General features: G+C 41.6%; 1 protein-coding gene and 4 long non-coding RNA genes across 12 annotated transcripts; all 5 read right to left on the bottom strand.

Moving 5' to 3' along the window:
* Window positions 1-13,747: 13,747 nt before the first annotated feature.
* Window positions 13,748-17,695, bottom strand: LOC310681794. Its single transcript, XR_014513627.1, has 3 exons — window positions 17,531-17,695; window positions 16,921-17,187; window positions 13,748-13,928 (listed from the first exon to the last, which is right to left on the bottom strand). It is a non-coding gene; the product is annotated as an uncharacterized lncRNA (long non-coding RNA).
* A 36,070-nt stretch (window positions 17,696-53,765) lies between these two features.
* Window positions 53,766-120,579, bottom strand: LOC310682654. The gene is made up of 2 exons (XR_014514069.1): window positions 120,452-120,579; window positions 53,766-53,948 (listed from the first exon to the last, which is right to left on the bottom strand). It is a non-coding gene; the product is annotated as an uncharacterized lncRNA (long non-coding RNA).
* An 8,115-nt stretch (window positions 120,580-128,694) lies between these two features.
* LOC310682668 lies at window positions 128,695-170,937 on the bottom strand. The gene is made up of 3 exons (XR_014514089.1): window positions 170,821-170,937; window positions 130,985-131,188; window positions 128,695-129,972 (listed from the first exon to the last, which is right to left on the bottom strand). It is a non-coding gene; the product is annotated as an uncharacterized lncRNA (long non-coding RNA).
* A 3,666-nt stretch (window positions 170,938-174,603) lies between these two features.
* On the bottom strand, window positions 174,604-176,138 carry LOC310682663. Its single transcript, XR_014514083.1, has 3 exons — window positions 176,024-176,138; window positions 175,543-175,610; window positions 174,604-174,891 (listed from the first exon to the last, which is right to left on the bottom strand). It is a non-coding gene; the product is annotated as an uncharacterized lncRNA (long non-coding RNA).
* A 15,858-nt stretch (window positions 176,139-191,996) lies between these two features.
* LOC310682649 (uncharacterized protein) lies at window positions 191,997-267,931 on the bottom strand. Of its 8 annotated transcripts, none has more exons than XR_014514063.1 (6): window positions 267,712-267,931; window positions 252,784-252,877; window positions 227,111-227,208; window positions 225,921-226,026; window positions 206,601-206,654; window positions 204,975-205,666 (listed from the first exon to the last, which is right to left on the bottom strand). XR_014514063.1 is itself a non-coding variant. In XM_083451689.1 (6 exons), the coding sequence occupies exons 1-6, from the start codon at window positions 267,721-267,723 to the stop codon at window positions 205,646-205,648; spliced, it is 372 nt and encodes a 123-aa protein (XP_083307815.1). In that variant the 5' UTR covers window positions 267,724-267,931; the 3' UTR covers window positions 204,975-205,645. The 8 variants fall into 8 exon arrangements, 4 of the variants coding, with proteins under 4 accessions (XP_083307816.1, XP_083307815.1, XP_083307814.1 ...); XR_014514064.1 differs by having other exon boundaries at window positions 206,617-206,654; XM_083451689.1 differs by lacking the exon at window positions 252,784-252,877 and adding an exon at window positions 214,789-214,885 and having other exon boundaries at window positions 227,127-227,208.
* Window positions 267,932-288,358: the final 20,427 nt, after the last annotated feature.

Raw genomic sequence — 288,358 nt, 5'->3', positions numbered from 1 at the left:
GGTTCTTCTAGGGTTGAGTGAGCCATATTTAGCTGTTGCTGTTTCTAGCAGCAAACTCAGGTAGTGAGTGCCAACAATATTTAAGCCGAAACAGGAAAACAAGAGGGAGGTCAACATGCTTGAGGAAACCTTAAAGTTTGCAGAAGTACGAAAACACACACCACCCACTTTCAAGAACCTAAGAATGTAACCCCCCCCCCCAAAAAAAAAAACAACAACAACCAAGCAGGTCATTGAGGACTGAATGTGTTCAGTATTTTTGGAATGCTGAGTGTCAGTTTGAAAAAGAAAAAAACAGAAAATGGGTAAGATCAGAGCACCCATCTTCAGTTATTTGTAGTATAAAGTATACTGGAAGAAGATATGGCTGGCTGGAACCTTGAGGATGAGCAATTCTCTTAGAGGTGAGGTTTCATTTCGTTCCAACACCTAATTGTGCATTATGCGATATATTACTGATATGTGATAGTGATGTATGGTTAGATAATATAAGAGTGGGCTTCTTGTGCTACTGCTGTTGGGTTATTTTAAAATTCCATGCATATCTGAAGATAGTGATCTACTGTACTCCATCATATAGTTTTGTAGTGATGCAAACAGGTAGGTGAAATGCGCATTCAGTGATGTAACATTAACCCTTGGGAGGGGACAATTTTCACCACCAGCAGATGCTACTTAACTCTTCACCCTTTCACCATCCTAAACACTTCTACTTCAGCTGCTGTTTCCCCGGCTAGGGTTCCAAACCTGTGTTTACATCACAATCACAAGGCTAGAATCCCACTGACAGCTTAGAGACAGTTCCTCATTGCAAACCACTCTCTTCTGAGGTTGCTTTGGAGTGGAAAATCAACTCTTGAGCTAGCATTACATGCATGGCTAGAATGTAATTGGTAGCTTGGCCCCAAATTGTCCCTGAATGTAATCATTTTGCTTCTTGTGTTCCTGCTGTTTTAAAATAGCTACTGTCCTCCTGACATGACACACCATCATGTATTCCTCAAATGAATCCACAGAGTCCCAACCACAGCGTGTCATAACTAGAGGGTGCATGGACTTCAAAAGGGGGCCAGCAAAGCAAATACAGATAAGGCAAGCAAGTGAGTCAAGCCACAGGCTAGCGATCAGGGTAGTATCTCAAATGAATAGCTTGAAGGAAATTGCTTGCTGAGTCCCAAATATTGTTATAATTAAAATACAGAGAATGTAACCAAAATATAGCTGGAACTAAATCTGGTTGGTTACTTCTATGAACCGTTGCGTGCTCAGCCACAGAGTCCCCTCTCCCGGAGCACCTAACAGCTGAGAGGTAAAATGAATGGACACAACGACTGTCTGGGATTCAAACAGCCACAACTTTATTGATTTCAGATGTAGGAAGCTTTGGTATAGGTACTGAGCGTATATCCCTCTCAGCCCCCTACCCCCACTGGAGGACTGAGGCATGGCAGGGTCTATTTGGGGGTGGATCCACCGCAAAACACAAGTTTGCGCAGATGGCCCCCAAACACTGAGGGAAGCTCTATAACCCGCTTGCCCTATGAACCTGGCTCTTGGACAGAGACTTCCCTCCAAACCCCTTTAACAGGGTACCCTTTTAAGACTGCCACAGAAAATGGGGTGGGTGAGTCACCACTTCACCACACCCCGATTGGATGAATGACAATAGGATTCCACCCAAGTTGTGACTAGTGCTATGGGGAAGGCGAGACCTGCAGAGCAGGGAAAATTCCTTCCCGGCTCTGAATATGGCAACCTTAAAAAGAACACAGCAAAGCCCGACTAGCTGAAAAGAAATGGTTAGAGCATTGATCAGCTGTTCATGAAGGGAGGGAAAGGGTGGGTGATGCTGCCAGCCGACTGGATGCTGTGCTGAGTGGTTGGCCGGGCAGAGTAGATGGCCAAGCACACACACACACACCTGGGCTGCTGCAGACTGGCTGATTTGAAAGCACGGGTTTGGTGGGAACTCGTGAGCCTTTGCAGTAGTTGGAGAGGATGGGGAAAATATCAAAAATGGTGCTGTGCATCCAGGCAAAAGAGAAGGCGCCATGTTGGGTTGCAACTGTAGCTCACCGGGAAGATGGTAAGCGGCCCTTACCTACCATATATGTTGATTTCATATACCTGTCTATGTACATTTTAGACAATTCACTCAATTTTTGTTTGACCTTTACCTTATGTGGAAAAATGTGCTTATGAAGGCATATGTAATATGTGAACCAGGTAATCATAGATCTGTCCAGCAGCAATGTTCATGATTGTGTAGGAACGTTGCAAAGATATGCATCTGTTGTTACATAACTTTTTGCCGAACTTTCGGCTGTTTATCGATTGATTGATATTTATTTACGTAAGAATTCACTTTTCTTTATAAGATAAAGCCAAAACTTTAAAAAGTTTTTAAAACACCATTCAAATTGCAGTAAGAAACAGTTCAGATTACTAAAATCAATTTCATACAATAAAACAAAGAGCAGGATAAATCAATTCAACATAAAAACAGGGAGAACAAACTTTAACCCATGCTTTTGTGGTTTACGTGGGGTGGCCTTACCATGTGGCAGAGTGAGATCTTAGGTGGCAGATCTGGGTGAAATATATCTGAGTTGAGTGTGGATTTCATGCTCTTTATTCAGCTCATAGTAGTGAGGAATGCCAGTTACCCCGAAATGTCTGCTTTATATACATTATTTACACAATGGGCCCCACGTGATTGGCTAATTCCGGGATTCTCCTGTAGGCCAATCAGGTTGTGGATTCACTTCCACCTGGTGTTGGATTGGGCGGCTCCTGCGGACCAATCAGACTGCTGCATTATGGATCCTATTGTTCTAGGACCAATCAGACTGCTGCATTCTGAATCCTATTGTTCTAGGACCAATCAGACTGCTACATTTTGGATACTATTCAGCTCAGTACATAACACTGGGGTACATTAAATGCTGCCAAATGGCCAGTAATTTAACTTCTCATCTTTTCAGGTAAGCTACCAGTTCAGTTTTGCACCATAGGCTTCAAAGTGCTTTGTGCCAAGGCTATGGTTCACTCATTACTTTTCTCCACTTGAGCTTCCTCCCTGCCAAGGGTGACACTGTTTGTGAGAAGAAAAACTGTATTGTGTGACACGAATGAACCTGTGACTATTAATGGCCTCGTATTTCAAGCAGTGCCTCTAGAACTTCACCCTTCCCAGATATTCCAAGCCTGAGTGCACATCAGAGACCAGCCACCTGTCTTTCTCAGTGTTTGTTTATCTGTACCTTACCTGATGCTGAACAGCTTGTTTGGTTACTGTTGAGGTCACTGACCTACTTTTTCCATTTCTCCTGAGAAGATCATAAAAGTTTTCAGTGCCTTGAAGGTAAAATGCCTAACAACAGGAAAGTTTCATAGTTAATAATTTCACATCGATCTCTCTGTCTGTCTGTCGTTGCGTTTTTAATATTTGTTGGGAGCCGCCCGGAGTGGCAGAATCAAACCCAGTCAGATGGGTGGCATATAAATAATGAAATTAGTATTTATTAGTATAATTGTCTATATGTCTACGTATGTACTATATGATTCTGTAAGCAAATGGTCCACATCTCAGGAAAACGATGCACTGTGCACTTACGTTACTCTCTCCCAACAGTACATTACACAATTTCATTTTAAAAGCACACTTAAACTGGCCACTTTCATTTTGAAGAAAAAGCAGCAACAGGGCCTCAATATAGAATATGCTCTAAACAGCCCTGAGGGTTCTGTTTATAGCTTTGAAGGTTAAACAACTGTGTGTGTGTGTGTTTGGCAGCAAACTGGTGCATGACCCCAATTCGGATTAAAACTGCATTCTGGATCAAGTCTCTGTCACTGCCTTTTCTTCATAAAAGGGGCCTTGGGGGGGGTTAAAGCATGTTATTTATAACATATAATTTTGCTTTATGTGACAAAAATGCAAAAGAAAGTAAGGATTTTTGATAATTTGACAAAATAAATGATAAAGAGTGAGGGAGTTGTATCGCGTTTTGCTGTAATTTGCTATATGCGTTTAAGTAATATGATTAGAAAACCTAGCGTAACTTGGGAAGGTTTTTTTTTATTTTTAATCTGTTGCCACTTTTGTGGTTAGAGAATAGGGCCTCCATTTGAAAAGAATGACAGCTATGTCAATCAGCCCTTCGTCTTATGGAAGAAAATAGTAAATGACAACACAGACACTGATGAAGCAAGATATTAGCAATGTGGTAAGCAGGAGGCTCAGATCGCTTTGACAATGGGAAGCTTAAACTCCATTCAGCAATAAACAAGAGACCAGAAGGCTGGTGGGTGCGTAGTGTGAATCAATGACATGGAATATTTTGCTGGGTGAGAAATTGTCTTGGGTTACTTGGGTGTCTAACCAGAAAGGAGGTACCGTATTTTTTGCTCTATAAGACGCACCAGACCACAAGACGCACCTAGTTTTTGGAGGAGGAAAACAAGAAAAAAATATTCTGAATCTTAGAAGCCAGAACAGCAAGAGGGATCACTGCGCAGTGAAAGCAGCAATCCCTCTTGCTGTTCTGGCTTCTGGGATAGCTGCACAGCCTGCATTCGCTCCATAAGACGCACACACATTTCCCCTTACGTTTTAGGAGGGGAAAAGTGAGTCTTATAGAGCAAAAAATACAGTAGGTACAGGGGATCCACACAACGGGAGATGATGTCTGCTTGGGTGAGGGTCTGTGCTATTAGGCAGAAATGGTCTTCCATTTGAAGAGGAGAAATTAGATAGGATTTTAGCCTAGCATAAATATTATTAATAATTATTTATTAATTTTCTATCAGCACCCTTCATCTGAAGATCACAGGGCAGTTTACAACACACAAAAACTCACAAAATGCATAACACAACAAGAATAAGAATAAAACATGAAAGTGAATATTTATAGAAGAACTCTTCTTCACTTATTATTCAGAATAGCCAATGAGGGCTTACCATGGGTAGGCAAACTAAGGACCGGGGGCTGGATCCAGCCCAATCACCTTCTAAATTCGGCCCACAGACGGTCTGGGAATCAGCGTGTTTTTACATGAGTACACTGTGTCCTTTTATTTAAAATGCATCTCTGGGTTATCTGTGGGGCATAGGAATTTGTTCATTCCCCCCAAATATAGTCCAGCCCCCCACAAGGTCTGAGGGACAGTGGACCGGCCCCCTGCTGAAAAAGTTTGCTGATCCCTGGCTTAGACTATGTTAGGGCATGTGCTACCATCATTCCAACATCCCTGGGTGTGCCACCCCTCCTTATCAACTGTTGAGTGAAGCTCTGCACGGACATTCTAACCACACACATTTGACTGAAAGAAGGATTCTAACTGTTCAGCTGAATGCAGCTATACTCAATGGTTGTTGTGTGGTTAAACCATTGTGCTCAATGGTTTAACCACACAAGGTCTCTTCCAACTCTACAATTCTATGGTGGTCATGCAAAAGGGTTATAGATCCTGAGTTTCGGTACATGGGGAGATTAGGGTAATTACAGAACTGGAATATTAACTAGCACTGCTCTCATTGTTTAAGAGTCAAATATTTCATTTCAAACACAAAGAAATCATAAACTTTCCTCTGGTCACAGCCAGGATGGTTATATCTCGGAAATGAAAAGAGTTCGACCGCCTCTCCTTGCCGCTTGCCACAGCAAGTGATTATGGAGAAAATTAAGTAAACAGCTGTGGCCACAAAAGAAGTATTCAGAGGGCGATCACTTGATCACAATTGGTTTTGCTTTATTCAATGTATCAAACCCAAATAAGACACTGGATTAGTTATGGGGAGATCTTTTGGGGTAACAAAAGACATTGTGTAGGGAATGGTGGCATTGCTTTAGGTCTGTTGGCCAAATCTGGACATTTGTTTTTGCGGTTGTTGGATTTAATGTTTATGTTATTTCTGTATGAAAGAATAAAATAAGATAAATTGGGGGGAAACAGAGTGAAAGCTCTGGAGGGGGTGGGGCATAGAGATGTTGTAGGCAGGTGCAGCATGCACAAACCACATGCCCTTACCCAGCTGAAATCTTCACAGATCCTTTTGAATGCACAAGCAGAGCTTATTCAAGAAATACTTCATGACAAATTCTCGTAGCCCACATTAGCCAAAATTTATATGAAGTCAAATGCCCAATACAGATTGTTACAAAGATCACCTAAACACTGCCATCAACAACAAGAAACAGCACTAGTATTATTATATCTGTGAATTGCTTCAATATTTTGCAGTCTACCGCATTCCCACCAAGGGAAGTGACTCTTCCCGGTCTCTTGGAATGGCAAGGTGCAAACCTGAAAAATAATGCCATTGCCTTCATGCCAACCAAAGAAGACAATGATAACATGCTCAGAGACCTTAGTCATGAATATCTCCTCATCACTGATCATGTTAGATTACAGCCTCGATCACTTTGATCCCAGTCTGTACTTCTGCCAAGAGGATAAACATGAAAAGCACCCATTTGTAAAATTTGCATATCAGCTTACACAAGAGTTACCAGTGACACTGCCTGTTAGTAAGCTCAAAATAACATACCGTAAATCCTGCTTCCGTCACCATTATATTTCATTATTAAGATAAACTCAGCAACGTAGGAGTTATGAAATCTTTTTTTAAAGGCTGTCCATATATACTAAGCAGCTAATTATAATCCTCAAATGTTGAATTGGATATTGTAGTTTTGCCTCATTCTTTATTTGACACAGATGGCATTTTATAGTAAAACTACCCATGAAATGATAGTTTTGTCTGGGAAAGCTTTGGTACAGCATAATTGACACAATGCATTTTCAGGAGCTTCTCCATTTGGCACTGGCACTTACTGCTTTCATTGAAGAGAAAAGTATGTCAGAATAATTTAAAAGGAGAGGAGGAATGTGATTGGGAAAAAGTGACTTGGGCGCCGAACCAGTCAGAGGGATGCTTCCATTTTTGAAGGCGCCTGTTCCCCCTTGGATACAGAAGCATTTCCAGTGCCTGTGGATAGGAAATCGAGGAAGGGGGTGAATGCAAGTATTTTATCAAGCAACTTCTATATAACAGCTTTTAGTTGTTGTTTTAAAAAAACAATCAAGCAGTATTGAATTTTTACAAAATAAATATTGAAATTTTAGACATCTAAATACCATCTGATTTCCCATCCTAGGCACCATTAATATCCCTTACAGCCTGATATCTCCACATGGGTGTGAATAAAAGCCCTTGTCTACCAATGTCCTGTCAGGGTGCCTTAAGGTACTTAACCCCCAGACCCAACAGGTGGAATCTTGTCCCCATGCACTATTATCACATGCAGTAATGCTTCTGAGTACCAGCTGCTGGAAACCACAGGAGGCCATAGTGCTATTTTGCTCAGGTCCAGCTTTCAGGTTTCCCTCAACATCTGAATGGCTGCTGTGAGAAGAGGATGCTGGTCTACATGGGCCATGGGCCTGATCCAGCAGGCTCTTTGCATGCTCTTAGCTACAGCCAACCTTAGGAGGAAGCATTGAGCAGCAGGCATTCAAGCCATTTTGGTTTGGGGGAGGGCAGGGCATTAACAAAAATCCTTGGGAGCTCCTTGGTACATAGAAGGGGAAGGGAAACTCAGGTCAAGTAGCCAAATGCATCTTTTCAGGCCCCTCAATCTGACTCTCAGGACTCTCTCCAGGCCACATCCCTCACTAGCCCTGCTTCACACAAGCCTACCTGGGATGTGTAGGGATGTGTTGAACTCTTGTTCCCCTGGATGGAGGTTAGAGAGGAAAGTGTACAGAAACTAGCCTACTGCAGAGGGCACAATGATCCACATGTGGTGGACCTGTAAAAAAAGAAGAGAATTTTAGGGTATAATATATAATGAGCTTAAGAAAATGATTAAATGTACTTTCTAAAAAAAGCCAGAAGCCTTTCTGTTGGGTATAATGAGTAATGATATTCCAAAAAATATAAGGAAAAGTTTTATGTATGCAATAGCCGCAGCAAGAGTCTTAATAGCAAAAGGTTGGAAAGGAGAATCCATTCCTACTAAGCTGGACTGGCAGACGAACATGCTTGAATATGCTGAGCTAGCAAGAATGACAGGAAGACTTAGAGATGTTTCAGAACAAACATAGAGAATGGGAAACTCACAGAGTTTATCTAAAAGAACACTGTAAAAATTTAAATTCTTTGGTAGGTATGGATTGACGCCTGCATGACAATAGGAAATAGTACAAAATCAATACAACTGAGACACTGTAGGAGAGATAAGGGAAAATGCGGAGTCGAACACGCAATGTAGGAACCACACTGGGGTGATCAGAAGTCACAATGGAATTTTTTATGTATGAATTGAATTTATTGCTTTTGGTAATATGTATGGATTTTGGATAGTTTTTGCCGATTGTTTTTCTCTGTTAAACAAAAAAGCATTTAAAAGAAAGAAAGAAAGAAAGAAGCCTACTGCACAAAGATAAAATGTACATGATCTTCTCCACCCACTTTTGCCTGTAGGCCTAGCCTACCCATCACTCGTATGTGGCCTCTGGAAGGCTGACCAGAAGACAATGTGGGCCTTAGGCAAAAAGTCTGTTTGCCCATTTTTCCAAACAGTGTATCCACATGTCGGACTCTTATTTTGTGTGTGTGTGTGTGTGTGTGTGTGTGTGTATATATATAGTGATGAGCTCTTAGCCTTCCTTGACAACTGAGCTAGTAGGCATGTTGGTCCTTCAGAATGAAAACAGTGAAGCCAGTGCAATTTATTGGACCAAATTTAGTCATTCAATGCTGGCAGCAAGTTATCACGTCATATGAATCTCCTTTTCTGTGCTCGGGCGTGTTTAGCACAAAGAAGATGGTGCATTACTGCAATGGTCTGCTGCTTTTTCAAAACAAAGAAGTGTGAAGTTGAAGCAGATGCCGTGTTAATTAGATTATGGATAGGCAGTGCTGACAGGATCCAAGTTTTTTTTTTTTTAAAAAAAAAAGTCCAGAGGGAAACCAACAAATGAGAAATATAAGCTACCACTGGGAACTTGACAACCAAGAGGGAGTCATGGAATAACACAAGACAGGAATTAACACTACTGGTGTCTCATATATATGCATCTTTAAAGTGTTAGGATCTATGACAGGGATAGATAACCTGTGCCCCTCCAGATGTTGCTGTACTACAGCTACCAACATCCATAAACATTGGCCCAGCTGGCCGGGGCTGGAGTTAAAGCACACCCATGATTAAAGGAAACCAAGCCAAACAACACCACAGGGGTATGGAAAACAGTTTGACCCTCACAGAGCTACGATTCTCAGCACTCTTAAAAAGCTACCCTTCTCAGGATTCTTTGGGAAAGTCAGGTGCTTAAAATGTACACAGCCTGTGTTTTACAGTACCCTGTTGGCAATAGGAAGGATATGTCATGTGTTGTTTCTTTCAGCAAGCAAAAGATTGCTTAACTGCTCTTGCACTTTGATGGGATATCAGGAGAGACAGACAGGATAAAGGAAAGAAGACAGTACTGGCATTACTTTTTCATCACTTGACTGCCTGAACCCAAACTTTTTTGGCCTGCTATTAAAAAAAACCCACACATTCCCCCCCCCCCATGTGATGAACAGCCCATTATTTTACTTTGAAAATCTGGTCACTCAAACTGCATCCCGCTTTTTGAAATCAAGATTTTGAAGGCTGCCTAGAGTATTATGCAGAGAATTTAGTAAGAGCATTTAAAATCCCTTCCAATTTCATTCTAAATCCTTCCATACAATTGCACCTTACTTTCTCAACCCAATTACTCTGGATTATTTTAAAACAATCACATTTCCTGTGGACCAGATTCTTTTGATACTCTAAGCTGCATTCCTTCTCTGGTCTCCTTAGAATCACACACAATCCACCCGCCTCCCTCCACCCACCCAATCACTTTGGAAACAGTTTCACGGACAAACATTGTAAAACTATGAACACCTGAGACGACTTCAGATTGTGTTCATTCCTGTGTTAGCACCTCAGTAGTGCCTGCCTTTCATTCTATAATAAAGAGGCATACAACAGTTATTCCATCACTGAATTCAACATAGGAAGAGTAATATTCCAGTTATCACATTTTGATTTAGAATCATAGGACCATAGAACAGTAGAGTTGGAAGGGATCCCAAGGATAATTTAGTCCAACAACTTGGAATCCATTCTCTTTATACAGAATGGCACACACACATTGCAAAGCTATTCTGTTGCTGTTTTTCAGTGGCGTGGAGCACCATGCTTAGGAAACAGCAAGGAGGTATGTTAAAATCCATCTTTAATGCATGGTGCCAGATAATACATTATTGCTCCGTTTTAGTTCCACTCTATAATAACAGCACCCCACCTTACAAGGTTGTAGCACATAAACAGAATGAATAGAAATGGCAATCACAATAATTTCACATGACTGAGTCCTTGTTCCTCCTTTGTCTTTTCTTCTCCTCTCTTCCTTTTCATTGTTCATCTGTCTTCTTAAATGGTATTCCATTCATTACTCTGTTGGTGACCTGTCCAAATAAAGACCACAGACAGAGACACAATTGTTTAAAAATTGTTCTGCAGGAAATGTCTTTTCAGTTCCGCAAATGGTTCTTAGTGTCCTTTGGAATTTCAGTGAGAAATTTGGTACCCAGAAGAGTGCAAGTTTAAAATGCATGGGTGCAATCCAGATAAAGTTAAGCTATTTTAAACATTGATTTCAATGTAAGAGAGTTAAGTGTGTGTTTAATTTTGAAAGGATTGCACCCAAGTTAAAAAATGATAATTGCATTCTGGGTTAGTCTTTAAAGTGTGCTATCATTGATGGGTTATGATCAAATATTTCCTTGCACATTGAAATCCCCCTCCCATTTTATTTTTGTATTCCACTGAGTTAAAAGATTCTGGCAACAATTCAGCAGAAATGCAAATGCATTTTAAGCTAATTGATTTAAGCAGGACATATGAGATCCATGACTAAAACTGCAGCTTAAGTCATGAGAATGAGTCCTATTGAACACAGTTGGACTTTTTCTGAGTAAACCTGAATAAACACAGATTTGGTCTGCATCTCTCATTCCACAGATTTCAGCGGGAATGAGTTGCAGATAATTTCGGATTGTTGCAGCCATAACTGCATACAGAATCTCTATGCATTAATTTCTTTATAGCTACTCTTTTTCCTCTTTCAAATGTCTTAATAGAGATCCTTAGTGGTGTGAAATTCCAAAAAAAGATAGACAGAAGGGAATAAATAATGCTTACAATGGGATACACAAACAGAAGACTTGATAAACAGAAACCTAATTTTATTTGCTTAAGTATTTATTTGCCTTTTGGCAAAAATAATTAGAACCCCGTCCCCCACCTCTTTCCAGAAATTAGAATCAACAAGATTGTTTTCCAGGTCTACATTTGGAAATGACCCAAGGATGTCTATGGGGGGGGGGTGCACATCAAAGCCTTGGCAAGGGACCAAACAAATTGAAGAGAAGCTTTTTGACGATGGAACTGGTAAGAGATTAAGCACCAGAAAATTACAACGAAGACTTCATTAGTGTTTAGCAAGATTCTGCTTGTGGAAGTAGAAGGGGGCAAGTAGCTGGAGACAGTTATTTTTACTGACACCACACTGCTTTCTTCTTATATAAAACCTCTGAGATGAATTCATTCTAATACACATCAGAGCACTGAAGCACAGAAGGAAGTCTTCAGCTCTAACTAGCAGTTCCCCCCAAAACAATGGTTGAACAATGACTTCCCACTTTTATTCACACTGATCTCATAACATTTCAAAGTTAATTATAGAACACCAAATATTTGGAGCAATATCCTTCTAAGTGAACAATCGAAAAGCAAAAATCAACACAAGAATACTGTCACCGGATATGTATAATATTTTCTAAAACAAATGAAAAGAAAGTAATTAAGCCATATATAATTCCTTAACCAAGAATTTTATTCAGAGGTACTGTGCTAACACTGATGAGCTTGGTTTTTTTCCATATGATTCAACAAGAAACACAAAGCTTATTTTTTAAAAAATGGAAGTCAAATTCAACAAAGCCACTTTGGGTGCTGCAATGCAAAGAGTGATCCTCGCCACAACTTTAAAACAACAAATAAAAACATAGCCCATCTAGGCATTCCACATCTTCCAACAAAGCCTTTTGTTACAATAAATATTGATGAAAAGCTGCATTAATAAATGAGCCTTTGGTTACTTCATGGTGGAATCATTGCTTGTCTTGCCCATCACACCACCTCTTGCAATAACAACTAACAATGTTTAGTAGAATGGCTGTGACTGTTCAGTTCTCCTACTCGAATTCCAAGAGCTGTTTGAAATTTCCACCTGGTTATGCTGTACTTTTAGTTCTAGGGCATACCATGAAGCTGGTCTTTGGAAGACTGTTGCATTAGGCTAAACTGAAGATCCTGTTTTCCCAAGATGGCCTGGAATTCTACAACTTCCTGCAACAGCTGTTCATTTCTACCACTCCTGACAACGTGGTCCTCTTCCTATTATTGAAATTCACAGACATTTCCCAATAGTCCACCTTTGTCTGGCCTACTTTCCCCTCTTTGGTCGCTTCAGGCAAATTGTATATTCAGCAATCTCCTGATTTGTTCTCACACAAATTGTGTGGAGGTTATATGACATTGCCATCACTTGCTTGTTCTCCTGCACTTTCCACTGTAGCTTCCCATTACTTTTCCCACACTGGATATCTTTTTTTTCTTCGGGTAGGTAGGTGAGATAAACTCATTGTGCAAGAGTGCTATTTAGCCATTGCTGCTTATCACAATGCATTCACTTCCTTTGCAGCGGGGTATGAAGAAGCACTCTTATTGCACATTCCTGCTTTCTGCACCCCCACCAGCAGCAAGACAAAAACAGGAGGCAGGATGACTGCAAAGCAGGTAAAACTTTTGCCACTGTCTCCCTGCTTTCCTTTTTTTATTGCTCCCTACTGAAGGAAGAAGGGATGCGGGTGGCACTGTGGGTTAAACCTCTTGGGCTTGCCGATCAGAAAGTCAGTGGTTCGAATCCCCACGACTGGGTGAGCTCCCGTTGCTCGGTCCCTGCTCCTGCCCACCTAGCAGTTTGAAAGCACATCAAAGTGCAAGTAGATAAGTAGGTACTGCTCCGGTGGGAAGGTAAACGGCATTTCCGTGCGCTGTTCTGGTTTGCCTGAAGCGGCTTAGTTATGCTGGCCACATGACCTGGAAGTTGTACACCGGCTCCCTCGGCCAATAAAGCGAGATGAGCGCCGCAACCCGAGTCGGTCCGCGACTGGACCTAATGGTCAGGGGTCCCTTTACCTTTACTGAAGGGAAAGGAGAAATGCCCAACCACCCTGTACTCTGGACTAAGATGGTGACGACTGTGGACTCACCAATGTGGATGGATTTTGGACTGGGGAGGGGGGCTGAAGTTTTGTTTTTCTGCTAATTAGTGGGTAGGAATATTGCTTTCTTTATTGTCTGAGGATTCCAAACAAAGTTTGTGACTTTTCATGGGGCTGGTGTGTTATTTTTGCTTTCCCATTAGTTGTATGTTATATAAAATATTAATGTACAATATGATCCCCTCATTTTTTCTATGGCATTATATATTTGCATATATTTTTCTTTAATGTAAGTCACTTGGAGACCTTCTGGTGACAAGCAATTTTATTAACATAACACAAAACATAACAACATAACATACAGTAACATAACATAACATAACAACATAACACAACACGACAACACTCTGTTCCGTTCCTCCAGTCCAGTCCAATAGGCAGAGTGGAACTTCCATTTTCCTTTGAGGCAAGCAAAGGGGAACACTGTTTTTTGCAACTGGACAGGTAGTCTCTTCTTTGTACCAGACTCCTAGGGCAAGTCCTGAAATTCTCTCCAGGAGTCCCTACCTTCTCCTCAGCGGTGGTGAAATATCTACAGTAGAAGGAGAGTCACTTGAAACAAGCCTGGTTTCACAATCTAGTGCCTAGGATATGCAGATAAAATTCTCAGGACTCAAAACTCAAGAAAGGATGGAAATATATGTGTCAAGTTAAACCTTCATGGAATCATCATTATTAAAATAAAATATTGCGCTCACAAGTCTAATGTAGGAAAACAAGTTAGGATCTTTAATTTGATACCGTGGAGTTGGCCAGCTACAGCTCAAAAGCTGCTCTGTCAGGAAAAGCACGGCTGAAAATTTGCAAATTGACATGCTTTGACTTTTCACTTCCAATTATCTCCTTGGTAACATTTGTTGCATTCATCACGTATTCTGGCACCAGGGCAAGGCATAGAAATAGCCCTGAGTCTGGTTTTGTTTTGCATATTCAACGGCAGAATGTTTTGCATGCCTTTAAAGAAACTACCATTCATGTCGATTTAACCTTCTGCCATTGTTGGCATCTACTGGACCCCATTGCCCAACAAAAATCGACATGCAGCTTTTCAAGGGAAATTCTTTTCTTTTCAGACTATAGATATTATCGGGCGAGGATGAGGTCAAGCATTCTGCACTGCCTCCATTATTTTATATGTGGTAATCTTATGGAAGGTAGGAAGTGCCTTCAAATGTATCAAGTCTGGTAGTCAGCAGCTAGGAAGAAAGTTTTTAATAAATAAGTAAATTTCATAACACAAATTAATTAATTTTAAACACTATAAATAAAATTAAGGCCTATTGGATTCCATGCTTTTCTTCATGGATCTGCTATTCTATTCCTAGGTAAGGTCAGGCTTACCAGGCAAGATTTACCTTCCCCCTCTCTGTAGAGAACAGCACAAAGTGAAAGCAGTCTTTTGCAGCAACAAAGAGGTTTATTGAACACAGCACAAACATTCAGCGTCCATTCTCATAGTGCAGGTGCTCCCATTGAGTTCCTCCCACTTCCCTCTAGTTACTTCCATCTTCCTATCTCCTCACCACATGATCCCTCCACCACTGAGCCTTCTGAGAGGCTACCCTATCCAGATGCCTGACTCTCAGGCTCATGGAATGCATAGTTTCTAGTGAGGGAGATTCAACCAGCTCTCTCTCTCTCCCTGTTCTTGTTGCTCTTCTCCCAGCTCAGCCCAACTGTCAGTTCCCAAACTGTGTCTGTCCGTGAACAATTGCTCTAGGTCAATACTATCCTCCTGCTCCAGAGGAGCTTCAGGATTAGGCCCTTGAGCTCCCACCATTCTTCCTCAGAGCAATACCCTTCAGTCTAGTTCCTGACAGTAAACATGTAGTAATTTCTGAAAACAGAGATTGCATTTTACATGTTTTTACACATTTCTGGTTATCTTGATGAGTAGTGTTAACAAAATAGCCTTATCCTCTATACTGAATCTTTTAAAATGTAGTTAATCTTGTTCCCAAGAAATAATCCTTCCAATAACAAGTTTCAAAGATTAATATTATACTCCTTTCCATATATATTAAGCCTGCTATCTGTTCATTTCAGCAGATAACCTGAATTTTTGTTTTATGTGAAATTTTAATAGATGGAAAGTTTATTCATTTTATCTGCACCATTGCTGATTTTATAACTTCTTCAGTTATATCTCCCATATTGGGAGTATTGTCCATATTGGACAACACTACTTTATATAAATGTACAGTGTTGGAATCCAGTTCAAAGTGATGACCCCTGCCTCTCCCAACTGCCACCAGAAGGGATTCTGCCTCTTCAGAACAAACATATGGAAATCAGCCACACTTGTTGTCTCTCCTGCATGGATTGTATTCTTTTTAATGGATTGCTGTTTTAATTCATTATTCTTATTTTAAATATCTACTGGCAGAAAGTTCAGGACAGGCAATATTATTGGCCAAGAATGGGATGACAGTCTGTAAAGTAGCTCTAAATCTCCAAGTCTCTAAATCATGAAGCATAGATATTTATGGTACTGGAATGAACCTCCACACCAAGTGCAGAAGCAAGAAATGTCTAACTTCCAGATGTTGGGGGCAAACAACAGAACTGTATTGTATTTATGTATTTTATTATATTCATGGTCTGCTTGTGACCTTTCCAGAGCCACTTGGCTGGCCACTCTCAGAAACAAAATGGTCGGCTAGTTGGACCTATGGTCTGATCTAACAGGGCTACAGGAATTAAGGCAGGGGTAGTTGGCATGGCGGGTGGCACTGTGGTCTAAACCACAGAGCCTAGGGCTTGCCGATCAGAAGGTCGGCGGTTCAAATCCCCGTGATGGAGTGAGCTCCCGTTGCTCGGTCCCAGCTTCTGCCAACCTAGCAGTTCGAAAGCACGTCAAAGTGCAAGTAGATAAATAGGTACCGCTCCGGCGGGAAAGTAAACGGCGTTTCCGTGCGCTGCTCTGGTTCACCAGAACGGCTTAGTCATGCTAGCCACATGACCTGGAAGCTGTACGCTGGCTACCTTGGCCAGTAAAGGAAGATGAGTTCCACAACCCCAGAGTCGTCCACGACTGGACCTAATGGTCAGGGATGCCTTTACCTTTACCTAGTCAACATGACACCCTCCAGATGTTTTTACCCTCATCTGCCACATTCTGCATAGCCAATGGTCAGGAATGATGGGAGCTGTAGTCCAGACCATGAGGTTGTTTTATTAACCAATGATTAGAAGTCAGTGCATGCTGACTGAAGTTCAGAGGCTCATGGGCTACTCTCAAAGGGATTTTATTTGACTGTATCTCCATTATGCCCAACATCTTCGCCCTGGCCTTGGCAGTTCTTTCTGCCCCAGAATAAGTGGAGGGGGGAAAACAAACCCAAAAGAATGTTTGAGGGAAGGGCCTTTCTTGACATTTGCTGGGTTTGGGCATGAAAATAAAAGAGGCACAAAAATATTCAATAAAAATCCAAAGGTTAGATAAAACACAATTATTATTTCTAAAACTGGGAAGGTATTATTAGTTTCAGCTGCATGCCATTCCCCAAACTTCCTTGAATTACCTTGGTGTATTGTGATGTGAAGTGAAGGAGAGATCTTGCCTTAGGCACAAGATAAATAATGGCCTATTATTTGGTACAGACTGCATCAGGAAATGTCTACTCTCACTGGTTTTGCTCCACAGCTGAAAGAGGAGCAGAGAGGACAGTCTTACATCCATTGGGCTGGTGAAGAAAGCTAAAGTCTCGGGCTTTGTCAATGATTCGGCCTGAGTTTGAGTTCAACTGATACACAGATATAATGAAAAGGATGCTATTAGTCCTAAAGACCTGAAAGACAGAGACAGAGAGAGAGAGATTATCTGAGTGAGGAAATAGAGATAATTGTGTAACCTTGGCTAACTGTGAAACAATTATTTTCCAAGGTTTCTAATTATTATTAGCTGCACAAACCAACACGAGAAAGTGTGTGTGTACTAAAGAGGGGGTTGCATGTGGTTCCTGAGTAAGTACATACATGTGTTCACATATTATTATGTGCTAATCATTATATTATTATAAAATTATTATCTATATGCTCTTAGCTAATTTTTGCCTGCAACCTGATTTATATCACTGTCAGCAAGCATTTATCTTTGGCTGTGAAATTAGAGAAGAGGCTTCTGCCACTTACCAGTTAGGCTGGGGCTGACAACTGGGGCATCTTTCAATGCTTATATCATGTCTTGCCCACTGAAAGAGAGAGCATTTTACAGAAGCAGCTGAGAGGCTGCATATACTCTTGGTTGCAACAAGAAGTGGCAATCACTCTGGAGCTGTTGGCCTGTGTACGAGGAATAAACAAAATTCAGTACTGGACACATAAAGTTGCCCTGCACTCAGTCATATCATTTGTCCATCTAGGTCATGTTGCAGGTATTAAATATTCCACAGTTTGAAGTGACTGGAAACATAAGAACTGACTCCTTTGGAAATGAAATATTGCCCAGGCCCATAGAAATATTATTCAAACTTTTACTGGCAGAACTTTCTTCAAAACAGCATTAAAACATCCATATAATATCTTGTGATGTCCAGCACAGGCTGAGCATCCTACAAAATATGAAATACTTTGTATTCAAACAGACCTGTAATTCAAACAGACCTATAAGCAAAGGTCTCTCTCTCTCTCTCCAGCTTCCTTTCCAGCCTCCAGGCTGTTTGTCCTCCCTTCAGGAGAGCCATTTACATGTATTCTTCTCTCTGTAGCATTCAGAGAGAAACTCATTTTGCATCTTCACTGTATTAAGCTTTGGGAGGCAAAGATTCAAAGCAACACCCTTCACAATGGAGACTGCAACTCAATACCTCTCACATGATCCCATGCTACAACCCTCACATGTTAGCTACCAGAGAACAACAATCAGTTACTTAATCTTGTGAGGGGAAACCCCAGTGTTAGCAATACACATTTAGCCATTTAGCATTACAAACCTTCATTAATGCATATACATTATGATGCATATGAATTAAACCATTATACTTAACAGGTCATTCCTGTCTAGCTAGCAGTGGTCTGAAGCAAAGCTCCTGCCCAGCTCTGCTACCTGAGACAATTCTATCCTGCCATTGAGCTGTGGCCCCTCATCTTATAGTTGGTTGTCAGATCATATTTGCAATTATACTATGCATTTATATGGGTACTGTCACTGACCTATATGTTATAAGCTGAATTTTCTCTGACTTACAGACAGGTCCTAGGGTGCATACTCATTAATCAATGAGGTGCAATCTGGAACATATTTTTGCTTGCATCACAATAGGACTTTAGGCCAACACCTCCATATCTAAGATAATTCCATGACCTCTAACCAAACTTAATTATTACACCCAATAATTAAGCAAGGCTGGCAACCTAGTCTTGGATCATTTACTACTGTTTTATTATATGACCCAAAATGATTGCACTGGAAATTTTCTTCTGCTACTAATATGTTCTAATTTTAGTTTGAGCAAGGTTTTTTTACTGCAGTTTCTCATACTGTTTTGGTAAATGAAGCGTTTCTCCCTTGTAGACATACTGGAAAACTATTAGCTACTCGGCATAAGGATTTGCTGTGCCAAGGAAAGAGAACTGGAAGTTGTCCAGCTTACTTTTACAAGAGGCCCTAAAAATGCCTTTGTCTTGCAAGTATTATTTCCCCCACTTTTAAATGTGGCGAATGGAACATTTAACACAGGAAAAGCTATTTTTAACTAAAAGAAAAATGTTCATTGAAAATATGTCCATTGCATTTTCAAGATCTGTTCCATGTGGATCTGACAAACAGTGCCCCCAAACCAACAAGGGTGTTCCATATGGAGTGTGGAGTACTCTTGTACCATTTGCTGAACAGATGATCAAGACTGACAGTATCAGTCACTTGTTGGAGAAGGATACTGAGAGCAGGAACTCCATCCCACATTTGTTCAGTGATGTAAGAGCTGACAGAGCTGATAATCTGTTTGGTGGGGACGAAAGGAGGACGGCTGAGTGTGGCAGTGGGCGTGCAGCCTTCTGTTGCACTAGGGCTGGGGCTGAAATATTAAAAACATTTATCATGAGCTGTCAATTGCATTTTCTTCACTAGAAATAGTAAATGTGCATAGCTTTGATGGGTTTATAGTTCAACGATAGAGCACATGCATTGCAGGCAGAAAGCCCCAAGTTTTATCCCTGACACCTGCCTGAGAGCCACTGAGTAGAAAATACTGGGTTAGATATACAAATATAAGGCAGAGAGATCAACAGATCCCCTTTGCTTCTCAAAGCATGGGAAGAATGTTTACTTCCCAGATTTGAGGCCATCACCCATTTTCTTTTAAGTTTAGAACAATTAGATATGTTTTCAGGATGGTAGGTGAGAGCCCCAAAATCAACTTGCTAGGAAGACTGGTTAGGACAGGCAGAATAGAACCCCTACACTTTGTTCCTCCCAGTCCCAGTCACTGTTAGGAAATCAAAATAGGCTATCCCCCCCCCCCTTTGAGGCTTCTAGGTATACTAGCACCTCCAAAGTGGTTAAAGCTGGTCAAATACGGGCACACAAGTCCAGTGGTATTTGTGCTAGGTACCTCTAAAATGTAGTGGACTTTTTTTAGCTCAAAAGTAGCAAATTAAAATTGGGAATGAAAATTATATGAAATTTTCAAGAAAGCTCACCCCTTCTGAGAGTATGAATCATACCAAGTTTCAGAATGGTGACTGCAGTGGTTTTGCTGCAAAGGACAGACATTGCCATTTTTGTGTGAATGAAAAAGGAATCACTTACCGGTAATTCTCCCTAGTGTTGTTTAGGCAGTTGGTCTGAAAACTGCAGATATGAGAAATGTGCCCCTGGATAAGAAACCTATCAACTTGCAGGCAAATAGGTCCAGGGCCTTTTTTGTGTGTGTGTGGGATACCTTTAAAGTTGGTTTTGGGGTGGGAAGAACTAAAAGAGATTTACTTTATGGATGAAAAGCATTCCACCTTATTACGTGCTAGATCTGGCAGTTGCAAAGGAGCTTTTTCTCTCCCTCTGTATCCTGGCATCTTTTAGGTTTTGCTCTTGAAAAACTGCTCCCTGCGCCCAAAGCACTGGGATTTGAGAGTCCTAGTAAAATAATTCCCTCTTATTCAAGCAATACTTATCAGCTACAACAGAACTCTTTCTCCAAATTCTCTTCCCACTCTGGTTCTTGCTCTCCCTTCTCCCATCATCCCACCCTGGCATTATGCTAAGCTCAGAGACATTTTTTTTCACTTTCAGTAGATGCTGCCTATGGCATTTTTTAATGTTTGGGTCGCCAAGGTGCCACAAAGCACTTCAGTTAAAGATTCCACTTGGCACTTGATAAGCCCAGAATACCTTCTCGACATTCCACTTCACCTTGGGATCCAGGATTTGTCCAAATCCAATGCACACTTCTAGAATACACTGTGCATTTTTCTTGAATCTCACATATTGTTTCAGTTCGTGGTAAGGCACTGCTGAGTTAAATCAGCACCACAACTGTTGGCATGATTCATTTTCTTTTATTTTTTTTTTGCAAAGCATACCAAGATATTATGATAAACAAAATATAATTTCTCTACATAATAACACCCAGAGGGGCTGTAAATCTATTTTTAATGAGATTGTACATTCTGCATCCATCTATAGGAAATATGCTGAAACACTATATCCTCTGAATGTGTGGGTTTTTTTCTTACCAAAGTGTTTCCTACCAGACCATGATGTGTAGATCTCATTGTCTCAATACTGTGTCTGTCAGGAAGGACTTGAATCAGGTGGAGGGCAGAACCACCCGAAAACAAACAAATTAACCACATCTGATGGGAAGTCCTTTTCGGGAAGAATTGCATATGCTGGGGTTTTTTTGTTTTTTAAAAAATATTTTTGTTATTTTCCAAATTTCCTGATGATTTCTATACGACATTCTCACCCCTGGTATACAATGTCTTCTGTTTACTCAGATATCCCCTCTTGGTCGGTCTTGGCATTTTAATGCTGTCCTATGGTGAAGCAAAATAAGGAATTAAATAATGAGGGGCATATACGAATATCCAGGGTGTGGGGAATGCAGTCAGTCTCCAGTGGGTACCACTAATACATAGGGCCTCCAAATTTTATCAGAGGCTACAAAGTTTCTTTTGGGCCCCTTCCCTTCACCATTAGTCCTTCTGTTTTTATTCACTATGGTTTTATGCCATGAGCTGCAGCCTGTCAGGCCAAAAATGGTGTGGATGTTGAGAAAGGGGTGGAGTGGAGCTCTTTGTTAATTTTCTGTCTTTATGGCCTTATGTTCTCTCTCCATGATAAATATAAAGAAAAGAAAAGAGGATCAGAGATAATAAAGCACATCTGATCTGAGTATCTTTGTTTATGCTACAGTACAGATAAGGTGAAAGCATTTACATTGAAACATCATTTTATATTGCAATGCAGATCAGATTATCCGAAGACATTAGGTTTAGTAAAAATAAATAAAAAAGGTAGATATACTTACTATTTGCTTTTTTAAAAAGAGTTTTTCTTGCCTTTTTTGTGAAAAGTTTCAAATCACAGCATGAAAATTAATTGTTCTGGCAATGCTTGATTCAGGAGTTAGCCTGGCAAAATCCACAATACATTCCTTGAGACATTGTAGAACTTAAATAATTCTTAATTAGATGAAGTTTGCTAAATGACCTCCTGGAGAGAGCTATTGTTGCTGTGATTGTTAAGCAAACACAAACATTTTGAAACAGACCACCAAGGCTGTACTCGGTTAACAAGTTCAACAGATCTAATGGTTTTATCTGTGCATTTACAAAATTTGCTGTATGTACTGAGGGTACATGTTGCATTTCGTTTCCAAAATCATCACCATCATCTGATAAAACTTTTCTTTCCACATCACTTTTGGACATGGTGAGATTATTTCACCAGAAACAAAAATTTTCTGCCAACTGTTTAACAGTGTTGAAGCTGACAGTTAATCCTACTATAACATTGTCTACCTAAACATAGAACACACAATTTCTGCAGTAGGCCTGGCATTCATGTTTACCATGTTTTCCATGCTGTTGTCATGAGGCCTTTCCCTCTTGTGCCTAACTCCGATACCTCTTTGGGAGAGTTTTATTTCTATATTTGGTTTGATGCAACCAATTTGGGTTAATTCCACATGCATTTCCAGATGTTTCAAAATTTTGTCAGCTCTGGGAGGAGAGTTTCTTTGTTTGCGACTTCAGCATCCAGTGTGCCATCTCTAGTTTGGTTGGCTTGTTCCAAATAACTATGCCAGCTAGTATTTTGTACCACACAGCTGACATTAATACACAGGCAAAAGAGGTCACATATAATAAAACACTATGAACTTCATTTCTTGTTTTGTCCATCAGATTAGTTCTAGGAGGTCTTCCAGTGCTAATTTAATAAGAGGCAAGTGAGCTGCAAAATACTTTATACATTCAACACGATCTGACCATCTTGTTCCAGACATATCATAAATAGAACAACCAATATGGTTTTGTAGTAATCCCCACTGCTTAGAACTGAAACTTAACAAGTGGTACAGTTTGAATTGATCCGGAAAAGGTTATTGCTTCAGAGATGCAGCATTTCCACATAAGCTGAGTGTGTGAGAACCACAAGGTGAAAAAATGGCTGTTGAGCATTTTTCTTGTATTTTTGCTTGTGTGGCATTGTGTTTTCTGGCCATATTTGCTCCCATTATCATAGGCTTGAGCTCTACAATCTCTGAGAGGAATAGCATGTTCTTTCAATGTTTCAGTTATCAGCTGAGCAATTTCTTCCCTTCTTTTATTGCTACAATCTGCAAACTTGTGAAATCTTTATTGAATCTCATACAACAGGGGTGTCCCTCCGGTCAACCGCGATCGGCAGGTCGATCCTTGGATGATCGTGGTTGGTTGTGGTGAACCGCGGGATCCTTATTGCTCGCGTTATTTAGAATCATGTCTCCTCCCCTCTTGGTCTTTCCCTGTGTTGGGTTAAATTTTGCACATTTACTGTTTAGAAAAAGGTCAGCAACTTTCTGAAGTCCCCCCTAAAAAAAGCTCAACTTTGACACTCCCCCCCCCCCAATCACTGCCAGATTTTTTTTCTGGGAGTAGATCGCAGTCTCTTGGGAGTTGGACGTCCGTCATACAGTGTTTCTTTTAAAGGTATGTATCTCAAAATAAACGTTGTTTGTTCAACGTGGGGAAAACCTGGTGTGGAATCTACTATTACTGCAGAGTACTTTGGAGATTACCTCTTAGGCAAAATGTGTTGTTTTGCAAGTTTCAAGCATTTTGCAATAAATTCATTTTGTGAGTCAGGGGTCAGATAATGAACTTGAAGCAGCTCTCTCTTTTTCTGTGGCTCCTCTATACTTAGCACATGTTCCTGGAGGACGGGGTCCCACCTGAAGAGCAGTTCAATGGGCCCTAAAAGGTTTCCATTGCTTGAATCACCAATTTGATGGGCTGAACCAGTAAAAGCTAGACCACGCTCTCCCAAGAAGAGTACAACATTGATGATGCGCTTTAAAAGGTTGTACCATTTCACAGCTTCCTTTGATTGATGCTTCTAAGATGATGTCGACTTTTGTCCCAGGCAGCAGGCAACTTTCTAGTTCTCAGCAAGCTAGGCTACATTCTCTGTGACTTTTGCGTTTTTCATGTTTTGGAATCCTGTAGGAAAGATTATGCCACTTCCCATTAGAATCCCAGCCTCCAATAGATACTAGGACAGACTTAGACGCAGAAGCGCTAGTCCTATCTTGTGCCAAAATAATTGGCAAGGAAAGCAACATAAAGCTTGCTTTTGTTGACCCCAGACAAGCCACTCCCTTACAGGTAGTTCTCCGTTAGTACTTTGAAATTTCAGTATGCTTTCTGGGAAAACTTGATTGCAGGTGCCTTTCAAGAAAGTTTTAAGCAGAGGGATTTGACCATTCATAATACACTTTTCTATTTTCTTTTGAGATGGAAACTTGACTGTGATACATCCAATATCAAGGCTAAAGTCCCCCCCCCCATTGTTTCCAATATTTATATGAGACAAAATTAAGGTGATGAATCTGCAGTGGCACTGTTGGGATAGGACTATCTGAAGCTGCTGACAGGAGCGATCCAGCTGTAAATCACACTGAGCAAGTTGGAGTTAACTCTTTATTAGCAAAAACAGGATCTGCAGAGGAGTGTCAGGCCCAATAATCAAGGCAGTTAATCTCTGGTAGGTCTTGTCCCCTTGAAGCAGTTGCTGAGACTGAAAGTCCCCGCCTCCCCACAGAGTTATCAAAACTAGAATTTTTAAATAGAAAGAAGAACAAGCTTTGCTGAGGAAGTATCACTCTTTCTGTAGAAGGAAGTCCTGCTTCACCAACCTTTATGGTATCAACAAGTATAGACAGAGTGATCTGATAGTCATTATCTTTTTGGGATTCCAAAAAGCTTTCAACAAAATTCCTCATCAATGACAACTAGTTCACTACATAAAATAAAGGCCCCTCTAAGGACTTATTTTCACTATTGATTTTTCTACACTTCTTCATCACCAGTGACTGGGAGTGTGTCACGCCCACACTGATTAGATTGTATTGATTTGTGCTCTGCCCACACACCTACTGTGACACACTTACTGCTGTCTCTCAGATTGCTTGACCTTTTGGCTCCACTCTGTAAAAAAATGAAATGAACCTTCTTCTCTCTTCACTCATCTCTCTATGTCCATTTTGGAGATCATTTCATGCATCTGGACAAAATAGGCTCCACCTATGAAAGCTTATGCAACAAATAAATTTCATAACCTTTGAAGTGTCACAGAAGTCTATTGGATCTGTCAGTACTGACTAACCATGCTATACCTTTAAGAATTTGATCTCTCTCTCTCTCTCTCTCTCACGGGATCCAATACAGTGGTACCTCGGGTTAAGTACTTAATTCGTTTCGGAAGTCCGTTCTTAACCTGAAACTGTTCTTAACCTGAAGCACCACTTTAGCTAATGGGGCCTCCTGCTGCTGCCGCGCTGCCGGAACACAATTTCTGTTCTTATGCTGAAGCAAAGTTTTTAACCTGAAGCACTATCTCTGGGTTAGCGGAGTCTGTAACGTGAAGCGTATATAACCTGAAGCGTATGTAACCCCAGGTACCACTGTATAAACTTTGACACATCTGTAACTTTCTGGATGATGTTGACTCTTATGTGGTACAGCTCCAAAACACCTGGTCAGGAACCAGCCTTCTGCAAGGGGTAGGGACTATTTGCATGCCACAGTCAAGTTGCAGATATGTGTGATGGCAAAAAGAAATTTCCAAGTATGTAGGAAGTGTTCATAAAGGTTCATCACTCAGGTAAGACAGATCCTTGTCATGATGCAGACCTGCTTTGGCAGTGTATATCTGTTAGCCATGCAACCTTTCTAGCTGCTATTACATCTAAGTAATCAAATCATGTTGAGCACCGACTTTGAGCACATAATCTGAGCATTCCTTTGATACACCCTGGCTACCAGGAATAGACCAAGCAACCTCTTTTTAATTAGTATCTCCCTGCCCTCACCTCCCTGCCCTCACCTTCAGGCTCCAATTTGTGTTAAGATCTTCTCCTTAGTTACAGGTAGCTTTGCTTATTGGTTATGCCCAGCAACCTGTCACTCAATGAAAACCAGGCAAAACATCATAAATATGGAATATGATCCTCATATTTCATTTCTCCCCACTTTTGCCCATCCAAGAATTCTACATGCCAAATCCATATTGTCCTGTGTGACTGTTTTGACTATAGCCAACAGTTTCCCATTACTTAGCTGCAGCCAAAATGTTTGTTTATTTTCTTAAAGTCCATCCTGCTTCACCCCCCCCCAGTCCCTTAGCTGCTATTCTTAATAAAAATTGTCTTTAATTCCACATTTGTGGCAAGCCAAAGTGACTGTCACCCACACTTGCTAAACTGTTTGGCACTACGGTATCTTATTTTGCATATTCATTTATGACATGCCTTTCTAATTTGGCCTTCACCCAAAGGTCCCAGGATTGAGAATATATATACATTGTATACTGAAACTCAAAATTAGCCAATGAAACTAAACAGAATACATACAGTTCATTGGGTGGGAGGACTAAAATACAAATTGCCATAAAATCACAACCACCAAACTAAATGGCGGTGACAGTAAGGCAAAAATATTTCCAATACGCATGGCATCGTACCTCAAAGGGGATGTATCAAGAAAGCAAATGTTCCCAGGCCATGTGAAGATTGAGGGGGGGGTTAGGAAAGGCTACCTTGCACAGGTGGATGGCTTGATCATCACTCTGGATGACCTTCCTGACCAGTGTTAAAAGAAAAAGAAAGGTGGCAGAAAAACAGCTGTACATCTCACCTGGAGTACTGTGTCCAGTTCTGGGCACCACAGTTCAAGAAGGACACTGACAAACTGGAACGTGTCCAGAGGAGGGCAACCAAAATGGTCAAAGGCCTGGAAACGATGCCTTATGAGGAACGGCTAAGGGAGCTGGGCATGTTTAGCCTGGAGAAGAGAAGGTTAAGGGGCATATGATAGCCATGTTCAAATATATAAAAGGATGTCACATAGAGGAGGGAGAAAGATTGTTTTCTGCTGCTCCAGAGAAGCGGACACGGAGCAATGGATCCAAACTACAAGAAAGAAGATTCCACCTACAAGAAAGAAGATTCCACCTAAACATTAGGAAGAACTTCCTGACAGTAAGAGCTGTTCGACAGTGGAATTTGCTGCCAAGGAGTGTGGTGGAGTCTCCTTCTTTGGAGGTCTTTAAGCGGAGTCTTGACAACCATATGTCAGGAGTGCTCTGATGGTGTTTCCTGCTTGGCAGGGGGTTGGACTCGATGGCCCTTGTGGTCTCTTCCAACTCTATGATTCTATGATTCTATCTAGATGCCCTGGCACGACAGTTGTGGCAAGGTGATAGTTGTAAATGCACAGAAGTCAAGTTTCTTAAAACAGACATTTTTACAACAACAACTACTACAACAACTGTGATAGGAAAGGATTATTTCAAGCAAGATGGTCAGAATTCTCCATTGATTCTGTACATTTCCATGTGATCACTGTGACAAGCCAACTAAGACAAAGGCATAAATAACCCTGAGCTGGAGGCAGGAATTGGTGGCAGCTCAGCAAAAGGCTGAGAAGGATGCTCAAAAGACAAAGGTAAAGCCAAGGTTCCTTTACAGTTGTTTATTTCTGTCTGCTCCAGTGTCTGCTTGCTAGCTAGTCTGAGTCACACCAAGATAACAATAAGCCAGGGCACCATAATAGGAGAGGTTGTAAATGGACAGGACTTGGAAGGAGTAGGAAGAGTGTTGCTTTCCACTCCAAGCCCCTCTCCCCCGAGGAATTCTAGCAGAAATCTTCACATCTGTTTCCATTTATATTTTAAATAAAAGCACACTTGATTTGCCAGAGATTGAAAAATAAAAAATAAATGTAAAGTTAGTAGAATATAAAAAAAAAATCAGCCAAACTGCAAAGATGATTGTTTTTTTATCTAAGCTGAAGAAAGAGAGAAATATTTAAAGAAGCTTCAAAGTAGGCATAATGGCCAGACTTTTTTGGAAAAAAAACCCAAACCTGAACACTATCAGCTGCATACAGTATTACATTATTCAATTGCATCAATATTTAAGCACCCAGTAGAAAAGAATGACTTTTAAAGCAATAATAAGGTTCTAATCAAGAGAGGATTCCACAGCTGATATGATAAAGGGAGTGTCGTTTCTGCTTCTCACCTGAGTTTCTGATGGCCGTCCAGCTTGCCCTTGGCTTTACTAGGGATGGGTCAGAATTTCAGTTCCTAGTTTGTGCTTCCGGAAACAACACACAAATGGAAACACAGCTATTCTTCAAAATTCATGCTCCTCCAATTTTTTCGGTGCAACATTTTCTAACTTAAACGGTTGACAAGCTACATATATTAGAGGAAAGTGGGTATAAAAATATGTATCTTATTCGAAATAGCAAACAAAAAATGCATCGCATGTGAGGAAATTGTTTGCAAAAATATGTTAGGAAGATTGCCTAGCTTAGGAGAAATTTGCATTGAAAGGCTGACAAATTTTCATGACCTTTCTTCAAAACACACACACACGGATGCAGAAATGTGGTCAGCCAAACAATTGATTGGAAAGACAACACTTGCCACGTTCCTTACTATTATTGCTGTCTGTCCAGAAGCATCTTGTCACAAGAAGAGGAAGCAACATGAGGAACATCTGCTGGTCTTCTCACCAAACATTAATTTCACCAGTATCAGTTGTTCGCTTGTACAAGAGTTAATGTAGCTGCTACTATTTCTTCATGGTTGGGAGTTCTCTGTATCACTGTACCTGATGCATATGCCATATCTAAGGAATTTAATACCTAGGCCACGTTCACACCATAAATTTAAAGCATTGTAATACACCTTGAAACAGTCTTGGCTTCCCCAAAAGGATCGTGGGAGGTGTGGTTTGTTAAGAGTGCAAGGAGTTTTAGGAGGCCCTTTATTCCCCTCACAGAGCTACAATTCCCAGAGCTCTCTGTGAAGAGGGAATGATTGTTAAACCACTCTGAAAATTGCAACTCAGGGGTGGAGGGTGGGGGATCTCCTAACAACTCTCAGAAGCCTTAACAACAACTCCCAGAATTCTTTGGGGTAAGCCATGACTGTTTCAAGTGGCATTAATGTATGCTGTGAATGTGGCCCCAGTCCTTCCTCCTTTTTCTTCCAGCTGTCGCATTTCATCCACCTGAAATAATACGATTATGTATGTCAGCAGAACCTATTTCTTCTCCTGCTGCTCAAACAACTCATTTTCTTATAACTTTCTGTTTGATATTGGCTCTGCAGAAACCCAATATCAAAATGACATTTCATGGCCCGTGGATCTTTCAGCCTGAGAAATCTCAAAAACTGTGAGAATTATGTTTCCCATGTTTCCTCCCTCTGCGCCCTGGAGTTTGTTCCACTCCCTTCCTGTTGCTTTGTCCATATGATCACTCACTTGCATCTAATAAAATCACTGCTGGTCCAGTTTTGCTGTGTGAGTGAACAGACTTCCAGGTGTTCACATAAAAGCCCATTAGTGTGCATGTCTTTGGTATCTCTTGGGACAAAATGTCCCATTATCATGAAAATGGAAATAACCCCAATTTTCAGGTAGGTTAAGTGTTCCATGGCATAGTTTCCAGACTGCTAAATATTCATAATTCCAAATTTCTATGTATCATGTAACTCACATTAGTGGTATGACAATCTTAGGTCACAAATGAAGGTAGCTTCGCTATGGGCATGTGAAAGGGTGGGATTGCTGTTTAAAATGCAACTTAAATTTGCTTTTGAGTTATGTGGAGAAACACAGAATGGATGAAAAAAGTATCTTCCAAGTACATAGAGGGATGATGCTTACATAACAACCAACTAAAAAGTCACATCTTTGCGACTTTCTTGTTGGTCCTAATAAAGGTATTATCCAACTGTGGACTTTGGAATTCTTTTATTCCTTGTGAATCAAAACATCTACTTTTGCTTTTGAGTATTTTCTATTGGAATAGCATTTGAACCGTACACTGTTCCCTTTTAAGTGTCAGTTCAGAGCAAATACATTCTTACATGTCAAGATCTAGCTGTGGATCACCTGGGGTGCTTTGAGGACAAAAGTATAGTGTAGGTTGGCAGGGTTTATTCATTCGCAGTTAACACAGATGAGATGGTTTATACTCAAACATCAAGGCTTCTCTCAATGAAACAGAAATGGGGACCAGGCCAGGGGAGCACATATTGGCATTGGGAATGTTGTCTCTTACCTGTATTTTCATCGTCATTTCAGGAGTCCCCATAAGGTGGAGAGTAGATAAGAAAAGCAGATAATGACATGTTATTACTTCTTCTGAGGGTTAAATAATTAATTATAGTTATTTGTGCACAGCTTTTTCTAACTTTTCCTTTTCGTATAAATTGGGGTAATAAAATGTAATGGCGCCCTTTCAAGCATGGCTAACGACCAACCCATAGAGCATTTTCATACAGAAAATAGCCCTCTGCTATGCTGCATTTAGCTCAAAAGCAATGGCATTTACATGTTCTTTGCATGCTGCTTCCTGCATAGAAATGCTTTCCATATAGGAAATTATATCATGCCTTAAACAGCTGAGTTCCTACTCTCAAAGTGATGAAAGGCTCAGATGCAGGTCTTCCTTCTTGTTGTTTTTGAAATTCACAGTTAATTTGGTATCATCCACTAAGCAAAATGCCCCAGCTGAAACTGGATCGAATCCTAACACTTGATCCTTAGAATGTCAACATTTCCATGCATAAAAGAAAATGCTGTTACCTTTGTAGGGCAATGTTCTAATATTATCAAAGCTGCAGATGATTAAAATAGTTGGTGCCTGTATATAGGACATTGCCGGGAAACATCTCAATTGTAGTATCAGCCTCTGTAATGTAGGTCTTTGCAACCCCAAATTCAGGGGAAGGGACAAAGATCAGCCCTGTATATTAAGTAGGCGGTGAGCCTTTCCTGGCAGTGGTGGGCAGTAGTGGCACTGCTCTGAGCTGCACTGGGAGGCAGAGTCTAGTCACTATTTTAATTTCCACTTAAGCAATGCTACATCAGGGGTATTGTTGGACATGCAGAGAACAGCTAGACCCAGCCATTTGGTGCTCTTCAGAGTGCCAGACAATATATATTATTATTATTATCAATCTTTATTATGGTCCAGAGACCCAACAAATCATTACAAAGCAATACATACAGCCTACCTCCAGGTTACACAAGTATTTTGTTTAGAATATAGGGATCATTTGTTCTTGCAACCACCGATAAAAACTTTGCCACTGCTAATGTTCTAGCATTTGTCCGGTCTTCCAGTAGGAACCTGACATAGTGAGCCTCTGATTTTCCTGGGAAAGGTACCAGCAAGCGTAGCATCAGTTCAGCCCTGGCTTGCTCATGTTTTGCACAATGCAGCAAAATATGTTTTATGGAATCAATGTCTTGAGCACACGAGCAAAGTCTGTCCTGGTAGGAAACTCCTCTCAACCTGCCATCCAACACTGCAGAAGACAATATATATATATATATTGAAGACCCAGAACTAAGGATTAATGGTGGGCCTTACCACAGAACTGGGGTCCTGCCAGTTACCCAAGAATCCTAGATGTTTAGATCAGCTGTGATTTGCCATCTTGCCTGTAAAACTGTGGGGATTCTCAGAGACTACCAGTCTTCCTGAACTTTTGCCTACCTATGGTTCAGTACTGACAACAGAGAGGGTTATTCCCGAAACAGAATTCCCCCACACAAAGCACATCATTGGTGACTTTTAAGTTTGTACCTTTTTCTTCTTCTTTACTTTCCAGGTGTTTCAAAAGGGTTTTTCTTCCAGCAGATAAGTGATGCTAAGCTTTGTGTAAGGTACAGCGAACGTATTCATGCTGGATGTGCAGCTTTAGGGAGTTTTGTAACCAAAGTCTTGAATTCCTTTCACTGCCTGTTTTCAGAGTCTCGGCCTATGAATAGTGTATGAGTTCAATCTTATAATCCCAATTGAAAAAACATTTCAATACAGGAGTTATAGTCCATGGAGCCAACTATGGCATATTTTAGTTAGAACCACATTTTAATGTGGGTTTTATTGTTTGTTTTTAAAAAGATGGTGTTTCATTAAACTGCAAACACTTTTATTCACACTCTAGAGATCATTTGCTTGCATATCCACCTCAGGGCTCCTTCTTAAAAATAATTGCTGTCTCCTCTGCTCCACTTGCCCTCTTTAGGCATTATAATATCTTATGAAACCTGCATTGTGGGAGCAGGAGAAAAGTTAGTGCCAACCCCTCCTTTATCGTCCATGAATTGATGGATCAAGGTTCTAAATTTCAAAGAGAGTCTCCACAAACAGAAGAGGTTGCTACTTCAGAAGTTCACCCTCCAGTTCTGTGGAAGGGTGAGGTTCATGGGGAAAGCAGGCAGTGCTGAGAATCCAAGTCTAGAGTAAATCATACAAAGTCTTGGACAGCTCCAAGGGAACCTGCTAAAGCACTTACAGGATATGTTTTCTCTGCAGCGAGCTGTAGTCACCTGAAGGCTTGAGTAGGTTGACCTGGCCTAGACTACATTCAACCATACATTTAAAACACTATGATATCACTTTAAACAGTGATGGCTTCCCTCAAATAATTCTGGGACCTATAGTTTGTTAAGAATTCTGAGAGACCCTTTTCACCCCACAGAGCAGCAATTCCCAGAGTTTCTCATGAAGAGGGATAGATAAGCTACCCTGGGAACTGTTAGGGGAATAGCGCTCTCCTAATAATGCTCAGCACCATTAGCAAACTACAGGTCCTAGCATTATCTAGGAGAAGCCGTGACTGTCTAATGTGGTATCATAGTGCTTTAAATGTATGGTGTGGTTGTGGCCTTAGTATGTGGTAGGCACTACCTCCCTGGAGGAGCTAGTTGGCTGCTTACAGGGTCCTTACCACCTTCTTCGTCGTCTTCTTCTTCTTCTTCTTCTTCTTCTTCTTCTTCTTCTTCTCTCTTTGGGTTTTGCAAGTTTGTAGAGACAGAGGTACCAGAAGTGAGTTATTGTCTGCTTCAGATAATTCAGTCAGGGTTGTGTCCTCCAAACAGGAGGCCCAATGTAAGATACTAGTGATTCTCCCTCAGAGGTAGTAGCCTGGACCAAGTCCTCATCAAAGTCCTCTGCCAAGCACTATAAGGTTCCAAGGTAGTAAGGTCATGACAGATGACAACGATGGTGACAGAGGGATGGAGCTAAGCACACTTGACCCTACTTCTCCTCACATGGTGCTATGTGCATGAGGGATTATAATACTTGAAGAGGGCTACTGTTGTCATAAATTAGAATATTCATTTGTCCTGGCTTCACTCATATATCCTGTGCCAATGTCACTCTTACATCTTAAACTAACAGATTGGGTTTGCAGAGGCTTACATGGATTTCCTATGCAATGTGCTACAAATGAGAAAATGGCACATTTAAAAAGCCCACGAGAGTATATTAGCACTCAGATGTGCCATTTCCCCATTTGCCGTTACGCAATTGGAGCTCTTATGCAAGTTGTTCCAGATTATTTAGATGTAGTCTCTCGCTACTGCTGAGCTCCATTTGTGAATCTGATTTTACTGGAGTTCTGGTGACATTGCATATATACAACTGAAAGCTTTAAGTCAAGGTAATCATGTTCCTGGCCAGAGTGCTTCCTTGCTTTCAGTAACCGGGAAATGCAGCATTTCCTTCTTGCAGCGGAAGACTGTCTTCTGGGTGATTCACTTAAGGTTGTCAGTAGTAGCTGTCGGGGATAATGCGGCACAACAGCCTAAGGAGATCTCAGAGCCCACTCATTGTTGAAATCAACAGGTGGTCTGGAACAAGCACAAAATCTCTGCAAAACACACACACACACACACACACACACAAAACTGATGGTGTTTTGAAATAAGAGATCCCTGTTGTGTTCTAGGATGTACTGATGTCTTTTTCTTTTGGTGTGTATGTGTGGAGCTACCACTTTATAAGGCAAAGCTGATCACCCAAAATGACTGCAATGGGTCTTTTTGCAGTATCATATGTGATCATTCTTCCACTAGATAGAGAAATATTTTGCTTATCTGCATTAGTGCTCTCAGCTTGGTGACCCAAATCTTAAAAATACTGAGAGCTTTGGCTGGTCTTATTAAGTAGCTCAGTGGGGCAGCTGAGTGATAGTTGATTAGAAGAGACATTATAAAACATCGGATGGCAGACGAGCCTCGGATGATGAAGTTGCTCGGAAGCCTAATTACAAGATACAGATGTAAATGCATAACATTTAGCAAAAATTGTTAAAACAGAATGAAGGAGGCTGCTATCACTGATTCAGTTCAATGTCATGGAGTCATAATCATCATGTCATTACTTGTCTAGCACCGGCTGAGTGCTGTACAGTCATACATATTCCTATAGCAACAGTATTTGCTCCAATAAAAAAGGAGTGGGTAATGTTTCTATTTACTGTAACTTCTGATACCTCACCAAGCTTCCAAGAACTGACTCAGACAACAGCCAGCAATCCATGTATTGGGACCATTTTTAAAGGGATCTGGGTCTCTGGACTGGAACTCAGTGGTACATCATGTGCTCCCCATGCAGAAAGTCACTCACAGCCTTAACCTTGCATAAGGCAGCTCCTATGCTCCCAAGGTTTCTATGTGCATACTAATGTATGCATGCATGTATGTATGATGATGTTGATTACCAGTTGCTGTCTACATATATCTCAAGGCAATGTGCAACATAATAAAAATAGTTTAAAACAGTGCAAAAATAGCAGAAGATGAATTTAAAAAACCATACAAAATGGACACCCATGGCAGAGACCTATTAATCCAGTCAGGAAAGCTTGTAAAAACAAAAAGGTCTTCTGTTGTTTCCAGAAAATGCAGATTACAGGTGCCTGTTGTGTCTCGGCAGGAATGCTGAGACAAATACAGCACACAAAGAAATGAGATGCGATTCCACACAATGGAGGAATCTTCCATTATTTCATTGTATGTGTGTGCAGCTTGGGGGCATCTCAAACTCTTTATGGCAGGCTCAGCCGGTTTTTCTGGCAAGGTACCCAAATTTGATTCGAAGGAGGTATTGTCCAGATCAAGGTCTCTCAGGTCAACGGATTCAGCTGAATTGCTCTGGCAAAGGCAGAAGGCCAAATTCCTAGTGTGTACAAGGCCTGACCAATGCAGAGGCTTCATACAAGCTGCCATTTACAGGGGCTGATGTCCCACCAAGGAGCCAAGAATTACTCATGCAAAAATCAGTATAGTAAAACTATTCTGTTGAACCCTGCAGGGATGTGTGTGCATGCTGTAGTTAAATGGTGTGGTAAAGCATGTGTTTTGCACACATAAAGTCACAGGTTCAGCTCTGCCATCTTTGGATAGGGCTGGAAAATCCTGATGACCCAATCAGCGGGTGCACACACACACACACACACACACACACCAGACTAATTCTATTACTTGACACACATACATTCCAGATTAATTGTAAAATTAATTCCATTTAGTTATTGTCAAGAAGAATATATAGCTGAATGTTATCTTGTATTTTCCCCTGCTCCAAAACATTACAAGCATATCCTTCTTTTCAACCTACACTGAGTTTGACAATGATATTATGCCCTCCTTCTGTTACAATTTTGCCTGGAAAGGCAAGCAAAAATAAAAAGGCTGAAAAGAGGTTCCTGCTTCCAGGTTAAATCTGCAGCAGTTCTAGTTCCCTGCACCTTCAGCAGAAAGAATATTTCTCCTGCTAATCCAACCCTCTAGAGGAATTTTAGTAACTAATCTGGATGAATCAAATCATTGCTGCTGTGTATGATTAATTTTAGGCCAATTTAATTTCTTAGTCATGGGTTTCAATCGCCTAGACGTGCATGAATAGAATTGCCCTTGAGCACACAATAATGATTAACTGTTGGTTTTAGCTGAAAACCGAATGAATGGCCAAATCGTGTGTCTGTGTGCGCGCACACAGCATTACCTATATTTGTTCACAATTTATATGTGCTCCCTCTTTAGGAATCAATTTGGTGCATGGTCGAGGTTCATGAAATTATGCTCTAAGTTTGCAATTCAGTGATGCTCAGCTCCCGTTTCAGTGGAGAACTTGTAGAAATACCACTCTAAACCCCACTGAAATATATGCAGGGTACATAGCAGCAAGGCACAATATTTCATGTTGCCTTCTATCCACATGGTAATTGATTTAGGGTTTCCTTTTTCTTTTCCAATGGTAGTAGTGATGAAGCCTCTTGCAATGAATGACTTTTTAGCTTCCTGCCTTTTACTGAACTGTCTGAAGGGCCTCCAGCAGCCATTGTGTTGAGTTGCCTTATAGTAGCATGGCAGCTCAACCCAGGGTACCATTGTCTGCGGTGCTTCCATACTCAGTCAGGCACATCAACTCTATGGGGCTGAGGCTTCTACAACCCCCCAATGTCCTCTAGGAGGGGGCTCAGCTCCCCCCCCAAAAAAAATCTTGAGGGGTCAGAAGAGGCCTGGCAGGACGCCATTTTGGGCCATGTGGCATCTTCTAACACGGTCTGGCAGGAAGTCACCCTGGGCCAACCAGCTCAGCCTGGCACGTGAATGTCGCATCACAAGGAGGCCTGTTCGGCCTCTCCCAATGCAGTAGTTGTCACATGCACACACAATGCGCTTAACGTCTTGCGCACATGCAGCCCCCACAATGTTGAGTGCAACTTAATGCCTGTGCTGCTGAGGCCCTAGAGAAGGACAGGATAAGCAAAAGACCCTAGGGGAAATGGGAAGGACTGGGAAGGGGCCTGACATGACAATAGTCTTAGGGCTAGCCAGAAGGGGAAGGTCAGGTTGTCTGGAACTATGCAGGTGTATGGAATGAGGTAGGGAATGAACACCTGAGGGGGAAACCCGAGGTAAAGGAAATTGGGAAAGATAATGAACCAAGAAGGGAAGAAAACTTGACTGGACACTGTAGAAACAGAGAAAGCTGAGCATTGTTGCACATTGTTTTGATAATAACACCAAATTTTGGGCTGCAGGCCTCTAGTGCATTTTCTGATTAGTTAACTGTTATTATTTTTACATTGAACTTTCCAAATGATTTCTTTGATACACTACCCATATGCAAAAGGTTTAAAAGCCCTCAGAGTAGGTGTTTTTTTTTTAAAAAAAATAACAATATGTGCATCTATATTTGACAAAATTGATGTCATTCCATCGTGCCATCTGCCCTTTCTCCCTACTGATGGCCCAGCTCCCAGCGCACTCCTACTTCTCATCTTTCAAGTAAGGCACCCAATTATGGCTAAAAATGAGAAGGGCTTTTTTTGACGGTTATTAGGGTGAAAATGCCAGCTCATTTCCTATAGGTGATTTGGTTGGCAAAAAAATAAGATAAAATAAAATAAAAATTCCCCAGTCAATACTGTACCAACAAGGGCTGAATTTGAACTAATGATGTAGACACTAAGCCCTCTATAGCTCATTACAAATCCCCTGAGCCATCCAATTGCTGTTCTTAGGCACCAAACATTTACAATGTGCCTTTTTTAAAAAAGTAAAAAGTCTGGTCCCAGACAGATATATTTGATTGACAAGACTTGGAGAAATACTTCGTGTCTAACAAGCAGTATCAGAACAAATGCAGGAAAAGCCACACTATCTCCTTTAATAACATTTTCTCTTTACAAAAATCCCATAGAGACGCAGCAGACATCTGTGGTATTAATATTATGCGACTTAACTGATGCTAAGAAGCATCTGGGAGAAGTTTGACTGACTGGCGTTTACAGTTGCTAATGAGGAAATCTCAGATAGAGGGATGAAGCAGAGGAATGGTGTTTATTTATTTATTTTTAGTGTGATACTCTCACAGATTGGAAATGAAGCAGCCAAATAAACAAGCTACACATGAAGTGATTTGGGCCGTGAGGCTATGTGGTAGAAGTGGCTCAGGTTTGTGAATCCGCTAATGATGCAGGAATCCTGTTGATGGAATCTTGGAATCCCAATAAATGTGCATCTCCTATCACTAAAGTCTCAGAGTGCTCCGCTTGCTCCCTAGAAGCAAGCTAACAACAAGGCAGTACCAAGATATTTTGCTGCCTGAGGCGGAGAAGCAAATGGTTCCCTTGCCTCCCCCCCCCCAAGTTAAGGTGCCAAATACCCAAGGCCCATCTAGTTACTCAGTGGAAGAGAAGCACCTCTCCCTCTCCCTGGTAGTGGAACGGCAGCAGTAATAACTATGATTAAATTAAAGAATAAATTAAGACTGCAGTCCTACTGCTGGTCAAAGGCCAGATGATTAGGGAATGGTCCACGTCAGGGGTCAGCAAACTTTTTCAGCAGGGAACCAGTCCGCTGTCCCTCAGACCTTGTGGGGGGCTGGACTGTATTTGAGGGGGGGGGGGATGAACAAATTCCTATGCCCCACAAATAACCCAGAGATGCATTTTAAATAAAAGCACATATTCTACTCATGTAACAACACCAGGCAGGCCCTACAAATAACCCAGAGACCATTTTAAATAAAAGGACACATTCTACTAATGTGAAAACATGCTGATTCTCAGACTGTCTGCGGAGCCAGTTTAGAAGGCGATTGGGCTGGATCCGGCCCCTGGGCCTTAGTTTGCCTACCCATGGTCTAAGTGTTGCTCCACTGGTGGGCAGGGAGGTCCAGGAGGTGGGACTGCCACCTGCCAGAAACAAGGCTTTTGTGATGGTGCTTACTGGTACGGCATACCCTCCAACATGTCTCCGATGAAAATAGGGACGTCCCATTCCATAATGATAATTTTACTATTTATACCCTACACATCTTATTGGGTTGCCCCAGCCCTTTGGGCAGCTTCCAACATATATAAAAACATAATAAAACCTAAAACATTTAAAGAACTTTCCTATGCAGGATTACCTTCAAGTGGCTTGGGGGTTGGATGCCTCCATACCCTTCAACATTTCTGCAGTGAAAATAGGGACTTCTGTCAGTGACCCAATGCAGGGTGTGTGTGGCTGCCAAATGCATATTTGGTTGGTTTTCAGCTCTCCTTCAGGTGATAATACACAGAAGGATAACCTCTAAAATGACTTCGAGGTTTTACTACAATGAAGCAATGTATGAATTTTGTTAAAAAAAATAAATAAAGAATGTTGCATACATCTTGTATGCTTGCCTGTGTTAACCACTGTTGGGTTCCTAGACTGGAGATATGTCTCACACTTTCAAAAGGTAAAAACCAGGACACCCCAGAACAGTATCAAAAATAAAGAGGTTGCAAAGGGCCACACCCAAAACAATGTTTGTTATACATTTTCTGATTAAACGTGATTTCTATTCGCTAATCAATCTTAGCAGTGGCAGCCCAATGTCATCATCTTGAACCAATCAGATTCCTTTAGCTGTTCAGATCTGCCCTCATCATTATAGCATGTGGTTACATACAATCATTTCTTCAGTGTCTTTCATTATTAAGGCTTTGACTAATTTTCCTATTCATTAAATGCCTCCCAATATCCTCTTTCATCTATCTACAAAGCTATGCAAGATTAAGCACAATTGCCATGTTAAGCCAATTCTCTTTTCATGCATACAGCAGTCACCATGGATTCTAACAATTTGTTCTTTTCAGTGTTCTGGAACTAACATCCGTTACATACAGTACCTGAAAGCAACTTATTCTATACTGTAAATGGTAGGCACAGGCCTTTTCAGTTCAGCTAGGCCATAGGCTCAAAAGAAAATGGAATCATCCAAATGACACAGTTTTACGAGATTAGTATTTTATCCAACACCATGTCCTTTCCCCATTCAATGAAAACAGAATATTGCTCTGCTTTGAGGTTTTGTGTAGGATAGTTTTTCTAATATACACAGCAAATTAATTTGTTGCCTTTTTTCTGTAAGAACAAGGGTAGAAAGGAATGCACAGAAATAAAAGAAGCAGAGTTCCTGATATATACTCAGCCACTCTTACTGAATTTGTTGCTAAACTCTCATTTTAAAGCATCCGTATTACCTTGCAGATCTTCATGTGTGATAATGGTACTGCCATTTTAAAGGATATAAGCAAAAGTAATTCTATGCAACAGATTAATAAGGAATAATAATATCACTGGGTAGTATTGCTCTAATTATAACCTGTGATGATGAACTGTGAGCATAAAACAGCAAGGAACAGTAAGGTACCCACAAACGTACTGTCATGCAAATATCTTTCTTTGATTTGCACGCACTCATAAAGCACAATCTGAATGCATCCATTCTGAATCAGTTTCAGGCAGAGAAGGCCACATTCCAGAAGCTTTACTCATACTGAGTAGTACAGTGCACAGAATCTCACTGGAGCGATTTGGTATTGTTGGTGCAGTGAAGATTTACAGGTCATAAATAGCAGTGTCAAGCTTTGGCAAGGATTTTAACAGCTACCATTTGATCTGAAGAAATATTGCAAGTCAGGATCAGAAGGCTCTGTGGCCCCTGCAAACATTTGCACGGAGAAGGAAATCAAATACAGTGGTACCTCGGGTTACAGACACTTCAGGTTACAGATGCTTCAGGTTACAGACTCCGCTAACCCAGAAATAGTACCTCAGGTTAAGAACTTTGCTTCAGGATGAGAACAAAAATCATGCAGCGGTGGCGCGGCGGCAGCGGGAGGCCCCATTAGCTAAAGTGGTACCTCAGGTTAAGAACAGTTTCAGGTTATGAATGGACCTCCAGAACAAATTAAGTTCTTAACCCAAGGTACCACTGTATCTCTCTTATCAGAAGCGACATTTTTGATGCCGTTCATTCCCTTCCACTCAGAATATTTTAGAGGATATAGGGTTATTCTTAAGGAACACATGGACTTTCTGGCAAGGTCACTGGTTCTACGCACAGATCCTGAGTCTCACCAGGTTGTCCTGTGCCTGGGCTGTTTGTGGGGAATTTACATGGTGGAATGTTCCTCCATATAATAGAATCTGTTGGATGGCAAGGTGGCCAGTACAGCAATACCAATTTTGGCCAAATGTAAGTTATAGGGTCGCATTGCTCTCTCTGGTGCAAAAAGGTTTCCTGGTGACAGAGAACACATTTCGAAGAATCTTAGAGTTAGAAGGTACCCCAAGGGTCATCAGCTTTAAAGCATCCATGACAGATGGCCATCCAACATCTGCTTAAAAACTTCCAAGGAAGGAGAGTCCACCACCTCTCATGGGAGTCTGTCTGTTACCTGCATCTTCCTTTTCACCCCTTTTGAAGGTGGGGACAACATTTGCTTACCTCCAGTCTGTAGGGACATCACCTGTTACCAAGAATTCTCAGAGATAATAGACAAAGGCTCTGAAATTACATCTGCAAGCTCCTTTAGTACTTTTGGATGCAGCTCATTAGGTTGTAGAGTTTTGAATTCATTTAAAAGTAGCTAGGTGTTCCCTTACTACCTCTTTTCATATCTTGGCTGCAGCTCCCTCCTTACATAGTTTATTCTGTTATCACCTGGTTGGGCATCACTTTCCTTTTGGGTGAAGACAAAGGCAAAGTAGGTGCTGAGTAGTTCTGCCTTTTCCCTGTCACCCAATAGCATTTCTCTGTCTTTCCCACACAGAGGATCTACCACTTTCTTGTTCTTCCTCTTATTTAGGACATAGCCAAAGAAACCTTTTCTAAAAATTATTTTTAATCTCTTTTGCGAGCCTGAGCTCATTCTGAGTTTTAGGCAGCCTGACTTTCCCCCTACAACCGTTGGCTGCTCGTGGCTACTCCTTTGTGATTTCCCCTTTCTTCCAGTTCTTATACATGCCCTTCTTAACTTTCTTTTTTTTTAGTAAATAATTTTTATTCACTTTCCAATAAACATTTTTCCAGATTTAACATTTGTTTTGACATAAACATCTTTTTTGACTTCCATCAGCCTATCTGAGAATTCTCCATACTCTCACTACGTCTCACATTTCTTACATTTATATTGCACATTATATCTCTTAATCTTAACCTTTCTTTTTAAACAACATTTCTATCAGTCTTTTTCACAAAGCCTCCTGAAAGCCAACAAGCGTTAGTTGCTCCTCACATTCAGTTTTGATATATTCTGTAAATTTACTCCAGTCCTCGGAAAATCTCTGATCACGTTGGTTCCTTATTTTTCCAGTCAATTTGTCCATCTCTGCATACTCCATCAATTTCATTCTCCATTCTTCCTTGGTCGGCATTTCTTCCTGCTTCCATTTCTGGGCCATCAAAATTCTTGCTGCTGTCACTGCGTATCTAAACTTAACTTTCAGCTCATCTGTAAGCTCCTTATATAGGCACACTAGTTTCCTTTCATGCCTCCCATTATTCTTTCTTGTTGGTATTGTCTGCATTTGGGCCTTCAGTATTTCTCCTTTTAGAGACTGCCATCTCAATCTGCTTTTCATGCTGCAGGTCATGGATTTCTTCACAAGTGTGCACATTCTTTATATACAATGCTACTCCTCCTCCCTTCCTGTTTGGTCTATTCCTTTTGAACAGGTTATACCCCGCAAAACAGTCATGAGTCTTATCCCAGCAGGTTTCAGTAATGCCTACTAAGTCATATTTGCCATTCTGTATTAAAAGCTCCAGTTCATCTTGTTTGTTTCCCATACTCTGTGCATTTGTGTAGAGACAACTGAAGCCATGAGTTATTCCCGGCAGCTGCTTCCTTCTTGTAGTTTCTTGCCCTTTAGCAGGTTTCTGGAGTACCACCTCAGTTTCCTGTGCATCAATTATATTTCTATAGATTCCTCCAACCACCCAATCTGTACTGAGCCCTGTACCAAGTACCCAGGTGGACACAGCTATGTCAGTCCCCACTCCCACACCTAGGTCTCTGCAATACACACTGGATCAGCCCTCTCATCCACAATAGAGTCATAGCTGAGTATGTTCTTATAATGGACTGACCTGGCATTAAGCGGCACCATCAGAACAGAAGGCACAATGATAGAGCAACCAGGATCTCAGCTGAAGAGGAAAACTCTGATGGAGGCAATGGCTCTCTGCTAGTATTCCGATGGTAAGGCCATGAGCAAGACCCTGAGCTTTAGAGGGGAATGGTGGCAGAAAACCTATTGTCTCCTTTTCCCAGTGTGCTGCCCATTTAGGGAGACATCATCACGACTAAGTGGGAAGAATGTATAAGACTTATATTTGGAGGCATGGACTGTGTACACACATACACACCTTGTTTATTCTGCTTCCAGTGTGCTCACACTGCTGGTTCGGGAAGTGGTACACATATCTGTCATGTTGCTTCTTAGGAAATACTGCATTTTTACGCATTGCACCTCCCCACCCCCCTGGAACCGAATTCAATCCAAATTAAGAAAAAACAATGATCTAGCTGTGTTTTGAGCCCGTAATGTGCATAGAGCCCATGGTCTCCCAATAGACTCAGCATTAGGATCATTCTAGGACCAGTTCTACAATGCATTATTAAGGGGAAGCAGATTGCTTCAAAGTGGCTGGATTTTTTTTGCGGGGATGGGGGGGAATAGCAAGGTAAGATTTTATGTCTGAATGATGCAGCTAGTGTCTTTTTGGAGAGGGGTGCAGGCAGGCATAATTTGGTGCTTCTCTTCATATCTGCAGCACATCTTTGTAATTTTTCTCAAAATGTGCCATTCCATTGTTTCCATCGCAGGAAGTCTTGTTATGCAAAGCATGGCCTCTCCGCACTGTGCCATTCCATATGTTGAAATACTCTGGCTTTCCAAATGTCACATAACAACAGCAAATAGTTGCCACAATGAGGCCCCAGTGACTGTTCTGTTCTGGAAGTAAACGAATTGACAAGCCTGCTCTTTATGTTGCATCAACCGTTTCCCTATTATATTTACAAAATGTAAAAAAAATACAAAGCTAGTCAATCTGCTTCCATATTACAGCCTATTATGCAATTAGGAGGGTACACTTTCAGAACAGCGTGCAGGGAATTAGGCACACAACTCTGATTAGCGTTAATAGGAATTGGGCATTTAATTCCCTGCGTACAGCTAGAAATGGATCTCGCCTGCTTAATAAGCGCCACTGCAACATTACATGTGATAAAGTCAGATCAATAAAAAAGTATTTTAAAAAGTTAGTATCCAATTCCTCTAACCACAGTATTGGCGTTAGCGACAATTTTCTAGTAACAGATTCAGTCCACCACTGCTGAAACAGCAGCAGAAGCCTCTACAAAAGTAAGAATAATGCTCTGTATTTTAATAAAGCTTGTTTGCAACAAATGCCAATAAGCCTATCAAATAGAAAAGGATCAGTATTGCTTTCTGAAGGATTTCAGTGTTTATGTATATGTGAGCTGCATTTGGAATACTCAACCTATTGTTCCCTAGAACTGAACTTGGCAGAGTTTCTCCAATTCATGTTTTGGTGTGGGTTCCCCCACCCCCACCCATCCACTAGTTAGATTATTGGGAGAAATGGGATGCTACTTATTCAAGCTACAAAATAATAATAATAATCCTCTGCTCATATCAGTTGTTATCCCAAGATCTCACTAGAAGTGCATCATTTTACATTTAAATATGACCATTGGAGACCATTGGCATGGCCAATGCAGAAATATATGCCATGCTCACATGAGCACTTATCTACGCAGTAAATCTTGGCCTTCCCAAAGCCAACTAAGCAAGGCTCTGGGCTTTGAGAAGGAGGTGCAAGGCTCTGGCAGGGTCCTAGAGCCCTGCCATCTCCTTCCCAAAGCTTGGATTACTCTAACTAGGCTTTGGGAAAGAAGAGGGAGGACTCTAGGAGACTATCAGAGCCCTTATGTCTCCTTCTCAAAGCCCAGTGCCTCACTTACTCAGCTTTGGAGAGGCAGCATGAGGGCTGGAGGGTGGAGTTGTCAAATGTTGCTGAGGGCCACCAAAAAAGACCCTTGGGCTACGCGTTGGACTGTCCTCTTGTAAGTGCTTCTTTTGTCAATAAAGACTTGACAATTAGGTGTGTGCCTTCCTTAGCAGGGGTGGACCTGAACAGATGGTCGGTTTGGATGACACAACAAGCTTTGGTACATTGAAAGTGAACACTTCCTGATTCATCCATGCAACCACACCAGAGGAAGAGAGGGGAGGGGAAAACAATCCATACACAAGGCTCATTGCTCAACAGCCTATTTTTAAAAGAGAGAGAAAAAGATGAAACAGCACATTTATGGTAACAATTAAATGTTAATGCCCCTGTTATTCAGTTTTCAATAATCCTCTTACACTTTTGTTTGCAATGTAGAGCTGAAAGCGCCATGTCAATCCGGACATTGTGAGATCACTTTACATAGATGACATTTCTAAACTTTCCTGAAGCAATTTTTGGAAATGAAAGTAAAAGCATAGACTGGAAGTCTATTCAAAGGCAGCAATAATTAATAACAAAGGGTCTGGTGTGTACAAGAAGCTATGGGTCGTTTTAGAGGAAAGGGCCTCTGTTCATAAAGAAATTCAAAGCTAACATAAACGAGGTTGTCCTTTATTAAAGACTGAGAAGCAATGGGTGAAGCAGCGAGCGCAGAGAGAAGCCTCTTCCTCAAGGCAGAAAATGAGTATTCCACTTTTTGCGTTCCAGCTTCATGATGCCTCTGAGGGATAAGCAACTCAGACTCTTGAAGAAAAAAATATGAGAAAAGGAACATGATTTGTTCCTATAGGGAAAATGTTATGAGCACCACTTGCTAACACCCAGCAGTGAATTGCATGGTGGGATTGGAGATGCTTATCTCACATCCCAGCAGGTGAGTCGCTGCTGCTGACAGGGAGGGGGAGGGGAGGGGTGTCATAGTGCAACATATTTAAACCATATTTACAAGTTTGGTTGTGTCTAAATGATGCTGATAGGCCAAATAATGCCTTAGTGGCGCCTGCCCTGTGGAACGCCCTCCCATCAGATGTTAAAGAGATAAACCACTGTTGGATGTTTAGATGACGTCTGAAGGCATCCCTGTTTAGGGAAGTTTTAAATGAATGATGTTTTATTGTATTTTTAATCTTTGTTGAAAGCTGCCCAGAGTGACTGGGGAAACCCAGCCAGACGGGCGGGATATAAATAATAAATTATTATTATTATTATTATTATTATTATTACTACTACTACTTATAATGTTCTTGGTTTACTGGGTTAAAAAAATGTGTGTGCTATGGGGGGGAGAGAGTTTTTTTCGGGCAAAAGCTGTTTCACTACATTGACTAACTCTTGAAGAACACTGCACTTGGGACTTACCATAAACCTCAGACTTCACAGTTTTTCACTGTTCCTTTCAAATGTGTCTCATATTTCTGTCCTAAACCTCTAGAGGAAGATAACTTTGTGTATTAAGAATGCGATGCATTACATTTCACATAACTCACACAGTTAGCCTACGTTTGTGAAATAAATCAAATAATAAGACCCATTATCCAGTGTGATGTGATCATTCTCTGAAAGCTGCAATTTTCTATTGTAATGCATACCTGCAGAAGGCCAAAGTTAAAGCTGCTTTGGGGGCCATAATTCTACTTTTCTTGACTTCTGTGGATTTAAGTCAGAACATTAGGGCTCTATTAACATTGCCTTCAGTATTATATTTGCATTTGACACTCAAACCCATGGGGGGGGGGGGTCCTAGAAATTTAATGCTTGACAGGATTGATTACCTGAGGTCCACCAAGAATAATGGGTGGCACACACTATATATAACTTTCTGCTGCTGCTTTAAAAATGGAAAACAAAACACCCAAATGACTTGCACTACAACTTGCAACATATTCTGGTAAAAAGTCTACCACATTAGCATAGTGAAAATAAAGTTTGATGCTACATCAATTAATCTGGAAGGAATCCCTTATGTTCCCTCAATTCTTTCTTTCCTCATCTTATGCACTACAATGCCCTCCTGCCTTTCCTGCTCTGTGACAAACCATAGTTTGCCTTATATCAAAATGGGCAAGCTATGGTTTACAATCACCTTGCCAATAAGGATTGCAAAACAATTTCTAATCTTTATTGCGGTCCAACGACCCATAACATGGCTTCAGAATAAAATGCAGATTCATACAGACAACCCCCCAAGGAAGGGAGACCGAAGTGTTATTTGTTTAGTCATGGGTATGTTGATCTTTGATTCGTATGACTACTGAAAGAAACTTTGCCACAGATGCTGTGATATCATTGGACTTGTTGTCCAGAAGATATTGGATGGTAAAACAGTGTCTGATCCTGGTTTGCAATCCCTGTATGTAGGGCAGGTGCAAAGCTGTTGTTTGTGAGTTTGGATGTAACAGAAAACTATGCTACAAACCAAGAAGGTACGGAAGAAATGACAACATGCTGCAAGAAGAGAAGGGAGTGCTGGAGGCCAAAGTGTCTTCCAAGTCATTCATACAGCACAAAGCCATGATTGTGGCATTTTTTCTGAACTAAACCTTATAACTCAGTGTGCATTTCAGAGCTACGGTGTAAGGGTGGAGCATAAGAGTAGAAGGTCAAGATGGGTCACACAAGACCCCATAACACTATGTATTGCTCACTGCAAGAATGAAAACAGTGACCATTTCCTGATCTCCTCTGCACTTGTCCAAGACTTGTGGCAGATTTGGTGAAGGCGGTCAAAATTTAAAGAGTAAGATTCTGAAAGTTGGAAACCACCACATTTAATCTGAATTCTGTTTCTAGTGGATTTCAGAGACATGTTGATGTGACCTCATTCTGAAAAACAAAACAAAACGTCTGTAAAATATATACTAAAATATATGTAAAATTGCACCCATGCTTACAGTAGTTTCATACGGTAAATGTTAAGGAAGCTCAGACACCCATAAAGGAGGGCTCCTCTGGAGCAGTCTTAGTTTCACTGTAAAGATGTAATACAGCTCCATCCTGTGCAAAGTCATAGCTATAATAAGAATCTTTGCACTCACCACAAAAATCTCATCACCTTTGGGTAGCTCTATTTTTGGAAATTCCTACTTACAGTTGTAATTGACAGAATGTAAAGAGCTGCTTCCCTTGGACACTTTGAGTCTCCTTTCTCTGAAAGTATCAAATTAAGCATGATTATTAAATATAAGCTCTGTTTGGAATTAAAGTGACCTATGGCACATTACAGCTAAAAATTATAATTCTGGTCACATTTCGTAGCACTGTGTTGATTCCTTGCTAGATAACTGTGATTTGAGCAGCTCACTGTTTGTTAATGATAAGCACACAATAATTTGAAACCTGAAGTTTTGCTCATGCTTTCTTTGACTTTAGTCACTTTGATTCTCTTGAGAAAGATGTAATGGAGCAGAGAGACCTGGAGTTCATGTGCCAATTCTCCTTCTTTCCATTTGGCCTATTCTCCAAAGTTAGAAGGAAACTTGTTCCCTGATCTCAGGAACCATCATGCAAAATTTGGTTATGATATCTTAAGATAGTAAGCAGACCAACAACTTCAATGGCAGATAAATGTTTAGCTCAGAGACCGTGCTATCCTGATTAAATAGCCATCAAGTATATTATCCACGGTCATCTGGTATCTTACGAAAATGGCTCTGGGTCTATGAAAGCAGACGCAACAATTATGTTGCAATCTTTAAAAATACCTACTAAGAGGGCAAACCCCACCAAATTCAGTGGAATTTACTTCTGAATAAGCAAACTCAGGGGTTCATCCCTACACCATTAAGATGCTACAGCATTTTGCATTCTTTCTTCTTCAGACTCACATGGGTAACCTGGAATGCGCCAACTTATTATTGAAGTATTATAAAATATCCTCAGATTCAAAATAGTCTCAATAATAATTTAATTTACAATAAAGCAAAATGGTTGACTGCCCACTAACACCTTTAATTGCTTAACACAACCAGAATAGTATATCTCTCTGCTTCCTCCAATTTGAGATGTTTTGTACTCTGGACAGGACAGGGACACACATGCAAGTTCTGACTCCAAAGTCAATAGGTGGCTGCTTAAAATTTAAGGTTAAATCTTTGCATGATTGGCGCAAAGTTCTGAAGTGAGTATTTAAGTGAGTGTGATTTGGCATGCTTAGAAACTTCTCTGCAAGCAATAACCCTGGTTTAGAGTTATTTAGGGTATAGGATCATAAGCAGAGCTTCTGAGTATCTTAAAAATATGAACACCTGAACATAGGTAATGGTAAAGGCCAATTTGTCTGTCTTTTACTGGGAGTCAGAAAGGTTATTCTTCCCCTCCTAATCAGTCGTAACACATGATGTAATGAGACTTCAACTTGTATTGATTTACAACATGGATGGGGAACCTCCAGATGATGTTGCATATCAACTCACATTTGCCTCAGCAACATGCCCAAAGGTCAGGGATGATGGGAGCTGCAGTCCAACATCATCTGTAGGGTCACAGGTTTCTCATCGTTGACTTATAAGAGTGAGATAGAAGAGGCAAACACGAGCTCTCTAGTTTTATGCTTCCAGAATATGTATTATGTGAACTAAACTATGAAATTAAGGACAAATTAGAGGGCTCAAAATTGCATTAATCTGTTGTAGATTCAGATTGTGTGCTCTGGATGACCTGGTTTATTGAACATCCATCCAGATATTATGGCACAAAGCATACACAGAGGTTAGGCTTTGACATGTCTCCATTGAACATTTGTTCTGAATTGTTTGTGGTCCGTTTATGCATCAATGAGAACTCAACCCAATTTGATTGTGGTGTGTTTCTATGTCTTCTTTCAGGGCTGTCAGGCAGACAGGATCATCCACAGGCCGGCTTGAAGACTTGAGACTCAATGTGAAGTCAGCTTTTTTATTCAGAAAAGGAAAACACAGCAGAGTTCACCTAGGCTCAACTGCCCTAGTTGAAGACGCTGCTGGAACTGTCATCGGGCTCCTCCTTCTAGTCCTCTGCCTCTGGACTCCTCCCAAGCAGATGTAAACTATGGCAAGGAGGAGGGACCTCCATCTGGGCTGGGCTGGCCTGTTGCTCAGCAACGTGCAAAGCTCTTCATGATCTTGGTGTCATTGGGGAGAGGAGCTCACTGTAAACTTACTGGCCAGTTACTGTGAAACTGAGGCAGCAGCTGGCTCCTCTCTGTCAGAGTCTGCACTCAAACCGAGACCCTCAGCACCCCACTGTGTCCTGGAACGGTTTCCTTCTTTTAACTCCCTGGGTTTACTCAAGCCTCCTACTTCTATCACCTCCCAGCTTGCCTCCTCCTCAGAAATGTCCTCAGTGTCCCACCACCAATATCCTGGGTCTAAGTCTTCTTCCTCTGTGTCATCCCGGGGCTGGTTCCTCCCACCATTCTTCGTCACTCAGCCAGTCCTGACATCTTCATGTTAATCATACATTCACCCCCACACTTTTCAGCACATTTCCCCATGTTTTGCTTCACGATAAGTCATTTTTTAAATAAAAAAGTGGATTTGTTGCATCAGGAAGACAGAGTGCTTTAACCCACCTTTACAAATCTAAATTTATGGTACGCACTTGAATTCCTCCTGAAATTTAGTCTGAGAGCACCCTAAATTTCCTCAAGCATGTAAAACATGACAGACTAACTCCACCTGCAAAAGAAAATGAACAACATGTTTGGCCACTTTAGGAAAGAGGATGCTGGGTTATATAGGCCCCTGGTCTGTTCAGGAGTGGTGTGCACAAGACCTCTCAAAATTCCCCACCAATTTTTCCATAGGGTTGGATGAGGAATATAGCAAATGTGTCTTGTGGGTGGGGATCACTATTAGTACTAGCAATGGCACTGTCTCTTTCTTTTTTCCTAAAGCTCTTCTTTTGTGGGGATGCATCTGTGTTAGCAGCCTGGTCTGCATTTTGCATCCTCCACAATGCTCTAGGCATTGCCTTGGCAGCTCGTGCGCGCGCGCACACACACACACACACACACATTTGGGTGGAGAATATGGAGAGGAAATTCTGTGGAATGGCTCTCCTTTTCTAAGAGGAAGAGAAAAGGGATATTTTAGAATTTTTATGAAAAAAACGTCGTCTGAGAAATATCAGCTCAGGTCTGGTCTGATCCAGCAGGCCTCTTCTTATGTTCTTAAAATACTGCTGACACCATTTGAATTGTTCCTGGTGTGCCTCAGAGATGCAAATACAGCTGCAGCACAAGCTACAGCGTCCAGAGTGTCTGGCAGTCCATAAAATCTATTTTCACCCCACAGATCACCGGTTTATTCTGTGAGCATAGAGCCACCTCGTGACACCTTTCAGGTGACCCCTGTGTTGTGCTGATTGAGGTGGATCCTTGTTCAGTTTTCACTGTTTGCTTGGCTCCCGGCAGGTGAGTCACTCAGTGTTCCCCTTCATGGCTGGCTGCAATGCTGAAGGCATCGCAGGATTTTGTGACCTTATGCAGAAGGTGCTGAGCTGAAAGCACCCACCCCTGCCTCCTTTAGCACTTTGTTTGCTTCCAGTTGCCAACGCTTTATTCAGTGTGCTTCTAGAAAATGGTGTGGCATAGCTATCAGTCTTTTGAAATGACTCCTGGGAGAAAAATGCATTTTAAAAATAGTTCCATGTTCCACTGAACATGTACCACTTGAGAAACAGACTAGTATCAACACCTGCCCCTCGACAATCAGTTGTTCGCTATTTTCTTCCTCCTGTGCTAGTTACTTCTCACCTCCTTAATCAAATTGGCATAAATAGGTCAGGAATCCTATGCGTGGGTTTTATTCGGTAACACCTCTTTATCTGTTAATATGTCCCCAATCCTACCCAATCTTTTTTTACTTTTCCAAGCATCCTGCTCTCATCTCATAATCACTCTTGTTTGATGGTTGCCACTGTGACCCTGATTATAATACTTCTCTGGTGAAAGCCATAAGAAAACATTTGGTTTCGTTTCAAGCAAAATCACAGATTAAGTGAATTTAGGGGATCTGCTTTGAGTTGTCCAGATGGCAGATTTCAGGGGTCTATCCCGAGCACTATAGGACACAACGAGGAAAGCACAGCAATTGCTGCAGGGAGAGGCAGACACTTCCTGTTGTTAGTTTTCTCCAAGGGCATCTCTGCACTCCATGTTAGAAGAGCCAGTCATGCCGGCTTCATAATATGCATTTGCCTGGTCCGATCTTTTTCAAATGCGCAAGATGCCCCAAACCTCCACAGACTTCCTTCTCATTGCAGTGGCAGGGAGAAAGTCTTCTCCCCCTTTGTACCCCAGGCAGTCTTCCTTCTCTCAATGGTGGTGGTGGCATCAGGACACCACCAAAGGGGGGGGGGAGAATTTCTCATCATCACCTCCCCAACACCATGCTGTCGCCACTGAGAGCAGGAAGCCTGCAAGTTCAGGTCCTGCTGCAGCTTCTTGTCTTCCTCTTCCCAGTGTGGGCAATGAGGTGGGCCTTTCCACGCAATCTCCTAATAAGCAGAACCTGGCCAGAACATGCCTCTCTCCTCCTTCTCCCATGCTACATTATCATCAGGGCAGGATGTTTGTTGTTTTGCTGCCCCTCTATCCTGCTGCCTGGGGCATATGCTCCCTTTTGCCCTGTCAGGCCATGGTATTTCCTCCCCATCCTGAAAGTCCCTCTTGGGGTATTTATTGATAATGCCCATGCCAATACCCCCCCCCCCTTTGGCATAATCAGCTGCACAGTCCAGAGCAATTGCTCTGTATTTGGGTGAAATCTTCAGCCCTTTGGATCTCTTGCTGTCCTTCATTTAAATGCCATTAAATCTGACATCATCTTAGTTATAAAACTCCATTTTGGGGAAACTGACTCATCTAGGAGAGAAAAGAGGTTTTTCTCCATTTAAAAAAATGCTATTATCTTCCCTGATTGCTCTGAGGGTGCCAAGTGGCATTTGGTTTAATTTGATTGTAATATGAAGCAGCCAACTGGGTCTCACTTCTTCTTCTTCTAACTCCCTCTCTGCGTATATTATCTCCCTACCACGAAACAGGTATGTGATTTCTTCTCTCTCATCCATAGTAAGACACGGTGGTTTTATGCAACCACAAATATCAACGCAAATGTGGAAAGAGGGCTCTTAGTATGTGAGAAGCCACCAGCCCAGCAGTCTAGCCTGTTGCCTCCTTCTCCCATTCCCACCTCAACACCCCACCCGACATATAACAAGATGATGGAGTGTTCTGCAGCAAGTCTCTTTTGTGAGCTAATCCATTTCATGGTGCATTCCCCTCTGCAAATGACTAATTTTAGTGGCCACAATCTGGTACTCACACAAAATAAAATGAGAGAGAGAGAGAGAGAGAGAGGGTTCCAGGGATTGATTAGTTGATCTTGCTGCTGGCAGGCTTGACTTATACTGTTGCTCTGCGTGTATTCACAGCATCAGGCAGAGCTTCAGCTGTTCCAGCTTTGTTTCTCCCTCTCCTCTCCGTTCCCTTTACCCTGAAGCATCAGCACTGATTGCAACGGCTGATTGACTTGGCCAGCAGTGTGAAATATAAAATAACAAAATCTACAGTCTGGCTAGTTGTGTGGATAACAGGCAGCAGCACCAGCCATCTCTCCTGCCTGTGGCTGTGTCAGCTGAGCCATCCGCACACTCCATTTTGTGTGTCTGCGTGTTTGTACGTGAGTGCTTGTGCTGTAAATTTGCAGGGAAGTCAGGATTGGGACCCAGCAGGCCTGGTAATTTGCCAGCGTTCCTGTTGGGCTAGCAGAATAGGGGTAAAATAAAAAAAGCACATTGACCCAATTTCTTGAACTAAATATACAGTACTAGCAGTGACAATGAAAGCTGCTCAAGTGTTTGCTCTGTGAATGATTTCCCCTCTGTTTCAAATCGGGCAGTAGAGGACAATGTATTGCAAATGAGCAACTGAAGAACATTGTGTGAGCCTTCCATTAGGTGTAATGGGGTTTGTTCACCAGACTCCCACAGAGTATCACATTTCCAGATTTTATTATTAGTATCTTTGGGCGGGGGGGGGGGGTATTTTTCTGTCCTCTTGTCATTTTATTACCGAGCTTTCTCATCCACGGTCAATTCTTGAAGAACATATGAGGTCTCTGCAGACTGGAGGCAGGCAAATGTTTTCCCCATCTTGACATCAATATTGGGAAAGGTCCTAGAACAGATAATTAAATGGTTGGTTACAAGCTTGGTGGATCAGGGGAATGCTGTGGATATAGTGTATCATGATTTCAATAAGACTTTGACAAAGTCCCCCATAATAGTATTTCAGAGGAGCAGGTAAGATGTGGGCTGGATGAAGTAACTGTTAGGTGGATTTGTGGCTGGTTGATGGACCAAACCCAAGAGTACTCACTAATGGTTCCTCAACAACCTAGAAAAAAGTGACAAGTGGGGTGCTGCAGGGTTCTGTTGTGGACCCATTGTTGTTCAATGTCTTTTTAAATGACTTGGATGAAGGAATTGAGGAGATGTTCATCAGATTTGTAGATGGCACCAAACTGGGAGGGGTAGTTAGTGCTGCAGAAGACAGAATTGGGATTCAAGATGACCTTAACATGTTGGAGAACTGGGCCCAAACTAACAAAATGAATTTCAATAGGGAGAAATGTAAGGTTCTTCACTTACTGTACACAGGAAGAAACAGCAACACAAGGATAAGATGGAGAATGCCTGGCTTGCCAGTAGTACATGTTAAGAGAATCTAAGGGTCTCAGTAGACCACAAACTTAGTATCAGTTAAGTGTGATGCAGCAACAAAAAAAAACAACCACCACACAAAACACTGTATGAACCTGGCTCTGGCTGTCAGGCTCCTCCTCTGCCTCAGTGTTGCCTTTATAGAACTAAACAGGGAGGAAGATGAGAACTAATCCAGAATTAGTTGGCTCCACTCTTGCTGCATCTGCTATTGACCTCCCTACCTTCCGCCCTAACAGTTGCTGTGAGCATCCTCCTCCTTTGTGAAGTCAACTTCCAAGGCCATCTGCCTCACCACTGTGGGAGAGAATGCTGGAAGAGACAGAACTTTGACATGATTCAAAACTTTGATATTATTTCTTGTTTTATTGGATGTCTGAATTGAATCGCTGAGAAGTGAGGGCATGCAGTTAGACCAGCCTTCCCTTACCTGTGGTCCTCCACATGCTGTTGAACTCCAGCTCCAATCATGGCTGACTTTTGTCTATGGTGGCTGGGACTGTTGGGAGCATTTAGAGGGCACCAGACTGGGGAATGCCGGTTTAGGCAAGATAAAGTTTGCAATGGATATTTTCTGGGGAAAGCTTATCAGTTTTTATTTAATATAAACATATATGATACACATTGTTGTTATGTTATTATTATTTTTAATAGAAAGTCTCATTAATTCAGCTTGTCTTATGAATCTACAAGAGTAGACCTGTATGAAAGACACCAGATGGCTGAAATAAATTGTTAAGGGAAATCAATAACTCGGCTTGTGACACATCAATACTTGGGAGGAGATGCATTCTGAATTACAGACTGAAGGGACTATTAAAAAATGTCACCTGGTCCCAATTTGAAATAACATTTCAATGCTGCTGTTATTTCGCAAGAAACATGCTAATTGTCAAGAGTTTTTTTTTCCTCTCTCTCTTTAAGTATTTGATATTTTCCCCTAAGAAAATTAACGTCATTCTTAACCTGTGATACTCTCAGTATTTGCTGGACTATATTTCCCATCCCCCCTGGCCATTAAGCTGGGTGGGGCTCATGAGAGTGGAGTCCAACAATGCCTAGAGGGTCACAGGTTCCCCACCCTTGACGTGGCCTGAGTAGAATGAAGAAATACTGTGGTAACTGTGACCTCCTCACGCTGATCAGGACATATCAGTGAGGTGGGTGCTTGGGAAGGTATGAGATGGAAGAGTTGGTGGGGAAGGCATCTCCCTTTCAAACAGAAATAAGTGGGGCACGGAGTTAGGGTTGCCATATTTCAAACAGTGAAATTCAAGTCAGGAAAGTTGTTGATCCAAAATCTACACTTCCAACATGGGTTGCCATACGTTCAGATTTTTTTGGACATTACAGCGATTTCCGCCCGGACATTGCTTCCGACTGCAGCATTCTGGATATGTCCAGGAAATTTGGGACGTATGGCAACCCTAAAGTGCTCAGTGGTGGCACTTGGGGTCTCACATTTCAGCAGCTCCTTGTGTGACGCCAGATTTTGGCACACCCATCCCCCACTTCTTGCTTTCGATTCTATATCATAGTTGTGGCACCCCTGAGGCTCCACACCAGTGCAACCAAACCAGTTGTGCTTTCTCCCCTAAATCCGCCTCTGAAGTACTATAGTCGCTTAAACACCTAGGCCCAGAATTCAAGCCACTACACCCTTTGGCTACGAAGCAAAAGTCCACACCTGCCACACTTGTCTCACTGCCACCACACACAGGTGCATTCTTTTAGAATTTGTGGCATATAATATCATGTATCATTTGGCCCTAAGTCTAAATGCTGGCATTGCATGCATAACCTTTCCCTAGCTTATCGTAAACAAATAAGATAGCACTTATTTTCTTTTCTTTTATAACTGTGCAAACACTCCCCTTGATGCTTTTAAATTAAAAATGTGCTACAGATTTTTTATTTATTTTTCAGCCATTCGTTCATTATGTGAGAGTAGAAGAAACTCTTCCTGAAATATCTTTTCCCCATACTGTATTTGGGGAGGGAGAATTGCCCTCACTATACATCCAAAGTGGCCAAGGGATTCCCACCACCACCATCTTGGTTTCAAAACTTTAAACAAAAGCGCCACACAACTCATGTGCAAGGCTCTCATCACAGCTTCCCAGCTGGAAGGAGCACTTTGGGAATGATAAGAATGAAAGAACATAATGCCCATTTGTCCAGCATCCTGTTCTCACAGTGGTCAACCAAATGCCTGTGGAAAGTTTACAAGCAAAACCTGAGCACAACAGTGCTCTCCCCAGCTGTGATTCCCAGAAATGGCTTCTGAGAGTGGAGATATGATAGCCATGTTCAAATATATGAAGGGATGTCACATGGAGGAGGGAGAAAGGTTGTTTTCTGCTGCTCCAGAGAAGCGGACATGGAGCAATGGATCCAAACTACAAGAAAGAAGATTCCACCTAAACATTAGGAAGAACTTCCTGACAGTAAGAGCTGTTCGACAGTGGAATTTGCTGCCAAGGAGTGTGGTGGAGTCTCCTTCTTTGGAGGTCTTTAAGCAGAGGCTTGACAACCATATGTCAGGAGTGCTCTGATGGTGTTTCCTGCTTGGCAGGGGGTTGGACTCGATGGCCCTTGTGGTCTCTTCCAACTCTATGATTCTATGATTCTATGACTCAATAGGGTAAGCAGCAACAACCCTCAACACTTGTGAAAAAATTCTCTCCCCCACCTAGAGAAACAGCAGAAAATTGTCACGGCTTTGTTGTGGTTTCTGGCAGGGCTTTTTTTGGGCGGGGGGAATGCGGGGCAGGGCAGTGCTTTTTACCCAATTGTATTTTAAATGGGCTTTCTGAAATCCACTTATATTTTAATTAATGCCTGCAAATGAAAAAGGGACAGGTGCCAAGGATTCCAACCTGCCCCCATTCTCTGAGGGCAAATTCTCAGGATCATTGCAGTATGTGCATCTACCACCATTAGTTGAATTCCACCTCTGGCCTGCTACTGCCAACTACTGCTCACACAGGTAGCCTGATTCAAAACATTTTGCTTTCACGAGTCATTAAGCTCAACGAGACTTATTTGTGGGCAAATGTGAACAAATATTGAGGACTTGGCATGGTTCCACAAGGTACTCCAAAAAACCTGGAACCAGTGAAAGGGGTGGTGGATGATAAATGCTGATGCCTGCTAAAGACACTTGGGAGTAGATTTCCTCATGGCTGCCGTTGGCTGAAATGGTTGTGAGAATCAGCCCTGATTGAGGTGACAAGTCTAGCAGTATCTTTTCCTGAAGAGCTTTGTTTCATGCTGAGCTTGTGGATGGTTTTGGATAATTTGTCTTTCAGTTCCACTTTGGCAAAGCGAAAACGATGGCGTAACTCTGGCCAGTTAAGGGTTGGTGGAAGCCAACAGCAGGTTCCTTGGGGGCTTCTTGTCTGGCTGCCAGAATCCAAGCTTGCAAGATGTTTCTAGGATGCTGGGTTTGTGCTTTCTGGTTCTGGTGTCCGATACATTTGATGAAGCTGATTGTTCAAGGACCACCTGCTGGTTCTGTTACAGCCACCACCTGTTCATGGGCTTCTCCCTTTCCTCCCATCTGTATAACTCTGACTGAGGAACTATAACCAAGACTTCCAACACATTCAAAGCCAAACTTGATAGCACAGCAGAGTCAAATGATGCCAAGAATATGACTGGCTTCATTTTCTTGTAAACAGCCCCCCCACACACACACACCGCGCCATAGTTTCAGACGTGGACTTGATATATATTCTGGAAAGCATACCCTATCGAGAAAGATATTTCTGGCAAGAAATTCTCACATAAAACTTATTTTATATGTAGCCAGGAGAATACTGGGAAAATGCAAGTCATGGCTCATGTTTTTAAATGAGTTTGCTCCAGTCATGTTCCCACCCCTTTCGCAATTTGTATTTGCCTCCCTGAATATTCATGCCAACCAATTTGGGTGCTATATAACGTTTATGAAAAGTGGGCTTCAGAAGCACAGTCTGAATATTTTGTGCCAGCCAGGTTGAGTTAATGCATCGAGTTAGGAAATGGAAAGGGTGTCATGTGGCATGCCTGATCTCAAGCAACAGGGGAAATGCAACGGGGAATATCAAATTTACACCGGGAACCATTTGTTGTCCAACCACAGGGCTGTACAGAACTACAGAAAACATTGAAGTAACAAAAGGGCGTGAATAATTTCTGACCAGTTTTATTTACTAGCTGTTCTTTTTGCAGAGGGGGAAACCGAGTCAATGTTACAATGCATGCTCAAAATTCTGTCTCGTCTCATGAAGGAATGAATCACACTGAAGACATGGACCAGAGTTCTTACATGCAGTAACAGCTTATAAATATCAAAAAGGAGGCCCACATTTGCAGTTACAAATGCTTTCAATTCCTTTACAGTGCTGAATGCTTCCAATTTTATACTTCCTTACTGACATTTTGAAAACGCATGCTTGGGCGATGCCAGGAAAAAGGCGAATGCAAACAAATGCATCTTTGTGATGTTGGAGGGGTCACATATGAGCGTAAGGCATGTGAACTGCAAGAATGACATATCTCATACATCCAATGCCTTTCTAACATAATAAAGACACACATTTATAGCCATTTCCCTACATGCATTTCCCAAAGTTAGGAAACCTAACGCTGTAAGCATCTCACCCCTGTAGAGCTCTTAATGGGAGATGTCCTTGATATATGCATGCTATTGACATTAAGAAAACAATTTGTAAAAGCTCTCTCACACAATGGCTACTGCTGGAACAGTCTTTAATTTTTCCCCTTTTTTACTGTTTGAATAACAATACACTTTCGTTCATGAGTATTAAAAGAAAACGTGGGCTGCGTTGCAAAGGTAGCAACTCTTAACTGTGCACAAAACTAGCAACCGATGATATCATTCACAGTGCAGGGAAGAGTTATTTAATGTACCAGTCTCAGTGGGCAGTGGTTTCCTCAAAGACTAGTTTGTCAGGAAGGGGTGGCCAAAACTGCTTCACATCTTACTTTATATTCAGTCTTGAGAGGGTCATCTACCATAATCAGACACTAGTTTATAGCTGATGGCAGTCAACCGAGACTGAGCTGAACCTTTGCTCTCTTTTAATAATCAACTTGCATACCAATTCGAAATATCTTACTGGAACCAGTCCAGGTTAAGAACTGTTAAGTCTCACTGCAATCCTGATAATACTTTCTGGGAAATCAGCCATTCTGAACTCAATGGGATTTGCTTCTAAGTAAACATATTTAGTGTTGGGCTGTAGAAGAGCTTGTACAAAGCTTACACAAGGGCTGAATTGTGCCCTTAGCTTTTGTGTACGGAAATGATGAATGACAGAATTGTTGAGCTGAACTTGGAAAGTTGCTGACGGCCATCCCACCCAGCTCCTTCCACTGAGGCAGACAGAGGCTGAATACCACTGTAAAGGAAAGGCATTCACCCGACAAGTGAGTGCACTTGATAGAGTAATAGCTGGGAGAGACTTGAATGCTCTGTGTGTATGGAAGGTCAAACTAGATGATCTCAACATTCCTTTGAGACCTCAGAATCAATGAATTGTTGGTATGACGATAAGGTGAAAGCTGGTTAGCAACCTTTCCGACTCTGTTCAACAGATAACACATAAGCATCTGCTGGAAAGGGCACAAGAGGAGCAGGCAGAAAAGATTAAACTTTGGGTCAAAGTGGAAGATTCCCATAAGGTTTCGTCTCTACAGGAAGTAGAAGGTCAAGTGGCAGAACCTTGGGAAAATAACTGTCAAGAATCCTGGCTTTAATATGCCCAGGGAGTTTGTGGCACATACTTTTTATTTCCTCAAAGTTGAGAAAAGTCATCTTTCCTGAATCAGGCAATTGTGTTAGGAAAATGAGTCCAGCGTGACAAGAAAATGACAGTGGTGCACTAGAAATCATTCCTCATTAAGGTTTCTTTTCAATATCAACCTAAGGACTACCAGGTTGAGGGATATATTCTATCCTGAGCAGGCAACATAACCTAGTTTAATTCTTTCTTCACCACCTATCCAGGGATTCCTGGTTATGCCTACTCAGAGTCAAACCTTGCTGATTCCACTGAACCATGATAGAGGACAGTAACATTGCCTATGAAGCTTTATGGTTTTGTACAGATCTGAATATGTGATGCCGCCATCCAATTTCAGCAAAACACAACAGTGGGCCTTGGTGCTCAATGCTGCTTCCCGCATGAGCATGGGCTGCTGTATAATGAGTCTGTGGAGTCGATGTCCTGCCAAAACATGCGCAACGCTGGAGACAGCTGTGAACTGGATTTAGGTTTCTCCTGGAATTCCATTATGAATAATCTATTACGTATTATTTTAATAATTTAGTATGTGTTGTTCATGCCTTAAATGTGTATCCTGTACTTCTTACGATCAGAAATACAATGCAGACTGAACTAATAATAGTAATAATAATAACAGTAATAATAATAACAACAACACACCCTTTGTCACAAGATCCCACAGTAGCTCTCAGCAATGTAAAATACAATGTTAAAAACTTCAAAGCAAATTAAAATCACAACTGGAGTGAGTATTGAAAATATACATCTCAAGGCCAGGGTATAAAAATAGACATGAACAGTGTCACTTTCTGGTTGGTGTGGTGGAACTTGTAATTCCAGTCTCCTCGTTGGTAAGAAATGATGTTCTGTTGAGCTGCCGGAGCACCTTTCCTTTCTCTTGCTCAGGGTATATCTGGTGGGCAGCAGCGGAGGAAGGCGTTCCGACACCTGGGGCAGCATGCCCAGGGGCGGCATGCACTGCCCATAGGGGTGGGGTGCACCACGGAGCCTCTGGAGTCTGCCTGCCTTCTCCCACTCAGCCACCCTACAACTGGGGGGAGACAATGGGTGGACCGGTTGCACAGCTCGGAGCCTGCACGCGCCAAAGCCACCGTGTCTCTCCCAGGAGAGACGCATAGCCCTGGCGTGCTGCAGGCCCCGCGGTGAGTGCCACCCAGCATTTTGTCACGTCCCCCCAGTGCTGACACCCAGGACGGACTGCACCCACTGCACCCCCCTTCCTCCACCCCTGCAGAAGGGAAGGAAGAGGTAGCAGTGGTAAAAATGGTAGCAGACACTATGACAGCACTGCTCTATCCCTTGCAACATCTCGACAGTTAATCTAATATTCCTTTTCTGAGTTCAAACTGACAGGGTGGAAACTGTGATACTTTTGTGGCGGCTCATACAAAAACCAAACACAAACAAGAGATCAGGGCACATGGAGAGGATCTGGAGCAGAACACCTTCAATAGGGTAGTATAACAAGTGACTATGATACAAAAAGAATACAGTCAAATGCCGATTGATTCATTTTCATGCACCACAGGCTCAGAAAACACACATTGCTGATGTTGAATGCCAATAACTGACAGCAAAAGAATAGTAAGAACGATGACATGAGGCTCAACAAGAAACTGGTAAGGTGGTCAGTGTCCATGAATTGAGAGGCAGGTTGTTAACCATAGTGCTGCATGTAGCAGCAGTTAAGAGGGTAGGCAATGACAGTTGTATTTTGAGATCTGCATTTACAGCAGGCAACCTACTGAGTGACAAAAGGTCCACTGTATTATTTCTTTATTTTTATTTCTTTATTCATTTTTTTAATTAATTTTCATCATATGCACCATAACAAACAAATACAATTAAAAAAAATAGAAAATAAAACATTTTCAAACCTTATTAAATCCATATTTTGGGATTACTCAGATCCACTGACTTCCCTCCATTCCCTCCGCTGGTTCTTTTATCTTATCTTGTATTGTAAAGGTAAAGGTAACAGGACCCCTGATAGTTAAGTCCAGTCGTGGATGACTCTGGGGTTGCAGTGCTCATCTCGCTTTACTTGCTGAGGGAGCCAGCGTTTGTCCACAGACAGCTTCTGGGTCATGTGGCCAGCATGACTAAGCAGCTTCTGGCAAACCAGAGGAGCCAGAAACACTGTTTACCTTCCCGCTGGAGCAGTACCTATTTATCTACTTGCACTTTGACGTGTGTTTGAACTGCTAGGTTGGCAGGAGCAGGGACCGAGCAAAGGGAGCTCACCCCATCGCAGGGATTCAAACCACCAACCTTCTGATTGGCAAGCCCTAGGCTCTGTGGTTTAGACCACAGTGCCACCCACGTCCCATCTTGTATTGTACATGTCTATAATTTCCTTATCCTTAATTATTTCCAATTTTGAACATTGTCCTTAATATTGCAAGTTTTTTTTAAAAAACCTGCTATTGTATTAACTTCTTTACAATGCTTTTGTATACATGCAATAAACATTTTCCATTTTTTAATATCTATTTGTTGTCTTATTGATTTCTTAGTCTTCCAGTTAATTTAGCCATTTCAGCATATTCCATTAATTTAAGTTGCCAATCTTCTTTAGTTGGGACTTAGTCTTCTTTCCAGTGTTAGACTATCAATTTCTGTGTAGCAGTTGTTGCGTACGTAAACAGATTTATGTATTCTTTCGGTATAGCCATTCCATTTATATCTATTACCTATTACTATACTATTTCTTTAGGCACATATACCACCTGTTAGAGACAATTTGGCACATGCCCAAATTGTCACCAGAAGGTAAAGCAGAAGAAATGTTTGAAACTGCAGCCAAGTATGGTGAAAAACACATTGTGGCCTGCAAGCTAAAAGTAATATGTGGTCAGTAGACACACTCTGGATGTGAGTCTGAGAAGCTATGGGTTTAATGTGTCCCCAAAGCACTCACAAAACAACCCCCACCCATATTTTCAAATGGTTATACTAAATTCTCCAAGCAAGCAGCAGCACTCAAAGAGCATTCTATCATATTGGGGTTGGGTGGTAGCTGTGGTTTTGTTTGTTTCTTTGGCTATTGAAATGGGAAACTATTATCAAATTTCTAGTGCACAGCAACTCAATTAGGAGTTTATATCTTCCTCACTCTTTTTGTCCCACCCTCACTTTTTGTAATTGATGCATCACTAATGTTAGTCAGTATCTCCCAACTGAATTTATTCAATTTATATAAATTGCTTCTAACAACGTTTCTGATTTTCTTTGTGTATTATTGTATTATCTGTGCATTCTTAAACATAGCATATGCAGAATATATTTCATGAGGAAATGTATAAAATACTTGTATACTGTAATTTCTTTTTTTAAAAAAATTACAATAATTATGTATACAATAAAACCCTCATATTACTAAAAACATAGATCACTGGCTAACTGCACTGAATTAAGCTACAAAGGTACAATATGCTAGGCATGATTATCAATGCAAAACATCTGAAGGCAGCCCTGTTTAGGGAAGCTTTTGATGTTTAACAGACCACTGTATTTTAATATTTTGCTGGAAGCCACCCAGAGTGGCTGGGGAAACCCAGCCAGATGGGTGGGGGTATAAATAATAAATTGTTGTTGTTGTTGTTGTTGTTGTTGTTGCTGTTATTAAGAATATGGTTTCCTCCCAATGGCTAGTACTGTGGACAAACGCCAGCTCTCTTGGCCTGAAGTGAGATGAGCATTGCAACCCCATAGTCACCTTTGACTGAACTTAGCAGTCCTTTGCTGGTCATTGACCGTATTAAAGATATTTGATTTGAACTTAGCAGTCCAGGAGTCCTTTACCTTTACGAAAGGAGTGCACTGTATTTCCACTTTTGCCTACTAAATGAACTATTAAAAATGAAACAATATAAAGTAAGAAACAAAAATGGGGACAAGTGTCTTCTTCAGATCGTTGTTAACTTTCATCTCTTCTGGTGTCTTCAGAATTTCTCTTTACCTAATTTTTAGCTTCCTCTGCATTGGACTGCTCGTGTTCACACTCATTTAGGCAAGTCGTTTACCTCCTGTTCTACATACCAGTTGACAGATGTATCTTTTTCATTTCAGATGCTGTTTAAGCCTTGGGCACTGCTTACTGGAGAGATTTATTCAGCTCTGGGATCCAACTACTGGAAAAGTACTTTGTATTCAATATTTGCCACTTGTTCCGTACATCAAGTTTCCACACACCCTTAAGCTTGCAGAGGCACAGCAGAGCTACTGTGAGCTTTGTTTGTATTTTAGCTGATTTTGAATTTTGCATGCAGATCTGCAGAATGGATTCTGCCGTATTTCATTAGGCTTTCAAGTGCTTCTGCCATAGCAACACGAATCACCTATAGAGAGTTTGCATACATCCAATCTCACTCTTAAACACTGGTATTATGCACTTTATTCTCCCCCGCTTTATTTCCTCCCTGGCTTTGCAGACTGTTAGCAGCAAAAAAGTGGTGAAATGTTTGCTGTATCTTCCATTCTCTGGCACCGCCGCCACCTGCCCCAGCTCTGTTAAATTATTGATTCATGAGACCCATTCATTCAGACACCAGTAAAAGCATTGTAAGACGAACCCCTCTTTCAGGTCTTTTGGCTGAGCTAAATAAGCTTGTGAACAAACTGGCCCACCCTTTATACAACTTCCACTGAATTCTGAAGAGCAACCTCTTTACCCTGGGTTTTAACACTTGTGGGGTACATTTTTAGGACCCATCTTAGTCTTGTGATTGAAAATTTTTTAAAACTGTTTTATTGTTGTAATCTGCCCTGGGACGTTAGGGTAAAGGATGAGTAACATTGATACTAATAATACTAATATTGGACTAATAATATTGAATGCACAGTTAGCATATAAACTCAGGGAAAAACCAGAATTGTCCTGTAATTTGTGTATGTCTTTCTTCCAATATCAGTGCTGGGTGGCTGTGAGTTTGCATGGAAGAATGGTGATGGAGACAGGTGCTTTCTCCCTCTGGTCATTTCCCTGTCCAAAATCATCTGAAAGCTGCTTTTGTGTTCTGTTTTTCGCCTCAGGCCAACTACAGCATCATGGAGGACACTTTTGAGGGGGAAAACAACTACAGGAGGAAAGTCTGTACAGCCTCTTCCCCATTCTTCTGCTCACCTTTGCATTCTGCCAACACTGCTTTTGAATGCTGGAAGAAGAAAAAATATATGATACTTAAATGGTATGTCTAATTTATTAGGTCCACAGTTGGTTAATGAGAGGTAACCGGCTATCACATCTTATTTCTCTGTGTAAGCTACACTGACAATCAATAAAGATGGGTTGCTGGGAGGTAACACAGAAGCAGATGTGCTCCATGTAGACCCGGTGATGAAACAGAGTGGTGTAGCAGTCAGAATGTTAGGCTAAGACCTGGCAGGCTGGAGTTCTAGTCCCCATTCAGCCATGACCTCACTAGGTGAACTTTGGCCAGTCACTTTCTCTCATCCTAACCCACCTCATGGGGTTGTTATGAGGATAAAATGGGTAGAGGGAGAACCATGTGCACCACTTTGAGCTACTTGGAGGGAAAGGTGGGAATACTGAGGGTGATGATCCTGGAATATATTTTTGTTCCCATTGGTAACTATGTTGTACATTGGACATGTGACATAGAAGATATGTGATGGGACCTTCCGATATTAAAAGCATCAGTGGGGAAGGAAATCCAGTTGGCTCTGGAGAGTGATGCTAGGAAAGAGTGTGTGTAAGTCTTTATGCCCCTCCCATTACTATTGTTCTCTCAAAAGTTGCCATTTGGCCCCATGAGTAAAAATAAATAATCAGAAATGATATGGTACCTATCTCCCCTGCCCTCCAGCAAGGCTAATGACAGCTTCAAGGTGGGTCGCAATTTCAGTTGGAGAAATGACATTGGGGAAGGATTAAACACCCCCTTCCCAAGCCTTTTGCTTACATTAGGAGATTGATTGACTGATCTTCCACATCACATCTGTCTTGGCTTTTACATAAAAGCAACTCAAGTCTATTTAGGGCCCAGCCACCCTTCTGTTTGACCCAGCTGCTTTGCCCCACCCAAGAAAACCTGCAGTTTAGCACTGAATTGGAGAAAATGGCAATTGGGTTTTCTGTGAATTGCTGTTTGTTCTGATTTATCACCGAAGAATGGGTTTTTCAGGGGAAAGCAGCAGGACAAGAGCGAAGCCACTTGGACCCAGACATAGAAATCACAGGACAAACAGAAAACTGCTCAGATGCAAGCTTTCTTGGCATGCTACAAGCAGAAGTGTGGGTGATCCCTTATTTCAATGGGTGGGACTCCTGATCATGACTAACGTGGAATATCACCCTTTGTGCCCAAGTATTCAAAATTATCTGGTTTCTGCAGAATTCTGTTGTCAGTCTGCATTGCAGGCTGCTGCTGCTTAGCCCGTTCCAGATCACCCCTTTTCTTCTAAAACATACCATTAATTCTCAGACCAATCCAAGATCCCCAAGGAGGCAGTGGCTGCTGTGGCATTCTTTATTTCATTTATGAACCACTTCCTAGAAACGTCTCCAAGCTTAGCTCCTCTAAAGACTTGGCAGGTAAAGATGGGAGAACTGAAGCTTCCTAAAAGCTTTGTCCATCAAGGGTATATGGAGAGCAAAGGGCAAAGGTGGTGTTCCTATGAATAGCTGGATCTTGAATTGTTTGGCAAGCCAATTAATATTTCTTTGCCCCCCCCCCTTTGGTTGATTTGCTAAAGTAAAAATATACTGCATACTTTCAAAAGTGCTGTGGCTTCTTATTCAAGTTTTAGAGGCACGTAGCTACATGAAGAACATTCATGCAGATTAAGTGCTCTTTGGAGTATTAGAAACCATTTAATCTGTATAAATATGCTTTAGGGTTGTTCAGTTTCTCGGTTTTTACAACACCTTGAGAAGGAGCTGCAACGGATAGGGAGTTGCGCAAAGCATTTATTTAAAGAAAGATATACAATCAGTGGCAAACTTAGTTTCCCAGTAGCTAACGTCAGAGCAGTAGCTTCTTTCCCTATGTTTTTTGTATTTCATTTGTTCTCTATTAAGGTCGGCAACAAACCAGATTTCATATTATATACGCCATTAGATTCAAAATTCAGTTTTATAACTGTTGATTCTGATGATAAGCCTGAGCTATGCTTTAAGTACTGAGCAGTTTTACTCTGAAAATCAATGTGCCAGTAAGGATTTACACTTTTAAACAGCCAATTGTAAACAGTACTTATTTCCTAATCTACCCAAATACCTTTGCTTAATACATCACAAAGGCCTACCTTTTAGACTTCCATTGAATCTAATTTCATTTTTAATGGAGCTGAAAGAAATAATGTGTGACACTGTACCAAGAGCATAATATTGGAATGTCAACTATTTTGCTTTTGGGGCTTACATCGCCATTTAGTCTAATAACTCCTTACACTATAGTTTAATTATTTCCAAAAATAGAGAGCGCAAGCTTGTATTGAGGAGCATTCCCAGAGGACAGCTTACATACCCTGAGAGGAATCCATGCTCTAAATTTAACAAATGTAGCTGTGTGTCAGAGTATAACGATCTTTGTCCAAGGATTTAATCTAAAACATTTCAGTTGCCATTTGCAACAAAGAACGAGAACAAAATTATGTGTGCCACTTCTGATATAACACTTCACTATGGTTTCTGGACCTATTTCCATGGGAGCACAGTCATACAGATGTTTCATCTGAATGAACAATCACATTCTTATAAAACAAATATTCTGGAGACCAGTTTCAGTTCAAGAGATGGATCACGATAAAATTGCAAGGAAGACCCATTCAGATGAAATATTGCTGTGAATGCAGCAAAGGGGATCATCTAAGATCCGACTCATGAATGAACACTTTTTTATCTTATTTTTAAGAATGCAACATTAATCCTATGCCTCTGCTCAGACTACTCTGTTTTATTTACTAGGAATATGTTACCATGTCATCTATTGTCATTAACATTATCATCATCACAATCATATATTGTTTCTAGGAGCTTCAGGAAGAATTGAACCATCTATATACACTATTGATCAGTTTGGAAGTAAGTCCAATTCAATCAATGGGGTTTACTTCCAGGTATAGGGTGAAGGTGTTCATTAATTTTGTTTGTTCATTAATTTCAATTAGGATGTGTTATAAAAGTGTAGCATATATTTTCAGCCTTATAGTTTTCATGCATATTTCATACATATTTGGCCAGGCATCATGGCATGAAAATCCAGCATAGTGAAGATATGGGGCTATCCATCCTATCACCAGACACACTAAGTTCTGTTCATGACCTGCCATATTCTGTCAGGATTCCGCCCCCCACATCTCATCCTATCTCTACCCCTGGCTAGTCACTGCTTCTGTATTGCTTGAATCTAACATTGACAATGTGTCAATGGGAGGATAGGCATGGAAGGAAAAGCTGCAGCAGGACAACTGTTATTAAGAAGCTGATGGGAGCAGAGATAATCAAGAGTAGGACTATTGGAGAGGGAGAAACAGTGAGAGTTCTTGGGAATGGGACAAGATGAAGGGTGGTTAGCAGCACGCATCTCAGGATTTTGAGAAAGCTCTGGCAATGTTGTTGTAGAGGAGGAGAAGGAAAAAGGAGAAGGAGAAGGAGAAGGAGGAGAAGAAGAAGAAGAAGAAGAAGAAGAAGAAGAAGAAGAAGAAGAAGAAGAAGAAGAGATGGAGCAAGTCTGTAATTTACAGCTATCTAAAGATTCCAGTGTATAATTTTTAGGCTCAGAAGTAGCAATTAAGTTCCAAAAGGCCAATGGTTTCAGAAGATCATTGCTTTCCTGAACATGTGAACATTTGTCCTTTAGGCATCTTGAAACTGAACTCACTGGTGGAGTGAGAAGATGGATGTCTGGTCCACCAATTACTCTTTGAGTTCATCTGAGAAGGTGCAAAGTCAGTTGCTCTACACAGTATAAGCAAATCTGTCAACCATAATTTAATCATAACATATAGTGTTAATTATTACCAAAATGGGGGGGGGGATTCCCCAAGATATATAGGACTTAAATGCAGTTGTCTGTTTCCCAATATATAATAACTATACCAGTTATTATCACACAGTGCCCTCTGCTATTAATATTATATTTCAGTGGCTGCTTAGAGAGAGCTCTGCACACACCACAGAACATGCTGCCATAGAAAGGGAAGGCAACGTTTGCTACTGTCATTTGAAATGACAATTAGATCTATTCTGTGAGACAAAGGCTTTATTCATGACTGACCTATACCCTGTATATGCTCAGTTTTCCCCTATAATTTTTAAATTCGATGCTGCATAGAATACATTGCTGGTGCCTCAAATTCATCAAAATGGTTTTAATTGTTGTGTAATAGGGAATTTACCAATACGTTGTCAAGATGCCAAGATGAAGGGAACAGGGAACCAACATAACATAAATCCACAAAAAGCATTTGGGGATGAAACCAGATCCAGACAGGGCATGCGTGGGAGAAAGTCATGGTAATTTTTAGGGGAATCACCATCACTGAGCACTTCTAGTAAATGCATATGAAAAAAACTGGACACTTCCTTGCAAAAGCTGATGGGAATAAGAAACAGCTGGGGGGGGGCGGAGCTGGTGTGAGAAAAAGCATTTTCTGTAAGTATTGCTGCTACATAGATGTCGTCAGCTCTCGAGGCGGCATATTTGCAACTATTCCTGGTGCTTTAGCAAGGGCTTGGACAAGGTCATGCAGATGTGCCTTTTGGAGCAGCAGGTCATTTAATTGTCCACAGTTATTCTGGCAGGAAAGGCTCCTCTGCCATGGGGATGGTGTACTGTTCACCCTAAGAACAAAAAGCGAAATGCAATTAAAGAGTCCTGATTCCACCTCTACCTTTGTCCCTTTCCCAGACTTCCTACAACAGTTTCATTGTTCTAGATCAGGCATCCCCAACCTGCGGCCCTCCAGATGTTTTGGCCTACAACTCCCATGATCCCTAGCTAACAGGACCAGTGGTCAGGGATGATGGGAACTGTAGTTCAAAACATCTGGAGGGCTGAAGGTTGGGGATGCCTCTTCTAGATGTTCTGTTCTCTCCCAGCTCCTAAGTCTCCTGAAGACCCCACCTGTCTGTCATCTTCCCAGGTTTTCACAGGTAGCCCAACTCCTTACACAGCTGTAATTGGTAGGCTGAGAAGAGGCAGCTCTGGTCAATCACCAATGTATCTGACCTATCAGAACGTGCCTCCCCATGAATGCTATCAGAGAACAACACAAGCGGGGTGATCATGCTGGACAAGATGAGATAGGTGCTTACAGGTAGCAAAAGGTTGGAGGAGGTAGATAGCAAACATTGCCAGGTCAGATGTGTATGGTGTGAGACTGATTGAGCCACAACACATTCTTCCTGCTTTGGAGTAGGACTCTTGTTATGTCCAAGGCAAATGAGTCTTAGTCTGTGCCAGTGATAAAAACAGCATTCCCCCCATAGAGAGGTAACTACAAGGCCTCCAGGCAGTCTGAGGCTGTTTCCATTGTCCCCTGAAGTACGTGTGCATCAGACATTTATTCAGCTCAGAGGACATTTACTCTGCAATTAGACTGAGGATCATCTTGCCCAGCTCTGCAAAAGCGAAGTAAAGATTTCTCCTCCTTTGCATCTGGTCCTGTCTTTCTGAACCTTAGCTGTCAGGAACGCAACTACAAGGGTCCTTAAGAGGAAATACACGTCTGCCCATTTTAATCTTATTCCTCTCGCCCTTAATTTCCTTTGTTCACAGTGGATAAATAAAAAGATTAATTATTGCACATTCCTGAAGCACCGCTTGGCTCTAAATTAGATCAGGTTGGGAGTTTTGCCTCATTACAGCACTTCTCCCAAGCTGCCAGCAAGACTTTCGCCTCTGTCACTTATCCGCTGGATGTGCCGCAAGTCCTTACAATTAAACTGTAAATCCCACATGATCATCCTTCAAGCAGAAGGAGCAGTCTGTCCATCTGGGTTTTCTTTTTAAGGGTTGGGGGGAATGGATACAATTTTGTCAAAATAAATAAGCTTTGCTTCAAAACAAAGATTGGCAGCCCAATCCTTGGCACGTTTGCTCAGAATGAAGTCCATCTGTGTTCAGTGGCACCTACGCTCTTGTAAGTGTGCTCAGCAGGACTGCTTTCTTAAACTGAGAGCAAGCTTTGTCTGAAATCTGCAGCACAAAACATGGCAGGAGGGATTGTTCTGATCAGAAATTAAAGCTGGCTTTAAAGTTTACTGGATTGGTCTTTCTTGAGTTTCAGGAACTCCTTCTAGCGAGAATATTTTGGGGGGCTTTTTGGAGAAGCATGTTCTTCTTTTTCTTCTTCTGTGGTAAGGAAAGTGGTCCAGTGAAAAATGAATTGACCCCTAGCAGCTATGTAGAGCAGAGGTGGAGGAGCTATAGCTCTCTAAATGTTGCTGCACTGTGACTTCTATAACCCCTGGCCATTGGCTATGCTGGCTAGGGCTGATGGGATTTGGACTCCAACAACATCTTGAAGGCCACAGGCCATCTCTGCTGCATAGAATCACAGTCTGCACAAACAGTCACATAAGAGGAAGTCAACTCCACTCAAAGTCTTTGGTGTCTCATGGAAACAGAACATCAGTCACACACACACACACACACACCTCACACATTCTTTTCCATCTCCTTCCACTTTATTTGTAAGTTCTAGCAGATTTGCAAAGCTAATCAAATGTTAATTGGCTTGTCTGGTACAAAGCTGTTATGTCAATCAGCTCTTGCAGTGCTTATCTTTATCTTACTGCTAATAACCTTTAACTAGGAAATCTCAACAAATAAATATATACTTTGTGGAACTTTTGATGACATAATCAGAACAACACCAATACAAGCTTGCAGAAGAAGATGAAAAAGCATTAGAAAGTTGATCTTGGCAGTGCCTTTTTCAGGAGGTACTTAAGGGTTGGACGCGGGTGGCGCTGTGGGTAAATCCTCAGCACCTAGGGCTTGCCGATCGCTTGGTCGGCGGTTCGAATCCCTGCGGCGGGGTGAGCTCCCGTCTGCGGTCCCAGCTCCTGCCCACCTAGCAGTTCGAAAGCACCCTAAAAAGTGCAAGTAGATAAATAGGTAGCGCTTTCTAGTGGGAAGGTAAACGGCGTTTCTGTGTGCTGCGCTGGTGCCAGCTCGTCAGAGCAGCTTTGTCACGCTGGCCACGGGACCCGGAAGTGTCTCCGGACAGCGCTGGCCCCCGGCCTCTTAAGTGAGATGGGCGCACAACCCTAGAGTCGGACACAACTGGCCCGTATGGGCAGGGGTACCTTTACCTTACCTTTACTTAAGGGTATGCAGTACTGGCACATCCTTTTTTGTTGTTAAAAAGTGCAGCGCTCTCTGTAACAACTTTATGTTGAGAAGTGTCACCTATTTTTCTGGGAAAACAGCACTCGATCTTGGAATGATTTGGCCTGCAGCCTTGGATATGAAGTTAAAGTCAATCTAATTACTGCTTGGTTAAGATTTTGCCTGAATTATAGGGCTGCTTCATATGTTAAAAAATCAGCTAGTGTGTAGAAATTACTGTGCAAATTGTGTTGGATGAACTTGCATTTTTGTTGCTGTTTCTACATGTGTGTGATGCTGGGAAACTACAGACTGCTGTGGCTACTTAATGTGAATTCACCTGGCAACCAGAGTCTACCCTGGACATCAGAGCAGTATTCCAGGATATTGTGTATTAATGGCTCTTCTATGTGGATGTTTGTAACATGTGAAGAGGCCCTTATCAGTTGCAGTTAAGATACTCCCTTTTCACCCCACTCCATATGTCAGAGACAGCCAACATGGTGTCCTCCAGATGTTGTGAACTGCAACTTCTTTCATCCCTGATGATTGTCTGTGCTGCCTGGTGCTGATGGGAGTTGGGAGTTCAAAAACATCTGGAGGTTACCATGTTAGCTACCCCTGCCACATGTGGTTTGGTTCAGCCATTAAGTTGAGCCATTTAACCTGATTAAGAAGCAAAGCTCTCCCTTTTAACTGTGGCCAAGCCTCTAGTGTGGGAGGCGTATATTTTGCTCTGGAGTCATTGCTGGACACAGTTGCATGAATTATATATAGATGGAAATATTGTATGCTGTGAATGAGAGTCATTTTGCAGAGGAGCTTTCCTTTGGGTAGGGCTTGGGCTGTATGATGTTCATATAATTCTCACATGTATTGAAACAATTTGAGTTTTGAACAATCAGTTGTTTGGTATCCACAAACAAATGCCCACCTGTGGTTGTATGGAACATTTCATTCCTGCTTTTTCAGCAAGCTAATTTCAGCTGCTAAATCATCTCAAAAAGCTCTCCTTACAGTCATGGTCTAGATGACTGACATACAAAGAAAAGTGTGAGTAGCCTGACAAATTAATATCGTGCACAGCAAGGGAACTCTGATTGATGCAGACAGTATCTGTTGTATGTAAGACAAAACACAACCACTAACAAACACAGAATGTCTTGCTGATTAACGGAAACAAACTTGTTATCTTTTATAAGGAACTGTCCTTTCAAGGATCTAAAGAAGATACTGTTTCCCTTCCTTCTCTTCCTGCTGTTTCCTGCTGCAAACAAGTTAGGAAATTAAGGAGTAGACTAAGTCAACAGTGCTTAGGGAAATGTCTTTGCACCCTTTGATTTCCTATTGTTCCACCAGAAAATGCTAAGAAGATCTCCAGGAAACAATGTAGATTGTAGGCACATAGTTCCATCCCACCTAAAGGCAATCATGTTGACAAATACAAATAATTCATCTAGCAAAGTGTGAATTACACATTCCTTAAAAATGTGTGGGATAATATGTTCCTGCCTACCAAGTTTACAAGAACTAAATTCAATGCCATACATGGACATTTCTAGTTCAGAATTTAAAAAACACACACAAAAGAACCAGAATTGTTTGTAGCATAGAAGCACTGGTAAAGTATGTGTGCTCCAAAGGCCTAAAATCAGTAAGCTGCTTTCTATGGATATTTGCTAAACAGGATGCTTGAGGCATCCCTCCTAATATTTTGGAATGGCTAAAAGTTCAAGTATTGGATATCAGAACGGACAATAGAGAGTGGTATACTGTGCTCCTAGCAAACTGCAAGAACAACAGAATCTTGTAGCACCTTAGGCAGCCAAGATGGAGAATTCAAAATTACAATTATTATGTAGACAGCGTTGGAGGAAGTAGTTTGATGATTAAATTCATAGATTTCCTATATGTTGACAGTTTCATTGTTTGGACTATATACAAAGAAGTGGAACAAAGTCCCATTATTGTTTTTATTTTATGAAAAGTAGAACAAGAAAACAAGTGCTTTAAATGTCAGAGCAGCAAGAGGGTGGGGTGCATAATCCTTTACCTGTTGACCATTTCCCTCTGTTTTCAGCTCAGGGGAAAGGAGATGGGTACCCACTGTCACTCTGTGGGGAGAAAGCAGCTTGAGAGGCAATTTTGAGTGGAACACTGATCATCTGGAACAGGTTAATCTCCTCTCCCTTCTCCACTCAAAACTGCAGCCTCCCGAGGCTGCTTTTCAGTAGCAAAAACATTGAGGGGTGTGCAGTAAATCTATCAGCATGTACTGTGTGGTTTACCCATGAGGCTGTTTACTAACAATAATTTGCCAGAAACCTGGAGGCAGTATTGTAGAACTGTCACTGTGAATGTACACACATTCATTTCTCTCTGTCCCATCATGATTTCCGGGACAGCCAGTTTTTTGCTTGCGTTGTAGCAATTAATGTGGCAAAGGGAGAAAAGTTAGCACTAAACAGAGCGAGGCAGCTGTCCCAGGCAGCCGATTTTGGGATTCATGAAATGACAGCCGACTGCATTGGCTTTTGTATTTTTTACTGCCACAGAGGAGGGGAGGCACAAAATAACTTTTCTAGCCTTGAGGACTGTGCACATTGGTTTGGAGAGGTTTGCCATTTGGTGCTCTGTCTCACGCAGCAAAACGTCTCAGGCAAAGTCCTGGCAAAGAACCCAGAGTAGATGCACCCTTATATAAATAAATAGTTCCCAGCAATGCAGCCAGCACAAGAGCAACAGATATGTGTATGACTGCCATGAGTATCTCTTAAATAGTTCCCATGACATCACTGGTAATGAGTAAAAGATTGGCCACCCCTGATACTTGGAGTAGTTTTGCTTTGACATTTTAGTTCCCATGAGCATTCAGGCATATTTTATTATTCCTCCTAAAAATATTCAAAGCAGCTTACAATGAAACAATAAAAATATAATAAAACAATAAATAAATAAATTACATAATAATATACTGTACATTACTCTCTCTCTCATATATATATATGTGTGTGTGTGTGTATGTGTGTGATAGATAGATAGATAGATAGATAGATAGATGATAGATAGATATAGAAAAATATGCAGTGTATTCTTCATATATCTATGAAGAAAATTAAAATCCTAAAAGAACCTTGCAAAACTATTCATTCCCAAACAGCAATAGACTGTCTTTCAAGAATAGACAGGTTTCCTCCTGTTCACGGTGAGGCTTCCCCACCCCTACATCATGTCTGCACAGTTATTAGGCTACTGCTGTTGAATGAGAACTTGTGCCATGGTAACCCTATCAAGGGGGCAGCCTCTCCCATTACAATGGCCTGGTGATACTCTGGTGTCATGAAGTCATTGAAAGGTTTGTTATTGAGTTCACTGCAATTGAAATTCCATCTGGAGCTTTTACAGTTTGGCATTCTACTGTGGCACTCGCACCTAGAGCCACACAGAGGAGAGAGACATGTTGCTTCACAATAAGCCACGGAGGGGGCACGAGTATGCTTTCCTACCCCAAAGCCACTCTGAAACAATTTCATCTCTAGGCAACACAAGCTGCTGCTTCAGAGTTTTATGCTGCTTATAATCCCATTCGAGTTTGATGTGGCACACAGCTGAATGTAATTTCCTCATTTTCCTCTCTCAAATTAACCATTGTAGGTATAATTTTTGAATTACCCAGAGCTTTCTAAACACGTAAAGCAACTCAGGGTAGCAGAGGTTTCCACAGAGACCCCTGGAGTCCTGGCTGTTTCCTGATTCACAATGGTAAAAACTGTATAGTGTGCTCTGTGCCCACTTTTACTTTTTCATGTGCCAAAAGACTGACTAAATAATGAGACACCTTGGCACCTTAGCCCAATCTCAGCAAAATACCAAAAATGACAATTTCACAGATATATGAGTCCACATGCTCCCTCCGAACAGTCCTCTTCTAAAATCATGATGGAATAAAACGTAAATATGATGACTATAAATGAGGTCCTTGAACTATTTTTCCAGGGAAGTTCTGAAAAGGTGTCTAGACTTTTCTCACAAGATATTCTTACGCCTTTGTTAGGGCATCAAGGGGTCTTTCTTATATTCTCAATTAGGTTTCATAGCACATAGTTGTTTACTCCTGCCTTCTGGCTGTGGTGTGAAAACATCACCACAAAGGAGGCAGCCTTTCTGAGTTGATAGGATACCATTCACAGCATCTCCAGGGGGCCTGCTTTGTATAAGGAAAGCCCTTAGGAGGAAAGGCTCCTTAGGATATGATTCTGGAGTGCCAAGAACTTTGGAGTAAGACTGTTTTTGAAGCTTACACCTTGAAGGCATGTATCAAGATGTGGCCAAAATGGCCAAAAATGCCTACAGATGAGTGATGGTGTGGATGATCAGGTTTGAACTTGAGACAAATTTCCCAGATCATTCTCCACCACATTTGTTTCTAATGCAGCTTTCTCAAGGGACATGGTGGTGTCCCCCCCCCCACATGCTACAAGGGTAGAGGAAAGTACCTTTGCATCTCAGAATCAGCATAAACAACTGAAGAAAAGAAGTCATGATATTTTGTGTAGGCAAGGATGGGCTATGACAATTAAAAAGGGAAGAGGCAAGGAAGGAGTCCAGCGTACCTATATGCAGTGGTGGCACCAGGAAAAAAATTATGAGGAGGGGCAACAATTATATCTAGGTGGGCAAACTGTGCCTCACATGTTAAGGAATGTGAAAGAAAAATAACAGTACATATGTTAATGACTAGAGTCTTGCAATGAAGGGCAAGTGGGAGGGTACTTCTAGATGTGAGGTATTATTAAGGAGATCAATAGTCCTTTGGGAGCTAAGGACTAAGAGCTCAGTTACAGAAGGAATATCATGGGCTGGATAACCTAGAAGGAGGCCTCTGCTAAATTTTCAATTAGGTTTTCATTGTTATGCCTTCTGGTGGTGGCGTAGCAGTGTTTCCCTTGACAGAAGGTTCCAGAGTCTAGGAGGATGTGTGAGGAGTTTCCCATTCTAGTGCTGTTTCAATATTTTGTGTAGTATACTTAAATACCTAGGACTTGTTTTGCTTTGGAGTCAAAGCATAGCATGATCCAGAAGTTACTTTGTTTTTGTCCAATGAGCCATGTTGTCTCAGACCCATTCTGCCTGCATTTGGACTACTCACCCCCAACAACTACCATGATACTTTAATACAGAATCAACTAAGAGTAACTATTAGTTATGTGTCAGACATGTAGTATTTTGTTAACAATTCAGGCAGCTATGCAAGCAAGATGAGGGAATGTTGGTGTGAGACCTGAAAATGCAATGAGCGGATTCTGAATGTATGCCTTGGCATATGTTCCATAATTCCATTGTAATTGACTATGGGAATTAATAATCCACCGTCTCCAAAAAGAAAATTCAATTTCAGATTTATTAGTACTCGAGGTAAACTACACACAGCCATGTATCTCTTATATTAATACAGGTTGCAGATAGACACCAGACTCAAAGCTCTAGACATCACATGCCCTCCTTGGAGGTGATCCAAGATCTCTTGCTCCTGGACAGGGATTTTTGCCAATGCTAAATTGCTCTTACTGTCATGGATTCTGGGCTTCTGCTTTTAAAAAACACTTCAAATTTCTCCAAATAGAGAAGGGGGGAAATGACCCCTTTGAATCCTGCCTAAGGCTAAGCCTCAACATGTCATAATTATATGCTATTAAAATGGTTCTCTGCTTAGTCTTCTTACTGGATCTTCTGAATCCAATCTCTACTGGTCAGAACACATAATACCATGGAAGCAGCAGTGTTCCCCTGAGGCACTGACTCACAATATTGGCTGTTCACAGCTAGATTTGTAATGCTACCACTCATCAAGTGATGTACTAAGCTACCTTTATTCTTGTTTTTCTTCTCTTCTCTCACACTGTACAGGGTAATAATGATCCTTAGTTTTAGAATAGGACTTTGAGTAAGACTAACTGTATACTGGTTTGTATCAAATCCTGACAGTCTAGCTGCCATCAAGGAGGCAAATCACGTGTGTCCTGCAGACTGATCCGCCTATACCACTAGGCAGAGTGAGATGGCTGCCTCATGTGGCAGATGTTGTAGAGATAACAGTAGCAGCCTCTATTAGTAGCCTCCTCCTGAGTTCCTCAGCCATTCTTTTATGTTGGAGGATAGAGTTGTGTGTCAGCAGCCTGTCCTGCATTCCCTAAGCTGTATGGTGGAGGAAAGTGCCCCATTGTCAGTGTTAAAGTACAGTTCAACTTAAATCAGTTAAGCTTCTGTGGATGGAGGAGATGCCATCTTGCCTCAGGCAGCAAAATGTCTTGGGCCAAGCCTTCCAGCAGTGTTTCATATGACAAAAACAACAAAAGAGAACTAATAATAATAATAATAATAATAATAATAATATGTTCTCCAGCACAAGCTCAGCCTTTAGTCTGAATCATGTAGGCTGCCCTTCACTTAAACCATCATGTTGCTAGGTCTTCAAATGTTTTGGCTTCCCAAAGACAACTCCATCGGTCGAGTAATATATGATTAGGGACCGTGTCTGGAAAGGAAACTACTTTAATTCTATGAGGTTTTGAAATAAAGGATGGCACTTCAAATAACAACCAAGTGGCAATTCTAGTATAAAGCTGGATGTCACACACAGGGATCAAACTTGAGACCTTATGTAAACAAAGCATGTTCTCTACCACTGAACTATGAAACTCAAACAACTACAAATAAATCAATTCTGCCTCCACATGTTATGCAGGTATCCAGTTTTGGACCATTCCACAATCCATCTTCATCTGTGAGTATATTTATTTATTGTTTGAAACTTAAAAGATTACCATCCTGTCTTTTGTCCCCAAAAAACCTACAAGGTAGCTTGCAACCAATTCAAATATATAAGCATGGCATAAAAAAGAAATACAAAATCAACTGAAAGGGAAACATTAGAAACAGTGGAGCAAAAATAAATACAATTTATCCATCATATTCTGCCACTGTGACGAAAATCAAAGAGCACTGTCACTGAAGAAAAAAATTCAGTAGAAACTCAGCCAGGAATCTTACAGACCTAAACTCCTTTGCTGGCTATGGAGGGCAGTCAGTCTCATCTTGAACAGAGTTCCCCACCAGAGTTTTTGTGGCACTCCACACCATACCCAGTGGAGGAATCTGGAGCAGGGCCTCCTAGGAATGCCTTTAAACAGCCTAAAAGTATATGCATGTGCCTTAAGGCAGTGATGGGAAACCTATAGCCCTCCAGATGTTGGTCTACACTTCCTATCATTCCTGACCATGGGCCATGCCACTGGATTTTGCAGTCCAACAACATCTGGAGGGCCAAAGGCTCCTCAGCCCTGCCTTAACATATTCTCAACACAGATCATTTAGGGGCCAGAAGCCAAATGAATGTTATTGATTCAAAAACTGGCATATTATTTGTGCGGTTCATGTCCATTCAAATCATTGAGTTGAAATTTTCAAGAACTCTTCAAAGACAGCTCCCATAAAGCATGTTGCAAAAATTCAGTCTGGCTGTGAATAAGGTGTGGATCAGGCCCATCCAACTTGTTCATTCAGGAGCAGCCCTGCATACAACACCACCCCAAGCCATGAACGTGAGTGTGCAAGCCCCCAAAGACAGGATGCACAGCTGATTCCAAGATAGCTCATATTGCCAGTCAACTGTGCTTCTCCATGACTGGGCTAGTTTTGGAGATTGTTCTTTACATTTGTTCCAGATTCAATGTATCCTTCCAGGAGAAATGCTGTGTGAATTAACAGCCCAGTTCTATTATTCTGTTTTAGCTAATGGACTGCAAGCAAAATAAAGCTTGAAGTTCCTCTCTGAAATAATCTAATGCAGCATATTCATGGTATTGCACCTTAATTAATGATGTCCATGTTAGGGAGAGCTCCAAAGAAAATGTGAAAGTATTTGCAGTGGTGAGAAAGAAGCAGAAAAAAATTATTTGGAATGCACAAAAAATGATGGAAATGTGAATAACCCAACAAAGTAATGGAACATAAAAAGCGAAAGTAGTTGTATTGGTCCATCAGAGAGAGAAAATGCCACAGTTGGACAATACTTTTATTAGGACCAACCAAAATGTTACAAAATAATGGGAGCTTTCAAGCTTTCCAGAACTCTTTTATCAGGAAAGATGTTATACAAAACAGGGGCAGGGAGTGGGGAGAAGAGGGGAATCACGCATGCGAACACACACACACACACACACACTCATTTCTTCATACATACTTTATGTAGCATCTTGCCTGATGAAGAGTTCTCGAGAGCTTCAAATCCTGCCACTATTTTCTGCTAATGATAATGGTCACAATCTCACTACGATTTTACAATTAAGGCAAAACTTTGCACAAAATAAGAACTTGTCTTTTTTTTTTTTAATGGAAGAGGAGAGCTGATCTTTTTCATGCCACATCTTAGAGAACCAAAAATCCATAGCTTTTCTCTACTATATCTTTTTTGAAATGTGAACACAGCTGTTAACAGTACTGAATGGGCAGGTGTACCAATTATTTTATAAAGGCATTACCATGTTTCCTGTATTATTTTTGATCCCCCTTGTTCCTAGAGTTTTGCCTATTTTGGGTGTAACACACTGAGCTGATCTTTTAGGAAACTATTCACAGTAGCCCCTGATTTCTCTCCATAAGTGCTAATTTGGTGTGTGTGTGTGTGTGTGTGTGTGAAAATCACCACACATTTATGCTGAAGGCTCCAGATTACCTTGAAGTAAGCCCTCCAGAACTCTGTAGGGTTACTTCTCAGTGATCATGCTGATGATTCAGCTATAGGTAAAAAGGTAAAGGTAAAGGACCCCTGGACGGTTAAGTCCAGTCAAAGGTGACTATGGAATGCGGGCTCAACTTGCTTCAGACCTGTGGCGATATCCACAGGCAGCTTTCTGGGTCATGTGGCCAGCATGACTAAACCACATCTGGTGCATGGAACAGCATGACGAATGCCAGAGCGCATGGAAACGCTGTTTACTTTCCTGCCACAGCAGTACCTATTTACTCGCGCTGGTATGCTTTCAAGCTGCTAGGTTGGCAGAAGCCGGGACAGAGCAATGGGAGCTCACCCCATCACATGGATTTGAACTGCTGACCTTCTGATTGGCAAGCCCAAGAGGCTCATTGGTTTAGAGTTTAGACCACAGAGCCACCCGCATCCCATGATTCAGCTGTATCTTCTATTGAACTGCCAGGAATTTACCGTAATTAAAAAAAGCTGAACTCTGAAATTAAGAGCTCATAGGAAAACCTGGCTTAATTTGGACATTAAATATATATATATATTCCCAGTGTTGAGACAATCAAACCTGCTTCCAGAGGGGAAGCTCCAATGCTTATCAATAATTGCTCTTCTTCCATTGTAAGCTACAAGGAGCACTGCCGCTGCATTTCCACACTATTGAGGGTATTGTGCTTTTGTTCTGTTCACATCAGTGGGGGTAACATACCATAGCTGCTCTGGGTGGCACAATTTGAAGCTCAGCGTACATTCCCACTAAGCCTTGTGGTGGGTGCCATTTTATGTCCCTGTTTTGTTAAATTGATCTTTTAATTAGTGATAAAATGCTTTCCAGCTATACTTTTTCTAAAAATGGAGTGGCACTGGGCTATAACTTCATAATGCTATAATGTAAAATTTAGAAGTATGGTGTTTTAATGCTGAAACACTATAATACTTCATTAAAAATAAAAGTGATGGGGAGAGGGAACCTTTTCTAGTCAGCACCATTTTACGCACTATTAACATTATAGAACTATGGTGTTATAGCACTATCCCCTTTTATTAAATAATTTTATAGCTGGAAAAGGGTTTTTGTTTTCTTTTTTAACTAGTTAAAATAAATAAATGAGGCCATAAAAGAGTTCCCACCACAAAGGTTATAATGAAAGTGTGTTGAGAGGTTCACTTTCCAGACATGACAATGCCCATGTCAACCCCTGGTCCATGAAAAGAAGGAAGAATAGTGATGAAAAGTTCATTCAGAGAAATCAACAGAAAGTGCAGGACAACAATCACTACATGATGGTGTCCTTTGGAAGCTCAAAAATTGGAGTGAACACAGCCTGGCAATGGCACACCACAATAACTACTGTGGAAGAAGCCCAAGGAGGAAGCAAACAGAAGAGTTGCGGTCAAAACTTGACCCTTTGCACCTCAAAACTGTGGTTGTTTTGCAGCTGAAAGAACTCAAAGTCTTTCAGGCAGTTGGTCCCCATTTATTTCTATAGAAATGTGCATCTGCATTGTCCTTATATAACCCAGTTTATCAACTTGTCTGTTTTTCTTTCTGAAAAAAAAAATAGCAAGGCAAAAGAAAAGGAGAAATTCTATCAGTGCATAAAATGCTCCAGGCACATCTTCATCTGGAAAAATAATAAGGAATGAAAGGAACGTGTAAGTAGAGTGCTTATGAACAACAGTAAAAAAGTGGCAATGAAAGAGTACATTTAAAATACTTCTGAATCATTTAGGTGAATCACAAGAACAGCAGCAAATTGCTTTGGAAGCCCACATTTTAACGTGCAAAGGCATCTGTATCATTTATTTCCATCTTTATGGGTGGAATCAACAGCAATAATAATACGTAATACTTGTCTAGTGCATTTAGGTGCTCAAAACACTTCACATGCATTATCTGGCTGTAAAGTTCTCTAATAACCCCATAAGAAAAAGCAGTATTACTGTCTCCCATATTGCAGATGGAGGGACTGAGGCTGAATGTGTGCTGAAACCCCTGTCCTGCTTGAGGCACTCAAAGGTTTTATATCAGGCCAAGCTGCTCTTGCCCCCACATTCTGGGGACTTGGGGACAATGCCATGTAGGCAGCAGAAAGCTAACCACGAGTACAAGCAGGGCTTTTTCAGTGAGTACCACCATCTCTTTTTTGCCACCCACGGCAGCCATTTTGTGCTGGCACTTTTAGCAAGTAGAGTAGTGGAACCTCATCTTTTACAAAAAAGAGAGCACTGAGTACTTATGTGTGGATGTTTGTGTGTGTGTGTGTGTGCGCGCGCGCGTGCATGCATGTACTTCACACCCACCAGCAGCCCAGCTCTTGCTTACTGCTGGTGCCTTTCTGGATTCAGGCTTGCCCCACCACACAAATTAAGATCCCAACCCTGTTATTCATGTTAGCTAATGCAGTACACAGAAAGCACAGAGCAAAGTGTCCCTCAAAAATAGCCTAGCGCAGAAAACAAAGGTATGAGTTCAGTGGGTAGAGCATGAGACTTCTAATCTCAGGACTGTGGGTTCGAGCTGTGGGATCACATTCATCCAGTGCTTTACTAACTGCACTGGCTCCCTACGTGGCCTAGGGCCCACATACCTACAGGACTGTCTCTCCTGGTATGCCCCGTGGAGGACCTTAAGGTCCACAAATGACAACACTTTGGAGGTCCCAAGTCACAAGGTGGTTAGATTGGTCTCAACTAGGGCCAGGGCCTTTTCAGTACTGGCCCCGACTTGGTGGAACGCTCTGCCACAAGAGACTAGGGCCCTGCGGGACTTGACATCTTTCTGCAGGGCCTGCAAGACAGAGCTGTTCCGCCTGGCCTTTGGTTTGGGCCCAGTCTGACCCTTATGTTTCCCTCCCCTTACGGTTTTGGCCTATGGGCTTCTTCTAAAATGAGGCTGCATTTTAAATTGCATTTTAACCTGTATTTTAAATTGCCCCCCCCATTATGTTTTATTGTAATTTTACTGGTGTTAACCGCCCTGAGCTCAGCTTTGGACGGGGAGGGCGGGGTATAAATAAAATTTGTTGTTGTTATGCAAAAGGGTTCCTGCACTGAAGACAGTTGGACCAGATGACCTGTGTGGTCCCTTCCAACTGCTGTATGAGTCAGGAAGCCCATGAAATAGCAAAGCCCATGCAAACAGCAGAAACATCTGTGCATTTGTAGCCTGAGTTCTACAAACCGTTTCCTGCCCACATTTCTGGTTGTCATCCCTTCACAGGAGTACCTTTATTTGGAAAGGCAGAGGGAATGATGAGGACATCAGGTTAGTGGTGGACTTAGATGAGTTGGGCTTGTATTCTGGAGAAGGGTTTGGCCTTGGCTTGCAGTGAGGGCAGTGAGAATTCCATACTGGGGGTTCATTTTCTAGACCCTCTCAATTCTGAGCCCACCTGTTTCCCTGTTAAATAGAAGGGTGAGCCCCCACCCACCCTGGACTCTACATAAAACAAGATCTGCATGTGTGCTTCCAAAGAGGGTTGAGTCATTTTTCTTCATTAATGAAGCACATTCCTTCCCCAGCTAATCATTGTCCCTTCCCCCTTTAATCTCTGTTTTTGCCCATCAAAGAGAAAGTAGGCTCAGAGCGAAGTCAGTTAGAGGCGATAATAGATTTACTGGCAAGATGTCTATGAGGAAAGAATTGCTTTCCTAATACAAGCAAGGTCTTTCATCTGTAAGAGAATATGTACCTTGACAAAATATATGGACACTGACAAAAGTGTTTTTAGTGGGAAAAGAGATGTCAAAACAGCCTATCTAACCTCTGCTCTGGGCTGGCTATCCTCCATTAAGTGCAGGTCAAGGATAATCAGCCATAATTGCGAGGGCAGCCAATGAGAGAAAGGAGACTAGTGATGCAGTGCCATGTCATTTCTACCAATGAAGGCGAGAGTGGGGAGCAGCTGAAAGAAAGTGATTTGTCTCTTTAGGCATAGAGAGATCTCTCTCCCTTTGCCGCGCTGAAATCATATGAAAGCAGGCAGCTGTCCAAACTACAAGAATTCACTTTTTATTTTAGGTCTTCTGGGAGATTGGCAGGAACCACTTTATCTTATGTCAACAACAAAGCCTCTTATAATGAGCAACAGGAAGGATATATCTAGCAGAAACAGTTGATTCTACTAGTAATCATTAAAATTTCAAAGTTGGGCAACACAAGCTGAGCAAATTAATCACTATCTTCTATTGAACATATCTACCCTACAGTATTAAACTGCTTGAATGCCATGACTGTCCCAATGGCTTCTGGAAATTGTGGTTCTTGTCCCAGTACTTTCAAGAACAACATCTGGACGTCACCAAGTTGGCTTGAGGAGTCAGAAGGGGGTCTCCTGGTTGTGACTTATCAGCCATGTATGGATAAGGTAACACGGACTCATTATTATGTTATGAAAGCAAGTGTATAAATAAATGTGGAAGGCAGTTAAGCCAAATTCTGGTGGGTGCCCCAGATGCCTTTGCCAAAAGAAAGCCTTTCAAAAATGATTCATAAAACCCAGACTACTGTTGAGAGGTTCTAAAAAGAACACAGAGCTCTCTGGCCTTGACTAAAGCATTCTTATCAACTTATTAGAACACACTGTTATTTAGGGATATGAGCAGGAACGGCTGATCACTGTATCATGTGCGTAACAAATTCTTTTAATCAGCCATCCAATGGCGCAAGCTGTACATTCAGATAATGAGGATGACAGATGCACAAGTTCACAAAATAATGTGAACCAATGTGAGCTCACTTATGCTTTGGTACAGGATGATCAAAGTACCATACAGCTTGGAACACTCAGAGCATCATCCGGCTAGGAACGTCACATGTTATCAAGGTGAAAAACATGACTTTCAATTAAGTGGGGGAGAGCTCACACAAGAGGTAGGATTTGTTCCCTCACCTCCAATTATGGTGTCTGATTACCTCTCTTCCTTAGCCAATGTGTTCCAGACGAATAAAGTGCCTACTGAAGTGAAATCTCCTTAACTGAAGGAGGGGAGTTTAAAAAATGTTTTAGAATTATTTAAATAGGATGTAATTTTTTAGTCCTACTGACTGAATGTGCCCAAACTCATTTGAATCTAAATACTATTCTAGCCTAACTGCTTTGTAGATCACAGTTTTTTATAATAGAAATAATGCATCAGTACTGTACAAGAGGGATGTGGGTGGCGCTGTGGGTTAAACCACAGAGCCTAGGACTTGCCGATCAGAAGGTCGGCAGTTCAAATCCCCGCAACGGGGTGAGCTCCTGTTGCTCGGTCCGTGCTTCTGCCCACCTAGTAGTTCGAAAGCACATCAAAGTGCAAGTAGATAAATAGGTACCACTCTGGCGGGAAGGTAAATGGCGTTTCCGTGCACTGCTCTGGTCCGCCAAAAGCGGCTTAGTCATGCTGGCCATGCTGGCGAGATGAGAGCCGCAACCCCAGAGTCGGCCATGACTGGACCTAATGGTCAGGGGTCCCTTTACCTTACTGTACAAGAAGAGGTTGCTTCAGGTGCTTAGGCCTATAGCTCACTCTGTTCTGCATACTTCATACACAGCTCCATAACTGTGACCAGAGAATCTGTGAGGTGTGTAAAATTGTTTTACAGTCCAAAGGTGTTCGGGCGTTGAAGGGTGGTTAGCTGAACTGAAGCTCACATGCTTTTATGAACAGAGCTTGTGGTCCCCGCATCAGTGTAAGAAAGAGAATGCCTATTTTTACAACAAGCAAGCCCTCACATTGCTTAACCCTTAAAAAAGAAAGAAAACTAAATTGAAATTACGTTTAAAATACAGGCAACAAAAAGGAAGATCACCACATAGCATTATAACAAGATCACTAATTAAAGGAAAAAGGAAACTCGTTGACTACATTTCTGAGCATATCATGAGAAAGCTTATGGGGCGATTAGAGTAAAACTGCCTAAGGGAAAAGAAAAGCTCAGTGAGAGCATTGGGATGTGTTAACTATATAGTCGAATCATAGACAGAAATATATAAGCACAAGCACACACATCTGTATTTGATTGAACTCTGATCAGATGCTTGAAGGGAAATAAATGGAAAGCATGGGGCAACAACATCCCTCTTTCTTAAAAAATAGATTTCTTGTTTCTTTGCCCTTGCTGAATGAGTTAACGCACAACCATGCTTGCCAATTTATTTGCCTCAAATTGAACAAACATGGTCAAAAGCATTATAAAGATGGAGGGGAGGGGAGGAGAAACATGAGTGGTATCTTGTTGTTGTTTAGTCATTTAATCGTGTCTGACTCTTCGTGACCCCATGGACCAGAGCACACCAGGCACTCCTGTCTTCCATTGCCTCCCGCAGTTTGGTCAAACTCATGTTAGTACCTTCAAGAACACTGTCCATGGAGTTTTCTTGGCAGGGATACTGGAGTGGCTTGCCGGTTCCTGCTCCAGGTGGATCGTGTTTAGTCAAAATTCTCCACTATGACCTGTCCATCTTGGGTGTCCCTGCACAGCATAGCTCATAGCTTCTCTGAGTTATTCAAGCCCCTTCACCACGACAAGGCAGTGATCTGTGAAGGAGGAGTGGTATCCTACTAGGTTTTATTCATCATAGACTCACTGAAATGACTTCAGTTAGGCCTAGTCATTTTAGTGGATCTATTATGAGTAAAATTTAGCAGAATACTACCCCATATGCCAATGTGCCAGCTTTACCTTTTCATCTCAATCCACATCATCATACTCACCTTTTAAAAACTCCCCACATTTTTTCAACTCCTCCCTCTCCACTACCATTTAAACTCAGCCTGTTGTGATGGCTCATTTATCTTCCCTTGCCACAAAAGCATCCATGGTTTGGTCACCTCAATCAGTATTAATAAAAGTAGATAATTCCTGGCATATAACATGGGATCCTTGTGCTGCTTTTCTGCTTTTTATTGCATAGCCTCATTCACATGGCATGGGAAACTGTAGCTAATGGTTTCCTGTAATCCTGCCTCTCTGGGCAGTTTAACTCCTAACCACTACACACACAAGAATTAAATCACAATCCTGGCTCAGCATTACATCTGAACCAGAGCTCATGGTTTGTTTCACTACCAAGAAATCATTTGGTCTGTACTCAAAGCTGTTTCTTGGCTTTCTGATCATATAATGTTAAATCAGAGATCATGGTTTGCTTTATACATGCACAAGTGGAGTGGGGAAAAACACAAATCACAACAGTGCATATGGTTTCTCATGACATACAAACTGGACAATGATGTGCTATTATGGCAACTGCATATTAAAACATGTGCACTGACTTCGTTACAAAATGTGTGTATTCAGTTAGAAGCACCATCAGTCAGAAGGGGGTGGATGGTAAAGGAAGAAGAGTTTGCAATGAAAGGAGTCAATCTGCATGCTGAAAGGTTTGCCTCAAAGAAAGGATGTTTACCTAGGCCCTACAAAGTGGGGATGTCCTTTGAAATGATAACAAAGACTCTTGACACTATCACAGTTCAAAAGCTCTCTTTGAAGTATCTCAAATGCAATCATGCTAAGTAGAAGGGAGTCAAAAGCTTGTATACTGCCAAAAAATAGAATGAGTTTTTAAGGATGATTCCATGGTGTTAAGATGCTAATGCAGACACGTGGGTGTAAACAGCAAAGGGTGTGGATTAGGACTTAACTGGAAATTTCGGGGGGGGGGGGGGTTAAATCCAAATTAAAAATAAATATTTAGTGCAAATGTAATGCTCTGCTTGGGTAAGAGTTCTGTGTGAGTCAAAGCTTGCATTCTCTTCATTCAGAAAGTGGTTGAAGCATCACTATTGCCGTTTTATGTCTGTTAGGGATCACCAACATGCAGCTACTTGTGCTTCTGACTCAGCACTGTGGCTCAAACCTGGGGGCATGAAGAGTATTCTTGGAAAAGGCAGATTCTTTCTCCTTCCCTTTCCTGAACATGGAAAGCAACCTGCGCAGGGTTCATAGACCCTGTGGTGATTCCATTAACTTTGTTGGTCATGTAGACTCCGACTTAAGCACTCTGCCTATAGCAGTTGCAGTGAACGTAGCACATCCAAACCACTACATCAGAGCTATTTTAATATACCTAATATACACAATATCAACTTTTGCAACAAATTTGTAAAGTTAATATTACATTGTCCCCAAATTCTGAATTTGAGGTTCAGAAATGACTTGAGAGGGGGAATTTGAACCAGGGACTTCTCAGCTCACACTTTACCACTCACTTTAACTGTCAAAAAGATCAACTGTGTGTTAACATTTTATTTCAGCAGTTAAAAGGGCATTTTAGCATTACATTTCAATGTCTGTCAACATAGGCACTACTTAATTAGTGCACGGTTTTCCAAAGGAGGCATCCTGGTTGTTCTGAAACAATGACTTTCAAGGGAAGACCCTTGGGAATGGGCCATATCTCAGTGACCAAGCATCTATTTTGCATGCAGAAGTTCCCAAGTTCAAGCCCTGGTGTCTCCTGGTGGGGTAGGGAGAGATCCAGTCTGAAATCCTGGTTAGACGCTGCCAGTCACTGCAGAAAATACTGAGTTGGGTGGACTAATAATGGTTTGACTCAGTTTAATGCAACTCCTTAAGTAGCACTCAGATCACAAACAGCAGTAGGTATTTAAACCAGACCAAGGCATCATGAAGTCCCTGTGCCATAGGCAATGCGATGCTGACCAAATAATGCAGCCTGCCAGAGAATGCAGGGGTACATTGTGCCTGACTGATTTAAACATTACCTTTTGCAACTAAGGCTGCAGACAGCCCTTCATTCCATCTTCACAATGTTTCCCTGTTAATTCCCGCCTTATATTTGAGCTTTCACATGACATAAAAGCCATTCCCAGAAATATGGCAGAATATAGCACAAGTTTAGCGCTCATTTCTGCGTTACTTACTTAGGAAAAATCAGTTTGCAAATCATATGGAAATGAGTGCTAATCTTGCAATATATTCTGCTATATTTCCAAAAGTGAATTTATGCTGTGTGAATGCTCAAATATAATGCAGAAATTAACTGTTGAGGAATCGCTGGGGAAATGGAATAAAGGGCCTAAATGGAAATGAAGAGTCCATTTATTCAATGTGTTTTCAGCTCTCAAGGCTGGGAGCGCATGGTGCTCATTTACCTTTGCTCCATGTTTCTAGGCTCAGGTCCCGGCTTTCCAAGTTCTGTTTTGTTTTTGTCCTGGCACTTTCCCCAGGAAAACCCATGTTTTACTTCTGAATTGGCGCTAACAGCAATCTGCAGAAATCCCAATTGTCATTTGCTCTGATTCAGTGGTAAAACATAGGTTTTCTGGGGAATGCGCCAGGACACAAACAAACAAACAATGCTCAGACATGGACCTGAAAAGCCCAGACTTGTGCCTAGAAACATGGAGCAAATGTAAGTGTGGATGAGCCCTTAGTGGCAGGCAGTGTTACAAAATGAAGGTTGGAATTACTGGCTCCCCATCACTCACTCTCTTTTCAGCATGGCTCCAGGGACACTAGTTCCTGAGCAAGGCCTTGGAGGAGTCCATGAAGCCTGCAAGATGCTTTCAGCACTGAAAGCCTTCAAGATAAAACTGGCTTCTTGGAACATTTGCTCACGTCTATCGCTTTGTATTTCTAGCTGGAATTTTAAAAGTCTGGTCTATGCTTTTCTTATGGATATCTCTTAATACTTCAAGAGTTTCCAAAGAAAACCATGAGTCAGAGACGAATCTTGTTGCAGCATGTGGAGTTCAGGTTGTTGCATTTTTTGTAATGCTTTGGCAGTGAGCTCTTTGTGGGAAATGGTGTGTAGTCAAAGAAACTGAAAAGATACGAAAAGAACAAAGGATACATAAATCACATAGGACTCCACCCCCGCACCACCATTGCTCTGGAATTCCTGGAACATGAGATCAGCACTTCCCAATATTCGGCCTGGTAGACAAAGTAGAATGTCTTTTAAAGTATTTTAATGTTGTCCTTTCTCCTCAAAACAGTGCTGTATAATACTCTTGAAAACTTCTGAGGATTAGAGAATAGGTTTATTGGTGTATGACTCATGTTAGCTGCTATCACAGTTTACTCCTACTTCAGTTTACTCTAAGGATGAGCAGAAACTGATGACTTTGTTTTGGTGTGTCTTTCATTGGTTATCTAAGGGGAAGTGAGTTGGATTCAACCATTATCAGTTAGTTAAACATTTCACAACTCATTACCATGCTTAAGTAGTTTCACTGGAAACTTGGTAGGTAAAGGTAAAGGATCCCTGGACGGTTAAGTCCAGTCAAAGGTGACTATGGGGTTGTGGCACTCATCTTGCTTTCAGGCCGAGGGAACCCACGTTTGTCCAGAGACAGCTTTCTGGGTCATGTGGCGGGCATGACTAAACCACTTCTGGTGCAACAGAACACCGTGACAGAAACCAGAGCGCATGAAAACACCGTTTACCTTCCCGCCACAGCAGTATCTATTTATCTACTTGCACTGGCATGCTTTTGAACCGCTAGGTTGGCAGGAGCTGGGACAGAGCAATGGGAGCTCACCCCATCACAGGGATTCGAACTGTCCATTCATAAAACACAGTGTTCATTCATAAAGCAGTAACATAAATCTCCATTGCTATATATTGGGTGTATATTTCAGCGGTTGAACATACAAGTTTATGGCCATGCTGTAGTGTAGTGCTTATGTGACTGTGAATAAAAGGTGGCTGGGCTCATTGTCACGGGGTTTGGGGGGGGGAAGAGGTGACAAAACTGATTTCCAATAAGTGCCTCCCCTTTATTTCCAAAACAAGTCCTTGAGTCTGTACTCTGAATGGTGACACCAGGGACCTAGAAGGTGCAGGGCTTGTCAAGTCCAACCCCTGCACAGTCTCATCAGGGCTGACCTTAAGGCAATTGGAGCAATTTGGCCAAATTGGGCCCTGCGGGCTGCTCCTAATGGAGCCCCTGCACCAGGGCCATCTAGATGGATTTTATTTATAACTATAAGATTTTGCAGACTTTGGCGGTGAACTGGGGCCCTACAAAAAAAATAAATCAAGTTGGGCCCCACTGCTTCAAATTCAGCCCCACTGGCTAGCCCTGAGTCTAATAGTTGCTGGGCCTGAGTTGCCCTGCCCTTGCATGAAGTCTTGGGTTTACAATGCTGGGAGAGGAGAGACTGGGGAGCGGGCAGGCTGGCGAGGCCCCCTAGATTTAGATGCCCAAGTTGTCCTGCCCTCACACAGGGGTGAATGAAGGTGTTGTGACACCCGGGGCGGGGCATCACTACGTAGCACGCATATGCGGCCTTGCAGACGCATGCACTGTACTTAGCGATGCCGCACATGCGCTGTACAAAGTGGTATGCCGCCGACACCGCTCCAGTGCTGTACGGACGGTGCCAGGATGCTCTGCTTGTGGCTGCAGCGGTGAATGGAGTATGCTCTGCAGCCGCGTGCACAGGATCCTGGCACTGTCCGTACGGCACTGAAGTAGCGCCGGCGGCAAACCACTATGTACAGCACATGTGTAGCGTTGTTATGTACAGCACATGCATGCGACGCCACACATGCGCTATACAAAGCAGTTTGCCACTGGCGCTGGGATCCTCTGCTCGCGGCTGCAGCCGCAAACAAAGGATCCTCCACATGCAGCTGCAGCAGCGCAATGTCTGCTCACGCCGCTGTGGCGGGGCACCTTCTTGTCACCCCCGCAGACATGGAACGCACTGCCCCCTGACCCCCTGTTATGAAGCCACTGCCCTAACATGAAGTATTGGGTTTGCAATTTGGGGAGAGGGGAGACTGCGGCAATGGGGAGAGGGCAGGCTGGTGAGGCCCCCTAGATTTAGAGGCCCTAGGCTTCAGCCTACTTAGCCTATACATAAATCCAGTACTGATCTGACTGGCCACTAATAAACAGAAAATGCTAGCTTAAGATGGATTTTTTTTTTTTTGTCAAAATCAGCAATACAGCCTTACATTTTAAAAGATTTGGGGAATAATCCTTGATGGAATAATGTTGTAATATAAACAAATCATTAGTTTTCAGTTTGGAGGCCAGGAGTCTGATAGCATTCACAAAAGGTTAAATAGCAGATATTTATTTATTTATCACATATCTATCCCAGCTTTCCTCCAAGGAGTTCAAGGTGGCATACAGGGTCCGTGCCCCCCTCCTTATTTTATCTTCACAACAATCCTGTGAAATATCTTAGGCTGAGAGAGACTGTGGCTGGCCCAAGGACACTCAGTGAGCTTCATGGCTGAGCAGGGGCCTGAACCCTGGTCTCCCATGTCCTAGTCTGTTTATAGGAGTAATATTTAAATACAGCTAAAAGGAAAATAAAAGAATCCACAAAATGGAGCAGGGTAGATGAATATGACTTTTCTCTTGGAACTGTGTCTTTTCCATTTGGGAGTGACAGCTAACTCTTGTGAATGCAGTTACCCCAACCTATTATCATTAAAATAAACTGAATAATTTTCAAGTAGAATATAGCAAATGCTTAAATGCCTTTCTGCTTTCTCCAATAATTTCATCACAATTTAAACATGACTTCTCACTGTGCACACATATTCCAAAAGTTTCCCTTTTGTCATTTGTCTTTCACAAACTAAAATTCACTTTCTCTCCTCTCTTGATCTTCATGGCCACCTCCAGCCCCATATAATGAGTGTCTTGAGGAACGGGCTGACTTTAGAAGACTCTCAAGGGGCGCCCTGATTAACAAATGGATAATGGGAATAAAATCTGTTAGATCTTGTCTTACAGCACTTAGAGGATTTCAAATCTCTCCACAAGCATCAATTAATCTTCTAACAACTTGCACGTAAAAGAATTATATGTCCATTTAAAAATGAACAAATGAATGTCAGATGTGATTGAGAGATTTCTCTAGATCCCTGCATGTTTTCCTTTTACTATCATTGATAGGCAGTTGCTGGGGTGGGGAAGGAAGGTTACAGCAAAGTCTATAGATGTCAGGAAGTTTATTCACACATGCCTAGGCCAGAAACAGCTCAATACATTTGTTGGTAGGAATGAAGGACAAGATGGTGCCTACTCCCCTACATACCACATATAGAATCCAACCTGATTGGCCGGTGAATCTTTTTTCAGCACTGATTACTGGGCAGTGCCTGTCACCACACCTGAGGGCAACAGACTAGCTTAATGGATACTAAGAATATAAGAGCCCTGCTGGACCTGGCCAAGAGCCCAACCAGACCAGCAGACTAGATGTCCTTGGGAAGACTGTGAGCAGGACCTGAGCAGTAGAGTACCCTCACCTTCTGAGGTTTCCAGCAACTGGTATTGAGAAGGGCACTGTCTCCAACAGTGGAGGTAGACTATGGACTTTGTATCTAGCAAAATGCTTGAGGATAATTGGGTTGTGAGAGCCACAACTTCTGGATTAATGTGTGAATAAGATGTGATCTACTTTGGAATTCTCATTCCTATGAACTTCTGTAAAGTGGTCCCTTGGTGCAGCTAGAAAAGACAGCTGTTATTGGGGAGGATTACAAATTGGTGCTGGAGGAGACTCTTGAGAGTCCCATGGACTGCAAGAAGATCAAATGTATCCATTCTTAAGGAAATCAGCCCTGAGTGCTCACTGGAAGGACAGATCGTGAAGCTGAGGCTCCAATACTTTGGCCACCTCATGAGAAGAGAAGACTCCCTGGAAAAGACCCTGATGTTGGGAAAGATGGAGGGCACAAGGAGAAGAGGACGACAGAGGATGAGATGGTTGGACAGTGTTCTCGAAGCTACGAACATGAGTCTGACCAAACTGCGGGAGGCAGTGGAAGACAGGAGTGCCTGGCGTGCTCTCGTCCATGGGGTCACGAAGAGTCGGACACGACTAAACGACTAAACAACAACAACAAATTGAAAGAGTATGGAGAGAGAAAAAGATCAAGTGACAGATTGGTTAAGTACTACCAGTTGAGGACAACATTTAAGCTAGACAAAAAGTACAGATTTGCAGAACAGAACTCACAGTTTGAAAAGGAGTTATTAGGATCTAAGGTCAAAATATTATAAAAAATGTATAATTTATTACTTGAGTGGGAGACAATGGAAGAAACAGTAAAGTCTTCGATGATAAGTTGGGCCAAGGGACGTTGGACACACTATATAAAAAAAAATCCTCACAAAAATGGCTCTTTCCATGTAAAGTCTGTATTTGCTGTTATCAGATTCTTATATTTACTACAGATGAAAACAAACAAGACAAAGTGTTGGGCAGTGATCACCTTTCCGTTATCAAGGAATCCAGAGCTTGCTTCAGTCATCATGAGACACCCCCATCCCCAAAGCTGGATGGCACCAAGCCAGGTCCTGCAATCTGAGGTCTTGGCTCATAATTGGGAGCAGCCATCAAAAGCTTGGTGAAAGCCTCATATTTAAATGAGATCATTACATAAATTACGGTGTCCTCTCACACACAGCATGAATGTTCTTCTCCAGCTGTGTTTATATATGATTCCCACTAATTACAGCTGTTGTTGTCAGTATCAATTGATGATGTTATTTCCATCAGGCTACCTTTATGTTAGTATAGCACATGCTCTTCCAGACAATCACATCAACCATTATTTGGACAGTTGTTGTTGTTGTTTTAAATGCTTCTTATACAATACTGAGCTTTTTTTAATTGCTTCAATCCCTTTGAATTTTGAAAAAGTCGTTTTTATCTATCTTGAAAAGTCTGGATGCCAAATTTCTCTTCAGACATGAAACTCTGGGAGCCGATTTGTACTGAAGTTCTCTTTTGGTATACAGTAGTTTCATGGCTACCCCCAAAGAATTGTGGGAAACAATGTTTAGAAAAGAATATGAGAATTCTCTGTTGAGGACTCCCAACTTTCATTCACTGAACTAAAGTAACTGGTTACCAATCTGTTACCAAGCCAGGTTTAATTCACAAAACTCTAAGTAACTTGAGCCCAAGATACCTAAAAGACCACCTGATTCTTCATGCTGCTCCTCAGTTGCTGAGGTCTTCTAAAGGGACACTGCTGGTGGTCCCTAATGCTGCTGAAGTTTAGGTGGTCAAGGCTTTTAGTGTGTGGGTGCTGCCCAGTGGAACTCTGTTCCAATAAATGTTTGGCAGATGACACCCCTGCTTGTTTATAGATTCCTTTTAAAAACTCTGCTATTCCGACAGGCATTTCAAACCTGGGATCCTTTCCCAACCAGCTCTTACTGATGTATTTGATGTTTTTATTGTAATAGTGTATTTTTAGTCTGTACACCGCCTTGTGATATTTTATATGAAAGTGTAGTTTATGAATATTTCAAATAAGCAAATAAATAAATACATGGCCCTTGGGAGGAGTGTTCAGGGTAGATATGCACACAAATAAGCTACATTAGCAATGAAACAATCATTACATTTTCAGATGTGCTTCAAAAGATTTTAGTTTTATGTTGTTTTCCTTTAACTGTGTTGTTTCTTCTGTGTATGTGCTAGGTAAACCACAGCAGCTTTGGAATCTTACTAATATTACACAGTTACTAAGACTGACTGTTGCAATTCTGTAATAAACGTAACGATATACTGCCCTTTGTTGATGATTCTGCTTAAGGTACTAGCAGCCAACTTTCTTGTTTTGAGAGCCACACATTTTAGGAGCACAGGAGGCCGTTTGCATTTATTGACTGCAGAGAAGAAGCTTCTTGAATGCAGATAAATGAATTTCACACAATTCATTTCAGGTCTGATTATTTTATCTGTGTGTCTTCCATGCCAAGTGGGAACATTAGTCGTCTTTAAAAAATGATGGGGTACAATAAATGCTCTAGGCATTTGTTTTCTTGAAGTGAAGTAAAGGCAGAGGAGCATATGGTGAAATATATTTTTAATTACTTTTCAACAATGTTAAATGTCCCCCTCCCATATTTTCATACTGAATGTTCTTCATCAAGCTTGCTAAACAGGCAGCTGCTGAGGAGCCCACTGCTTTGCACAATAGCACACGAATGATTTTATGGGCAGGATTATATATAGCTATATGTCAGCGGTGTTTTGCTACGGGAGCTTTAGAACTTTGTTTACAATGCTGTGCATCATTGGAGGAAGCTGTTGTTTCAAAGTGCACAGCTATCAAGTTCTTTAGCTCAGTTTTGTTTTTGTTCTATTTTGGTTTTTGCCTACTGAGCAGGAAACATGCTGTTGTGAAAGTAGACTAAGCAAAAGGGAGTCCCGCTGGGCCTCACATAAGCCACATCCTCCATTTTGTGTCTTCACCTCAAATGCTGCAACCCTTCCCTTTTCCTTTCCACACCCAACTCCCATAAGCTGATCCACCAGCCAAGAAACACCTTTTTGAAACAGAACAACCCAGGACCTAATTCAGCACTTCCTAGACCTTTTAGACCGTAGAGCTCTTTGATGACAACCCACTCTTTCATGTCCTGCCATCATTTCAAAACTGCACATTGTCAAAGATGATAGGGTACAAACGGGGAATCTTTATTGTCAATAATTACTCAGCTTTTCTGTCAGCCACCCTACTCTTTTTAGCATGAGCCAGCAGGTGGCTTCTTTCTTGGCACCAAGAGTCAACACACAGCTTTCTCCTTCTGCTTAGTCTCTTTCAGCAACAGGAGGGGCCATAACTCAGTGGTAGTAAACATCATATTTTGCATGGTGGAGGTCTCAAATAAAATCCCTGGCATCTCCAGCTACAAAGGAGAGGTGATGGGAAAGATTACTGCCTGAGCCCTTGGAAAGCTGTTGTCAGTTGGAGTAGATCAAGGGTGGAGAACCTTCTAGAGTCAAAGGCAACTTCCCATGGACATGCAAGAGACAAAAGTGGGTGGACCAGTGGATGTGAATCATACCTTTGTATGGTAGTCTACATTCCACTCATGGCAAAGACAGATGTTTCTATACAAGTCCCACCCACACTTCTGTATTTCCCAGGCAAGGAAGAAGCATAGTTACAGTTCAAGAACACATTCCTTCCAGGCAAAAGCATTCAAGGAAGGTACAGAGCAGGGTCAATGAGACATGAGGCCTGAGCAGTGGGGGAAGCTGGTGGAGGAATCATGGGCTGGATATGGGTAGCACAGTGAAATCGTAATCTATGCTCCTTCAGAAAGCAGCCCCCCCCCCCACCATGATACTAGAGATTCAAGCCTAGTGTCTGGGTCAGAACTTTCCAACCCATTGTCTTCAAATGGAGTTAAGTTATATTTTTTTAAAGGCATCCCAGGGTCAACCACCCCCAACTATAATACCATGTGTATGGTGTAACTAATCACAGCATGCAACCATCAGTATACAAGGCTATGCATAAGGAGATCAGATGGCAGGGCATGTGCTATATCTCTCAGTATCATGTGATCCATGCAGACTTAGAGCTCAGAATGGGGAACTCTGAGAATGGGGAGCAGGGAAAACAGACAGCATAATAAGAGCATGGGCACATTTGCTACCATTTCTGTTCCTATAATCTTAGCAAGATGTCTGTAAAGGTCATTTTAGAGCATGGACACACTTGAAAGCCATGGAACATCTCCCTTTGGTTTCTCTGCAATTGAGCATTGTAGGAGTTAATTCTATTGCAATACAGTAGGAGTTACTTCCAAGTAAACATAGGGTTGTATTACTTGTACATTCACTTCTTTAAAAATGCACCATGGGTCTTGAAACAGTAAGCCCAGCAGCCAAGCTCTGTTGCAACCAGCAACCAGCATCTATTGTCCAATGGAAGCATTAGATTCTGGGCCTCATTTCTTTAATGTATAGCACGTGTTTATTGCAATAACCTGGGGGTGAGCTGAATTTCCCAGCTTTGATTCTCTCTCCCCCCCGCCCCACCTCTGACTAGGCATTGACTAGAGTTCTACAAAGTGTTACCTCTCAAGCGGAAACCTGTAACACCAAAGAAATGGCTGTTTGTTGAGGCACACAGTTGACCTCAGTCTTTGAGGCAATTAAAATGCTGGAGATTAAACCAAGGGCTCTAAAGATGTTAATATTCTCCATGGATGATGTGCTAGAGGACAGAGAAACTTTGCTCCATTCTCCCCTAAACCCAATTGTTTGAAAATGAATGCATCCATTACCTGAACTTATTGCTTTAAAAAATATATATTTTAGGCCCACTCAAGTTATTTTGATACAGCTAACAGGGGAAATGATACTTGGGCCTGCTATGCCCTATTGGGGCTAGGTCTTTCTATCTTTTTGGGAGGGGCTGTCTCATAGGGGAGACATGCTTTGCATATGAAAGTTCCAAGGTTTACTTCTCGGCAGCTGCATGTAGGGCTGACAGTGACCCCTGTCTGAAATCCTGGAGAGCTTCTGCTAGTTTGAATAGATAATACTGAACCAGATAGACTACATTCATAGTCTAACTCAGGCACATTCATGTACCCATTCATAGGATTGTAGAGCTGGAAGAGACCACGAGGGTCATCTAGTCCAAACTCCTGCACTGCAGGAATCCTTTGACCAATGTGAGGCTGTTCCAATAGTCTGACTCAGTGTAAATGTGTTCCTGGACACATTCCGCGGTCTGACAATATCTCCACGGGCAAACCTGAGATGTTCCACTGGTATATCTGTCATAGTGGCTATGCATTAGGTGTTACTGTCATTCAGTGGAGCTTTAGTCAAGTGCTCTATGCCTTAGTTGGCAGAACTTGAGTAAATAGCACAGAGGCTATAATCCTATATGCAATTACCTGGGAGTAAGCTCCACTGAACTTCCAAGAAGACTTACATAAGCAGAAATCCATTCTTTCTCGGGTCCTCTGCAAATATAAGCACTGACTATCACTGAGAAACAAATTTAAAATCCTGGTATGTTTGGACGCTGTGCTCATAGGAAAGCTTACAAATCATATTGCATTTAGAGCAGGGAAGCAAAAATGCTGGGTTTAGTGAGACATTGTCTTCATATGTTGGCTATTAGAAAGAACGTCAATCCATATTTTGTACGTTGTATTTGCCATTTATTTGATTCCCCCCCCCCCCGTTATAATGCAATGATTTTGTGTATATAACCCTCACAAACCATTTCATCTCTAAGATGCCATGGTGCTATTTGCCTGTAAAAAATGCCATCGCCTCATTCTATTAAAAGTGCCTGCATGAGTCAGATCAGAAACTAAATAGAAGCATCCATTGTGGATCACAAAAAATACATCAATGAAGCATATATAAAAAAGGTAAACTTTTTAATTATGTAACTTATCTATCATCTATCTAATAATTTAAAGCTAAAAACATGTTTTGTCTCTTCCTTGTTGGCCTCCAGGGCTTTAAGAATGATGCTTTTTTTCTACTTTGGGATGACTGATAGTGAGTGTTTATTTTATCCAGTGCTTCTATTTTAATGTTTTCACTGTTGCCAAATTTATAATCCATTTTATTTGTCCTATTTACTTATTTGCTATGTTATTTTGATATTTTATTGTTTTTGTGTAATCATTATATTGATTTGCTGACCACCTTGGGAGGATAATTGATCCTGAAAGTTCTGGGTGTTGTTGTTGTTTAATCCATTAAATCAGTGCAGTCTGGTCCATTATGATGAATGGGGTGCTGTCCCACCAACCGTAGCCTGCCCTCAGCCATCCCCCACCTGCCTGCTTTCGTAAAACCAGTTCAGGGTATGGCACTGGCTGTCCGCTTTCCCCTCCTTTGCAGAACTCAATAGGGAGGCAGATGGGGGCAAAACCAGAATGAATTGTCTCGGCCTGTCATTGGCTGCGGATTCACTGACTCCTTGTCTGTCTCCTGGGCTTCCATTCTACCACTCCTGCATGGGCATCAGCCATTGCTGCATCAAATAAATAAATAAAACAAGTTATGTACAAGATTTCCATCCACTGAAATGAAGACAAAAACACCAACATAGCCTACAAAGTGCCTACAAAGCAGCTTTCTGTTTACTGGAGCTTTATATTGATTCTTCTTGTTTTCAAGGATTGAAAATTGCTCATCATCCCCAGTAATGAGAGGGAAGGGTACCATCTATAACTGTAAAGTTCAGGGCAGGTTTCTTTGCCTTCCAACGAAAACAAAACAGAATTTAATAAAGGAGAGACCTTAGTAAAGTGAACAGCTTTCAACAGTTTCCTTATTAAAAATAATAATGCACTTGATTTAATTCATTTCATGAGCAATTTAAAATCCTGCATTGACTATGTGCAAACTTGATTATTTATCAGTTTAAAATAATGAGGTACATTTTGTAACTGGGAAACGATTGCTGGAATGATTCAGTTGTTTTTAAAAATGGCAATGAGAAAAATGTGCTTATTATATTCTTGTACTGCAAGATTATATATATATATGGGAGATTGGGGATGGCCCTGCCATTAGGTAAGCCAAGGCAGCAGCTTCCCCAGCTGTTCCTTCTGAGTCCCCAGGGCAAGACAGGCTGTGCATGCCAAGGACCAGTCCTCATGTAAAATTCAGCCCAGTTCTTTGCATGTTCACTGAGATATAAGCATCTGTCCGGTGGGTCTTATTTCAACATAATTTTGCACAGGATTGTAGCAGATATTTGCACATATGCTATGATATGTGCAAATACTGTGTCCTGGGACACTATTTTTGGTAGTAGTATAAGGAGCTCTCTGACCTATGAGTCCCACAGCCCCAAAGTGGAGAGTCAGCTTATCCACAATGGGGATGCACTGCACTCATATGTTTAGAATGACATGTTTTATTGAAGGAAAAACCAGTGCTCTGTGTCTGATACACTTGTGTCCCCACGGGTTTCCCACAGGCGTCTGGCCGGTGTGAGAACAGGATATTGGACTAGATGGGCTGCTGGCCTGAATCAGCAGGCTTTTATTTTATTCTTGTGAAGTACAGTCTTCACCAATTTGGCCCCCACTTTATGTGCATTCCAGTTTTTCCTCTGGCTGGTTTAGATTCTGTCAAAAGGCCATGGAAATATAAAGATGTTGGGCTGAACAACAAAAAGATTAATACAATGTATAAAAGCAGGTATACAAATAATGAGAAGTGTTGTTGTAAGCTATTTCTGTTGTTTAAAATCCTTAATAGTTGTTCTGATCACTAAATGGCACATATATTTCAGATGTGGCAGTATTGGAAGCTATTTTGTATGTTTAAATTTCCATTTCCTTAGCCTTGCAGTGTCAAAAACGGCTGGTTTATATTCAAAATGATGCATCATTTAAAATTCAATGACAAGAATAGTTGTTTTAACAATTATTTTGCATTAATGCCAAAAATAAAATGCAGTTGGCTACCATTTTGTAAATCTTTAACCTAGGCTTCTACAAAGTTTGGGATAAATGTTAGGGCTAATATTAGCTTGCACTCAAAATTTCATCAAAAATGGTTAAACTTTTAGCTGTAAGGGCATAGTTATGATGAAAAACAATTGGCATCAACCATCTTGGCTGCTGTCATCCTTGGTTTCAGGGTCAAAACTAAAGTGTGTTGCTTAGATACAGACAAATTTGGATTCAGCAGGTCAAAAACATAAAAACTCTAGCAAACAAATCTCCCTCAAATAGTCTCAAAACTTGAGAAATCTCCCTGACTATAGCTGCAAGGGTTTAATTCTAAAAATCAAACCTATGTAAGATCTAGTCTCCGTTTATGAGGCAAACTCGGTGTGGTGGTAATTGACTGTCAGCCAAACTCTGTTTGATAAATTGCACTAAATTACATGTCACACTTAAGGCTGCTTCATGGGTTACATTCAGCAGGCAGGAACTGATTCCTGACTATAAAATACAAGCAAAGAGCATCATTGATGAATGATGTCCATGTCTATAAATTGCAGGATTCATCGGGGGTGTATACACTCATGTGTGTTGGGCACTAATTCTTTCTTGCTCAAAATTGTATTTATTTTGGGGAGGCAAGAATCAAAAGTTATACATGAGTGTACTATGCAAGGAGACCTCACTTAGTCTTAAAAAAACACACAATCCTATTACTGACCTCAGTGGAATATGTTCCTTAATTCCAAGCATTGGAAAGTTTCAGATAATACTGCTGAGTAAAGGTTTTTGTGGGTTGTTTTTTTTTAAATGACAGAGAAAGTGCAGGTGGATGATCTGCATTTGAATGTTTGGGGCAGGCCCTTTGCTGCAGTAGTGGTGCCATGTCTGGGTAATGCTCAGAATTAACCCCTTAAGTCCCCCTGCTGTTTCACCAGTGCTCACCTCCAACCCCATAGTTATTTTCCTGCTTAGATTGCAATCTGAGCTAGAGAAGAACTTCCATCTCCTTTCCATTTTATTTACTCACTCATTCACTCACGGAGAAAGGCTATGGACCCAGCTGCACCCTCAATTATTTTACCAGAAGCACAATAGGTTCCAACAATTTTTTGTAATTGGGGCCAGAAATAAAGCATCCAATTACTAAGCAGTGAGTTAATAAACTAAGGGTCAGCCTCTTTGCTAAGGCTTTCCTTTTCCCTTTGGCCAGGTATGGGGAACCCTTCAGACCTGACTACAGCTTTAGCTGAGATTCTGGCATTGCAGGGAGTGGGACTAGATGACCCTTAAGGTCTCCCCAACTCTGCAATTCTATGATTCTATGAATAATCAAGGATGCTGAAAGCTGTAGTTCAGTGACAGCCCCTGTCCCCACTGGTTTTTAGTTTTTTGCTGTTTTTTATTATGCTTTTTTATTATGCTTTGCTGTTGCGTCCATTCACTTTTTAATTTTTAATATGTAATGTGTTTTGATTTTTTTATTGTGCTTTTCAGAATTCTGCAAGCCGCTTAAAATGCCTAGTTGGGTACAGGTTGCATATTTATTACCAGTACCCTTGGTGTGTATTTTGTATCTGAGAACCAGTTTATTAGTTCAAAATATAATGTGTAACGTGTCCACTTTAATTCAGCAGTTTCCATTTTTATCCAACAGCACCAACGCAGAAATGCACAAAGCCTAGCACATTCTTTATGCAAATTTACTCTAGAAAATGTGGTAGGATACTAAATCCATGTAATTTGTTCATCGGAAAATAATTGCATCTGAAGAGTTGAAAATGTCTGATGAACTTCAAGCAGCAGAAGAATTTTTATTTTTTTTGCTCGTTGGAATTTATAGTGCAATGGTCTTAGCTAGTTACACAAAGAAGAATCAACACTGGTGGTTGTTAAATGTGGAAGTATTTCCTTGTAGAAGAATAAGGATCTGCAGTGATTCAGATTTTGCAGTTGCAAGATGAGCACCACAACCCCAGAGTCATTTGCGACGGTACCTAAAGGTCAGGAGTCCCTTTACCTTTATAGTACCTGATGCCATTTGTGTATTTAAATGCTGGACGCTACTCATCCAAGGTGCTATTAGACTCCACTGAAAGCAGAACAAACAAGTTTATGAAACTTCTTCACCACTTACCTCCAAGCCCATTGTTAATCAGGAAGTGACTAATTGCATTTAATTAACACTTTATCTCCTTCCTTACCTAGGAAGATTGGGTTATCTCCCATTATTGTGTTGTGAATAGTTACTGTACTTACCTTGTATATATTTATGCTTTGCATAGAAGTGTCACATAGTCCTGCATTTCCTGACCTTTTAGCCCTTCTCTCTCTCTCTCTTCTCCCCATGTGTGACTTTGTGTTTGTGCCAGCTGTGCAGAGGATAACACCCTATGTGGTCAGTCCACAAAAGCATAATCCTATACATAAAGCCAGGGCTGGATTAAGAACTTTAGAGGCCCTAAGCGTGTAAAATATGTTGGTGCCCCCATATATATCTAATTCAGAATATGAGAAATAATAAACTGCCCCCATATATATCTAATTCAGAATATGAGAAATAATAAACTGCAAAATGATTCCCCCCCTGAAATGAGACAAAACCTAAGTAAGATTGATAATAATGTTTATTTTTGAATATTTCCACTTTATTTATATGTATTTGAAAAAAACTTCTACTTTTTCTAATTGCAAAGTCTTTGATCAGATCCTCAAAACTAATCTTATGTAACACATCTGCTTCCATACTTTGTAGAGGTAAGGAATCCAGCCTGCCTTGTTGCATAGTTGTTCAGATGGGAATTTTTAAACATACTTCAATTGAGGAAATGAACACTCAGCTGAGCTATTTTGTGATCATTAATGTTAAAAATCCGCCAATGAAAAATTTATGTGGTGCTCCTCTTCCCTTGATGCCCTAAGCACGTGCTTATTTTGCTTAATGATTAATCTAGCCCTGCAGAAACCTAGTCCACAAAAGTCCAATCCTATACATGTCACTCAGAGGTAAGTCCTACTGAATTCAAGGGGACTTACGTCTGGGTAAGTTGGTATGCATTATGTTATGGTTTATTTATATACTTTTACCTGAAGGCCCCTAAAGCAAGGAACCACATATTGATTCATCTTTAATTTGTTATTACATTTATATCCCACGTTTTCTCCAAGGAGAACATGGTGCTATACACACAAACTTTTCTTTTTATTCTTATTACAGTCCTGTGAAGATGGTTATGCTGAGAGACGGTCCCTGGTCCCAGGTCACCCAGTGGGCTTAATGGTTGAGTGCAGAGACGAACTCGTCTCCAAGATCATAGTTCAGCAATCTAGCTGCTATACCACATATTTCCCCACTCTTTTCTCCCACACCCCAAATACCTAAACACACCAGCATCCCTGATTTGGAACTCTGAGAAATACATATTCAGAATAGTGGGATATTAATTCAACATTTTTGCACACAAAGATTCAGGAGAACATGAGACTGCCTACACACCTTTCAATTATGTATCTATCTTTGGCTACCTGACAATATATGGACATATGAAAACCTGGTGTGCTTTAGTACGCAGGCTTATTGGATGGATTGAAATATTAATTGCTTTAAATATAGCATGGAAAACAGGGCAGGAATACTTACATAAATCCTGTCAAGCAAGCAGAAAATGGGATTAAAATCATCTGTCATCACTACATTGTGTCTTTATCTGAGTGACTAGGCTACAGGTCAGTGGGTCATCACAATTGTATAAAATGGGATCGTTTATGAGTTAATGAGCCAAGATGGCTCATTTCTCTAAGAGATGGCAATGGAGATGAATCATGAGGTTGTCCAGACAACTCTGCATCTTTCCTCAAATACTATTTGGACAAAAAAGTTAGATGCATAACCTGCTTCTTTCATGTCACATTTTTCTTTTGACTGTCTCATGGATTTGGATGTTTTATATAGGTTCTTGGCCACTTTTGAGATGGTTGAAATGACTGATACTGTTCTTCCTCAAATATTTTGGGCAACAGCTGTAAGTGGATGCAGTGTATTATATAATAATACCATGGGGATGTGCAAGTCTTAGTTTCAGTTCTTTGTTCAGTGATAAACTATCCACAGGGCTGGATTTAGGTTTGATGAGGCCCTAAGCTACTGAAGGTAATGGGGCCCTTTCTATGTCCAGCTGTCCTTTGTCAACAACAAATTGCCGCTTTTGTGTGTGTTGAGTATATGCTATATATGCCCATTACTTACATCATAGGAGCCTACACAACACAAAACACTGTTGCTGTATGTAGGTTGTATTTTGTTTTTTATCTTATATTTTGGAAATGTACATCCAGGTTTTTTTTTCCTTTAATTTTTTGGGGCCCCCCAAGAGAGTGGGGCCCTAAGCTGCAGCTTGTTTAGCTTATACATAAATCTGGCACTGACGATCCAGGTAACAGCAATCAAGTTTCACTCATTTCTGGTTTTAGTTTGGAATCAACAACCTACTTCACAAAATTCTTGTTAGTGAGAAAATTTCTTGAAAGCATTTGCTGACAGTCACAAAGTGCTCTAGATATGATTCATTGATTTATTGTTTTAGAAGATTCATATAACTGCTTCAGTGACAGAAACCTCTAAGTAGTTTGCATAAGACAATATAAAATAGTCATTAAAATACCAATAAAATCAAACATTAAAAACAAATTGATGATAATCTTAGATTGAAGTCTATACCCACATACCTGTTGGCCTCAATGAGACTTTTGAGTAGTCATGAATCTCAAATAAAAAAGAAGTGCATTTCAAACATGGATTGGGAATCACCAGGGATGAGGAAGGGAAGATGCTGGAGGAACTGGAGGCAATGTTTGCTAAATATTAATATGGATGCCGATAATAAATGTAATAATTCATTGTCAATAAAAAACAAAAAACACTCTATTGTGTGATAATGCTCATTTCAAGGAACCATACATTTTTGTTTCTTTACATGCTTTTACAAAGTCAAGCAGTCTTTAGCTTAGTAGTATAATTCAGACCCAATGCTAAACCCATCATTCATGCCTAACCATAGTTTAGTTTTGACCTTCCAAACAATCACTTTTGACCTTCCAAACAATCATGTAAGCTATGATTTAGAACTGTTGTTGTGTTTTGATTTTCTGATTACTCAGCACTCCAGTCTCTAAAGAAGGAGCAAGATCTGATATTAATAGATGTCACTCATTCTGCCAAATTGCAGGCCCCACCTACATTATACATTTAACCATCAATCCCTATAGTGATTCGAGGACCCAATCCCCGCTTGGGGAATAAAGACACGTGGACACAGAATGTAAGGTTAATGGGTAAGGTAAAGGCCACAGCTTCATTGATTACAGCATGCGAGAAGGTATTGGCTTAGGCATTGGACCACGGAAGATTAGACTCCACCCACTCGTAGAGGGGTGAGTCTGAGGAGGGGTTAATCACCAGTAGGGGAAGCCTGTTGATGCTAATCCAACTATAGGCTCTCTTTCTGATGTCACTGAGGGTCGTGCCATGGCCCCCCGACACACGGGCATCCTACAGGATCCACGACCGCCGGATTCCTTTAGCAGAATACCCAAAATTGTCGGGGAAGGCGATGGCCACACCTTGCCCCCCGAAACACCAACAACACATTCCAATGCCTAACCGCCAAATACCACGAAAGTTGTGATGGTTGCTACGAGGTAGGCGAAAAAAACCAAGAGGCTGGGCCAATTTAACCAATTGGAAAAAACTCCTACCTGGTTAAACAGGGCGACCAACCAGAGGTCCATAGCAAAGTCTCAGGAACAGCTAAACTAAAGGGAGTGGAGGGTGGGTGACTCGAAGTAAATGTGTGTGCAATGGTGGGGAAAATGTGTGTGCAATGGTGGAGATGGCTGGCGCGGCTGCGTTTGAGCAGCAAGCCACACCCCTGTTGAGCTTCCCTATTGGGTGCCCAAATGGGGAGGGGCGTGGCGCCAGCCCTGGAGTTGAAGCAGGGGACGGAGCGCCCCCTGCATGATGCAGGAATCGTCTTCCGCTCACAACCCCTTCCCTCCTGGGAGTAGGAAAGGCTTTCCCAGGGAACTCTAGAAATGTAGCCCTATGAGGGTGTGTGTCTCCTAACAGCTCTTAGCACCCTTAAACTACACTTACCAGGATACTGTGGGGAAAACCATGACTGTTGAAGTGATATGATACTGCTTTACAGGTATAGCACAGATGGAGCCATAGTTAGTACAAACCATGGCTTGCAGATGCATTTCAAACCTTGATTTTCAATTATGATTTGCTGGCTGATCATGTCATGGTTTATCAGTTCAGAATCTCACCAAACAGAAGTGGCTGGCATGGTAGGTCTACCCAGCTTAGTGGGACTGTGGAGGAGCAGAATGGTGGTGAGACCAGGACTCTGTGGATGCACTGGGAACGGTGCTGGATTGGCCCTGCCAGGGCATCCACACAGTCTCAAATTCACCATACCCCGTTCTGTCCCCTCATTATCCTGGTAAGCAACAGCAATGCCACTTTCAGGAGGGTGATAGTATGGAAATACCCCACTGGAATAGTCACTTCTGCACCAAACACCAACAGTAGTTTGTTGCTCTTGTTGTTTAGTCGTCTAAGTCGTGTTCGACTCTCCATGACCCCATGAACCAGAGCATGCCTTCTCAAAGCTTCTCCTTTTTTATGTGCATGGAGTTCTCTTGGCAAAATACTGAAGTGGTTTGCCAGTTCCTTCTCTAGGTGGATCACATTTGGTCAAAACTCTCCACTATGACCTGTCCGTCTTGGGTGGCCCTGCACAGCATAGCTCATAGCTTCTCTGAGTTATTCAAGCCTCTTCACCACAACAAAGCAGTGATCCATGAAGGGGAAGCAGTAGTTAAGTTTCCTTAATCATGGTTTGGGACTATATGTGGATTGAGACATGCTTTAGATAGAGCCTCATGGTTTCAGTTGAAGAGGTCAGGCATGTAGACTTGAATATGTTTTGTTTATATCACATTGAGATATGCATTTAAAACAAGTTACTTGCAAGACACACTATAACTGAAGTTAAGCAATTTTTAAAAATCTGATTAATTTTTCTTCAAAAATCAATTAACCAAGAAACCCAAGTGATTTTTATCCACCTTGGGCTAAATGAGTTGAAATGAAGTCAATATCAGAGTTGAGATTAGAACTCAACATACCCATCCTGTGTCTGGAATAAATCTCTCTCCCTGTCAATTTTCATTAGCACCAACTTTCAGCAAGTTAATTAAAAACACTGCTTTGGAATGGGGGAATGGCAAACATATCTGTATAGCAAGAATTGAATCCTAAGTAATCTGGCACACAACACTGCCTCATCAACTGAAAGGGAAGCCATTATGAATGGCGTCTCCAGGGATGGGCTACTGCTGGGGCAGGTATCATCTGTGCCCTGTGCCAGTCATTAGTTCCAGTCAGCTGCAGAGGGGCAGTAATTATCTCAAAGTCTTGTGAATGGCATGCATAACCAGTGACGGTGGTTCTCTTTCTAATTACGTCACATCTGCTTTTTGCAACCCCATCCCAAACTTGAGTGTTCTGAAATTAATGGAGAAGTTTAGAGGATCACCCCATGTTTTGAAAGAATGTGTGGAGGTTTCCATGATGTTGTGTGGCCTAGTCACACCGCCAACACTGTGTGCTGTGGCCATGCACCTTAGCCCAATTGGGGCTCCCCCTGAGCTGGAAGAGCTCTGCAGTGGTACCTCGGGTTAAGTACTTAATTCGTTCCGGAGGTCAGTTCTTAACCTGAAATTGTTCATAACCTGAAGCACCACTTTAGCTAATGGGGCCTCCTGCTGCTGCCACGCCACCGGAGCACGATTTCTGTTCTCATCCTGAAGCAAAGTTCTTAACTGAGGTACTATTTCTGAAGTCCTGAAGCATATGTAACCTGAAGCGTATGTAACCCGAGGTACCACTGTACATAGGTACATAGAGTGTCTTTGCCTTGGCAAAAAGAGCTTTAGCTGAGCAACGCCCATTCTATTCTGGAGAGTCTCCCCATCCTTTAGAGCAGCTTTTTGGAGTAGCTAGGGGCTTACGTGTATAGCAAAGAATGGCATAAAAAGAGATGCCCTAACATGACTTGATAGGTAAGCCACTATTGGATACAAATCAGAGCTTCTAGCTATAAAATTGTACAGGATCTTCTTAAACTCAATTTTTCCCGTCTCCACCTCATAAAATCAGAAGCTGCCCCCCACTTAAAAATGTTAAGGTTTTTGTTTTAAGCTTTCTTCCCCCCCCCCTTATTTTTTTTGAAAAATAAAAAAGTTTTGTTTTGAACTTCTGCAAAGTTTTCTCTCAGCAGCAATCAAGGCTACAAAATGCACACAGCAGTCGATCAGCCTGACATTACCCGAGGCAGATAAAAGCTCACAAGGTAGCTGACTGTACTTTGACCAATTTTGACGCAATTGAGAGTTTCTCTGGCCCTTTCTAAATGCTATTGCATGAACAACATGCGCCTGGAATTCTCTTGCTCCAAATTAATCCCCAAAGTGTGAGAAAATAACCTTCCAAAATATCACTTCGCTTTGAAGCTTTGTCTGGCACCTTTGGATTCTAGCTACGGAGGTGGAAAGCTGTGGTCCTTTTGTCAAGTTAGCTGCAAGTTATACTGAGCGTCAAGTGTTATGCCCCTATATTTGGGTCCAGACTGAGCACACCTGACTGTAGCTGTGCATGTGGTGCAATGGGGTTGCAGAGCTGCCCTCCTAACACTGGCATCACTCCTGTTTACCTGGGTGGGGTTGAAGTGGCGTTGAGTGGGAGTGCAGGAGAGCACTGGATGGAGGCCACCAGTGTACATGCGAGGCTCTACCCTCATTCAAACTCTTCCTGAGGAAATGCATGGAGAAAAAGATGGCTGCCCACATAATGCCGTCTTCTTGCAACAACTGCATATTGCACCTGGTTGCTGTATGGAGACCTGATTATGTGATCTCCTGTTCCTGTGCAGAAGTACTATACAGCTGGGACACCTGGTTGTGCTGGTGGTGTCCCAACTGCAGGAAGCACCTACACATGAGCAGGAGCTCACACATTGGAGTTTCCTTATGGGGAACATTGTGTTACATGTGGTCGTCACTGAAAGCAGATGTGATGTCAGGGTAGACCTAAAGCTGCATTTTAGATTCACCAGTAATTCATGGAGTTCTATGAAGAAGGTGTCCATAACCTTCATAGCCACTTCCTTTGCTATATTTAGATGCTTCCCTTCTACAATCAGGGAATTGCTTCCCCTTTGAACTCAGGTCATGGTTGAGGCTTCTCACTGGCATCTGGTTGGCCAAATGTGAGAAGATGGTGGACTATATGGGCTTTCGACTTGATCCAGCAGGGCTTTTCTTCTGCTCTTAGGAGTATGCTGGGCTTCAGTTTTATAGAATACTCTTTTCACACTTACAGCTAGGGACAGAGAAAGGGCAGTGCTGGGCCTGGGAGCCAAGCTTTCTACTCAGAATGTATATCTTCAGCATGGGTAAATCACTCAGATGCTGAAGAGATTTAGGTCTAGATATATAAACATTTTTGCTCAATTGACATAAGAGCTATTCATATGTTCAGTGTATATTGTGGAGAGATTGCTTTCTGTCCAATATAAGTAAACTTTTTTCAGAGAATAGAATGACATCCAAAACTACAAGAACTTACTTTACGTATTTCAGTTGTGTGACGTTCCCTCTCCAGGACTGGAGTGATCCATGTGCTGGGGCAGAGCTGCCCTCTCAACATCAGCTTACTTGGATAGGGCTGGGGTGGGCCAGGGTGGCAAATTCGGGGCTGTGCAGGTGTGCTGGTTGAGCCAACCTAACACTCACCCCAGTGCCCCCATGCAGCTGCAATCTTTCTGCCACCCTGCCCCATCCAGATAAACCTCAGGGATGCCAGCGCTGGCTCCACTCCATCACATACACTGCTACTGTCCCCCGTTGTGTTGAACCAAAGGTGAACTGTTCTGGAAGCTCTGCAGACGCCGTCTTGGTAGTCAAGATAACCCCAAAATTAATTGGTAGGAAGCAATGAGCTCATATATGTTTATATTCACTCGCTTTGATATAAACTAATTAGCTACCTTTGATGTTATCCTTAGCTTCGGGTGCTGGGTTCTGAGCCCAGAAAGGGGAACTATCTGCAGGTTTGGGTATTTGCCACCTATGTCCTCATCTGGTCAGGTGAAGCGATGGGAAGTCCTGGCCAAAGCAACGTATGCTGCTTTGTATAAAAATAATGTATGAATGTGGGCAAGCCATCTCCTCGCTGCCCTGTCTGTTCCGTGTCTCTAAAGGCTGGGAGACCTAGGAAGGTGATTTGCTGTAAAATTGCACCTTTCTTTAATAAAGCACTAGAGCTGATCAATCTGGCGTTTTTGACATGCTTTTTTGGCCTTCCTACACCTAGCTACTCCCACAAGCCAAGTGATCAGCACACCCTTCAGATCATCCGATGAATTTGCCTAGGCTCTCTTCAGATATCCAAATGCATTTTCATTTCAGCATGCAAGATCTGCCTCCACCCCATGCTTTCACTATGTCATCTGCAAAGTGATAGTCTATTGAGTGTTTATAGCCAGTTGTAACTCAGACTCTTAACTGTGTTCAGCAAATTTATATGTAGGTATTGTATTTGTCTCAGCATACCCCTTAAAAAGCGCACAGGTGAGGGGGCTTATCAGAGGAGTTGAAGGGAGCATCTTTGTTACAACACATTATCTTTTTAAAATAATAATATTCTTTTCGCAGGTCTGACACATCATATGTGCTGCCTTGTTGACAGCTGTCACAAATTCCTTTTACATTGTCAGAAACCCTTTCCCCTGTCACAATAAATATTTTACATTGGGATGTGAAATTTCTATGATTTGGACAATGTCCTGTGAATTATGCAAGATTCTATGGTGAAAAGAGCAATTTAGCATGGAAAAAAATTGCAGCCCTAGACATTGGCTTTGTCTTGTTTGATAAATTCAGTGTAACTACTGTAAAGCTTATCTGCCATTGTCACTAGTGCCCTAGATACACCACAGATAATAGTCTGAGATAAAGGGAAGCAGATTCTCTTATTTAAAAACTCACATGAAAGTTCTGCCTGCCAGATAGTATAGCATAGCAGGCAGATAATTTGAAGCAAAATAATTTGCTTCTTGCAGTGTTTGAGCTAGTCAAGATCTATAGTTTTGCACTTCATCTTTCCCGAGCCTTTTGTATATAAAATTGCACTAGCTGTATTAGGTGAATTGTAGGTCTCATATACATAAAAATAGTTATTTTAATGCTCTTCTCATAGGGATCGTCGCATCATTTTAGGCATATCTAACAATAAATAATAAAGCCTGCCATTCATACAGCTCTGTGGTGAACCACATTTGGAATTTGTTTTTGGAGGAGAGGAGGAAGGAAACTACTTGGGCTGGGGAATACTAAGTGGGAGAGAGAGTTGAAAGGAGCATAGCATGACAATTGGGGAGGTGTTAGCATTTTTTGTCAAGAGAAAGCAGGTGGAGAGTAGAGAGGAGTTGGAAGAGGAAGAGGGTGGAGAGTAGAGGAGATGGACAGGGTGGGAATGGGTTTAACAGATTACTCCTTCTAATCACATTCATTCCATACGGCAATTAAATATCAATCTGTTTTCATTGTTCCTCAAATAAACACCTGGTCCATTGTTAATCCTGGGTAATTGTCAATGAAACTAAGCTAAAATGGGTGCCAACTTAGGTTCCCCAACCCTTTTCTGCTGCACCTGGAGAACAGCAGCCTTTTGAAGGAACCAGAAGATTTGGTCAGCTAGCCCCACCCATTATATGCAATAACTTTGCCATAGCTGAAGCTGATTCTGGGGTGGGGGTCTATTTGCTGGGATGCCACCATTGACAGTGTGTCACCGCTAGTCGGCCAGCCCCATATCCACAATAACATTCCACTGACAAAATCAGGCACTTCATTTATTTATCCAGAATGCTTTAATGACACCTTTTATTATTTTTATATAAGATATTTTAACACTGCTTTTCCAGGCAAGTGCATGTTAAAAGCATCTTAAAATAAGAATATAAAAATAATTCAAAATTTTAAAATAGTACAGAATAAAATTATAATAGTAATAGTAAAACTTTTATGTAATCAGAAAGTACATAATTGTGGCAGAGTGTCACCCAGCTAATGGACATCAAGTCTGGAAGGCCAGTTAAAAAAAAGTAAGTTTTCAAGGCCTTCGAAAAAGCTGGCAGCATAAAAATTTGTTTTATTTATTTCAAAAAATGTACATACCGCTTGATTGTAGGAAAAAACCCCTCAAAGAGATTTGGCACAAGGTCAATAACCACCATAGAGAAGGACTTCTCCCTGCTGGACACCCATCTTACTGACCAAGTGTGTAAGTGTACAAGTGTACAAGGAGAACCTCTTGGCTCACAACAAGGGTAATTGTATGGAACTAACAGAAAGGCAGGGATGTGGGTGGCGCTGTGGGTTAAAGCCTCAGCACCTAGGGCTTGCCGATCGAAAGGTTGGCGGTTCGAATCCCCGCGGCGGGGTGCGCTCCCGTTGTTCAGTCCCAGCGCCTGCCAACCTAGCAGTTCGAAAGCACCCCCGGGTGCAAGTAGATAAATAGGGACCGCTTACTAGCGGGAAGGTAAACGGCGTTTCCGTGTGCGGCTCTGGCTCGCCAGAGCAGCGATGTCACGCTGGCCATGTGACCCAGAAGCGTCTTCGGACAGCACTGGCCCTCGGCCTCTTTGAGTGAGATGGGCACACAACCCTAGAGTCTGTCAAGACTGGCCCGTACGGGCAGGGGTACCTTTACCTTTAACAGAAAGGCTGGGGAGTGGGTGGTGGTGTGTTACTGTAAAGAGGAAGTCACTGGGAGTAATGGTGAGAATGAAGGAGTGATATAAGGTGTTGCAGGCCGCGGTGTAGCTGTGGCTACAGTGTGTAAAGTGATTCATACATCTAAGAACCTAGAACTTAGGGACACAAAAGGAAGGCGGGGGAAGCATAACAAAGATAGCATATAATCAATGACGATCTAAAATTTTGATTCGAAGTATTTATACATTGGCATGGCCAATAGAAAACTGGGAGAAAAAGGACTCCAGAACTTTTATTTTTCTGAACTTTTATTTTATTTTATTTGCGTTGTCTCCTTGTTTAAAGTTAACTTCTCTTTAGACTGTCATTCGCACATTACAAGACAGGGCAATTCCCACTCTGAGTGGAAAAGGTGATTGTGGGCGTTAAAAAAAGACACATCTCCTAATTAAGGGTATTCAGCTATATATCTTGCTGTGAATAGAGTAACCTTTCTTGGGGGGAAAAATAGAGCCATTATGCACACATCTGTGATGGAATGGAATAATAGATGTTTAAGAACAAGGTCTTGGATTACTTTGATAAAAATCTGCATTTAATCAAGTTGTTTCAGCAGATGAATTCACCACAAAGATACCGCTTCCACTCACACATTATCTTTTCACATAGCCTTTCTCACAAGAGTCATTCCTGAACAGTCTGCCAGGGATTGTGCTTTATTTAAGAAACCGTTTCTAAGAAGGGAAGTGCGTGCCAAAGCAAGGGTGGGAAGAATAGATGGCTTGCATGAGAGCTGAATGGTAGAAGACGAAGCCTTTTTGAATAGCATGGTAACCCATAAATGCTAGTTATTTGTACAACATAAAAGACAGAGAATTAAAGAGGAATGCCATCTTTCTTCCTTTTAAATAGGGGAAAAAATAACTCATCTACTTAGTAGTTACTCAAGCTTCTTCCCAGGTAGGAGGGGGGAAATGATTCTGAATGCTGTTCTAACCTGGTCAGGGCTTGCATGTGATGCTTTAGTGTAGGGAACCTCCAGCCCATGGAGGACAAATTAGACCTCCCATGGGACCCAATTTGTCCCATGAGGCTGCTCCCCTGAAACCAAAGCCACCTGCCCCACATCGGACACCATACATGATGTGAGGTGTCAGACATGTATGGATCTACTGTATATTTTGGGAAATGGTTTCTTCGTTTGCTTTCTATAGGTTCAGCCACCTCTTGAGATCATGGGATAAATCAGCGTCATATAACCAACATGCTTAAGACTAATTAATGCATGTAGGGGTTAAGACCATAGAGTAAGCTGTCCTGCCAAGCTTAGCTAGATCACACTCTTTACCTTGGGAGGAAGGGTTACCAAGGCCTCTTTCCATCATGTGAACCAACAAGCAAGGATGTTTGGCATTTGGGTACCAGGTTCCATTTTGAATCTAGATGACTTTGGTGTGACCACCCATTTTGGGACATGGCTTTAGCTGCCTCTCAATATATCACCGCCAAACATTAAATGAGGGTTCATGGGGTGGGGGCGACAGACTTCATTGATGTTTTGATGCAGGGTGCCATTTTGATTCAAGATGGCAGACCAAAACATGACTTAGATTGCCTTCACCTGATTTTTGCCAAGACAGGTCCATAGCTGTCAACATTTCCCTTTTTTTAAGGGAAATTCGCTTATTCCGAATAGGATTCCTTGCAAGAAAAGGGAAAAGTTGACAGCTATGGACAGGTCCAAACTTACCAGTTGCACTAAAAATCAGTCATGAGGTAAGAAGGTGGCACCTTTTATGGAACAATAACTGTTGAAAGAAATGGATAATAACAATAAATGGACAGTTCTCACAAAAGAAGGATGTAAGAAGTGGAATCTCCCAAAGATCAGAACTGGGGCCTGTGCTATTTAGCTTATTCATAAATGCTTTGGAGCTAGGGGGTTAGTAGTGAGGTGGCCATGATTACTGATAAATTGTTCAGGGTGATAAGAACAAAAAGATATTGCCAGGAGCCATGAAAGGATCTTTCCCAACTGGGTGAATGGGCATCAAGATGGCAAATGAGATTCAGTGTTGGCAAGTGAAGCAAGCAATCTGAGTGATGCACATTGGGACAAAAATAAATAAATCTAAACATGGACATTTACAGGGTGTGAACAGGCAGTGACTGACCAGAAAAGAAATCTTGGGGTCATGATGGGTTCAATGAAAATGTCAACTGAGTGTGCAGCAGCTTTGAAAAAGGTGAATTCCATATTAGGTACCATTAGGAAAGGGATTAAAAATAAAACTGCCAATATAATAATGCCATTATACAAATTATGGTGTGCGCTTGGCATATTGTGTACAGGCCTGACCACTACATCTTAAAAAGGATACTGTGGAGCTGGAAAAGGTTCAGAAAAGGGCATGCAAAATCATCATGGCACTGGAACAGCTCCTCAGTGGGGAAAGGTTGCACCATTTGTGACATTTTAGATTAGGAAAAGAGATGGGCAAGAGGGGATATGAGAGAGGTGTCCAACGTTATGTATGGTGTGGAGACAGTGAATATAGGGAAGTTCTTCTCCCTCTTATATAGTATTAGAAGCCAGGGGGGCATCTAATGAGGTTGAGTGTTGGGAGAGCAGGACAGACAAAAGAAAATATGTATTTAAACAGTGCATAAAGAGACGCGGGTGGCGCTGTGCATTTATGAGGCAAATCTCATAGGTAGGAACATAAACAGAGGCCTGATGGGTCAGACCAAAACCATCATCCTAGTTCCTACTAGGAACTAGCAACCAGATCCCTTCTGAAAGCTCAGTCCAGGACATGGGTGCAATTGCCTTCCCCCAACGCTGTTCCTCAGGGACGCGGGTGGTGCTGTAGGTTAAACCACAGAACCTAGGGCTTGCTGATCAGAAGGTCGGCTGTTTGAATCCCCGTGATGCGGTGAGCTCCCGTTGCTCAGTCCCTGTTCCTGCCCACCTAGCAGTTCGAAAGCACAAAGTGCAAGTAGATAAATACCGGTAGGTACTGCTCCAGTGGGAAGGTAAACGGCGTTTTCGTGCACTGCTCTGGTTCTCCAGAAGCGGCTTAGTCATGCTGGCCACATGACCCAGAAGCTGTACATCGGCTCCCTCAGCCAATAAAGCGAGAAGAGCGCTGCAATCCCAGAGTCCGTCACAACTGGCCCTAATGGTCAGGGGTCCCTTTACCTAAGGAAAACTATAGAATTGCAAGATGCCATTATGGCTATCAATTGGCTGGCTTTAAATGGGGCTTAGTTGAATTTATGGAGGATCAGGTTACCAGTGACTACTAGGGATGGTGGCTGTCTATTTCCTTGGGGATCAGAGGCAGCCTGCCTCTGAAGACCAGTTGCTAGGAATCACAAGTGGGGAGAATGCAGGCACACTTGTCTCCTGCTCATGGGCTTCCCATGTGCAACTGTTTGGTCACCGGATGCTGTACTAGATTAAGGTTACCAGACCTCCCCGGTTTCCGGGGACAGTTCCCAGATTTGCACATCTGTCCCTGGACAAATTCTGTCCCTGGAATGTCCCCAGATTTGCAAATCTGTCCCCGGGAAATGTGGCAGCGGCAGCCTCAGCAGCCCGGAGCCAGCCTGGTAGCACAGTTGGCTCTGGCTGGCTTCAGGAGCTGCTCACCGCTCGCTGCCATGGCGCCTGCCATTTTTCCTGTGCCACGGCAGCAAGCAGCAAGCAGCACCTGAAGCCAGCCAGAGCTAACTGCACTTCCAGACTGGCCCCTCCTGGGCAATGGCCACCCGCCCATGACTCCCAAGCCTCCCCTGATTTGTCAAAACAAAAGGGGAAGGAGATCGGGGAAGGCTCAGGAATCACAGGTGGGTGGCGCACCATTGCCCAGTTTTTAAAAAAACTCTGCGCATTTATGTTTCACAGGGTGCGAAAGAAAGGCTTTGCACCTTCATACAATATGCATGTGTGCTTGGGCCTAGGGTCTTTTGCCTCACCATCCCCACTACTGACTCCCTGCTGCTACTCAGCTTCCCCCCAAAAAGCGTCCCCGGATCCCGGATTCATTGAAAAAAACCTGGTACCCATACACTAGATGGGCCTTTGGTCTCATCCAGCAGGCCTCTTCTTATCTTTGTGTGACTAGAATGACAAACTGAGCAATCCTGCAGTACGTTGTCTATGCAAATGCCATTGAATTGAACGCAGTGCATCTCCTGCTCATTGAAATTGGGGACCATCTTGTTGGACTGTGCCCCCGATGAGTACATAACCAAAGGAAAACAAATGGTTCCGCAAATAACAAACACATCTGAAAACATTGCCCAGAAACCTCTCTCCTGTCAGATAATTAGAAAAAGAAAATGATGTTTTATTCACCCATCAGTAGCTTAACAAGCTGACTTTAGCTTTGATACCTTGTGAAACATTTAGGCAATCTTGTATTGAGTCACATTGTTTGATGTTAGAAAATAGACTGTTTCTCTGTTCTATGTGGTCTTTTGTGTGTGTGTTTATAATGAAAGTGAACAATGGTGCAGCTTATTCATCATCAGCTCTAAACAGTGAAAGCAGTTACCTTCTAGCAATGCACCATTCAAGGCAGAGCTTTGAAACCGAAAGTTCAAGCTGAGCAGTTTTGTTTCAATCAAGTCGAATAGGTATGTATGTATAGCTTTGAAAAAGGGTCTGATGCCAAGAGGAGAGGAGTATTCAGCACTGAAAGAAACAGAAATGGCTGCTATTTTACTAACCCATTGTACATTTTTCTTTAAAAAGGCAACAACCCCGGGGGGGGGGGAGGGTGAGGTAGGAATTTATCTGTTTAAACACTTGGCAGCCAAAAGAACCATGTCAAGATGTGGTAGATGTATGGTCAGGATTGAGAGAATGCCCAGGCCTTTCTATGCTGCTCCAGTGGTGCAAAACAGCCATTGACCCAATTAGGGCAGATTTACAGTTGCTTTGCATTACTGAAACAGCAAGGTAGCAGGAACACACTGCCGAAAATGACCTGCACAGCCAAGACAATTCACAGAAAGGAACGGCCGAATTCCATATATTTATTTAGATTCCTACCGTAAGTGGCTCAGTCGACGATAGCAACCAGCAGGTCCCCAATGAAGTGTGCTTTGTTCTCAGCAGTTTTGGAATTCACTGGAAAGGTTTGATGGTCCATGTAAGTCTCCTATTTTGCCCCCCCCCCCGCCAGCTGAAATATTTTATACGTAAGAATGTTATCGACTGTTCTGTATAATGAAATGCCTTCACACACATGGATTCCAACAGCTGCTATGTTAAAACTGAATTCCATTTACACCAAAGTCATAGGATTCTGACTCTTTCGGGTTGCTTGTCACCCTCTTTTCCCCATACTCATAAAAGTAGCTCACTTCTGACTATAACTCTTTTTTCTGTTTAAGCCCAAAGTATCTGGGTTTTACAACAGAGCTGTTTTCGGATTAATGATTCCCAACTGGATTTCTTCACTGAGACTGGGAGAGGTCAGAGCTCCACAGGGGAGGGGCCCCAGCAGCAAGTCAGCTTTGAATATAGGAAGCTGCAAGTTCAATCCCCAGCTTGTGTTTAAGAAGCTGCAAATTCAATCCCAAGCCTCTGAGGTAGTAGGGCTGTGAAACATTTCTGTCGCAGGCTCCAGAGAAAATCTGTCACTCAGGGCTGGTAGTACTGTGACAGACAAGCCATTGGACTGACTCAGTATAAGGCTCGGCATCTGATCTTCCTACAGAGCAGGTTCAGATGTGAACAATCCTAACTTGCTAACCTATGGGTTTGGGAAGTCAGGAATGAGCATTTGGGTGTTTACGTGTTACATTCCATGGGTGTGCAGTGTTTGCACCTGTATACACAAATACTGGAGTTGTACAGATCAACAAGACACAAACATCACCACCTGCATTACAAAGCAGTACGGTCAACGCTACCATCTCAGGACACAGTAACATCACTTCCACCTTTTCCTGTTGCTTATATGGCTGAGATCCTATATCCCAGTAGGTGAGTACAGTGGTACCTCGGGTTAAGTACTTAATTCGTTCCAGAGGTCCGTTCTTAACCTGAAACTGTTCTTAACCTGAAGCACCACTTTAACTAATGAGGCCTCCTGCTGCTGCCGCGCCGCCGGAGCATGATTTCTATTCTCATCCTGAAGCACTATTTCTTATCCTGAAGCACTATTTCTGGGTTAGTGGAGTCTGTAACCTGAAGCGTATGTAACCTGAGGTACCACTGTAATTTGTGTTAGTCAAATGGCAAAAAGACCCACTTAAAACCACAATTGCTAAAAGAATCTTGAAAGCAAAAAGGGGCAGTTAGAGTTTAGGAGTAACCGTCAAATGGAAATTGGTATTTGGGTCCTTTCATAACCAAACTTTAGACATGAGTTGTTCCAGGGATCAGAAAAATAATAAAAAACGTAATTTGGGCACTGGCCATCTGCTTCTTTAAAGAGATTAGCTATTGCCAAGCCCATGGCTTTGTGCAACGGTGCCTTTTAAATATCCACAAGCAGGAAGTGAAGCATAACATGGTACTAGGATTTCATGGCCAAAAAAGAGACAGATTTGTCCGGGTTTCGATTCCATTGTCCTTGCATCCAAAGGAAAAAACAACAACAAATGCTTGCTGAAAACACGATCCTCTTGCACTTTTGAACTTTTTGTGTGCATTTACAAACCAGCTATTTCTCAGGGCAGGTGGGTGGGGCAGAGAAACATAGGTGTGAACTGTGAACCATTTCAAATATCTCTGCTAGAGTCATTCCCTCTAAAGATTTCCTAAAATTTGCTCCAGTAACCCTGCACATGTTCTCACAGAAAGCAGAAATGTGTGATCTAGGTGCGAATGATAATTTTGCTTTGGAAACTTGATTTATGTTCACAAGCTCTTTCAGATCACTCAGGTGCAATCTCCCGAGACATCCTTCTGACACTATTGAAATGAGTCAGACCTAAGAGCTCCTTTTCCAGTGAATGGTGTCCTTGCTTACAAAGCAATGCTAAAGTCCTGGTAGTCAAGTGATTCACATGCAACAAAGAAGAAAGAACAAGTAAAAGGAAAGTGATGATTTCATTAGGCCAACTAAGCATTCACAATGTAGGAAGCCACTGAGTTGCATAGAATTATTTGGGTACACTTATTTGGGTGGTAACAAGATGGGTAGCTGAGTTAGTCACTGGTGGCAAAAGCTTCACTTTACTTCAAAGACTAACAAATATATGATAGAAACAGTTCCCAAACTCCTCCCATCACCACCAAGCACTTGAAAATTGCTGAGGGTCCTGGTGGATCACTTACGTAATTCTTGCTCTTTCGCCTATTGTAGCAATTGTTGTGCATTGTGCTAGAAACAGCACACTTTGTAATTGTATCTTAATCACTGCTTTTATTTCTTATGTATTGTGTTTTAGTTTGTTAGACTGTGAATTCCATAGAATTCTTTGTTCTTTTAATTTAGAGAAAAAAGTGTTTTGGATAATAAAAAGTTAGATTTATGTTTTTGAGGGGAGGAAATCTGGAAGCATGTTTTTTCACCTTTTAAATGTGTGTGTTTGTTTAGTTTTTTAGCCTTGGATATGTAGATATAAAGCAATATATGAATTCCAAAACTTATGTCATGAGGCATGGCTTAATTTCAAAATAAGAGGTATGGAGTCAATCTTATCAGAAAATCATAATTGGACCCTCTTACATGCTAGCTCTTCCTCTGTCCACACATGCGCAAAGCGCCATCACTATGCATATGTGTAATGACACACTTTCTGAAACCAGTGCTGTACAAGTCCTATTGTGATAGCAATGATAAAAATGACAGCCCTACTAAGTCCAAAGTGTTACCAGCTGCCACTGATAGACAGTACCAGGCTAGATGGTCCAGTGATTTAACTCAGCACAAGACAGCTCCATATATTACCCTGCAATGAAATCAAATGATTGACCAACCTGTAAGATGGAGCAGTGGCGTAGCATGGGCTGTCAGCACCTGGGGCAAGGCAAGTAATTTGCGCCCCCTAACCCGTGGATTTGCGCCCCCTAACCATGAATTTGCGCCCCTAACCCTAACCCCCAGATGTTGCGCCCAGTGCGGCCGCCCCCCCTGCACCCCCCACGCTACGCCACTGAGATGGAGGTCACTGTTCCTTAAACATATTTAAACAGCAAATGTTCTTCTTCCCATGCTGTAATTGTCAGACTCTGTTAAGTCAGAGGGCAAGTTAAGGCCATGTATGGGTTTATGACAAATGGAAAAAAGGAAGGACTGTGCTTCAGCTGGCAGTAGTTTAAAACTACACCCTCAGTGTCTTCTATATTCTGTGGTGAAGATGCGGTTTGTGACCCTGTGTTCATTCTAAATGTTACAAGTATTTCCTTTGGATCTATTAGGATGATTACATAGGCTTCATTTCTCTCCTCTGGGCAAAATAAGCACAGTGACCATTCACAACAGCAGTAATTGATGATAGTGCAGATATCCTAGCTTTGCTAATGTAATTAGCACCTTTGGGGGGGATAGAAAACCACTGTGCTTATTTTGCAAACATTTAAGCTGTTAACAGAATAGTCACAGGGTGTATTCCACACAAACACCAATTTCTTTCCATCTGACCTCACTGTTTACATTTCCCTCTCTATCCCAAAGTTGGGGAATCTGCTCTATAGACCCATGTGGATATATATACCTGAGGATCACTTTTCATGCATCTAATGCAAGAAAGGTGATTGACAGATGGCTTCTTTGTTCTAGGAAGAGCCTGGTCACTTCATTTCTGGGAATTACACCCAGCAACAAGAAGCAGGTGGCGGAACAGCACAGTTAGCTCAAATTCCTGATAGTTAAATAAGTTAGGAAATTACCATTCAAGTAAGAAGATATCAGCTGCCTTGGGAAGTTGGCTGTCTTGCTGAGTTCAGAATTCATTGTTTATCCATGTTATCATTTAGCCTTGTAAACACAGTGACACCCACAACGTGAAGGTAAGGAGTGAAACTGCTTACTCATGTTTCCTATTGTCTGCCCCGACCTCCATTGTCGGGTGCAACAATGTTTCAGCACATTGGCAAGAAAGAGAACTTGGAGACTTACGTGGCCCCAGGCAGATACTCAGCTGATTTTTCTTCTTCTTCATGTTTCAGAATGATAAATGCATCTCTCTCCCTCCCTCCCCACCCCTCTCTGGCTGCATAATCGGGTAAGAAGTGACTGATGGGAAAAGCAGGGAGGGCAATCAATCTGATCATCTAAGGTTATCCAGGTTCCTTGCCTTTCAGGAGGTGCACAGAGTGTCTAGAGGGCTGGCTTCTGCATGTGCTTTCCTGGAAAGCTTTTCTTGATAGCTGTACAGCAGACCCATAAGGATAAGGGCATAAACTTGCAAGCAATACAAATCAGATTGCATTAGCTGCCAATGACAAGGCAATTTAGATTAATGCTGCACATGACCCTGGGAGTGGTGATAATTATAATAAGAGTGAAAAACTGGTGGTTGGCAAGCAGAGATGTCTGTCCTTTGAACCACTGGGTTTATGTGCTCACTTAAATACAGACACAATGTCCAAAGCGTAGACTTGTGGATCAAGGAGGGCAGGCTAAAGTTGTCTGTAATCTGCAAACTTTTTAACAGTGTTTGTGATCTATTTTTTTCAGAACTGTCCTCCACATCGGTTTCCTTAATTAAAGAAAACTAAATGCTAATCGTTGAGAGACAGTATTGACAAATCACATAATAGGACCAGAAGGTAATTTACCTTCCCCGGTTCTCTCAAACACTTAATGTTGTCCAGCCACTAAAATGTCAGCATCACTGAATTAGTATTACTATAATAATCCCTATTGATAACAGCATTTGCCTCATTTTAACATTTCTTCTTAATGCACTATTAACAAGATTCCCATTATCATGAAGCATCAAGACTTCCCACTTATATGGGGAAAAGTGAAAGGGTCTCTAGGATAACGCATTGTAGTGAACACAAGAAGAGCCTGCTGGACCAGACCAATGGCCCATCTAGTCCAGGTTCCTGTTCTCACAGTGGCCAACCAGTGCACAAGTACACTCTCCTCTCCTGCAGTTTCCAGCAAATGGGATTCAGAAGCTATAATGCCTCTCATTTTGGATGCAGCTCACCCCAGATGCTCACTTCTTGGCCTTATCACAGACTCCTGGCCTTCTGATCACCTTTTGCTAAGGATTCCCATGGCTGGGGCTTGTGAGCCTTCAGATTTTGTTGAACTGCAGCTCCCATCACCCCTGATCATTGGCCATGCTTGCTGGAGCTGACAGAGTCCAACAACATTTAGAGGTCCACAGTTTCCCATTCCCACAGTAAATAAAAGAGGTATTTCTCCACACTCCCCAGTTCTGTCATGTATGTCTTAGCTTGTTCTTTCCTGAAATGCTGGCTGCTGTGAAGCACTGAATGAGGGATGCAGACATGTCTCATTTCCAGACTTTCCTACTCTCTGAAATATCTGAGACCAAGGCGATCGCTGGCTTTCTGTTGGGACTGAACTTTTTTTGATGTTCCCTTGAATCTGATCCCCAGGTGTTCTATTATTATTATTAGATTTATTAACTTCCTTTCCCAGGTCCCAGGGAGGGTTACAGCAATATAAATACAGCAGTAAAAACCGTTTAAAGCAAGCTATGTGGAACTGTTGATCTTGCTAAAACTAATTGCTGGGTTTGACTGACTAGGGCATAAGCCCATTAACTTTTTTCTGTCGATAATCATTTTATTGTCTTTAAAGGGCAGTTAGAGCATGTTCTCGGCAACATGTCTGCCAACATCCAGGTATGGAGGGCAGTGGAGAGAAAGAAATAAGAATAGCCTAGCAAAGGAGATCCATGTGAGTCAACCCAGCAGTGCCACTTGGTTTTGAACAGAATTTTAACCTTCTGTGTCCCCATGACTGGCACTTTAGTTCCTTTTCAAGTTGCCTATCAGGTTTTTACAAAAGACAGCATTCAAAAGGTCAAGGATCAGCTCCCAAAGGAGCAGGGGGGTAGAAAAAGAGATTGTCAAAGGTTTGTTTTATCCTCGTTTTATTTCCTTCAACACATACACATAATGCTCATCTCAAATCAATGGCACAACAGCTACATGAGTGTGACCAAACTGTGTCGGAAAGAAAGAAAGCCCCTTTGGGTATCTGTCAAAGGTAGATAAAATCTATTTCTGGATATAACTCCATGCCAGTTGGAATGTTTGAACTTTGTGTTCATTGGTTAATGCTGAGTGTTCTTATACCAGTGGCAAATGCCTATATATAAAGCATCCACTTCTGTTATCTCTTACTCCTTTTATTCCAGTAACTGGCATGCTGCAGGAGCATGTCCTTCAAATTTCACCTCTGTGAGGACATCATTCCTGCCAGAAACCCACCTCCCAAATAGCCTTGCAGTGAGAGCCATCTATGAAATCAGCCAGAGAACCTGAAGTACTTGCAATATGGTGAGATGTCTGGCAACAAAGTAGTTACATGGGAAGGGTCTACCTTACTCCCAGTAGGTGTGGTTGGTTGGTGGGAAAGGAAAGAGAAAAGGGTGTGCAAATCCCCTACCCACCACAAATCCTGCAGTTAGCAGTGGATATACTGGTAAAGAAGGATCAGACACATATATCACCTATCCTGAGCTGTTTCCTACTCCCACCAGTAACCATACCAGCTAGGCTCAACTAGCTATACACGGACATGATTCAAAGGACCAGCATGGTTATTATTGTTCAGGAAGACAAACACCCCAGTCAAGTAGAAGGCAAAGGGGCAGCTTATAGCCAACCTCCAGATTTCCCATGGGGTCTGGTTAAGCAAGAATGTCACTAGGATGCTTCACAGACATGGCTACAAAACAATGTGTGCTCTTGCCTTGAATGGGACTATCCTTTCCTCACAGTCACCCTGGCATAATATACACATGCACTGAAAGAGTGTATCACTCTTCATCCTCCTGAATGGCGAATGCATATGAGTAAGCAGCACTAATCAATAGCCTCTTCATTGCAGTTCTTTCTCAGTGTCTGGCAGTAGATGTTCCCAGGTCAACCCTTAGCTGTACAGCCACATGTGGAGCAAGTCATGTGAGTGCTGATGTCATGTGCTCAAGTGAGCATGCATAGATTTTTGCATCTCACATGGCAGTTGCATGTCACATAGCTTGCAAAAAGTCAGTCAAAAATCCACACTTGCAGCAGCCACACCCTTGGCTTAAAAGAAATATAGTGTGGTAAAAAGGACAGCACAATCATATTCCAAAGTATCTGCTATACACTGGGGGTTTTCACAGTATTTTCGGTGTATAAATGTGTGCAGTGGGGCTTTCCCCCAATGTTTTGGTGCTGCAGCTTCCCATAGGCAACCCTATCTTTCTTTCTTTCTTTCTTGGCCAGCTCACCAAGACCTGCAATAATAACCATTTGTCACCTATTATATGACCCATAGATATTCTTCCTGTTTAATAAGTTCTCTGCTTATTTTGGCCTCCCCACTTCTTGCATGATGCTATCTTGGCTTTATTTTTTAAGCAACTGACAGATCCAGAATGGCAAGCGAGATCTTCTTTGGGATGTGGTAGCAGGAACCCGAAAGGTTAGAAAGCATTCCATATTTGGCAACCAGATACAGGCCTGCAATGGAGAGTACAAAGATGGTGAAAGGCTCCTGAATTAAGTTTTGGCAGTTGGAGTCAGTGCCAGGGATGCCAGGAACCTTGTCCTTGAGAGCCTAGTGTGGGTTTTGCTTCACTGTTACTGCAGGTTTGGTCCAGCATGCAACTGTGACAAAGTAACTGTCATAGCTCTGTCCCCAAGCCACCGACTGATTCCTCAAACTAACTCAACCATGGAGGCAGCCTCCATGAGGGAGGTCTCAGTCCATTCCTTAGCAAACCTCAGCTTGTGCATAAATGAAATACTGAGCAGGTCTGTCTCTCTCTCTTTGGCCATGATGGATAGCTGTATTTTGATAGATACTGGTTATCTTTAGAGTACAGTGGTACCTCTGGTTATGAACTTAATTCGTTCTGGAGGTCTGTTCTTAACCTGAAAGGGTTCTCAACTTTAGGTACCACTTTAGCTAATGGGGCCTCCCGCTGCTGCTACTGCACAATTTCTGTTCTCATTCTGAGGTAAAGTTCTTAACCCAAAGTTCTACTTCTGGGTTAGCGGAGTCTGTAACCCGAAGTGTTTGTAACCCGAGGTGTTTGTAACCCGAGTTACCACTGTACCACAGGTGTAAATTGAAAGTGACTCTTGGAATCAGGACAATCACAGCCAAGTAGAATACATATCAAAAAGCGAAACCAAGATGACTTGTGCTTTATTCTAGAGAGATTTGAGAATCACATTTCCAGTATACATTTCAGCATATCCAGTGTGCATTCCCAGGTGTGACAGCCTCCCCAAAATTTCTTTTCAATTCCTTTTGACATCAGATGACTTCAGAGCATGAGTACAGTTACATAATCTAATTATCTCGATATTAATTTATTACTGTCATTTATGTGGAATGTTAATTATTACTCAAATGGATAACCATGTGGCTGTCACAACTTTTAAGAACTAATTTCAATTTGAACTTGACATCAATATAAACATGACAATAGCATTTTGCCATTACATATTGCCATCATGTACTTTCCTTTTCTCATGGGAGCTGACAGAATATGATTCATAATGATAGCTTTAATATACATCCGTGCATAACAATAAGGATTTATAATAATATTAACATACATAATGCCATCTGTATTGGATTTGTCAACATTAATAACCAAGATTCTTCCCTTTATGCGGCATACATTTTCGTGTGTCTATAATTGTCTTCATTAATACACATTTATTATTACTATGAAGCTCATGTGCCAAACCCCCTTTATTATGCAAATGAGGCTGCAGCACACACTCAAAGGCAGTGGCTCTCAATACATCACTTTTATCTTTTAATAAGTCTTATAAAAGGCAAGTCGGTTAAAAACTCAGCCCTATTAATTAAATTTGGTTTTGCACTGCTGAACTAAAAATGATCCTGGTGTAAGGCTTCCACAGAGCCATTGGTTATATATCCCTCTGATTTATCTGTATAATATCTCTCGGCAAAAACCATACTGAAAGAATATCAGTCTCTGCCGGCAAGTAATGAAACGAAGGAAATGCACATCTAAAGATGGAACCCTCATCTGTCTGCCCTATCTATTTTGACATCCGGTCACAAGTCGGCATTTTGACGTGGTTGAAAAGGCACTTGCAGATGATGTGCAGGAGTTAGAGGGCATGTGGCAGATTTCACTCTTTACTGAGAATTTCCACAAACTTAGCTTAACAGGTTTTCTATTTTAAAAAATCCAGCTTCTTTTATTTATTTACAGTGCAGTCGTTTAAAACAAGAGCAAAGAGAACAATGTCGTTGACATCTGTGAAAAAGCTCCAGAGCAATAAAGGTGTCGACTTGTGATGATGAGATCTAAACCAATGGCAACGTCGCTCCGCAGGGAGGTCTTCATAGGCTCTACATCTTCCATTGACCTGAATCATCAAAGACCTTATCCTTTTTACATCAGAGTTCAGGCTTCCAGACTGTGCTCCTTTTAAACAAACAAGAAAGAAAAATCAGCTGAACAAATTAGGAAAACAATCCTGTCAAGCTGAAAACACAAATGCCAGAGGACTACTGCAGGCCTTGTGCAATTGTGAAGACAAATACGATTATCCCTGCACTTTACACTCTAGGCTATTGCAAACAGGGCAGCTTCTCATGTTTCCTTTCTTCAGGACATGGGTCGCCAATGTGGTGTCCATCAGATGTTGTGGACTATGACTCCCATTGACCCTAGCCAACATGGCCAATGGCCTGCAATGATGGCACCTGTAGTCCAAACCACTTGGACGGCACCATGATAGCTATTCATACCCTAGAAAAGGTGATTTCTACAGTCCATTGTCTGAATGCAAATAGTTTGCCAATAGCAGGGGAGAAACAAGGGTCACACTAGAGATTGCATCACTTAAAGAAGCATTACTTTGAAGTAAGGAACCTGGAGCAGAAATCCTACTCCTCGCCCTTTCTTGGCAAATGGTTTGCCAAAAGACGAGCAAAATTGGAGGTTGTACTCCAGGCTGCCTCTTTTTAAAATGATACTTGCCAGTTTAAATGTGGTAGTGGACATTTTTCTCAATGATTGTGCCTGTCCTGACACATCACTGAAATGAAGGCTCTTTGCAGAGGGCAATACTTTTGTGAAATAGGACCCCATCCCTTTTATTTTGACTCAGGACTTGTTACTTATTAGTCAGGAAATACAGCCTAGAGGTTTGAGGTTTGGGAGGCAGCTCCTTAAAAACATCAACTCAACGTTGAAAGCACCTACCTAAGACAGGGTAGTGATGCTATTTGCTTTTTGAATTGCTTTCTTTAAAGTGGCAGTTGTCACTAGGGGTGTGCATCAAATTTGTACCAATCTCAAACTGAAGAGGGCTTGTCTGAACTCATAAGAACATCTGAAGAGTGCTGCTGGATTGGCCCAATGACTTAACTAGTCCAGCAACCTGTTCTCACAGTGACCAACCAGATGCCTGTGGCAAACCCATAAGCAGTACCTGAGCACAAGAGCGCCCTATCGTCCTGTAGCTTTGAGTGACTGGCATTTAGAAGTGATGTTGCCTCTGACCGAGGAGGCAGAGCATAGCCATTGTGGCTAGTAGCCACTGATAGCCCTCTTCTCCATTATCTCAGGTGAAATCTCTCTGAAGTGCCCTGATTTGAGGTGGATACATCTGAAGTGGTTGGGGAAGGCAACATGTCTGCCAAAAAAAAAAAAAAGATTTATTCCCAAGCTTGGCATACAAGGAAAATGTCTGGGTGGGGAGAAGAAGGGGTAAAAGCTCTTTTGTGACTGGTAGGACTCCTCCTCAGTTACACTTCCAAGAAAGAACTGTTTAGACTTGGGTCTCATCCCAAGGTAAAGGGACATGGTCTAAACCACCGAGCCTCTTAGGCTTGCCAGTCGTAAGGTTGGCAGTTCGAATCCGTGCAATAGGGTGAGCTCCCGTTGCTTTGCCCCAGCTCCTGCCAACCTAGCAGTTCCAAAGCATACCAATGTGAGTAAATAGCTAAGGCTGTGGCAGGAAGGTAAACAGTGTTTCCATGTGCTCTGGCACTCGTCATGCTGTTTCATGCATCAGAAGTGGTTTAGTCATGCTGGCTATATGACCCCGAAAAGCACCCCATGGTCAAATTTAACCACCACGGGGTCCTTTACCTTTTACCTCATCCCAACATCTCCCACAGTGACACCCAATGACACCCAATTTGCTTACAGGATACATTTACCTTTCCGCATCCTTCCCCAGCACAGTCCTCTACACACCAGAGTTTTTGCCTGCACAGTTTCCTGTTGCATTTAAAGTGCTTGTTTGATTTTCCCTCTGAAATCCCTTCCTTGCTTGCTTTATCATCAATTTATATTTGCTCCGTGCAAGCTAATGCTCCATTTATTTTCTCATTTGAGCAACACTTCCGCTTTTTTAAAAAAGGAAATCTTCTCACCTTTTATGGATTCCTTGACACTGCTATTTAAACACACTGGCATTTTCTAAGGCTTCCTCATCCGCTTACTGACCTGTAGCATACATTTTATCTGAACCTCTATTATAGAGGTTTTTAAATAACTTCCATGCTTCCTGAAGAGATTTGGCCTCCTTCAACTTCCTTAAGTCCCGCACAGAGAGTATAATGTGTTATACGAACTCAGCCAGCTTTGGGAAAATATACAAACAGGAAAATAAAGTTGATAACCAGCACTAAAAATGGTTAAACCATCTACCCCACCATTGCCAATGTAATAACTAACGTTTCAAGTAACGTTTAACTCAGAGGTAGTTAACCCACCATAGCCTGCAGGCTGGATTTGCCGCTCCCAAATGATGGTTCATGGCTTTCCTGGTTCCCACCCTTAGACACCGGCTCAGGTAATCCTCAAAGTTTTCTTAATGAAATCAGCACATTATTTCTGCATCAGCTCAGACTACTGGTTAAATGTTTAAAAGGTATCATGACAAAGTCTAGGATATATGGCTAGTCATAAGAAAAGACATTTTTCCAACATCTGACATGCCTCTCCTGCTCTGTTTTTACAGAAATGGGGCTTATGATTCCCAGCAACCGGTATAAGAGGCTTAATGCCTCTGGCAGTGGATGCTTGCAGCAAAGGAAGTGTGGAATTCTGTTAACACAGGCTGGAGAATGACCAACGTATAAAGTGTAAACCTGGCCACATTCCCAGCTCTATTAAGTTTCAAGTACACATGGAAGTACATTTAAAGCGCCATTACCAAAGCAGATTCTTAGGTGATTTGGCTCCGTTAACAACAGATTTCATATTACGCATATGTTCAGAAGGTGTGATGGGGAGAATAGCAGGGATGCTATCTCAGAATGAAGAAGAAGAGCCACATATTTGGGTGATTAAAACAAGAAGGGATTGAGAGGAACTACAAAAGAATTTGCAAGCTGTGTGTATGGGTATTACAATGGTAAATGCAATGCAATGTAAGCTAGTGTAAAGTGATGTGCATTGGGACAGAAAATCACACACACGCACGCATGCGTGCACACACACACGCATAGGCTCATGGGGTGTGATGTAAAAATGATTGACTAGGAATGAAATCTTGGGGTCGTAATGAACAGCTTGTAAAGATGTCGACTCAGTGTACTGCAGCTGTGAAGAAGGCAAATGCCATCCTAGGCATCATTAGGAATGGAACTGAAAATAAAAGTGCCAATATCATATTGCAAATCTGTGGTGTGAGCACACTTGGAATACTGTGAACAGTTCTGGTCACCTTAAATAAATTTTTAAAAGCTACTGCAGAAAAGGTTCACAAAAGAGCATCCAAAATGATCAAGGGAGTGGAGAAATTCTAGAAAGACGAAAGGTTACAACATTAGGGCCTTTTTAGTTTAGAAGAGAAAGCATGCAAGAAAAAAAGGAAGTACTTCTTCACTAAGTGAAGCTACAGAATTAATTGCAACAAGATGGAGCATTTGCCAGTGTAGATGGTGAGTTAGACAAGTTCATGGAGGATAAAGTTATTAGTGACTACTAGTCCTCATAATGGCTTTATATTACTTCTAGGATCAGTGGTGGTATGCCTCTGAATAGCAGTGCCAGGGAGCATAAGTAGACAGGACGCAGTTGCAATCCTGTCCTGTTTGTGGGCATCCCAGAAACATCTGTTTGACCACTGTGTGAACAGGATACTGGACTAAATGGCCCTTTGGTCTGATGCAGGAGGGCTCCTCCTATGTTCTTAAGTGCTGTCCCCCCCCCCCCCGCGATAACACATGGTGGGATCTATTGGGGGATGTGGATGGACTGTACCACCAGGGATGAACGAACGCTAACTGACACCCGGGGAGGGGCAAACCGCCGGCTGCGCATGCGTTGCGCCACTACATACGGCGCATGCATGGCATCATTACATAGGATGCATGTGTGATGTTGCTACATACAGCGCATGTGTGCGACACCACACATGCATTGTATGTAGTGGTTTGCCGCCGCCCCAGCATTGTACGGACGGTTGTGGGATCCTCTGCTCACAGCTGCAGTGGCAGCAGAGGGATCCTTCACTTGTGGCTGTAGCAGTGATGGAGGGATCTGTACGGTCTGTACGGTGCTCGGCCAGCGCTGGCGGCAAACCACTATGTACAGCGCATGCATGCGACACTGTGCATGCTTTGTGCTTAGCGGTTTGCCGCTGGTGCCGCTCGAATGCCATACAGATGGTGGCGGGATCCTCTGATCACAGCTGCAGCCACAAATGGAGGATCCTCCACTTGCAGCTGCGGCAGCACAATGGCTGCTCACGCCGCTGTGCCTCGGGGCGGCGGGGCGAGCACCCCATGGGGTGCCTTCTTGTCACCCCTCCAGACATGGCACCTGGGGTGCACAGTCCCCTGCCCCCCTTGTGATGCCACTGTGTAACACACAGCCCATAAAAGGTCAGGGCTGCACTAAGACAGGCAGAGAGTGAGTCAGGGGCAGAAAGAGTAGTGCCACCGGTTATGCAGATAAAATATAAAGAATGGCTAGCTAAAGTGTCCCTGGGTACCTCCTAGGCAGGGGTCAGCAAACCTTTTCAGCAGGGGGGCGGTCCTCTGTCCCTCAGACCTTGTGAGGGGCTGGACTATATTTTGTTGGGGGAAATGAACGAATTCCTATGCCCCACAAATAACCCAGAGATGCATTTTAAATAAAAGCACACATTCTACTCATATAAATACATGCTGATTCCCGGACCATCCGCGGGCCGGATTTAGAAGGCGATTGGACCGGCTCTGGCTCCCGGGCCTTAGTTTGTCTACCCAACTTATGTAGGTTATCCTACGTGATAGGTGTTATCAGCATTGTCAGTGGCTGATATTGAGGGTTATGGTATGTACACATGTTGGTAGAGAATAGATGTTGTATGTCCCCTACAAAGAGAAAAACTCATCTGTGTTGAAAGGGCTCTTTTTGTGTTGTTAACTGCATCAGGTTACAAGGCTGAAGTAGAGTTTCCCTAGCTTCAATGGGAAGCTATTCAAAGCAATCAAGATTCTTAACTTGGGGTGGGAGGAGAAATATGGTTTCATTTTCTTAATCATTTGGAGTTAGATTCATAAGTTCTAACTTGCAGAAGAGCTCAAAATGTTTCCATTAATACCGCAAAGCCAAAATGTTAAATGTATGATTTATGTGAGGTAATTATGAATGACTAGAGGGGGAATTCTACACATGAGACAGCTTTACCTCAAAGAGGTGTTTCTGTCTTCAGATCAACCATTTTACTATGAGTGGGACCTCTGTAATTGAGCCTGAATATTATTGTAGACTTCAGTAACATTTCAAGGACCTTATTTCGAATTGAACAGTGTGCAGATTGCAGCTCAAATGCTGTGCAAGTTGGGAGTTAACCTGGGAGAAGCCACTTGAATTGCTAATGGTCTGTTTTTAGAATAAAATATATGGAACTATATTTAAAGAACTTGTGGAGCAACTACTGCCAAGAAACAGGCTCCATCTATGGTTGTGGATAGTGAGGGAAATAACATAGAAAAAAATGTTTGCAGTTAATGTATCTGAATATTTAAAAGATTAAACCAAAGTTAAGATGCATGCAACCAGTTTTTGTTTTTGTTCTGCCGTGTGTTTGAAAATGGGTCAGATCCTGCCAGTTTGGGTCTCTCATGTCTCTAATTACATGAGGAGCTATTGGAATAAAGCTTCAAAACATATGTGTTTCGATCATGCTATATTTGGAGAATCAAAAACAATATCACAAAATGTGCAGATTTATGGTGCTAATGTGAAGCCTATAAATTGAAGGGTTCTCTAGTTTGAGAAATCCAGATGCTCTGATTGCCTTGTCTGCAAGAAGAATAGTTAGCAAAGGGAAGGTTTGGAGAATTTAATGAATGTCTAGAAATTGGAAAATCCTTTTGTCTCAAAAGGATTTGTAAATAACTACAGAGCATATGTCTCCCCTCTATAACATGCGGAATGCAGTCACCAACATAATCTGGAATCATGAGAGCTGTAAGGCTACCAGGGACATTCAACCAAGGAGCTCCCATTTTATCTTCATGGAATCCCTCTGAGGTAGGTTAAGTGACTTGTCAAAGCCCACTCAGATTCATGGCATAAAGTGAAAATTTTTTTTTTTTCCTTCTCTCTAGACTTGTGGACTTCCAATGAAAATTCAGAACAGACATGAAAGGTACTTATTTGCAAAGTGCAGAATTAAACTATGAAGTTCGCTCCTCAAAATGTAGGGATGGCCACTGACTTGGAGGGCTTTGAAAGAAGAATGGACAAATTCGTGGAGGATAAGCCTGCTAACCCTGATGGTTATGCTCTTATCTCCAGAGGTTGCATGCTTCTCAATAACAGTTGCTGAAAACCACAGGGAGAGCACCTGCTTACATGCTTCTCATAAGCATCTGGTTGGCCACTAGGAGAACCAGGACACTGGACTAGATGCATCTTCAACCTGGGATCTTCTTATGTTCTTATGGTGGACATGGATTTCAACCTAGGTCTTTCAGGTCCAAGTAGGATAGCCATGTGCCAAGTAGGATGGTCAAGGGATGTCAGAGGACAGTCATCTGTCTGAAGATGTCATTTATTTGAAAGGCTCTCCATCCATGTGTGGTTTAAAGATAAATCACCATAAGAATGGAGACCAGGGTCTCCTTTAAAATTGTCCATCCACAGTTAGCACCTGGACAGCAGGCAGAGCAGACATAGGTCACCCGATCATAGTCTTCTCGACTATGGTGAGATTTATTTTAAAGGTAATGGTAAAGGTACTCCTGACCATTAGGTCCAGTCGCAGACGACTCTGGGGTTGTGGTGCTCATCTCGCTTTACTGGCCAAGGGAGCCGGCGTACAGCTTCTGGGTCATGTGGCCAGCATGACCTTCTGATCAGCAAGCCCTAGGCTCTGTGGTTTAACCCACAGCGCCACCCACATCCCTGTAAAGGGAGCCATGACTGTTAGGTCCAGTCGCGAACAACTCTGGGGTTGCGGTGCTCGCCCGTTCATAGTCTTCCCCACTATGGTGAGATTTATTGTACAGTATTGCTATTTAAATAAATATCACAATTCTTTCTTAATTTGCATCTATATATATAAATTAGCACATGCAAATCTGTGTCTTCTTTTGTTCTTTTTTAAAAAAATAGTGATGTGTAACTGGCCACCCTAGGTTCCAGTTGAATATTTTGTGCAGTATGTCACACTGCCTTTTTAACTGTCCTGATCTCTCCCTTGTTATCTGATTTTCAACGCAGAAGCCACTGCCTGTTATTACATATTTCACAGAGACATAATTTCAAGCCACACTTGATAAGAATCACTTCCTTACAAGGCTTCCCTGAACTCTTGGGCATAGGTTTTATCGCCCCTGACTTATGCAATTGCAGTTTAAATTATAGCCTTAAACTGAAAGGGCAAAATATTAATAAATATAATTCTGCTGCTGAATAAAAAAGTGTTGAAGCACCAATTTATACACAGAAAAGGGAGGGATTTGAGAATAGTGAATAAATAACTCGGATGACATTTAATTCTTAAATCACACCATTGTGAATAACACGATTGAAGGGGTATCCTGATCTGAATGGGAAAGGGGCCTCTGCTGCTCATTCTCAGATTTTCTTTGCATTCAACATATTTCTAAATGGCAGCCCTTATATGCTACAGAGCTAACAGAGAGCTGGGATTTGGTTTACAGCTATCAAAATAAAATTTCAAAGGTCTCCATATCCAATCTCTTCTGCAACGATTCCCATACCGCAAATAAAACCACAGCCTTGGCTGCTTTTGTCAGACTAAAATATATGAAGAAGCTTCTTTCTCACTGGGTAGTAATGGGCTAGCCACTTTCTCTCAGCAAAACCTACTCTAGAGGGTTGTTGTGAGAATTAAATACATGTGTGTATGCACTTTTTGGAGGAAAGGTGTGATAGCATAAATATCTACAACACAGGTGTTTCCAAGCATTACTTTCAAAAACCATCTGGAAGGATGCTGATGAAAGATGTCCTGAGAAGTAACTTCCATGAGAGTGCCTAGCTTTCTTTGGGGGAAATCAATGTGCTTGGAATGTATGGTCTACATGCAGCCCTAGACTAATAATGTTGATAATAATTTGGATTTTTCCTGTTACAAACCAGTAATGTTTTACTAATATTTTTTGATAAATGGGCAGACTATTAGAAGGACAGAACCATACATCTTCAAAGTTCTCTTTTCTAGGAGGAGTTGACCTGAAATCCAAACCATTAGGAACATAGGAGGTTGTCTTGTGATGTCAGGCAATTGATCCACCTGGCTCAGTATTGTCTACACTGACTGGAAGTAGCTCTTCAGGGTTTCAGAAAGAGGTTATTTCCAGCCCCATCTGGAGATACCACAGATTGGACCTTCAGGTCTGTAATAGACATTAGGATTACCACAATCAAGGACAAAGGCCTACTTAGAACCATGTGAGGATTCATTATCCAGGGTAGACAGCCAGTAATTCTGTAAAAGCAGATAACACCCTGGGATGCGGGTGGCGCTGTGGGTTAAACCACAGAGCCTAGGACTTGCCGATCAGAAGGTCGGCAGTTTGAATCCCCTGCTTGGTCCCTGCTCCTGCCAACCTAGCAGTTCGAAAGCACATCATAGTGCAAGTAGATAAATAGGTACCGCTCCAGCGGGAAGGTAAACAGCGTTTCCGTGCGCTGCTCTGATTCACCAGGAGCAGCTTAGTCATGCTAGCTACATGACCCAGGAGCTGTACACTGGCTCCCTCGGCCAATAAAGCGAGATGAGAGCTGCAACCCTAGAGTCGGCCACAACTGGACCTAATGGTCAGGGGTCCCTTTACCTAGATAATACCCTGGGAACATCTTTGACTGGCCAACTAAACCAGGTGAGGGTAGCCAATGGGTTTCAAACCCTCAGTGAGTTAGGGGCTTCCTCTGCATGTGAAGACAGGCTCTGGAGGATTGAGTGGACGAGGCCAATAGTGGGTCCAACAGTCAAGAAGGCACCTTATACACCTCCTTCTGGCAACTCCTGCAACTAAGCTGGTGCCAAATGTATTGCTCTGCTTTCATTTAGTACATATCAGCGAGACTGAGAGGGGAGAGGGGTCTTGTTGTCTGAGCAGCCCAGGACCTCCACACACACTGACCAGGCTTGGTCACCAGGGAGGTCACTTTGGTGCTGCTAATGCAGCTGTTTGACTACACTACTGAAGGCACACTTGATTGTCTCTTGGCAGATGCCAACAAAGCCACAAATCCAAGGAGTGAACTTGGCAACAACAACAAAAGTCCTGAAGGGATAAGCATCAGGCCTGTCATTTCTGACTACAACCTCATGCATTCAAGTTCCCAACTGTCTAAGGATCACTCCAATGTGCAAACTGTATCTTCCATTCTCACAGATTACAGGTAGTGCATTCAGAGCATTGTGTAGCTTTCCCTAACCTGTTGTTCTCCAGGTGTTCTGGACTCCAGCACCTATCAGTCCCATCCAGTATGGCCAATGTCAGGTATGGTGGGATTTGTACTCCAAAACATCTGGTAGGCACTGGCAGGCTGAGGAAGGCTGGCCTGGTGCATGCACAGGGCCCCTGCACAGATTGACAGAGTACCAAACAGATGCAGTTGGGGGGGAAGAGCCAGCATGTATGATCCTTTCCCATTTCCCCATACATTCATATGCAAAAATCTTGAATGTCTACAGAGGGCTGCAAAGCAAATGGTTGAGTCAAATACACAGGAAACAGGTAGAATCTAGGTAACAGCCAATAGTATGTTCTCTGTAGCAGCAGTTCCTACACATTTCTTCCCATGGAAGAAAATTGCTGTATGAGTCTTAATCGTACTTTTATACAAGCACCATGGACCATCTAAATAAAGCTTGTGGGAATTTGGGAACTTCTTCTCTATATGTGTTTCTTAGACCAGAGAGAGATGACAATATAGATCATCTGGCTAGCTCAGCATATTGAATTTACATTTTGCTGATGAAACTTCTGACCAGCATGGGCCAGGATTTCTTCCATTGCTTACTTCAATCGCCAGAACAATATCCCGTTTTTGACCAAAAATATATATGGAGAGACAGACAGACAGAGAGAAAGAAAGAAAGACATATAATGTATGATTGGATCCTGTTTTTAGGAACCAAAGTTTGAGAAATTATCAAATATCTAAACTAAAAGGCTTTTGGCAGTTAACTGAATTCAAATTTCAAATTTATGAGAATTTTTTTTCATCCATAAAGATCTGAGAGCATCATGCAGTTTACATTTCCCAAAGAGGTACTTCAAAAGGACTTCATCATCCTTCATTGGGGGAAAAGTATTTTAAGTTAGCATTACTTTTTTGTTCAAGTAGCCGAAGCTTTTAGTTCTTTTCTTTAAAAGGTGTTGGAAGATGTGCAAAGAAAGGAAAGGAAGAATGTGCATGTGCAGAATATATGAATGAATGCCATGCTGCCCCTATGTTCAGGCAGAAAGGAATCTGGCCATTGTGGTGGGGTAGGAAACGGGAAGCGATATAAGAAGGCATCTTTCTCCATTCTGCATGCAGCACTGTTCCCATTCCACTGCAGTTCATCTTCTGTCAAAAACCATGCCATTCATTTTACAACTGCAGAGAAATTATGTAACTTATGGAATTTACATAACTAATTACATGAAATACATTGCCGTTACAATATTCCACCTCATTCATTTCAGTGCAAAGAAAGCACAGTGCAACAGGTGGAAAAACAACAGGGAACACTGATTGTATTTGCTGGGTTGATTTCATTTCTGGACATGGGATGAATAAGTGGAAATTGGAAATTTCCACTCCACTTTCTTGTTTTGTTGGAATTCTCCAACATCCCTAGGTGGGGCACAGTGCTTGCATCAACTGGTTTATTCTCTTTGATGGTTCTTTCTGACAAATTCTGCATAATTTATTGTGGGTGATGAATTGCCAGCGATTTTTCAGTGGCAGGATTTCTTAAGAGACGTGGGGGGGGGGGTATCCTTGGTGGCAGCAACAATGGTAAGTCTTTATTTTTATTTTCTAAAAACGATATTTTTTACTTCTGCCTCTAGTGATGACTCTTCTGGATAGCTGCCAGCTGTGACCTGTCATTTTTCTGAGACTGTCCCAGACATAGTGTCATTCCTGGCCATTCTGGGATGGAATTGATCTCCCCACCCAATAGAAATGCACTGAAGAAGCCTAACTGGATACCCATAATGCCATTTGTAACACATTAAACCAGTCCAAAAATTAAGAGATGCATAGTTGGAGCAGACATATATTACAAAGGACAATTTGTGCTTCCCCCCCCCAAATCTCATTCAGTTATATTTCCAAGGGAGAAGGTCTTTATCTGATAGCCAGGATGGTGCATTTCTTAACTTAAATGTATCATTTTTGAGATGATTCATTTATTTCAACTGTGGTCTTGCCCATGTTATCCCAAGTGCTCAGCCGAAGGGGTTAGTGTAAATATTTGTGATCTTCCACTCCTAGTGCGAAAATAGTATTTTATGTTGTTGATAAGTGGTGTCATGAAGCAGCAAGATTGAGAATGTTTTATCATCAGATTCTCTCACTCACTCACTCACTCACTCACACACACACACACACACACACAGTGAGAGAGAGAGAGAGAGCGAGAGAGAGAGCAGTGATGGACTATCAACATGATGCACTAGTTGCAGTTATACCACACAACTAACTGGATGCGCATTACACTGCTGAGAGGGTGTTTTGTGCTTTCAATAGAGAATATGATGTGCAAAGAAGCCTATTACCATAATAATCAATAAATTTGCAAAGCACAACACTGAATTGAATCTACATTGTGAAAACCACACTGCTGCTTTTGCTGGTAACTTTCCCAGCCCTGCAATGCCAGCATGCAAGGAGGCAGAAATATCTGTGGAAATAAAATGACGGTTTGGCACATCCCTAGCTCAACCTCAACAAGCTGAGAGCTAGAAACAATAAAGTTGTAGCTTAATTTCACCCTCTCTGAGTTTGTCCAAACAAGACAGGCTGGGAAAAAAGCTTCAGCTCAGGATTTTGTGAATTTCCATTTTCACAACTGTGGAGCAGCCACTAAGATAGTGTCTCTCTCTATATGTCCTTGCAGTATGATCTGAACATATGCTGCCTCCAAGCTATCCCTGACTCCACCCTTTTAATATATATTTTTTAATCCTGTCTTTATGAAGACAAATCTTTCATGGACTACAAAGAGTTTTTGCCTGAATGAAAAGTATTGATTGAAAACTGACTTTTGGATTTAGCCCAAAGCTTTTAACCACAACAACATCTCTAGCAATATTGTTCCATTTCATTTCATACAGCCATTGCATTACGTTTACAAATCCAGCCATTTCTCCCAGGAGATTTCTCTTAGCTTTAATATGCTTGACCAGTCAGCTTTTGCAAAGCCCGGCTCATTTCTTGACGGGCTACATGACCTCTTGCCATGCCTGCTAAGGAGCAAAGTCATGCGGGGTCTAATTGCTATGCTCTGAAAGGATGCATCTACTCAGAAATCATATTTATTTAATTCATGACATCACAGAACATAATAAATTATGAATTTAAGAAAGATCATTATTCAGTGTGCGAATGCTTGTCTGTTTTGATAGCAAATTAATCCTGAAGCTTCTAAGAAAGGAAGAAAAAAAAATATTTCAAGCTGCATGCAGCAACATCATTAGGAACAGAAGAGAGAGAGAGAAAAAAATGCTCCAGCTGTTTTCAAATGGTTGATCCTGCGCAGTACATTGTTCTCTTTTGCATGGGTTTTGAAATTGACTAAATTGTAGGATGCCAAGCCCAACACCTAGACCTAGGTGAACTTTCATCTGCTGTATTTTTGACCACCCTAGCAAGAAAGCAGATTGCTGATTCACTATGCTGCAACCATTCAGAAGAGACTATTTCCCAAATGAATAGTAATACATTATGGTTCCTATTATCACGCAGTGCTATTTTTCTAGAAAAAGAGTTGCCGGAACTCACAATGAACGCCTCCCTTGTTCTCTCATAATGACGATAGTGCCCACCCGAGAGGTGCCAGAACTTTGTTCTGGAGAGTTCTGGCTTCTTTTTACACCATTCTTTTTGTGCTTTTAATTGTGGAGGTTGTTTTCCACAGTTAAGGGAAGTTTAGCTGTGTGTGTAATGAATATCTTCTGGCACATCATTCCAGAATCCACTCTTTCTAGGGTTTCTACAACCACATCTATCATGTAATAACTGCAATGGAAAAATGATGAGGGATTTTGTAGCCATTTTTATTGATGCTGCGTTACCTTTGGCTAGTGACTTAGTCTTAGTTCCTCCCACCTTTGCTGGAATATATGTACATGCCTGTAATTTGCTGTTTTACTTCTTGTTGCTCTGAGCATTCATCTGTTAATACCCCAAACCTTGTGCATGTTGCATATTAAAACACCAGAAAGTAAAACTTAATTAGTACAAGGAAAGCATTTCCTTCATGAGTTTTGCACCTTTTAAGGGCAAATGTAATGTGAATATACATCTGGAAAAGGAAAAGACAGAAGGACATTAGATCAGAACTTCTTTACCACCCTCACAATTATCCTTCTGAACAAGTTGCCTTTCCTATTGTAAAGCAGGTGTGGATAACCTTTGACCCTCCAGATGTTGTTGAACTACAACTCACATCAGCCCCAGCAAGCATGGTCAATGGCCAAGTATGATAAGAGCTGCAGTTCAGCAACATCTGGAGAGCTAATGCTTCCCCACATCTGTTCTAAGCAATCTCTTATCAAAATGAATTTTTAAGCACACACACAGTTTTTACACCCATACCAGTGTATGGAGCACAATATTCTGACCTACATACATTTTCTATTACTGGGGAATGATCAGGAGCTCACCAAGTTAGTGGCTTAATAGTAATAATAATAATAATAATAATAATAATAATAATAATAATAATAAAAAAATAATAAATAATAATAAATAATAATAAATAATAATAATTTATTATTTATACCCCGCCCATCTGGCTGGGTTTCCCCAGCCACTCTGGGCGGCTTCCAATATCTCTATTTGGTTGGTTGTCGTCGAAATACACTCAAGACGTCTGATCTCCCTGGAGACCAAGAGATGTGACGATAGACTGCTCTGCTTTCTTTCTTTTAACAAATGTTTTGTGCCACTGAGGAAGTGGTAATTGTGTATTGATTTGTTTTGGATGTTTGTATGTGATGCCAACAAAAGGTTTGATGAGGAGGAGGATATACTGACCTAATGTACTATGCATCCAAATATTTACATATGATCCAGAAAGAAATAACAGGTGGCTGGCTATAGGTGCATCCTATAATATAAGATCATTCAGTTCATGCAATAGAGGGCTTTGATATGATGCTTATTAGGATTTCACAACACATTTTTAAAAAATAAGATTTAAATTCAAAGATAATCTAGAATTCTTTTGAGAGCAGGTTTCAGTAATGTGTTACAATGTTAGATGTTTTCTCAGGTTCTCAAAACCGACTCATTTCAACCTTCGGCAATTTAATTTTTTTAAAAAATAGAACGAAACAGTTCCTAGCTGTAATAGAAATAACACCAGATTTGTTAGCATTTCCACTTCTGTTTCTGATTGTATCTTTGGCAGCATTAAATTATGATGTAAAACTATGAATGTGAATTGAGGAGCATCAAAAGCACAGAAAAAAATTAGAGCAGAGTATTCTGACATATAACCAGCTTAAGTGGATTATTAATTAGCAATTCAAAGCTACTGAAGCGGAAGGAAAATCCCTAGCAACAAGAGGTCAACATCCTTCAATAGAAGTTTAACCTGGTGACAAGAGATCTGAACATCTCTTTTTGAATGATGTCCATTGCTTGTATTTGTTTGGGAATATAATCCTTTTACATTAGGCATTTGTCATTCTTCTGACTGTTTGCTTTTCATAGATGCTTTGATCGGAAAGTGAAAAGAGAAGCTGATTTGGAGGTATCAAAATAGAGAATCTAAGTCTCCTGAGTTAACACAATAAAACGGAAGCCATAGTTTGTCTGTTTATTAGACTGCATTTGCCACAGAGACTTTCTGATCAAAGTGGTTCACAGAAAATAAACAAAATAACAGCACAATGGCCACAATACGTAGTAAGAATTATAATACCACTGCAATATAATATTGACAATTGGACAGTTAATGATTGATTAAAAGTTTGGGCATAAAACATAATGGGTTAATTAACAATGCCCATTATCACACTGTCAATTAACCTATTATGTTTTAAACATAAACATAATGACAGTAAAATTACAATGTCCAGTACCAACAATGTCAATGGTATGGGCTGTATCCAGCCAGTTGTGGATGTTGGGGTCTCAAATTTCAGTGGTGCTCAGTGTGATGCAAACATTTGCATCTCTCATACCACTCTAAAGAAGAATTGTGGCCTCTTCTGTGGCACCCCTCAGGCTTTACACCCAGTGCAACCAAACTGCTCGCGCTCCCATAAATCTACCTCGTATCCAGCTAAACAATTATGCTAGCACAATGACTTTTTAGCTATGTGGTGTAGCTGCCCTGCCACTGAAACACCTCTAAATCTGTTCCAGGGATTTCCCCAACCTTTCACTGCAGATTTAGGGGAGCACAGGGCCATGCAGGGAGAAGATGTGGAAGTTACAAGTTGCTGCGCTGGCATGACTGTTTAGGTAGATACTACCCGCTATCCACATTGAGCCGTTCGTTCAACTGTTCATTTCAAAAGACCTAACAATAAGATGCCTAGCCCAAATCAACTCATAGCAAAAGAGGCGATATCTAGTAAAATTGAATTACCCTAAGCAGCAGCCTTCAACCAAACAAGGACAAGCATCTATGGTAGAGTGGAGCTGCCTTCCTGATACTTGCATTGCTGCAGCTTACCCAAGCTGGGCTGGGGAGGGGCATCAGTGAAGTCAGTGTTGAATGGGCAAACCAGCAGGGGAATTCCTTTCTTGCTTCAATGTGTATGCCTGCCCCTGACTATGGTGTGGCACTACCCATCCCAGTGTAGAGAGGATTGCCTTGTAGACCTGCCCCACACTACTGTGAAGAATACTAGATCCCCCCCCCCCACACACGCACACACAATCAAAATGTTCAACTAAATGTCCGATTCTGGTTTTTGGAACTTGGGGAAGGATTGAGATTGACGATACAGCTCCCAGCTCTTTTACAAGCTGGTCTCTACATGCACAAAAGATCTGAGTCAGTGGCGTGCAGTGAAATTTTTCATATGGAAACAGTTATGACCAGAAGCCCTAGCTTGCGAGGGTGATTGGCGGTGGGTGGGGTGACAGTGTATGTGTGACTTTGCAACATCCTGACATCACATGTGTGAGCATTGCGCCTCCCTCCCTAAGCTGGACAGAAGCTTCCAGGATTTGGGGAAGGAGGTGCCAGGACTCTGACAAGATGCTGGAGCCCTCCTACTTCCTTCTGAAAGCTGGGAGGGCTTTGGGAAGGTGGCGGGAGGGCTTTTGGACCTGTTAGAGCATCACACCTCCATCCCTAAGATGGGCAGAAGCTTCCTGGGGTTTGGGAAAGAAGCACCAGGGGAACATTGAGGTGACTAGCCTAGTCCGCCTGGTCCACTGACTGCATGCCACTTGTTTGAGTTTGCTTTGGAGAATTTTTGGACTTATATTGATATGCTGTTAAATTTGCAAAAAAAGCTTTCTATTTTATTTAAATATGTATTTAATTCCGTTCCTCTTTACCCAGCCCATGTAGTGCATTCTGTGGGAGCAAGATCTGAATTCCTTTCTGTGCTGCGCAGGACTCAACTTCTAGCTGCATGCCTGCTTACAATGAGAAGGTTTTAAATAAGGTCTTTTTTGAAGACTTTTTATATCATATGCCACACAGTATGCCTGAAATCCATCCTTTCATTCTTAAATTTATACATTTATACAATTCTCAGGACTTGGACATTTATACAAAATCGATACATTATGCATGGAGAACCACTCTCATCTCTGCAGTCAACTTGGGAGACATGGAATGAATCAGCCACAGCCTTTAGTGGGGAAATTCACTTGCGCTCTCTGACTCACACAGCCCAGGCCTTTGTGTGTGCAGCTCTTATCCTCTGTAGTTAAATTAGGGTGAAGGGTGGGATGGGGGCAGACAGTAGGAACTCCAGCACTAGGATATGAATCAGTGAGGGTCAAAAGAATGCTGCAAAGTCATTGCTTCTTTTCAGAGGATTTATCGCAGGAAGCAACGGCAACACATCCGAACTGTTATTTCATGACATGAAATGTAGCACCTAATGATGCTTGCAGCAGCAGTTTATTTTGAGCAGCCCGGGTGTTGGTACATGTCTCTGTCTGTCTGGTTTATTTAGAGAATGGACACAAAAGCATAGGGTAGGCTAGTGAGAGGAAAAGGGCAGGAAGAGACAAAGCAAAGGCAATGACACACAGCAAAGGATTTGTGTGTGTATGTGTGTTTTGGCATCTGTTTTCAGAGCCACGGTGCTGGGTTCCTCTAATGGGGAAAAGCCATAGGCAGGCAGGCAGGAAGGAAGGAAGCAAAGCAGACAATCCTTTTGAAAAGAGAGCCATGACAACAGCAAGTGAAGCATGTGGTGGTGGAAGAGTCATTGCACATTGTTGTATGATGCGGCAGACCCAAGGGAGGAGAGAGCAGCAGCAGGTCTTTCAAACTGGTGGTCCACTAAGCCAAGCTCAGCCCATCAGTCATCCATGGTAGGCTGACACCATGGATTGCCTGCTTGTTTATCCAGTCCAATTGAGCAAGTGGAAAAAAGAGCACATTTGTATTAGGAAGCCTAACTTGGATACCCGGTAGGCTGTGCTTGGCTTGGCGAGTCATCAGTTGTGCAGGTCCCCTGGGCTTCCCCCTGTCTAGAAATGTCTGCAGTTTTCACATGTCCGCATTGTGATACTTTGTTGAACTGTGAACCACCTTGGTTCTCCATATCTACCTCATTTGCCTCCTCCAATTGCTTGTGTAGTCGAAGTAACTCAGGATAGGCCATGAAAGAGTTTATAAATCCCATATATAGTGATCAACGGTAGTAAGGGAACAGTAATTTGTCGACATGCATGACAGTCACGTGGGACTGTTAAAGCAGAAGAAGGCTCGAGACTGCTTTATAAACTGTCCGGCCACTCTGCAGATTGATTGATTATTACATGTATATGAAATCGCTCTTCCAAGGAGCTCAAGGTGGTGTACATGCTTCTCCCCCTCCAGTTTATCCACACACCAATCCTGTGAGATAGGATAGGCTGAGAGATAGTGACTGGCTCGAGGTCACCCAAGTGGGCTGAATGACTGAGTTAGGATTAGAAAACTGGTCTCTCAGTTCCTAGTCTAAACCTCTAACCAGGATGGCCATGTTGCACCCTTGTTTTCAGAGGCAGCAAGTCTCTGATCACCAGTTACTAAAATAAGAATAAGAATGCCTAGCTCGGTGTGTCTGTTTGCCACCAAACCTCACTTTCTTTGACTCCCTAAGCCTTAAAATGCCTGCGGGTCATGTAAATGTCCCAAGTTGCTTTGGCTCCTTAGAAAGGGCTAGGCAAGCTGGAATTCAAGTCTGAGTGAAGATTAACTTCACTCAGCACCACTGGCTTCATTGTAATGCTGTACTCCAAAGAACAGGCATTATAAAAAAAGTTATGTTAGATAACATTCAGAGTTCAGACATGCTAGATAAGAGAAGAGACAGAGGATTCATCAAAATGGGACACCATTATTCCCCAACACAGACACCAGCGTTTGAACACTGCACTTTCTTTACCGCTTTAGAAAGCAAAAAAAGTTAAAACCGATATATCAGCCCTGAGACACCTCAAGTAAAACATTACCATTTATCATATTTAGGGTGGTGGGTTGCTGCTGCTGCTTTTGTGTGTGTGTGTGATTACTCCTCTTTAATTGAGGTTTCAAAGGAAGCCTGCAGATTGTTGTTTAATATGGAACCCCAGTTATTTCCCAAACAATTGGTTATCAGAGATAGCCTGGACAATGATCTCTTTAAAGTCATTGAGAAATGACATGCAGTTATTGAAGCAGTCAAACACATGGATTACTGATTGACGAAATAAACTGATGCCACTGTCTAGCAAGGGAGATTCTGTACTTGGAAAGCAACAATTTACTCCTTAGCAGATGATGATGCAAAAGTGTTCCCCAAGCTACACCATGATGCTAGGAGTGTTCATGACCAGAGTGGGGAGAATTAGGATCACACCCACTAGCTGTTGGGTGATAAAACGGAGGCCAGTGCCTCCTCCCCAATGCAGCGTCGCCCGGGATTCATCACTCTGGTCTCCCGTAACGCTGATGTGACCCATATCCAAGGACATGAGCACATGACTAGCAGAAGCTCAGCCTTAAGGAGTAACATCTAAGCCTAATTTATTGTGCACAAAATCAAACATAGCAGAACAAAGAAAACATGGCTTCTCTCTCTGTCTTTCTTCCTTGGAGAGAGAACTGCAAAAAACAATGGCTATACAGAACAGAAAAAGCGTATCTACCTTTCCGTTCACAAGACTCCAATAATCAGTGCTGGAATGTAAACAGACATGTGACATGTAACAATCCCACACATCTGCAGCATGGAAGGAATTGAATTCTCAACACTAGCCACACTTCCTGCACATTGATATGTTTGGTGCCTACACCCACAAACCCAATAGCTGTGTAACTGACATCTGAGTGGAGGAGGCAGGCAACGAATGCATGCACACAGGGCCCCCAAATTGTGAGCAGGGATCCTGGACCACAGCATAGGATTCTAAAACCTAACTCACTACAGTTAACAACTGCAATTTTAATTAGTATTGTACGACAAATATTGCCCTAATGCAAATACTCTCATATTCACAAGTGAAATTCCCATTTCACAGCCAAATCATGCTGTCTCATTGGAAAGCCTACTATTCCTGTTCTTACACTAGCCAAATCAAATGTTCACTTAAAAAAGTGGAGCAAAAGAGGAAACACCAGGATAGAAAAGTGTTCCATAGGGAACATAGGAATCATTGCTCCATCTACTTCAGCAGATGTATTTGTCCACAAGACTTCATTATTGTCTACATAGAGTGGCAGCAGCTTCTCCATGTCATCCTAGCCTGAGATGCAAGAGATTGTACCTGGGACATTTTGCATATGAAGCTCTTCCCCCTGTGTAAGCAGAGGTGCATGTTATAATAATGGAAAATCAACTCTATTTCTTCAGATTCAAGAATGTTATGTGTGAATATTTCAAGCTGAACTTTCACTTTTAATCATTGATCCTCACCCACCAGATCACAGAAAATGAATCAGAACAAAGATAGTAGCATCCAGATGTTTAGTAGACAAAACATAGTGCCGAGTGTCATCAGCATATGAATGATACTTTATTCTGAAATTATGATCACTCCCAGTGGTTTTGTGTAGATTTTAAATGTGGATTTAAATGTTCATCTGGTCATCTAGTTAGAGATTTGTAGATATATTATTTAAAATTCATTAGCTAACAAAACCAGGATGAACTCTGAATAGGGATGGGAAAAAAATTTCATTTTCAGTTTCTCTCAGTTTCTTATTTTTTCTAATCTTAAATTCAGTTTTCTGCATTCCTACACCATTTTGTGTTTTTTTTAAAAGTCTGCATGAAAATTCATCAGTGCAAATTTTTCCTAGTACACACATTTTCAAATGCAATTTTGCTTAACATAAAAAAAAATTCCCCTAATATAATGTATTTTTGTATATTTTTGTATTTTGTGCATTATTTTCACTAATACAGTGGTACCCCGCAAGACGAATGCCTCGGAAGACGAAAAACTCGCTAGACGAAAGGGTTTTTCGTTTTCTGAGGTGCTTCGCAAGACGGTTTTTCCTAAGGGCTTGCTTCGCTAGATGAAACGGCCCTGCCTCTCCTGTCATGGCGACGGTCACTGCACGCACGCACGCTCGCTTCCCCGCTCCTCCGGCTCCCTCCCACCTTCCGGCTGCCGACTCCTCCGGCTCCCTCCAACCTTCCGGCTGATGGCCGACCTTCCAGCTGCCTTGCGCCGCTGCCCACCGCCCTCGCGCGCTCCTCTGAGAGAGCCGTTGCTGCCAGCAGCCAGCGCTGCAGCTGGAGTCTCACTCCTGAGCCCCGCCGCCCTCCAGCAGCCGCGTCGCGCGGTGGCCACAAGGCGCGGGTGAGTCCGAGGTACCGGCTGCGGCAGCTGCCCTGCTTCTCCCCACCCCTCCCCGCCGTTGTTAGTGTTTAACTGCAGTGGTGCTTCACAAGACAAAAAAACTCGCTCAACGAAAAAACTCGCGGAACGAATTAATTTCGTCTTGCGAGGCACCACTGTATATGCATTGACATTAACTTAGTACAGTGGTACCTCAGCTTACAGACACTTCAGGTTACAGACGCTTCAGGTTACAGACTCCGCTAACCCAGAAATAGTAACTCAGGTTAAGAACTTTGCTTCAGGATGAGAACAGAAATTGCACAGCAGCGGCATGACAGCAGCGCGGTGGCAGCAGGAGGCCCCATTAGCTAAAGTGGTACGTCAGATAAAGAACAGTTTCAGGTTAAGAACAGACCTCTGGAACGAATTAGGTTCTTAACCCGAGGTACCACTGTACATGAATTGTTGTATGCATCACTTGGCTGGAGAACTGCACTGCAAAATTTGTGAAGTGTGAATTTTGACGGATGGCATTTGGTTCACATAGTGTTTCAGATAGTGAGAATTAGGTAAATTTTCCTTTAAATGTGAACTTAGTAAAATTTCTTCTCCATCCCTATTTCTGACCTACTACTGTTGAAGCACAGCTAAAACTTGAAGTTTGTATAAAAATATTTCAGTATCTACACTTCACGTGACATACATCTGATGTCTGTCTCTGTATTTGTTTGTAAATGAAGAGATTTGCTGCACTCAGAAATGCCATGGAAATCAAGATGACATATCTCGCCACAAGAAGGATCAGACAAAACAGTATCTATGTTAGAAACTCAGGATCCTCATAGCTGGAGACAGTGTGCAAAGAATTTTGCTGGATTTTGAGATAAGATGCCGAACTGTCTTTCTGGGGATTTGAAGAAAAAAAAAAGAAAGATATCTGAAATGGAGCAAAGATGATAAGGAAGTCTCAGAGGGAAAATAAATCAAGGTATTTTTACAGCATCGCTTTTTCAGATGAGGATAATTGCTCTTTGAAGAAGCACAGCATCCCAAGTGGATTGTGTTTATTGTTTGGATGTGTAGTTAGCCAGTGACTGATATGGTTCACATGACACTGTCTGCACCATTCCAGCCAAAGGAGCAGAAGGCTGAAGTTGCCTTTAAGACACCACCAACAAAATGATCTTCCCAATAGCTGCATATCCCTGCAGTGAGGAAGCAGTGTGGAGCCATACTGGGAGGAGGCTGATCAAGCAGTCTAGGGAAGGAGGACGGAGGAGTAAACCTCTAGAATAAAATCATGCATCCTCTTACTGGTAATAATAATAAATAATAAAACGTTTTATATCCCGCCCTCCCCAGCCAAAGCCGGGCTCAGGGCGGCTAACAACAATAAAATAATACAACATTCTAAAATCATTTCATTATAAAATTAATTCAAATCAAATTGATGGTAACCATTGGGCTAGAGTTCTGTGAATATTGCCAAAGGAGGGAGTCAGGCTGTGCCCTGGCCAAAGGCCTGGTGGAACAGCTCTGTCTTGCAGGCTCTGCAGAAAGATGTCAAGTCCCTAGTCTCTTGTGACAGAACGTTCCACCAGATTGGAGCCACAGCCGAAAAAGCCCTGGTAGAAGGATTTGGACATGTCATTCCACAGGGGACAATGGTGGCTTACAAGACACAAGAGAGACGAGATCTGGTGGCTCTCCCCATCCACGTGGAAACAAACTGAAGTCTAATGTTTCCCCTCTCAGAGATTTTGTTTCTAAATTAGATTTGCTCAAATTATGCATTGCTTCCCACTAAAAAAAAAAGGCCCAAACCAATTTACAGCCAAAGCGAAGAATACAATAATAAAATCACAAGCAACATTAAAAGCAGATTTAACAGTACCATATCAATGGTGATGCTCACATGCCCAGGAAATCCAAAATGTCTTTGTCTGGTGCTGAAACAATGACAAGGTTGGTGCCAGCCTGTGACTATTTATGTTTTTGCTAACTTCACTTTCTGACATTTCTACGCACCATATATCAGCCTTTGCCAACCTAGTGCTCTTCAGATGTTTGAAGGCAGGTTGGGGGCTGGTGAAATTTGAAGCCGAAAACATTGGCAAATGCTGGCAGGAGTGATTGGGTTACTAAAGTGAAAGCCATGACAAGATGCCTTAATAAAATGGAAGGCAAAATCAGCTTCTTAAAAGTAGTGAGGCTGAGGAGAGGGTTTTATACAGCACATTTTTAAAGAAGCAGCTAATGACATATTCCAGATTTCACTCCAGCACTCTCAGGAACTGCCAGAAAAAATCTCTCTACTTTCCCCACCTCCTCCCACCTTTCACCTCATCACACTTAGAAGTGATTGCTGGAAGTCTGACACACATCCAAGATTCAGTGCTGAAACATTCCTGAACTATTTTACCTCCCCTTAAAGAACTGCTACAAGCAACAACGCCTAAAAAATTAAGGAACCAATAAAGAATTATCATTATGTTGTAGAAAACAGTTATGTGCTATAAAAGTTAACCACCGTCATACATAGATGCTTCTAACTTATACTCGATGGTATCTCTTTAAATTCCACCATCTATATTTAAACTGAGAGATGGCAACACTGAATAAAGATCTGCAAGACAGCTTTTAATCACCCCCCCAAAAAACCCCTGAGTGTTTGTCTTCTAGAAAAAAACACAGTAAACTTTTTTTTAAAGCCCTTTCTTTTTTTAAAAAAACAAGATTTCTAGTATTTTAGAAAGCACTGAAAGAAACTCATATAGATAGCTTAATTTCTGAAACAAGAAATTCTGGGCCTCAAACCAGCTTGGAAGCCAGGCTTCTTAATCCTGGAAGGAAAATGGCTGTAGGTTAAGTAGTGATGAGACAGACAAATTTTGTATATGCCCGCAGGTACAAGAGAAATCCAATACTGTTCTGCTGGTTCTACAGCTCAATATTGGTTTCTTCAAACTGGTTCTGGGCAAAATTGAAATTAAGGAGCACAGCTAATTCTCCCATTGTTCCAGCCATGTGCTTATTCTGGCCATATAAAGGTAGCTGCAAGTTCCATTATAATTTTTGTTGTAATCTTCTGCCCTAAAGTAGAAAAATCATAGCAAATAAGATAACTCTCCTGGTGGTGAGGATCATCCTATCAACTTCACATGCCTGCAAATTTCTATAGAAGTGACAAGAATTGAATTTAAAAGACCACATAAATTAATATTGGACTCTTCAGGTATCCCCAGATAAAAAGAGGTGTGCCCTTGTCTGTTCACAAGATCCCTCTTCTCAGAGAAAGAATCATGCCACAGTGGCCAACCAGATACATATACAGTGGTACCTCAGGTTAAGTACTTAATTCGTTCCGGAGGTCCGTTCTTAATCTGAAACTGTTTTTAACCTGAAGCACCACTTTAGCTAATGGGGCCTCCTACTGCTGCCGCGCTGCTGGAGCACAATTTCTGTTCTCATCCTGAAGCAAAGTTCTTAACCTGAAGCACTATTTCTGGGTTAGCGAAGTCTGTAACCTGAAGCGTCTGTAAGCTGAAGCGTATGTAACCCGAGGTACCACTGTATCAGATAACTAGGAGTGTGCATTGGTTCTGCCTCTAGCCCCCCTTCCATCTAATGATCCTTTCTCTCTCTCTCTCTCTCTCTCTGTATATAGAGATATATAGATTTACAGATATTTCTTTGATAGTGTCTGTATAGTTTTGTCATGGCCTTTGGCTAGTTCAAGAAAGCTTATCTACTACTACTGTGTGTGTGTGTGTGTGTGTGTGTGTGTGTGTGTGTGTGACAGAGAGCGGGTGAGAGAGGAGAAGTTCTCACCATCCCAGGGAGAAGAGGATGGGTCCCTTCAAATTTGTTGGGGTGGGGGAAAGAATCCTAGTCTCCAACAATGACCCTTACAGGTAACAGAGTTTTTTTTTGGGGGGGGGGAGGGGAGTAATACTGTCCACACCCCTGTCTGCCCTGAGGAGACATTATTTTATTCCATCACCAGCTAATCATTCCTGTTGTATTCCCCTCTCCCCCTCCTTTTTGCAGAAAAACCATTGCAGCTATCATTCTGAAACTTGGGAGGCTTCAGCCCATCAGAAGAGATTGCCATGCCAGCAACTTGCATCCAATCATGGCAGAAAATCAAAAAGTTATAGACTTTTCCTTTCTTCTTCTTCTTCTTCTTCTTTTTTTTAAAGCCAGACTTTTAAAACACCCTACATAAAGCCTCCTAGATATATCTGCCAACAATTTGGCATGTTTAATCTACTCTGGATGGGCTCCTGTGCCTGGAAATTTCATCTGCTTCTGCGAAAAGGGGGTGGGAAGCCATAGTCCTTTTTAGATTCCACATTATAGTGCTGGGGAATACAGAGCTTTGTTTTCTACAGATCTGCTCAGAAGGCAGAGCACAGATCAAAGCAAAGAGAGAGCTAGGGATGGGTGGATCTGTCCATTTTTGTTTCTCCCAGTTTCTCGTTTTCTCCATCTTAAATTCAGTTCTCTGCACTTTTACCTCAGTTTGCTTTTTTTTAAAAAAAAGTCTTCAGGAAAATTGATCAGCATTTTAATTTGAATTTCTCCTAACTGTATGTTGTTTTGCCTATTATACATATTTTCTTCAAAAGAGTATTCCTTAATATGATTCATTTCTCTGTGTTATTTGCATTAATATTTTCACTTTTATTCACACTTTCCCCTAGCATATGCACATTTGCACACATTTCTTGGATGAAGAGCTGCACTACAAAATTCAGAGAAGTGCAAATTTCGAAGTTTGAATATTTTTGGGGAGATGCAAGTTAGACAGGGTTGTTTTAATGTTAGCTGAATTGGATTCCCCACCATCCCTAGGGAAGACACAGAGTGAATCAGAGCCAGAAACAGATCAGAATTCTTCTTCTTCTTCTTCTTCTTCTTCTTCTTCTTCTTCTTCTTCTTCTTCTTCTTCTTTTTAATGCACACATAGAGGAAGAATCTTGGGGCACTCTCATACCTGCCATCTGAGGATAAAAGATTGGATAAAATGGACCATAGTCCACAAAAACGTATGCCACAATATAACTGTTACTTTTTTAAGGTGCCACATGACACTGTTTGGCTTTATACATGGGCATGGATAAAGGCTCGTGACCAAGGAAGGAGAGCAGCCCAGAGACTACAAAGATTGGAAAGCTTGCTTAAGGCAAAAGCAGAAAGGGCACTGAAGGAAAGCTGTATTAATTTGTCTTGATCTATACAAGTGTTTCCTCTGCGGTTGTGGGGTGGGGAGAGTTGGTGACCAAGTAGTTAAAGAAGGCCTTGATTTTAATTCTACATTTGCTTAAGTTGTCCCTACAATAACATACCAGTTTTCCAAGACCTAATTTCTTAGCCGGCTGGTATACATCCCACTTTTGTTTCTGAATAAAGAGTGTTTATTCCCCAGTTCCTTTGGTGTTTATTGCAGCTTTTTGTCAGATGGTTCAACCGTATGTTCTATTAAAATATCTATACAATAACCCTGTTGCTTTTTCTAAAACTGTTCCCACCCCACCCCCTCTACCTTTGGTGTTTCTCATTCTAGGTTGGAATGTCAATCAGCCAGCAACTGTCTGACACAAGGTCTCCCCAGCTTCCTGGTGCCCTGTGTTTGTTTACCATTGCATGAATCATTATTAAGGTGTTGCTTTTTCCCCCCTTAAAAAAAGAAATCCACACCAACCTTTTAATTTATTTGTTATGTCTCAAACAGCTCTCATGCCTTAAAGAAGCGAAGCGCTTAACTGCCACAACATTGATTTGATATGTGTCTAATTATATCCACCTGGACTGTTAATTCAACCACAGAGCAATCGTTTCCTGCAGCTGCCTCCCTTGTATTTGCTTTCATGCTCTTGCTCTGAAACTTTGCATTCAGCTCCTGAAGAGAATAATGTGTGGGTTGCTTTGAAGCTACTATACATTCAAGAGAGATTTGGTGGAAATTTCCCAGAACCAATTTTTGTTCATCTTTATCTAGCTAGCTAGTTTGTGTGTGGCAAGAGCTGCGTTGTCCTCTTAGCATGGGCATTGTACTTGCCGTGTTCCTGGATCTGACAGGAGACCAGACAGGAGACCAGAGTGTTGGGGAAACAATTCTTTTTCAAAAGCAAGGCACCTGGAACTGACACTGACACCGGGAAGGAGATACTGTTCTTAACTGCAATATATAAGAACTGCCCCGGATGAGTGGTGGAGATGACGATGACGACTGCTGCCCATACGCATTAGGTGTATGGAAGTCATCCTATGGTATTTTGAGTGCCATTCTGGGTTTTCCTTGTTTGGACCTAGCATGTGCACCACATTGAATCCCATTCACAGGCTTCCTCTTGAGTTAGTTACAGCAGAGCTAATGTGCACTGAAACAATTGCTCATGTGAGCAAGGCAACAATGGACCCGCAAACTCAGCAAGGTCATGGTTCCCTCCCCATAAAAAATAATAATCTGGAAGTTGACTTTTTCATTTTCACAGAAGGAAAGCCGTGATGTTGGATGTGTTTGTGGCTTCCATGCTAACTTATCTGTATGATTAGATCACTTATGTGAAGAAGGGTTGCTGTGGGAGGTTTTAAGCAGAAGTCTCCCATTACTTTTTGGTAGAGGGACTCTACCAAATTACACAGGGACATGGAAAAGAAACAGGCAACTGGCACCACTACTATATCTAGGGCAGGCTGTATATGTGCGTAGTTATAAATGAAGTACAATATTGCTAATGTGTTCACCTGATAATTAGCATAACTAGCCTGTCGTTTCCCACTTCTCCACACATATATTTTAAAAAGTGCTTTTGAGGGGTTCTGTATTACTGAGACTTAATTATTTTTTAGAAAATATATTACAGTGCATTTGCTAGTAGATCATACAGTATTACAATAAATAATTAAATGTAAGCTAAAATTGTCAAAATGAATATCACTTTGGGCTGCGGTATCTTTTCTTAATTCAGTGCATTTGTTCAATTACTAATCAGAAAGATTCATTAACTTGAAGTGGGCAAATTAACAAAGATCTGCAGAGCTACTTATTCATGCAGCTAAACCTTTGTGCTACTAAATTTAGTTGAACTACCTTTTAATCAAATAACTATCAAAAAGTAGTGTATTTCACAGTGCAATATTTAGTGAATACATAGTTTAATGATACATTCATAATCTAGCTAGTACAAAGCAATGCTTAGAACACTGAGCTCATACTCATAAGCCCTCTCTTCAGGCATTCAGCCTGAATGTGCAAAGCAGCAGGTGTAGTGGCAAATGATGTGGTGGGATGCCACCCCACACTGGACCTCCAGTTTCTTGCATCAGTGCTGCTTGGGGTGAGATGGTAGAGAGATGGTAGAGAGTCAGCATGGTGCAAACACATTGGTGTAAATGCTTGATTGTCTCCAGTGGATTTACACCACATCAACCTTGCCACCACCCTGCCCCATCACCTGTACCTCCCAATAAGCATCAGCAAACACGCCACTGGAGGTTAGGTGAGCATGGTGCCCTACCACATTGTCTAATTCTGGGCAAGTAGGAACACATGAGATGAGCTATCTTTCTAACATGTCCGGTGTTGGAAATCAGTTGCATGTGTAAGAAAGCCCCCTTCAAATAAATGGCGATCATGAGTTGACTGTGTAGTGCACTTGGCCAGCACACTCACAGAGGGTACAGAGCTTGTCTCACACATTGGATCACACATGGATCCTTTGTCCATTCATACAGAACTGCTGAAGAAGGCTATAGTTGCTGGGTGATCTAGATTGGTCCATAGCAAAGGGCCAGTGGTATGATACGAGTGCCATTCTCCCGCAGAAAGAACAGGTTCATTTTCTGTGTGTGTGTCTGGATCCAAGCCCTCCTCTTGCATGCTCAGGTTTGGTCAGAAGCACATTTTATAAACTTTGCCCAAGTTGCTAGCCATACCACTTCCTAGGAAAGATGTGTGTGGCTACTCTGGTGCATGCTCTGCTAACCTTCCAACCAGACTACTATAATGCAATCAGAATACTATTATGGGCCTAACCTTGAAGGCAGTTTATCATTTTGTTTTGGGGGCATTGGCCTTATTTTCATATGCTTCTTTATCTCTTTTTCCTTCCTTACCCACTATACCTGCAATTTCCACTTTTGAATCCTGTGGTGGATTTTTGAGCTCTCAAATTTCAGCAGTGCTCTGTACAATGATAATTTGGTGCCCCTCTCTGCCTCTTGCTCCATTCTGCAGCATTGTTTTGGCACCACCTGCAGCACAGCACCCAGTGGGACTACACCTGTTGCGCTACCCTAAAACCGCCTCTGCTGTGAGAACAGGATGTTGGACTAGATGGCTGCTGCCCTAATGCAGTAAGCTATTTTTATGTTCTTCTGTTAAAAATGGAATCTCTGCCTCTTCCCTTGAGAAGCTCCACCCTCATTTCTCTGGTTGGCCAGCGTGGTGTAGTGGTTAAGAGCGGTAGTCTCGTAATCTGGTGAACTGGGTTCGTGTCTCCACTCCTCCACATGCAGCTGCTGGGTGACCTTGGGCCAGTCACACTTCTCTGAAGTCTCTCAGCCTCACTCACCTCACAGAGGGTTTGTCGTGGGGGAGGAAGGGAAAGGAGAACGTTAGCCGCGTTGAGACTCCTTAAGGGGAGTGAAAGGCAGAATATCAAGTCCAAACTCCTCCTCCTCCTCCTCCTCCTCCTCCTCCTCTTCTTCTTCTCCTCTCATGTCGCTTTGACTGTGCATAGTAGGAGAACTGTGCTGGGCATTTCTTGTGTTGAGTAAATTTTCTCTTCTGTGGGGTAAAGAGCTGGGATGTTGCCAAGCAGTGTGAAGGCAACTGAAATGAGGCCCAAGGTGCATGGTAGGGGTCATTGTCAGAATTGGCCCACTACCAATTTACTGTATCTGCAGCAACGATAGTGAATAGGGGGAACTTTGATTTTCACTAATTGGTATTGAAGCTTCCAGTGGGAACTCTGTTTTCTTTAAAAGCTGACCTTCCTGGCTTGTCTCAAACTTTTGCAGATTTAAAGATCCAGTGAGCTTGTCATGTAAACCGTGAAATAAGTTGAATTAAATTTCACAGGTTATTGAGCAGTTTTCAAATACTTCATATGAATGTGCCGGGAATGATTTGCTATATAATTATATCCCCTGGGATGACATTCACTCAAAATTTTGCTGATCAGTGAGAAGGTAAAATAATTGATGTAAATGTCCTGAACACATTTGTATTTTCCAAATAGCGACATATTAATAATAGGATTATTAAAAGCATGAAATGGCTAAAGCAAATGATTTGATTTATTGTAGTGGAGAAAACACATTTTATTAGATTTGATTTAATGAGGAAAAATTGAGTTCTACCATGTAAACTCCAATATGAGGTGTCAAAGTTAATTTAAATGAGTGCCATTGCACTCCACATAGGCCGCCCACAATTTAGATTTATGGGGCTCCATTGACATCAATTGAGCTAGAGTAGAATCTCAGAATAATGAACACCTCAGAACTGCAGATCATTTATAATTTGAAAAGTTTTCCCTTTTGATCCCTCTGCAGCTCACTTTTCAACCCTTTATACCTTCACCAGCTTGCTAAAGGCATGGATGGAACTTTTACAAGGCAACATCAGCCCTGGATTGGCTCAGCTGCAAGTGCCACCAATGGTAGACAACCGGAAGACCTTTATGAATAAACACAACGTGAAATTCACCAAAAATGGTCCCCTGTTGGGGAAATGAAGGGTTTTTCTCTTAGTAATAATCACTAAGAGTCTTTCTATTTCATCTCTTTGTGTGTGTAATCTATGCACCTTTGTTTTATGCATAACAGGATCCATTTGAGAATATCACATTCTTTGGACACTGAAGATGCAGTACTTGGAAGAACGTGATACATTCCCCCTAACACATCTAGTGAAATAACTATATTTTTATCCATTTATTACTTATTTACTTAAATGTGATTTAACTTTTCAACAAAGAAATCTAAGGCAACAAATAAAAATGTAAAATAAATATAAAATTTCAGAAAAATGATCAACTGAAAAGAAAGTGCAAAACCTAATCAAACCAAAGTTAAAAATCCAATAGAAACAGTATACATGGAAAGAGAGAGAGAGATAAGGAAAGTGAAGCCTCCAACAATCAGGTTGCCCAATCTGCAAAGACCCTCCAAAAGAGTCATGTTTTGACCATATGGCAAAAACTAATAGGGGTGGATTTAGGTTGGCATCCCTTGGAAGGTTATTCCAAGGGTCTCATGACCCAAAATTGCACTGCATCTGGCCAAGCGATATACCACCAAATTTTAGACATTGGGAGAACACAGTTTTCGAACACCGTAAACCCAGAAGTAAATGCTTCAGTTTTCAAACATGCCTCGGAAGTTGAACATGCCACACGGCTTCCACTGAGTGCAAGATCCTGAGGCCTAGCTGTTGGGCTATTGAGCTTTAGGTTTTCAAATGTTTCAGAACTCGAACAGTCTTCTAGAATGGATTATGTTCGAAAACCAAGGTACCACTGTATATACTTCCAGAGTTAATGCTAAATACATTACCTCAGGTAAATGAGCCACCATAGCCACTAGAGGGCCATGAAAATTTGTGTCCTGGGCTTTTTGGACTCTTCCATCCATGTTCTATCTGAAACCAGATTGGTTTTCAGATGTAAAATATATTGGCATTGTTTTCAGCTCTCCTACTCAGTGGTCTGAGCTTATCAGACACAGGTTAGAGCTCAACATTGAGCCTACCAATTGGCGATAGCAACGGTGAAGAGGACTTTCTTCACCACCTCTATTGCATCTGCAGGAGACTCTTTCAGGTGGTTCGCAATTTAATGGAACCACCTTTGCCATCGGGGCCTGGTAAAGACCCCAAGATCTCCTGCAATGATTTTGCAAAGTTTTTTTGCAGATAAAGTTGCTCAGATTCAGAAGGAGGTAGACTCCACCATGGGAGCAGGACTGGGGCGGGAGAGTGCCAGAGTCCTGTCTAGTTCATAGAATCATAGAAGAATCATAGAATCATAGAGTTGGAAGAGACCACAAGGGCCATCGAGTCCAACCCCCTGCCAAGCAGGAAACACCATCAGAGCACTCCTGACATATGGTTGTCAAGCCTCTGCTTAAAGACCTCCAAAGAAGGAGACTCCACCACACTCCTTGGCAGCAAAATAGAAAGTTGAGTTGCATGGAATCAATTGCAGTCTGTTGCCTCCAAGGATGTGGACAGGCTGCTTGGACGAGTGAAACCATCCACCTCTCTCCTTGATCCTTGCCCATCCTGGCTAATACAAGCAAGCCAGGAAGGTCTGGGCGATGCGCTCTGTGGGGTGGTGAATGCTTCCCTCTGTGAGGGAGCCTTCCCAGACCCACTGAAAGAGGTGGTTATTAAACCGCTTTTTTTTTTAAAAAATCCATCTTTAGACCAGGCCAATATGGCCAACTATCGCCCAGTCTCAAATCTTCCATTCTTAGGCAAGGTGATTAAGTGGGTGGTTGCTGAAGAACTCCAAGTATGCCTGGAGGATGCGGACCATTTGGATCCCTTGCAATTGGGATTCAGGCCTCATCATGGGACTGAAACTGCCTTGGTCGCACTGGTCAATGATCTCCGGTGGGCTACGGACAAAGCTGAAAGCAGTTTCCTAGTTCTGCTCTCAGTAGCCTTTGATAACATCAACCATGACATCCTTCTGGACCGTCTAGAGGAGCTGGGAGCTGGGGGCACTGTTATACAGTGGGGTACCTCAGGGTTCCGTCCTCTCCCCCATGCTTTCTAACATCTATATGAAGCCGCTGGGAGAGATAATCGGGGTGGGGGGTGGGCTAGGTGTTCACCAGTATGTGGATGATACCCAGCTCTACTTATCTTTTAAATAGGAACCAGTGAAGGCAGTGAAGGTCCTCTGTGAGTGTCCGGAGGCAGTTGGAGGATGGATGGCAACAAACAGACTGAGGTTGAATCCTGACAAGACAGAAGTACTGTTTTGGGGGGACGTGGCGGGTGGGTGTGGACGACTCCCTGGTCCTGAATGGGGTAACTGTGCCCCTGAAGGACCAGGTGCACAGCCTGGGAGTCATTTTGGACTCACAGCTGTCCATGGAGGCACAGGTCAGTTGCCATGGAGGCTCCATCTGGTACGCAAGCTGAGACCCTCCCTGTCCGCAGACTGTCTCACAAGAGTGGTTCATGCTCTGGTTATCTCCTGCTTGGACTACGGCAATGTGCTCTACATGGGGTACCTTTGAAGGTGACCAAGAAACTACAACTAATCCACAATGCAGCAGCTAGACTGGTGAATGGGAGCAGCCGCCAAGACCACATAACACCAGTCTTGAAAGACCTACATTGGCTCCCAGTACATTTCCGAGCACAATTCAAAGTGTTGGTACTGACTTTTAAAGCCCTAAACAGTCTCGACCCAGTATACCTGAAGGAGCATCTCCACCCCCATTATCCAGCTCCAAGGGCCTTCTGGTGGTTCCCTCACTGCGAGAAGTGAGGTTACAGGGAACCTGGCAGAGGGCCTTCTCGGTTGTGGTGCCCACCCTGTGGAACGGCTTCCCACCAGATGTCAAGGAAATGAACAACTATCTGACTTTTAGAAGACATCTGAAGGCAGCCCTGTTTAGGGAAGTTTTTAATGTCTGATGTTTTATCATATTTTAAATATTTTGTTGGAAGTGGCTGAGGAAACCCAGCCAGATGGGCGGGGTATAAATAAATTATTATTATTATTATTATTATTATTATTATTATTATTATTATTATTAGGTGGGGCAGTGAAATAACCAATGGCACTTTTGCTTGCAAGTCTTGAAGGTTTTTTTTTCCCTTTCTGAAATGCTAAATAGTATCTATAGCCCCTAATCCCATGTTTCATATTTACTAAATTTCACTATGCATAAACATGCCAGGAGCTTAGCCAATGGTATCAGGTAAATTTGGTGTTTAGTCTGGGTGAGATGAAAGTTTATTGCATTAAACTGTCCTTTCAAGCCAAAATATTGCAGATCTCACCTACTGGACTTTTCTACAAGAGTCACCTTCATGGTTGTTTGTTTTGAGCCTCACAATTTTTTGCTTAAAGAGTGTGTAGGGAAACAAGTAGCTCTGAGAGCTTTCAAAAAAATGTAGGGCTTTCTCTGTGATGGTGTTTTTCAGAGAAATTGACAGTTACTTTTCAGAGCTGTGAAAGCTTCAGAAAAATGCTATGCATGTGTGTGTGTGTGTGTGTGTGCTGCACACACACACACACACAGTGAATCTTGGCAGGATTATGTATACTTGTGAATACTTAACAGGAATATATGGGGACAATTCTCAAGGTTATAAAGGAAAAAACTTGCTTGCTTTCAAACTGCATTAGTTTGTTCAACTCCTAGAATCATTGATTAAAAGAGGTTTTGTTTTGAAAAGATTGTCTCATGTCTCACTCAACAACAACCTTCACTGAGATCGAATTAACTGGATGAAAATTTTATTCCCTAAACTCATTATTTATTTAATTTTAATTAAGACCAGCGTTAAAGGGGGGTAGGGTATCATGGCTGTAAATTGTGCAAGATCATCATGAACAAAAAATAAAACAAAACCATGACAAAACTAATATAAAATACATCACAAATCACTAAATCAACTCAATACACCATACATAGGTGGATCAGCTGTCTGAACAGTTGAGTTTTAAACAGGTGCCTGAATGCAAATAGCATTGGTGCCTGCTGGATGTTCAGTGGGAATGCAGTCCAAAAGGCAGGTGCCACCAGACCGAATGTCCTGATTTTTGTAGACATGCTATGAATCTAAGGAGCATCTACCACTATTAAGAGTGTTTCTCCTGAGGTAACCTGGTCCTAAGTTGTTCAGGGCTGCAAGTGCCACTCTTTTAGCACAGTTGCACTGTTGAAGGTGGTACAATAAACCATAGTAATCCAATGGACTGAATATTGAGCAATGGAGGCCTAGCTTAAACATCCATTGTTGTTTAGTTGATTAGTTGTGTCCGAGTATTTGTGACCCCATGGAAGAGAGCACGCCAGGCACTCCTGTCTTCTACTGCCTCCCGCAGTTTGGTCAAACTCATGTTGGTAGCTTGGAGAACACTGTCCAACCATCTTGTCCTCTGCCGTCCCCTTCTCCTTGTGCCCTCAATCTTACCCAACATCAGAGTTTTTTCAGTAATAATAATAATAATAATAATAAATTTTATTTATATCCCGCCCTCCCCAGCTGAAGCCAGGCTCAGAGCGGCTAACATCAAATGTATAACACATTAACATAAAATCAGACAATCAATTAAAATACATCATGAGGTGGCCATCCATAGACATTTCTAATTTGGGGGTCACATGGTGTTCATACATATGGCTACAGTGTGCAAAACACCCCTTAACTGGCTAAGAACTAGTACAGCTGTCCTATTCCACCTTATTCAAATAAGCATGTGTTACTTGAAATGTAGGGACGTGGGTGGCGCTGTGGTCTAAACCACTGAGCCTCTTGGGTTTGCCGACTGGAAGGTTGATGGTTTGAATCCCTGTGGCAGGGTGAGCTCCATTGCTCTGTCCCAGCTTCTGCCAACCTAGCAGTTTGAAAGCACACCAGTGCAAGTAGATAAATAGGTATCACTGTGGCTGGAAGGTAAACGGCATTTCCGTGCACTCTGGTTTCCATCACGGTGTTCTGTTGTGCTAGAAGTGGTTTAGTCATTCTGGCCACGTGATCTGGAAAACTGTCTGCAAACAAACGCCGGCTACCTCAGTCTGAAAGCGAGATGAGCGCCGCAACCCCATAGTCGCTTTTGTCTGGACTTAACTGTCCAGGGGTCCTTTACCTTTACCATTCTTTTACTTGAAACAAACCTTCAGAGTTCCATGGTGAGGAAGAAAACATAGGAGATAAACTGCTAAAACCACGAAGAATCTCAATTGCTGGGAGAAAAGCAAAAGAGGTGGACACCACGATTGACTTCTTCTGTGTGTGGTAGCTTCTCTGCATGAAGGTTGCTCCAGATGTATGTCTCGCCATATGGAGGGACAGCTTCCATTCCACACAACTTATAGCACCAAGGAGGAATTGGTTGTGCATGTAGCATGCTGTGCTGATTTGTCAGAATGGTGACTCTCTAGGAAAGTCTTGACAGACTCTGGATTGTTGTGCTCAAGCACCAGCGAGTTGTCAAAGATTTCCTGACTCTAGCCTGCTGCACTGGGGGCTGCAGTTGCCGAGTCATGCTTGCAAGCTGCTGGGAGAATGCATTTCTTGAAAGTCGCAACCTCTTAATGCTGATGCTTTTTGAGCTGGAAGGGTGACAGTGACTGAATATGGAGTGGTGTCAGCAGCATCTATTGAATGGATACCCGGGAAGACAAGTGTCCCTGTGAAAATTAGATGACAGTCAAGGTTTCCTCTAGAGTGCCAGAATTATTGCTCCATTCAGAGTCACTGAGTGTGCAATGTGTAGGCAGTGAAAGAGTTCACTGTAGCATGGCACACATTACATGGAGCTGCAAATAGGGTCATTCTTCTGTTTAGAGCCCCAGTGCCCAGAGTAATTAACTTCACATGCCATGGCTGAATGCTAAGGCTGAGTTCAAGAGAAGTGATGAGAAGTCCAGCCCTGAAGGGTATGGTTGCTTGAGTTCTTTATTACCGGCACAATGAAGGTAGTAATAGAGGCTTTTGTTGGCGGGGGCAGGTGTCTGCGAAAGGGGCAGGGCTGAGCATCGTTGCAAGGCTTTTGCTCCAGAAATCCATTTTCAAATGTGCATCACATTGCCTGAATCCTGCATATCTCTTCCTTCAACTTTGGCACAAAAGGCATTCGTTTTGTAATGCTAAGTAGCGTGGCTAGTCACACACACATACACACAGAGAGCAAAGCAAAGCACAAAAGCACCACGCCGGAGGCTTAGCAACTGGCACAGCCACATGCAGCTTATGTGCCAAAAGACCTAGGAGGGCTGTAGAGAAAAAACAACCAATGCCTCTGTCAGGACAATGGCAAATATGGAGCATTTTACAGAACCGATCTGTGTTTCAAGAGTAATGTGAGTGAAAGTTCTCTGAGCTTGCACCCACTTCTCTTTGCCAGGAGGATAGATAGCTGGCATGCTAATGCTGCAGGTGTAGGTTTTTCATAATTTGCAGCTAAGCCACCTCCCCATAAATCCTTTATTAAGGGAATCACATGGTGAACACAGTTCCTTCACTTCAAAAAGAGAGAGGAAGGTCTATTGAACAAAATTACAGACATTACTGCAGTATAATCATGTCAGTCCTCTGTATTTATGGTGTTAATGACAGCTACTAATTGCATATTTAATTTCTGAGTGGGGAGGGGAATGCAGGGGGAAAACAATTCGTATCACAGACAATGAGAAATGACTTGTTCAGGGAAGTTTTTAATGTCTGACATTTTATTATTTTTTAGATTTTGCTGGAAGCCACCCAGAGTGGCTGGGGAAACCCAGCCTGATGGGTGGGGTACAAACAATATAAATAATAATAATAATAATAATAATAATAATAATAATAATAATAATAAATTTTCTTCCCACCTTCCAAAATTAATTATGTTCACTTGCTTTTATTGCATTTACTGCGGTCAAAACAACTTATTTAAAATTAATCTATTGCCATATATTCTGAGGCTAGAGATTGGACATTTGATTTTGGAGTTTACTTATGTATTACGTTGCACTTTTGGGATTTCTGGTTTCGATAATCCAACCATACATATAAGGTGCTTTTGCCCATGCTGGACCTTGCAGGTCCACAAGTGTCCATGAAGACTGAACCAGCCTATAGACCTGGCCTAGGCAATTTACAAAACTACTTCACCGTAAGCACTGTAAAAATGTCCAGTTGATGTGGAGGCCACCTTATCCTCAGTTTGAATAGACACATGCACTGACATTAGAAAGTACTTTTGAACAATGTACATTATTGAAAATGTCCCACCTGCCACCATCTAAAACGTCAAAGTCAGGCAGATTCTTTGGAGGCAGCTTCAGAAAGAATAATACTCCTTAGCTAGGCTATATCGACAAGTGAATTAATGTTATATGAATTAACTCACTTAATGAAGCATCTTTGAACTGATGTTTTCAGAGAAGCTGATATGTGAAGTTCAGCCAAGTCTCTGCGCTTTTGCCTCCCTGCTTTTCGTCACCAGGAGATGTGTCACCTCAATGAGAAGTACTGAAGATATGCTGCCGTACGTAAAACATTAGAGACATATTGAATTACTTATAATAGAAGGTGAATTCTGTCAATTCACAGCTGTCTCCAGTTCTTAAAAATGATGGGGAATGGATCTGGGAAGTTCTATGCAAGTACAAACAGACCTCTCCGTCATTTTATTTAGAAAAAGAAGAGTGGTGATTGTGTGTGATGTTAGCTTCGTAAATCTAAAAGGAGAATGTATGACTTCATTATTGCACATTCCTATTTTCTGGATGATAAGCATCCACAATAGCAGCTTTCGGCAGCCCCTGCTCACAAAGGAAATAGTACTGCATCTTTTCCTGGAATTTATGACTTGCCAAGGAGAAAAGTAGAGTCAACTCTGCAAGCAGTACCAGTGTAAGCACAGGCATCAACTTATGAGTGTTCTACTAGCGCACGACTGCATGTGTGCACAGCACCAGGAAATAATTAAACAATTACTACAGGGATGGGAAACCTTATATGTGGCCCTCCAGGCCTCTGCATCTGGCCTTTGAAACTCTCCCTGGGCCACACCTATCCCTGGCCCTGCTTTTGTCTTGATGGAATGGGTCCTTGAAATCTGAGAGTGGCTCTTGTTTGTCTAGATGGAGTGTAGAGAGGTATGAGGCTGTGTATAAAGTAGACTACTGCTACGGTGGACCTTGGGGTCTCAAATTTCAGTAACACCTTGTGCAACACCAAAATTAAGCATCCCCACCTCTCGCACATCATTCTTAATAATACACCTCTACCTACTGTACAAATGTAAAATTTACATTTGTTGCTCTGCCCGCTTTTGTCTCTGGCCCTGCCCAACACGTGCCCCCCACCCCGAAAGTTGCCCAGAAAAGAATGCAATCCTTAGGTGGAAAAAGCTTCTCCCTTCCCTACTGGGACAAAAGTGGGGCCAGAAGGTCTGAGTTATAGGTCTCGCAAACCCAAGATTAAGCAAAGTACAATGGTGATGTTTTCCTGTCTCATTGCATTTGGATGATGGCAAAACCAATCTATCACACTGAATGAGGACATGCTAGAATTTTGAATTATTGCAAACATGGAAGTTACTATAGGCAAGATTAAAAAAAACAAAAAACCAGCCACAGGGAAATTGAAATTACGGTATTCGTATTGGTTGTGTGTGTGTTTCATTAAAGCATTAGTGCTACTAGCTAAACTTTTGTAATGTTCCCATTCTGAAATCCATTTGGAGCCTGATGACAAACCATATCCAGTTTCATTCCCCCAGATTTGAACATTTATTTAAACAGTTCATTCATTTTATGTTTGCTAGGGGCCTTTTTGTTTACTAGGAGCTGTAGGATGTCAAGTTTTATAGCACAGAAGAAAATCACAAAAAAACCATAGATTGAACAACTAAAGCAACTAAATTGGGAGAACAATAGCATGATTCTTTAAAAAATAGGTGACATAAGTCATTTTTTTTTTTATGCTAACTGATCACTTTGCAATTGTTTTTCTTAATGGTGAAAGGTGATTGCATTGCAGCGCTCTGCTGTATGAATGATTGACTGTACATTAGAACTGTAACTCATGTCTGCGTTTTGTTGGAGACCTGGATCATAATCCTTGCCTAAGTGCATTCATGTGACAGAAGGCAGGGAAATGACTTTGCTATGTACTTACTTACCTCAGGGCGGAACTTTGAAACAGCCACAATACAAAGTGTTATTTCTGTGCCCTTTTAAATAATTTTATTCTTACAAAGATTGTCCAGTTTGTGCCATTTTATAGGAAGCTAGAAGCATGCATTGTTTTATGGGCACTTCAAATAAAGTTTTGAAGTTTAACAACTTAGCACCTCTGGTGAATTATGGTAGTGGTTTCTAGTCCTTTTAAATACAGAGATTTTCCCAACAGAACTTTGGCCCTGTTCAGTATTATCCAAGTAATTTTACCACTTCACTGAACAAAGGAAATATATTCTCTTGTCATTTGTCTCTTGGTGATACACCATCTCCATCACTTCCGGAATGACCCCAGTATGCAGAGAGTGTGAAGGTACATTTGCTCTTAAATGCTATATAATCTGGAACTACCTCATGCATTTGGCAACTGAGGGAATCTGTAGGGCAGGGGGCTTGTCCCTTTTCCTGTGCCACAAGCACAGTGTAATGGATGCTACATCATACGTGCATCTCATACATGTATGTTTACAGATGTATGATTTGCATATATATTATATGGCATAAAAGATTCCTGCATGCTGAAGCCAAATTTCCTGAACTTTTCTCACATAATTCTCACGTAATTGAAAGTTTTCTCACATAATTAGGCTTGAAGCCAATAGACTGAGTGCACCCCTCCCCCGTTTTTATGCTTCTGTAGCAAAAGATCTCTATCATTTTGCCATTAGTAAGTTTTTACACTTCATTAACTTATTCTTATAAGTTTATTAATAGTCTGCTCACATTTTAGGGATCCCATTGTGTCTAGCCATTAGAAGCAGATGGTTCGGTTACCCTGGGCTCCTCCAAAAAGTGACAATTGCTCCACTCTAATATTCAGTTGCCAACAGAAAGAGAAGATAGAATAGCTGATGCCTCTTATAATGCACATCCTGCTTTTCATGGAAACACAAAGTGAAGAGGAGAAAGAAAGAAAGAAAGAAAGAAAGAAAGAAAGAAAGAAAGAGGTGTTGTTGTTGTTTTTTAAAAAAAGTTGTATACCTTGGTCAGGTTCTTCTAAAATGTGGATGTAATTGTCTAACCACTTCCTCTTTATTGGAGTAGCTGATAAAGCTAATACAGTTGTGAGTGTATAAAGAGTGGCATTTAAGTTTTAAAAACTTTATAGCAATTGGATCTTCTTCTTAACCCTTGGAGTACTCAATGATGGGATTCCATTTCATGTAAGCACTGCATATCCCATAGTCTCCCACAGGTGATTATGGTTAAGCCTATTTGGGACAACATGCTTATTTTTAAGGTATTGGCTGTTGCAGCTTTATGCTCCTGGTAGGAGCCAGACAGCTGTAGCAGCTCTTCTTCCGACAGCTAGTCGTGTCTGAATACCATATAATTGTAGACCACCTACACAGTCACAATCCTAATGGCCTTTTGCAACCTACAATCCCACAAAAAAGCTTTTATATTGTGTAATCCTTTAATAAACAGGCTTAATCTCACCTTTGGAATGATAAATTAAAGTTAACACTCTTAAAGCAATTTAACTCTACAAGTAACAACTTCAAGAGAAGTTGTTAATCCATTTTAAGCTGTAGCAGCAAAACACACACATACAAAAAAAATGAGAAAGAGGCTTGTGGCATAAAGCAAACTTTCTTGGACTCTAGGTGCCACAAACCTCTGCTGCTTTTGAGGTAACTTTAGTGATAAGCGTTATGAATGAACATTTTACAGTGGTACCTCCTCAGGTTACGCTGAGGTGGTAATGCCTCAGGTTACAAACACTTCAGGTTACAAACTCCACTGACCTGGAAGAGTTACCTCGAGTTGAGAACTTTGCCCCAGGATGAGAACGGAAATTGTGTGCTGGTGGCGCAGTGGCAGCAAGAGGCCCCATTAGCGAAAGCACACCTCTAATTAAGAACAGTTTCAGGTTAAGAACGGACCTCTGGAATGAATTAAATTCATAACTAGAGGTACCACTGTATAAAGTGCATAGACAAGGTTTCCAATGGCACACATAGAAATAATCGTAAAATTTGATTTCTCGGCGTCAACTACACAAAAAAGGGCAAGCGACAATGATTGACTTAGATATCTGAGATGCGATAGCTGTGCAAAGACTGCAAAGGAGAGCAAGGAAAAGGACACACAGCAAGACACCAGCAGGTTCAGTTCTATAATTCATGGGGTCCTTATAGACATGCCAGGGATGAGAGTTGGGATCACCATATTCCAGAGGTTCCTCTCCAATCTCAGCAGCTGTTTTAGAAGAGGACTATGAGTCTGCCTCGTGCCAGTTATGGCACATGTGTGTTCCAGGGCTCTGCTTTGTTTAATATTTAAATGAAATAGTTGAGTGGGGTCATCCAGAGATTTGAGTGAAGAGTCATCAATCAATACACAAATGATAAACAACTCTATTTTTCCTTTTCATCAAAGTCAGGTAAAGGTAAAGGGTAAAGGGACCCCTGACCATTAGGTCCAGTCGTGACCGACTGTGGGGTTGCGGCGCTCATCTCACTTTATTGGCTGAGGGAGCCGGCGTACAGCTTCCGGGTCATGTGGCCAGCATGACTAAGCTGCTTCTGGTGAACTAGAGCAGCGCCATTTACCTTCCCGCTGGAGCAGTACCTATTTATCTACTTGCACGTTCACGTGCTTTCAAACTCCTTGGTTGGCAGGAGCAGGGACCGAGCAATAGGAGCTCACCCCATCGCGGGGATTTGAAAGGCCGACGTTCTGATCGGCAAGTTCTAGGCTCTGTGGTTTAACCCACAGCGCCGTCAGGTAAGGCAGTGCTAATTTATTGCCTGGATATGATGTGAAGAGGGATGTGATGAGGGCCAATAAACATAAGTTAAGCCCAGGCATAATGGAGTTTTAGGGCAGGATTCAAGTAATGTGCCCTGTCAGTGGAAACCCATGCAAGGACTTCCACTGCCACTATAGGGCTTTAGCCAGGACAGTGCATGAGGTAGAGAAGCCAACTTGCACCAAAGATTGTGGGGGGGTGGGAGGTGGGTGGCAGCAATGACATGTGTGTGATGTCAGGACATCAGGAGGAGCCAGAGGGCGGAGCCAAATGCAGCGGCAGCACAGGTTCAATGGCTGGTGGCTCCTCCTCTCTTGCGCTCCCCAAACTGCCACCCCTGGCCAGGTCTGCTTTTCTCCTGCTTCCTCTCCACACTCAGCTTCCTCCATCCTTGATTGTTCAGAACATGGGGGGGGCTGTCTCTCAAAAAATATTGGGGGCAAAAGAGCTGTGCTTCTAGGCGTTGGTGCCCCTGGCATGGGGAGCGAAGACAGTAGATTATTCCCTCAGGCAAGCAGAATTGTCTGATTACTACAATGAATTCCTCTCTTTGTTGGTAGGTGATTTGTCTGAATGGATGGCGGTTTGGGAAGCAGTTCAGCCTTTTCTGGACAAAGATCCACCCCTCCTAAAAGGATCAGGTTTGCAACTTTGGGATACTCTAACTTCTTTGGAGGCTTTTGTCTTTCACAATGCAAAGCACCTTTCACTAGTTAAGGCAGGTGACAAGTTCTGTCATCTCCTGGACAGAAAGAGAATGGTCACAGTTGTCCATACTGTAGTAGTAACTCATTTGTTGTATGTTTTATGTATGACTTTCTTTAGAGACTTCTCAGAAACTCCATTTCCTGCTGCTTGACGGGTTGATCACAAGGAGCATAACGAACCACTTTTGGAATAGCTGGATATCTATCCAGTGCAATACAAAGCACAACCTTCTAGGGAGCAGAATGCAAGGGGTGGGCGAGGCCAGGGGGAAACGGGGGCTGAACAACAGTTGCAACTGTATGTACAGAAGGCTGCATTCCGCTCATGCAAAAAACAGATACATCAACACACATACATTCAGGCAAGTAAGAGGCATTGTCACAATTCAAGGACACATTCCAGCAAAAATGCTCAAGGACTGCCTGGAGCACAGCCAGGGGAAAGGGGTGTGGCCTGGGAAGAGCACTGAGGGCCAGGCAGAAATGCCTGAAGGGCCACATTTGGGTCCCAGGCCTGAGATCCCCTATGCCCACCTTTGGGATCTGAGTACCCTCCTGCATTAACCTAACTTCATTAAGATCTTTACTAGAGGTCTTCTTCTATGTCCTCACCCCAGACGTCAGAACTGAAGCAGATGGTGAAGTCCTTCTCAGTGTTGGCACTCTGTCCTTGGAACATTCTCCTGCGGGAGAATCACCTGATGCTGAACCTTCTGGTGCCAGCTGAAGCCACTTTGATTGGCCCAGGTGTTATAAAAGGTTGTAGGTAGAGCTGACTTTTCGTCCTCCTGAATTTGTATGATTGATTCAGCTGCCATATATATATATATATATATATATATATATGATTTGAATGATTTATGGATTAAACCACGTAAGCCACTCTGAAAGCAATTTGCTTGCCATGAATTCAGAAGGAAATATCCTAGTGGCTAACACCTAATTCAAAACCAGCCAGATGGCACATTAGGTGAAGAAAACAATGATGGATTCATCCTGGCATAACTCCTGAAGGCCAGGAAAGTATGTTTGTATGTTTGTATGTGTGTTTGATTGATTGTTTCTTAGTATGTGTGTCAACTTTATCAATTTTTTTCCTGCCACATGCCTCTTTTCTAATGGATTGTATCAGCTTCAGCATATTTATTGTAAACAGCATATTTTCAGACCAGAAGTGTTGTGCATAGTTGATTAACACATGAAGTAATAATAGATGAAAAGTACTCACCCTCTTCACCAGTGTTCAAAGACTGTAAAATGGATGCTTCAGTGAGTGAAAGGAAAAACATCAGTGGCGTTCATTCTGCTCTTCCGACTTCTGGTGCTGGTACACTGTGGGATGGAAAGTAAGGTTCACAGATCATCTCCAAAGCTCTCAGAACCATGTTAGATACTTGTGCCTTGGATCCTAATTAGCCCTCCAGAAATGGAAGGACTTCTTTCATTAATTGAGGAAACTGGGATCTCCAGCTGGAGTACACGTTGGAGGGTAGGGGGACATTTCTGGTGGTCTGTCCCCTTTCCACTACACGTCTCATACTATTCAGGAGGGTCTCCCAATCCTTAAAGACAGATTTTCAAGGGTCAAAAGGGCTGCTGGGAGATGGGGAGATAAACTAAAAATGCTTTTGCTGGCTAGACCATCCTCTTAGTGGGATGCCATTAACAGGATGCTTTCCCCAGCAGAACCCTAACCCTAAGCCTGTGTTTTTCCTGTTGTCCCTGAGAAGCTCAAACAAGGTTTTCGTTGTTTGTTTTGCACTATAGAGAGGTTATAATATCAGAGCTGGGTGCCAGTTAAATTGCAATACAGTTTAAATTCAATGCATGAAAGGGGGGGGGGGGAATGATGACCACTGATTCTTTAACTTCCAGTATCTCCTTCAAGATTTGTATAGATCAGGGATCAAATGCAGGTCTCCAGTCCTCTCTGTGCTCTTGGGATTCACTCCAAGCTACATTTTCCCAACCCAAACCACTCACCAGCCCTGATTTGCATCCTCTTTGGGTGCTGTTGCTTGGTTCAAACTCAGAAAATGCTTCTTGCTCAACTGGACTGAGGATAGAGATGGATGTTAGGGCATGAAGAAATTTGCCTTCAGTACAAAGGGGAAATTCATATTGAATGCTTTGTCCATTTTTGCCTCTGGCCCCAACCACTACTGGATCATGGCCCCTGGAAGGTTGCCCAGAAAGGAATGTGGCCCTTGAGTTCTGCACCACTGAAATTGGAGATTTTTCATAAAATACATTGTAAGGTTAATGATGACTGAAGCAAGATGGAATTGCACAATGTATTTTTTTTAGTGTGTGTGTATAACACACCCACACCCACACGCACACTACATTTTCTTCCTGCTTCAGTCTTAAAATTGTTGCAATGGAATTGCTTTTGCTATTTTCTTGTTCTGAGTTCTGAGATTTTTTTGAATAAAGAAAATCTCAAAGCATAGGAGTTGCTTACCTATGGCTGCTTTGAGCATGCAACTCTGAATGCTTTCTTCATGTTGCAAGTGCTGAAACAAGAAGCAGGAGCGAGCTGTACTTCTGTTTTTGTGCTGCTTCTGTAACACAAGAAAATGGAGGGTGAGCATCTTTCATCTTCTGGGGAATGGGTCATGATTCTTGTGCTTCTTGTGCAAGGAAAGAACCCACAGTGCTCAACCTTTCATCCTGGAACTTTCCAGGGCTCTTTTTTTGGCCAGAACTCACCAGAACTCAGTTCTGGCACCACTCAGGTGGGCACCATTGCCATTATAAGAGAACAAGAAAGGCATTCATGGTGAGTTCCGGCACCTCTTTTTAAAAAGAAAAATAGCATAGGAAATTACATGTTTTGTTTATTCTTCTGTATTTCACTGAGTGGCATGGACCTTTTGGGTCTTTGTATCAGGGGGAATGAAACATGACCATCCCACATTTCTCAGGCTAGTATCTACTGCTTCTGCAACAATGTTTGGAACCATATTATCTGGATTATGGTTCCTTTGTGTGGTTTGCTTGTATTGCTATTTGGAGAAAGAAATATCAACCAGGGATGAACACAGTAAACTGTGTTAAATATGTTGCATCTTGTGTGCACTGTATGAATGCATTTGGCACCTGAACAACTATCCATGACCTTACTGCTAAATCAATTTTCTTCTTCCACTTTCTGAATGGATATATAAGTTTGGAAGATTAAAATGAAGGAAACAGCCACCAGTAAAGAATTTGCCTTGTGAAGAGGCTGACAGATTTATGTGAATAGGTCTATTGAAAATAATGAATATAAAATAGTTCAGCTGATATAAACGTATTCATTCCCCTTCCAATTATTTGGTAGCATTTTACATTAAATTAGTACAAAGTTCTTTGTAAAAACGAGATTCAGTAACAGGATATCTAATAATATTAGTTCAGAGAAAAAGTGTATCCTACTGAATCCTTCTAAAAGGAAGGCAATTATAACTAAACCCGTGGATAAATAGATAAGCTTCTTCAAGAATAAAATGACGAGGGATGTTGTTTGAAATGCTGCATGTCCCCCCTCTCAAATAGAAGAATGTTTGAGGTTTCTTAGTGAGAAATAACCAGCACTTCCATGTGATGTCATCATAAGATCATAGGAAAAATATTGTTCCTTACTGCATCCTAGAGGTGCCTCCCAATCATAAGTTTTATCAATTTGCTCATATTTTGGGAGGTCTGTTCATGATATGAAGGAAATATATTGTGGATGGAGTCTGTCAATCTCTCTCTGTGTGTAAAATGCCCAAAGTTCAGATAGACATCTGTTTAGTGTTTGATGAACATAGGAAGCTCATTATAGCAAGTCAGGTGGTTGGTCCATCTATCTCAATATTGTTTACACAAGACTAATCTATACCGGTCAATTTAAAATGCTATAAACGTGTTATAAGCATGTGACAACAGAGGGTGCTATGGAGCAATGTAAAGTCGTCAGTGTAAAATTCCATTGAATTACATTACCTTTTAAAGCATTTTTACAATCAGTGTAGATCCAGCCTCACTGCCAGCAGCTCTCCAGGGTTTCAGGCAGGTTTTTCTCCCAGTACTATCAGGAGATACTAGGGATTGAACCTGGGACATGATTCATATGAAGCATGTGCTACAGTGCTTCCAAATGAGAGCAGGAGAGACTTCTGGAGACAGCAAAGAACAGTTAAATGGCATGATCTTGTGATTTTTTTTGTCACATCCACTCTAAAAAGTGAAGTTGTCATATAGGAAAATGTTAGAAACATGCTTGCAATCCCATATTTGGTAAGTAAAATAATGAAAACAATGTGATTGGATACTCATGACTGTATTATTCTTATTCAGTGTGCTCCTTGATGTCATTTCATTTTGCCATTTGGCTGGGCTGTGTTTCATATGGCCATTTAAGTTTTCGGTCCTTTTAAGAAGTCAGGGTGTAATTCACCCCTTCATGGGTGCACCTTGTTGGACAGAAGGGGCTCTGAATACAGTCCTCATTCCTCTTCTCTGGCTAGCCATTTAAAGTTGCATTTGTGGGCCTGCAGAAGTGACTGTCTGCATGAATGGAAGGTGTGTAGATGGACCTTCTATTGAATATAACTGCTTGTGTTGTTATATACACCTGTACCTGCATGGGTATGGATCATGCCCTAACTTATTAAGACACATACTTCCTTATGGATCAGCATTTAGGATGCCCTGTTATATTCATGCATCCAATTAAACTGATTGCTCTCCAAGAATATAGAAAAGCACTGTAGGATCAGGCCACTCAGATGCCCATACAAGCAAGACCAAAATGCAACATTTCTCTCCTCACTTGTGATCCCCAGAATCTGGCATACTGCCTTTGACAGTGAAGATAGTCTTTGTGGCTAGTAGCCATTTATAACCTTATCTGCCATTAATCTGTCTAATCCTTTTTTGAAACCATCCAAGTTGTTGGCCGTCATTACATCTTAAGCAAGTGGATTCCTTTAATATAGAGACATGTAACAGGAGATGATATTTCACTCTATATTACACAGAAGGAAATGCCATTAGACTAGCATCTGAGAAGTCCTATAGTATTTGATTCAAGTTGATGCTGGTTGATTGTTCAGCTTTTTAAAAATTGCAACCAAAGCAAATTTCTCCATCTTCTTAGGAGTTCAACAGCTTTAAAAATATGTATGGTACTCAGATTCCCAGCAAGTGATCAACTAGTTTATTCTTCATACCTCAATATATTACAAGGACGATCCATCATTTTAAATAAGTAATTTGATATCTTTACTCCTCCGTTCTTGGCTCAATTAATAAAAAGGTTTCTGAATAAAAATGACTTTATGTTTAAAATGTTTTCTCCTATTACTCTTTTTGGAAAGCCAATTATTTTTAGAGCCAGCACAATTTTAAATGTGGCAATTACACCACCAGCCAGGGCATATATTCTAAGATATATACCCACAGAGCTCAAACTGAATTATTCTCAAATTGTTTTTCTCTCCAAATATTATCGGTAATACTTTTCTCTCTTTCCAGTAATAATAGAACCCCAGGTCAACCAATGAAACTGGTGGGCAGTCAATTCAGGGAAAAGAAAAGAAAGTACTTCTTCACACAATACATAATCAATTTATGAAATTCCCAGCCAGAAGGGGTGGGGTGATGACCACTTGAAGTTAGATTGCTTTGAAAGGAAATTAGACAAATATGTGAAGGTTGCAGGTCTTTCAAGAGAAACAGAAAAGGCAGATTTTGCAAGGCCTTTATTTATGTATATAGATTTGACATCCTCAGGCCCCATGTTATTTGTTTTATTGTTGTTGTTGTTTGTCTAACATCAGAACAGTTTTAATGCTGTCATGGACCCACTGTAGAATACAGTGTTACGTGCATAATCAAGCATGATAATGATAATAATGATAATAATGATAATGATAATAATAATAATAATAATAATTTATTTATACCCCGCCCCGTCCATCTGGCTGGTTTCCCCAGCCACTCTGGGCAGCTTCCAACAAAATATTAAAATACAATAGTCTGTCAAACATTAAAAGCTTCCCTAAACACGGCTGCCTTCAGATATCTTCTAAAAGTCTGGTAGTTGTTTTTCTCTTTGACATCTGGTGGGAGGGTGTTCCACAGGGCGGGTGCCACTACCGAGAAGGCCCTCTGCCTGGTTCCCTGGAACTTGGCTTCTCGCAGTGAGGGAACTGCCAGATGCACCTCCTGGATTAGGCCCATCACGTACAGCATCCTGTTCTCACAGTGGCCAACCGGATGTCTGTGAAAAGCCTGCAAGCTGGACATAACTGCAACAACACTCTGCTTACCTTCAGATTCTAGCAACTAGAATTCAGAGACACAATGCCTCTGAAAGTGGAGGTAGAACAGAGAGCGGAGCTGGAAAACAATGCAAACAAGACATATACAACTTCACATTTATCCAAAATTCATTCTAAGATCATCTGAGTTCTTATCTTGATTATTAATTTTTAAAGGCAACCCTTCTATTAATATAGTCATTCTCCCCCCCCCCATTAAAAATTCTAACATCACACCCGGGTATATGCTTTAAAAGTGGGTCCATCTTAACCCCATGAAAATATTCATGAGTCACCCAAATTGAATCAAGCGAGTCTGCTCTGGAATCTGAGTTGAATGGAGTGCTCCTCCTTCCCCATTGCTGGTAGCCCTCTTCATAAGTCACACTCTTGATTCCAATGGAACCTGGTTAAATTGACCCTCCATTAATATTGCTGGAAGAGATTAGAGAATTATGGAGCACCAACATCAAAGCTCTTTGAAGTTTGGAAAATATAAGATACTTTAAATACTTGCTCATCTGATAACATTTCCAATTATCCAAACTGTATATCAGTGAATAAGATCCTACAGAATAGGCCTTCTACTCTTAAAAATCCATGTTCCTAATTCTTTGCAAGATGCATTCTTTAGCTTTCTTATAATGTCAAGTATTGTTCACCAAGAAGTCCCTTTTCCAATAAATATATACCACTTCTTTTTCAACAGAAAAACATAAAGAACCCCACCCCATCAGACTCTGCGACGACAGAAAAGTAGACAATCTGATTTACTTAGGGAATTGATAGTCATTTCTGTGGAGGCAAAGAAGGATTTTCATAAATTATCGATTCTCTTGGTTTATGTAATCAGAAGAAATGTGATGTGCTTGAGATGCTGGGATTTTCCATATCTGTCCTGTGACCGAGAGCTTTGGGAAGGGTAAAAGCACAAAGAACAATTCCGCATAAATGAGCACTTCATACTTAACTCCCAAGAGTGCCCTTTAAAAGCTCCCACTGTAAAAATACAATTAAAAATGTCTGCTTTAATCATCCATTAACTGATGGGCAATCTCTGTTGGTGCGTGATAACATTTGATATGCTCAAATGGCCCAGGTTTTGTCACATGTGGGAGACACCAACATACCTTTGGAATGAGGAACTACTGAACATAAATCTACATTTAGGGGAGGTGATATTGCTGCAGCTGTTGCTAGACATTTCATAAATAGAAATCAATACCTTAGCAGACTATGATTCATGGAGACTGAACACATACCCCCCACTCTCCAAGCAGATACCAAAAAAGCAGACTTGGCAGATTCCTTAAAAATAAGATTTCCAAAAAGTACTGTAAAGTGCTTAGACTCTGCTCCTCTTCTTCATTGTATATGTTCTAGTCAGTCTTTTTGACTCCCCAGATGAAAGATTAAAAGCAGTAAGATTGTGGAGAGATTGGAAAGAATGTTTTGTGTGTTGTTGAATTCAATATGTTGTTGAATTCAATTTTCAATATGTTGTTGAATTCATATGTACTGCCATTTAGGATTTGTTTCCCAAGGCAGACACATGCCAACTGGGTCAGGACAAATGGGACAAACAACTAATGGGAATCCAAAGGTTAGAACACATTCGTAGCTTTTGATATTTGTACTAGAGCTGTGTTGAAAATTTCTTCTGTATGTATTTGACCATGTTATGTTAATTAATGAGAAAGGAAATTGCATTTGAAAATTATCGAAAGGGAGAGCCTTTTTTGTGAAATTCTTCTGGCTATGGTGTGGGTTTTGTTGTTGTCGCACTCACCTTACTTTTGAGGTAGCTGAAGACTTTACAACTATCCTTTCTTTCATTCCACAAATCATATGATCAGTGTTCTGAATTCTGCAGCCTTCGTGGATGCTGCCCTTCTTCAAAACCCCATTATACCACATTGTTGGTTGTTGTTTTTTAAGGGAAGTCTTTTTACTTTTACAGAAATTAATGTGGAAATATAACCAAGGAAAGGCACACTATAGGGGCAATAACTGTTTTAAAGACACCTTTGCACTGCAGATTTTGAGGTCTACACATCCAAGGCCAAAAATTTGGCTGATGCCATGTATTCACTGATAAACTGAAACAATCACGGTGGTCAAGTAAGCAGCCTGACTGGCAGAAGACCTCAACACAATAAATCAAGATTTATATTTTGTGCCGTGTGGCAACATCTTCGGAGTGCCTTTCTTGAGCAAATACCTCTTGTGGCTGTCTCATAACTGATTTGAAGCAGGCCTCGTATTCATAAAGTTGTCTTGCCATGACAAAAAGTAGACGTCAAGGTACGGTAAATACCTGGAGATAATTCTACATTGGAAAAAAAAGGGTATACAAAGATGAATGACTCTGCATTGTTCAATCAACCATGAGAACAGGCGAGAGATGTTAATCCCTCTTCATTTATATTAGATAAAATTCTGGCTCCACTGGAGGCGCTGGGAATTCTTTCAATATATTTATTTATTACAGTCAGGACTGTTAAATTCCTCCAGATAAAACTCTATATTAAAAACATCCTGAACATCTGCTTTAAAAAAGCTCCAACTCATAAAAAGTCACCTATTCAAGTGGGAGCAGTCTTTGGATAGAATATGATAAACACCCTGTTAGCCTCGTAATTAGCACCTATTACACTGCAAAAAACTGCCAAAGAGTGCAACAGAGCATCTTCTATCATCTAGCACTTAATAATGCAGTGACTCCACACGTCTAGTCCTCTGTCTGAACTTGCCTGTTTTTTATACATCTAGGGTATGCTTTGTCACTGTTAGCTCCATTTGAATTGCAATATATTTATTATTTAGGGCTGTGTGGAATGTTTTTGTGTATGTACACATATATTTGCATCAAGAGGTACACTTTTATGGAGCATGTTCTTGCAATGAAGCTGTTGGCAAATTGTGCAAAACAGTTTTACCCTCAAAAGTGTAGTGCGTGGAACTTGTGCAATTTCTTAACCAACCTGAAAAGACTAAGGAAAAAATTGCTGCTTCTTGGTGTGAGGGAGTAAGCTTAGGAAGCACACATCAATTGTAAGTCAAAGGAAAGCTATCATAAGCTGAATTCTGTGAGATGGTAGGCAGCCATTGTCAAATACAGACTAAAAGGGTGTGTTCCCTAACCTGGGATTGTTGGAATAAAAAAAATAAAATGAAAAGAGTAGCTGGTGCCTGAAATATAGCAAGCAGAATGCATTGCTCTGCTGATCAGAGGGCAATGCAGGGGCCAGAGTGCCTGCAGAAAGTAGGAGCTAAAGTTGTATACTCCTATTCCTTAAGTCTTTCCTTTGAGGCCAAAACACTCTTAAGTCCCCAGTAGCTCTCTTGGCTAGGTTCCAGCTGTAGATCAAGATATCTCTCATTCAAGCCTTGCAGTTATCAGGACAGCCACTGATATTTTGCTGTGTCTCACTGTGAGCTGTCACAGATTTAGTAAAGGTATTTGAGCAAAGAGGTGGGACAGGTTTAGAGTGTGAAACTTAAGGTATGTTATCTCTCATATCTACTCTACTACATATGCATTCATGAAAGAAGGACCCACTTTGCTTAAACGGTTGGCATTGTGGAGTTTCTAAGCCAAATTCTACTCATGCAATGGGGATATTTCCCATCCAAACCTGTTCTGTTCAACTCCCCATGAGCCCTTGAATATCTGCTCTCAGGTGTGTGTGTGTGTGTGTGTGTGTGTGAGAGAGAGAGAGAGAGAGAGAGATTGTTTATTTGATGATGTTTCAACTACTATTGTTAGCTGCTTTAGGAAGGTTTTACCCTGCATGCAAAGCTCTTAAATTATCAGTAAATATAGAACAGCATGGGATGGATGATGTGTAAGAGATGCAGCAGGAAAGAGAGAATATTCAGAATTTGCAGTGGCCCCCACCTCCCATAAGCCAGAGTGCTTTTTCTGCCCATCCAAGACTCCTTTGGGTGACTCAAAGATGTTGGGAGATGTGAAAACAGACATCAAATCAATTGGATAGAAAGCAGATATTTCGGAGGTCTCACCACAGCAGTGGACCTTGGGGTCTCAAATTACCACGGCGCCCTGTGCAGCACCAAAATTTTGCACCCCAACGCTCACCTGCCATTTTACAGAATAGCTGTGGTGCCCCCTGCAGCTCCCCAAAGGCTCTGCACTCAGTGCAACCAAATGTGTTGTGCTCTCTTAAATCTGCCTCTGCTCACAGGATAGGGAAGTTTGTGAAGAAAACATCTCACCTTTTGCTTCTTCAAATATTTATGTCTTGTTGAAGCTACTACAATCCAAGGAGAGCAGCAGCCTGTATATATTTAGGCCCTGTCTGCTCCGTATGTTTAAGTCAGCAGGTTTTATTTGACTCCTGCTGTGACCATGCGGTTTCCTCATTTGTGTGTGTGTTGTCTGCCTGTGTAAATAGCAAGAGCATAAACAGTTCTACCTCGCAATGCAAATCAGTGTTTGCCTTGGATTCTCTGACTCCGCAGGCTGGCAGCCTTTTAGCTAAAATTAGCCACTTTCCGTTCAAGATTGGGAGGAACAGTTTTTGACTCTTTTTTAAGGTTTACAGTGGGCACTGGAGGACAGAACAAAATGCTAGAGCATTAATAGTTAAAAAGCCTCTTAGTAAATAGCATGATGGCAAAGCAATGTGACTTTTTCCCAAGCTATATATTCATGTTCTCTGGCTCATTAATACCAGGGAGGTGTGGAGATTGCTCTGAGCTGAGTAATGTAATATCATGTCAGTCCAGCAAGGCGTCAAGTGTAAACAAATTAGGAAAATTCAAAGCTGCTTATCTGGATTCAAAACAACAGCTTATATTGAATATGGGCTATTTTCAATTTGGTTACATATTAAATAAACAAAGTTAAGTAAATTTGTACCGTGTCTAACAAATATACATTATTATTTTTTAAGTATACACTCTCTTTTAAAAACTAAATATTTACTTGGTTAAATAGCTGAAAATGTCTTTGCTTTACTCTGTCCTTTTTTAAAAATAAAAATAAAACTTAGAGTTGACAGAATAATAATTTACATGAAAAGAGCAGCCGTCCCCACAGTTGATGCATCTTTCATTTCTTTGGCTGCCTTGACCTTTAGCTTTCAGTCCTCAGTCTGGCACACACATGCACACCCATTCCAGCCTCCATTATAGCCTGGAGCTGTTTTCCTGGAGAGCCATTTACACATCCTTACTTTCACTGAGCCTGTAACTGGAAGACCAAAGCCAACTCCCTTTCAAAATGGAGATTTGCAGCCAAGGACATGGGTGGTGCTGTGGGTTAAGCCACAGAGCCTAGGGCTTGCCAATCAGAGGGTCTGTGGTTCGAATCCCCACAACGGGGTGAGCTCTCGTTGCTCGGTCCCTGCTCCTGCCAACCTAGCAGTTCGAAAGCACATCAAAGTGCAAGTAGATAAATAGGTGGGAAGGTAAACGGTGTTTCCATGCGCTGCTCTGTTCGCCAGAAGCGGCTTAGTCATGCTGGCCACATGACCCAGAAGCTGTACGCCGGCTCCCTCAGCCAATAAAGCGAGTTGAGTGCCGCAACCCCAGAGTCATCTGCGACAAGACCTAATGGTCAGGGGTCCCTTTACCTTTACCTTTGTCAAATGATCTAAGGCTAAACACTCACATGTTAGCTAGCAGAAAAACAACAGTTAATAATCAACCCATCAAGGAGCTAAGAGATCACTTCCTGCTGTTATTTAGCATCAATGGAATCTCCCCGGTAAACCCTTTCAGCAATTCTTAAGGATATCAGCCCTGAGTGCTCACTGGAAGGACAGATCCTGAAGCTGAGGCTCCAATACTTTGGTCACCTCATGAGAAGAGAAGACTCCCTGGAAAAGACCCTGATTTTGGGAAAGATGGAGGGCACAAGGAGAAGGGGACAACAGAGGACGAGATGGTTGGACAGTGTTCTCGAAGCTACTAACATGAGTTTGACCAAACTGCGGGAGGCAGTGGAAGACAGGAGTGCCTGGCGTGCTCTGGTCTATGGGGTCACAAAGAGTCGGACACGACTAAACAACAACAACTTAACAGGTACTCTAATGTGGAGCTACAGCCTCCCTGGAAGCAGTGAGCTACCTAGCTGAAAGCAACAAATCCAGGCAGTATATAAGAACATAAGAACAAAATGAAAGTTTTGTTGAACCACACAAAAGGTTTGTCTAGTCCAGCCTGCTGCTTCCTGAAATGGCCATCCAGATGCCTATGGAAAGCCCACAAGCAGGACATGAGGGCAATACCTTTCTCCCTTTGTTGTTTCTTAGTGACTGATATTCAGAAGCATGTGGACACGTGACCTCTGTTCCTACAGGTAGTATATAGCCATCATGACCACTCACCACTGGTAGGCAGCTCTATGTAGATACTGTGCAGTGCTGTCTTTGACAGCCTTGTCCCTCAGACACTCCACCTCTTTTGGGGCAAGGTGTTACCCAGCCATTATCAGTCTTCTTTCAGAAGCCTGTCCTGAACCTCAGCCATTTTCAGCTGATGAGAGCCAAATGAGCTATCAAGAAAACAATTTCCCTCAAAGATAGGACACCATTTTTTCAGGTTTTGCAAACTAATTGCGCAAAATAATGAGATGTTGTCTAGTAAGAGTGCATTTTAGTAGAATGACTCCAATTAACTGATAAAGACTTCAGGCCATGAAAACAGAGGAAAGCTGGTACCAGGGACTCTCAAAAACTTTTTATCTGCCAACCTATCCCCAGAAGGTAGAAAGGTGATAAAATCTTTCTTCCAATATTATTTGTCATTGCTGGGGAGTATCAGTAGCCCAAAGATGGGGCTGGAGAGGTGGGGGAAGTGTGAGTACAATAAAACATTACAGTGGTGCCTTGAGTTACAAATGCCTCAGGTTACAAACGCTTCAGGTTATAAACTCCGTTAACCTGGAAGAGTTCCCTTGAGTTGAAAACTTTGCCCCAGGATGAGAACAGAAATTGTGTACTGGCGGCGCAGTGGCAGCAAGAGGCCCCATTAGTGAAAGTACGCCTCTAGTTAAGAACAGTTTCAGGTTAAGAACGGACCTCCGGAATGAATTCAGTTCGTAACAAGAGGTACCACTGTACAAGTGTAGACTAATAGAATTTTGCATTCATTTATCTGATGGATAAGCCAAGACAAACAGCTGGCTTGTTGCTGCCTTTTACCTCTGTGAAATAGATTTTTATTCTCACATTGGATTTTTTCACCTATGATCACTACATTTTTAAGGGATCATTAATGTGCATTTGATTTGGAATGCATTTTATTATTATTTTTCTTGAGTAGTCCAACACTGTAGCAACACAAAATGAAAACAAGCAAACAATGAAAACCTGTTTTGGCTCATCTAATTCTTTCTCTTTTTTATTTCTAGTGTTCTCTGTAGGGTCTTAACTTCTGCATTTATCTGAAATCACAAAGACTGGCACCAGAAGTTTAAAAAACAAAGAAGGCACACTGACATAAAAAAAGGATTATTATGTTTTGTAAAAGCTTCCCAAATACAGATATTTTGTTTTTAAAGAGAGAGAGTAGATGTGGCAGTATCCTGCAATGAATGGTTGCATTACATTGGGATGATAGCAGGCAACCTGAGACTATCTAACAGCCAATACCTGTATCCTGAAGTGTGACCAGATGCTTGGAATAGCCCCACTTGTAGCATCTTAATTCTAACTTTGCTTTAAAAAAATATCTGTATTGATTCTCATGCTTTTATTCTTTATTTATGGCATTATCAGTTGGCATGGCCTTCATATTGTTACAAACCACCCCCAATCTCTGCTGAGTGGTAGCAAGATCCCAGAGGGTCCCATGATTAAGTTTCCTTCTGGAAAATTTATGAAATATGGTTTCTTTGAACATATTTACAACCTGTGCCTAGATGGAGAGAGTTTCCAGCATCTACATCGCAAGAGAGTCCTTTGCTGCCCCGCTAAGAGCAGCCAGCTCAGATCCACAAGCAGATAAATCAGCCATACTGCTTGAGCCTCATGATGATGGCTTCTTCTTCTTCAGCCCAGGACAGTATTTACGGAGCCTCAGTGGAGCCAAAATTTTCCCCACTTTTTCAGAGTAAAAGGCTGCTGGGGGAAGGTGGGACCCTTTCTGTTAAGGTGAAGCTTGTAACTGCTGCTGCAATCTGAGGTTGACTGTGTGTCAGAGGTCTCTCCTCTTATAGCTTTCAGCATTAGCCCTGCATAGTACAGTCTTGCCTTGCTTTGCCTCTGAGGTCAGTGCTCACTGCAGGACAGCCACCATCACGGCCACTGCAGAAAGGCAAGTCCTCCCACTCCTAAAAGAGTAATGAACAGATAGTAAAAGTAAAGTAAAAAAGTAAAGTAAAAGGACCCCTGGACGGTTAAGTCCAGTCAAAGACAACTATGGGGTTGGGATGCTCATCTCGCTTTCAGACCGAGGGAGCCGCCGCTTGTACACAGACAGTTTTCCGGGTCATGTTGCAAGCATGACTAAACCGCTACTGGTGCATGGAGGACCGTGACGAGTGCCAGAGCGCATGGAAATGCCGCTCACCTTCCCTCCACAACAGTACCTATTTATCTACTTGCACTGGTGTGCTTTCAAACTGCTAGGTTGGCAGGTCCTGGGACAGAGTGATGGGAGCTCGCCCCATTGTGGGGATTTGAATCGCTGACATTTCGATCAGCAAGCCCAAGAGGCTCAGTGGTTTAGACCGCAACGCCACCCGCGTCCCAATAATGAACAGATATAAGTGGGGAAACCACAATAGCCTCCATTTGTTGTACATTTTGGAATTAATTAATGAAAAGGGAATGGAATGGGCAACATTCAGGTTTTTTTTCCCATTCTTTACACTTCTAGAGTCATGAAATAAAGCAACAGTTCACAAAGTACACTATTTATTTTGGTCCAGATTTAATGCATCAAGAAAAACCTGTCTTCAACCCCTGTGACTTTTCTATGAAGCCTTAGGTTTTATTTTCCCCATCCTCTTCCCTCATTGAAATCAAACCTAAATGCAGCTGAATTAAAGGGCAGAGACCTGCCTTTTTGTAGTTTTATATCCTCTAAAGCACCATGTACCTTGACAGCATAATCTAAATAATGATGGTAATGATAATAATTTTCAGGCACCTTAAGAGTTATTCTTTCGAACCGAGCAATTCATGGGAATGCAGGAGGTGTAAACATTAATGCAGTTTTTCTTCTTGCTTTTGTCAGGTTTTCCCCCCACTTCTTCTCCACACTGCAAAAGAAAGGCCTCGAGCGGCTCAAGTCCCCAATAGTGGTGGCACATCAGTGTCAGCTTGCTGTTGTTGTTTTTTAAAAAGATCCAGGCGCTTATACCAGCTTGAGCTAACTTCCCCCTTTCTTCAACTTTAGTTTAAAGCAGACAGCTGCAGCAGCCCAATGACCTGCTTTGATTTCTTGTTTGATTTCTTACCTGCCTATCACCATAAGGTTCCATGGCAAGCTACAACAATATTGAATCCAAGCTTAAAATCATGTAAAACAATTTGCAATCAGAGGAATAACACAGGTCCTAACACACACACACACACACACACACACACACACAGGCTGCTTACCTACATAAAAATAAATTGAAATGTAGACCAAAGGCCTATCTAGACCATGTTGTGTGCCAAGGCTCCATGAACTCTGGTCCCCTAGTGGACAAATAAAACACATGAACAAGCGGATTTTGGTTTATGGGTTCAAATAGGCCACAACTTTATTGGTTACAGATGTGAGCAGTTTGGCTTAGGCATCTTGACTCCCATCCATCTGCAGGGAGTACAACTAAGAGTAAACCACCAATAGGGGGAGCCCTATGAATTACATCAAATGAGGGCACCCTGAGGGGTGCCCGTTGAGGTAGGGTATGGCTCTGGCCCATGTCTGGGCATGAGACAGAATCCAAACCCCCAGATCCCTTTAATAGGATACCCTTAATGAGGAGGCGCAGGTGGAGGCTACAACCTCCCCTCCATCCAAATAAAGGCTTACCCAATACCTGACCACCAATTGAACCCACGGCCTCCCCTCCATGCCGGAGTTTAAATTTCGTCGGCACTGATTGGTCAGCAAGGCCCGCCCCTTGAGCAGGGCCCCGCCCAGCGCTGACACCGCAGGGAAGTGATGGCAGGGAGGGCACTGGTCTCTGACCCTTAGTCGGGTCATGCAGGGCCCGGGGCCCAGCTTCAACGCTACCTACCAAATAAGGTAAGCAGACTTCTCACAGTGGCCAACAAGATGCCTATGGGAAGCTTGCAAACAGGAAACGAGCTCAGCGGCATTCTCCAACTTGCTCTGTGTTGCCTTTGCTCACTGGCAGTTTTGTTCTCTAGGGTTCTGAAAGCAGGATATTCCAAATGATCTTCAGTTATAAGTTGTGTGATAAGATTCACATTCTCAGGAAGAGTTCCCGAAGAGACACATTGGAGGCTGAACAATTCCAATATATGTGCACATCTCAGAGTGAAGACTATGTGCAGAAACATTAAGTTAGTGTGATGTGAAGGAACAGCTTTTGCTCATGTTCTGGCCATGTCCTGATAATGCCCACAGTGTTAGTGTGATGTGACCTGGCATGCACTGATAATGCTCCAATCATGTTATAGTCACAGCAACCCTGATTTATGAAATACTCATTTCCCCACCCCATTTGTACCAGCCAAAAGCCTAGCAGCTGTATTCAGAAGCAGTTGAAATTTCTGTATAGACTACAGAATCTAACCTGGATATTATCAGGGGATGAATATATGAAGCCAGCCATGCTGCACAAGTGCAATATATTTCCTGACTTCCATACTCTGAAATAAATATGATTCGTACATTAAGATGCAAATAACTCTCTGCCTCCTCCCAACATGGCATATTTGTGAGCTAAACCAGAGATAAATGTGGAAATTAACACTCGGAGACCTCAGGGGTATTCATGATAATCCTAGATGTCCATGAATCCTCAAAACAACACACGGATTATACTAACTCATAGACGGTTCGCTTTCGTTTTTCATCATGATCGCTGATGTGGGATATAGCTTTAATTGCATTAAGTGATTTACATTTTATTGTAACGCACAAATAATAACCGGGTAGAAATGAATTAGAACAACGGGGAGAGACTTAAGTTTTTTGTGGTGCATTGTACTCCTACTAGCAATGTCGCTATCTATTCTAGACTGTTCGCTAAGGTAATTGCAGATGACAATTGCACAGCCAGTTTGGGATAAGCCTTTTAGCACACAGAAAGGAAATCGGCATTACATGAAGAACTAAAGCCATACTTGACTTTTTTCTCCATCTGTAACTTTTTAATAGACATAGTACCTATATTTGGTTTATTAGATGTGTCTGGATTTGCATCTAATAATACTGGCGGACATCCATCAAAAAGCCTCTTTATGGCAATTCAAAGTACAATGTCATAGCTATTCTTTGATACTAGGACTAAAATATATGTTAATGTTTTCTGTTCTTGAAAATTTTGAATTTGTAGTATCAGGGCACTGAATATCTGTGGTATGCTGAAAAACCGTTTTCAAAGGTGCAATAAAATGTGTTTTCTCAGTCATGGTGCAACTAAGGATGGAGGGCAGTTTTGTTCGGTCTGCAGTTTTAAGTGAACTGATCCAATTTGCACCTCCTGGACTGAAATACAAATCAGAATGCAAATGTACTTGAGGTTTTGCACTTCTCCAAATTTTGCAACACAGTTCTCAAAACAAAAAAGTACCAAAATGAGATACACTGAGATAAAAAAAAATGTATTTCAATATGTATTTTGAGATGAAATACATATTTAAATGTAAATGTTCATACTGTTCTTTAAACCAATTGCAGATTCATGCAGCAATGGGACAGCATTGACATATGAACACATGCAAGATGGGAAGCAGGCGGTTCTGTCCACCCCTGTGCAAGACAAAGCTTGCAGTCAAAGCTCCTGGCATTCCTTAGAATGTGTCCTAGTAAGAAGATCCTGTGAGAACAGTTTGGTCACATCTCCTGTTTGCTGCTGAGTACAATGACTTTTCCCCTCAACAAAAACCATGTATTTACTAGGCCCATTGCCCAGAATGGAGACAAGATAGAATTGGTAAAAGACTATATTTATTAAAATATAACAAGGAAGAACTTGCACCAGTTTCACATATCAAGTGTGGGCATGTATAACCTGCACAGGCAGGTAGAATATCGCTTGCCTGCTGCTATAGGCCAACTCCATCACCCAGGTTGGCATGATGGAAGGCAAATACCACATTCCCATGAAGGGAAGCTATGTGTGTGTGTGACCTGAATGGTGCCAGACACTCTTCTGTTCAGCAAGTAGCCCATGCCAGGACCAAAGAGCACCAAATCAAGCAGCCTTCCAAGCCAGGCAGACTAAACAGGACTTATCATTCCCCACCCCTGAGTCCTGAAATCCTCTGAGATGTTTGGGGTCTTCCCAGACAGAATGGGAACTAGGGGAATAGGAGATAGGGTTGCAGAGGAGGGGCAAAAGGGAATATTGCCCTAGCTCATGAGTGTCTCCCTGCCCACATTTATATGTAGAGCCCAGACCCATTGATTTCAACAGAAGCTTCTCCCTTTTTGCAAATTGTTAAGAAAATATTCAAACATGGGCTTGAATATTATTTGGTAAATACAAGTTCAAAGGAGGAAATGGGGGGAAATTCAGTTAGGAAATACCACAGCCTTTCTAGGAAAGGATAAGCAATTTTGGTATATGGACCACCTCTCCTGGTTTGGGTGCAGTTTCTGCTGACACGCTGACCATTTAAAGGAAGTGGGTTGAAATGGTTGGGTGGTTTCTAAAATAAGATTCTGGACTCTGTGCAGCTCGGTCATGTTATTATCAGTTGGCCTAGCAGTTATCAATGCTGTAGAAAAGAAAAGAAAAAGAAAATGTTTGTAACCCCGGTGATTAAGGAGCCATCAATATATCTTTCTATATAGCAAGCCTGTACAGCTTGTGATCTGCCAAGCTGAACACATCTAGCCACAAGTGCGTGGTAAAAACCTATCAGGCAACTCAATGTCCTCATGAGTTTAGCTACCTGATGGGTAAAGCAAAATGGAGAGGGGAGTTTGCCCAGAACTTAGATGGCCACAGCATCTGGCTTAGTGGATCACGATCTGCAAAATCCTATTTAAAGGGATTTGAGTAGCGAGTTGAGTCATCAGAGTTCATTTCTAGATGTATAGAATCATAGAACTGGAAGGTTAGAAGGGAGCCCAAGGGTCATCTAATCTATCCCCCTGCAATGCACAGCTAAAGAATCCTTGAGAGATGACCATCTAACCTCTGTTTAAAAACCTCCAATGAAGGAGAGTCTGAGGCAGTCTGTTCTACACATGTTGCTTAGTAGAGGCATCACAATGTCTGTTTCATCACAAGGTTCTTTTATTTACTTACGCTGTAAAGGCTGGCTGCCATATCAGCAATAAGAGTATGCGCAAGCAGCAACAGTGATCAAACTTTTTGCTCAAGGGGAGAGACAGATGTACATGGGTTCTTCCAGAAGTCTAGCTCAGGTAAGATCACAGGACAAGCGACGGCCACTCTCAGAAATTCGGTAGTTTCCCATTTTTCTGTGGCTCATAACATGAATTTCCAGCATTCAAGTAGAAAGTATGTGAAACATTATTACTGGAGATGCACAGCAGGTGCCTTTTAAAGCTAAAGGCCTTGGCATTTTCGAAAATAATAATAATAGCCTTAAAAATATCAGAGATATCAGCCTTCCATAAAGAGCGAATGATACACTCTAGGTAAAATGCAAAAGGTCACTGTTAAGAAGCAAAACTTTTGCAGTTAAAGAAATAAAATCACACTCTGAAAGATTGCTACCTGGACAGTAAATAGCCAGCTTTAATTACTTCTTTGCAGCCAGGCTTTCATCAAGGTTGCCCTCAACTAAGAACAGAAGCTGGACCACAACAAGGAAAGGTCAATCTAGGTCAGCATCCTATTTCTAAGAGTGAGCCCCAGTCAAAAGAACAACCACCACAAACAGGCCATGAAAGCAGCATCTCTCCTATTGTTACCTTTGCCAGCTGGCCTTCTGTGGTGAACTGTGTTTGATCTGGAGTTTCCACCCAGCCATTATGGTGTGCAAATATTAATAGATGCATCCTCTGTGACTCTATTCCCCTTTTAAAGGCATCTAATCTAGTAGCCACCAACCCCAGCTTGTGGCTTCATTAACATACAGCACAATCCTATGCAAGTTTACTCAGAAATTATGTCCTCCCTAAAAGAGGGCACATGTTGCAGTGAGACCTGGAGACTGACCTCCTGTGTTGTGGGTGGGTTGGATTGGTTTGCCACAACACCCAATTGGTAGGTCCCTTGATGTTGGGTTCAATCTGACCAATAGGGTGCAGTCCAAACGGATCGAGGGACCTATTTATACCCATGCACATGACCCAGAGTTTCCTCTTTTGGCTCATGCATTCGGAATACCCGCCCACCTCTACCTAATTTTAGGTCTTTGTGCGCTTGACCTTGCTATGCCGTTGTGTGTCGTCTGTCGTTGGGACAGGGGCATGGTAGGAATTTCCCCACTTGGCTGATTGGCTGTTGCCATTTGGGTTTCGCCTGCTACGTAGCAAATCATCACAACTTGTAAGGTTGTGGATAGGCTCTGGTTCAGGTGATAGGGATGGGGGAGCAGTCTCGCCATCCCTATGTGAAGGGTATTCCGTTAAAGGAATCCAGGGACTCAATGGTTTGGTCAAGCCCTGAGAGGGGGTTGTGCTCGTACCCGAGTCCAGGGGGGCATCTGGGTGGTAAACATAGTCTGTTCCTGGCTTTTCACCTTCCCAGGTGTTCACCCTTGGCTGACCTATGCTAGTGCCCTGAGTCAGCACTGCCTGCAAAAGTGCAGCGAACTAGTCGAACCAGAGCCTATGCAACCACTCACCTTCTGTAATCCATAAAGTTGTGGCCTAAATTTTGCCAAAAACCAAAACTAAAATTTGAGTCATGTGTGAATTTATTTAGGGGGGAGGTGTCTGGGTCTGAACACGTAAGTCCTGCAGAGTTAAGTTGGATTACTTTCCTGGAAAGTGGGCATAAGGATGCAGAGCTAATTTTGTGTTATATGCAGTGCTTTTTTACTACAAAAATGTTTAGGAGTACTCTCATTTTCCTACTTATATTGAAATACTGCCCCTCAATGAGGCCAAACCTAGATTCACAAAATGTCTAGGGGTATGTGTACCCCTGCGTCCCCCCAGAAAAAAAGCACTGGTTGTATGGAAAAGTACTTTTGTCTATCTTTCCTGAATCTCCTGTCAGCCAATTTCATGAGACTTCTTGAGTTGTAATATTACAAGATTGTAAAAAAAAAACCAAATAACTTCCATTTCTCCACTTTCTCTATTTTATTTCAATTACCTCAAAGCAGTTTACAAAAAGAATGAAGCAATGAAATTATTAGTAAAAACAGTTAAAAACAAAAAGAAGTAAAATCAACAATAAGCTAAAAACCTGATTAAAGCACACCACGATATCCTGGTAGGGTAACTTAAACAAAAATGTTTTTAGCAGGCACCAAAAAAAAAAGTACAGTGATGATCTCTGCCTGAAACCCTGGAGAGCCTTTGTTAGTTAGTGAAGACAATGTTGAGCTAGATGGACCAAATGATCTGTATAAGGCAACTTCCTATGTTTCTATGTTACTTGCTTTTACAGTACCTCTTCCTCACATAATTCCCCACTTTCTACACCATATTCCACCATTGTAAAATGTTACACAGCAGGAATTTGATGCAACCACACACACAATCGCATCAAGATTGCTTTTTTGCAGTGTTTCATAAAAGTGCACATGTGAATTGGTAGTATACAGAGTGGGGAGGGGGGGGGAAACATGCCCACGGACCAAAAGAATGGGAAAGCTATGGCAATCCATGCATGCTCCAATGCCAGAACTTGGTGTTTTTTTAAAAAACTGTTAGTTCAACCAGAACTCGGGAAGGGTAAAACGCAGAGGAGAGTAAATTCACAGAACAAAGCAACAAAAGAAAGGACATCTATTCATCCTTACTGTGCATCTCTGGGATTGCAATGTCTGACAAATGTGCAGCCCCGTTCATGCAAATGGCTGCTGCCTTCCCACATGGACAGCCTCGTTTATACTAATCTTTTTTCCAGGAGGCTGTGTGCCTCTGGCCGTGACTGCATAGAGAAATTGGGCAGCATGAACCAGGCGATGACTTGCAGGCTTCTCCATTTAGAAATTAAGTGTTGGCCACTGGGGACTAATTCAGCAAACTACTCCACCTTAACTGATTTGTACATTGGATTGTTGGTGAACAAGAGCCTCCAGTGGAGCATTCAACCCGTCTCCTCTCTTTCCCTAATTCACATGTTTAATAAAAGCTGCCAGCAGCTAGCATTTAAGTTACTGCTCCAGTGAAACCCTCTGGATATGTTATAAAATATGAACACCAGTATTTGTGCAATTTTCTAAGCACGACTAAGCTGAAATTAATGGGTACCTTTGGAATGACTGTATGTCTGCAACATATGCTTCAGGGGGTATTGACATTTGCCAGCTAACAATTAATCACCCTGAAATATCTCATTCTGGACATATGGGTAGGCAATCTGCTAGCTGCAAAACCACCAAGCAGACCTGTTGTTATCCATGCCACTCTGAATTATAGGTGATGTGAAAGGAGCAGTTCGTCTGGAATATTTTTTTCCCTCTTGCAAAAGGATACTATTAAATGACCCAGATCTGAAATAGGAGGGGCCTCATACTCTCCCCCCCCCCAGCTCATTTCTATTTAATCAATAGTATTCTGTCCCAGTTAATAGGATCCAATCTTCTGCAGGAGGTGTTGGTATCAATCTTGCCAGTGGACACAACCTTCCACCCATTTCCATAAATTCAAAATGGTTGAAATTGGCTGGGTGGACAGAATTGTCTGAAATTGTGGGAATGTGGAAAAATGGTTGAGTGCATTGTGTAGGAAAATGGGTGGAATTCAAAGTCAACGTTCTGTCTGCATGAGCATTGCCACTTGCTAGATGGAACAGTTCCCCCTCTCCTTCCCCCATGTGCTGTTCTGGGGGTTCTCTTGACCCCCCCAAGCGAATTTTTGGGGGGCATTTCAGTTTCTGGAAAGCTTATGCAAGGATCTCTTCAGGAGAGAGTTTGAGGTGAGGAGTAATTTCTCAGTGCCAGCCATATTATTGGGCAGAGTGAGGTGACTGCTCAAATGGCAGATTCTGCGGGGACCAAAGGCATCTCCCTGCCCTGGCTATTCCCCTTGAGGCTGCTGCCACTGCCCATTCCCATCTTCCTGAGTTGGTTCCAGGGTAGCTGAAATTCCTCCTCATTTCTGACCTAGCCTGACTCATTTCTTGCCTGGTTGGCATCTCTCAATGTGTCTGAAACGAACACAGGGACAAATAGAACAAGATGCCTTCTCCCCTGTATTACATACACAGCCCAACACCAACAGCATACATCAATATGGCTAACCTGAATAAAAAACACACACACACCCCACTCACACATGAAAACAAAGTTCACCACAGCCAATCACAAACAAACAACCACACCCTAGGCCAACCCCAACCTCTCTCACCATCAAAGAAACACAAGCTAATAGTAAAGAGAACCCGCACAAGTGATGCTGACACAAAACCCCACACATACATTAAGCAGAATAGAAGCATTGCCACCCGACCCCACCCCCTCTCACCATGGCCCCCTCCACCTATTTCCCTATTTTCTTCCTAAAGTAACACTAATGTCTCAACAAATAAAACTGATCTGTAGAAAATGTAACTTGAAAAAAGAGACATTGCACATACTTTTGTAATCCAAGAGATCTTTAATAAAAAAAATGTTAAAAAGAAAAAAAGAGTGCTGTGGCTGGAAGGATCTGCCAATTTTGGTCCAGTTGCTCATTTCCCCAATCTTCAATTCAGTTCCCATTTCTGTAGCAATTTGCAAAATTCATCAGCATTTTAGTATGAATTTCTCCCAATAATTCTCTTGGCTGAGAGTCTGTAAACATCTGTTCTCTGCCCTGCAGCCCTTTTACCACCTGGCCTGAGAGGGTGGGGCCCTGACTGACTCCAGCATCAAAAGGTGAGGCTGCTGAACAAACTCTTAGGTTGGGGTATTGTTTAGGAGGCTTTGTTGGTGCAGGGGTTGCTACTGTTATTGATATTATGTTTTTGTATCTTTGTTTTATATCTTATTATGATTTTCCAATACTTTGGCCACCTCATGAGAAGAGAAGACTCCCTGGAAAAGACCCTGATGTTGGGAACGATTGAGGGCACAAGGAGAAGGGGGACGACAGAGGACGAGATGGTTGGACAGTGTTCTTGAAGCTACCAATGTGAGTCTGACCAAGCTGTGGGAGGCAGTGGAAGACAGGAGTGCCTGGCGTGCTCTGGTCCATGGGGTCACGAAGAATCGGACATGACTAAACGACTAAACAACAACAATTATTATTTATGTGGAAATGGTTTAATTTGGTTGTATGCTTTTTGATGCTTTGTTTATTGTTTATGACTACATTTGCTGTGCTTGTAATTATGTATTTTTATGTTGTAAGCTGCCTTGAGCATGGTTTTAACTATGGAAAGGCAGCATACAAATAAAATTATGTATGCAATTATGTATTTTCCCATCCAGTTTGGGCTAATGTACATGCCTTCCTTTTCTTGTTCCAGGAAGCATGAAAAAGAAAGTGGGGGAAAAGTGGGAAAAGATGCTGCTGTAACTTGAGCTCAGGTTAACCCTTTCATGCATGCAAGTGTGGGTCGGTAACTGTAAATTGCAACAGCAAAATGGTTTGGGGTGGCCTTGGGAGACTTCAGAGGACTCTGCCTCTCTAGTGAATAATCTTTGAAAGGTCCAATTTTTGTTTGTGAATGCTGCTGTAGCAGCAATGTTGTTGGTCTGTTCATTTTTGTCATTTGCTTTGCACAATGCGACACTTCCCTCACCTCCTATGTCAGCTTTCTAGTCAGGCTTCTCTCTTCCATTTATTCCCGCCACTTCCTGTTTACCAGATTAGAGCAATGGAAAAGCGTTTCCCATCTTTCTAATAAGGGAGCATTAAAAACGGAGAGGTGAAAGTTCCAAATACCCGCCCAGCTGCACAGTTAAAATTCTATTTCTCCCTTGAAACTTCAGCTCCAATCTAATAGCCAATCATCCTTGAACTGAATATGAGTTTTTAAACCCGATTGAGAGGGAAATTAGTTTTATGGGAATCCCTAATACTTTCCCTTCCAAATAAATGTGAGTTTTGCAGTCTATTAGGGAAGTAGGTGACAGCTTTTAGATGCAGAAGTACTATGCTGCATTTCCAAAAGGACTTATTCAGAGATACTGGTGCTTCCTATTTGAGATAGCATTTTGAGGCTGGATTTTGTGAAGCTGTGCCTGTTCTCTCTGTCTATGACTCACTAGATATCTATAGAAAGGGTCTGGGCTTAGAATATAATTTAAATGGGGAAGCAGCAAGGGACTTGGCTCTAAAGACTCTCCTACATATATTTTAAATATCTCTCATGGCTCCAAGTAACTTTCTCTTCTACTACGGTGCTACTAAGGCACCATTTAAACTACTTCCCTGGGAAGAGGGGTTGGATTGTTAAACCACTCTACAAATTGTAGCTCTCTGAGGGGAATGTGGGTTTCTTAACACCTCTCAGTATCCTTAGCAAGCTACACTTCCCAGAATTCTTTGGGGGTAGTGTTTAAAGTGGCATGATACTGCTTTAAATGTGTGGTGCAGAAAATGGGGCCACACGTGACTCTGGCTTTCTCTAGTACACTCCTCAGCAGTACCTGTGACTTCACTCATTAGCTAAACACACAGAATGGTGGACGTGGGCTCATTTCTCACAATGCAATTGGCTAGAAGGATGCCTGCACATTTTGCTTCATAACTTTTTTTTTTAACTGGGTTAGAGCCCTCTGCTGGCTCTGTATTCCCACCATATGTCTTGGAGGCCCTGGTGCTTCCAAACATAAAATTTAGCATTCGCTGATTTTATAGTAAGGACCTGAGTAAATTGCTCCTCTCACATGGCTGCAATCTTTTAAACATTACAGTAGCCGATCTGCCCTGCCCGCCCCAGATTTCAGAGGGCTGGCATAACCCCTTTTTAAGGGACACATATGCACAGGGAGATGAGAGGAAAGGAAAGTTACATTGTGCAGCCATTCTCGAGCCAAAGCAACAACTTTGTTGGATATCGCCCACTGAATTTCAATAGTATTCAAACACATATCTTAAATGTATTTTTTTAATCTCAAAATTAACATTTCTAAACATATGTGATATGTTTTTTCCCAGCCAAGAACTGTGTTGGAACATTCTGTTACTGCAAAAGCTGGCAGACGGCTACGAACAGATCTGCGTGATAGTCCAGAAGATGCAGACCAGGTCCACTTATATTGGAATCTGCAAATATCCAATTCCCTCAGCATCCTCAGTGTTGGACAGATGATCCTGCCTGTGCAATTTTAATTTGTAGAACTCCTGCTTGTGGACCCTGAAAATAACAGCATCTGAGTTTTTTACTTTTGTGTGATACACACATACACACACGTACATACCACACCTGAAACTGAGAGTCATAGTTGCACAGCAATTATTCTTTGCCTCAGCCACAATATGATACAAATCTGTAGTGCAAGACAGCTAGAGACTTTGAAACTGTCTCAAAAAGCTCACCCATCTCTGCAGTAATTCATTCCTGGAACAGATGACTTCACCCAAGGCTTTTATTTTGAAGATCCAAGGCCTTGGTATCTTCCCCCCTTCTTTCTCTGAATGATGTAGGTGGTGAGCAGTTAAGCAAAAGTTCACTTGACTATATGATGAATCACATGGCAGCTCCCCCCTCCCTCCAAATGTTGTCGTTATTTCCCTCCTCTATGGTGCAATTCATGTAGAGCAGAGTTCCATAAAGGTGTTCTATGCCCTGTTTGGCTCCTTGGCCATCACATGAACAGATACTCCAATTTTTGAAGAATAATCAAAAAGCACTGGCTCTGTACTTTTATATATATGGTGTGGGGCCATAAGTGTAAAATAATTTTTTGTAAAGAAATTAATCTTGCAATTTCAGAGATATGGTCCCATCAATAAAGTATATCAAATCAATCAAACTGAACAATCATGTTTGGCTTCTTTCATCACGCTATCACAGTCAGTTTATGCTGGTTTTGCAGCTGCTAATCCCTTTTTAAAACATGATATTGTTTGAGACATACGGCCAGATTCTGTGCTTTCTGGTACCGAGTACCGAATGATACCTTGTCTCTGAAATATTAGTGGCTGTCATTGTATTGAAAAACATGGGCTGACTAGCTACAAAATTGCCATGCAGTGTGCAGGTGTGGGCGTCTTAATTTCATAAGATACACGCATGCAAAAATAAAAAAAGCCTGGACACATTTGGTAATTATTGTGTTAATAACAGAGTAATTGCGTGGTTGTTTCTTGCCTACAAATTACATGGTAGTCATCCTTGGAATTACCATTAAAATGAAAAATGTCTTCACTAGATGCCAATGAGCGATTAGCTTATAATTACAATATAATGGGCATGCTTATTGGTGTCTGGCAAGATAAAGCACTGCACAAAATGTGTATACTATGAGGTATTGTTGGAGCTGACAAAAGTCCAAGGATATTTGTCTCTTTGAACAATAGCTGTATGGATGCTAAAATCCATGAATTTGTTCTTGGCAGCAATTGGATATCTGATGGCACTTGGGAGATCAATGTGGTGCTCCTCATTAAACAAGCAGTTTACCTACTGACAGCTAGATGCTATTTTAGTAAAATTGAGCCCAGCTGCACAGGTAGGATGGTAGTTTTGAAATAGCCATCAGCCATGAGCATAGTGGACAGCCTTGAGCAAGCTGCCGTCTCTTAGTCCCCCTTCACATTGCCAGGCCTTGTGTAGGTAGCCTAGAGTCCTAGCTGCATCTGGCTGTGATGAATTTTGGGAGGTCAGAGACAGATGTCTTGCTTTGTATGAGAAGGGATAGGAAAATCTAGCTGCACTTATTTTTATATTTGGGGGAGAGCTTCCCATTTAGAGATCTCACCAGGCAAATAAATACATAACTCTACTCAGTTAATCATCGGGCCTTTACAACCCATGCTATGCAGAAACAGATAGCCTTTCTTCCCAATTTTTTAAGGACATGCTGTACTGCTCATCAGTCTCCAAATAATAATAAGAATTGTGCCAGTGGAATCAGCACTGGTATGTGCTGGGTGCGGGGAGGGAGTGCCAGTACACATTGCTGAAGCCAAGCCACTGTTTTGACTTTCAAATGCAGCGGGGGTGGGGGGAATATTATGGGGAGAAACCTGTTTCCTTGGATGGCATTTTCCCTAGCGGCTACCTTCACACATCACTTATGCACATACATTGGCATTTCAAATAACTCTCTGATAGGAAAATAATGGGAAAAACCATCTCCCCTCTTTTTCATTTCAAATTTCAACTCAAATTTAATATTTAGTATAGAAATAGATGATGAAATGCGAGAGAAACACAGAGATTTCAGCTAATAAGGATGGCTGACAAAAAATACTTTCCTATTAGCATTCCACTGCTCTTTCCTGAACTCGTTTCTTTTGCATCTGCTTTTCTTACAATCTTTTCTCTATGTGTATATTTTGTTTGGTGCACTAACTGTGGTTCTTTTGGAGTGAAAAGCTTGGATCCCTATAGGCAGGACAAGCACTGTTTTTCTTTAAATCTGTGATCCAGAGATCTCTGGGGCTTCTTTGCTTACATACAACTTACCTACAACCCCATAGGAATTTGAGTGCTCTTGTGCTCTTGTCATATTTGAGGGCATCTCATAGGCACCTGCTTGGCCACTATGGGAACAGAATGCTGGACTAGATGAGTCAACCTTCCTCATCCTGTATCCTCCAGATGTTTTGAACCATAGCCACCCTCACCAGTGGCCATGCTTTCTGGGGCTGATGTGAGCTGTGGTGCACAACATGCAGAGAGCATCGGCTCAGGGAATTCTGAGATAGGCCTTTGGTCTAATCCAACAGGGCTTTTCTTCTGTTCTTGTGGCAGGAAATATTCCAGACACTAATCATTACCCAACAATGGGGGGAAGTGGCAGTTCTGCCTTCCTCAGAGCCCTACATTATAACACCTGCAGAATGGATTGGGGGTGAAGGGTTAGGGTCAACACATTCAATGTTTTTGCAAAAAACAAACAAAAAAACTTTAGGAAATATTATATATTTTGTGGGTGGGGGGAAGAGACAGGCTCTTTGGCCTTCTTGGCTCTGACATGAATGATTCCCACAGCCTCTTGGTAGTAAAGAATGGTCATTGTACAACTGTGAATCTTTCTTTTCTTCTCATACGTTCTTTTTAATTGCAGATGATTGGTACCAAATCCAGAACACTGGCAAAGGTCACCACAGTCTACAGTAAGGCATTTCTTTGCACTTAGCTAATAATCCATCATGTCTGCGGCCAGCACTTTAAAAGGCTGCTTCTGAGCACAGAAGACAGAGAAGAGCTCTTCATTTCAAATCCTCCTTTCACAATATAAAATATAGCACCTTTTTTAAAAAAGTCACTTGCTACTGTGAAGAAAAGACTGCAGAACACTATTGCCAATGATTTAAAGTGAAAGCCTCAGACTGAGTATCATTTACTAATATTTGCTAGCGGTCCGTGAAGGAGGCACAGCTGCTATTTCGTTCAAGCTGTGGAATGCATTCAATGAAAGAGCATAAAAGCATGTAAATATTTCTTTACCCAAATCTGTTAAATATTATAATACTTTACACTGTTGTTTGATTATCATATCAGCCACCTTTGCATCACAGTCATGCTACGATTCGTGTAGAAAGGCATCGGTTTGTGTTCATTGCATTTAGCACTGTGTCCATTCCACCACACTCTGGCCTGCATCAAAACCATGTTCTTTGACTTGCTGCCTGCTATGGCAGAATTTGACATAATAAAATAAATCATTGTGGTATTCCACACCATTCATTTCAACGCAGATGAAATGCAATTCTAATGGCATGGGAAGTTCATCAATTATATATTGTTTGTGGACTGAAAATGGCAGCAATGAATGCTGATCATATATACTGGATTGATTTCTGTTCTGGATATTGGATAAATAAACCAACATTGGCAATTTATGCTCTCATTTCCATCAGAGTTCTCTGACATCCCTGCTCACTACTGTTCATTGTAAATGCCTTACATGATCACCACGGCTGGAATTGCATCTAGCTGTGTGGTTCATGTGTCCAGTGGAGATCCACTGAAGGATGAGACATCTAGAGAATCCTGTGGTGATTTTGCATGGATTTTTGCTGATGAAGCCACTCAGAACTCATATGACTTTCTTGCAATAGGTGTAAAAAAAGGGAGAGGTAAATGGTGCTAGAAGATTGCAATTTATTATTATTTGAAGATTGCCTGAGTCCATTTGTAAACAATCTTGTTCAGAAACACTACAAGAAAATAAATAACGAGTATAAAATAGATGTTAAAATGAATGTATCTAAGAAAATCAATCTATGTTTGTCTTAAGTGTAAAGAGGGGTAAACTCTGTAAACTCTTGATAAGAACATCATGGAAATAATAATGGGAAAAACAGAAAACTGAAGTTACCCTGGAAATTAATAAAATACAACAAAACAAAGTAACATCAATGATAATAAAAATAGCATTTGCAAAAAAAACCATAATTAGAAGTTTTAGAAACACACAAATTATGCCCGTCAATTAATTTAAATAGACAAGGGACATTTTAATTGTATACCAATAAAAGAAACAGAATAGATGAAGCAAATTCCCCAATAATGAGGGTGTGTGTATGTGTGTGAGAGAGAGATATCTATAAATTTCCTGAGGAGATTACAGAAGACTTTTAAAAACCCTATTCTAAATTATATAAATCAACCCACAAATAGAAAAAATAACAAAGCATTTATATGAAATGAAAATTCTGAAACTGAGGAAGGCAAGCAATTATTGGAAAAACTTGTTTCAGGCAATCAAATATTGGAAGCTATTTAGGCTTTAATGGAAAACTATGCACCAGGTCCTGATGGCTTAGCATCAATGCACTATATAAACTTCAGACTTTTTAGTAACTCCCTTCAATGAAAGTTAGTGAGATCCAGAGTGAAAAATAGTTGCTGCAATCATGGCAGGAGGCAACAATAGTACTGTTCCTTAAAGGAGGTGGAGATTCGACATTAGCATCTTCTTGTAGACCCATATCACTTTTAAATACTTGTTACAATATATTTACTAGTGTCTTAACAAGGAAGTTAAAGAGTGTCTTGAATAAAGAGATATACCAAGATCAAACATGGGTTTATTATAAAGGAGAAAAAGAGATGATAGAAGAAAAGTGTTACATACCACAAATTATAAATTCAGAATTTTAGAGGAGACCTTGTTGATAGTTATAGATACAGAAAAGGCCTTTGATAATTTAGAAGGACCTTTTGTTTTGGAAACACTTAAAACTTATTTTTGAAGTGGCTAATAGACAATGGATTCAGGCCATTTATTTATATTTGGAAGCAAGAATTCACACCAATTGGAATTTATCAAAAATGTTGATAACAAAAGGCATGTGACAGTGATGTATATTGTCAGCCAGATTGTTTGTCTTAGCATTAGATCCCCTAGCACTTAAAATAAGAAAGAAAGAAAAAAATGAAAGAAGTATGTTGTTTTTCTCACTTAGAAGTTGTCCGGATTGCAGTCTCAGCAAGAGATGCCACAAACCTAAATGAAGAGAAAAGCACATGAAAAGAACTTCTGTCCACATTAGATGCAATTTGAATCACACTGGAATGATAAGAAAAATCCTATGTACTGGTTTTGAATTGATTACATTATCCAAAAAAATTAAGGAGTTCTAGATTCTGTGTTCCCTGCCTAATGTCAATTACCTGAATGAAAGCTACCTGCCTATTACTTCTTCTTCATCATCTCCTGTGGTCATTTTAGGAATGGGCAAATCAGTCCATTTCCAGTCTATATTAGTTTCACATATGTTCATTGCATTCTGTTTCTGAATTAACCTATTTTTTCAAAGACAAACTTAATGAAAACTATTCATTTAAACACATATTTTAAATATCTTTTCTCTCAAAATGCACTTTTCAAAATGTAATTTCTTTCACATACACATTTAAAGCCAAGAACTTCACTGGAACATCCAAAAGTGCAGAAGCCAGTGGACAACTGTTTTTCAATCCACATATTAGTCCCAGGGCTGCAGATCAGGTCAATCTATTTTAGCATTCTCAAAAATTGCATCCCTCAAGCATCCCCAGGACTGCATACAGACATGGAGTTTCTTCTTTTAACTTTATTGTTTACAATGCTATCACTTTTGTGTCAATTTCTAACATTTGTTTTACACAGCAGTATCCTTTGCATTATGAAACTCCAGTCTTTTGATTTATATAGCAGCATGCTGCACTAAAATTCATTCACACTAGTGGCTGTGGTGTGACACAATGAGGAATGTGTTTGTACATGTCACCACTCCCCCACCCTTTCTGCACATGCATGCTTCTTCTGTTGATCACACAGTAACATGCCAAAATCCCGCCCAAAACTATGTGAGTAGTGGAGGTGCAATCCATGACAACTTGAAAGAAAGGTGGGATATAAATACATCAAATAATTAAATAAGCTACAGGAAACTTACAACACACAACACCCACAATGTTCCAGGTTTCCAGGGTTGGAAATGGATTATTTTCTGGAAATGATTAACATGGAAATGAGTTATATACTTCTAGTAGATACCGTGTAAACGTGGTGTCTCCCCTTTGCATTAACACCCGGGCAGTCAGCTCTGTATTTAAAGTCTTTATTACATGTGTACAAGAAACAGGTACAGTTCAGGATTACGCGTCCGAACCCATTGAGTCAGATTCGGGGAGTGGCTTCCTTTGGTTCACATGAGAATCGCGTGAGACATCTTTGATACTTATGTTTCATTTCCCTCCTTGTCTGTGCTGATTTGAAAGCCCCATCTCTTCCAGAGTTTGTGCTCCCTTCTTTAGCCTCTGGGCAGTTGAAGGGCTTTGCAGCATCCCTGAGCCCTTCCTCCTCCTGGCTAATCTCCACCCTCTCTTCTTTGTCCTCTGTCTCTGGGTGGTTGAAAGGCTCCACAGCCTTTCCCTGAGCCCCTGCTCCGCCTCTTCTATCACTTGCTCCTCTGACTTCTCCCTGACATACCACTAAGTTTCCAGAAGTGGATATTACACTGGAAAATATGGAAATTTATATGTAAGGAAATGTCAGGAAGACAGGATAAAGTGCCATCTGCATGCAGCCTTGATCATTATATACCTGTGTAACAGGACTGAGGCAGGCCAATATTAGTTGCTGGCATCCGATTGTCCCCAGAGACAATGGTGTGTGCCTCTGGGGGTAGTCAAACTGCTGGAGAATCACTCATAATTTCTCCCTCCCATGTAGTTTTTGCTGAATTAGCAACACTGAAGTGTCCTCCCTGGGGCATATGCTTGGGCAGTATGTATGGAGGTCCTGGGCTGCCCAGATGACAAAACCCCTATCTCAGCCTCCCTGATGTGATACAAAGGAAAGCAGAGCAATATGGTTGGCACCAGCTTGGCTGCAGGAATTGCTGTAAAGAGGCATACAAGACACATGTTGATGGGCTATTAACTCCCACTGTCCGTGGCCATTGACCATGTTGCCCGGGGCTGATGTGTGTTTGAATCCTACAACAAATGGAGAGTTACAAATTCTCAATTCCTGGCATAAAGTGGATGTGTGTACTGGTTTGGAGTTAATAAGCTGCTCTAATATTATTGTGGTTTGCCTATATGAAAAGAAAAAAATCTGTAGAAAGCTGAACAAAGTTTTCTAAAACTGCACCTGCTATGTTATATACAGTACGTTTTTGGTGGGGGTTTTTTGATGAAAAAATAATTCAACCCAGCTTTGTTATAATTTTTCCATGTGCAAAGACCAACCACTCACTGTGTTGTAAGCTGAATGGCCTTTATTGCATATTCATTTAACAATAAACGAACAAAGGTCTTCATAAAAGAGAATTATCTGTAAAATGTACCACAACATGTACTTCTCCATCATCGAGGAGAACGACATTGTAAGGTTCGAAGTAAGGAGTAAAACAAACAATGACAAACCCGAGTGGTGCATACAATGACAATCAAGCTTTTGTTCACTTCAAGGGGGGGGGGAGGCAAAGGCTTATTGTAAATTACAGTGTAAATGAATCTTATTTGCTTCACTGTTACTCATTTAGTAATGTACAAAATATTTCTCTGTGTGTGGCCCGATGTCAACAGAATGCATACCATTTTGAGCAGCAGGGAGCTAAGAGTACAGAAAAGAAGAAATAAACCTATGAAGTTGGGGAGAAATGCTTGTTTCAGGGTTGGCCTAACATGCATAAATACTTTTCCATCATGAGAAGCTTCCTTATATGAAGTTTGACCATTGGCCTATCTATCTCATCATGAGCTGCACTGAATGACAGTCACTTTCCAGGATTTTAGGCACCCTCTACCAGCCCTAGGACGCGAGTGGCGCTGTGGTCTAAACCACAGAGCCTAGGGCTTGCCGATCAGAAGGTCGGTGGTTTGAATCCTCACGACAGGGTGAGCTCCCATTGTTGGGTCCCTGCTCCTGCCCACCTAGCAGTTCGAAAGCACATCAAAGTGCAAGTAGATAAATAGGTACCGCTCTGGCGGGAAGGTAAATGGCGTTTCCGTGTGCTGCTCTGGTTCACCAGAAGCAGCTTAGTCATGCTGGCCACATGACCCGGAAGCTGTACGCCGGCTCTCTCAGCCAGTAAAGCGAGATGAGCGCCACAACCCCAGAGTCGTCTGTGATTGGACCTAACGGCCATGTGTCCATTTCCCACAATTGTCATGTCTCACACAAATGGCCACATTTCAACATACTGTCACTAGGATGTTTAGTTAACAGCTTTTATTAGGGATTAAGGGCTACAACATCTAACACCCAGCAGAAACATCTCCCTGAGTGTTAAGGCAGCTTCCCTAGATTAGGATTTAGGACCACCACCCTCTGAAGAGTCAGCCAGTTGCCCCACTCAAAAGCACATTGGTACCCAGTCCAACAGTTTTCTGTCTGGCAGCCTTCCCCGGTGCTTGAGTGCAGAAGGAGGAAAAAACAAAACCCTCTTGCTCTTAACTTGCTCTTCTACAGTCTCACCTTCCTGGGAGGTTGAGGCCTCCTTTGTGTACGTAATTTGTGTAAGTAATACACCAAGCAGTCAAAAGAAAGAGAGAGATATACATGTTTTTGTTTCCAAGCGAGAAGTGGGCATAGCTGAAGCACTACATATACCATGCATACAAAGTCTTCGTTAGAAGCAGCCAGATCCATGGCTCCCCCTTTGGGAGAAATGATTTCCAAGAGCATTTCTTTGGCTTGAAAATGTAACAGGAAAAACACCCTCCAGGTAAAGAGAAAGCAGTTTTAATTTGATGGTTAGCACTGAAGAAGATGGGTAGGCAACACATGCTTGCATTTGATGTGACACTTGTATTGTTGGTTTTGATCGGCTTGGCCAGATTTAAAATAAAGCTGTGCTAACTGAATACCAAACTCTTTCTTTGTAACACAAATGCTAATTTGCAGCGTCCAACCCCTGTTTTTCCCTTGGTTATTTTATACACTGACAATTCCCTCTGTAGGTGGTTTTATAACATAGTGCTTTAAGGACACTCTGTTTAAAAAGATCTATTGCATTGAGGCTTTCTGCAATAAATACAGTGTTGCAAACCTCCCTTTGCACAGAAGCTGTGAATCATACACAAGGGAATGCCATGTCTGGTAGCATAATTTTGACTTTAACTTTAATTCACAGCTATAATGGGATAGAACATATATGAATAGTTAATATTTATTTTTCTGAATCGGTGGACTTAGGTGAGGCAGATGAAAAGAAAATCTTCACTCAGCTAACAAATCACTTTTACATTAGCAGAACCAAAATCTTCTCAGTGAATATATGTAAATCACTAACTTTCAGGCACCCAAGGGAATGTGCTTCATGCTATAACTTAAATACTAATGAAATCAACTGAAAATGATACTCATTAGTCAGCTGTGCCTTGATAGGGTTCCCTGTGGACTGATATAAATTCACCATTAGAAATGGATTCTCTCCTAGTCCACAGTGAGCATTTAATCCTTCTGCAAAGCAGATTCAAATTTAATGTGGAATGTGTGTTCTCTCTGTACCCCCACCCCCATTTCAGACTCTTTATGTTTCCATATTTGCAGTGCTTTGTTTCTAATACTTTTAAAGCTGTCATGTTCCCTCCCTGCTGCTTCTCATTCTTTCAGTTGTCTGCACATATTTTGCTCATCCCTGTGTGACACAGAAATAAAAAAATAGCAAAAATAATTTGAAGGGCACCAAATGGCATAAAGCTCAAACTAATGGCTTCCCTTTCAAGCCAAGTGCCCCCTCACCCTATGTAAAGAGAATGTGCCAGGGTAAATTTCAAACATCCATGGAATGGTTGTGCTTGCCAGGCCCTGAGCATAAAAGGGTTCTGCTTTCCATGAACACCAGGAGGTTTTTCAGACGTTGTTGGACTACAGCTTCAATAATCCTTGAACATTAACTATCTTGGCTGGGACTGATGGGAGTTGCAGTTCAAAAACATCTGGAAAGCCAAAGGTTTCTCAAACCAGATGCAAAGCTCCTTTAACTAGGGCCAGATGAAAAAGAGGGTAGGGCACCTCTAATAGTTGATTAGTAGAAGACACTTCAGGTGTGGCTTGCATGACACTCCCATGACACCTGGCCTGGAGGGGAGGGCAGGACCCGGACTGACTCCAGCTATGGTTGAAATATGGGTAGCCATATTTCAAAAAGTGAAAATCCAGACAGAAAAGCTGTTGAAAAATGAAATGTCTGGGAAATTCCGGATGTATGGTGGCTGAACAGACTCTTTGGCAGGAGCAGGTTGCTTCAGGTTACAGACTCCGCTAACCCAGAAATAGTGCCTCGGGTTAAGAACTTTGCTTCAGGATGAGAACAGAAATTGTGCTCTGGTGGCGTGGCAGCAGCGGAAGGCCCTATTAGCTAAAGTGGTGCTTCAGGTTAAGAACAGTTTCGGGTTAAGAATGGACCTCCAGAACGAATTAAGTACTTAACCCGAGGTACCACTGTAATTGTTTAAAATGGTTTTTAAAAAAACTTTTTAACTTGTGCATTTTTAAATTTGGGTTTTTATTGTTTTTATAAATTAAGGGATATATGATGTGCCTGAAAAGAGAGGAGCTGGGAAAAGCAGGGGGGACCACAATTGCAGTGAATCTGGGCAAGGGGAGGTATGTAGGATGGGCAAGCTGGGTAAGGGGCACATGGCACAGGCAGTTAGGAACTGTTCTGTGCGCCAGCCCCTCATTCCACCTGGGTAATTGTGGTTTTCCAAGATCTGGGTGTTATGATCAGAATAGATCACTTATGTACTAAGTACAGCATCAGGGCAGACTTGAAGCGCGGGTGGGGGCAGCCGTGATGAGCACCACGCCCCTGCAGGTGGCGTGCAGGAGCGTGGTGCCCCAGGACATGTGCCAGCCCCGCCCTCACCTGCTCTCTGCCCCCCGGTGCCGGAGCATGAAGCTCCACCACTGCTCCTAGGCTGCTCGTTCTGGGGAACTTCAATATGCAACTATAAACTCAAAACAACAATAGATCACCTATAAGACGTTTGTCTTCACAAAAAGTCTTTCTACAAAGTTTCTACAAAAAATGATGGCTTCTAATTATTTTTTTTGGGGGGGGGGGGATCTTTGTCGGATTCCAATTTGAACCAACAATGAGCACTTCTTCTTACAAACAAGTTATATGATAGGTGCACCCATGTGTTGATTTGAGTGCATGATAGAAACTTCTATGAATGACCTGCTCCTCCTCATTTAGTGAATGCATGACAGGCTTTGTGAAAGGGGTTCCATTTGAGCAAACTCTATACTTTTGTTGTACAAATAGACAAATAACTTAAATGTACTTAGGAATATAAGAAGAGGCTGGTTCATCAGGCCAATAGCCCATTAAGTATAGCATTCTTTTTTCACAGTGATCAACCAGATGCCTAGGGAAAGCCGGAAAGCAGGATCTGAGTGCAACAGCATTTTAGTAAAAATTATTTACATTATGTTTATAAGCTGCTTTGTGAGATCTTTGCCCTGGAAGGTGACATAATAATTTTTAAGCAAAGACAAAGTATCTTCCCTTTACCATATTAAACCAAAGTACATTTTCACACAGTCCAAACAATCCAGTTTAGAGAAACCAGGCTTTGAGAAAATATGCCATTTTCTTTCTTCTTCCAGAAATATATAGTGTTTGATGATGTAACCTTTCTGTGAAAATTTCACGAATTAATTTTGTGTGTCGGTGTGATGTTTCATTGTAGGATATCTGTTTTGGACATGGAGCTGTGAAAATTCTACCATGAGACAAATGAATGCATGCTAGGAATAAAACAAAGCAGAAAAAATAAAAATAAAAATAACCTTATTTATATGCAGGCAGTGGGATGAAGCCTTCAAGGCCACACTGAATACATTCTGACTATTTAGACTAACATGTATTGTAATTTCTGCTGCCACAGACTCACAGACTAAGTATTGTGGAGCAAAACAATGTGTTTTGGAAAATCCATTAATCAGGATTCCTGCCTCCTTAAGTCCAAACCAGTACTTCTGAGGATGATGATGATTGGTACAAATGCATTCAGTCTTCATTAGCCCATTCAGCAATCTTACCCCATTCAGCTGTCCAAAAGTTACGTCGCAAAATGTTCACAATAAATCTCTACTTTTTATGTGGAAAGAAGTGTTAGGACCAGTGAGTAAACAAAATACTTGTCTTCACTATATAATCCTAATGCCTAAACCTTCCACAACGATTTTTATTAGCTGGGATTCCACTGGCAACAAAATACATTGGGTGAAGAGGAGCGAGGAGACAACTTTCACTGATCACCCCTCCCTTCCTACAGAACCTTTTGCCTCCTGAAAATCTGATTTGGAAAACTAGGAGATTCTTTGGAACAGTGGAGAAAACTGTAGTGGGAGTGGGAATTGCCAAAAATTGCCTTGCTCCTTCTGCCAACAGTGTCCTCAACTGGATCTCCAACTCCAGTGGATGGAAGGAACCCTTCAGATTACAACAGCCTAGTTAGAATCCATGCCATTATGATTCTTTGTCCAGGACATTGGCTGGAAGGAAACTCAGGATTTCCTGATCTATACTCAGTGCATTACCCAGCAGTTCAGAGACTTTATCTTTCACTTGAGTGATTGCTAACTACAGAAAACCATCTATTTATAAAAAAACAGTTCAATTCACCAATCTACTTAGATTCCATGTTCATTCTTCTCTTTTTCTTTTTCCAAGTTTCCATTCTCTTGCTCCATGTCAGAGAGGTTTTTTAAATATTTGGAAAGGCATCACTAAATCCCTGTGCTTAGATCAAGTAATCTTTAAATCTATTTAATTGTGTCTCTTTTTGTATTAGCTCTGCTTAAAAATTCAATTCAAGCATGCATGCCATCATTGTGGCCTTTTCAGGGTGATAGAAGTGGCAGTAGTTATTTCCAACCTGTAATTAGGACATGCAGAAATCTTCACTAAAAACAGAATTTTAATACCTCTGACGTCATCAGAAGAAAGATTTTGTCTTATCCTATTTGAGCCTCAAGCATGAGCTACAATTTATTGTAAAAAACAACAACAGTGTAACAAAGACAGAATCATGTCTGCTAGCACCCAAATTCATTAGATCCAAATTTTCAGCCACTTCAATTAGTTCTTGAATGTTATAGAAGATCAGTAGACAAACCAGTACAATATATGCAAGATTTACTAAGCTACTCAGTTCTCTATTCATCTTCAATAAGCTTCAATAATTAGATTATCTCCATTTGTTTGGAACATTTTTAAAAATAGTCATGTAGAAAATCTTAATTTTGTTTTGAAACATGGAAATTCAGCACCTGACTGCTCTGTGTATTTATTTTACTTTGTAAGTATGGCAGTAACATAGAGAAAAACCACATCCTCATGCTCATTTGCTGTTCACACTAGACCAGAGGGATGTCAAATACTATCAGGTATTAAATTAAGCAAGGACATTTTCAGCAAAATTGATTTTTTGAGTCTTTGGAATCCTTGAAATCACTCAGAGTCCTTGTTGCTTGGCAGGTACCCCATTAATCTTTATAGGGTCCTATTGACATTGCTGGTTGCAACTTTCCTACTCTGCTTTCAGGGCAGATATGAATAGACCACAAAGGGGAAGAGGATTCAATTTTAATTCAGCAGAATCCACAGATAGCTCCTTAAAGTGAACAGAAAATGATATTGAAAGGATTTTTAAAGACAAGGTGTAAATCATAAAGAGGGCTACTTCCTCATAAAAGCCAGCACTAGAGATAGTTTTGTCACTGAATTAATTTTGCTTGCCAGTAAGAGCAGTTTGAAACCTAACAAAGATCTGTTTCAGAGCTAAATGAGAAGACTTCACTGAATTAGAAGACTTCACTGAATTACATTTTGGGGGGATTTGGAGTAGGGATTTTGATAGGATGGTGTTCTGTCTTCTCCCACCTTAGGGTATCAGGGGAGGCTAGATTTATATTGGGGCATTCACAGGTGGGATGTAGGTTGTATTCTGAAGGGCAGTAATGGCAAGGCAAGTCCATTAGTCCAGTCATGTCCAGTAGATCAAGGCAGTGCAAAAAGCATTTTGTCAGCACCATGGAGAGCTCACAGCAAACAGTGTTTGTTAGGACTCATTCAGGGAAAGCTGGAGGGAGTCAGTAAGACCACATCCTCTGACCTGAATGATCTGGGAGCAGAACAGTGATGCCTCACCAGGTGAGCAGAGAATTGTGACTAGAGAACCAGGAAGGAAATTGTCAACTGTAGACCTCCACCTATTCAGTGGAAATATTCAGTGGGATATTTTGTCAGTGTTTGAAAAAGAAAAGGTTCTGACCTCCTTTGACTCCTTCGCCTGGTCCTTGGACCCTAGTTGGCACAAAAGAGTCCTTGAGAAAGAGTATTTTTGCAGAGTATTGCTGCTTTTATTCTTAAGAAGTCTTCTTATCTAACCAAAACCGACAGCTTTTACACACACCAAACTCAGCCAACTTTTTACCATCCAACCAACCCACACTCACATAATCAATGACCACTCTATATATACAGACATATACAGGTGAAAGGTTACATGAGTCATGCAGGCTTTGCCAATTCATTGTAGGCCGCTGACTCGTGCCGACTCAGTTCCTTTTTTATTAAAGAAACAGCGGCCAGTTTTAGGGCATGACATATTTTCTTCTCTGAGCTCATGAGGCTTAGAAATGAAGTCAGAGAAAGAAGCACACACAAACACACCCAACCCTATGGGATATTTAGAGAATACGAGTTAAATCTAACCCTACCTTTTACCATTTTTCTCCTCTATACCCCTTGCCAGCTGAGGACAATGCTTCCTGCGTATTATGAAGTGGCCTCTAATGCTTGCCTAAGACATGTGTTAGTCTTTAAGGTGCTATGAGACTCTTTGCTGGTTTTGGTGCAACAGACAAAGATAGCTACCCATCTGGAAGTTAACTATCTGTAGCATTTCACAGGCAAAAGCAGGCAGTAGGACTCTTTCCAACATACTGTCATTTCCTTCACGGATATATGCACATGAAAAATGTTTCATTCAAATTCCAGGTGAGCTTTGAAATACACACAGAGAGAAGAAGAAGAAGAAGAAGAAGAAGAAGAAGAAGAGCAGAAAGATGGGCTAAATATACATTACATTAACAACATGATTAGGAATCACGTTATGAAAATTTTTAAAAAGCAAGCATGGGAAAGTGGTGATTGTCTTCAGCTACACAGCATGTGAGGGGGCAGGTGTTAAGCCTTCCCTCTTTAGCTGTGGTATTGGTGGGGGGGGGGAATTGCCCATCCCCAAGTGTATATTAGTATTCAGAAGAAAAGGTCTTATTGGTGCCAATTGCTCATCATGGCATTAAGAGGAATGTATAGCAAGGCTCCTTGTTTTCCCTGCAAATCCTATTTTGTCGTGTGCAGAAAGAGCTATGTGTGTGAAAACCATTTCATTGGTTCCAGCAGTATCTCTGCTATAGTGAGAAGAAGTTGACAGGTAGTTAAATTATGTTGTTAGGAATTCCACAGATCTTTGAGCTTCCATCCCCACCTCACCCCCACCCTCTTTCCCCCAGTCCTTAAACTAGTCAGCTAAAGAACATCTGACAGCTGCACAAAATGGTGCTGGCCACATTTTCTCATCCTGGTGCCAAATACTGACCCTGTTATGCACAATTAGCAGGGATGACAGAAAATCCAGACAGGCACATTCATGAGCACTGACATTTAGACTGAACTAGGATCATTTGGAGGCCAACCATGAGAGCACTTTCCCTGTTGCAAAACAATGAAATAAAACACAGCCCCCCTTTTTTTCTTGAATGAGGTATATACTTTTCATGTGAAATGCAAAAAAATTAAAGCCAGCCCCTCCGAGTAAAGAGGTGGGGAAGGGGGGGAGGGGGAGAACGGTTTATTCCCTCTTCATGTTAATTTATGATTGGAGCAGTGCCTCTCTCACTTTTTACTTGGATTTCAACCTTGTAAAAACTCTTGTGATTAAGCCGCTGAATCACGTCTCCCAGTTTTTGACCCTGAAGGTTTGGGTAGGTTTGGTAACAAAGGCTACTTTCTTCCTTAAATAGAAGAGGTGGGGGTGGGGGGATCCGTGAAGAGAAGGAAATCTCACACAACAAAAATAATGGGAAATCCACAAAAGAGCCCAAAATGAGAGCGGCATTTATAATGGAATAACTGCCAGAGAATGAATCAGAGACACCCTGCCTTCCAAATTAAATGCTGTTTGGAAATGTGCATACCTCTCACTTAGTCAGTGGGAGACATTAATAAAATAGAGGTTTAATTGGAATGTATTCGTTTACTCTTCTGTTTTGAGCAAAAACTGAGCCAATAACATCGCTTTAGTTAATTGTGGATGATAGTGTGATTTGTAACACCTCACAATAGGAAAAGCTTCTATTAAACATTGAAAATTGAAAATGTTCAGAGTTCTGAGAATGGGGGGGGGGGAGAGAGAGAGAACTCATCTTCGGTCTCAGCCAATTAGCATACGTTAGGCTCTTTCAATTAGAGTGAGTCATGCACTTTATTTAGGTCGCCGGTGGGATCAAATGAAAGGAAAAATGGAGGCACTACAGTTTCCTAGGCTGGGATTTCAGGGACTGCAGACTGAAGTCTGTGCCCATAAAGGGACATTGGGTTTTCATTTCTCAAACTTTCAATGCCACAGGGCAAACTGCTGTCAAAATTGAATAGACTACCAGAAGCAGTTTGTGATCTGGAAGTGAAAAAAAGCAAGCATCACACTGGACAAGCATCAATCTGCTCTAGGCTGAACCTAAAATTTCCTGAATCCCAATGGAATATTGTGATAAGAAGGAATAAGTTGTAGGGCCACCATCAGACCCAAAAACCTTTGGCAACTGCCTGAATCTTGGTATCTATGCCCTTGGGCAGAATCCACTGACCCCTGTCATCGGCCCCTCACACTGGGTGGCTGGGTCTCAAAAGCAGCATCCCTCCACAGCATTATGCAAAATATAAAATGGCCAATTCCTAATTATGTGCCACCAGTTAAACTGCATCTAGGGTGGGAATGGGGGGACGAGGGCCACTTCAAACCTGAAGCCAGCCTCAGAAAGTCTCCCACATGACTTGCCCTATTTTCATATTTATATTTCTGGATGCCAGAAAGATAATGTGGATGCTTCAGGGGTAATCTGTCAAAGGCCACATGCTGGTTGTGGGTAAGGATGGAAGAAGAAGAAGAAGAAGAAGAAGAAGAAGAAGAAGAAGAAGAAGAAGAAGAGGAGTTTGGATTTGGTATCCTGCTTTATCACTACCCGAAGGAGTCTCAAAGCGGCTAACATTCTCCTTTCCCTTCCTCCCCCACAACAAACACTCTGTGAGGTGAGTGAGGCTGAGAGACTTCAGAGTCCACCGCTCTTAACCACTACACCACACTGGCTCCCTGTAATGGGTAGGGCCAGGGCCAGGGCCAAAAGTGGGTTGGAAATCACCCCCTTTGCCACCTGCTTTCCCCCTTTCCCTCCTCCTCACCACCCAGATGGAAACAGGCTGAGAGTCTGGAGGTTGACAACCCCAAGTGTAAATATTTGCTCAGTGTGCTAGTTTTCAAAGGGTGACATGTCCATAAGCAAACATGTTTTGTAGCTTCTATATCAGACCCTCCAAGTGTCCCTATTTTCCAGGGACAGTCCTGGATTTACCAAAGTCATCCCAGTTTCTGATTTTTATCCCAGAATGTTCCGCTTTTCCTTAGGATGCCCCTATTTTCATCAGAGAAATGTTGGAGGGTATGGAGTTATCCATCTGAAGACATCCCTGTATAGGGAAGGCTTTTTAAAAAAATGTTTAATATTTTATTATGTTTTTATATATGTTGGAAGCTGCCCAGAGTGGCTGAAGCAACACAGTCAGATGGGCAGAGTATAAATAGTAAAATTGTTATTATGGAATAAGATGTCCCTATTTCCATTGGAGAAATGTTGGAAGGTATGCTATATTACTGGGAATTAAAATGCTGCTATGACAGCAGGAGAGAATGCAATTAAAGCTATGGGCTGGTAGGGACTGCCAGTAGACCTGGTGTCCCTGGGTGTTTTGGATGCATCCCACAGGAGACTTGGTGAGAAGCATAATTGTGCTTGGAAAGAGTCAATATTTGGCATCTGCTCATATTGATTCAATTTCTCCACACTGCTGGGATTAGCCTCTGTCACTGTGAATCAGGGCCCAGCTGGATTAGCTACACCCAGTGGGCTAAACCTAGAAATCTATTTTATTTACAACTTTAATTTAGATTATTTATTTATCTGTTTTGCTAATAATACCTTTCTCTTGGCCTGCAAGGACACACACATACAGCAAATGGTTGATTTCACGTCCAAGAAAGCTAAATCCCCTTTTTGTCCACAAAACATACACTGAACTGTAGAAATGCAAGTCAATGTTCCAACCCTGTGGGACTACCTCAAAGGGTAATGGGGAAGTTCAGTCTCTATGACTCATTTAAGCCACTTCCTTTCAGCTCAGAAAATCAAAAGCGATGCTAATTGGTGCCAGAGGGAATGGAGCTGTGTGTGTGCCTGCTTGTGCCTATGCCTCTAAACAGGACACCTCCCTACGAGAGATTTTATATGTGCAGTATTTTCTCAGAATCCTCTCCATCTCTGCCATTCAAATGTGCGTGTATGAGAGAGAGATAGGCTATTGAGCACATGACTAATTAATTAAAAAGTAGTAAAATAAATAATATGGAAGCCACCTGTCAATTAAAAAAAGGCAGGTGCTGGTGAACTAGTGAAGTACAGTGGTACCTCAGCTTAAGCACTTAATTCGTTCCGGAGGTCCGTTCTTAACATGAAACTGTTCTTAACCTGAAGCACCACTTTAGCTAATGGGGCCTCCTGCTGCTGCTGCACCGCCAGAGCACAATTTCTGTTCTCATCCTGAAGCAAAGTTCTTAACCCGAGGTACTATTTCTGGGTTAATGGAGTCTGTAACCTGGAGCGTATGTAACCTGAAGCGTATGTAACCCGAGGTACCACTGTCCCTATAGTGAGAAAGGCATCCTACAAAAGAAAGTCTGGATCATTTCATACCCACCCACCCCTGGGTATCTAGAATTCTCTCTTTGAAATAATCAATTTTGCCCAGGAAAGCAAATGACATTATTCAAAAAACAAATTACGACCAAGTCTTTAAAGGGTAGTGTTATTTCATCCATGCATCGCATCCCATTATTTCACCTGTGCATCGGAGAGTAGTGTTATTGTATTGTCTGTGTAACATTGTTATATTATTGGGCATTATAACTCCAGGAGGATGACTTTGTGTGCCAAGTTAAAACAGCAATGGCAGGTTTGGGATCATTCATAAAGTATGTCATACATCAATATTTAATTTTTAATTCAGTTTTTTCCATTTGTGTATGTGTTTTCTTTCATTCTTCTAAAGCATAATGCAGATCTCATATTTTTCAGGCTTCAGTCAAACTTTACATTCCCATGGTGCCTGTGCAGGTCACAATCATACAAACATTAGGCCTCCAGTTCCTAGTTGATGGGATAACAAATGCCACATTATGCTGAAAGCAAATGTTAGCCAAAACGTTTTTTAAAAATATTGGAAACTGGGTGTGATACATAGTATAACTACTTAGGAATTAGGAATGTGCAAACTGAAGATTTGCAAGGAGGTTTTATTTTGTTAGATAACAGCCCCCACTGTGGCTTGTACACTTCCTTACTTACATGGGATGTTGTCCAGAATTTCATTGAAGATGGCTAGGATAATAAGAGCCAAGCGCATCTCACTCTCAGCCCTTTTGTTTTCAAATCAATGCAATACTTTCCCCTGTTCATTTCATTAGTTTTCTAAGAGGATCCCCAAGAGGAATATCTAATCCCTTAACCCTGTCAAGGCGAGGGGGGGGGGGATTCTTTTATAAGTGTGTTTGTTGCTCTGTTTACCAGAAGCACATAATTATCTGATTCATTGAACAAAGTGATGAACTGAATCCTGGGATAAATCCTAGCCATCGAGCTTGACATTATTAGAGAAAAGCAAATTGAGTCGGGTTCAGACTAGAGGAATTTGAGAGCTACTGTGCTTTTGAAGGACCAATAGGAACAAGGGTGTGAAGGAATGTACGGAGTTTGATCCTTAACAGCACATCATTGGCCTGGAAGAACTGTGCTCCTGGAAAGAAACACACATTAAGAACACAATCTTGAAAGGAACTGTGAGGAACCCAATCAAAAATGCAAGTTACCTGTGTTTCCCCTCCTTCAGATGTAATATCTGCCTACTCTGGCTTCACTTTAGAGAATATCTCATATTTGATATAAATATTATATGTTACTTTCTTCTACAAATGCAATTTCAGCTTAGTTGCCCTTGTGTCATGGACAAGCATTAGGGTTAGGGTTAAGACACAAGAGTGCAGACTTCCAAGACAGTATTAATTATGTAGATAATGTACATGTTCTCTGGGTTGTCCATAGTTTCTGGTATCAATAATGCAGTATTACCAGATGATAAGGGTCAATTGTATGTAAAAGTCACATGGTGGTGGTGGCAACATAACCCTGAATCAAACTCACAGATTGGGACTCTATATTGGTTTGGGATGTTGGTGTGATACCCAGACATGTTTCTCATGGTACAACATGGTCACCTCCATAATGTATGGTGGTAGCTTTATAACATACCTTATCAGATTAGTTAATCACACATATACCTTTGCCATTGTTTTAAGACTTTAATTTTTTAATTATGTTTTATTTGATTTATCTTTATAAGCCACCCAGCAAACTATGTTATTGGGTAACCAATGTAAAATGACCATGATGATGCAACTTATAAGTTTGATTTTTTGGTGGGGTTCACAATGCTAAAGGACTGTGGGAAATCAGGATTTGTAGGCAAAGCATATTTGAGAATCAGAAAATATAAGTATTCAGGTGCATTGCAGCTACATATTGGAAGTCAAACTGCAGGTTTCAAAGGATAAGAGAGGTGTTTTTTTAGATCAGTGCGAGAGAAAAAAATCCCTTCTGAACAATGAATGTCACTTGTAGAAGATCACACACTGAAGTGAAAGAGATGACAATAGGATCTGTAGGATTCAAACTTTATCCCTCAAGCTAAGAACCTGAGACCCACAAATGTAAGCCAAAGTATTAAAACTGCTTAAATTCATGAAAATCAAGGTTAACCTGATCTTGGTGTAGGCTGAAGTGCCCATCTTGAATGGCAACTATGCTTCCTCTAGGCATTTATCCATCTCCAGCCTCCTCCTGCAGTCATGAAAGCACAAATCTCCTCTAAAATGTTGCTGGGTTTGTGCATTGCCCATAGGCCTCTAAAGTAGATGCTCTAGACTAGGGCAGACCACTTTCCCCAAGTGACATCATCTTCTAGAAGTCTAGAACTAGAAAGTCTGCATGTAGTGTTCATGTCTGACGCATCTGGAAGCCACTTTAGCCCAGCCTCCACGGATGGAGGGCAACTAAGTGCAGGGGGCAGTATGATGGCTGTGAGGAAAAGGAACAGTTGGATTGGCAGTGGTTGGCAACAACAGACTGGCAATTTTGCTGATGAAAAAGCTGCGGATGGTTCCAGAGTCTGCCTCACCCTATTTAGATGATTTGAAAATATTATACACACAGCTACTTAACTATTTCAGGAGATACACACATGAACATTAATAGACCACTTCAGATGTTAGGAATAGGTAAGATCAGAGCATGAGCTGGGCTGCACTGAATAGTCCCACCTGCCATAAAGCATATGTCAACTTGTCTCATTCTCTGGAGTTTGTGCATACAGCACAAATGTGTGCAGGGATGGGATTTCACATGTACAGACAAATACACAAATGCTTGCTCTCTGCAGAAATTCACGCTGCATATGCAGATACTGTGGGGAAGGACTGGTGTCTGTGTGGCCCTGGGGCTGAGGCTAATTGGTGTGGCCTAGCTCAAATGTTGGCTTTTCCCATGAGCATAAGGCCTGAGTAGGGCTTATGTTGTGAAGGCAATGTATACCTCAACAACCAATCCTTTGTTGCTGGACCCCCACATAGTTGAGCATTTCTTGTGACTGTGAGCGGAATCTGGTATAATTTGATTGTATGAGTTACACAGGCATCTAGTGGATATTGTCCATGACATGCCTCACTTTCCCTGCCATAAGGAACTGTCCACCTTCCATTACACAGAAATAATGGTTCGCTCTACTGGTGCTGAACTGATATTGGCACAAATATATTTCTAAACGAAAAATATGTTATTTATTTTTCTCTATTTATTTTTGAACATTGCATGTCAAATTCTGTGTTTTTTTTTAAAAAAGATTTACCCATTAGCCTATATATGAAGCCACTAGATATGAAGTGTTATTGAGCTGCCTTCGTTCCACATGCACACTTCTCTGTTTTAGCAAATTTAACACCTCTTTCCAAGGACTGTTAATGATGATGAAGACTCAGATAAGATCGCCAGAAGGGCTAAGGACAGATCTTTAGACTGAGAATTATTATTTTTAATCCTCCTTTACAAGGGTGAAGAAAGTGAAATTCTCACTTACTGCTGTAATTTTTTTTTTTTTAAGACTCCGAGTTTACTGTATATTTTTAAAGCCCTATTTAAAGTAAAGGTTGTCCGTGCAGAAAAGAAAGAAATAATCATAACTCAAAATCTTGGCTATATGTTTCCTTTGTAAGCACTTTTATACCCTGCAGGTTGGATAAACAAAATTGAAACTTCAGTTTTTAGTGATTTCAAATCTTGATCCCACTAAAGTAGAAATTGAATCCCTGGGGCATAAGAAATACATATACAATGTTTCTATATGAGGTTTCATGTCACCACAAAGGCATTTCACTGTCTCACAAGAATGGCTATCCTGCTTGCATTAGCCCCATACTCTGAAGGAACAAAATCTCCTTAATTTCCCCTACGTTGAAATACAAATCCATTTGTTGCCAAACGTTTAGCTTGTCATTCCAACAAATTGGTTCTCTGTAGCTTGGATTACGCTGAGTTAATAACGTAGCTGCACTTTTCAGGTTTTATTTAATCCTTCCCTCACAATAAAATGTGTTTGGTTTATAATACGAGGGGGAAATACTTAAGTGATACAAAATGTTTGTCTCGATACCTTCAGATGCTTAAAGTTTTTGTTTTGTATACCAAAATAACACTTACCTTCATGAAAATGCTACAGATGATCTGGAGATTTAATTTTCTTTTTGAGCACTTGAACACAAAATGCTTGAAATGTATTTGACTGTGACTCTGAGAATGGTTGTCTAGCTGATATAACGGTTTCATGGGAAGTTCTCTTTATATTCATATTTCTGCAAATCTTCACTTTTTTGTTATACATAAGTTATTGTTTAAATAGCAATACAATAGCAAACCCTAATATATGTGTCCATTGAATTCAAGCTACACCTTGAGCAGCAGTGCTTAGAAGTTAATGGGTCTTGTGCAACAATTTCTCTTCAGATTACTGTTTAGATGCCAACATAAAAAATACAAGTGTATTGATTGATTGGGTTATATTCTGCCCTTCGCCATAAAATGCTCACAGGGCAAGTCATGTAAAGTTACCACAAACATATTACATAAAAGTAATCTTACACATTCAGATACTGTACATCAAAGTCAAATGGAAAAATGAATTCACATTTCCCTCCATCTGTCATAATAGCTCTTTTAAAACAATCCGTACTTGAAAAGGCCTAGCAAAAAAGAAACAATTTTGCCTAGCTCATTGGTGATGCCATTCTCCTGGAGAAGAGGGTTCCACAGTTCAGGTGTTGCCACTGAGAAGTCCCTATTCCAAGTTCCAATCATTCAGTCTTTACAAGGCAAAGGCCTTGAAAGTTGGTCGCTTTTACTTTTCAAATTAATGGACGTATTGCTCTGGAAAGTGTTGGGGCAACACTTCTGCAAATGTTAAAGGGATAGTTGGTGAATTGTATTCAGATGGTCCCTCTACTTGAGGATCGATGTTGTCTGAGAAGGCTGTCTAAGAAGCAAATACCTTGGTTTATGAACTTAATCCGTTCCTGAAGTCCGTTCTTAAACCAAAGCGTTCTTAAACCAAGGCATGCTTTCCCAAAGCAGTGCGGGACTCAATTTACAAATGGAACACATTCAACAGGAAGCGAAAGATGTTCTGCTTCCAAGGTAAAGTTCACAAACCAAAACACTTAATTCCAGGTTTGCAGCGTTCTTAATCCAAGTTGTTCATAAACTAAGCTGTTCTTAAACCAAGGTACCACTGTACTTGAGTTTGGAGCATTTGTTGCAATTTCCCAGTATGGTTATAGCAAGGCTGTCTGCTGGATGCAAAAGAATCTCTCACATTCTTCACACACAATGATTGACATACACAGAATGTACATAGCTGGTGGTTCTTTTTCAGCAAGTTTTGAAGCTGCTAAGAAGTTGTATTAAAAAAAGACCTAAGGCAGGCTGCTGAGGACAACTTCAAGTTCAATATCTAAGGCTGAAAACTATGGCTTATTTTTAACGTGAGACATTTTGTCTCACTTTCACAATATCTAAGGCTGAAAACTATGGCTTATTTTTAAAGTGAGGCATTTTGTGAAGCTGGACTAAGCATGGTGTGAAAATGGCACTGCTTATTCATTTGTTCTGTACTCTGTCCCCTCCACCAAGATTTTTCAGAAGGAAACTCTCCCAGGGTTCCATCTTATTCCTAGAGTATAAATGGGTTAATTCCCAACAAAGGATGCTAGAACTGTTGCTTGACATGGGCTGATGGGCTGCCATATATCTGGATTTTCCTGGACATTTAACCGCATTTCGCCCACACACTGCTGCCGACTGCAGTATTCCAGATATGTCCAGGAAAATCCGGACTAATGGCAACCCTACAAATAATTCCCACTTTCAATAATACATTGAGGTCTTATTTAGGCATCATGTTTTGCAAATATAGATGTCATTCAGTGGGTAAACATAATTGTATTTATCCATTCGTTCCAGGGCGTATATAAGAGAGTGATCAGGCATGCATTCAGGGACCCAGTGCATGGATTATTTTTCTTTTGAATCATGACCAACATCTGATCTTGTATTTCTAGATTTCAAGACATGACAAGCCCCATGAAGTCCACTTGTAAGGATCCAGCATATGGGCCACAGATTTGCTTCTGTTGAAAGATGACCAGCTAAAAAAATAATTTTAAAATATTGATATCATATTGGCAAAAGAATCTTCAATTGCTGAAGATAGTTTCTGAAGATAATTTCTGAAGATATAGTTTCTTTTCTTTACCTGGAAGGGAATGTAAGTTCCTTTCCCCCAAAGGTTGCATCTCTGACAGTCTTGCTGTATTGGCCTCTGTTGACGCAAGCATCCACATAATAAATAATACGTCCAACTGTAAAGATATCCAGATATATTGACTTTAGTGGCAAACCATTAATTCTCTAAGTTTGTTTTACCCTTGTGTATGAGCCTTAGAATTGCTCTTGCATTTTCAAAAAATACAATGACTGAATCTAGCTTGATTCTCAATATATGGGGCCAAATCTAAGGGCATTTTCTCAAGTTACACTATGTGAATACGTTGCAGATGTCTTGTGCCTGTCTAGCACTTCTAAATGCTGTTAAAGCCTGACAGAAAGAAGAAGGGAGCTATTTTTAACTTGAATGTACTTTCGAGTCATTGTAGTTTTCTCATTCGATTTACAGATGTGGGAAATGCAAAAACCAACTGGTGAAAATAGCCGAAGGTATTCTGTTTCATTGGCTTTTCCTTTATTGTACTAGAGAAAAGGAAGTCAATCAAGCAACTTGCTCCCTCCAAATTGGGGCTCTGATGGAAGCTATTTTGGCAATTTGCCCACATCCATTGCCACATCAGCGTAGCATAAAACAGAGCAGATTGCAGGAACATTCATCTTTAATGTGGAGGTGCTACCTGTGGAGACTACAGGGGCCAGCATGTGGTGCTCTTTCTTTATCCATGCGCCAGATCAGCCTAAAGGTGGCTGACATGCTGGGAGAAGCAGCTGTCCAGCGGTGATTAGTGGATGCAAAGCACAATAGCACCATTTTGAGATGCAGGCAGTCAACGCGGAGCACTGTAGGAGATGTAACATCCTAACAGTTTGTTGAAACATGTTCAGAGGAGAATCCTCTTTGCACAGATTTGGTTAATGCACGTCTCCACACCTACTGGCCAGGTGTATTTGGGCAAGAGGTCAACAGATAGTTTAGTAGATAGATCAGGGGTGGGAAACATCAGGGTGTAGGCCTCCAAATGTTCTTAGACTTTTAGCTTTTATCAATCCCAGCCAACATGACCAATAGTCAAAGATGGAAACAGCTGTAGTCCAGTGTCCTCTCCCTCACATAGATAGTGTGATTATTGTGTGTGTGTGTGTGTGTGTGTGTGTGTGTGTGTGTGTATGTGAATAAAAACAAAGAGAGAGATTCTGAAGTAGCAAATGATTGTCTACCTTTACTGTATTGTACCTATGGGAGTGAAGTATCTGACAGGGACTCGCATGATGGCTCCAAATGTTCTGCTGGTCTTAGACTGTTTGCCATCCAAATTCTGTAAGGAAAGAGAAAACTATCAGTTTGGCTGGGATTAAAAACTCACGCAGAATTACTGAAACTGTGGACACATCCTGGGATACAGGAAAGCTGAGAGATGAGGAGCTAAGAAATAGATACAAAGTAGGCAGCTGATTAAGAAAGTGTAACTTCATCAGAGTTCATTTTCTGAAGTCTTGGATTGCTTTCCCAGTTGAATGTAATGGAAAATCAACGACCAATATCTTTTCATTTTTTTCAGAATTGAAATAATTGTGCAGGCATAGAAGCCCCTTCTTTGTGAAAGATGCAGGAAAAATTCAGGCACTTGACTCTGTCAAGAGCAAAGACTTTCTATTGAGAATGGAAAACTTTAATGAGAATGGTAGGAGGGGTTCAGCATAGTACTAACATGTCCTTTGCACTGCAAGCAAGTGGGGTGGTGGACCTGCTGAACTATGAACTAACCATGGTGATGGACTGGATGAGGGTCAATAAACAAAAGGTAAACCCAGACTGGCTGGAGAAACTGTTGATGAATGTTTCCTCTGCTTGGATATGTCAGAGGTGAGGAACCTATACCACATAAGCCTGCCAGGTTGTTTGGATTTAACTATGCTTACCTTTCCTGTGCCTGGTGTCATATAAAGGCAGGTGTGGGAAAATTCAAGCTTAAGCTGCAATGGAAGACTCTGGAGTGCAGACACGGCTTGATTTTTTTTTTGAAAGGTGATGCTCAGTCAATTCCAGTTAGGATCACACTCCTCATGAAGGAGCAGGTTCATAGCTTGGGGGTGCTCCTGGATCCATTAGTGTCACTGGAGGCATAAGTGACCTTTTCGGTACAGAGTGTCGTCTGGCAATTTCAGCTGGTGGGACAGCTACTTTCTATCTGAATGTGGATGTTGTCTATGCTCTGATGACTTCGAGGTTAGATTACTGCAGTGCAGTAAGCATTGGGTTTCTTTTATATGTGGTCTTGAAACTGCAGCTGGTATAGGAGTTAGCAGCCATACTCTTGAGTGGCATCAGCCATGCTGAACATATCATGCCCATTCTGACTCAGCTGTACTGGGTTGCATATGTTTACAGTAAAAATAATTTGGAGATTGGGACCCCAAAACCTCATGGGATGACCTCCTGAAGACCCTTCAGCTAATTCCCCCCTCTAGCAGAAGTGTAGAGGGTGACTACAAGAGAGAGAGACTTTTCAGTAGCCCCCTGAATGCTCTTCTGAAGGAGATCTCTCTTGCACTGAGGTTATCTTTGTGATGCTTTGTACTTTCATTGTTAATTTTTCTGGGGGTATCTGCTGGCTGTATGCTTTAAGATGATCCTATGATGCTATGGAGTTGATGAGGTTTTATAACTTTTTTTTTTAAAGATATAATTAGTTTTGCTTGTTTGTTTTAATGTTAATGGAATATTTTGTACCTGTTTGATATTTTTGCTGTGAGTTGCTATCTAGCCATTAAGGTGATGAATACACCATAACAACAATAATAGAAGCAGCAGCAACATATAATATAGAGATTTGTGGTTAATTCATATATACACTTCATCCTTTGATGGCTGATGTCCAAGATTTCAATCCGCAGCTAGTGTTGAATGTCTTTGAAATGGAGAAACTTCACAAAATGAAAGGGGGCTTATCTGAAATTTCCATCCCCATTCTAATAGTATAATTGCTTTGTTTTCATACTTTTGAGAGTTCAGGCACATGGGAGCCTCAAAGTGGGCTCTCCAAAATGCAGCTCTGAACGCACTGAATTAGAAAACAGGATGAAGCACACTGGTGCAACGAGCAGATTCTAATGGCTCTACTTTGACAGCCTGCCCTTGTTCTACAAATGGGTATTCGGTGCATTAAAAAGGTCATCCTCTTCCTGATCCCTTCAGCATTGTTGGCAATGCAATTATTTCTGCAGCACTAGAATGATGTGCCATAAACAGGAGGGTTATGACTTCCCTCAGCAGAAAGCAAGTGCAGGTTTTCAAAGAAAAAGCTCTTCAAAAACTAGCATCTTTAATAACATCAGCTGAAATAAAGCACACTTCTAGCTAAGTGAATTGCTTTTAAATAAATGGGTTCCAGGGTGCTGTTTTCTTTCCTTTCAAAACCTGCGAGGTATGTGTGTGAAAGCCTGTCCTTAAGAAAATGCAAACAAAATTCTTCAAGCTATTGGATTCTCTGTGTACAGAATGCCTACTGTTCATGAGGAATTTTTCTACAAATGGAAAGAAAAAATGTCAGAGAAGCGATGGAAGAGCTGTTCTTCCCGAGCTTTGCTAACATAGGAATGTTTGTTTATTTCTGCTTTTTGATAAACTGTGGCGTTTTGATCAGAGTGAAAAGTATGCAGGCACAATTTTGGTCCATGGGTGGAATGTTTCTGGGTGCAGAAAGGACTGCCCAAATTGGAGAGGTAGCTTTTGAGGGAGAAAAGAGGGTGCATGAATGTAACAAACCATTTTGGTTATTTTTTTACATTTTGCCACCTTTAGCGGTAGCGGCAGGAGAACCCCTTCTGATTATTATCCCCTGCAATGTCACTATGTCTTTACATAGTAATGCTCTAAGGAAGGGTTGGGGAACGTATCCCTCCCACTCATTATGTTGATGTACTCCAACTCCCATCATCCCTAACCATTGGCCATGTTGTCCAGGGCCAGAAGAAGCTGGAGTCCAACAACATATGCCACAGGTTGCCCAGCCCTGTTCAAGTGGGAGAATAACAGCAGTAATTGATGCAGCAAAGAGCTTTCTCTTCACTTTAACCTGCAGTGGAGGCAGCAATGAAAGAGTCTCCTACAGGAAGATGTAGCATCCTGGACACAGAGGAAAATAAAAGCAGTAGTTTACTACAATGATCTCTCTTTTCTTCCCTGGCCGCTGCTGAAGATGGCAGCAAGAAGTTAATTATATTTGTGTCCCCTTCCCCCCCCCCCAAAAAAAACCCCTCAAAGAAAAGTGTCTGCCCATTTTGCCACCCTGGAATGGGGCACAAAAAAAGATAGAAGAGAAACAGAAATGGATGTGAATAGCACCATTTCCTTCCCCAGGGGATTCTGGGGACAGGGCCCTATTCCTCTCCTTGTTGAGAACATATGCTTTGCTGGGGAGCAGAAACATCCATATCAGCTCCATTGCCTTTCCTTCCATCTCCCAGTAAGTTGCTGGGCCCTCAGAGGGAAGGGAAAGTAGGTAGGTGAGGCAGCAGAAGTGGACTCTGTGAATGACCTTGCACATTTTGTTGGTGCTTAAACTGTGCACTGAGTTTCTCAGGCAAATGAAAAAGCACAACTCATTTGAGGTGGATGCTTGGGCAGCCCTCCTTGGAAGTAGGTTCCATGGTTCTTACAGGAACGGTGCCATCTATTCAAATGCACAATTATCTCTTTGGGGCAATTGTGCAATAAAGCAGGAAACCTTGTACAGTGGTACCTTGGTTCTCAAACTTAATTCCAGAAGTCCATTCCAAAACCAAAGTGTTCCAAAACCAAGGCACGCTTTCCCATAAAAAGTAATGCAAAAGGGATTAATCCATTCCAGACTTTTAAAAACAACCCCTAAAACAGCAATTTAACATGAATTATACTATCTAACGAGACCATTGATCCATAAAATGAAAGCAATAATCAATGTACCATTTTATAAAATAAACAAGACATTATTGTAGATGATAAAAATAAAAATTATTTTTTCCCTTACCTGCACTGATGATAGTCATTGTTTGGATGGGGGGATTTTATCCATTTCCGCAGTCACACAATCAGTCAATCAGTAGCTGAACTGGGTTCCACACAGTCACAAAAACAAATTAACCGAAAAAGCCACAAAAACAAAAATGCAAAATGAATAGCAAAAACAAAAGCACCAAACTTAATCCATTCCGGAAGTCCATTTAACATCTGAAATGTTCGAAAACCAAAGCATAGCTTCTGATTGGTACAGGTGCCCTGGAAACACTTGCTGACAACTGCATCAGACGTTCATCTTCCGGTAAACATTTGAAAACAGGAACACTTACAGGGTTTGGGGCATTTGGGAACCAAGGCGTTTGAGTACCAAGGTACCACTGTATAAGATAATTAGCCAACTGCCAATATCTGTCATGTTTAAGATTTCATATACAACTAAGGGTTCCCACCCCTGCTTGCTCCACTCACCAACCCCACTCACTCACACACCCCTGGGCATCCCTCCCTTTACACCTGACCAAACCTGCACTCCTTACTACCCTGTTCCCCACAGCTCACCCCACCTCACTTAGCTTGCCTTCTACCCCTCCCCTGTGAAGCTCACCCCAAATATGGCACCCCATCCCTCACAGCATGTTAATATGTTCAATGGAGGGGTGAGCCCAAACTGCTCCAGCAATGTTTAATGTGAGGGATGCTTCAGAGAGTGCCAAACTGATCTCTGAAGTGCCTCCCACTCTCCTTAAAATGTGCTCCAGCAACATTTAATTGGGGGGGGGGGTGTTTCTCAGAGAGTGGTTTGCCAATCCGCTATCTGAAACACTTTCTACTCTTCTTTGAGCATCACTCATTCCTCATCAGCTCACTTGCACTGCCTGCCACCTATGACACTTGCTTGCTCACCAGCTTGTTGTTCTCTCATCATACTGCAGTTGGAGTAGCTGCCTACTGGCATCTATGCAAACTACAGCATGATGACAATTTTTCTTGCAAAAATATAGTATAGAGAGATATGTCACCTACAACTGAAGAGTCTGCCTTTCTTTCCTCTGCACATTTTCCCTGACTCATCATTTGATTCAAAGAGTTTTATTGCAAACCAGTTTCCTTTTAGGGATCTGATGAAAAGAGTTGACCAAACTAATCTGGCTCTCATTTGAGAATGGTTTGGTAATGCCTTCCCCATTGAACCTGATCCGTCTCACTCACTATCCTATTGCATTAGTGGTTGGGGAAATGGTGTGTTTGAGCACATTTGTACCTCACTTTTACAGTGCAGGTTTGAAACCTGTTCCTGTAATAGAGTCCTATAAAAGCTTCCTCCATGCTCTGTGCTCACGGCTCTTTTCCACAGCATTAAGAGAATACTGCTTGTGTGTCATTTCTAAACACTGGAACCACTAAGGAGCATTAAAAAAAGAAAACAGTCTAAGAAATAGATCTTTCCCAGAACACCTTTGAAAATCACTGAAGCATACCTGCATGCCTTCAAAGTGGAGGAAATTGCCGCCACAAACAGCCTACACCCATTTTCTACTAGCACAGCTGCAGACCAGTGAGGATGAGAATAAATAACTCTGTTTTTATCCATGAACATAAATAACTAAAATATAATTGCTATGCCCTCACCCCTTCACTCATAAAATGTTAAGAAGAGACTACAGATATTTGGATAAAGTCATTTCTGTGGACAGTTAAGCACTGCAGTCGCTGCATGACTAACTTTTAACTATGTATCTGTGTAGACTGGGGGAAAGGGAGACAGCCTGTCACAAGAATTGCAAGAGGGACTCACATTTGGACAGAGATAGAAATGGTCCACCTCTTTAATAACTGTGGGAAGGACGGCTTGACAGCCCTGTATTGCATTTGACACTTGAGAATAAGGCAAAAAAGGTCAGATCAGAATCACTCTACGTAATGCACAGCTTCCTAGAATGCTGCCTCCCACAACCAACTCATCCTTCTCCCAAAGCCCACATTCTGTCATCTCACATTGATTTCATAGGGAGGGGTGTGTGTGTGTGTGTGTGTGTGTTGGGGGTGATGGTATAACCAAAGCTATGAATCAATGCAAACCTGGGTCATATTGAATCCTGTAAACTGATGTAACAAGGAGGAGATAAGCATGCATTTAATTACGAATGTAGTTATTTGCATAAATCAAAGTAAATCAGAGAAGCTGACATACCTATATGTAGTTTTGAAAAGAGAAGTGGGGGAACTCCAGACATTCACCTAACGAAAGGAAAACGTTTGGGCAGAGCTTTTCTGGGTTGAATACTCCCCAACTCCTGTTCTTAAATGCCACAATCATGAGTTTTATCCATGTTATTTAAATTTGCCATGTACAGTGGTACCTCGGGTTAAGAACTTAATTCATTCTGGAGGTCTGTTCTTAACCTGAAATTGTTCTTAATCTGAGGTACCACTTTAGCTAATGAGGCCTCCCACTGCCGCCGCACCGCCGTCGCCCGACTTCTGTTCTCATCCTGAAGCAAACTTCTTAACCCGAGGTACTATTTCAGAGTTAGCAGAGTCTGTAACCTGAAGCATCTGTAACCTGAGGTAGCACTGTATTAGGGTTGCCATACATCTGGAATTTCCTGGACATAGCCGGCAATTGATCTTCAGAAGCAGTGTCTGGGCAGAAATCACTGAAATGTCTGGGGAAATCCAGATGTACGGCAACTCCCGTTGGCAGTGTCATATTTGGCAATTTCCCTTAAAAATCTCTCAACAACTTTGGCCAAAAAGTTTCACTCTTTGAAATATGGCAACCCTACCATAGATGGGTTCTGGGACAAAGTTTTTTATTAACTTAAGCCTTCTTAAAAGAGGTGCCAGCTAAAACTATGATTTCACCTCTCCTAGTAAATGGATTGGATGGGAGTGTATTTATTTATTTGCACAAAAAACAACAACACTGTTGTTCAATGAAGACCATAAAAGTCAACAATACAATTATATTGATAAAACCAAACAAATACAGAATACTAAATCTATAGATCAGATTATTATTACTATTCTTCTACTCTAGTATTAGGCACAGGAGCTCCTCAGGGATGTGTGCTAAGTCCCTTTCTCTATTCCCTGTACACATCTGATTGTACCCCACTGTATAAGTCCAACACAATCATCAAATTTGCAGATGATACAACAGTGGTGGGGCTCATTAGTGAGAACGATGAGACTGCTTACAGGAAAGAAGTACAGGGGTTAATTAAATGGTGTAAAGAAAACAATCTTATGCTTAACACCAAAAAAACCAAAGAACTCATAGTTGATTTTAGGAGAAAGAAAAGTGTATTTTTACCATTGCACATAAATGGCGAGGAGGTGGAGAGGGTTGGTAGTTTTAAATACCTGGGCATTTATATCTCTGAGGACCTCTCATGGACTGCAAATATTAACATGGTTGTGAGGAAGGTGCAGGGGAGGTTGTATTTCCTGAGAATGCTCAGGGGACTGAATCTATCTCAGCACCTACTCCTGTCCTATTATCACAGTACCATCGAGAGTGTCTTAACCTATAGTATATTATCGTGGTATGGAAGCAGCTCTGAAACGGATAAAAAAGCTTTACTGAGAATAACAAAAATTGCCCAGAATGTTATAGGGCTCCAGCTACCAACCCTGGATGAGATCTTCACGTCTCGCACTTTGAAGAAGTCACACAATATCCTGAGAGATCCCACCCATCCTGCTCACAACTTCTTTGAACTGTTGCCTTCGGGCAGAAGATATAGGACAATGAAAACACGAACCACACGCCTTCTGAATAGTTTCTATCCAAGAGCTCTGATTGCACTAAATAATGATCTCAGGGCCAGTTGTAAGAAATAGCAAGTAGGGAGTAGGAAGGAATGAGATAGGGTTTAGGTCATGTTATGCTTTTAATAGGTCATGTTATATTCTGGATTATGTATGTTTTATAGATTATGTCTGAATGGGATGAGAGTGTTGGAGGTACGTGCAAATGTGTATGTGAAGCCGGTCTTTGGGTGGGTGTTTGATTTTCGTTGTTGTGTATACTATGTATATACGGACAATGACAAATAAATTTCTATTATCTATTATTATTATTATACCAACATAGCTAGATTACTCCTCACAGAAAGCCTGGCTTCCTGGTTTATATGGGAATTATATGGGAATTTATATGGGAATTAGCATATTGTGAAGTAATCTGAACTCACAATTTGGATTTTTTAAAAAAATATTTATCAATTTAAAGGAAGATACTTATTCTGCTTTTAAAGTTTAGGAAAAATGCCCATGATGGTTAATGTGAAAATTACACATAGTAAAAAAAAAATGTTTAAAACAGTGTGAAAACAACAAATGGGGCAGGAAAAAAAATTACAACAATCCACAAAGGATTGTCAGGAATGATCAACTAGGATAAATACCTGCTGGAATAAAATGTCTTCAAGGAATGAGGGAATGACAGACCGATCTCCCAGGGCAGGGGGTTATAGAACATAGGTTCTGCAATGGAAAATACCCTTTCATGTTCCCCTGCCAACTACACATGGCAAGATTGAATCCCTGTGGGTGAATGGTTCCCAGGACTCTGAGTTGGGCAATCTGACTATAGTGGAAGGAGCAGGTATGCAGTTTGGGGGTGCTCCTCAATCTGTCATTGTCACCAGAAGCCTAAGTCCCATTTGGACGAGTATGCTATCTGCATCTGCCTGTGGACAAGGGATAGCCTTGCCACTGTGAGTTATGCACGTGTAAGCTCAAGACTGGACTATTGTAATACACTCTGCGTGGGATTAGTGATCTCAGACAAACCCACCACAGTAAAGGTACGTCCTAGTTGCTAAGAAAAAGAGAAGAGAAACTATGATGATTCCAAGGATGAGAAAACGAGACCGAAGTAGGAAATAAAGAGCAGTAAAGAAGGGAAAGAATCAGCTCTTTAGGATCCTAGAGTTTGCCTCGTGTCCAATAATTCATTCGTCAATCAAAACTCTGACTACTCTCATTGGCTAAAAACCCTAAAAGGAGGGAGCAACCAATGTGGATCATTCCATGTAAATCACACATTTTGTTTCATAACTTTCTTTCTAGGAGTGCTAGAGGTATATCTTATTTGAAATGAAATGAAAGTTCGGAGTCTCGGCACTTTCTTGACTCTGAGTCCAGTACAGTGGTACCTCGGATTACAGACGCTTCAGGTTACAGACACTTCAGGTTACAGACTCCACTAACCCAGAAATAGTACCTCGGGTTAAGAACTTTGCTTTAGGATGAGAACAGAAATCGCATGGTGGCGGCAGCGGGAGGCCCCTTTGGCTAAAGTGGTACCTCAGGTTAAGAACAGCTTCAGGTTAAGAACGGACCTCCAGAATGAATTAAGTTCTTAAGCCAAGGTACCAGTGTACATCAGTACCCTCTGAACCCCCTTCTCAGCAGTTCCATATCAGTAGCCTACTGCCACAATATCATTACTTTTTCTTGTCTCTCTCCTATCCTCACCTAGGTGCTTCCAATAGAACTTCTATTTTCTGATCCAATTATTTCTGTGAAGGTATGTACGCATCCTTTACATGTAATACTACCCCTCCCTTTCTGCTGTGTTTATCCTTTTTCAAACAGCCAAATCTCACGGCAACTAATATGACCAGATCTGCCCTCTGGAAAAATGGGTGTGCTTGGCTAGGGAAGGGAGCACCTGGTTACAGTCATGTCTGAGAATCCAGGAGCAAAGCCAGGTCCAGGGGCTCCCCCAAACTGCAAGCCTGGTTAGGAGAACAATGCAGATCCAAAAGTCAAAGCCCTTTGCAGAGGAACTGAGAGTGCATCCACATAAACTTTTGTTCTAGGCAACAGGCTGGATTTATAGTGAAACAACATATTTCTCAGGTATTATAGGCACTTTGGGAGTGCTTTGCTTATATAGTAGCATTTCATTGTGCAGCCATCTAGGAAAGGTCCCATTATTTGCTATGGTGATATATTGCAATAAAAGTGTTTGGATTTAACCTTGATTTCTGGGTGGGTCTGCAGAACACTGATCACCTAACCTTGTTTCCCAGAGAGTCAATGCGGCGCAGTAGATGAAATGTGGAGGTATGGGTAGAAATCCTCACTCAGCTACAGATGACCACTTTTTAGAAGGATAATGAGTGCTTCTAGGTGAGGGCATATTGTAAATTTGTTGTTGAGATGTAACAAATGTGTTACTGGCAACATGTTTTTTGAACTTATCAAATTAAACAACTCATTTATGGAGGGGGGGGAAGCAGGTGTGTATGTATATACACACACATGCATGAACACAAATGAGATTTTAAAGCATTCTATTGTGACATGGAATTAGGGTGTCTGCTGTGCACAAGCTCTTGGACAGCTGTTCTCAACCTGCTTCCCTCCAGCTGTTTTGAGGTGAGGCCGTCACAGTGGCAGGGCATCTGCATTAGATACACCAGGTTTAATCCCTGACACTTCCAGGTAAGGCTAGGATGAGGCCCTAGTTGCCAGTTTACCAGGGGTCAGCAAACATTTTCAGCAGGGGGCCGGTCCACTGTTCCTCAGACCTTGTGGGGGGCCAGACTATATTTTGAAAATAAAAAAAAGGAACGAATTCCTGTGCCCCACAAACAATCCAGAGATGTATTTTAAATAAAAGCACACAATGCATTTTAAATAAAAGGACACATTCTACTCATGTAAAAACACGCTGATTCCTGGACCATCCGGGGGCTGGATTTAGAAGGCAATTGGGCCGGATCTGGTCCCCTGGCCTTAGTTTGCCTACCCATGGTTTAGACAATACTAAGCTAGGCAGACCCAGGATCTAAATCAGTATAATGCAACTTCCTATGTTCTGATGACTACAATGCCCATCAGCCCCAGCCAGCTGTTGGGAGGGCACCTGGATGGGGAAGGCTGCTGCTGTTGATCCCAGTCTTTTAACAGATAGACTCTGGTCACAAATGCTTTCATGAGCATCTGTCAAAAGTCCATTCAAAAGCTGCAATCGCCTGAATCAAGATGTTCTGTATTGTAGCCTGGCAGAGCAAGTAGTTCACAGGGGAACTATTAGGAATGAATAGAATGACACACTGTATTAATGGACTCTTGCTATCAAATTGAAACTGGGATAGTCTTGCTCTGAGCTACTGTGATTTTTGATGGGGATGACATATCTAAATATATGCTCCAAGAACCAACTGCTGCATTTTATTTAAGAATGATCTATATTGGGGATACAACCAAGGCGGCATTAGCCTTGCTTCATCATGTCACTAGAATGATGTTTGTAAACCAGGCTACTCTAGCACATTTATTTATTAGACCACCTTTATTTCCTTGGTTGCTAATATCAAGTCAATTTGTATTACTCAGAGCCATTTTAACACCAGTGACCTTTACCATAGAACGTTGCTTATTGTAGACTTCGCTTCCCTTTTGCTCCCAAGTCCCTATGCTAATTTCTGGGCACTGGAAAGCTAGAGTGGTGTCAATTATGGAGAGAACATGTAAGACATTGATTCATACGCTGTGAGTCAGGGGAACATGTTTATATTCATTTTCTTTGTGAGAAAGAGCAAAAATCAAGAGGAATCTGACATTTCACTTTTTTGTCAGAGACAAAAGCATACTCACTACAGTATCCACCTTTCATGTGAATCACAAAAACCATGTTCTCACCCACAGAGTTTTGCCCACTGTGACAGGAGCAGAGCTATTTAGCAAAGCTGTAGGAAAAGTTCATTACCTGAAACCCAGAGCACAATTCATGACAGTTCAGCCTCTTCTTGGCAAACCTTAACAAAGTCAGAAATCCCCATTTTAAAGCCAAACACAGTTATGAGGATCAAAAAAACGAATCTTTCCTATTCAGCATAGAAGAACATGGGATTTCTGGACAGCTCAGGCCCTATGGTTTTCTTTACAACAATAGAGGTGCCACCAGAACAAAAGGCAACACCAAGCTTTCAGGCATGCTGCAGTGCAAGATAACAAATATGTGAATCTAAAATATTAGCTCAGTAATTCAGATAGGACCTCCCATCTGTAATATCAAACTAATAGTGGCATACTTCATTTGGTGGTGATATGGATCAATTAGATAAGAAAATATTCACCCTGAAGAGCAGAGACAGCATGAGCTTTAAATCTAAACAAGAAGTAAAAGGTAAAGGTACCCCTGCCCATATGGGCCAGTCTTGACAGACTCTAAGGTTGTGCGCTCATCTCACTCTAGAGGCCGGGAGCCAGCGCTGTCCACAGACACTTCCGGGTCATGTGGCCAGCGTGACGAAGCTGCTCTGGCGAGCCAGCACCAGCACAGCACATGGAAACGCCGTTTACCTTCCCGCTATAAAGCAGTACCTATTTATCTACTTGCACTTTGACGTGCTTTCGAACTGCTATGTTGGCAGGAACTGGGACTGAGCAACAGGAGCTCACCTTGTCGCGGGGATTCGAACTGCCGACCTTCTGATTGGCAAGCCCTGGGCTCAGTGGTTTAGACCACAGCGCCACCCGGAACCCACAATGCTTTCCTTTCTTAGGAACACTTTACTGGTTAACGGTGAAATCCTGTGCATGCTTACTCAGAAAGAATTCCCATAGTATTCAGAAGGTCTTATTCGCTAGTGAGCACATGCAGGCTTGCACCCTGATTTTCTTCCTAAAGTGTATGTGGTGGGAAATCTATTCTTTTGATTACATTTCAGCTGTTTGGACCTTATGCGAAAAAAGGTTAGTTACAATGTGTCACAGGGTAACGAATCTAAATTTAGTGGTTTTGTGAATGTTCCTTTCAAGGCTCCAAGGAGCATTCTACTCTGCATTAGAGAAAACCTTCCCTGGTGATTCAGCTCAGCTATAACCTTTACTAGTGCCAAAGGTTAATGTCCATAATTAGCAACCTTCTTTCCAGTTAGAGTGTTTGCTGCCACAGCAGCACACATTGATTATTGCTGCATATTTATGCATCTTAGTAAGGAATCAGTTGACATTGATGCTAGCACTGACAGATTCATTTTTCAAAGTCCTGAGTGGTTGATAGAAATAATGTCTGGCTGAAACAATAGCATTGAAAATGATATGTATCACAAATAAAAATATCAATTTGTGAAAACCATTTATCTAACATGAAACATTTCTATTCTGCAGCCAAATACCACTCAGTCCAAATGGAAAGGGATATATTTGGCAATGCATATTATACAGATAAATCCATAATGGAAGTGGTGGGGTGGGGGGGAGCTTATGCAATGGATACAATCAGCAGCAGCAGCAGCAGCAGCAGCAGCAGCAAAATTGGGAAATGTTGGGTACCACAAAGAAAAGAGCAGTAAACATTACCGGACTGAGATTTGCTTCTAACATCACCAAGACCTGCCTGCTCTGTGAACCACAAGACTATCAAGTGCATAGAATCATGGAATCATAGAATCCTAAGTTGGAAGGGATCCCAAGGGTCATCTAGTCCAAACTCCTGCAATGCAGGAATCTCAGCTAAAGCATCCATGGCAGATGGCCATTCAACTCCTGCTTAAAAACCTCCCTGTCAAACAACTCTTACTGTCAGAATGTTTCTGCTGCTGGAAAGAGAATGAATGGGAGAAAACCTCTCCCTTTCTCTCTCACACACATCCACTGCTGCTACTGAATTTTTCAAGGAAGAAGCCTGAATTCTTTCTTGGCCTTCCCTCAGTGTGGTCAAGGAGGCTTGTTGAGATGTAAGGGGAAGGGGGTTTATGAGCTGTAATGTGTGTGGAGGTGTGTGTAGCTTTAGATGAAGTGAAGGGGTAGAGTGGTTTTGGCAAGAAGGCAAAGGGAGAGGGTGGCTTTTCAGCAGTAGGTGGGGGTGGTAAGCAAGTGAGCCTGAGTGAGTACGTATACTTTGAGTTAATAGCTTAATTGACACTTTTGTACACCTCCTTGGAATCCTCTGATGAAGGGCAGCTGAGAAATCTTTTAGTTAAATAAATAAATATTAGACACCAGTCACATGGAAGATGGGATTCAAGGGCTGGAAAATAGAGCAACATTTGTTTCAAAAATAAATAAATTCAAAGCCAGCTACTGTTGAGGAAATGGCACAGTGCTAACAACTCAAAACCTACCACTGTTGAATTTCAGACTGTAATTCAAAACAGGATGGCTTATTCCAGATCCTTGCAACACTTAACGGTCTCTAAATTCAAAATCCCAGGACTTCCCCACTGCTCCTGCAGATATCATATTAACAGAATCCTGCTGCAAGTTGCATCTCATTTACAGGCCATAACAAGCCCTGTCATAGCAGGAAAATCTGCAGCACAGCAGGGCAAAGGAAGTCATCACATAAAAACCAGCTGTTCCCTTGCAGGTTTAAACTTGGGTAGCACCATCTTTGCAAATATATTTTCCCAACCACCCTAGATGCCTAATGAGTATAATCAGATCTGGCAAATGGCGCTCACCATCTCTTAAGGCAACATTTTACTGAAAGATGGAAACTTTTCAGACATTTTGAATACTGTAGTTCATGGAAATATGATTGTAACCCCCCCCCCAAAAAAAAGCCATTTGATTGCATAAGTAAATCCCTTGGCTACTGGCAGTCTTGGGAATGAATATCTTTACATAGTAGAAGTGAATTTAATTGTGACTCTCCTCCCAAAAGCCTTCTTACTCACAAAAACAAATGCATTGTGCTATGGAAAGAGAGTGAGAATGCTGGATCTAAGATAGGTGTTTCAAGTCCAGTAAATATGTCAATATGGTCCTAGTGGTAGTTAAAATGCACATTTATTTAATGAAGAAACATTGTCTGGCCAGGCCAATAAATTTATGCTGATGTTAGTTAGGTAACATAATGATTTAGCATTTTATAAACACCTCAATCAATAGATGTAGAGGACTTGGTTAATATCCATAGGCTGTTATTGAAAAGGTCTATAAGATACATAGCAGACTGCATTAGCAACTCATACCAACATCCCATCATATATTTATAGAGGTGGATGATGTAAAACCCAGTTTCATTTTAAAATGAATATTAATTGCTACTATCTCATTAATTTCCACAGGGGTAGTCATGCTAGTCTCCTGCAGCGAAAACAACAGCCTTATGACATCTTAAAGACGAACAAATTTAATAAGTCTTTGCAAAATGTGGTCTACTTCATCAGATACATTACACCAAGAGGTTCCATTCTATCACTTGTGGACTGAATTAGCGAATTGGATTTTTATCACGCTATATGTGTTGCTTGAGCTCTGAATTATTGGTCATTGTTAAACACATTTTTATCTCTGCCTGTGCTCCTCCCCCCCTTCCCAATTGCGGCTGTCCCTCTTGGGGGTGGGGTGAGTTTGCCACACACACACCTCTTTGAGAAGCATTGAGTCGTTTCTCCTGAGCAGAGGGGTCATTTCTCCTTAAAGTTTAGTATACTCACAGTTCCTGTTTTTACAGTGTTTGTATACATAAATGTGCAGTGCATTCCTTCACTTTCAGAGGGAAGCACCACTGATTTCCATGGGGCTGATTCTTCAGAAACTGGGTATAGAATGACGGTCAGAGGCACAGCAATTATATTGCCCAAACTAGAAGACCATAATGACCAGTGACTAGTAAAATGTGGATTCAAGACTCCACCATCTCTTAAGAGAAATTAGCTACCGATTTTCTTAGAGAAGCAATGCTACGGGGGAAAGTGCAAAATGGTGCAGAAATATGTTGGGGATGGGGGGGGGGGGCAGGAATCTGTCAGGAATAATCCAACTGCACATAATGGATAATAAAGGACCAGCAACTGCACATAATGGATAGTAAAGGACCAGCAAATTGCTTCATTACTGAAACTACTATTTGAAGTGAGCCACCACCTCAAGTTGATGGGCTACTGGGAACCAAGCTGCTCTGTGGAAAAGGTGAAATCAAATAGCTCCAAATAATAGAACATAACAGGAACATATGGGACAAGACTGGGAGGTAGAAAACAGCTGGCCCAGCCAAGAAGCTAGAGGGTCAGTGGTAGAAGGCAGGTGAAATCGTCCCAGAATTAATTGGGGTGCTAAGGGGTTGAAGTAACTTTGGTATTTGTACAAGTTCCATTAATTTCAAGCTGATTTGCTCTGGAGATTTGTGGTAGAAGTGAGAAACAATGTATTAATGTTAAGCCTATCCAGTAAATACAGAAAAGTTCAGATGTCTGGAATTTTTATTTCGATTACAAATGCTGGTGTGTTTATGGGGTAATTCATCTATCTCTAGTATGTCTGATAAGGTTCAGCACTGGTCAGACTCAAGGGGCTAGAAGTATATCTTATATCTGTGGAAATAATAAATTTAGCTTCAGACTAATGTTGTCAGCATTTCCCCTCTTTTATTTTGTGGCACGAACCTTTTTAACAAATGCCATTTTTCATTTGATGCAACCATTTCTCCGAGTATATTTGCCAATTTCCCAGCACACTGAAAACACTGTACAGAACATTTATTTATATTCTTTCTGATTTAATCTCTTTTGGTAGTTCTATACTTTTCAGAATATAAAATACTTATCAGCATTTAAAGGTTAGAAAGAAACAGGTTTTGTCAGCACACTGGCTGTTTATTCAACTCATAGATTATATTAGAGGGGAGGGTGTGGGAGTCTTCCCTGCTGCCTAATTTTGATTATGTTTGCAAGCAGCTGATAAAGCCCGTACAGGCAATGACTAGGACTAGTCTTCAATTTATTTTATTTATTTTATTTTATTTCATTTTATTGGAGATAACAGTTAAAGACATTTCAGCTACTGGGAAGTCACCACAAACAACAACAACAACAACAACAACCCACAAACCAATCCTAGAATCATAGAATTGTACAGTTGGAAGTGACCCCGAGTCCAACCCAATGCAATGTTGGAATCCCAACTAAAGCATCCATGACAGATGGCCATCCACTGTGTGCTTAAAAACGTCCAAGGAAGGATAGGCCACCACTTCTCATGGAAGTCTGTTCCACTGTCGAACAGCTCTTAAAAGAAAGGTACAATGGCACAAAGTGTGTAGGGGTACGCATCCATTGGCCTTTCTGTGCCACCCCTGACTTTCCTGGTTGAGTGTAAAGGACTGCAGGACATTCTCAGCCCATTTAGCTGAATGCAGTTAGAAATCCCCTTCACACTTGCCCTCTCAACTTTGGAAGGTCAGGAGTGGAACAGGCAGGGTGGGGCCATGCTGGTCCATGTGCCCCTAATGTTTACCAGATGGTTTGCATGCTCACACCATCCTTGAATGTTACTCCCCGGAAGAGGGGAAATGGCGAGAATAGGAATGGGGGATAAATTTGAGTCAGTTCACATCCGAAGGGGAACTTACCTCATTCACTTGAATATGAACCGAAACACAGCTATCCCTCAAACACCACATTATCTGAATTTTGTAATGCAGTTCTCCAACCAGGTAATATGCAAAAAGGGGAAAAGGAAAAGGAAAAAAAGAAGTGTATACTAATGTAAAGTGCACTATATTTATGGCTATGAATTAGGTTGTTAATGTTAATGTTTATGTTTATGTTTCCATTCGCCTGGAAAAGGCTGAATGCAAAGATAGCTGGTTTCCCTTCTTTAAGCAGAGCTCCTGTATCAATTATCCAGAATCCCTAAGTTTGCCATTTCTTTGCTTCATGCTATTTTTTTGTACTCAACATATTTTCAAAATACACTGTTTTACACTTGCTTGCTTCACACTATTTTTCAACCAACACTTTTGCAAAACGCACCATTTGCTATCATGCATCCTTTTCCTAAGGGCAACCACCCGCCAACTTTGATCTGACAGGAGTTTACTATGTCACCATTAGTTTCACATTTCCCATCTCACCCCATCCCTCCTGCTTGTGTTACAGTCAGTGTATCATATCCTAAGGGCAACTGGCCTCTGAGGCCTGTTCTGTTCAAATGTAGCATCTGCATAAAGTGGAGAACAGGACTAGGAGCAACAATAACAGCAGCCATTTCTAATATGAAGAACTTCAAAACATTGACGCTCATCAAAGTGCCACTGCCAGACATGAGGGCATAGATACTTGCCGGCAGCATCACAGACTAAGCATGGGTGCCTGTTTCAGCCCAGCTAGAGCACTTGAAGAAGGCCACACTCTTGGAGCCATGTTGACAGGGACAAACAGACATCCTTGGATCCTGCATCAGTGTGTCTAGGGAATTGTTGGTTCTACAAAGCTTATACAGCTGTGGAATCTGGAGGAGGGGAGGGAGAGGGAAAGACTGTTGTACATGAGCATGTTATTGTAACACCTGAAATTGTAGAAGGTAAGGAAAGAAGAAATGCATGAGCAAGACATGGCATTGCTGATAGATCAGACTAGTGCTGTGCTGAAAATTTCATGACCAGTCTCCATTTATCAGTGAGAATAGAAACTGCACCTGAAAATGACCAAAGTGGAGTGAAAAGGTCAGTTGTTGTTGTTGTTGAGCTCCTACTGCTGCTGCTTTTGGCACAGGAGGGAGGAGCTTCCACATATTGGAAGTTCAACGGAGTGCTTGTCCCACAATCCTTTGGATATGGCCATAGCACCTCACTCCAAGTTAACACGCCTTTGGGGCATCTCCAACTCTGGAGGTGGGTCATGCCAAAGGGGAAGCATCACACAGTTCACTCTAAAATGAGAGAATTCATGAAGGATATAAGAAACACTGTTGGGGATTAGCTGAAGGGAAGGAAAATGCAAGGCTATTCCACTGCATACTGTCAATTATACCTTCAAGGAGCTATTTCCTTATACAATTAAAGTGTGGATTAGTTTCCTCTTTTTAGTAGATTGGGAAGCTTTCCTTATCATGTATTAGCTATTGTCCTGCACACGACAGTGGTTTTACTCACCAGAGAGGCTCAATGGAAGCCCATTTAACTATAATGGCTAATGATTCATACAAATCGGAGTTAGGAGACCAGGACTGATGAAGAACTGTGCAAGCAAGTCAAAATGTGTTGCAGGAGAAAAGACTCAATTATTCTCCAAAGGCGAGAAAGAAAAACATTTCCTTTCCCTGCTCTCCTCCAGATATATGACAAAATCATGAGCTGAAATGTTAAACTATTGTTACAATTTGGAAAGCATAAAAATGGGGTGGGGGGAATAAAATAAAATGGCAAGCTGAAAAATGCTGAAGATCATCACTGTATCGTGGATTTTCACTCCTTCTACTAATAACTGACAACGGATGCTTTGATCAAGCAGATTCTGTTGACAGAGATTTTCTACAGCAGACAGAAACTCTTATCTTCAAGCCATGAAACACAAAAAACGTTCATAAAGACCACTTTGAATGCCATTTTCACTGCATTATGTAAGTTTAGGGATTACTGAGCACAGAAAGGGATGTGATGAAAGATACAAAGCTTGGAAGGTGCTCCAGCGCACAGCAATTCATTACCATTACATTACATTATTCCATATTCAGGAAATATGCCAGTATTTCCCAGACTTAGGGTAGTCGACACACTTTTCTTCCTTGATAAAATCTGAGACACATTAATTTTTTTTTTTAAAAAAATCCATAGCTTGGTGATACCTTTACTGGGAGCAACCCAAATCTCACAATGGTGTGATCTTCCAGAACTCCTTATCAGGCAAGTTGTTACATAAAACAGGTAAGGGAGATGAGGAAACATTTAAAAACCAATCTGTTCTATGTGGAGTTGCCCTTGGGCCTGTTTCAGAAGCTCCAACTGGTGCAGCCAGATTGCTGATGAGGGCACATTATTATGACACCCCCCCACCCCCCCCCACACCACATTTTTCCCTGATGGGACTCAAGGTGGCTTACACAGAACTGCTAAAAACATAGAAAAAACAATAATTTTAAAACAGTTAAACATTGTTAGAAGTAAAACTCTATACATATAAAATCTATTTAAACCATACAAATAATTACAAGATAAACAGCATGTGGCACCACTGTTTAAAACATTTGGACTGGTTGCCTATCTACTTTTGAGCCAGGCTGAAGGTCCTTGTCCTAATTTACTAAGTCCTGAATGACGTAGGCTCAGGGTACCTTCAGGACCACCTGAAACCTTATATCCCAGATGAAATGCAGCTGTTGCCCTATAGAATGGATCCTGTAAAGTCCATTCCTCCAGACAATCCTGTGAAGAGCCCTCCTGGCACCCCATAGCTTATCTTGTCACTGGAACCTGTTGGGCAGCCAGCTGCACACGGTTTCTGTCTGTTAGTCTCCTACACACTTCAATCTTACCTCAGTTTGGAGCTCTCCAGCTTTGCTTTAAGTGGGCATGTGTCAAACACACACATGAAGCCAGAGATGCAGCCGTAATTTGCCACAGTGAAGAATTGTGCATGCACTGTAATTTTCCGGCACACTTATAGACTGGCAGTTTCATCCATTTAAGTTCCTCAAACCAAGCTTAATGGCCCCATTTCTACAGTTCACTGAGGTAACAGCCCCTTGAGCAAGGACCCTTGTGCCTGATCCAGCACTGCGTGAGAGACCATAGAAATATGAGTTGTTAAAATCAAAGCCTCCTATATATCATTGGTGTTGGTAATAATAAGAATGTGGAAGATCTTCTTATAAAATTGGACACAGTTTACCTTTCAAGGAATCTGAGTTTGCTGATGATGTGTGAGTGGCTCTTCCTTTTGTCTGTTCTGCTGCACAGTTTATTTCATTTCATCTCTGAGCAGAACAATAAAAAATGATACTGATCAGAGAGGCCTTTTTTATTATTGCTTTTCTATCTCACTTTTTCTCCTTTTGGCTCTTGAGCATTTCGGCTTTGTCAATATTGTCATTCGATGGCCACTCCGAAAATGATTAGCTGCTTCAAAGCTTTATTTGATCTGCAGCTAATGTAGTGCCAATACTGTAACCGGCAATTGCTCATATTCATTTCTCTACCAATTCACAGACAATCAGATTCATTCCCACCTTGAGACCCAGATATCAACATTCACCTGAGCCCATCAAAACAGTCAATCTACATAATGGAAAAATGTAAAAATCCAGGGGTCAGGTAAGTGCACTTTCTTCTTTCCAGCTACAAGGAATATTCTATTAGCATAACTTGCAGTCTTCAGCTGCATGTGATTTCAGCAGGTCAAATAAATGTTTGCTATTCCATTTGGTTCTTTTAAAAATAAAACAAAATAAACTTTTTTCTTATTCTAGTTCTAGAGTACCTTTTTCTGTAGATTGTGAACAAAATATCTAGCGATTATTTTTAGTCAGCGTTATGCAACCTTCCCTCCTATTTTTAAGTACAAATGAAAGGCATACATGAGGTGCATGGGGCGTTAGGGGAAGGGCAGTACTTGGTGGGGGATGTGTTGTGCTCCTTCTTTTTGTCTACCTTGGTCCCCACCCTGCACTCAGCTGTCAGAACCAGTGTGGTGGTTAGGAACGGTAGATTCGTAATCTGGTGAACCGGGCTCGTGGCCCCGTCTGGGTGACCTTGGGCTAGTCACATTTCTCTCAGCCTCACTCACCTCACAGAGTGTTTGTTGTGGGGGAGGAAGTTAAAGGAGATTGTTAGCCGCTTTGAGACTCCTTAGGGTAGTGATAAAAGGTAAAGGCAAAGGTAAAGGACCCCTGACAGTTAAGTCGAATCACAAACGACTGTGGGGTTGCTGTGCTCATCTTGTTTTACAGGCTGAGGGAGCTGACGTTTGTCCACAGACAGTTTTTCTAGGTCCAGTCCTGACCGACTCTGGGGCTGCGGCGCTCATCTCGCTTTATTGGCCGAGGGAGCTGGCATAAAGCTCCTAGGTCATGTGGCCAGCATGACTAAGCCTCTTCTGGAGCAGCGCACGAAACGCCGTTTACCTTCCCGCCGGAGTGGTACCTATTTATCTACTTGCACTTTGTCATGCTTTCGAACTGCTAGGTTGGCAGGAGCTGGGACCAAGCAACGGGAGCTCATCCTGTCACAGGGATTCAAACCACCGACCTTCTGATCAGCAAGTCCTAGGCTCTGTGGTTTAACCCACAGCACCACTCGCGTCCCACACCTTGCTTTTGTTGTTGTTGTTTAGTCGTTTAGTCATGTCTGACTCTTTGTGGCCCCATGGACCAGAGCACGCCAGGCACTCCTGTCTTCCACTGCCTCCCGCAGTTTGGTCAAACTCATGCTGGTAGCTTCAAGAACACTGTCCAACCATCTCGTCCTCTGTCGTCCCCTTCTCCTTGTGCCCTGCATCTTTCCCAACACCAGGGTCTTTTCCAGGGAGTCTTCTCATGAGGAGGCCAAAGTATTGGAGCCTCAGCTTCACGATCTGTCCTTCCAGTGAGCACTCAGGGCTGATTTCCTTAAGAATGGATAGGTTTGATCTTCTTGCAGTCCAACACCTTGCTTAGGGGGTTAGAATACATAAAACAGAGGGAGCCACTATGGTGCCTACCTGTCAGGGGCAGGCTGGCTGATGAAGAGTGGTGGGAGGCTCCTGCCCAAGAGAAGAAAAAGACACAGAAGAAGAAGGCTTACATCCTTGGTCATGGTGGTGGGATACTGAAGAGCAGTCTGGGATGAGCGGGGAGATGCTAGAAGCAGGAGGTTTGAGCAATCAGGTGGGGGTGGGGGGACATCTGCTGAAGGAAGGCCTTCCAAGACAGGGTTAGAGTCTGAGAATCACAGTGCGAGTGCAGATGCGGACAGAGAGGAGTCAGCAGTTGCTCTTGCTACTAAGCAGCAGGACAGTTTCTGTCCTGCTGGCTCCCCCCCCCCCCCCGTCCTGACACCCCGCGCAAGGAGAGTCCTGCACATTGCTTGGCTAGAAGGGCCCAAAGGAGGATCCCAGCCCCTTAACACAGCCTTTGCCTGCTTGGGAGTGATTCAGAGTGAGAGACTAGAGAGGAAAGGACAAACCAGAGGGCTCTACTATGTCATTATTTTCTGTTAATAAAAAGCTACCGTAATTGCATTCCATGCCTCCTGTGCTTCCCTGTCCTGTTGTTGACCTGGACATGCTTCACAGCTCCTTGACCCTTCCAGGGGTTTGCTGGACTACAACTCCCATCGCCCCCAACTATGGACTATACTGGCTAGGGCTGATGGGAGTTGCAGTCCAGCAATATCTGCAGGGCACTGCCTTGGTTAACACTTATGGTAGACCCTTTCTGAGCATCTCAGGAGTGAGCATTGGCTGCTACTATCCTTGCAATGGGGTACTACTCTTCTGGATATTCTGTTTTAAAAGATGTTCTTCTGCGTGGCGCTTGTCTACATGGTGCAATCTGAAACCTCACAAATCATGACTGCTGTGCATATACACCTCACATGGAGGTACCGCTATCCACATGGAACCTGCACATGAGCACTGGCCATAAATATAATATAAATATAAATAAATACTCTTCATAGTATTTTCAGGATGTTACCTGTTAAGAGAAGCAGGATGTTACTCACTCTCAGTTCCTTTATGTGATAGCATTGAAAGTCCAGCCAAGTAAAAAAATGTCTTCAACTAGCCAATAAAACTGAGGTGCTAGTTCCTTCTATTCATTCTGTTGAATAGCAAGCTTTTGATTTTCAGTTTCAAGCTGTTACTCCTTGCTGTTAAAATGTTAGGTATTTTGTCTTCACGAACACTAAAATTAGGGTATGCCGTGTAGAATCTGCAGAGAAACCATCAGATATATTTGTAAATACTTCAAATGAAATTCAGTGTTGCAAATATTTTGAAATGGATTCAAACAGATCACCACTAGGTTATGTTACGGCAGATGAAATTCTTTTAATTACATGGTCTACTGTTGGGATTTGAAAAGTATTAGGAATATCAAGCTTGCCGTAAATAATCCATTGCATGTCTATAGTGTCTCACACCTTTTAAGTGCTGAACAAATTAGCTAATTAATACAACAGCCCCTCTAACTCTAGTTTGGTGTGAAAGGCCACAATGAAAGACTCTGCCAACACATAGGCTAAAACCATCAGGCATATGCTTTGTAGTGGTGTTAACTAGATGCGAGACAACAGATACCAAGGAAATGAGTGGGAAATTTGCAAGTGAGTGTGGATAACAGAAGCGGCTTAAGCAATAAATGGGTTAGAAAGCAAAATTTCTGCAAAATGTTCATTATTGCTCACTGTTCTAGTCTAAACACCCCACTAGCTGGTTAACCTGTATGGGCAGGTTATGGGCAGGTTAACCACTCTCAGTGGTTATTTTTTTATCCACTACAACCATTGGACTCACTATTGGTCTCATCCACTCAATCTGCTGGAACCTGTCTTTGTACACAGAGGAAGACCCTTACTCACTAAGGCTTTAAGACCCTTGGCTTGCCAATCAAAGTCATTCCTGGAGTGTGGCTGCTGTCACATACTGGCAGCTTCTAGGGGCCTTTGGTGAAGAAGAAGAAGAGGAGGAGGAGGAGTTTGGATTTGATATCCTGCTTTATCACTAATGCGAGTGGCGCTGTGGTCTAAACCACTGAGCCTAGGGCTTCCCGATCAGAAGGTCGGCAGTTTGAATCCCCTCAATGGGGTGAGCTCCCATTGCTCGGTCCCAGCTCCTGCCAACCTAGCAGTTTGAAAGCACGTCAAAGTGCAAGTAGATAAATAGGTACCGCTCTGGCAGGAAGGTAAACGGTGTTTCTGTGCACTGCTCTAGTTTCGCCAGAAGCAGCTTAGTCATGCTGGCCACATGACCTAGGAGCTTTAAGTCAGCTCCCTCGGCCAATAAAGCGAGATGAGCGCCGCAGCCCCAGAGTCGGTCATGACTGAACCTAATGGTCAGGGGTCCCTCTACCTTTTAAGCAAGGTGTACTCTGAGGGCTTTGAAGGGCATCAAGCATATCAAGCAATATAATCTCTCTCTCTCTCTCTCTCTCTCTCTCTCTCACACACACACACACACACACACACACAGACACACAGTGTGCATATAACTAAACAATCAAAGTGGCTCAATCTAGCAGTCAGGAATCAAGATAAAAAACACATACTAGATTCCCCAGCTTTTGTTAACTAAACAACATAACAGTACACTTGCTGTAAAAACAGCATCAGGGCATCAGTTTAAAAACCAGCAGCAGATAAAAACCTGGCAGAACAGAAAGATTTTGACAAGCTTTCTAACCATCAAGAGGGAGAAAGGTACACAACAAGTCTACAACAGCCAGAGACAGTTTGTAAGAATTTGGAAGAGCAGAGTTTCTTGCTGTAAAATAAAATAAAATGCAGCACCAGGATCATGTACAGTGGTGTCTCGTGTTGCGTAATCTCCGGGTTACGGAATCTTTGGGTTATAGCTGCGTCAAACCCGGAAGTTTTCACGGAAGGTTTCACTGCTCGCGCATGCGCAGAAGGTCTCTGTGTGCTGCGTGCGTGCGCAGAAGAACTCTATCACGCCGCGTGTGTGCGCAGAAGCGGTGCCTCTAGTTATGGATTTTTCGGGGTGTGCACGGCACCCCGAAATGAATTAAATCCATAACCAGAGGTACCAATGTACCAGGAAACAGAATGAAGTGAATGGTTTTCTGTGCATGCTCTCAGTATGTGATGCCAGTAAAAGGGGCAAATTTCTCTTCCTGTCTCCCATATTCTGTGAATTTTGTTTCTTCCAATGAAATTCAAGGCAGGAAAATGGACAAACACTTTCAGAGAACACATTCTAGAGCTGCATACACACTTCTGTTTAGTCTGCATCGAGTCTACTCCAACTGCAAGTGAGGGTAGTCATGCTGCTGACATATCTCTCTCTCACAAAAAGACGATGGAATGTGCCTCCAGGGTTGAAGTCAAACTGCTACATTAGTAGGACTGAAGTGACCTCCATGGGGCGCAAGCCTGAGCTCTGTATGTGTGAAGGTCCTGGGCTGTCCACATGACAAGACCCCACTCTCGGCCTTGCTGATGTGGCCCAAAGGAAAGCAGAGCAATATGTTTGACACCTACTTGGCTGCAGGAGTTGCCATCCAACCATCTTAGTGACTCCGCTCCAGATTTGTGTAGGGTTTACTCCTTAGTCTTTTCTCTTTCTGAAGATATCCTACAAAGCACAAGAGGTTTAGGATCAAAGTTTTCCTTCTCCTGGATGAGCTACCTTCACAGGTTGATGAGCCCCATCTGCCCTTCACTTCCCTCTACACCATATGCAGAAAACACCTTTTTCGCCGTTGGACCCACTATTAGTCTAATCCGCTCAGAACCTGTCTTCACATGCAGGGAAAATCCCTAACTCACAGAGGATTCTAGGCTCATCGGTTACTCTCACCTGGTTTAGTTGGCCTGTTGAAGACACAGCATTAGCCACTGTCCATATTTATACCATAGTTTATTATGAAATATTGTGTTTTGATACATTTACCCCAATCTTCAATCCAAATTGTGGATTGATGGGCATGCTTTTTAAGTGCGTAATATGCATTCAGCCTTAAAATATGGAATTTCCTGTCAGGATGCGGTGATGACACAATGGCTTTAAAAGAGGATTAGGCAAATTCATGGAGGATACGTTTACCAAGCTGGTATAAGATAAACAGTGATGGAGATCTATTGCCTTTATGTCCTGCTTCTAGGTTTCCCAGAGGTATGTGCTGCCCTCTGTTCGAAGCAAGATCTTGGACAGGGAAGACAACCTGTAATCCTCTAGATGTTGTTGGACAATAACTCCCTTCATCCCTGAACACTGCCCCTGATGGCTGGGGCCAATGGGAATTGTAATCCAACGACATCTGTAGGGCCACAGCTTCTTCATCCCTGGTCTAGGGGGACATTTAGTCTGATCCATTAGGGCTCTTCTTATGTTTTTTAAATCTTTATATTCTCTTGGAATAATCAAGCTAATAACTTTTTTTAAAAAAAGTGCATTAAGAACCCAAGCATTTTGAGTTTTGAAGTCTAATGCTTGGCATTAGGATGTATTTTCAGACAGCAGCCTACCCAATAGGTTGCAGTGCATGATTTGCTTATTAAAAATGTTGAGTGTGATAGTAGACAAAACATATTGGAAGTGAAGATTCATCTTCAGTTGGTGCTCTTCAGCAGGTAGTGAGTAAAATTTAATAGAGTGTTTGATTTACAACCCAAAGATAGGCCAAAATGAACACATTTATTTAAAAAGCACCTTTCACACTCTGAAAAAAACCTTTGACAGCATTACTTAATAAAAAAAACCTCAGTGCCATTGAAAATTCATTTATGAGTGGAATAGCAGTTAGCAGCTGACACCACTAATGTGTGCAAAGAATCTTTCCTCAGGTTTGTCCATCTCATCTTTCATCTCTGTCTCGACAAATGAACTGTTTTCATAGCATGATAATTATGCTGTCTTGTCTCTCCTAAAATACTGTGATTTCACTCCACTGAGAGAAATAAAAATGAGATGAACTATGTGAGTGAAAGGCTTGAAATACAATGCAGGTCAGGCATCGTTTGTAATGGTGGGGCAGGGGGAGAGAATATTGGTAGTATTAAAGCACAGTGCAGTTTTACTTCTTCTGACAAAAGTCATGAAAAGTAGCGACAACTGCTGCTGTTTCATTTATCAGAAGAAGCCAGAGATTTGCTTCGCTTTTTTAAAGAAGGGTCAGTGTAAAATACCAGTTAAGCTTAAAGTATTGCAAGACAGAAATCATGAAAAGCGGTGACAACTGCTACTGCTTCATTTTTCAGAAGAAGACAGAGTTTTGTTTGGTTTCTTTTTTAAAAGAACAGCCCGTTTAAAATACGAGTTAAGTTTGAATTCTTGCAAAACAGGCCAAGAATGCGAGTTTATTTTGTTTGCCTTTATTGCTTTGCCAGCTTAAATCAGTTTTCTGCTGCATCAGCCAGAAAGAGGTCAGACACTCAAACAGTGCCAACGCTCTGCGTCCTGCAGGTGGAAATACAGCTAGGTGGAAAGCAAAATCAAACAAACTGTCACTCAGAAAATGCATAAATAAAGCTACACGTATCTTTAGATATACAGAACTGGGGGGGGGGGATAGGAAAGAGAATCAATATGCTTTGGGACATTGTTTCTTGCAGGGTTTTTGTTTGTTATTTTTACATGTTGGAACAATATCCACTGCGAATGGTTCAGAATTTAATGCTCAGCTTAAGAAAAACCACTGTCAATTACGCAGGGTGGTGGTTCATCCTTACCAGTGGCTCCCATAGGTGTATTTCAGGACCACAAGTAGGGTTCTAATGACAACTGAGCTACAGACTTGCAGAGATGTCATCTGCATGAACTGGAACTGCCATGTAGGGGTTGTATGCTTAGCTGCTGCAATGCCCCACAGTGGGGTAGCACTTTTCGAAGCAGTCAAAATTGCACAAATCACACCAACCATGTATATTGCTCCCCCACTGAACTGCTGGCTGACAAAAATGTTGTGTCTGGTAGAACAGCCAAGTTACAAGCCCAGAGGTACTTTTACAGGTGTCGCTGCCGTGGAAGCTGGTTCATTAGGACAAATGGAGTCTTGTTCCACTATCCTCAGCCAGCCCCAACCTGCCTGCCTTACTGCAGATATTAATATCGTGCAGCTTGAAGTGAATGGATGCAGAAAAACTGACTCCTTTCTGAAATGAAACATTGTCCACTATATTGTCCATTAGATCCATAAGATTGTTCAAAACTTGACTTGCAGAACTTCCTTCAAAACAGAACAAAAACATTAAAGATACATGCAAATAATTCCATACAAGATCCTGTGCTGTCCAGCACATGCTCAGCCTTGTAAATAAAATATAATTCCAAACAAACCTATAAGAAAAGATATTTCTCTCTCTCTCCTTACAGCCTGAAGTTATGTGCTCCTGGAGAGCTTCGTTACATCGATACTCCCACAGAGCCTGGGAACAAAGGACACAAGCCACCACACTTCCAAGATGGCAGATTTGTACTTCAATAGCCTCCCATGTGATCTAAGGTTAAACACTCACATGTTAGCTAGCAGAGAACAATAACAATTATTATCAACCCATGAAGGAGCTCAAAGACCATGTAGTATACAGTGGAATTTCCCCTTGTTAAACCTTTTCACCAATATACACTGTCAGCCTCCATTTCAGTGTCAATTAAAAAATTATACTTAACATGCCTTCCTACTTACAAGAAGTCCGGTCATGGCTCCCTCAAAGAATTCTGGCAACCACAGCCTCTTTAGGGTACTTAACAGCTCTTCACAGAGCTACAATTTCCAGGTTGTTTTAATGATCAATCCCTCAGTGCCAGGGAACGCTGGGAATTTAGGAAATACAGGGGTTCCTAGAAAAGTCCCTGCACCCTTAACAAAAAAAACTTTCTCAGGATCCTTTGAGGAAAGCCATGACTATTTAAAGTGTTATAATACTACTTCAAATGTATAGTGCAGATGGGGCCATAGTGTTGCATTTTTGTACAGCACACTTGAATCTGTCAGGATGAAGCATGGCTAAAAAAACAACAACACAAAAAAGCAAGAACACCAAATTAATTAATTAATATAAATGTCAAATCATGATGTGGTGAAGCTTTCAGCGTGCATCATTGTATACTCTTGCATGCCGGTACAGCTAGTCTTTGGAACAGGGCAGGCTGTCAATCTTTTCCCACCGTTGCATGTCTGCCTAGGCAACCTTTTACTTGAAGGGAATTTATCAGAAAGAAATTGGCTAAGACACAGTTCTTCCTTCTCTTGTGTTTAATTAGCATAGAAGGTTTGTCTCTGATAAATGCTCAAGATCAAACAAATCTGATTAGAACAATGATTGATGAATATGAATGATGGGGAAGGCAGGCAGGGAGTATTTTCTAGTATTCATTTTAAAACAAACTTGTGCCCTAAAACGTATAATAATTTGCAAGCGAAAAGGACATCTTCATTTTCTAAATGGGGTCTTTTTAAATGATAGGCAATAATGGGAGGATAAGTCCATTATTCATTTATAAGGGAATTAGCATAACAAAGCTGCTTAATGCGAGAGTTCAGAAAGCTCTGATTAATAAATTAATCCTTACATTTTACAATAGATCTCATTTTTGAATAATTCTTATAAGAAAATCTTTTAATAACTTCAGTGTTTTTCCACTCAGAATGTTAACCATTTGTTTGCTGCTGCACAAGCAGAAGTAAATGCCCAAGAGCAGACAGCACTCTTATGTTGCATTGTGCTTGTAGTGGAGAAACTTTTCTGTGAACAGTGTGCATCTCATTCCCTAGGAGGCAACTTGAAATGGGAGTGTGATATGTGCATATGTGCAAGATCCAAAAAGAGCAAGTCTCGATTTCAGCCTGATCCTTTACAGAGAAGCAGGAAATGCTCAGTTTAGCAAGGCCTGCCTGCACCCATGATGTCAACCTTTGCACACCTCATGCTCTCTCCAGAAAGCAAAGGGAGAAGAAGCTTTGTTGCACACTCTTATGCATTAAGACTTTATGGTTTGCTCTCACTTGAGAGCAGCTGCTACTAAAGTAAGTGACAAACAACTTAGGTCACACCTTCACCATATACTTAAAGGACTGTTGTAGCACTTAAAACAGTCTTGTGTTCCCCCCACCCAATGAATCCTGGAAACTGTAGCTTGTTAAGGGTGCAGGGAATTGTAGCTCTGGGACAAACTACTATTCTCAGGGTTCTTTTTGGAGGGATCCCATCACTGTTAAAGTGGTATATTTTCTGGCACCCACTAAAAATACTTTTGTATAGGGAAGCCTATCAAGACATGCAGAAGCTGTCATGTATTTTACGATCGTATATCGTATATTTTAACCTGGTATTTGCTTGCTGTCGGTTTTATTTATTTTTGAATGTTTTACATATTTGCTTTTAGACTTTTTATTGTTTTAAAATTTTTTTGGAAACCACATTGAAGTTTTATTGATTGCAATAATCGGTATATAGATGTGAAACAGAGGCACTGGCTAGCCCCTGCTTTTGAGGGGGCTGGAGCCACATGACGTGGTGGCATGGCATGTGTGACATTGCATATGATGTTACCACTCCTTTAAGAACTTTGGGGGGTCCAAAGTTCCTTGCCCCCCCATTGTGAAATCAATATGTAAATGAAAATGAAAAGAGACATGGTCTTATTTGCAAAGCTAGCCACAATGCCAAGGATGGGATGTGGGGGTAGGGTTCTTCTGTGACTTTTCCTTTCCCCTTCCCAGGAGAGTTGTGGAGATGAAAGAGTAATGCTGTGTTCCTGGGCACATGGAAGAAAACCCCACTTGTCTCAGGAGAATGACTGCAAATATGCACGGGATCAAACCTCAAGCTCGCCTTGTGGCATATGCTCATAGAGAGGCAGGATGAAACTTAAGCATTGGCTGCAGGCCTCTCATCATCAACACAGTAGCTATCAATGTATTTGAATGTCATCATCTTTTGGAAGCTATTAATGGTGTGATACCTTGGTATGTATAATGTATTTTGGTTTGAATGCGACTGCCTAATTTGGAGGTGTTGTCTTTAAACTGGGGGGGGGGGGGGGGAATCCCTGCACCCAAATAATGAGGTGGCTTGAAATCACAGTATTATTAAAAACTATTATTAATTAAATTTCTATCCTGCCTTTTCTCCCAAAGGAGCCCAGGGCAGCAAACAAGAAAGTAATATAATAATTTCAAGGTTGCTAGCACTAGCCTTTCAGTCTGCAAATACCTGGGTGTGCAGGAATGTTTTGAAATTAAAAGCTGAGACAGACACATCTCACCAAGGAGGGCATTCAACAAAGCAGCTGGGCAGTGAGTTCAGCTGTCCTCCATGCACTGCCTACAGTTTGAAGGGGGCATCCATTTAAATCATGCCTGCCTAGCAAAGAGGACTCTGAATCACACTGATAGTATCCTTAATAATACAGCTGCTTGGGCAGCCAAGTCAGGGCTGGAATTATTTCTGAGAAAACATGTAGCATCCCAGAGATTCTACAGCTGATTGGTGGTTGGAACATCTGAGGACTGAGAGGGAGTCTACTAACCAGGACTGGCCCACCAAATCCCAAATGCCAAACCAAATCAGGCCAATTTGGGTACACCCGGGATTTGGCCAGAGCAGAGTCACCATTCTGCCTTTCCTCTGTTCAAAATGTGAAGAAGCATGGGTGTTAAATCCTGCTATCTAATGAAACTCCTGAGGGGGCATGTTCAGTGTAAGAGAAGTCAAGCCAGTGCAAACAGGAATTGAATAGGAATTGGGTAGGAAGAGCAATTCATTATGGATTTTTGAGGGGGTATATGCTGGGATCATCTGCATGCACACTGTAGCCTGTCATGTTTGCGTCCCCAGTATTAAATGCTAGCAAATTATATTTCCCATTAATCTTTGTGCTCAAGGCCTATGGCTGGTATGTTTTTCAGACCCAATGAAGACAAAAGAAATAGCTTGCCTCCTTGCCACCTACTCACCACTGCTGCTTGAAAGTAGTTTCTAGGGAAAAGAAAGGGAAAAGAAAGGTAGCAGGGACATCTTGGAATGGCCTGAGCTTATTTAGGAGCAGAGACTAAATTCAAAGCAATATTGGCTTAGATTTTTAAAAGCATATTTTTCCTGAACAGGGCATATTCACTTCAAGACTACCCAGTTTGCGAACAGTACCTACTAAGGAATTAACAGGCATCATTTTGAAGCAGGGCTATGCAACACAATCAATATATTAATATATATGGAATGATGCTTATTCTGAGTACCCACATAGCTATACCCCACGTGCCTCATGATCTGCTTTGCCAAGAGCCTCAAAAGGATGCTTAAGCAGCCATATTGATACCCAGCAGCTAGCACCACTCTTCAGTCTTGTTAATTTCACTTCTTTTTCCTCTCCTTGCTGGGAAGGTTGCTAATATTCTATTTTTCTCCAGATATAGTAACAGGGTCCCTTCTCCCTTGACACTATGATAAGAGAACAGACACCATGTTTGAAGCTGTGGAGAATTTTAATACAATCCAGCATAAGAAGCAAGATAGGAACACAATTACTGTCACACAGATATGCTCTCTGGGCTGTTCCTAGCACTGCATTTTAGTGACACACATTTTTGAGTTCCATGATCTTTAGATGATACATCAACAACACTTAGGCATGAATATGGATGTTGCTACTGCACATGTCAAGTCACATGTACATCTGACTTGCATCTGGTTCTCTGTCACCCCCCAGAAAACTTTTGTTGTTAAGGATTTATTCAATAATTTATAGGAAAAGTGCTATGTAAATATTAAGTATCATTGTCAATTACTATTCTTCCCACCTATCAATGACAAACTAAGTCTGTCAGAAACCCACATCCAACCAGAAACTTAAAGATAATAGTAGCCAACATAGTGCCCTCCAGAGACTGTTAGAATACAACTCCCATAAGCCACTAATGACATGGCTAAGGGATGCTAGGAGGTGTAGTTCAGTGGCCTCTGGTAGATACCACATTGGTTCTCCATGCTCTGTGGTGCCTCATTCCCAGTCTTCTGGCTGAGGAATAGAGTAGTCCATCAGAGCTGGGAAGGCTCTGTGAAGAAGCTGACCAGCAACACAAGGCCAGAGAAAAAGGGATCAAGCAACAAGAGAGCTGTTTGGGAGGCAGACAGCATTAGAAACTGGTCTATGGGTGGACAGGGCTTCTCTTGTGGCTATACATTGTAGGGGAAAAAATCACTACTGGTGGGCTGGCTATCTTTCAGGAAATGTTCTCACTGAGGAACTCCGAGAAGCCTCTAACAAAAGACAAGAGTTTCTTAGACCATAGTTTGTAAGTCATTGTTTTATGAAATGCTTTAATTCACTCATGAGCAGAATGCAAGCATTTAGTCCTTGAGTCAAACTCCTCACAGTAGCTTTGGCTGGATGGGAGTTGTAGACCAAAACATTTGAGGGACACTAGGTTAGTGAAGACTGCTATAGACTTCAGCATACAAAATGTGTTTTGTTCACCTACTGTAAAAGCTCTTCCTAAGTTTTGCCTGCTAATGTCAACAAGCTACTTCTTAAACTTCTCAATTCATTCTTAGAATCTGCATTGCATTAATAAAGCTTCATTATATTTTCTCTGCGATTCCAGGTGAAGCACGGTGCAAAATCATTTCCCCCATCATCTTCCAAAGAGTCAACAAGCAGCCTTCTTAATCCTCTTGCTTTAAAAGGCTTTAACTTTTTTTGTGTCTTCAACCTTTTAAACCTCGGTGAATCAATTTATTTCATCCAGACCCATTTAAAAGGCTTTATTTGGAGGATGTTATTAAAACATCTGGCATAGGAGCTCTGAATCTATGGAGAGAACCCAGGACAGTCTTTCTGCCTCCTAAATTTGATGTAAGGATCAAATCATCACACTTTAAGCCATCTGTTCATATCTGAAGTTTAGCATTATCTTCACAAATGTTTTGTGTTAGTTGTTGAACACCAAATATGTTGACCCATATCCACAGAAACATCACTGTACTTACATTCCACTGAAATTAGTCAGACGGCATAGCTAACATGTCCCATTGATTTCATTGGGAAGTAGGTGCTGGCAAATTGTCCAAGCACATGCATTTTGTGGTCCCCCGAGAATGGTGAAATAACCAAGACCAGGTGGTGGGTATAATCAGGCCATATCTTTATTGGCCAGCAGCATATAAGTGGGGTTGGCATGGCAAAAGGGCAAGGATCATTTTTCTCATTTCATTCAGCCCCTGCTGACATAATTACATTTTGTCACCATTGGGAACTGCCCAACCCCTTTCCTGGGAGTAGCTCAACTTTGAACCCTGGTGTGCTGCAAGCCAAGTATCCAGGGTTTAACTGAGCAACCACAATAAGAGACTTCAGCTAGACAGAGTCCCTAACCTGAATTTTGGGCATGCCATAGCCAATTTTCCTCCCAGGCCCCTTTTAGGGAGCACTTCTTTGCTATGCTTATCCTGTCCTGTGCCATTTCCACTCACAGTTTAGAAAGCCTGTCAATGCCTGACATAGGTTCACAGACAGAAAGGCAAAAAAACCTCACCAACCCAGGTACCAATTAAGGCCGATAAGAAGAAAAAAAATTACATTTTTGATCCTGTCACTCAGCAACCCTAAAAGCTCAGTGAAGCTCTAACCCAAGGATGGACCAGTGGGGCAAAATGACCCCAAAGTGAGGGCTTTTAAGGCCTTGGCTCCTTTCACCCTCTTGGAAGGCTTGAACTCAAACTGTGCTGCAAAGGAAGACTGCAGCCAATCTCAATGGGGCTTCAGCTCAGCACTGATCAGCTATGGCCTTTTTGAACATAGAAGACTTGGCCACGGTACTCCAAGACCTGCTAATTTCCAGAGTGGGTTATTGCAACACACTGTACAGAGAGCTGCCTTTGAAGATGGCTCAGAAACTTCAGCTAGCCCAAAGTGCAGCAGTCAGCTTACTGGCTGGGTTTGTACTTTTCACCATATGCTGAAGACACATGGCTTTACCCTGCCTGCCCTTTGACATTGGAAACACATGTTTTAGGAAACACCTCATTCTCTTGATAGTAATCCACTTTTACTGTTTTACTGTTCTATTTTTAAATTGTTGTAACCTGCTCTGGGGCATCATTGTGAAGGGAGGGCAACGGCAACAGCAGCAGCAGCAACAACAACAACATAGTAATAACAATAGAGAGAATACTGATAAATCAACAAAACATGCCTTGTACCCTTTGTAGTGAAGGGCCATAGCTCAGTGGCAGAACATCTGCTTTGCATGCAGAAGGTCTCTTGTTCAGTCCCCAGCATCTCCACCTAGGGCTGGGAGAAACTTCTGCTTGAAACCCTGGATAGCTGCTGGCAGTTAATGTAGAATCTACACTGTAGATGATGCTGAGCTAGATAGAGGAGTGCCAGTGAAGGCATATGATACTTATTGCAGAGTTGCAGACATTTCATTTCATGTTGCAAGATAAGATTTACCAATGGAACTAAATATAGACATAATATTTACCAGTAGTTCTCACTTCCACTGCAAAGGTTCATTTCCAGGAATGGAAATACATGAATAAGAATTATAAAACTGAATTCCACACACACCACACACACACTTAAGCATAAGAAACAATTGTCACACTTTTTGGGCTCAGAAACAATGTTGCAGAGAAAGGAAATAATGATGAGTTCTATTCTGAATAAATTCTAATACAACCAGTGGGATCAATTCAGTGTGCACATACACACAGCATACCTAGAGTCGGAGCCATGCAGTACTTTTCACAAATTATCCTTACTTCAGACAGAATCCAAGAGCAGCAGATTTTGAAAGCATCTGATAAATTGCCTTTCCTAATAAGTATCACTCTGAGAAATAGCAGGGAAGGCACTGGGGAACGACTCCTAATTCAGAGTTTACTGAAAATTAATAATCCACACTAGAACAAAAGAGAAGCTTCCTTACTTATCTGTATTATAGCTTTCCCCTGGACTGTTTTCATTTGGAAGCTCTTTGTAATTTGCATATTAGAATAAATGGGGTCCTGGGGTATGGTCTGAGGCCCCCACAGTGCTGAAGCTAAGCAGGTCTAGAGCATTAGGGGGGCTGTTTGGGAACTCTGCATACGCTGCCTTGAATTCCGTTATAGAAGAAGTATAAATGTAAAAAAATTAATCCACTGTTATTTTCTTTTGTAGAGCATACTGTAGAGATGGTTGTAAAATTGAGTCAAAATCTTGCCAACAAACCACCTGTCCAACCAAACAGTAAATGGCGTCACCAAAACTTAAGGAAGACAGCAGCTCATTTGCTCCCAATATCCTAATGGCACTGAAAAATGCTAAGGGGCTGAAGAAGCATTTCTTTGTGGAAATCATTGTACACCTTGCCTTATCCTAATTATAAAATCATAGAATTGTAGAGTTGGAAGATGCTCTGTCTAGTCCAATCCAGGAATCACAACACACTGTTTCCCATCCAATTAGAAACCAGGCCAGAGTCTGCTTACCTTTGCAAAGGTGCTAGCAGTTTTATTGCTGCACCACTAGACTCATGGACCCCAATAATTTCCTCCCCCATTAATACACTAACCCATTGATTCATTGATCACTCCAAAAATGGCCTTCAACCATTAAACAAACTATGGCCTTTCAAATGTGAGGAGCCTGCTATTATGATCCCCCCGTGATTCTTTTATTGTCTTTTATTATTATGCTATGCAAATTATGTTGGGTTTTTTTGGTCTTGCATACCACCCTGGGATCTTTGGGTAAAGAGCAGTATCTAAATTACTACTACTACTACTACCAATAATAATAATACCAGCACACTGCATCCACAATCTCAATCAAAGTAGGGGCCATCAGACAAAAGCCATGGACCATTTTTACCCCAAAAGGCCAGGCTACAGAAGGGCAGACATTGCTTAGACAAACAGGTCATAGGGGCCTGCTTCTTAGCGTGTATATGCTGGTTGACCATGCAACCATTCATTTAACTTATGCACAGTCATCATAGCTTTGATGCCATTTTGCCTCAGACACTACCAGGTGGGAAGATGAAACTAATTAATGGGACTTTCCCCTTCACTGTAACCTGTACCCAGAATTCTAGGTCAAAAGCCCACTTACAATAGGCCAAGGAAATTGGGGGTTTCTTTACATTAAGGCATACCTTTCATCACTCCTTCCTGCAGCAGCCATTCCTTCACCCTCAGAGATGTAATTGGGCTTGTCTGTTGAAGATGGAACTATGCTAGTGAAGAATCACAACCATAAGGGCCTAAAGTAGGGACACTGATTCATTGTTCGCTCCAAAAATGGGATACAAATTAAAAGCAATAAAATACGAGTTGCCGTACATGACGTTTCATCTCTGGCAAGCTAGTGAGAGTAATGCATTAGCTGCAGGCGGGTACATTAATCTCGCAAGCTGGCCCCATATGAAATCTTTTAGATAGCAGTGGCCTCTTCTTTATTGCATTTTCATTAGGAGCTTTCCTGTAAAACTCTTTGTAAAAACTAAAAGGGGAGGTGGTAGGAAAAATACATGAAAATGAAATGTTAGTCATTTTGAAAAAGTTTTATTGCAGGCAAAAGGTTGTTCCCATCCCAGATTTCAGTATGTTCTTATTCTTTTGTATCAATGACATTCCTTGAGTTTCCACTGTAAAAGGCCATTGTCTGACTGCAAAAGGAATACCACGAGTGAAAGACAGTTTGTATTATTTATATTTTATAAATTATTGTAGCTTGTTAACAGCCTTAGCTCAAAGAGGTTTACATATAAGAGCAAACCAAGAAAATTACCCTCAAATTAAAAAACAACAACTAAAACCTTAAATTTAAAAGGAACAGAGTTAAATCTTTTATTCATATATTTTAAAAGCTATGTGGAATAAATATGCTTTCATTGGTTGCCAACATCATCCAGGGATGGGCTAGCCTCACCTTCTTTTGGAAGGAATTCCACAACCAGGATGCTGCTACAGAAAAGGCCCTTCTTGCTCACCAACTGAACCCCTTTTGGTGTCAGAGATATATCAAGAGAGGTAAATGCAAAGGCTGTTTGTTAATTCATTTATTATATTTATATATCACCCTTCATCCAAGGAGATTGGTATGGTATACATGGTTCTCCCCCTTCCTTTATCCTCACAATAGCAGTCTTATGAGGCAGATTTGACAAAGAGATTGTGATGGGCCCAAAGTCACCCAAGAATCACCATTGTTGTGAATCCAAAACTCTCTCCAACTATGCAAACTAGGACAAGGGGACCAATCTGAAGCTAAGAGGGAGAGGGCTCTCCTCACTGCTTGACAGCCTGAGGTGATGCTTTCCAAACATAGGGAGACACCTGCTGAATTTATAACTATTAAAGGTGCCAGGCCAGGAAAACCCCCAGCAACTATACTTTTCCAATATGAATTTCTGATACCTCCAGGACATAGTTACTTCATTTTATATCTCTGGTATCTTTAAAAAATTGTACACAGCATATGACTCCTTTAATGATGTAAGAAGGCAGTGATTTCCATTGCAGTCTGTAGTTCATCAAATACGACATTATTTGTCTCCCTATTACCGTATTGAGCTTAAGCTACATACAGAACGTTTCCATTGCACCAGAGGCGGTTTCGTCATGCTGGCCACATGACCTGGAAAGCTGTCTGTGGACAAACACTGACTCCCTCAGCCTGAAAAGTGAGATGAGCACCGCACCCCATAGTTTCCTTTGCTTGGACTTAACCGTCCAGGGGTCCTTTATCTTACATCTATGCATAAATTACATAACTATTTACGCAAGTTACATAATACTCATTTCAATATAAAGGAAATATCAAAGCAATGTAAAAAGTTCATTAATTACATATCATTTGTGGAGTTTTTTTTAAAAAAAACCACAACAATGTGAATGAACACCAATCATATCCGCTTGACTTGTTTCTGTTTCTGATCCTGACCACAGACAAACATGCAAACCACAGCAATTTTTGCTAGCCTTTTCATTTTCATCTGAATTCTCTGTCATCCCTAAGCCCCATTGGTCCCTTTCCCTGGCTGTAGTGTAATAAGAGCAATATTGCGGAAGGAAGCTCCTGGTACAACTGACCATTGACAAAGGGGTTAAAGAAAGTCACGCATGGGTGGAAATAATCCATTAATACCACCTTCAGATGCCAGATTCATACAAGAGGCAATGTTTGTTCCTTAGTTGCATCCAATGATTGTGTCTTTTTTTTTATAATGATGTTATGTAAATTGTAGGCTAGATTTCTTTTATGTTTAACTAGGCGATCAAAGTACAGATGCTTGATCAAACAGACCTACATTCACTGCAACTTCTTTGTCTAATCAGTGATAATATATTATGACTTCTTAAAATTCTGCACATGAACAGACAAATCAAAAGAGACGACAGACAGACAAAACAAAGAAAGAAATGGAGAGAGTGGGAAAGCTCACTTCCTGCCTTTCTCTTTTAAATTAATATTCAAAAGCAGAACCAAAATCATGAGCAGTGAGGCAGGACAATCCCAAATAAGAACATAATAAGAGCCCTGGTGGATCAGCTGAAAGCCCTCTCTAGTGCAGCATCCTGTTTGCAAAGTTTCATGAGATACTGGGGTGTGTGTGTCTGTGTCTGTGTGTTAGGGACTCATTTCCTGCGCTGCTCTGTGTCTGTTGCAGGCAACACTCTTTCCTTTCTGCTGAACTTCTCCTTCCACCAAAAACTCATTCTGCCAGATAACGTTTCCCTGTATTTGCCTTTTTAAACTGAAAAACTTCAAATGCTGTAACTTTTTCTCATAGAGAAGTTGGTCCAACTCCGTGCTCATGTTCTTTCCCCTTTTCTGCACTTGTTCCAGCAAGCTCTATTTCTACAAGGGGGGGGGGGAATGCAAGAAGTGAATTTAAGAATTGGGGGGTTGGGGGGCGGGGGAGAGAAACAGAAAATGACAGCTAGAGATTTGCCCATCTCTAGCTGCAGAGGCAAGATTTGGCCAGAGAAGCTCCCTATTTTTAAGCTCTGTCTTTTAGTCACTCTGCTAAAATAACTCTGCGCATATTTTGCAGGCATATCCCCAGATCTTCTTTTCTTAATTATATCAAATCAGATTGTGTGGCTCCAGATGGATGGGTGTTGCCTGGTGCAGCTACATAGTACAAGCGTGCACCTTCTTTTTCTTTTTATACAATATGTTTTCAAATTAGGGAAGGGGAAGTATGTTGCACACACACAATATTAAGCCATCATCTTCTCTCCAGCTGTAGCTGTCACTTTCTCACTGAAGTGCACTGGCGGAACACACGACACAAGTGTCTTGAGAAATCTCCTGCCACCTAAATGGCTAAATTTGACACACCGTATCAAAAACCTAAAAGGGGTGGAGGAGATCAGTGGCAATGGAGACCACATTCACTGTTTCAACAGCCTTTTCCACGAAGGTTAATCCTCCCTTTCTTTTGCTAAAGATGCAATCCTATATCCACTTACCTGGATATCCATCGAACTCAGTGGCACCTACTTCTGAGTAGACAAAATTGCTCTGTTAATCCTCTTGTCCTTGTCTCTTCGGAGTGACTTTGGGGAGTTTGTAAATTGCCTGTCTAAATGCAGGGGTCCCTCCCCTGGCTCAACTGCCAACTGCTAATCAAGGTATTTTGGGACAACACACAACAGTGTTTTAAGCCTGTAAAAGAAATACTGTGTAGTCAACAACTTTTAAATTATAGTATGTGGTGGGTGGTTGATAAGAATGTGCAACTTTTTTTTCTAAAATAGAAACACTTTCCCAACTACCCTTATCTGTTCTTCTCCTCTATTTATCGTTCCAAATGTTTCTAGGGACTATTAACATTCTTTCCCTTCCCTGTGCTGGTGAAATTGTTTTCTTTTCAGAGCATCTTCTATATATTTCAAGTTGATTTCATCTTCACCTGTGAGCTACAGAACAACAAGTTTAAGGTATATTTTTCTTGTCAGGCGAACACTCTGTAAGAAAGAGAGAAACACCCAACAGAGTGTACGAGCGAGTGCACCATTAGAGTAGCAAAGACACATCTGCAATGTGTTCCTCCTTTCAGTAGGCCCAGTATTAATAATTTTTATTATTATGGTGTCATCAGTCTATATGGTTCTTTTTATCATAATTTCATAAAGGTAGGTCCCAGCCCCCAAAACCTTACAATTTCTACTTCAACAAGGGGACAGAGAAATGGCGAGGAAAGGAGAGTCAGCTGGAACCAGGGATGTAAAAGAGCAGGTGCAGTCTGGTGTGCTCAGGCTTTGCTTCAGCTGGAGATGAGGACGAAGAGGTTAAGCCAAAGGCTTTGCTGTAAAAGGCAGTTTTTGAGCTAGGATTTGAAGGTGAAGCAAGGTGGCTCCTCGAGCTATTCCAGGTATGCAGGGCAAGCGAGGGAGAACAGATGGAGTTTCTTAGGAGAGCAAGGCAGCTGAGTCGCAGTTTACAAAATGCTAAACTTGTAGATGTGTGAGCCTTCTCAAACTTCTCAAAGTGGTGGCAATCAAGGCTGTGGCACATGGTCCCCTGCACTATATGTTCCTGCCAAATATCACACCCACCCACCGAGTTTTCTTAGCCTTGGGAGAAGTAGCAGCCAGTTGGACAGTGTGGGTGGGTCTGTGTAAACTGACCTGCTTTCCCAGTGCTGTGCAGTGCTGCCACTTCCTGAGAAGGAGAAGGAGAGGGGTAAGTCAGTGGAAAGCCAGTGTGGTGTGGACATGGTGTGGGCACAGTGAGCGAACATCAGATTGGCTCCTTTGCTGGACAAGGACCACAGTAGGCTCCTGCTGCCTTTCCTCTCCCCCTTTTGGTAAGCAACAGGTGTGCAGCACTGGGAAGGCAGGTCAGCAAAGCAGCCCCACCTGACCCCTCCTACTGGCTGCTACTATTTGGGAGGAAAGCTTCCATTGTTTACAACAGAAACTTCCCTCCTGAGGCTCATAGCAGTTTTGAGGGACTGTGGCTTTTTATGAAGACCACGGTGAAGGAAGAAAGGGTCAATTCTCCCACCAATACCTTCTATTTACAACACCCAGGGCCTTTTTTTCAGCAAGAACACACTGAAATTCAGTTCTGGCACTTCTCAGGTGGACACCATTGCCATTATAACAGAACAAGGGAGGTGTTCATGGTGAGTTCTGGCACCTCTGTCTTCAGAAAAATAGCATTGGCAATTTCCATAATATTCACATGACTACTAGTGATACATGGTACATGATGGACCAAGAAAGTTGGCCAAAAGTACACCAAGCCATTGAGACCACTTGAACCTCTAGAGACAAAGCTAGATGTAGGAATGCTTCCAAGTTTTTTTAAGGGAGAAGGCAACTATGTCTAGAGCAGGTAGTACTCATTCCTGTAAAATGGTGACCTAATCCACATACACTAATAATAATAATAATAATAATAATAATAATAATAATAAAAATTTATTATTTGTACCCCGCCCATCTGGCTGGGTTTCCCCAGCCACTCTGGGCGGCTTCCAACAAAGATGAAAAATACACTAAAATGTCACATATTAAAAACTTCCCTGAACAGGGCTGCCTTCAGATGTCTTCTGAATGTCAGGTAGTTGTTTGTCGCTTTGACATCTGATGGGAGTAAATATACTTTCTAAAAGGCCTGCTGGTCAAATGAATTTATGCTTATTCTGCTTTATTTTTCTCCATCTAGAAATCCAGAGTCCTCTTTTTTAGTTCCCCAAGAGCTATATATTCAGCCTCAGTGCATGCCAAATTTGCTTTGATTTTTGTGTAAATAAACTGCCTCTCTTTCTCCCATAGGGTTCTTTTTATGTAAGAAAACAGGATTTCTTTCATCAGCGTAGTTTGTTGAATCTCTGTGAATATCAGTGTGTGCTTCTTTGAAATTTCAAGCAAATTACTTCTTATACATTTTACAAGAAATATTTGAACCATTGTAAATGGCAGCATGACTCATTCGAATGATAAACTTGGGTAACCAAGTAACAGAATCTTTTTCACAATGTTGTGCTAAGCAGGCCTGCTACCCTTGGCATCTGTTCTGAATGGTAACAAAATGCACCATACATTCAAGCATATTAAATAATACCCCTTGGGTATTCATATGGTAAAAAGGTTTAAAGTGCACTCAGAATGCTCCCCCCCCCTGTCTTTGCACCCTCTCGCCATTCTAACTCAGGAGGTTGGGGTGCAGGGGGAGGAGAGAGCAGATTCTTCCACCAGGCAAGCAGAAATCTTTCTGCTGATGGAGTTATCTGCTGAGTACTATGCTGAATTCCGCATTTGACTTCTGAATAACAGTATTGTGCATCAAAGCCTCCCGGGGTGAATTCAGACTTGGATCTTATTGCATTAGTTTTCCTGATTATAATTCTGGGACATTTGTCATAGTGTCATTATGAAATTGTAGCTTCTTGATCAATATACTTGCATATTCTGCTAAAATTAAGGGGTGGGGAACTATATGCCAGGATGCTACCCCAAATTTTGCCCTAAGATCTTCTGGGTTAACAGGGTTGCAAAGCGTCCCGTCCCCCCAAGGAAGCTGTTAACATGAAAATGAACACCAGACTCCCACTAGATTTCCAGGAATGGCTTTTACATCATGTGAAAGAGCATGTAAAACACGAAAATAACCAGGTAAGGAAAGGTGAAAATGGAAGAAATAGTTGTGGGAAAGCAGCATTTGTGAGCAAGCTGCTTCTAACAAAGAAACAGAATTGATCTTTAGTTAATCATTCACCCAAAAGATTAGGAAAAGTCAAGCCTACTTGACCCTGAAAGCCATTTTGGTTTATGAACTTTTTAATAGGGCTGTAGCTCGGTTTGGCCATGAACCAATTTGAAACAGCTTTTCTATTGTTATACAGCCATTTTGAACAATCACATAAACACTGTATGCCAAACAAATGGGAAGATTTAACTTCATCCCCAAATTAGCAAAACTATGTTGTGTTGATATCACTTTATCTTGCTTCAGCATCTATAAACCTTAGGAATAATTCTTGCATTGATTTTGACCTTGTAAAGTCACCATAGTGGGACTTCTACCTATTGTGGGACTTTTGCGTGGTAAATGCTTGTTCTAAAAGCCAGGGCCGGCCCACCAATGAGGCAAGATGAAGCAGCTGCCACAGTTGGCAGAAGCCTAAGCAGCAGCATCTCTTACAACACCACAAATGCTTGGGAAGGCTTCCTTTTATTCGTATCCTCTTATATTGCAGTGTTGATGTCTTGTAACGTTTGTTTGGTTGATTCTTCATTGGACTTTATCATATTTTTACTGCATCTTCTGTCATATAAATAAGTTCCTCACCTCTTTGCTTCCCCCTCCTCCACATGCAGCTGCTGGGTGACCTTGGGCTAGTCACATTTCTCTGAAGTCTCTCAGCCCCACTCACCTCACAGAGTGTTTGCTGTGGGGGAGGAAGGGAAAGGAGAAAGGAGAGTGAAAAACACTCTTTTGGACAGCTTTAGCTTCAGTGGGTTCCCAATTTTACAGTAGATTCTGTATTCAGGAGGGGGAAAAGGTAAAAGAAAGGTAAAAGTGATAGAATCATAGAATTGTAGAGTTGGAAGGGATCCTGAGGATCATCTGGTCCAATCCCCTGCAATGCAGAAACATGCAGCTGTCCCATATGGGAATCAAACCTGCAACCTTGACATTGCTCTAACCAACTGAGTTAACTGTCCATATTAATGTATATAGCCATTATTGCACAAAAACTGAATGGGGTTAATTAGATGTTCTTCATTGTTTACAATTAAATTTACAAACCTACTAGAGTCTCCAGTTGTGGTTTTTAATTGAATGGCAAGGCACTGAACCCAGTCCTCAAAATAAGCCTGGGAAGGTTTAGAGGAAATAATTACACATGATTCCTTATCTGCCAAAAAAGTTTATGCTGAGGTTATCTTCCATTAAGATGCTGAGAGAGGATGTTATGACTCAGGGGAGCAATGCCTTCCTCAGCACATTTATAATAGTTATATTAGCAGAAGCATCTCAGAAAGACAATGAACAACATAAAAAATAATATGCCTGAGCTCCTGAACCAATGACATGATTTGACCCTATAAGGCTGTCATCTTGTCCTGGATGCTAGTGTTCATTAACTAATATAGTGCTGTATTACTATTGCAGTGCTGTCTCTTGTCACTATTAGAAGGGTCGAATCACTAAATAGCCTGTAACTTGTGTAGCTGAAGGACCAGCTGCTGCCAAATGAACCTCCATAGACATTGTTGTTGTTGTTGTTTAGTCGTTCAGTCGTGTCCGACTCTTCGTGACCCCATGGACCAGAGCACGCCAGGCACTCCTGTCTTCCACTGCCACCCGCAATTTGGTCAGGTTCATGTTTGTAGCTTCGAGAACACTGTCTAACCATCTCATCCTCTGTCGTCCCCTTCTCCTTGTGCCCTCCATCTTTCCCAATATCAGGGTCTTTTCCAGTGAGTCTTCTCTTCTCATGAGGTGGCCAAAGTATTGGAGCCTCAGCTTCACGATCTGTCCTTCCAGTGAGCACTCAGGGCTGATTTCCTTAAGAATGGATGCGTTTGATCTTCTTGCAGTCCATGGGACTCTCAAGAGTCTCCTCCAGCACCATAATTCAAAAGCATCAATTCTTCGGCGATCAGCCTTCTTTATGGTCCAGCTCTCACTTCCATACATCACTACTGGGAAAACCATAGCTTTTACTATACGGACCTTTGTTGGCAAGGTGATGTCTCTACTTTTTAAAATGCTGTCTAGGTTTGTCATTGCTTTCCTCCCATAGACATTAAGATCCTCCAAAGTTTACATTCTCATCCATCAGTGAAAAGAAGGCCAATGGAAATGTTCTTACTTTGCCTAACTCACACTTCCTGAGTATCATGAAAGCTTTTGTGATCATGCAGCACAGAACATTTTTATTTGGACTGTTTTATTTGATGAGAGAGAGTTTGAATCTGTATGCATAGTTTTGTGGGACAGATTTAATTGAGAATCACATGTGTGATTGTTCATGGTGCTGAAATGTAAACAGAAAATTATGCTCACCCTTTAGATTTGTTTATTATCTGTTGAAATATCAGCGGCTTCTGCAAGCATTAAATCTAAACTGCACATTCTTGTGACTGAAGTGATGAATGCTTGTTTTAATTGGTTTCATCTAGATATACAACTGTCAGTATTTTGCTTGAGTTATTTCCTTATCATTCCTCTGTATATACTATCTCCTTTTCCCTCCACTTAGCATTCCATGAAGTATTCAAGTACCATATGTTGATCCTTGAAAATAAAAGATGTCACCATAGAGGTCACTTCTAAAATCTCTTGATGTCCCTCTTGGGTTTACTTTTGTTCTTCTTTATTTGTTTTGTGCCACAAGAAGTAAAGTAATGTTTTCATTTAAACAGTGTAAAGGCTGTTTTCAGAAGCACAGTCTCCCTTTAGTTTGTTCTGTTTAGACTTTCCTTTACTCACAGCAAATAAAATTGATGGGCCAACAATGTGCCTACAATGAGCTCCCTATAAAAACCAAATGGCTTATGCTAGAGATGCAGTCTCCCTGATGAATTTATGACTGTTAGAGTATCTCTTGTAGAGATCACAAAAGAGGTAGTCTTTAAAGGCTTCAGTGCCTTTATTTGCATGATCAATTTTTTGAACATCGAAAACTCCAATTTATCTTTAACAAATGATTTCAAACTTGTTTTGGATAGCCCAGAATTAAGCAGCACCTATTAACATTCACTTCTCAATCCATTTTGGCAGAGGATTGAAAAGATTACGTATATTTTGTTTTTCCAAGCTGTCTTGAAAAGGTATGGTATTTGAACGTATTTCATCATGATATAAGTACAGACTATCACAAGTTTTAATACATGGCTGATAACATCAATATTGCATTGTATTCTGTAAATGCATCATCTTTCTAAAAATGATACCTTAGTGAAAAGTTCATATATCAACTTAAACATCATAAGAACAATATAACTCTTCTAGAGCCAAGGTTCAGAGATCCAAATAGGCTCGATATGTCTAGATGTGTTCTGCACATGGATAGTGCATGATTTCTGGAAAGATGATCAAAAGATGCTTGGGTATTTAATTTGGGCTATCGATTTATTTATACTTTTATAGTTGTTGTTTCTTTAAATAGTTCATTTTAAAATTGTTTTTAATGTATGATAGTGTTTGCTGAATCTGGATGCTTAGGGATCTGTTTATTGTTCACATAGAGAAGCAAAATTCAAATGTTTAAATAAACATATTGGGAAAAATATCCCCACAGTCAACACAAGACCTCAGTTATGTGCTTTCAGAAGCACCCTTCTGCCTAGCAAGCACACTCTGCTCCTCACTTAATGATTAAAGGTAAAGGGACCCCTGACCATTAGGTCCAGTTGCGGATGACTCTGGGGTTGCGGCACTCATCTTGCTTTACTGGCCTAGGGAGTCGGCGTACAGCTTCCGGGTCATGTGGCCAGCATGACTAAGCTGCTTCTGGTGAACCAGAGCAGCGCACGGAAACACCGTTTACCTTCCCGCCAGAGCGGTACCTATTTATCTACTTGCACTTTGACATGCTTTCAAACTGCTAGGTTGACAGGAGCAGGGACCGAGCAACGAGAGCTCACCCCGTCATGGGGATTTGAACCACTGACCTTCTGATTGGCAAGCACTAGGCTCTGTAGTTTAACCCACAGCGCCGCCCATGTCCCACTTAATGATTACTGTTGCACAACTCTCAAAAACTATCTATACCTTTCCTTGAAGTCACATCAAATATTGCAATTGTCTTCATAACTGTAGACATATGGGTTAAACCTCCCCTCCTCATGCACCTCATGCATCTTCAAGTTTATTCTCTTACACATTTTTTTTTTACTCTTTATACTCTTCAGAAATTTAAACTTAAAGATCATAATTGCTGGGGAAAATAAATTAAACAATTCAAATTCCACTGAGTGTATTTTGATGTTTCCTTTGTCTTCTTAACTATATTTTATACTTTTATACAACAGCTTGTAATATTCAGATGCTGGGGCAAATTGCTGAGGATCTATATAGATGAACTTAAATTGAACACGATCCAAACTAGTTTGTTTTGTAAAGAAACGAACATGAACTGGAACTAGTTCCTGTTTGGGCATACTGAGCTTCAGGTAGGAACTGATTTCTGTTTAAAACAAACTTTCCAAGCTCTGAGTACAACATTCCTTTTTCTTTAATCTGGTACCCGGTATCATTTTTAAAGATATCAAACAGGATGAGAGCACTTTATATCATGAAAGAGAGCTAGATTCTGGAATGAAAAAGAATGAAACTAAAGAATGAAACGTGTGTGTGTGTTTTGCTTCCCAGAGGTCATTCCATTACAGATAGCTTGTTTACAAGACTGAAACCGATTGCTATTGAAACAAATGATCCCAATAATGCAAGGTAAAGTCTGCCCATTTATTTGATATATTTCAATCGGTTTAAATTTACCTCTGGATTTCTTTCCTTGATAAATATTTGACAGCTTTCCCATTAAAAACAACAACAGTGTTGTTGTGCTTTGTTTTAAAAAAGACACAACCCCAATGATTCCATCTAGAGTTCATTCTTCATAGAAACATCCACTGTCACATAAGAAGAAAGTTGGACATAGTGTTTTATGGAGAAGGAAGGAAAGAAAGACTCTTTTTTCTCCCTCATCCCAACAACAAAATAACAGAGTCAGTGCTCAAGTGGAATCTCATGTGGCCTATTGGCTGAGTTAAATCAGTCAGCAAGCAGCACCTCTGCAGCTGGTCAGCTTCACCTCAGCTCCAAGTGCTATGACCCTCCGCTGTCAATAAGAATTACCTGAATCGGCTTTGTGTACCTCCATCAAACAGCACAACCAGGGTGAGCCTCTTTCTCTGAATAAATGATTTTGCCTAAATAACAAAATAGCATTGGATATTCTAATTTACCTGACCTCGGTCTTCCAGTGGTCAGGTAAAGAAAATGATTTATCCACCCCTTGAGTTGCTTGGTGACATAGCGCTGTAATCTGGGATGAAAGAGACATATCTTACATATCTTCATGACCTTCTTTCTGTAGGCTGCCCTCTCATATTTCAGCCATGCTCCCATCTAGCACCATCCTTCCCCATGATTGGCTTTGCTCTTATTTTAAGGAAACAGATACAAAATGATAGAATGCACTCAAAGGGACATTGAGGAAATGAGCAGGGTCTCCAGATGTTGCTGAACCAGAACACTAAGCATCCCTGCCCATTAGAGGATGATGGGAGTGGGAGCCCAACAACATCTGGATGGCCAAGTGTTCTTGACACCTGACATACAGAGAATGCTAACCTCTCAGGGCTACTTGGCACTAGCCATCTACCCCACTCATTCAACAGAACTCAGAAGCAGAGGTTCCTTGTCATGCATTTGTCAGAGCTCTTGAACATGCTTTGTTTCCTCTGTTTTCAGAAATAGGGAGACTTTGTGCATTCATTTGTGTCGTGTCCAAAGATACAATATTTCTGAATGACAGTTTCAGACAAAATTCAAGATATTATCCCACTCTATGCAAGGAATTACGCTCACCCCTTTTTTCAGATTGCCAGAACATGAGTTGGAAACAGTGGATCTGGAAGCATTATCTAACTAGTTTGCTGCCACACGAATCTGCACAGCAGAAAGATGGAACTCTATACAACTCTACACGGTTGCAGGGGCCTAAACTAGAACTGCAGCACAGGAAAAGGTCAACCCATTCCTCTCCAAACTGTTCCCCCCCCCCCCCCGATAAAAGGAGCCCCATGCTTCTGTTCGTCCTCAAAGATGCTACAACTCTCTGCTGAGCATAGCATATCACCTAAATATACTGTTGTAAGCCCTGCCATTGCTGTGGTCATCTTAGTTGAACCTTAGGCTTGTAATTTTTGTTTTTAGTGGTGCTGGTTGTGAGAAGATTATTGGAATAGCATTATGAATGAAGTTAATGGGTAACCTAGCTAATTTGGACTTCATTCCAGATAAAGTTTTGCTGGGTGTTGGGGTTTTTTTTACCTGCAGCAATAGTTTGGCAATCTTACCAGTATCAGAACAAAGCAGCAGGAGATTTGCTTTGTTCCCATTGTATCTCAGGAGAAGTGTGCTTCTGTTTTGTTGAGAAAAAGCGAGATAATAGCACTTGAAGTTGCCAAGCCATGGTACCATGCTGTGAGTCAGGCATTAAGCACTATGCAGCTACAGTGGAATTCTTAGCAGGAGGATGCAAAGTGGACTCTGTCTGTGTGCCGCCTGTCATGCATGACCTACAGTGGGGCAGCCACTGATCACAGAATGTGAAAATTGCCCATCTGGGACCAGACGAAAACACTGTAAATGAGCAATAAACTCAAATTGGTTTCAGTCACAGGGTCAATTGCCATTGAGTCAGAAGTCCTGAGTAACCTCATCACGGCCCTTGTTACCCACACAACTGAGTGGGTTGCTGTCTCCTAACAGCGGAGAAGGGATTCAGTGATTAAAACACATCTCTTCATAGCCTCTGCCAGGAGATCTTTGGTTGTAGTCTTCAGAGACACCATGATGCAAATGTGACACGTCAGATGTAACCTAAAATAAAACAATGGAATGGAAAATATCATCCAAGTTTGAAAATGCTGCCTTTGTCTTTTGCTGGTTTTTTTGTACTTTATTTACTAGTATCACCTGAGGTCACAGTTTTTAACAAATTTCAAAAGGAACACACAGAAGATATTTCTGCTTGATTGAAAATTTGGATTCTTACAATTTCTGTGCATGTGCAAGCTACACATGTTTTAGGGGAAGCACAATGCATTAAGTTCATATATTTTGCAGTGCCTTCAGTACAAAACTGCTAGATTAAAGTTGGGATGTAGCGTTTTATCCAATGTTAGTCGCAGAGCCATTGAAATTAATGGATGTATGGCCTACGACCCTTTATTTTCAATGGGTCTACTCAAAGTAGAAGTAACATTGGCTACAACCCATAGTTCATTATTCTGTTATGGAGATAAAAAGAAACATGGAATGATGCATTACTATTTATTTGTTTATCCCTCCTCTAAATGCCCAGGATGCTGAGAACAGGATAGGCCACTGGAGTGATACAGCAGTTTCTTGCTATGCTGTTATGAAAGCATTCAGGTGAAATGAACCTCTGCAAGGGAGGGAATGGATCATATTCTGCAATGGAACAGTGGAAGAAACCAGCAACCAATGGGGAGAATAAGAGCAATGTTCCAATGGTCTCTCACCTAAACTCTCAGACCTGAAGTCTGAGGCTAATAAATTAGAAAGGTGCTTTATCTAGTTTAATCCTATTTTGCTTTTGCTCATAGTCTAGCAGCAGGACAGAGTCTTGATCTCAGTGGGTGTATTTTGAACTAAACCAGCAACCTCATTTTAACTGCCCACAATGAGTTGAAAGAAAAGAAGCAGAGAGAGAAGAGAGAAAGTATGAGCTTGCTCCGTTCGTCCTTTTCCTGTTTTTAAATTACAAAGAGCTTTTATGCCACAGGATGAAACATCTACATAGTTTAAAGGTCAAACAGGTGAAGAAGTTTCACTCCTTTTTACAGTCTCCGTGGAATTAGGTATTTTAAAAATCATTTTTCATTTTTTATTATCTTTCCACACTGGTAGAGACAGCTATTTACAATGACCCATAAAATCCCACATATAAACCATTCTCTCTCACACACAAAACACATATAGTTGGGGTCATAAATCAATACTTATCTAATGGTCTTCCTCTAAAGAGCTTTAAAAAAATGTTTATGTGCCTTAAAGATGTAATTGTGACTTTTAAAAATGTAATTCGCATGAGGATGGTTGCATTTTTGCAGACAAAGCCAAACAGGATTCATTTCATTTCTAATATTATAATTTGTAGGGGATGTTTCCATATTGTGGTCATTTGGACATGACATTTGGAGGCTATTTTTTCTTCTTCTTCCATTCTTCTTATTGGGGTGTGTGGGGTGTTTTGTAGGAGGGAAAGCCCCTAGAGCTGATGCACTATTCTTACTACAGATGCAAAATAAGATCCTGGCTGAGTCTAATTAATTTAGCGACACAATATCCCTTTGAGGTAGAAAAATGCTGTTAAACTCATTTTTCAGATAGCCAGAAAGGTTAATAATTTGCCCTGGAAAAGTTTCTAAAATGCAATGCAGAGGTCTGGTATAATAAAGTTATGGAGCCAACATTTGCATGATTATCTCACTTCTCTTCCACTCTTCCATCAAAAATAAATTCTAGGGCTGAGCCGCATTTAGGTGGGTGAACATTTTCAGTTCAGAAAAGGGAAAAAAGGATTCTCCAGACAAACACCAAATATTGTCTGAAATATATCTCTCCCCCTCATACCTTTCTCCTTTTTTTGGGGGGTGGGGGATATCCTTTTGCTCCTTTTCATTCTTGCTCACTGCTTTTTTTTAGCTGCTATTCTGGTGAATTCCTCCTTATGTTGGCTGCATGATCCAACCAATCAGGGATCATGTACCTAGTGTAAAGGTCAAATCCCCACCTATGTGGCATCATCACAAAGCTAAAGTGAATTTAGGGCAGTGGTTCCTGCTCCCACATTGAACAGGATAATTGTTGCATCATGTTTTTAAGTCTCTCAGATTGTCACCAAAAGGGGGAGATTTTATGTGTGATATACTGCTCCCGCAAACTTCACCATCCTTCCATCATTCAACCCTAATAAATCATTCACTTACTCACTCACTCACTCACTCAGCCCTAAAAGAAAATCCTAAATGGATAGTCCTGAGATGTTCCCCAAGAGCTGTAGATCAGCTCTTCAGATCTACAACTCAGCTGTAAATCTCTGAATGGTAAACCACAATCTTTTAACAATTCCCCCATATGGAAGTAATAACTGCAGTCTTCCTTACATGCAGTGTTTCTTTATTCCCTTGTGCCCTTGAGGAGAGTTATTTAAGGCAGGTGACATCAAAACATGTTCCGATGGATTCCAGAAGGTAATTACGTGTGCAGATGGTGGACTGGTGGCTCTGAATACACCATTTTCAGTGGTACACTACCAGAGGCTGATGGATTCAGAAGGTTTTCTTGTAGATTTGGCCAATGACCCTGCCAAGGTCCAGATCTCTGCTTAGAATATGGGGGTGATTTTGGCCATTCAGATGGTCACTCCCAAATGACCGCAATTTATGCACTTCATCATGTTAGCTGCTTCATATTCTGAGGAGCTGAGGGGAGTGAAATGGATGACCAACTGATAGCACAAGACTTTTGGCAAATGCAACCAAATACTGATGAGGTTCTATTGTAGGGCCTGCTGTGGCTGAGATGGCTCACAGAAAACTTTTCCACCATTGCATCTGGATGTTGTCCAGTGGAGATTTTTGAAGTGGCCGAAGGCCTTTTTATGCAGGACCAATGGAACAATTGTGGGTGTTCACTGTGACCAATTTGCATTACATTTTTAGATAATTTTGAAGAGTTGAATGCCATAGTTATTACAAAATCAGAGGTGGACAAGGCTAGAGCACTGTCTAGGTATGTTGTCACAGGCTCTTGTGTAGCCTGAGAATGTAAGCAAGGTGTTTGGAGATTTTAGGCCCATACTTGTACTTGCCTTTTCTAGCTAGGGAAATCAACCAGGCTGGGTTTCCAACTTGGACCAGTGAGATCGTGAATGCTGCTCTGAGGGAGAGAAGCTTTTCTTGTTTCCCTTAAGGAGGAAATAGTGAGGACTTTCTGGAAGTGGAGTAGAATCTAGTCTGGACTCTACAGTTTTGAACAGCTTTAAGCCAGTGTCTAACTTACTCTCATCCTCTTCAGTACCTTGCTCATTCCTGGCATCTCAACCCTAGGCCTCCTTTAGCTTTGTGATGTCATCCCTGATTGTTTCGATGCATACCAAATTGGGTCCCATGCTGGTTTGGGAAGGGAAACAGCATTGGTTGACCATGTGAATATACTAAGACAGGTAATGGAGCGTTGGAATGGTTGGTTCTTGGTTCTCCCAGAACACAGGTTGTTAGCACTGAAGTGCATTCAACCCTAATTACACTGGCACACTCCTGATTTACATACATGATTTCTCACTAATGTTGTATTCCATATTAGCTGAATGTGGGTCATAGATGCTGTTTTTCACCAACCCAAAGAAAGGACCCTGTGTTAGAGAATCCTGTTGGGATTCCCAGCTTGTCTTCTAAGAATTACTACAAGATGATGTGCCAAATGAGTACTGCTATGGTTCTCAAAGGTTCATAAATACTAAATACCAGAAAGCATTGCTTTCCATGTTCAGTCACCCCAGGAGCAGAAAGATTTAAATAAATGACTCTTGCTTAGATACCTCTGACATTGTAAAATGAATCACCATTTAGTTAGCGTTTTGAGCCGGCAGGAATAAAAATCCCAGTGTTGGGTAGAGAGGAACAAGCCTGCTTCATAAATTTCACTTGCTCATTATGTCTTATTAAATCTTTATAGAATATTATCCTGGCATACAGAATGCAACTTAGACATAAGCCAAGTTCATAATGCCCAAGTTTCACAGAAATGGACAGCATTCATAATAAATGTCCAGCATATTGAATAGCAGTACTAACAATTTGCCAAATATCTGTGCCAAAGCAAGTGAGTGTCTAAGCCACAGAGTTAACTTCAAATATTACCACATTTTTAATGCTCCCCCATATTTAATAAAAAGTTACACTTGAAGAAGAAAGGTTGCAGTCTGGTATAGTCACAAAATTTTCCTATGCTATTTTGCTGGACCTTAAATGTGTTGACATGTCCTGCACCTCAGGTTGTGTGCTGTAGTTCATTGTGAGCTCTCATTTCTGGCTTTTTTAAAAAAAACAAACCCACATGATTAAACGAGCAGATGTCTTGCTTAAATTTTTTTTTAAAATAAACAACATGGATATTTTATACATGTTTTCTACATCAAGCAGTATTTTGATGGATGTGGGTAACCAAGGGCATTTTTAGTTTGTGAACAATATTTACATTCGAAATCCTTTGACTAATATTTTGGATTTACATTGTGGTCCTTCAGAATGTACCAGTGATTAATTCTGCTTGTCTAGATTCACGTCTCATAAAGGTTGGGGTGATAACTATGTAGCAGTTTTCCCAACGTGGCAACATAACAGTATGACACATTCAGTACATTTTGATTCATTTGTTCAATCATTGGCAAAATTATCTGATGTGCGATCCAACCAGATCCATGACTACATCACTGTTACTGAGCTTTTCACATAGTAAACAGAATATATGAATACTTCTTAATTATTCTCTACTATCCAATTAACCTTGAAATTCCACTACAAGTAAAATCTCTACACCCCGGAAGTGCAGAGTCCTCTGCCAGGAAACTATTAGACAATAATAAGATAGAGATGTTGAGAGAAAGATGGAAATTATTTCTTCTGCACCTGTACCCACACAAACAAAACACACACATACACTGTTGTACTATTTTGAGGAATGATTGATTCCATTCTTAAATGGTTCAGTTAGTGGATCAATCCACTTAGGCTCTATCAGTTGGTTAAGATTGGAGACTTTCCTAATGAATTAAGTCTGTGCCAATATTTCATCCCTTGCCCTCAGTCTTTCATTGATCTACATTCCGTTACCATCTCATATTTTTCATTCTCAAATATTTCCCATTGGTCTAAGCATATAGACCAGGAGTTAAGTGCCTGAATAATATAATTACAGTGAACATCTTCTGAAGTTGCAGCATCTTCAGTAGAAAGTGGCTGCCATTAAAATTTTGTGTTCATTACTTTTAGCTGTGTTTTACAAGAAGACAAGATAAACACAACATGGAAATAATGTACAGAAAGGGAAAGACAAGCAGCCATCCCACAACCCTGATGTTATTGTTCCCTCCACTTGTACCTGTTTAACAGCTGCGGTACATATTTGAGTATCAGTCGCTTGTGACCACTAAATTTTCACCTAACACTTATAAGTTAAGGAGCAGGGGTTAAGGTGCAACAATTACCTTAGCTTTGCTGGAATGCATTGAATTTTGTAATCAAGAATATATTTAAAGATTTAGATGTGTGACAGTCAATACATGCAAACAAAGCTACCTCTTAAAATGTATTTTCTGGGTTTTATGGCACATCTATTTTAAATTTTAAATGATTGGATGGCAGATGCCATCAGGCCCTATTGATGTAGCTTCTTTTGATATGATATGATACATACAAATCCATTACGTACTTAATGCCTCACATATAATAAAAATGTAAGAATGTCATAATGCATTGGGTGATTTGCAGTGCAGCATCGCTTCTTAGTTTTGCAGCTTCGTTATTCAAACATCCAAATGTAGCATTTAGGGAAAGGATAGCCCCATCCATTTTAGCAATGCGTGATTATCCCTTATGAACACTTATGTATCTGATTATTGTAAGGAATAAAAAGTCACCATGGCAAATGAATTTAAACACGTTTGGGGCAGTTTCACAAGCAGGCCTGTGAAACCTGCTTCTCTACCCCATCTATATCTATATCTGTAATCTTTGGCCATTTTGTCCTTAAACCTTAGATGGAACCCCTGGCGAGTCCTTCCTCCTTGACTTTTCTTAATAGTAACTTAATGCTGGCTCACTCACTTTCGCTGATTTCAGAAGGGTGGAATAAGGCATACAAGCCATGTTGTGTCTTAACTCCTTTACTCTAACATAAACCCCGGTTCTCATGACGAGCCCTAATATCATCAAAGCAATTCTTGATGTAAGGAGATCCCTTGTGTCCCCCCCACAACCCGAACAATAAATGTTTTCTTTTCTTTCTTTCCTTTTCCCTGCTGTGTGTTAGCCTAGATTTTATGCTTCCCTTGGCTGCATGGGCCTTGTTTTGTTTTCACGGCTCTTAAAGGCAAATTCCCTGTTCTAAATGGCATGTCAACACTGGTGTCCTTGTGTCCATTTCCCTTCTGTCTCTTGATTGATATTTTTAGGGCAGATCCCCCTCCCCAACATCTCAGCATGAATTTACTGTGGCAGAGCATAAAGCTGTCACTCAGTTGATTTCTTCTTCTTTGTGTTTCACGAATCGATGGCTACTTAGGGAGAGTGACAATGCCTGAGGAGGGGGAAAAACCTATTGACTGCAGATTTTGGACACTTTGGGTTGACTTTTAGATTCGCTTACTCTCTGTGCACTCCATGTTGCTCATTTGGGCATGTTGGGCTGGCACGTTGGGCTGGCACGTTGTCCATTTTGCTATGTTTTTTCTCTCTCAAACAAAGAAATTAAAGGATTTCATCAATTACCATCAGAATTTACTGCTGTATCTGTTGAAAGGGCTGCAGGTTCCTTTGATTAGAAATACCAGTTTGGGAATACCACAATGTTCACTGAGTCTAAAACAAAGTCAATGGTGTTGTCATTGAACAAAGAGTCTGATTGTAACAATTCCAACTTGTGTTGGAACGGCCATTTGTAATTTACAGCCTGATACAATGTGCTTCACCTAGAAGCAAATGCCTCTGTGTTCAAGGGGAGAGATTTCCAAGTAAAGGTGAACAGTATTGTAATGTTAGGTGTTGGTGGCATGTCATGTTTTGTGGCAAAGCACGTACACAAACAATATTTTTTGCCTGGAAAAAGACAAATTGTTTAGCGGGATAATGGATATTCTGTGAGAATTATGGTAAAAATAGTTTTATAAATTGGTGACTTTTGAGATTGTATTTTAAGGTTTTTATACATTTTTAGAAAGGTTTATAAAAAATAAGCATGGTTTGTCCCATTTCTTATAGGAAAGCCCCTATTCTGGCCCAAAGTGTGCCAGGTATTTAGACTCTTCAGCATCTTGAGATTGGTTCTTCTTCTTTTTTAGTTTTTCCGTGACAATACAAGAGCCACGTCTATAGCCAAATTCTTTCTCCATGAACCCCTTTCCCTTGTACAAGACAAGTGGGAATCAATACTCCTTTTCTGCCAGCATAGCATTCAAGTGATTTAGAGATAATTCGTTCCATTAATTCTCAATGAAAATAGGTGCAGAATAACTGGTTTGTGTTTGAAATGCCTGAATTAAAAATAACTGTAGAGTGCATGTGAAGACTTCAGTTTGCAAACTATATGGTTACCTCGATGTGGTTGGGAATGGGAATGCCCATAGCCAGGAAGAGGAAAAGTTGAAGACTGTGTTGTTTCTGCATCCCTTTACAGCAGCCTTTGCCAATTTTCTGACCTCCAGATGCTCCTGTCATGGGTCAGTTGGTAGAGAATGAGACTCTTAATCTCAGGGTCATGGATTCAAGCCCCACATCAGGCAAACTATTCCTGCATTGCAGGTTCTTGGACTAGATGCCTCTCATGGTCTCTTCCAACTCTATGATTCTATGACTTGGAATACAACTCCCATAAGCCCCAGCTAGCAGGGCTGATGGGAACTGTAGCCCCAAATATTTGGAGGGCACCACGTTGGCGAGGGTTGCTTTACATGAATATCAGTACCAGTCTGCAAGAAAAACTTGTCAGGGCGCAGCTGTATAAAACAGGGGTCAGCAAACTTTTTCAGCAGGGGCCCGGTGCACTGTCTTTCAAACCTTGGGGGGGGGGGGGGGCGGAATATATTTTGAAAAACATATATAAATGAATTCCTGTGCCCCAAAATAACCCAGAGATGCATTTAAATAAAAGCACACATTCTACTCATGTAAAAACATGGTGATTCTCGGACCGTCCGCGGGCCAGATTGAGAAGGTGATTGGGCCGCATCCGGCCCCCAGGCCTTAGTTTGCCTACCCATGGTATAAAACAAAAATGATAACATTTGAACGTGCCTTGTGTGACTCAGTGTAATTTCATGGCACAGAGGTGGGGATTTCTAAATCTGATTTAAACATCTCTTGTGAAATTGGTTCCAGCTCTTCTGTATATATTACACTTCAGCCACAAGAGCTTAATAAACGGTTATGGTTCCTTAACTGCACATATTTACCAACATTCACAAAACACATTGCCTCCTTGTGCTGAATATGAATGCAAGAGCACAAAAATGCAGGTAAATATAAGAGAGCAGATGGTGCTAGAGGAAAAAAAGAAAAGAAAAACCTTTCCCTAGATCTTGAGCCAGTATTCCTGGATGTTTTATATTGCCACTGAGTGTAGTAACTGTAGACCTTCACGCTGCACAGATGGAAGTGTGAGTTTGAGGGCTATTGAGCATGTGGATTTTCCCAGTGTGTCACAATTACGGAAACATCTGTGCTAAATAACTTCAAGCTGATCCACGGCAAAAATTGGCAATGTTCAATAACCCTCAATATCCCTTTCCCCCTGAGGTGCGATAGCTTGGTGGCTGTGAGTTGGGCTGCTTCGTAAGCCATGTAGCGGCAATAATTCAGGCCTTATGTAGAGGGCTCTCTTGTGGTCTGTTACCTGTGAAGCCCATATGCTATTTTTCTTCACTGATTTATATACAGACTTGTTTTCAAATGTGCTTCACACCTGGAGCTCGCGTTGTCTTGCTGTCCGAGAGATTTTGCAGTGATGGTGACCAGGATAGACATCCTCTCTCTCTCTCTCTCTCTCTCTCTCTCTCTCTCTCTCTCTCTTTCTCTCTCTCTCTGTGTGTCTTTCTGTCTGTCTGTCTGTGCATATTTATAATAAATATGTTATACAAGCATAACTTTGAAAACTCCAAGCAGCAGTTTTGCAAGTGTATTAATTCAACAGGACCATATCACTACACAAACTACGGGAAATATTTAGGTCACACTTTATACATATAGGATACTCCCCCCCCCCACCCTATGTTAGACTTCCTTAATTTCCCTATTTTCAGTCCCCAAATCGATTTACACATCTTTTGGTTCATCACAGCACTGCCATTTTTTGGGGTATTCTGTGGCTCATTGTACTATTTTTGCCGGTTTGGATTCACTCCAACTCACTACCCCCCAGATAGGGTGCCACTATCAACAGCAGGAAAGCTTTGGAGGCTCTGTGTGGCATCCAGAACTTATGTTGGAAATTCTTCATTTGGGCCAATTTCCTGAAAGTGGGATGGAACTGTGATTGCTAGCTTCCTGACAGGAGTGTTGCTGCTGCTTACTGGGAGGGACGAGGTTTTCAGTGTGGTACAGGCACACCAGCAAAGCTCCTGCTGGTGAACCCACGTTATACCTCTCTGCTGGTTTACATCTCTCTCTCTGGATAAGCAGCAGTGACACAGTAGCTGGAAGGTTGATATTGCAGCTCTGCCAGGTGAGCTGCTCCTGATCGTTCCTTGATTTCAGACCACTGTGCCTTCTTTCCCTTTTCATGGAGTGGCCTACTAACACCTATTTTCTCTCTATATATTTCCACTGAAACTAAGGTCTTTTTAAAAAAGTAAAGGGACCCATGACCATTAGGTCCAGTCATGGCCAACTCTGGGGATGCGGCGCTCATCTCGCTTTATTGGCCGAGGGAGCTGGCGTACAGCTTCCGGGTCATGTGGCCAACATGACTAAGCCGCTTCTGGCGAACCACAGCAGTGCACGGAAACGCCGTTTACCTTCCCAATGGAGCGGTACCTATTTATCTACTTGCACTTTGGCGTGCTTTCAAACTGCTAGGTTGGCAGGAGCAGGGATTGAGTAATGGGAGCTCACCCCGTTGCGGGGATTCAAACCGCCGACCTTCCAATCGATCGGCAAGTCCTAGGCTCTGTGGTTTAACCCACAGCACCACCCGTGTCCCAGTCTTTAACCAGACACAAATGCATACCCATCAAGTCTTCTGGAAAGAAAGGACACCTGGGATTTTTTTTGCATGAGATTGCAGTGGCCATTTTGGGTGATGTGCTCTCATGCCACGCTCTCACCCCCCAAAAAAGTGCTTTTTGGAGGGCCATGATCTCATACGGTACCCAAAAACACACACATTTTGGTGCTGCACAAGATCTCACCCTGAAAAAGCACTTTTTTGAGGCAAGTTCATTTTGATCTTGAGGCAAGGTCATGCGTCCCTGTTTTGGATCTGAAAAAGTTGGGTGGTATGCAAATGTGCAGGCGCATATGAGTGAGAAATCACAGCAACACTGGGCTGCATAGTCCATGTAGATTCCAATGGGCAATACTGACTGAGAGATATGAATGTGTGAAATTTCTTTCATAGCTA

This window comes from Podarcis tiliguerta (assembly GCF_965153285.1).
Source record: "Podarcis tiliguerta genome assembly, chromosome: 7".
Taxonomy (NCBI): domain Eukaryota; kingdom Metazoa; phylum Chordata; class Lepidosauria; order Squamata; family Lacertidae; genus Podarcis; species Podarcis tiliguerta.
This window is presented reverse-complemented; position numbering and strand designations above follow the sequence as displayed.

Coding starts and splice junctions, on each gene's coding strand:
- LOC310682649 (XM_083451687.1), bottom strand. Junction 206,655..214,823: donor CACAATTCTCTGCTCACCTG/GTGAGGCATCAC, acceptor AATCATTTCCAG/AAAATAATCCATTTCCAACC. Junction 205,667..206,600: donor CATTGTGGGTGTTGTGTGTT/GTAAGTTTCCTG, acceptor CTCTTCATTTAG/GTTTGTGGCATCTCTTGCTG.